Below are 236,258 nucleotides of genomic sequence, written 5' to 3'. Positions count from 1 at the left end.
CTCTTCCCTCTGCCTCCTTCTATCCTGTGTCTTCCTCTATTCCCTCTCTCCCCTCCTGACCTCCACTCTACTCTCTCTATTCCCCCATTCCCCCTCTCTGTCTCTCTCTCCCCTCCTGACCTTAGATCTTAATCCTCTGCCTCCCTCTACTCTATTCCCCCATTCCCCGTCCTGACCTTTCCTCTTGCTCCCCTCTGCCCTCTCTCTATTCCCGCACTCGCTCTCTGTCCCCTTATTCCCCTCCCTGTTTCCCCGCATTCGCGGGGTTCGGGGCGCCGGATAATAAAGGCCCGAGGCCCGGAGCCGGCGCCCCTCCCTTGAGTCCCCCAAATGGGCCGGAGCCGCTCTGCGGCCCCCGCCAGCAGATTCCAACACTGCCCTACACTGCCGGGCTTCCGGCTTTCCCTCCATCACACTTGGGGGGGCGGGGGGTCGGGGTGGGCCCCCTCCTCCGGAGGGGGTCCTGGGGGGGTCGGTGGGAGGGAGGGAGGGAGGGGGGTCGGGGCGGGCCCCCTCGTGAGGAGGGGTCCGGATGGGCTCCCTCCTCAGGACGGGGCCCTGGGGGGGTGGGGGGGCTCCCTCCGGAGGAGGGGCCCCTGGGGGGGGGGCGGGGGGCGGGCCCCCTCCGGAGGGGGGGGCCCGGGGTGGGAGGGGCTGGGGGGGGTCAATCCCCCCTTAGCTCCTCTCACCCCGGGCCCTCCCCTCCGGACGGGCTCCGCCCCCTGAGCCCCTCCCCAGGACCCCCTCCTCCGGACGGGGCCCCGGGGGGAGGGTGGGGTGGGGGGGCCAGGAGGGAGGGAGACTGCGCTTGTTTGTAACAAAAATAAAATTACGGTTCAGAGTGACGTGACCCCCTCTGGTTCTCCCCCCACCCACCCACCCACCCCTCCCTCCCCCCCGGGGCCCCGTCCGGAGGAGGGGTCCTGGGGAGGGGCTCAGGGGGCGGAGCCCGTCCGGAGGGGAGGGCCCGGGGTGAGAGGAGCTAAGGGGGGATTGACCCCCCCCCCCAGCCCCTCCCACCCCGGACCCCCCCCTCCGGAGGGGGCCCGCCCCCCGCCCCCCCCCCAGGGGCCCCTCCTCCGGAGGGAGCCCCCCCACCCCCCCTCCCGACCCCCTCCCCTCCCTCCCTCCCACCGACCCCCCCAGGACCCCCTCCGGAGGAGGGGGCCCACCCCGACCCCCCGCCCCCCCAAGTGTGATGGAGGGAAAGCCGGAAGCCCGGCAGTGTAGGGCAGTGTTGGAATCTGCTGGCGGGGGCCGCAGAGCGGCTCCGGCCCATTTGGGGGACTCAAGGGAGGGGCGCCGGCTCCGGGCCTCGGGCCTTTATTATCCGGCGCCCCGAACCCCGCGAATGCGGGGAAACAGGGAGGGAAATAAGGGGACAGAGAGCGAGTGCGGGAATAGAGAGAGAGCAGAGGGGAGCAAGAGGGAAGGTCAGGACGGGAGACAGGGAAGACAGAGAGTAGAGGGAGGAAGAGTGGAGGTCAGGACGGGAGAGAGGGAATGAGGGAAGAGAGAGGCACAGGGAGGTCAGAAAGCCGGATCAGGAGAGGCGAGGCTGGAAAGAGGAGAAATAGAATCGGGGTCGGGGTGTGTAGGGAGGAAAGGAAGAGGGGGGTGGGGGGGTCGGGGTGCGTAGGATGGGGCAGGGAGAGGAAGAAAGTGGGGGCTCAGGAGACGAGAGGGAGCAAGGTAGAAAATGGAAGAAGGAGGGGTAGAGTGGAGGGTCGGGATGTGCAGGAAGGGGGGACAGGGGGAGACCAGGTGCAGAGGAGGAAGAGGAGAGCAAGGGGGCAGAGAAATGAGGGTTTTGCGGCGGACAGAGAGGAGAGAGGTAGCGGGGAGAAAGGAAAAGAGGAAAGAAGGGGTAGAAAGAAGCAGCGGTGGGAAGCCGAAGCTCCCGCGCCTCACCTGGGCCCCGCCGGGGAGCCCGGAGCGGCCGCTGCCGACCCCACCGAGCGCCGGGGAGCAAATGGCGGCGGGCGCCACTTCCGGGGCCTAAATGCCCTCGGCCCCGCCCCGCGCAGCCGCCCTGGGGCCCCGCGCACCTGCCCGGCCCCGCCGCGCGCACCTGAGCCGGGCCCGCCCCGCCCCGTCCCGAGCACCTGAGCCGGGCCCGCCCCGCTCCGGTACCGCCCTTGTCCCGCCCTTGTCCCGCCCCGGTACCGCCCTTGCCCCGCCCTTGTCCCATCCCGAGCACCTGAGCCGCCCCTGCCCCGCGCGGGGCCGCTCCCGTTGCCGGGCGGGGCCGGTGTCGGGCTCGCAGCCGGGCGGGGCCGGCACGGGGAGTGAGGCCGGGGCCCTGTCGTGCCCCGTGCCGCTGTCACCCTCCCTGTCCCGGCGTCACTCTCGGTGTCCCGGTGTCACCCTCCCTGTGCCGGTGCCGCGGGCAGGAGGAGCGGGCGGGGAGCGGGACAAGGGCGGTACCGGAGCGGGGCGGGCCCGTCCCCCTCCCGTCCCGCTCTGTCGGGCGCGGCGGCTCCGCGCAGGCACCGAGGAAAGGCTGGAAAGCCCCGGCCGGGGCCGCCCCGCCCCGTGTGCCCGGGTCCGCAGTGCCCGCACCGGGGTCCCGGAGCACCGCGACCGGGGAACCGCCCGGCCCGGGACAGACACCGCGGCTCCCGCTCCGCCTCCTGCCCCGGGAACCGCGGCGGGGGCTGGGCCCGAGCCCCCGAACCCCGGCCCCACGAGCCCCGCAAGGCTGCGCTGGCGGCTCGGCCCCCAGCACCGCATCGGCCCCGGGGAGAGGCCCCGCGAGTGTCCCGGCCGTGGAAGAGCCTCGGCCGCTGCTCCCAGCCCTGAACCCGCCCGTGAGCCCGGGGCCCAGCCCGGACAGCGCTCCGTGTTCCAAGCACTCGCACCCAGGATCTGGGGTCTGTCCCCAAAAGGCAGGATTTGGGCTTTGTGCTCGAGGCCTGGGCGAGCCTCGTTCTGCACTCCCGAAACGCAGCGCTCAAGTCCCTGCTTCACAGCCCTAGCCCTGGCCAGATGGGACTGGGCCCAAGTGCCAGCAATGCAGGACTTTGTTCCTGAGCCCTCCACACCTTCACCCCCACCAAAAAATCCCCACAGGACTTAAGACTCCGATTCTGAGACCAGAAAAATACCCAATTTATTAGTCTCAGTTCTGTGGACACTCCCAGAGATGGTGACAGGGAATGGACCTCTCAGACACGTTTGAGTCTGTTGTGAGAACTGCTCCAGACTAGCAAAAAAAGAGCCGTGGGATGAAAAGGTAGGAAGCCTCCCCTGAACTGAAGCCATAAAATGGTGCATTATCTTATCCTAACGCTGTGATATCCTATTATCCCAACATCGCCTTTGTTGTGCCGCCTCTCGCTCGCTGCCCGGTGCCGCTCGTGGTTCCCGAGGCCCAGGGAAGCGCCGCGGATCTGCTCGGCCTGATGGAACTCGGGCGGTGGGAGATGGCCAGGCCGGAGCAGCGGTGATCCAGGCACGTCCTGATCCCCACGTCCCGCGCTCGGGGTGAGGCAGCTCCCACCTGCCGCTGCCAGGAAGGAGCAGCTCCCCAAGGATGACCGCGCTCCCGTGCCATGGCAGCTGCCCCGCCTCTCCCAGGGCCAGCCGGGTGTTTGGAAGAGGAACCGAGGTCCCGGCAGCCGGGGCTCGGCGCAGCCAGCGAGCCCCTGGCACCGAGCAGAGCAGAGGCAGCAGGAGCCTGGGAGTCTCGTCCTGCACAGGGATCGGTGACGCGGGGTCTCTGCTCAGGCTCTGCCAGGAGAGGGAGACGCATGGGAGTGCCCGGGTGCAGCCGGCACTGGGCCGGTCCCGAGGGGAGAACTTGCTCCGTGTTCCTCGAGCGGGATTAAGGGATGGCCAGAAGCTTTTAATATTCATTTTATAGACTATGACATCAACTGATACCAGCGTATATTATGCAAAACAGCCACAATGTCTGCAGGCTTCAAAACAAAGATAAACTACGTTGTTTTCCTTTCCTTCTTTTATGCAATTATACGTAGGTAAGATTAATAATACCTGATGGCATTTTCTTCTTACAACTGTGGCCAATACCATGCTTCTGACTAGGTTTTGAAAGCAGAAAGATGAAAGCGATGAATTAAAACTGATGCCCGATCTTTGCATATTTAGCTTTCCATTCCAGAAAACCCTGGATCCATCCATGTGCTCCTCTGCTCATGTTATCTTACATTTTGTCTCATTCTAATCTCATTAGGATACTCTAAATCCAACCTGTTCTGCTTCTCACACCAAAGCTTGATATCATCTCTGCTCATGATATTTGCATGGCACACGTTGTTATCACAGAGATAAGGGCAAAACAAATTGCATCTTGTTCTTTCTGCAATAAATAGTTCAATTTGGGGAGCTGGAGCTGTGAAACGGGGTGACACAACTCACGAGTAGCTCTCAACATGATCTAAACATGGAGCTGTTTTTTTTTCCAAGTCTTTCCCTGTAGAAAATATAATTTTTTTTAATATGTCACCAAAGCAGATATTACTGCTGAAGCTCTCTTTGCCCTTCCTTAGCACAGATGGGAAGAGCCATTCATGGGGGTTAAAGTGTCTTATTCCCGCTTTTCACTGCTCTTGGATCAACCTATGTGTTAATTTAGATCTTTCTGGTAAGTCTAGATCTTTTTGTAGTATAATCAAAGCAAAGTGAGGTTGGAGTAAAGCAGAGGTGAGCCAAACCCCACCTGTTTGTATGATCTTTCCAACTGTGCAACTCCCTGGGAATTGCCTATTCCCTATACCATCTGATAGGAAGTTAGATGGAATTCAGAGGATATTTGAAGATTGCTAGAACAATCCAGACAATCCTTTACCGTGTGCAAGGTAAGAATTGTAAGGTTTTCTTAGAAAGATGCTGAGCTGAGCAGAAGGGGAAGGAGAGGAGAAAAAGGCTGGTTTCCATCCTGATTTCCAGGCAGGGATGAGGCCAAGGCTGCAGCCACAGATCCTGTTGGAATCCCTGGCAGCAGGCACAGCTGCTGCTGGGAAGCTGCACTCCCGTTGCACAGAGCCATCCCCTGACTGCTAAACTTGCACTGAAAGCCTTGGGATCACACCCTGGATACTCGGCTCGAGCCCTGCTGTGGCTCAGCTGTGCCAGGCTCTGACTGTCCAGCAGCACCGGGAGGTACTTGCAGGCCTGAACCCTTCCCTCAGTCCATAATAAAACCCAGCTGAGCGCCTGCCCCGAGCCCTGTGCAGTCAGGGGAAGGCTCTGAGTGTGCCTGGCCGGGACCAGGAGCCCCCTCCTGCCCGGCTCTGCAGCTCCAGCTGACTCCTGTGGCACTGAGGGACAGCTCCTCTGGCAGCCCGGGCGTGGCTCCCACACCTCTACAGGAGCTGCAACATTTCCCCTGGATCTTACACCCAGTGCTGGTGACTGGGATGTGTTTAGAGCAACGCGGATTATAAAGTGAGGGATGTTGCAGCCTGGCTGCTGGGCGTATTAGACGGATTCCCTCCATCTCTAAGGAATTACCTATATCCCAACCATTCCAGTTAGCAGGAATCAGGAACTGGAGCATTTGACAACAGAAATATTGCTCAGACACCGTTTCACCAAATGTGGGCACTGATCTCATGAGAACAAACATTTCTGATTTAAGGGCAGATTTTTAGTCAGACAGGAAGAGCTGCCTCAATCCCAGTATCCCTGGCCACCCTCACCTCGCCCCCTGTGGCCTCTCCAGAGGGAGGGCTGTGAACACCTTCCCAGCCCCATCAGCTCATCTAACCTGAGGTGCTGCTCTTGGCAGCTCAAACACTGCTCTGCTTTCAAGACCTTTCAAATTTTCTAAGGTGAGGAAAGAGAAGGCCAGGGATAAACAAAGGCCTCTTGGAAGGCTAAGTATTTATTTCATCACTGAAGGGCAAATTAAAGAGTCTTTTTATCTTCATGGTTTATGTTGTCTTTTGCTGGCTTGCACTTTTGGCTTCTACCCTTTTCAAGTCTTGGCACATTCACCTTTCAGCATTCCCACCCTCTGCCTTGCCCAGACTGCCTCTGGTTCAGCTCCCTCAGCAGCTGCTGGTTCCAGCTTCATCTGTTTTACTTCAGCTCGCGTCCCTTTCCATTGGCCACGGCTCCTCACTGCTGCACCCCAGGGAATTCCCGCCTGTGCACAAGCAGGGATTCCTTACCCTGGCCTAGGGAAGCTTCCCCCCTGCACACACTCCCAAGACTCAGCTGGGCTGCTACAAACCTTTGGTGTCCCAGAGCTCAGGGATCAGTCCCGTGCAGCAGCTGGGGAGCTGGAAGCCTGTGCTAAGGATCGGGACTGATGCACGTGGTGACTGGAAAATCATCCATGAATACTGGATCCAGTTGTCACGAGCAGGGACAGCCAAGGCACCCCATTTCCTGCTCACTGAGGTATCACCAACCCTTCAGCCTGGTAAAGCTGATGCACAAATATCTGCTCTGGTGCACAACAGTAACTTCATGTGCATTCATGAGAATGCAAATATAATGATCGTGGCTCTCAGTTTTGAGGCTGTGATCAAGATTCATTTTCAGCAATTTTAAACAATTATTTCACCTCATTGCTTAATTCTTTCTACAGCTGGGACTCCAGTAAGAGGGAAAAGGAGACAGTTTACTGGAGCCCCTTTCCTGACAAACACTGAGGCTCATTCAGGTCCGGAGAGAAAGCTCAGCCAGGGAGAGCTGTCCCTGCTTTACTGGGATTGCACCCTGCATTCACCAGGGAGAGATGTCTTTGTGAAAACAGGTCTCAGAACATCACTGAGCAGCAAAGGAGACACTCAGCAATTCCCCTGACCTGGCAGAAATTAGTGCTGGTGATGGCCTGAGCCCTGGGGTGAGATTATCATGGTAACAGCAGTAACAGCCACCCTGATATTCCCCAGAAAGATGGGAAACTGCTTCTTCCCATTCCTTGGAGAATGTCTATTGTGCATCTCCAAGTTACACCCTCAGCACTCACTTGGCTTCTACAGATATCAATTCCTTTTTCCTTCCTCACAAGGCATCTCTACCAGTTCCATCTTCTGCCTGTTGGGCAATGCTCCCCCTCCTTATTTCAAAGGTGAGAGCGAGGAACTTGGCAACTGCTCTTCACTGAGCTCCTCTCACATCATCTCTCACCCCCTTCATTTCCCTCCCAGCAAGGAGAAAGATTAAAGGGGGGGGGGGAGGAAGCGTGTTATGATGTATGCAAGGCCAGAAAGTGGCCCGAAGAGACATATTTTGGATTAACTCTGGCTGTATAAAACCAAAGCTAATTAGGATTTCCTCAAAAATAAAAAGAAGAAAAGAGGAGATTATTAAAGCTATTTATAGAGTCAGATTACGGTCTTTTCCTCAAGGTTTTAGCTTTGGCACTTCTGTAAGCAACACAAAACACAGACTATGGGCAACTGTGATACACTGCACAGAAGAGAACTCAGAGGTGGAATTCAATTGAATTGAGTTGGACAAGGTCAGGAATTCCCTTTGGACTGCCAGTGCTGCCCAGTTGTTCACAGGGTCACTTGCACTGCCACCATTTGCACCTCTGGTGTTCAGCGGGCACGGCTGAGGGGCTGTTGGACCTCACTGAGCTCGCTCCTTTGAAGTGAAACTTGATGGAATTGCTAGCAAGATGCTCTTCTCTATTTTCCATTTGTCTCCTCTCCCAGAGAAGCCCCTGCCTGTTGCTCTGAGCCAGCAGAGCAGAGGCCTCACTCCCCCCGGGAGTTCCCCCTGCCGGGATGTCACATCCCAGGGGTTGGACAGGGAGTGGCACAAGGGGAATGAAGCGCTCACGTTCCCTGCAGCTTCCAGCACAGCTCTGCTGCCACGAACAGGAGCCCAGCTCCAGGTGGTTTTGATACTGCTGCAATTCAGTCACAGTCACAGGACTGTGTTGGTGACACATCAACATCAAAGGGACTCTCTGAACCACATGCAGCACTTTTGGAGCCTCTGCTCCCAAGGCTTTTGGCAACAGCAGGGCACAGCTCTGACTGCAACTCTTTTTTTGAATGCCCGTGTAAAGGAAGTAATTTCAATCTATGGTTTATTTGCTTTAGCATTATTTATCAAGCGGCCCAGGTAATCTTTTCTGTGTCTCAATTTTGGATTGACCCTTTATAGAGTTAGATTAATTTTTTTTTTACAGGATAATGTGTCACATCATTCCTGAGCTGGGCTTAGTTTTGAACAGCCTGAAGTGCACAGCCCTGCCAAGACCCAAGGCAATAATTTCTTTGTAGGAAGCCCAAAGCCCATTGAATGTTTCATGACTGGAACTAGTGATCTTAAGGGCTTTTTTCCAACCTAAATTATTCTATGATTCCATATTCCCAAACTCAGAGGAATCCAGACAAACAGATATATTGTAGAGAAAGTACCTTTTAGGGGTTTTTATGTAAACTTCATTTCATTTCATTTTGGACGGACTATTTTCTGCTCAGTATAAAAGGTATGTGTTTTCCTACACAAAAGCTGTAATTTACCTGACATCTACCACCCTAAATCAGAGCAGTAAGATGCAGCCACAAGAAGCATGGAAAAACAGCTGGCCACACCACTGCCTCTGCCCAATCCAGACTCTGCCGAGTCCAGAACTGGCTTCTAAGAGAGATCTGGAGAGTTAAGGCTAAAATCACCTGACTGTGAGGACTGGCCTGGTCTCCCCCAGCTATAGTTCCCTTTTTATTTGGGAATTTACTGGGCCATGGCATAAAATTCTGTTTAGCAAGTATTGACTTTTTTTCTCCTGCCCATGAATGTCTGATTGTTCTTTGAATTCCTGAGAGCTTCCTGCCTGCATTAGCAGCAGTCTGTGGTGCCACGTTCAGTGGGTTAAGGACCTCTTATTTTTCAAACTGTCACATGGTAACTTCAGCTGCTAACCCCAAGTTCTTGAACTGAGGGAAACAGGAACCATTGTCCCTGGAGATGTTTCTCATCAGGAGTTGTGGGCCATTTATTCTTCCTGTTCCTCATCCCAATCAACCTTGTTCTCAATCTTTGTATCCACACTAATTTTACTATGCCAAACACCCCAGCTAAATCTGCAGTGCCATTGACATACATAGAATAAACTAAGTTGGTTCAGTTTTTTTTCAAAATATTTTAAAACTCCTTTGTCTACTTTTCAGAAACACAGGTTAGAAAAACACAATGTACCTTTTTTGGAGCTCTTTTGACAGTGAGGTCCTGTAAAGCCTGTTCTGTCTGGAGGGCACCTTTGCAGATTTAGCTGTGCAGTCAGGTTCACTGACAGAGTAATCCTAAGTGACTGGGAACACTTGGCATCTGCCTCGATCCCCCAATATTTCCCAGCTGTGACATCGATCAGGTTCAGTCTGTTTCAGTGGAAGCTTAAGCTGAGCTTTTGACAGTCTCAGCAATGCTTATGGTGAATCTCCCCAATCACTTTTCAAGAGCACCCTCTCAGCTCAGTTGATAAAGAGCAGATTAACCTATCAGGGATGTCATTTTTCTCCAGCACCGATATTCTCATTTGTCAGATGTCGCTGGCAAGGAGCAGCTTTGACCTTTAAGGCAGGAATATGTAAGGTGTTGTCAAAATGAATCAGAAACTCAAAATAGATGTGATACAGAATTTCCAAGACTGGAGAGAGAGAGTTCACTCCTTATGCCCCCCAGAAGACCCCGTTCTCTAGAAACACCAACAAATCCCTGCTTTACTCAAACATCCTTTGGTGAACTTGACTGTGCTTGCAAGGAGAGGTGAACAATAAAACAAGGAGTGGTACAGACAAAGCTCTCTCCACTGGCAAAGGGACCTGACCTTCTGCAGCTTTGTCACCTCAGCCTTGGCACTGAGGATTGCTGTGTGCCTTGGTGTGTTTGTGAGTGAGTTACGTGAACTGACACAGAAAAGCTCTGCTTGCTGAGGATATCACCGAGTTCAACACACCCTCAGGTTTCTGTGGATAGAATCTGTTTCTCCTGGAACTGAAAACATTCTCGTTTGATACATGAAACAGCACTCACTATTACCTCATTATGTGGTGCTTAGTAAGGGCATAGGTTTGAAAACCCTCCTACAGAATATTTCTAGAAAAGAAGCTATGAGAGACTGAAATGTTGGAACTTAGAAGCAGGAAAGGTCCATCAACCATGAGATGTCCCTGTGTCCTCAGTGTGTCACAGTGGTGAGATGAAGATCATCACTGCACCACTGTGGCATTTATTTAGATACAGGTCACCACTGCCTGCTCAAACTGCTTTGGTCAGAGCACCACTCCTATTTGCTCAAAACCTGGCACCAGAGCTCACAACAGCTGCAAGAGCAACCGGCCCATTTTCTGTCTACCTGGATTCCTCCCATGAACCACTGCAACAGCAGGGTCCTAGGCCTAAGCTTTTTGAATCTTTGCTAACTTCAGCTTTTTAAAAAACAAATTAGAACACAGCATTATTCTCCTTCCAAATCTGTAGCTACAAAATATTTCTTCTATAGGAAGCAGTGGCACAAACAAAAACACTGACCCACCAGCCACTGGAGTTAAGGGCAAAGTTATGACAACAGGAAGGGGAACGAGCATCAAGATTTTTTAAAGGCAAGCATCTCAAAGCTTCATGCTTAAAGGTGAGCCCTCGCTGCTGCCATGCTATGGAAAACATCCCTGCTCGCAGAGGTACAGGAAGGGATCAGAGGCAGTGCTGCTGAATGCCTGTCTGGCAGCTGCAGTTCCCAGCTGGAGCCCCGTGTCCCTCGGCAGAGGGCAGAGCACAGGGCCCTTGTCTGACCGTGTCACAGGGACCTCGGCCCGGGACTGGCCCTGTGTGCCCAGCAGCTTTGCTGCTGCAGCTCCTTGGCTGCCCTCCCTGCCCCTGCCCAGGGCTCCCTCCACACTGGGATCCCCACTGCTCCCTGGTTCCCTGCTACCAGAGCCTGCCCACCACAAAACCAATCAGTCCGGCCATGATTAGGTACAAATTAAAATCTGAAAGCTCTGATTTCTCTCTTTTATGCCAGAGCACGTTCTGCTCTGTGTTACAGCACAAGGCCCAAAGTTGTCACACCCCTTTCTGTTCACCTCTCCATTACTTAATCAAAAAAGAAACCTTTTATGATTGCAGTTTTCAAATAACTTCCCTTCTTCAAGTTATTTCTTCAGATTTCACACAAACCCCCTCAATATAATAAATAATGCTAATTGGCTTACTAACGAGGATTTAGCTGTACTTTTCCCAATAAATCCAAACAGTTTCAGTGGAACATGTTCACAGCCATTTTTCTTTTCTATCCCTCGCCTCTTCACTTTATTATACTCAATTTTATATTTCAGATTTTAAGCTGAAGAAAAAGCCCTCTCTCTGAAGAAGATTTTCTCACTAAGTGAGCCATATATATTTTTTAATAGGGATATCAAATTCAGCCTGACAGAACAAACACCTTGAGACACATTCTGGACATGAACGGCTCTTTAAAAATATTAAAGCTCTAAAGGTTGAATTGTTTTCAGGTTTAACTGAACTGAAAGAATAAGAGACGTTGCAATAGGACAAAAGGATGACTCAGGTCTTCAGGATATAATCAGTTTTTTAGGGTTTCTCCAGCAGCCCTCGTCCATAGGGATTTGCACTCCTGTTCGCCCATTTAACATAGAAAATATGTACACTTAAAAAAGGGTTACCAAAATGTGCCCTTTCTTTAATCTATAAACAAAAGCTAAATGAGATACTTGGGAAAATCCTAATGCAAAGAAACATTTGAGTGCAGCATTTTACTGTTGAATAAACCCTTATTTTCTTAGCCAGATTACTGTGGTGCAATCTGGCCTTTAATAGATATTTTACCACTAATATTGTGTAATGGGACGAGAGGACCTTTGTTTCCAGCTGCTCTGCTGGTTTCTCTTGACCCTGTATTGGCACCAAATAAATACAGTGCTGGGTTTACATATAAACTAATGTAGTACAAAGATAATTGTTATTTCTTCACAAAGAGCTCCCTACAACAACATAAAACTTCTTCCCAAGCCAAGGGAAGTTTATTCCCCCTCTGCTAATTTCCCTGTGTGTGTGCCAGGTGGAAATGCAGAACTGTGGAAAGGCTCATTTTAGCAGGAGAAAGCTCCCAGGAGTTATTCTGAGGATGGGCTGGAATGAATCACATTGCCACGTGTGTGTGCTGGCTGGCAGCAATCAGGGCTTCCTCTTAGCAAGGACACTCTGGGGGATGGAGAAATCAGAGCTGTGACAAACCCGGCAAATCCTGCCTGGCAGCTCCTGCAGGCAAACCCTGCTGGGCACTGGGAGCACTCTGGGATCTTGGGCCTGTGTGCTGGGAGCAGCCATTCCACAGGGGCTCCTTTGGGATCCCTGGGCATCCCATAACCCCCAGAGCACCAACACCGAGCAGGCTGGGAAACTGGGAATAGTGGAGATGTGGGGATGGCAGTAATGGACATGTTGGGATGGCTGAGCTGGGAAGCAATGGAGATGCTGGGATGGCTGAGCTGGGAAGCAATGGAAATGCTGGGATGGCAGAGCTGGGAAGCAGTGGAAATGCTGGGATGGCAGAGAGCAGGAGTCCAGAGGAGGATGAGGTACAGGTGCTGCACAAACAGGCTGGCACTGTCCAACACAAACCCAAAAATGGGGAGACCAAGAAAAGCGAATTTGAAGGGAAAGAAAACCAAGCCTGGTGTTCCAAGAGAACAAACCCCACTCGCTGATGCCCCATCCTTTTAAGATTTCTCTCTTGGCCCAGTTCAGCACTATTCCCTCCTTGATGCCAGTGCTGCTGCAGGAATTCCCTGGAGTGTCCCCTCCAGAGAGCAGCTGGAATGTGTGCAGCTGGAACGTGTGCAGGCTGAGGGGGCCCAATTAGTGCTGGTGCTTAATGAGCCCCTTTCAAAACACCCCCACCTCACTGAGTCCAGCAGTGCCCTGCTAAACAAGAATCCAGAGTGGTGAATATTCCTGCAGGCCCAAGCCACAGCACGTGGCCATTGCATCTCCAGCCTTCAATAGCCCCTGGGCAGCAGGTGAGAATTCCTGTTTCTGTCTGGGAAATGACCTCTCCTGGAAGGGGAAAAGCAGCATTTCCCTGCCCATCACTGGCCCTGGCAGCCCTGCCCCTGTGTCTGTCAGCACTGACAGTGGTGCTGCTGTGGCTCAGGAGGGAGCAGGGGACAGGATGGAAGGTGCTGCACCAGTGTGGTGCCCACAGCTCCTCAACTGCCTCTGGGTACCCTTGTCACACCTCTCTACACCTTCTTTCCTCAAAATGGTAACGCTGGAAAATCAGAACTGAGCACAGAGCTCATGACAACAATTTAGCAGCATCAGTTTTTGTCTGCTAGTTTCCCACTCTTCCAGCCTCCTTCAGGCAGGTGAGGACAGTTCAAGTGGTTTAAATGACCACATACATGTCTCCAAAATACTGCTCCTGAAGTCTAAACTCATGTATGTTAGGTGAGATCCCACAAGACATTTCCTTCTCCTTGCTAGAGGAATCATTAGAGACCCAGCTGATGAGTGAATTCCATCATGGGTAACTCTTTGCTGTAAAGCCTGGTTGCTGGGCTGCAGCAGGAGCTGCCCTCCCTGCAGGCACGGATGTTTATCTGCTCTTTGCAGGCTGTGCCCCACTCAAGGTGACTCTCACAGAGAGCTGTGTGCAGCGATTCTGCACCGCTCACACCTGGGGATGTGCACAATGCATTGCTCAGCCAAAGCACAGCATGAGCCCGTGCATTCCACGAGTTCCAGACACACTTCCCAGCACTGGGAGAGCTCAGCTGGGCAGCACTCCTGACAGGGAGCATCACTCAGCTGCTCGCTGAAGGGCTTAGGTGCTTCCCCAGAATCTGCAATGTCGTTCTCCCCAAAGCCATCAGCCTTCTCATGGATTGATTCAGTAGCTGAAGCCAAGGCTCCTCACAATGAGGCCAATGAATATTTTGCCCCTGGACTGGGAGAAGATGAAGCCCCATTTCCTGTACTTTAAAGTACAGGATCAACCAATGCTTTTCCTAGAACACACATAATCCCTTTCCCAGAGCTCCATGGGGACTCACCGTGGATCACTCCCTGTGCAAGGCTTTGCAGCTCCAGCCTGTCCTCACTCCCATGTCCCGGTTTGCTTCTGGAATTCCCAGCCCAGAAATGTCTCCGTGCCCCTCCACTGCCAGAGCAGGCTTGGGAGGGTATCCCTGCCTGGGATTTTCACTGCCTTTTGTATCTTTTGTATTCCAGGTTTCCTGGTTCTTCCTTCTCCCACTTCTGTGTGCTGACCAGCTCCTCAGTGTTTACAAAAAAATAAAAAAGTCCTTTTCTCAGTTGCTAAATGCAGCTTGACACCACTCAGTGACCCTGTTAGCCAAGCTGAGTCTTTGAAAACACATCCCTCAGTAACACTGCAGACAAACCACAGCAAACAGAAGCAGCTTTGAACTCTGCAGTCATCGTAATCCACAGGCATAATTATGTGAAATGAATAAATGAAGCTGGATTAAGTGATGATCTCTGGCCAGGTGCCAGAGAGTGGCACCAACAGTTACCAAAGGGAATCACAAATGAGGTTGAGGAAAATACTGGGCATCTTATGTTCCTCGTGGCTTTGTGCTACAGAGACCGTTGTTATTATTTTTTGTCATTGACCATCATGTGATGAGTGCCTCCAAACTGCTCATGGAATTTCCACCAGGATTTCCATGACACAGTTTTGCTCTCTATCCCATGCTCAGAGCTCCACTGGATCCACTGAGAGGCTGGGAAGGAAGGAGGAGGCCCTGGAGCTCCCTTGTGCTGAAGGAGCCTGGAGGCTCAGGAGGGACCTTGAAATGGTGACTAGAGAAGGAAAAGGCATTTTGCCAGAGCACTGTGTAGGGTGCACAGGGCATTAAGGTATTGCTGCAGCTGGGGTCAGGCAAGAGAAGACCAGAGACTTCTCCAAAAATCACAACATTGTAACAAATAAATAAATAAATCTCTTGCAAGTACAGACAGAGATAAAGTTTAAACACATCATGGTTAAACCCCAGGCAGAAACTAAGCCTTACACAGCCCCTCATTCATTCCCCCTCAGCGGGATGGGGGAAAGAATTAAACAAGTAAAAGCGAGTGTGCTGCTCAGCAATAACAAAGTCACTCCTGCATTATCAACACTGTTTTCAGCACACATCTAAACCACAGCACTGTGCCAGCTACTATGAAGAAAGTGAACTCTTTCCCAGCCAAAACCAGCACACATATCAAAAGCATCTTCACTCAGAATAGCAGATTTGGTGTGTCCAGACAAAGTATTTTGATTTTATGTTGACTTACAGAAAAATATGGCCCAAGAAATCTTTGGCCTCACAAATATCCTTTCCCTCACCTCCCTACAAAGGGAAATGTATTAGATGTGAATTTACCTGTAAATATTTTAGTTGTTCAGTTCCTACTACAGCTCTTGCTGTAATGCTAGCTTTAGCATAATACTTCAGTTTCAACAGATTTTTAAAACCCAGGAAGTCTTTCTAGCACAAGGTTTACTACAAGGAGTCATTTTGGATTATCTGTACACTTTGCAAATTCTCGTCAAAATTCAAATTGTCTGATGAAACATGTATTCCTGCCCCTGAAACGTCCCCAAGGAGTAGCAGGGGGAAATCAATTACTACACCACACTTAGTGCCAGACACATGAAATACACTGGAATAATTACATACAAAGAACAAGAAAAAATGTGGGCAATTCCTATGAGTTACTGCAAGCATGAGAAATAGTGCTAGATTTTCATAATCTCTTAATGAAGGATGTGCACACATCCCAGCAGAGTTTTCCATCTCTGGGTCACTGACTGCAGGTGAACAAGGACCAGCTGTCTCAATAACCTACCTCTCCTAGTTTCTTTTGTGCCTTTAAACCAAGGAACACAGTGACAAAAATGTCACATATCTGACATAGTGATGGTGGTGGTAATTTTTCTGTGTATTCAGCTTGCAGGCCATAAAGCATACCCTGGTTCTGCTTCACAGTTTCTCCCCAAAAGCCAATCAGCCCTTCCTCATAAACAAACAAACAAAAAATCTGAAACATTAGATTGAAGACAATCTTTGTCTTTCTCACAAATCTCTCGATTTCTCACTTTTATCCACAATTTCTCCCCCTCATTTTCCAGCTTATTTAGTCTGGATTCAAATCCCCTTCCAGAAAACATGAATAAATCAGCAACAGCTATTTCAGAATAAACATTGACTGTCAGTCTCTTCAAAGCCTTTTTTGAATTTCTGTCCCATCCTGCACCATACCATGCCATCAACACCTGCAGAATTCCTTGCAGACCTTCCAAGCTGTGATCCTTTTCTAGTCCCTCTAACCAGTATTCCATTTAACTGCTGTGGTCTCACCACCCAGAGGGGAATGACAGTGTCTCTGGTGACACTCAAGACACACACTCCCATTTTTGTATGCATGGCCAAGCTGCAGAGGAATAATTCACAAGGATGAAAATATTCTCTATTTAAAATGCCAAAGCTGCATCAGCCTGAGCTGCTTTTCCCTTTGCATTTCCCAGGGAAGCACTTGCAGAGAGGATGAGGCAAGTGTGAAGCACTGCCCCTTGTTGCTGCTGCTGAGGGGTGCCCACCCTTCACAGGTACAGTCCCTGTGTGCTCCCACTCCCTGCCCAGCCAGCCCGGATTGCTCCCAGCTCACTGCACTGCCTGCAATGCCAGGCTAAGGAAACCTTTCCCCCTCTCCTGGAACAGACACCAGCTGGCAGCCACACCAAGTACACAGCGACGCCTCCTACTTGCCATTACTCAAATGCCACAGCTTTAAATAAAGAGGAAAAACCCACCAACCTCATCCCCCAGAATGTTACATCCAGACGTCTTTCAAACAGCAAAACCATGAGCAGCTTCCTCTGAGAAGTTCATGGCTATTACTGCTGAAAAATACTTTCTCATTTTCCAGTTTTTATGTCCACAAGGCTTTATTTGGGAAGAAGGAGCTACTCTCCCTTTCTTAGCCCATTTCTGTGCTCTGTGCCCGAGGCCTTCTCACCTCCTCAGGCCCTGGCTGACCCTGGAAATATCCCTGCTGCTGCCCCCTCGGCAGAGCTGCTCTATGGCAACAAAGCCAGCTTAGAATTGCCTTTAATCAAAATGCCATAGAGTGGCTTAAAGTTTGTAATAAGAAGATTCTGTCACTCAGTTTTGTATCTAAAATTTTCAATTGATGACATATTTAAGAAGATGACATTAGAAAAGAGTGCAGTCAGAAGCAAACACCATTTGTGTTTCAGAACTCCCAGGTTCTCCACCACTTTCCATCACTTTGGTAAATGCCATTCCTCACCACCTGTCAAGCACTTGGCATTTTTTGAAAACCAGGCAAATTATTAAGAAGCCTTAACAAGGTCTTCAGGACGTACCTGTCAGTCTCTTTTTTTTCTTTTAAATATCAGGAGCCGTTTTAATTCACTGAAATTTCCGTGCAGGTGGCATTTTTCTTCTCAGCTATGCCAGGCAAAATCCCAAACTTCCCTGAACTGCAGGGTAAATTGTGTGAAAAGTGCCTCAGCACCACATACAACAAAGTTTAGGATATGGGAAGATGAGAGTGTGAGGCTTATTGAAAAAAATACAGATACTGAGATTTGCTTCAATCACTGCAGTGTAACTGGAAACTCCCATGTTTAGGAAAACTTACATCTGAATTTTTCAGTTAGCTTTCAAGTCACTAAAAATAAAAATTAAAAAATGCAGTTTGATGCTCTAATAATTCCAAACATACAGAAAGTTTGCTAGCTGGATAGACCTTCAAGATAAACTGCAAGCACTTGGGCATTACGTTTCCTCATCATTTTGCTGGATTTTAATTAAAGACATCTCTTAGAGCTCAGCTTAAAGGAAGGAACCTTTAAGAAGCTGGATCCTTCATGCCAGAGCAAGGCCTGGTTTGAGACTGCTGTGTGCACAGAGCTGTGGACAAGGCTGCTGTGCCAACAGCGTTCCTGAAGAAACTGCTTTTGGTCTCTTCTGGAAGAAAGTTCTCCTAAATTACATACTTAAACTATGTGAGGAAAGAAAGTACAAAACCTAAACACACTTTGAGAATAACCTTCAGAACCCGCTTCTGCCTTCACAGCTGACACATTGTGAGTATAAATGAGCATAAATGAATTTAAGTATTTTTTGCTGCAAGTCAGTAACTCCCTTCCCAGCAACAGCATGTCACAGGTTAAGGGTACTCCTACATCTAAGAAACACTCGTGATTTATTAAACATGCAAAAGTGCAGGAAGGAAAATGGATGAATACAAACTAATAAGGCCAGAAGAACCTGGTGGCAAACCCAACAGTTGCATTGTGGGTAAAAATAATGTTCCTTCAAAGACAGCAGAATGAATTCCAAGGGATCATGCAGCAATACATTTTGCTCTGACAGGCATCCCCTTGCCCTGATAACGTGCTCATATGGTGAAAAAACAGAACTCACAATCCTTACAAACTTATAAAATGGAAACATTGATTTACACTAAAAATGTATTAATGACAAACTGCATCTGCATTATTTTACTAATTAATGTTTAATGCCCAACAGAATGTAGTTTTGGAACTGATAGATTGCTGGATTGTTATCTCCCTTAATTTCTTTTCAATAAATTAAACCCTACCAATCTGCTATAGAGACCCTTATAGGTACAGGGAAGGCATTTGATTTATAATGTTTCTAAATAGATGGCACTGTGATGAATTACCACTTCACAAGATTAGGAGATTATTAGGTTGTGGGCTCTATTTTCTACTTCACTTTTAAAGCTATGATTCCAAGAAGAAAATCCTCGTAGATGTTGCTGATTTTACAAGAAAGGAGATGTGTGGTGATACTGAAAATCACGGTTCTCTCTTTCTAGGCATGGGCAAAATTGGAGAATTTTGGCAGCCTGCACGGGAGCCTTGGGAGCAGCAGCGGCAGGTACAAGATGCAGGATAGCCCTTAATCCAGACCAATACATTGTATTTCTGGCAAAGCAGGGCTTGGATTTTTACATGAGGATGGTGCAGGGAGACAAGGAAGGAGAGAGGATGAACAGATGCGTGCCACTGACATTCATTTTCAAAAACCCACTGAAGAAGTTTGCCTGTATGTGCAGAAATGCGTGGGCACAGCTTTGTGTATTGGGAAGAAATACATGGAAAGGACCTTTAACCATCAGCCTGGGTGGTTCATCTTTAGAAACCTCATCCATTCCCATAGTCTGATTCACTGTGTCCAATAACAGAGATTTCAAAGCTTTTTTAAGCAGACATTGCAATGCTTGTGTAAAGTTTGTGCTAACACGAAGATGTTATCTTCAAGTTTGCTGGAAATAAGCACTTCAAATTTGGAGTTTGGTATTTAAAACTGCTCTGTTAAAAGAGTAGTAAATTAAAAGACTGAATGCCATTTTTCAAGCTGCCAGTACATTTCAGAAATGAATTTTTAATATCTCTAATGGCATGTTTTCCTATGGATTACTAAAACCATAGCCAAGGGGAACCATTATTATCAACATGAGTCCAGGGCATCAGACAGCTAATTAATAGCAGATCACTCTTCTCCCAATTCCATGGTTTTTTTTAAATGTGAAGATCTCCATAACTGAATGTCATGCAAAATATTATGCAAAGCATCCAGCTTTTTTCCAAGATCAGCAGGAGCTGAGTGCCATCGGAAAGGATGTGCCAGTACAGAGTTGGAGGAGCTCTAATGTTTACTCATTGAAAGGCTACAAATGCAATTCACAGTAGGACTCAGAATGGAGCCTGGGGGAATGCAAGAATAACTCAAGCCCAGCTGGAATGAAAAATCCTCTGGAGCAACAAATTCAATATGCCAGGGAAAAAAAATAGGTCTGAATCGAATAAAGTCCTGCAAGCAGACTGGCAAACACAGCAGCAAAAGTTATGCTCCGAGATGGAAACCAAAATAAAAATGGGGGTTACCATGATGGGAATGGAGACCTGAAACTCATTAATTAATTGCATTCTCCCAAATTAAAACAAGGACACTGCCATCCCTAAACTCCTGCATGGAACCAAGTGTCTCAGCCTTCTATTGTCCATGCACAACCAAGCTTTCTCTGTGTCTTTCTAATGAAATATGTGTAATATCCAATTACCAATCAGTTGCCAATTAAAACACTATTTCCCAATAATATGATCCTGCTAACTGAATTTCCATGCAGCCCTTGGCACCCTGGTTTATGAGCAGTTCTGCCATCCATCAGTTCCTGTGCTGTCAGGTCTAGGGATGTGCCGAGCAGATGGCCAAGGATGCTGCCTGAATTCCAACTGCTGGTTTCCACACAGGCAGAGGTGGAGGGGATAGGAACAAACATTTCCATGTGGCACACAATTAAAATTGACCCACAAGGTGTCACTGTTGCTCCAGAGAAATTCAGCAGCCAGGGGATTTTTCTGGGCACAACCTGAGACTGGGAGTGGGAGACTGACTCCAGTGGGGATACACCAACAGGAACTCTGGTTACTCTTCCTCCCTTTCCCAAACTCTACACATGCCCACACCTTGAAAGAGAAATCCAACAGCACCACCTACCCAAATGCCACCAGCTGCTCCTTCCTTCTGTCACTTGCTCCCTGCTTGCTGTCCTGCTGCCTCTTGCCAAAGGCCCATGCTGGATGAAATCAGGCTCTGCCATTGCTCCAGCTGGTGGAGCTGACAAAGTGAAGGCACCTGGTCCCAGTTGCTTCCAGACCCCACTTTCAACTGCCACGGGGAGCCAGAGACCAAAGCTAACAGGAAACAAATCCACTGCTGATCACAGCACCCAGCAATGACCATGGGCTTCCTTGGGCCTGGCTGCTTCATTCCAATGAAGTATTTACAGCAATAATAAATACTTCAGTAAAATCTTCCAGAACATGTTATTTCATGTATTCAAGCCTACGTATTCCCAATTTTAACCAAAAAAGGAATTCATAGCATTTACCCTCTATGGAAACACACCTACTGCAATTATTCCAACATTTGTAGCAGCCAAGATTCAGACTAAGCAAGAGCACATCCTTGCAGTATCAGTGTCAGGCTTCCATAAACAGTTGTCTATGGATTTGCTTTTCCCAGGCTCTGAGAGGAAAGAGGTCAGTGGCTCCTCTGTGTGTGTTTGATGACTCCACTGGAACTTCTCAGCACCACTGCTGCAGGTGCATGTCCAGCTATGTCCATCAGTGCTGCATGTGTGGGATCAAAGGAAAAACAACTGTTCTTTGGGAACACTGAGCTTCCCTTGGGATGAAGACACTTCCATTCTTAAAAGGAAAAACTCATGTTAAACCAGTCTCAAAAGAAACCCCATCTGCACTGTTTTGCATCTTTCCCATCCTTCACCCTTCAGGATCCCACATGACAATGGGCCTTTTGGAAATAGAAATGCCACGGCTTTGTGATTTCCAACACCTCCAAAGGCCAGTCACACTCTCTTTTGCTCTGGAAGTGATCCCTTGCTATGGAACTGCCAAGGATTTTGAAGAACTGGAAACAGAATGAGCAGAAACCTGTTGTCTCTCATGAGGCCCTCTGTGACACTGGCTGTATCTCTGCTATTCTGGGATGGAGAGGATGGCCCGAGCACTGCTGTGTTAGAGGGCTCCCATATAAAAGGGGTGTCTGTGTGGCTGAAAGAATCAGACCCAGGTTTGGTACCCCCAGACAGAATCCAAATTTCTAGTCCAGAGTTCTCCTAGCTGGTATTTCTTTGAGTAAGACCTTCACAGAGCTAATCCAGAGAAGCACAACCTGCAGAAACATTGGGGTTTAGGCCATGTGCTACAAAGGCACCCCGGGTTTGCTGTAAGCCCCCAAATCACACCAGAACTGCAGAATAAATGGACAATGCTGTGTAAGGTAAAACAGTTTCAGTGCGCCCTCAACTCTCACTGTTTTAATGTGAATGCATTAAAAGCTCTCCAGAACCAAGTCAGTGTCTGTGCCCAGATATCTGTACATTTACAGGGCACATGAGCCTTGCACTACATAAATTCTGGGATCTCTCCTGGGCTCAGGAGCTCCTGCAGCTCTTTCCCACAGTGCCAATGGATGACGGCTCCATCGAGCAGGGAGCTGGAGCCCAGACTGGCAGGACCTCATTTACTGAGTGTGGACATGAAGATAAAGCTGCCCACTGGTCCGTGCCAAGTGTCCCAGTCACATCCTGGGCCAGGAATTCTGTTTCCCTACAGCTTCCTCTGTGCCTGCAGAAGTGGCCTGAGGCTGCAGATGCTGTGCCCAGCCAGGGCCTTGGCAGCTCTGCCACAATGGACAGGCAAGGAAAGGAGGAGGAAAAGAGCCAGGGTAGGAGTCATGGCTGGAGCTTGCCAGGACGGATGGATTCGTTCCTGATCAATACCCAGCTCCAGTTCCCTGAGCTGTTAGTAGGCTCAGCCTCTCCCAGTGTTAGTCACAGAAAACAGCCCAGAAAAAGGGGCCATTTCCTTTGCTGAGCTGGGAAGGAAGAACAGCCCCTCTAGACTGGGAATATCTTTCTCCTGCCTCATTGTCTCAGGGCTGTCTGAACACACTAAATAGAGCTTTGGAACACACATCTGGCCTCTGAACATACCTAATGCTAATAAATTTTACTTTAAAGACTACTCAACTATTGCTCTACATTTGCCAGCACTTCCTATACATATTCCTAATGATAGATTAGTACAGAAAATGTTTAACAATTGGGTTGCTCCACTTGAATATGTTAGGTTATCTTTTCTGTAGCAAAAAAGACCAACTAAATAGTGAGCTTTCCTCGAAGATTGACCTGCTATATTAAAAAACACAAAGTGCACTCGAGTTACCTCAAAGACATGGAAACCTTCTCTTTTCTAAAGAGAAGAATGACCCATGGATACTGCAGCAGGAATTGCTCTTCTCCTGTTCATTATCCAGGGGAGGTCTTCCCCTATCACATTACAGAATCATTCCATACTATTTCAGAGTTCATTCAGGTGCTCTCCAGTGTGTGTGGTATTAATTATTTGTGATAGTTAACATTTGCTGAACAGTACTGTAATATCCCTCCCAGCCATGGGGAAAGGGAGCCAATAGCTCAGGTAAACACAAAGGGGTTTTCCCTAGGGAAAAGCAGCTGTGCAATGTGTGAACCACTGACTTCAGCAAGGGCTGTGTGCTCCACATCAGCACTGACCCAGGCAGGGCTGCCTGTGGGGATCTGAAAGAAGCAGAAGCCATCACCTCCCTCAGGCTGTGACACAAGGAGCCAGCACAAATCAGTCACACTCTGTATCTGCCTCCTCCTATGACCCTCCAGGTGTTAAAAAGGTCAAAAATCCTTGCAAATCCTAAATGTTTTTATTATGTCCAACTCAATAGCAATGTAACTGAAACACACCTCTGAGTCAGGCCTTCCCTGACAGCAGTGATGTCCTCATGCACAAATAATTAAAAATCAAATAATGGCAGGCTCTGTTTTCTCAGATCCCCTCACATCTACTCATTTTTCATTCAAGCTTTTTCCAGCCCCTTACATTCCTTGTCTTTCTCTTGGGATCACTGCTGTAGATTTGAGAGGGGCTTTGACACAAAAGCTCAGCCCTTGCTCCTGTGAGTTTAGGAATGACTACCCTAAATCACAGTAAAAACCTGCCTAGGACACTGCCTCTGGAAACAGGTAATAGCCAGGTATAAGGGACATGGATCAAGAGCCAGATGTCTTCTCTGTGCCCATCCAGTTTCCAGCAGCTAAGAGATTTCACAGTGCCAAGATATGATCTTTGAATCTAGGAGATGAGGAAATTCCCTTCACATATTTGTGTGATGTCTTTGTCACCTCTTCTGAAAGCACAGAGGACAAGTCCACAAAGTGGACATGGAGTTCCCACTTGAGCAGGAGGGAAGAGCCAGAGCTCTGGTGGGGCAGGGTCCTGGGCCCAGGCATTCAGTGGGGACAGGAGCCCACACAGGAGTCAGGGATAGAGGAAAAGGGTGCCAGCTCCAAGCCAGCATCTTGTTCATCACCTTTTTTTGTTCTATTGGTGGTAGATAGAATGAACTAAGGTTAATCACTCCAGTGGTACAGGTTAAAAAGAGTAATGGACTGGTGTTTACAGCCAATTCCTTCATCTGAGCCAAGTTTGCTGATACAAATATTAAAAAAGTTTATTACAACTTGATTTCTGCGTTGTTACTAATGACCCACAATGCCCTTATGTGAGAGCACTTGTTATTCATAGTGCAAACAGAGTTTAATCCCAGGTAAGAAATGATAATTGATGAACAAGTAAGTCCTCAGGGTACAAAATCACAACTTGGAGTAATCATCATGAACTACCTGAGAACTGTAACTACCATGTTTTTTAAAGGCATAATACTCTTTGAATTTGGTTTACTGCACTTTTCTGAACTGAAAAACACAATTCCTTGTCATCCTGCCAGTGCCTCCCAATACTTAAGTACCTGAAAAATAAGTTATCTATACTTAAGTAACTTCAACTTGCTTACATACTTATTTCCTTTCACCACAAATATATTTTCCAAAATCCTCTAACACTGATATAATTCCATGTGGAATGTTCCTGTCATTCCCTTCAGGCAGCAGGGGGGCTGTTACTGAGTGCAGCCCCAGTCGTTCTGTGCTTTCCCAGGAATCAAATAATTGCTTCTTTATTTGATTTCTGGACCCAAGCAGGTTTTGGTGGGATGGCATTTATTTTGCTTAAAGAGCAAACACAGCTCAGAAATGAAAGTATTTCAAATTATTCACAAGTAACTGTAGGAGGGTCACTGCCAAAGGAGCTCAATGAGGAATTAAAACACCATTACCATTCCCAGCTCCTTATACATAGCATCCACAAACACATTACAAATTGGCATTACAAATTCCTGGCCAACAGCAGGAACTAATGATTCCCACTGACTTTTTCTGCCCAGAAATCTTAAAACCACATATTCTTAAAAACAAGCAAGTGGGAGTTCAGTGTTGGTAACACGGATATTGCTCATGACTTGGTTTACACACCAAAAGACCCCTAACCAAACCAAACCAAACCAAACCAACAAAACAAAAAACCCAAAAAGCAAACAAACAACCCACAAACAAACTGAAGTGTGCTTAAATTTGGGCTGCTAGTACCAATCTAAACCCAGAGACGTGTCAGGAAAGTCAAAATCCATCAGCATTTCAGCTTTAGTGTGGAACAGAAGCAGCAAGGGCCCTGCCTTTCATCTCACTACAATTTCACAGTTCCAGCACTTGCTAAGTATTTTACTTGGGATGCACCTAAACAATCTGAATTCTCAAATAACACCATTACCTGGGCAATAAAATGGAATTTTTGTAGATTGTTTAGGATCTCCAGAGAGTACACGGCAGGGGGAGGGAGGGTGAAGCCTTGTGAATGGAAATATAAAGTGAAATTGGAATTGAGGCATTTTGGGAACATTGCTGAGCTGAATGGCAGTTCAAAGAACCCTCACTAAGTGAGGGATAAAAGCCCCAAAACAGCTTTATTTTAGGCTTGGCTGCACAGAGAAGTGTGTGCTAATAAACTGAATCATCAAAAATAAATTGTTTCCATGTTCATTTCTTTAGAATTAATACCTGTAACCACGGGTTCATCACATTCATTAAAGTTTGTGCTCTGATGTTGCACAGGCCAAGTTTTGAGGAACTGTATTCTCTTTGTAGAACTGGGCTACTTGCTTTTCTACAGGGAAAGTTCTTCTCTCCCACAACAGCAGTTATCCACAAGGATGGGTTTTAATTAGGGACAACTTCATGTACAGTGCTCAGTATTTAAGCTGCAGAGGAAAAACTCTGAGAGAACACTGAGGAATCCAGGCACATAATGCCATCAGCTGAAATACTGAAGGACATGCCTGAATTCCTTTACAAGAAACCAAAATTTACTGGCTAATGGTACTTGCACTTCTGTAACTGGTAGAGGATCCAAGTAAGCCCAAGTCCTGTTTAAGTAGCACCCCTAGAGCAGAGGAGAGGTGGAAATGTGAACACCACCAATGTGAAGACACTTGAGCATCAGCTGTATGCACAGTCCGGAGAGTTAGTGCTCTCATTAAATGGGACTGGGAGGAAGGCACCTCCCTCCTCCCTCCCTATGCACAGCCCTAACCCTGGCCCCAGCCCTCTGTGCCAGCTGGCCCCACAGAACACACCCTGCAGTGAAAACTCTAAGAGTCAGGAACAGCAGAGTGGTGTTGGCTTTATGGCTCCATCTGATTGAGCTCACAGAATCCAAATTGCAGGTGCAGATCATGGACTTGGCCAGAGCCAGATATTTCTTTTTTTTTTTTTTTGATCAAGCACAGCTCTAAGCATCTTTCAGTTAGAATTTCATAGCATATTAAACAAGAGATAGCTATTAAAAATGCTTCTTTAAAAACAAACAAAATAAACATACCACACCTAAGGCTGTAATGCTGCCCACCTAAGCCCATCCCTGAGACCCAAGATTGCCTGTGCCTGGAAGTGCTGATGAGGGAAACAAACTCCACACGTGCAGAAATGGTCCACTGGGGCAGTGCAATATTAGACTTGGCTGCACTGGAACAGAGAGCTTTCATTACACTTCTATGATAAATATCTCCCTTGCACCGCTGCAATTATCAACGGGCTTGATTAAGGGACTGATTTGAATGCAAACAGCATAATTGACCCATGAGAAAAGAGGAATGGATATGGCCAGTGCAGCCTTTCAGTGCATTACAAATAGATGGCAGCACAGGGAAATGCCACTAGTCACAACTTATTACTTTGCCACTCTCCTTCAAATGAAAAAAAAATTTGCATTTTTGCATATAGAGTTTATACAATTTTCCAACATATGTGAGGGCTTTTTGAATAGCCTTCAAAAAGTTTTAAATGGGTCATTTTATTAAGTGCATCCATAAAGTCATGATCTATATTGGCTGGGACGTGAAAAAAATGGTAATGAACATTTAGCCAGAAGCCCTTTTCTGAACAACAATAAACAAGAAGATTATTGGAATAATACTTCAGTTTGCTGTCACTTTCTAGCGAGTGGGATATAAAAATGAAACAAAGAGCTGGAACTTTTTGAACTACTGAGATCTGATTTCTGGAGCATTAAAAGGATATTAAACTTTACATGGAGTGTACATATCAAATATCTGGAACATCTCTCCTTTGTTTACCACAGTTTCATCCCTGTATTGACTTGAATCAAGAGAAATTAGCACGATTTTAGTGCATTTAATCTTCAAATTGTCCTACCATAGCACCTTTGAGAGACAGGCAAGTGAGGGCATTTCATTACCCCTCACCTTAAAGGTGGAGAAACTGAAAAGTGAGGCAATCAGTTGTGAATTGTTAGGCTTATGTGAAAGAAAGTTTACAATTGGGTCTGGCTTCAGTTGAGATATATGACCATTGTGCAAAGCAGCTTAAAAATACGTAATGTCCTTAATATTTATCTCTGTGCATTGCAGAGGTAAATAAAAATATGTTTATATAAATATTTATACTTATAATAAATATTGCCACAAGAAGTGCACAGTGAGGAGTTAATAAACAAAAGAAAACGTAGCATCTCTCGTGTTTCATTATGAGTGCACCTTGCAAAGGGTAGTCCCTAACCTTCTCCTGTGAGCAAACTGATGAGTTTGGTTAATGTAGAGACAAATAACAAAGATAATACAATTACTGAAATGGAATCTATCTGGCATCCTAGAATCGCTGAAGAAGGATGAGTGACACTCTTTGAAAGGTAAGAATATTAATAGTGTTGCCTTAATTTGTTCTGGAGCACAGTGGAGTCTGCTAATTTGCCAGTATGCACCAACCTGCTCTCCAAGGTTACATTACACAGATTTGCATTGTTCTTATCTCTAACTCAAAGAGCTCCTGAAGCCACAAAGCAAACAATTCTGGGGGTGCATTTCCATTAGCTTGTTCAAGAGGCATGAAAAACATATCCTCAAGTCAGTGCATCATGGCTGTGTAGTTTGTACTGGTGCCATTTCCAGCCCTGCTGCTACAAGCCACACCTTTAGCATCACTTAACCCATTTCCTTTACATACTGACAAATAAATCTTTAAACCACCATCGTTTTAGGTCTGTATCAAACCAAAATAGAATCAGATTGAAAAAAAATAATTTCAAAATTGACATTTAGTGTTGAAAGCAAAAAGCCCACAAAACTAAGACTCCACAATTATCAACCAATAATTTGGATATTCTGAAAGTCTCAAGCCCCTTGTGGCAATTCCAGTCAGAAAGATAATCACATGACTAATGCCAAACACAAAAACCACATCAGTGTCATCATAACACGAAAGGACAGGAAAAGCCTTTTTGCACTGTGAAATGGCTACTTCAGGGCCATGCTAGAAAAATCTTCAGGCCATTTAGAAACTAAATTATGGTCACTGAAGTACTGTAACTCTTCAACTGAACAAAAAGCACAGCTCTCCAGATATATTTATTACACATTTTAAAAAAGGCTACAGAGATACAAGTCTTTTTGAAAAAATGTCTCACCTGAAATTTCATAAAAACACGTGAGTTATAGGAATGTGGTAAAAGGACAGTAGGAGTCTCCATGCATCCCAACACAGCAGCAATCGTGATGCTTGCTTTGAATATCTGAATTTCTGTCCATATTTCAAAAAGCACTTAAAGAGATGTGAGTTGGCGATACAGCAAAACAAATTAAGCTTATGACAAAATATATTTTTCCTCTATTGAACTGCCTGAAGAATTCTGGCATCCCTAGATCTGAGATGCAGAAACAATTCCCTTCTGAAGAGCTGAAAAAGATATACTTGCTCAGAATTCATCAAGTCCAGTGAGTTTCTGGCCTCCAAGGAGGACACAGTGAATGTCAGCACATAATTCACTTGATCAGACTCCTAAAAACTGCCTTGTCCCATGAGTCCCCAGTTTCCAGAAACAACCTTTGCCAGCCAGACATAGCTACTGATGTGTAAATCAAGTGTACAGACAGGCAAGGCTGCTGCTGGTGAGCAAGGACTGCAAATAAACACTTCCTCAACATAGTCAGTGATGAGAGGGAGGCACAGCACAGTAGTAACATGGCCCCTAATAAGTCAGCTGAAAGAAATGCATCAGTATTTTCTACTTTACAATATAGTGAAGTATTAATTCAAGTGGCAGCAGGAATGCAGATCTTTCCCTTGTCTCTGTAGATCTCTTTGACTGCAGGCATTCATTCCCACTGTCCTAATAAATATTCACACATTTTATATGACCTGGGGTGGAGTCACTGAAAAGAGAGCCAAACAATCCTTTGAAAACCTGTCTACGTACTTCTGACAGGGTTTCCCATCTCCAGAGGTGTTAAGAGCAACATGCTGAGCACCAAAGACACAACTGTGTACTCATATCCTGACAGAGAGCTCTAACTGTAAACTTGTGTGATCAAAAAATGCCATTATTACCTGCAGTCAGCAATGTCTCAGCAAAGGCTCGTTTGATTTTCTGTAAGAAAACCCCCAAGCATTGAAATGAGCTGACTTATGTTCTGGGTTTTGCTACTGTGCAATATTCAGGTTGATTTAACCAATCAATAATCAAACCCAGAGAGCCAGTAGTTACTGATGATCTCCCAGCTTGCAAATGAATTCCTCAGACAACACAGAGCTGTGAAGAGCAACTGGGTCCTAACGTGGTGGGAGGGAACAGAAAAGATGAGACCAAATCAAACTCCTATCACTTCTATGCTACAGTGCCTGAAATCCTGCTGCCCAAATAAATGAACCAGCAAAATAATAAGTAGAGGAGCTCTTAATTGGTTTAGTTAACCAGCCATTTAAAAAGAAATCCAGCTTGATGGACTTAATGTTGATTTTTCAAGCCAGAACTCCTGATTGTTATGATTAATACAACTCTATCCAGGTTTCCCAGGCCATCTATTACCATGTAGCAGGGATAAAACAGAGCAAGGGGAATGCAAATTATAGTGGTAAGAACCCTCGACAGCACAAAGCTTTGCACATAGAGGGCAACTCCCCACCCTTCATGCAACATCTAACAGCAATGGCTGTACATCAGCTCAACTCCCAGCAGCAGCTGAGAAATACAGATAGCCCAAACTATTCCACTGCCTTGAGCTAAGCTACTTGAAATCCAATTCAAACAAGGAGATGAGATTTGAAACTCGAATAGTTTTACTTTGGGGTTTCACTCAGCCTGAAAAGATATGCAAGAATGCCTTAACACCATCTGCCCCCAGTTCTGCTGGTACCAGGACACAGCATAAGCATCCTCAAGTGGGCTGCATTTTCTCTTCTCCTAATGTGGGGTTGGTGCATAAATGTACGGATTGGATGCACCTTTCCTTCACTTTAGACAGAGGCTTCTTTGCTCACTTCCTACTCTTAACTTTTTTCTCCTTTTGCCACCTTTAATCATTTGAAGACTCAGAGTTTAAACTATAAAATATTTATTATGTGCACATTCAGAAGAATAAAGATGCTTTGGGGCTAGAGATGCTGGTAACTCTTGAATAATTCAAGTCATGTTTCCAAGGGGAACACTTCAGGTATGGCAGCAGCCACCAATACCCAGGTGCTCTGCTCCTGCTGGTGTTTTATCTCCTTCTGATCTCCAGTTGCCCTAAACAGGCTTAATTTACCTTACATTCCCTTTTATCTGCTTCATTTGCAGAAGTGTTTCAGATGAATAAATAATACAGAGGACGAGGTAAACTCACACAGGCCAAGTTGACAGTTGTCAAGCTTCCAGCACCAGCACATATTAATGTTCTACATCTCTTCATCCATCTTTTGAATGTGTTACTGACGTTTGTACTGAATGTGTTAAGCACAGATGTGAAAAGGCCACTGCAGGGAAGGCAAAGAAATATTCAAATGCTAAGCAACTATGTAGAACCTGCACATTCTATGTTCAATTTAGGTTTCCAATTAAAAAGAAAGAGAGGGAAAAAACCCTGAGAATCCAAAAGTATACTAACATTGCCTGCTAAGCTCTTAACTGAAACACTGGGCTAATGCTGTCATTAACAATATGAGTGACATTTCTTATAATAGTGATAAAGTCATTTAATTGCTAAGGAGAGCTTTGGAAATATGTGAGCAGCCTTGAAAAGATGTGGCATTTGATGACAGGGTGCTCTCACCACAGGGTTGTAGATGTAGCTGGATGGTTTAGAAACCCAGATTTGGATGTGGAAATCATCAATCACACTTCAAACTTATTTAACAACATAAGAAATATTCAGAGAGATAGACTAGGCTATTCTTTAAAAATAGATTACACACTTCTAGGACTTTGTGTGTGTGCAGATGGACTGTTAGTAATATATTGGGTTTTCTCTGCCTCTCTGTCCATCACAAACACTGCTCTGTGTGTCACACACATCTAAAGGAAACAGCTGAGAAGAGCAATTTTTAATGCACCGAGGATCAGGCACAAATGAAGGACACAGGTACCCTGCAAACACACAGTTTACTGAGGCAGAATTTACAATTATTCTCATCCTGTGTGGTTTCATACACCTTCACTGAGCCAAAGGAGGCAGTGACACCACTGAGATGGCTGCTGTTGGAGGCTCAGACCCTGCTGCAGAACTTTAGCCACCAATGCATTCTACCTCTCTTTCCTTTGCTCTTGGAAGAAGAAAAACAGAAAAAAATCTTGAGGCAAAGGGGTGACTCGCAAAGAGAACTTTAAAAAACAGCTGGACAATTCCACAGAACGATTTCCTGAGCATCTCTCTGTGCACTAACCACACATCAGGTATCCTGAAGGCCCAGAGGAAGCATTTGTCAGTGAAGCTCTTCCTATCCCCACGTTTTCTCAATGTTTATGGCACTTTCATGTGTACTGGGCATGACATGATGCCAGTGGAGCATTTTCCCTTCTCATGGCTTTGTGATATTATTAATGACAAGAAGTGTGCTGTGTGCATAGTAACAGCTTTTCAAAGGCAAATAACCCAGCTGCTGGGCATGATTTCTGTTTCATAAAGGGCATCAGCTAGTGATTAATTATAAAATAACAATAATGAAGGACAGCCCAAGGTATCTGGCTTTGGAAAAGCTGTTATGACACAGGCAAAATGTCCGTGTTCCCACTGTGAACTGTGTTAAGCAGTCACAAAGCAGGGACTCCATCTTCAAAGGAACACATGCTTAAGATCATGGCTGACTTCCCTGGTCCTCCAAATCCTCCCCATACTCTCCACTTACAGCTCTGGAAGCTGCAACTCTATAAACCTGGAGTTTCCCAAAGCTGTAGCTTTTTTTTTTAATTCATGTAAAGACTTTTGGCACAATTATGAGCTTTAGGTACACAAAACGTGCCTTCACAAGTCTCGGGTTCCAGAACTGAGGCTTTTCAGCAACTGAACAGCACACAGCTACCAACCACCTCTACACACCTGTCCTGCCTCTGTGCCCCCCTTGGCAGTCCCCAGAACACTGCCTTGAAGTGAGGATGAGACTTTTCACTGGTAAAATCATAAAAACCTGCACTGAGTTTTGACTGACTTTTTCCAACGGTTCCAGTCAATTCCCCTCTCCCCTTAGTTGGCTTCCCCACCTAAGAACCTGGAATAAGGAGGCCTGGAGAGCCAGAATGAAAGCAGCCATAGCCAAAAGCATGTTGAAATCCCACAGCTGGAAATGGCATTAAAGAAGAAGGTTTTATCTTAGCAAATCTCTTCTGATTTGTTCTATTATGCCAGCAGATTAATACACTAAAAAGTGCCAGCCCTATTTTAACACAAGGGGCTATTGTACTATGCCTTAAGCTGCCACATAAAATAAACTTAAAAGGTGATTCATGTATATGGTAAAGGTCATTTCTGATAAACCATATTAATCTAGGAAAAAAAAAGAAGAGAGAGAGAGAAAATAATACATTTAGCTCAGTGGTTAATGGCAGAAGGAAGCAGTTGCATCCAGAAGAGAACCTGATGGAAAGAAGATAAGCTCATGCCACGTTTCAGATTAGGAGCAAAGCAGTGGTTCATGAAAATGACAGAAATGAAGCAATGCAATGAGATTTACCTTGAGTAATGGGCATTAGCTATCAACACCAAATGGCTTCATGTAACCAGTTCAGTAGACAATCAACTTCCTGTATTTTGATTTTTCATCTGACTATGCAAACAGCTTAAAATAATCAAGTGCAGAAACTTCTGTGGGGTATTCATTCAATGTATGATTCCTATGGGAATCCCAGGCACCTACTAAAGCAGCATTTTCACTGCAGTATCACCTAATACTGGCCATTAACCTGATATTTAGAGGAGATTATCTGGGTTCATTCCTTCTGGCTCCACCAGGGTCAGGAAGTGGCCACCAGCTCAGTGTGGGCACAGCCCCTGCAGGTATTCATAGTCCTTCACCTCCTGGCAGCAGCCCACGGATGAACTGCAGAGCATCACCCCTGGTGCCTGGATTTGGGCACAATAATCCACTCTCCATCTTTTCCACACCACTAAAGCTACTGTCTAGCACCTTTCTTATCATCTCACCAGTTATCTCGAAGCTATTTCAGCCAGTATCTTTTTTTAGCCATCTTATTCTGTTGTTTCCTCTTTTAATTCCTGATCTAAAGTCCATAGAAATCACTACAAGGGTGGTGAGCTTTTCTGGTGTGCTCAGGCCTAGTTATATTTCCTCTAATGAAATGTTACTTGCCGGTGTCATTGTGAGTTAAGTACGTACCAAAATCAATCCCAAGTTCTTTAACTTCCTAAACCTCTTCCTTTTTGCTTCTATTCTTATGGCAGTTTTCATCTAACTTCTGCAGTGTATTACTGAAGCTAATGGTTTAGCAGGCTGCAAGGATGAATGAGCTCTATCCATAGATAAGAGCCTCCAGTGTTAACTCTTAACCATCACTGAACAGCTTGAGAAAGAATATAAAATCTCCTACTACAGACCTGGAGTTTCTAGGTAATGAGGGTTTGAAAGAAATTCATCCTCCTCAAAGGTGAATCCCTAATTGCCTACTGCAGAATTTCTGTAGCTCTTCCCAAACAATCTAATTCTGGTCATCACCGGTGATCTTAGATCTTACAGCCTGAACTCATCTTTCTTTTTTCTCTCTCTCTTTTTTTTTTTTTTTGTCTGCTGACATGCAGCTTCACTTTTCAAATTTTATTTTCAAGTTTTCTGAAGAGCAGACTTCCTTATTTCATTATTGTTAATATTAGACACAAATATAAGATGTACAAGTTACAGGAGTCATTTCCCTTGTAATTTATTCCTGTCCTTCTCAAAGTGGGGCTGTAATAATTAACTAATGGGTCAGAATATTTTGATACAGCTATCATATTTTAAAGAGTTACTCTTGCTGGTTTTGCTTCTTAATTTTTTTCCTTAATCCCAATTTTCAGGAGCTATTTCTTAATTATGATGGTGTTCCCTCCTCAGTCTCTGCTGTTCAGTTTGACTCACCAGTGACTGTAGCACAGACTGAACGTGACTTAGCACTTAAAAAAACCAAACAGAATCTGTAAACCTTTTAAGTTCTCCCCAAAGTTCAGTACATTCCTGAAAAACCTGATCAACATTTGAAGAGGTGTCCAAAACAGAACTGTGGTTCTTTTCAAGGTACAGACTTGCAAAAATGGTGAGTGATGCTTTTCTCTTTTATGTGCCTGTGGTTTTACTGTGCAGCACGATTAGCAGAGCAGCAGCTCGCCCCTCTCTCTATCCTGTCACACAGGAGTTAAAAGTGCTGGCTGCAGGATGACATATCCTAGACAAAGAGAACCAAAGGTGGGATTTGTGGCGGCTCCACAGATCCCCGACAAGGGAGGAAATAGGAGGAAAAGCGGGAGGAATGAGCAGAGCGTGATCTCCACGTTGTGGCATGGCTAGCAAGGGGGAAAGGGCAGGTCCACAGGGATCCTGGAGCTGAGCACAAATGAAAGCACAAACAGCTTTAAACATGGATGAGAGAAGACAACCTGAGAAGAGAACAAACAACAGCTCAGACACAGCCCTGAGCAGCCCTGGCTCCAGGAACACAGGGGTGTGCTCCTGGGGATCAGGAACACACAACTGCCCTGCCCCATGGGCTCAGTGTTACCGAGGCAGTGAACACCACCAGGGCACCGCACAAAGGCACCTTTGCAAAGCTCTCCTCTGGGCCCCCCAGCAGAGCAGAGTTCTCTCACGGCAAGTAAGAAAATTTTACTGACTCCCACCAGTTCGACAAGTGTTTCACAAAACTAGCAAGCCTTGTTTCCCTCTCCAAATTCAACTTTCAGAAAGCTGAAACATCATGTGCCCCATCAGTGGGGTCCAATTTCTTAATTTAAAAAACAGAATAAAAATTAGGGTAGCTAGCATGAGCCCTGGAGGTACTCCTGAGGTTTTCCTGCCATGGCTACCATGCTGAACGTTGCTGCAATTGATATTAATTATTTCCTTATTTAACCTAAGAAATCATTAGCTATCACATGTCCTTCCATGGACACATGCAGAATGGAGTCATAATGTAGTCCATAAAGGAAAATAGCAATAGCTCACCAGCATGATAGTTTGACATTCCAGAAATGAAAATAAAGGACAAACAACCTAAAAAGGTTGTTTGATTATTTTCAAACTATAATTAATTACACGTGTAAATAGATTAGCAACAGCAACAGCTCTGGACAAGCAATTAAACAGCTAATTATAGGGAAAATGCAACTGAAGGCTCCAACAGATGACCACCCGTCTGCTCCCCACCCCGGGTGTTCAAGTACTCTCAGTTTTGTTTGTTTAGCTTTATAAAAAACATCTGTTCATGTAACTCGGACACAGCCACAGAATGCAATACACAGAAGTAAAAGAGGAAAAGTTTCCCAGGAAAAGTTTCCTTTTCCTTTGTCCTGCCACTGCTGTCAGGCCAAGGAACAGTTCTTATACCCACCAAAGCACAGAAGCTTACACGACAGTTCTGCTCCCTTTCTCCCATTATAAAACAACTTTCCTGTTGGAAAAAAATGGCATGATCTTTTACATGGGAACATGCCATTTTTTCCCTGGATTACTGCAGTTCTTTTAAGATCTGCTGGTTTTCGTCACTAAATACAATATTTGAGAAGGGATGTTTTTCAGTAATTTATTCCCTCGAGAGAAGTTTACAGCAACTAAACTAATTAGGCATGAGTCTAAGTAAACATGAAAATGCTGATATGCTTCCAAGTGCCTGCACCTACTTAATTAGGTTTTGTTCTTTATTTATCTCTCAGCCTGTATGAAAGTCTCCCATGTGACAGGAGCACTTATTTCCTTCCCACGTTCAATGCCACCTCCCCTTCCACAGCTCCCGTCTCACTCAGGAGGGGAGAGGTTGCCCCAAAAACAAAGACAAAAAGGATGTGGACTGAGAGCTGTCACATAATGGCGCTGTAACTTCCAAGCCAGCTCTGTCTAAATCATCCCAACACCTGGAACACCTCTAATGACGGGGGTTTGTCTAACACAGCTCGGCACCGCCGGCCCGTGGAGGGCTCCAAACGCAGCTACACGGACAGAGCTGAGAGCTGTGACTCCAGGGAAGGGGTGGGAAGAGCTGAGGGCGTGGGGCAGCAGGAAACCTTTAACACAAGGTAGGAACCCCAAATGGAATTCAGCCTGGCAGCAGCGGGGCTGTGCTCTCCCAGCCTCACATCCCAGAGAGGGGCACAGCGAACATCGGGGCGTGTGGAGAACTCCAGACCTCGCCAGCCGCTCCTCCCTCACCTCATTCCCTCTCCGGCCTCGGAGCTGCAGTGACAGCACTGCCAGTGCCAGGTGACAAACGCGCTTGGAGCGACAGTGGGAGAGGCTCCTGGAGCTCCCTCCTGCTGCCCCCGGACACGCCGGCTCAGCGGGAGGAACTGAGGAACAGCTTGGGATCAGCTTCGTTCCAGAGCAGCCCCGGGAGCTTTCCAGGGACCCTCACCCGGCGCAAGGCCTGGAGTCAGTCAGGATGGAAAAGCACGGCTGGGATCGCGTCCTCCCTCAGCTCCAGAAACACCTTCCCAGCTCCTCCAGGGGCCGGGAACACCTCAGGAGCCATGAGGAGCTCCTCCCTCCCCTCATCCTTTTCCCTTTCTCTCCCTGCCAGCCCAGCAGTGCCAGCGGTGCCAGAGCCCAGCACACCGGGGGCTCCCGGTTCCAGCCCCTGCAGACTCTGCTAAACCCGCCCGTGTCCCAGGCTCTGTTAGCAAGATCCAGAACTACGTCCCCAGTTTTCCCTTCTCTTTCATTTTAAGAAAATGCCACAAAGTTCTCTGTGTCAACAAGTGAAACTGGAATTCTGTAACTCAGAAATCTCAGCTCTGCTACTTCACAATTTTTAGAGTTCCACAGACAAACAAAAGCATCACTTCGTTGAATACCTCTAAATATCTTTTTTATAAAGACACGTAAAACAAAGTCAGGAAATGCAGCAGCAAAAGAAAATACAAATTAATATTTTTGTTGGCTATTTTCCTTTCAACTGTATTAAAAAGCCCACAAAGATGTTCATGAGGACACGAACACAGTGGCTTTCTTACCTAAGATGTGCAGTCACGAATGAGGTGCCTTCCTCCTTTTCGAAGTCCTCCTTGATACTTGGATTCTTTGACAGGTTTCCAGTTAATTTTAAATACAACTCCTTACCTGTGTTCACCTTTTTGCCAGCTATTAGCTGGTCCCTCTATATAACATTATATATAACATTAAATCCCAAAGGGTAAGATTTCACTCTGAGTATAATTTCTTTAGGGAAAAATGATCTCTCCTTTTTTCTACCTTCTTGTCATGTTCTCAGAACAACACCTAAATACCAATCCTTTTGATAAGTGAATGACCTATTTTTCCAGCCTGTGATTCTCAGCCTTGCCAGGAGAGATGGTGGCTCACAACCACTGGCTCTCAGCAGGGACCAGTGTTTGCAAAACAGTGACATAGTAAGGGCTGAGCAAGAATTTACACGATAAAGATTAATTTAAATTCTTCCCTTCTCAAAATATAAATATTGTATGGAAACAGCTGGTTTACAGATTAACATCAGTTCTGGAATCAGTTCTTGATATTTTTGAAAGGGGAATGTTATTTCTCAGGCTTGTTTAAATTGTAGTTTACACTGGCTGTTTGTTGGAGATTTAGGGCTGGGAGACAATTTGGCAATTAAAGCCTGAGACATTTTCTAGCTACTGGAAGTTCACATTTTATGAATTAGAAAAAACCTTAGAGGAACCTTTGCTGAGAAGACCTGATGGCTACAAGTTAATACCAGCTTCAGCCCCCCTCAAACTCTCCCATACCAAACGTGAGATATTTATAATAAAGGAACACTTCCATAAAAGCTTTTTTTCCTACTGCAAAATAGTCATCATATAGATCACACAAAAGCATCCGAATTATTACAGATCAGAAAAATTCCAACAAACTTTTGAAGTTTGTGCATTTTTACAATTGCTTCCTTTCTCAGTAGTTGCCCATCCATAATTAACAGCTATAAAAATAAAATAACTTTAAAAATGGAGCACATACCCGGCCATGCTGCCACAGGCACAGCTCCAGCAGAAGAAGAGACAGTGGATGAGGAATGCTGGTGTGGGACACATCCAAAGGGAGTCTGTGTGGCTATTACTGATCCTTGGTACCTTCACCCCTTGTGTCTATCTAAAGCATTTTTATCAGTTTTCCAGTCACGTTTCAGTGACAAATACAAACAAAATAAAATAACAAAACGACAAAGTCATTGGGATTTCAGGATGAGTCCTTGGCCGGGGCTCCTGCCTTCCCCCTCACGCACACGCTGCGCGTGTTCAATGCCTGCTGATGATTCGGGTGGGCACCATGGAGTCAATTCACATTTAATGACTTCTTCAAGGGCAGTTTTACCACTTTTCGAGCTCTAAACTCAATTATCCGTGTTTTTTCTCCACACTTCATTTGGAAATTTCCGCTCTGGAGCCGCGCCTGTAACACTGACCGCAGCAGACGAGGCCGCGCTGATGGCGGCGATCCCGAGGGAGGGCGGGACGGGCTCACTTCCCATTTAAACCGGAGCCAGGGATTTCACAGAATCCTGGCATTCCCCAATCCACAGGAACGAGGGTTTCCAGGGAGCAGAGCTGCCAGGGACGGCAGCTCCCGCCTGTGGATCCCATTCCCACACGGACACCGGGAGCCGCTTTTGGCCTCCAGCCTGAGGCGCCTCCGACCCCGCCCGAGGGTTCGGCTCTTCCCGGCCCAGGGTTCGGCTCCGACCCGGCTCGAGCGTTCGGCTCTTCCTCGGCTCGGGCGGTTCTGACCCGGCCCGAGGGTTCGGCTCTTTCCAGCCACACCAGCTTCCACCGCTTCAGAATCCAACTTTCAGCAAATTAGCATTAAAATATGGTGGGGTTTTTAAAATTTCCTGCATGGAGATTACCAAACTTTAAGTAGAATACACGACATTATAAGCAGTGTCCCGGAGCCACCTCTCTGCCTACTGCCCTGAGCCCTCAGCGACGCCCACCAGGCCTCAGAGCCGCCCAACCCTTCAAAGAGCAGAAACAGCTTTTTTTATGTCCCTGAAACAAGTTCTTAAAAGTTCTTTTTGTCCAAAACTTGGCATTTTATGTTCCTGATCATCTTAAAGTCTGAAGAAGAAGGCAGTATATGTAGACCTCCTATATACCAGCATTTTCTCACTGTGTTTGGACTGACACTTTCAGTGTTCTCTTCTTTTTTTTCCCCCTTAAAAAAAAAAATCTTAATTGAAAGTCCCACAGAGAAACTGTCAAGTTCAATTTCTGACAAAGGTACCTGCTTCTGCAGGTCGGTTTTCAAATCCGTGGCTTGAAATGTGACTGACAGAGTGACACATGCTGACAAGAAAAGAGCTCCTTTGGAAGAACTTTTAAAAATCAGTGTTTTTATAATTGATCTGAAGTTCAGGAAATGGGAAGACAAAGACACTTTGCTGGTTTTCCATGCATTTAGAGGCCATGTTTCAGAAAATTAATTCCTCAGGAAAATATCTCCTAAGGGCAGCATTTAAGGATACGTTTAAGTCCCACAGAGATTTCAGCAACACTGAAGGCTGAGTACAGATTTAAATGCTGCTAAAAGGGTTGATTTTTCTGACAGGCTTTCAGAATCCACTGTTAAGGGAATATGCATTTTAAGAGGGGTTCATACCTCTAAGTTGTGCCAATGTTGCCAGCAATAATGATGTGCTGGTATGCAGGCATTTCTGAACCACCAAGTTCCAACATTTCTTCTTAGCTGAAATTTGCTCTTTTTTTTTTGTCTGAACTCTTCTTTCCAATTCTCATTTTAACTGAAGTTAGTGGATTAGCATATTTTATCAACTGCTGGAGTTCCACCTTTGACTGTAATTAAGTGTAGGTCAGGTCCTGAGAAAAAAGGACAGGCTATTTCAATAAATGAACTTTAAAAGTCTTCATGTCTTAAAAGTAATATGCAACAGTGATTTGAATGTATATTCAGCCATCTTTTATATAATTATTCTAAACAGAAAATCTGATTTTCCTTTGGTTTTCAAAAGAAATCACTAAGTCTGAAGAATTTTCTTAAAGAAATCAAAATTGCTCTTAAAACAATGTATTTTGGGATTGTTTTATTGAATTTTTTTCCTTCTGCATTTTTTAAACACTGACTGAAAACTCACTTCTATTTTCCAAAGTCTCCTTAACTTTAATCAACACTTTTTCTCCAAAGCCTTTCAGAAAACTCCATAACAATCAGAACTTTAATTCAAAATGAAAAAAAAATACAAAACAGGTATGTGGAAAAGGGAAGAACAGATGGAGAAAGAAAATAATCCCTGACAAAATGCAGGTTCTTTCTGCTGTTACTTTAACAGCAATGGCAAATAAGTTTTTTACTTTTCCCAGTGCCCAAAGGAAAGGTTCCAGAGCTGCTGTATCCTCAATCACACCCTGTTTTTAAACCCTAGTGCATTGTTGGAGGGGTGTAGCAGTACTACAAGCTCAATGTGTTCAACAGAGCTACATGCAGCAAGGTGCACACTGTGATGTGTAACAGAGGGGGAAACCCACAGCAATGGTGGCAACAAAAGGTGGCATCATTATACCTGGTACCAGGAGTGTGTCTGAGCCCAGGGGTCAGAGAATCCTGATCACATTGGCCTTGGAGGCACGAGGGTGTGCTCATTTGGGAGCTTTCCCACAATACAAAGAATTGGCTCTCTCCTCCAAGACAAAATGCCCTGTTACATGGATTGGAATGGTGAAGAATTCCAGGTACCTGGACAAGTGTGAGAGAGAAATATGGATTTAAAAATAGAGCTGTTCTAATCCCTAAACTATGAACTATAGAGATTTCCATTTCTTTATTATAGGTAGGATGTATCTCCAAGGTATATTTATATGCCTGTAAATGATGGACATAACTGAAATGAGATGTAAGGATATAAAACCACGAGGGCTGTGCTTATAGATAAAGCTTCAGTCAAATATAAGTTCCTGATGTTGTGACTATTTTACAGCAGAGTAAGGTACAAAGCAGATATCCAACTTTCTACTCCAGTGCTGTGCTTCCTCCCAGAAGAGCCCAGAGCAATTGATTTATTTATCAGAGCAAAAAATACTTGAAATTTTACTATTTCCTTCATATTGATTCCTGCTCACTGATGAGCTTTATAGGGCCCTGATTTAGACCACATTCAGTTAATATTATCAGTTCATTTATGGCCTACACCCAGAGTAGCTTATGACTTAATATATGGATAGTGACAGAAGCAGTGATAAAATGAGATATTTATGAAGCTTAGGTACTAATTATTGGAGACTGGGCTGGCTGAAAGATGCCTTTTATCTGCAGGGTATTACAGACAGACAAGTCTAATCTGTTAAGCTTCAAAACTCAAGCTAGGGGTTCCAATCACAAACTAAGTCTGCTTTTCCCAGACCAAAAAAAAGGAAAAAAAATATATATAGGTATATGAAGGCCTGTTGTTCCTAAGAAGTAAGAAGCATCTTTGGATGCTGCAATGGCCTGCTTTGTTTATTTAAATTCCTCCTTTCTGCTTCACTTCTGACAAGAAACTGCTGTTGGGGCAGTTCCTTTGGTTGGAATTCCCAAGCTAATCCCAGCTCCATTTTGTCTTATGTTTGGCATGAAATAAACACTATTGGTATCTAAACCAGAGCCATGAACAGCTGTGCTAATTATACTAAACCAGCACCTTTATTTAAGCACCCTTTTTAGCATTATTAACTAAATAGCAAATGGAGTATTTACACAACATATTAAAAAAATGCAGATTACACATATCTCAAAAAAATCTGCACCTGTCTGGCAACCATTACAACCTATGAACTGTGTAGTTGATAAAAAATGCAGTTAAGGTAGGTAGCCTGATGGTCTAAGTGCCTGACAAATGTTCTCTCTCTAGCACTTTTTCCAGAATGGACTAGAGTTACATGAAAGCAAAGGGATTTGCAGTGTTCCTGACAGAGGCTGCTATCAACTTGTGATCCTCAAACCTAAAAATACAAAAGGTGGAGACAGCACATGAACATGGTCACAAGCATCTTGTATCCAGGGATGAAGAATGGGTCACTAGGAACCAGCACAGAGCACCAGAACCTTTTGAAAAAAAAAAAAGAAAGGAAAAAATACCACAAAAAAACCCAAACAAAAAACCAAAAAAACAAACAAAAAAAAAAAGAAAAAGCAAAGCAAATCAGCCTCAACAAACAAGGATAGTTTTGTCCTGTTTTTCCTTAAATATAAGTGTTCTGGCAGTCATGAAAGTAAATCTGTGGTCTGAATAGACCATCTATGTCCAAGTTCTACTCCTAATTAACATGGATAAGATCTTAAGTTTATATTTTTATCTCATTTGCAGGAGTGGAATTTTTCATCTTGGAAGTATTGGGTGCTGAATATCATGCATTATTCTAAGAGAGGCTTTATCAGAACAGAAGTTTTAGAGTAAATTTGGCTTATTCTTATCAAAACATGCACACTATTGAAGAAATTCCTCCTCCATAATCCAAAAAAGGCTGATAACTTTGTATCTCCATGTCTTTGGCACACCTGCTGTAAAAAGGGGGTAAAAATGCTTCCCAGGGACTGTTCTGTTGTCAACTAATCAGATACATGAGGCACATTTACATAAGTGGTTTCCATGATGTGATGATAATAAGGGAAATCATGGATTATAATGCATTTCATTTCACTATTGTTCATTTTATTGAGTCCCATTTAATGCATTTCTCTTCACAGTGTTATCTTAGTGCTTCACAATACAGTATGAACTCTGGATTGAATTAATAATTTAATTAATATTCCCTTTGCCTTTTCACAAGGTTGTTAAGAAAAACATAAATACAAGATCTAAGAGTTCATCATGAGAAACCAGAACGAGGCCACTTTCTGAGGAAAGCATTCCTTGTTGCCTTTTGTTTCATTCTTTTGCTCACTTAATTAGTTTTGTTCCCTTTTGTGCATTCCAAGCTACTGTAAAATTACTGTACACTTATGATATTTTCGACAGAATAAATTAATATTGCCAAAATCCAAGTGGGGATAAATTAAGCATGCCCTCGAACTGCTAATATCAGCTATTTCCTAATTTTGGAGGCACTGACTGCTGATATGGGTTTAATTGAATCCATTTGGAGAATATGTATATTCTTGTACATAGACATGCTTTTCTGAATTATCTTAATATGTGTTATACCAACTATGACTATGTCTACAGGGAAAATATATTACTAAAGTTGTTATTTAATAATTAATCAGATATTAATCACAGTTTCTTGTGTTTCCAGCCAGCTCAGGCATTAATGTTTTTTCAATATTTACCAAAAAGTGACATTTTTATATAGAAATAATTTTTCCAGTAGATAGAAGTGTTGAAAATGTTTACAGACAACAGCCCTTTATTTCTCACCACTCTACTCAATAATTCTCTCTTCATTTCTGCATTGCATAAAATTTGTTGGTTTGATGAGCACCTTGCAGAATATATATATATGTGGCTTAGAACATACAACTCTCATCAAAATCTGTGTTTTAATTTCAGAGTAAAATTCACATTTGCCATTTAAAATGACAGCTCTTATTTTTAGGCCTCCAATTAGCTTTTAATCCCTTTAACCCCATTATTACCTTAGAAGTGGGTTCTTCCCCCCCTTCTTCAATTTCATTGATTTCACCAGTCCCAGCTTGTCCAAAGAGCTGCAGTAGATGCTGACTTGATTATCCTGGTGCTGTGCCTGAAAATAGGCATATTTAGTGAAGTGGAACAGGAGGAGATCAATAAAACATCTCTCTGTGTTGTTAGCCAAGTACCTCATATACTGTGCCTGTGGACTGCACAAAAAGCAGCACTATAAAAGCTGGAAATAACCTTCCAATTGTCTCACACATTAATCACTTCGTTTAATATTATTATTTGGACTTGATACAAGACCAGCCAACACCCAGTGCACAGCCAAAAAACAGAGAAAGATGGATGCACGTGATAAATATTAACTAACACATTTTCAGGCTATAAAATCACTTTGTATCCCTCTCTTCCTGAAGGATTTATTCTCCAACTTAGTGACTGTATACATGGTGTCCCATAATGGTTCTCCTTTCAGACAGCTCCTTTCTCCCCTCATGGTATCTCTTCCCAAGCTTCTTCCTGAATCTCATCCAGAACAATGCTATGTGCCCATAGTGGCAACAGTATTTCAGAATATTTTTGGAAGTCCAGTGAAACAGCTAATTAATCTCTTTTTTTTTTTTTTTCCCCGAAAATTTCAGCAGCATAAAAAATCATGTGGTGAACTAGGGATCGTGGTGAAAACAGATGTCATGTCTGGAGCTGACCTTTTTGGTAAATAATTTACAAGGAAACAGGCATCCTTCCAAGGCTGTTCCCATATGCCCCTGTGCACTCAGCTTTTTGCAAAGTGGAAATTAAAAAGAACAACAATACATAGGATTTTCAACCTGAGTTTTCATTTTGCTTTGCCACTTTCTGTTTACTTCTTTCTTTCTTTCTGCATCTGGATTTCTCACATTTTAGCTTGTATCTGAAATCTCCAAAGGCTTTCCTGAGGATAGCAAGAAAGTTAAACCTAAATTCTCTTTCTCTAAATGACAGAAGGGTCTTAATGATTTCTCTTCCCAAACCTTAGCACCATTGGAGAACAATTTTCTTCCTAAATACATGGGATCAACCAAAACTGTGTTACCTTGTCTACATATTACCTTCATTGCTTCTCAGTACAACATCAAGTAAATTTTCCTGAATCTTGTAATTAGAGAATTTAATAGAATTTAATAGAACCCTGCAAAGAAAAGTGATAAAGGAATATAATCATTTACAAGTTTCATAGGATTTCCTTTTGTCTCCCTTGATCCTCTGATACACAAGAAGTGTACAAGTATGAACTCCAGAAATTGAGAAACAATCATCCCTTTACATTTAATAAATGCTATCTAATGCCTTTTAGGGTCCTAAATGAGTGACTTGGTTTGGAGTTTCTCAGTAAGATGAAATACACGTCTCTGTCATGTCCAGACTCCAAGCAGACAGGAGATTTTCTCATTTGGATTTTTCTCATCACATTTGGAAGCATATGCTCTGCTGAAAATGAATGAGGTTTAAGATCCCAAGCCAGTTCTAATTTGAAGGTCACTGCCTACATTTATCACCTCTTAAAGCCCTTCCCAGAATCCATAAAAGAAAAGCTTTTCTAGATATTTTCTGAGAAGAACAGAGCAAATTAGAACAAGACATCAGCTTCCCAGATGGCTTATCAGAATATTTCAATCATTGCAGCAGGCCTATCTTTCCTCTCAGAAGGCAAAACAGTTGAATGGAATAGGATGAAGAATCCAAATACATGTTGAAAATTATTTTTTGGGGGGTGAGATTTTACTAAGATACAAACTCATAACTGGGGAACTTAATGAAGTGTGCTATTAATCATCTTCTCCTAAGAAGGTAAGATTGCTTTCCTGAAGTTCCACCTCAGGACCACAGATCCCTTAGACAAAACACTGGAAGTGCAAAACAACAGTTCCAAATGGATCATTCAAATAAATATCCAGCTTGAGAGCTAAATATGAAAGCTTACTAATGTCCTGTAAATATATGCATGTTCAAATATAACAGAGGTGTCTTTTCAAGCAAGAGGTGTGTGCATAAAGCAGTAATTGCAGAGCATAAAACCCTAATATGCTTTGTGAAGTCAAAGCTAACAAGTTATAAAGAGACTGAAACTTCCTCCTCTCTACCCCACAAGCCCAGAGGAATAAGATGCATTCAGTTTACTTTATTAAGAAAGGTTATTAAACCAATCAATCCAGGAACTAGGACTTCTATGAATCAAAAACAAGTATTGCTCCTGCATGTTGCAACACCCTCTATGTCCTTTAAATTAACTTTTAAATCACAGAAGTACCTTATCTAGAATCTGGTCTGCAGAGCACAGCTGTATAAAAGATTTGAGATAGTTTTTAAGCACAACTTGCACTCTGTTTTGACACGGGCCACTTTCTCTCCATCAAGTTTGCTCAGAAGAATCCCAGTGCAGCACAAAAGGATGCATCACAAGCCCCCAGCACATTGACTGATTGGAAACTACATTTTGAAGGACTATATCCACTATATCTACGAAACTTTTCTTACTCCTACCTGGACTTTTTAAATTCCCTTGGGGTTTTTTTTTAGAAGAATGATAGTCTTCAGAGAGAGCAGACTACAAGGTATGTGGAAGGAGTAGGGCTACAATAAATCCCGAGGAGAAATTTTCTGTGGAAGAGCACTAAGCAGTAGGACATGAAGGACAGGGAGCTTCTCAGATGCTGCACAAAGCTGGAATTATTTAGACCAGACAAAAGACTCACAAAAATGGATTAGATGAGAAGTAATAAGGTCAGATGCAAGAACATGGTTATTAAGCCTCTCTCACTCTGGATCACTGGCAAAGAATACCTTGTTTGTGGTGTTCTGGGTTTGACTTCTCTTCAGTCACTTCCCATTCAGTAATTTAGAAATCTCCCAGCTGTTTCTGTGGCTATCCTGTGACAGTCACCCCGTGCTCTTCAGCAGGAGCACTGAACAGAGCTTTAGCAGGGCTCCCCCAGCATATAAGTCACCAAAAGAAATCATCTTCCCTAGGTGATGTATGGCTGGGATGTGACACTGCTCATACTCCTGGCACTTGTGCAAGGCAGTGCAATTCTGCACTGTCCCACTCACAGAGCTCATCTAAGCCTCGTGCTGCTGCAGCAAAGCAGACTTGAGCCTATTGATTACATACCTATTTATGTTATGAAGGTACTTTATTCTACAAAGTCATTTTTTAAAAAAGAAATCCTATTTCTCCATGGGGGAAAAAAAATCTGTTTAATATGTTTTAGCCTAAATAAAATGGCCAGTTTGAGAAAAATTAAGTAATATGTCTAATAAAATCATGACATGCAATTTTAAGCTACAGTGAGCTGAGTAAAATGTGGCATGGGAGCCTGCATTTTTTATTAGAGTTCATTAATCTTGTTAATGACTTATTGAATATCATGGTAAAAATTGATCCCAGTGGCTACATTGTTGTCTGCTTTAGCAACCTCTTCCAACAGCCACGTTGAACTGACAGAGTATTTCTCCAGTCCATTCTCTACAGCTTTGCAGGGAACACTGCAGCAGATGTGCTTTATGGCTGGGCACGATTTAAAAGGCCTCATATTGTTCTGAACTGAGCAGGAAAATCTATTTTTTCCTCTTTACTTGGATAAAATGAATATATGTACACTCAGAGTAAGTTACCTATGAATGCAAACCATCGGCCTGGGAAGCACAATGGATATTTACAAAATGAAGAAGCTCTGAAAACTTTAGGAATGGACTTAGATATATTTTCTTTTCTTTACATTTAGATTTGCTTCTAGTTGGGTATCTTTGTTACTGAAAGTAGATGACCTCTGATTTGCTTTCTTCTTGCCCTTCCACTTTCAATTCTGCCTTATCCTCCAAATCTGTACATAGTTCCACCTGTGTTTCTGCCATATCCAGCCAGATCTCATCACCTCACCTGACAGTCCTCAATTAATTGCAAGCTCCCCTTTGGCACCATGTTTAACTAATGCCATTAAGAATTCTTCATTCTCAAAAAGAACAAAAAGCAGCTGAAATTATTTTACCACTGTTGAAAAGCAAGTTTCCTGGCATTTTACATTTGTTACAGATGAAGGAAAAGCACTGTAGCTTCATTGAGTTAATGGGATCTACTCACATGGAACTTGATGATGGCACAGGCACTCGTTTCTGTATTCATCTCCCACTGCACTCTGTTTTGTGCAATTCCCTCAGGCACAGTGGAGATGAAGAGGATGCTGACAGTCCTAGCTAAATTCTAGCCAGAAAGTGCAGGAAATGGACTGCATTTACACTGGTGCTACAGATCACCTTCCACTTCGTGCAGGAAGCTGTGACACGTCTGACTTCTCTGTGATAACCTTCACCTCAGAGGAGCAATTCAGCTCTGCATTCCTGTCAAAGGGTGTAAAAAATGCTCGTCTGTCCCAAGGGACTCACTTGGATCTCTGCAGAAACCACTGCCAAAGCAGGTGAGATATGGAACTGTCACAGCTCTGCTGGTGTCCCTGAGTCACCGCAGAGAGAGAAATATTTTCACAGATTTAACAACAGAACAAGGGGGAAAAAGGGGGTAGGGAGAAGATACAAATGGGAGCTCTAAAAGCCCACCTAGAAATGACACCAATAGATTTCATATAATGGCAGTTACAGCAAATTAATTTATAACCAAAGGGAAAAGCAGCATAAACCTTTCAGACAGGTACAAGAAGGCATCCAAACCAATTCAGTCATCAAAGGGTAAGGAACACTCGCCCAGAGCTCTGGTCATGAGCCAAGGACATGTTTGTTTGTATCAGCAACAAAACACAAGTTATTCATTGTGGCTGCTCATGATGAGAACTGAGTTCACTTCTGTCCATATGTTGGGAACACAATTTGATTTTCCATGTCTGCCTGAGCTTTTTTCTACTTCTCTTATGCTACATCAGGCTGTGGGCACATAGTTGTCAAAGCAGAAAAGATAACAGAGATGGAGAATAAATTGATTAGAGCAGACCTGCAAGAGATGGGCACAGGAAGAACCAACTGAGAGAGGATTAGGTGAACTACAAGAAAGAATGCAAATTTAAAGGATTGTTTACTTGCCACAGTGTTTTGTGTCTTCAGGCAATTACCAGCAACACTTAGCAACACTTGCAAAAGAAGCAGACATTTAAGGAAGGAAAACACCAGCTAGTGCCTCAGTGGGTTACACACAGTTGCAGGCCATGTCAATGCTTGTGTGACCAAGTACTAATTATTTGCTGGGCTGGGAAGGAAATTCCAGCCTCTTTTTCCTGAACTCTGCATATGAGAGCGATTTTTATTCCCTCTCTTCTGAAATGGCAAGCATGGAGGACTGCACTCAGCTGGGTTAACTCCATTTTGTGTTTATTTCCTAGACAGAGGGAATGGACACTGGCCTGCTTTTGGCCAGTGCTCTGCTCCCACCTCCCATGCTGAAGAAAGATCATTCCTGGACCTGTTTCAGCAGGAATATCCAGTTTGGTTCCTTCATCAGGAACTTCTGAGCAACACACTAAGCTAAACTGCATACCAGCCTCCCAGAATCCTCATTTCTCCATCTTCACTAAAGGTTAATCTAGAATTAATTCAGTACTTTCCACTGCCATGTAAAAGAAGCATATTTTTCTTAACAAATATAGGATTTAATAAATTTTAAAAGTAAGTTTCTGAATTACAATTTAGGTAGGATTTTCAATTAAAAATCGTTATAAAAATAAAGACGAGGTTTGTCCCACTGCATTACAGTCTCTCAAGCCATTCTGATCCATAAATGTTTTAATCAAGATTCATCTACCAGGCCTTATTTCCACTGGATGATTCCATCATTGATTTAATACATGAAGCAATTTACATTAATAACCACAATATTACACCGATTATTTCTTTTATAATGAAAGCAGAAAAATACCAAAACCTTGCCAGGAACTGATATTAAAGGGTTTCTGAAGCCTCACATTTAAATAGCTGTAAAGTAGTTTAACTGTACATATTTGGTAATGCAAATCTAATGGTTTCAGAGGAATTCTCAGATTGTGTCAATTATGGCAGGATTTAGGAAATCTAATCATAAAGCATCCCTTCCCCCCCTGCATGATTAGGAATTGCAAGGATACTTCTCTGGGCTGGTAGGGAAAACATATAAAAGAAAAGAACTTATGCCATCACTTTCTTCTACTTAATTTTTATGTCATAGCTTATGTAAAGCTTCATATTCCTGGCCTCTATTAAAATCTGGTTCTGTGTGCAAGTAAAAGAAGTACTCTGTGAAAACAGCGAATCCAGGAGTGAAAACTTGTAAGGTAAAGAGAACAACTAAAGCACAAGAGGAAAAAAAAATAGAAAGAAAATGAAGTAATTAACATTCTAAGGATTAATTTAGCCACAGAACATCTGTTTTCACATGTCCCTCTGACGAGATCCAACGTGAGGGCTTGTGTTGGTTGGCTTTGAAGCTGTATTTCATTATCCAAGAAGAGGTTCTGCCTACAGATTTTGATATGGATTATGGATATCTTAGTAACAGAGGGACCCCTGGGCCCCTTCTAACTACTCTTAGTTCCTTTATTTCCACTTGACTTGTATCCATACAGCATTCTCTATTCCTTGTTGAAAAATTCCACTGGGCACACAGTTTATATTCTATTTTAAGAACATTAAATATTCCATCCCTCATCTGCTTTCCCACAAAACAGGACACTTCATTTCTTCTTTGCTGTATGTTCTGCTGCACAGCCAGCTAGTTACCTAAAAACCAGACAAAGCCCTTACTCATGTCTTTAATTCTTCTGCACTTGCTATTCCCCTAATTTAATAGATTGTTTTCTAACAGCATCTTTTAAATCATGTTCATACAGGTCCAAATATGATCCCAGGGTTCTAACAATAAAGAAACCATCTGCAGCACTCTAAGAAATATTTTTTAATCTGGAAAGTTTCTAAGTCCCCTGCTTGCACTCCTGATTAAAAATGCAAAACAGAAACTATTTGAAAATCCAGAAAAATGTTCCTGGTGGATCTCTCCTTGGACAAGGCTTAGAGATTTGTATCAAAGAATACCCACACAGAAACCAAAGTCTTTTAGCACAGCAAATGTGAGAAATTCACACTGACCACGGTAATTAAACAATTGAGACTCAGTGATCAGGGAAATAATTCATGCACACACAGAGCTGTCCCTGTCAATTCAGAAGCAGACAATTTGGTGGGCTCTCAGCAGTGGTGGCACTGATGTTTTTTAACTGTACCCATTATAGGTGGAACTGATGTCTCAGGCTTTCAGAACTGGCCTACCTGGATCTGTTTATGAATAAAAAGTTCTTTTCATTAATGAACTCAGCTAATCCCACCACAATTAGTAAGTAGCTTGTTTTCCTATCTGCAGCTAACACAAACTTGCAGGTCATTAATTCCTCTCCCACTGGATTATATCATTAACACATGCAATAATGATGTTTTCCATGGCTCTGTGTTACTTCACTGAGCATCACAACTACAAGATAAAGCATTGAATTGACAGAAAAGTCATTTCAACTCACCTACCCCCAGCTAAACATTAATCAGTCTCTAACTTGGTCATCATATCAAAATAATTTCCCAGGAAAAAAATGCTAAACTTTTTGACTGCTGAACAAATTGAAGCAGGAAATAGCCTTTTGTATTTTTAAAGGAATAATTGATTCTGTGGCTTTGTGGCTGCTGGTCAATAGAACAGTAATTGGAATCATCATGACTAATGCACAGATGATTTTACAGGCCTTTCTTATTTGCATGAACATCTCCTCAGCTCACCTCTGGTGTGCTGGGCCAGGATGTGGCCCCTGTTCTTGGCAGAATTAGTTGGTAAGCTGCATATGCAGTTCTTATTGGGCAGAGCAAAAAATCATATGTGTGCTTTAGTTTATTAAAAACATAATTTAACTTGCTATTAAGGTACTATTCAGAGTGTGTCTAACTACATCAGCCTGCATAGTGAAATAAAAACTTTTTTGTTTCATCTTGTGTGCATTATCAGTCTTGACTGCCATTTTTATATCAAAAAAGAAGGATTTTCAAAATACTGTCCACCTTCTTCTTATTCCCCTTCTGGAAGTGTCAGTTTGGACCTCTGGCATCTCACTGCTCAGTTTTGGAGAACCTGAAATAAAGCCAGTGTACTCTGTCCTTGTCAGAAATAGACATTATCCCACCTCCTGCATAAATCATGTGTTCCTCTTGCATCTTCTGAAACTCTCATTATTTATTAGCAGACAAATAATCTGCTCCTCAAAGACTTTAATGCATTCCCTTGCCCTCAACTTGTACCTGCAAAGCAATTGTGATTCTAGTTGTGTCACTGTTAAATATGCCATTAATTACTTCAGGAAGACATTATACCATACTCAGAACAGACTGTAAACATTTTATGTCATTAGGTAATGCACTGAGGCTGTTTTTAATGCCATAACAGCTCTATTTATATACTGTGTTGCATAATTAGCTACTAATGAGGCTCTAACTTTCACTGCTGTAAGGCCTAGATATCTTTTCCTCTTTCACCGAATTCATTTTTGCTGTCTCATTAACACACTAAAAAACCTGCAAATTGTATTTTAATTAAAAGCTAAACTACCTCTGTCTGGAGACACTAATGAACAGACACACTCCAAGGGAAATGCAAGAACGTTGTCAGTCAAGAGGACAAATACCTTGCCAGAAGAGCAACACAAAAAGATAACACAGCTCACTCTCTTCTTTTCAAGGGCAGGCTCTTCTCTACTTTCTCTCTTTTTATTTTCCCCATACTTTTCTCTTTTTATATCTTCAGCAAGGCTGCCTACCCTCAGATTGACAAACTGCAAGGTAGACCCTAAGAAATGGCAAGAATGTCTTAAAATCACGGGGGGGGGGGTGTGTATTTTGAGTCTTCCTGATGCTTGCTGTTCCCGTCAGTCTTCAGGATCACATTTCCTGGCTTTTTTCTGTAGCTGCAAGGGCTAAAAACCCACCAGCAGAAACTCATCTAACTACATGACTTCACAACCATTGCAATAAAATCGTGAGTTCTGACCACAGTGCTTCATTTCCTGACTTCTGAGGGCACTTCATGCAATTAATCAAGGAATATTCTCAAATACATCAAGTCATCAGGTAGCAACAGGGTTTCAAATATACTGGGGAAGGAAGAGCATCCCACTAATCTCATCAACACACAGATACAAAGGCAATTGATTGTACAGTGTGTTCCAGTGGTAGAAACAGAGACTGAGTTTTTTTTAAAAAGACCTCTTAAGGCAACATAAAAATAAAATGGAAAATGACATTCAGAACTAATGCTCCACACTGTATTAAAGCACAGTGAAAACATCCATCTGCCAGAAAATTACCCAGGAGCAGGACAGAATAAATAACAATTAGCACAGGAGAGAAGGAAGCAGCACTTTTGAAACAATATAGACAGCTCTAGAAATATTCAGGAAGGAGTTTCCTTAAGATGCTGCAATTAGTCACGAAGAGGGGACTGCATTATTCTTACTGGAAACGGCTGATGGGAGCTGGAGGAAAGATCATCATGTAAAGATTTCTGGATGAACTGCCTGCTTCCCTTGCAAACACAGGATTCTGAATTTGCTGTTCTGCCTCACTTCATAGGATAATTGGAAACTCTGTCCTTAGGATGATTGGAAGCTCACCTGGTAGATGACACCAGACCCCTGTACACTGCCAAGAGTTCTGGTTCTTAGTCTTACATTCAGGTACTTCATTCCCATCTCCTTCATGTAAGAGTTCCTTAATCTCTTATGAAGGGTTTTCCAAATATTAAACTAAGTGGGGGATATTAGGAATGCTTAGCAGCCTATTCTCCCTAAAGATGAAAATCCAAAGTAAGCCAACTTAATTAAGAATAAATTCCCTTTAAATCACAGCCCAAATTTCTCTTGCTGATCAATTATTTGCGGCATGAAATGATTTACAGGACACAGGGGCAGATTAATTTAGGTGACAAACGTGATTTCAACTCCCATCAGAGATATTTCATCCTGTTTTTTTAAAAAAATCACCTTTTAAAGATAAATTTTGGCCTGCTTACAAGGCTCTGTGTTTTGACTTTGATATTTCTTCACACAAAGCCCCAATGCCATTTTCATTCTATTACAACCCCTTCTCTCTTCCTGCTTGAAGGGATAATTCTGAAAATTGTGCTTTAAAGGAATGTACCACCACCTTGGAATCTGAGAGTCTTCCCAGGCTGCTGGAAAAGTACTGGCACCTTTCAAACACTTCACACCAAGACTCTGAATATCGACAAAGTTGCAATGAATTAACAGAGGTAGTAGCAGCTTCTAATACTTGACTTTTTCTAAGAAATAAGTCTTTCTGTCAAAAAAACAAATAATAAAAGCAAAACTTTTTTCTCATGATTAACTACGAAGGCTGAGCAAATAGGATTAGAGCAGCAAACTAGTCTTTAGCAAAAAACTTTAAAAAATATTTTAATATATGCCAGATATCATTAGAGAAGGATATGAGACAGATAGTAGTCTTCAGCCCAGACTTATGGAGAGGAAAGAGTCATTTAAGAGGATCTATAGCTTTAGTGTTCGAATATTCTCTTGAATTATGTACCATATTGCACAAATCTGATCTATTACAAAAGCAACAAAATTGCTTTAGGAAGCATTTCCCTCTCTCTTGTTGATGAGGATTATCTGTTTATAAATTACAGGATGAGTAGCTGACATATTTTATCAAGTGCTTCTCATAAATCCCAAGGAATCCTGTTCAATAGACTACCAGATGATGATTTTTAAATGCTCAGTAGAGTTTTCATTTCAAACACTATGTGTGTTTTAATGAGGCACAGAAACAATGATGCAAGCAGGATACTGTGTGTGAGGAAGAGCAGTTCAAAGAGAAACAGCTGCATGAGAGCATGGTTAGAAAAAGTAGAAAACATTTGAAATATGGAATAAAATATACAATAAAGACTAGGGATCTGTATCCATATTTAAGTCATCAATTAGTTTATCCACTGTTGATCAAGGAATACAAGTTGTTTGAAATTAGCTGCAATGCACCAGTTAAACCATTCCTTCCAGTCTGTGTTCCAGAGCCTCTTTGATACCTGTGGATTGCTTCTGGAGTCCATGAAAGACTTTGCTCATAAAAACAAGCATTATTTGTCAAGAGACTAAAGCTAAAATGCACAACTCCTCAAGCAAACCAGTAGTAGGTGGTTGGAATTTCCCAATGTCTGCTGTACAGCACTGAACAGTGGAATAGCAAATTGCTTGAAAAGAACCATTATCAGCAAATACTTTAACAAAGAAGGATGGAGTTGGTATTTTTCACATGAGTAATTCTTATACTTGTCCCAATGTCATCTGATTATGCTTGAAAAATGTCATTAATCAATGGGACTTCTTGTGTGAATAAGGATAACTCTCCTGAGAAGCTGAAGAATTAATTCCCTGATAGTTAATTTTAATATACAATGGGAGCATTTCAAATGGCCTATTTACACAATTTTAATCTGAATAAAATAGGAAATGTCACCTCAGTGCTAATACAACATTCCTGTAAATTATGCACATTTTTAAAGCTAATGAAGCTGTCATTATCTTATTAAAATTTGGCACAGCAGTTATTTTTAAGTTATCATTGTGACTTTTAAAATATTTTGAAATGAAATTACTTTAATTCATTTGTATTACTTGTAGGCTTGTAGGAAAACTATTTTTTTAATCATGCCTATTAGGATGAATGAGAGTACCATGCTTTATTACACATGTTCAATCACATTCAAAAACGTGGCTGCCTTCATTTTCCACATCAATATGGATTCTTTCAATCCTGTTCTCAGTGACAGCAGAAACTAAATTTCAGTTGATTTCACTGGAAGCAAGTCTAAATAATGAATTTCTGCTGCTAGTAAAAAGATCAGAAATTACATTTACCACTGTTTTTCAATAATTTACTACGTATGGAACAAAAAGATCACAGATACACTGCTTTTAATTTAATTGAGCTAGGTAAACATGGGTCAGACGTTAACTAGTGTAAAGAGCCTTCATTTGAAGCCTTGATCTTTCCCTTTATTTCAGTGCATATTGTCTGCACAATCAGGAGCCCACAAACACAATAACAGTATGTATTGGTGCTGGGCACCATAATGAAAGCAATAAAAGGTAATCACCTGCTAAACTCTGCTAATTATAATTCCACATGTTCACACGATGAAATGCCCTTTTCCCTGCACGTGCCTGCAATGCCCTCTTGGTCCTGTGTCCCAGCACAGACACCCCAAGAATGTGCCCATGCAAGAAGCAGGTGAGCCTTTTCCATGGCACAGATATCATCTTCGGGTGGCTGAAGGTACCACTGATGTGCTAACGTTCTGCCATGCCAAGTCCCCAAAGCCACATCCCCGTTCTGTTTACAACAGGGTACAGCAGCACTAACTGCACAGGTCAGCTCTGTCAGTGCTGGGAGTCACAGCAAAACTCCTCCCACTGAGACTTCACACACAAATTCCTTTTTCTGGAGACAAGTTTGGGGAAATATTGTATTCCTCTCACAGGCAAGTGATGGATGAGGCAGCCCCAAAGGATGTTCTGGCTCTGTCCTGATGCTGCTGTGCTGTTTGCTTTCAGATTTAGGCAGCTTCTTAGCAAAGACCTATGAGTGTCATTTGCTGCTACCAACACAGACAGCTGGAAAAGTCCCCTGAATAATGGGAAGCTTTCAGTCATCAGAAAGACTGAAGCAGCAATTCAAGATTAATGTGCAACTAAGGAAGAAAAAGGCCTGCAATTAATCAGATGCTTCAGTAATTCCTAAACACTTTTTCTTTGATTCTGCTTTCCTCCAGAATATGTAGATGAGACTTTAAAAATACACTTAATAATTTTTTCTTTGTAATGAAGATAAAAATTCTGCTGCTAAAATGGGACACTCTTGTAAGGAAATTAAAATGCAGCTGGAAGGTGTGGTGGTATTTGCTGTCTGCTGTGTCACCATGTATTTATTAGCATGGCAGCTGCCACTAATCAAACAGAAGAAGAAAGCTGAGTAAAAAATATTTGTTGATTTCATCACTCATTTAATATTTTGATAAGAACTCAGCTAAATCCCTGTCCAGTAACTGTGCTTATAAAACAAGACTTATAGAGAGGCTTATGGGAATAACACTAGGTTAGAAAAGTTCTGTGCAGGCTTCATTGAACTTAAGATACAAGGTAGTGTACTGCATATACAACACATTATTTCACAGGAAGAGGCTGGAGAACTGGAAATCTTCTCCAAGACAATGTTTCCATTTATGTTTCTATATTATCTTGCAAAATTAGGAACTGGAGCTCGCTAAGCTGACAGATGTAAATTCAAGCATTCACACGGATGTCCCTGTGAAAATGGGGTTTGTTCTCCAGCACTTGCAAAGGCTGAATCCCTGAGACAAAACCCATAAAGTGACAAATGCCAACTGCTTATTTGCCTTGGAGGATTTCAAACACGACCTGCCACATAATCTTAAATGGTTTGCTGTCATGCCCCTGGAACAGCAGCAAAGCCCCAAGCTCTAAAACAGTGTGAACAAGAGACACTTCCCTGAAGTAGCTGCTCTTCTGGCCCTCATCTGAACCACGTTTTAGAGAGAAAAGCCATTTTAGTCCACAATGAGCCCCAAATAACCATGCTGAGGATTACAGAGCAAAGCATTTGCCTCTCTGGCAGGTGTGTTCTGCCATCCAAACAGTGCATTCTTGCCTGTGGACAAGTGGAGAAGCTTCTCCCATTCCCATTGCTCTGGATGGAACTCAACAGCTCTATCAATGGCTCCAGCTATGGATTACTCCCATCAAGGAGCTTTATTTTGTTGTAGCAGCAGTGCAAACACCTCCTCAAGAGCTGCACAAAATCACCTGGTGAACACACAGCAACCTCACTGGGCATTAACCAGCCCTCATCAAGTGGAAGTGCTCACTTTAAACCCTTAAGGAGTTGACCAAATGCCCAAACCCCATTAAAGAATTTCTTGAAGATCTAGGATAAGAAGCACACTTCTTCATTATCTTCCAAGAATTTAGAATAAACTGCTCCTGTTTGCCAGAGGATTAGGATTCCTGCAGGCTGCCCCTCCTCAAAATCCCCTATCCCTCCATGTAGTATGAAATATTTGGATTCTCTAGTGGGACATGGAAAATGTAGAATATTTCTGTAGATAAACAAGTGAAAGTACTTCACAGTTTAGGGGGAAAAAAAAAAGGACACTCATTTCTGCAGGTGATATAGACTCTCAGAGTGAGAAAGACAATCTTTTTTTACAGAGTTTTTCTCTGCGGTTTCACAAGTAGAACAGAAGGAATTTTCCATTGGGGTATGAGTATCTTTTCATTATCTCAAGCTTATTTCCTCATTTGGAAAAGTTACTTTTCTATCACAGTCTCTTCAAAAATGGAATTACGATGAGCAAATATATATTATGAAATCAATTATAGTCTTAATGACATTTTCCAATGGCAGACTAGAGAACAGCATTATTTTATTTAGCTTGTCTGTTATCCTTATACTAACTTATTTGAACACATAAAATACACTGTACACTGCAAGAAATAAACAGGATGGATGGATGGATGGATGGATGGATGGATGGATGGATGGATGGATGGAATGATATATTTTCTTTGCTCCTTAAAAAAATTGCATATCTCTTAGTAAGTAGAATCCCTGTTTTTCCACAGACTTCTGGTGTGTTTTTTGCTATTAGTCCTTTTAGGGTGAAATCCACAATGAGTGCTACACACAAAGTGATTTGTAGCTGACATTTAGATGTCAGCACCAAAATTACAATGCCCAGTTAGCTCAGTTCATATGAATCCACTAAAAAGCAGTGACTTGAGGGAACTGACCCACACATCCAGGGGGATTTAGTACATACTCCACCTTTTCAGAACAAAGTGCAATCCCCTGATGTACACCTCTAATTGATTTTTCTCTGACAGGACACAAATGATATTAATGGACTCAAGGAAATTCCAGCCCTACTATATTAGACTGTCCTACATAATTACTCTGAATAACCTTTATTTTACATCCACCAGGTAATTTATGAAAAGTCCTCATGTATATCCTTCAAGGTATTCAAGTGCTGCTGAAAGGGGCTTCACTTCTTAAATTATGGGAATATAAATAATTTTTTTCTATCTTCTCACAAGATCCTTCTTACCACATTAAAACAGACATAAATCTACATTGCTGACTCATCTCTACTGCTTGTACTAATTCAGATATCATTTACATGCATGAGTGGTCATATATTTTAATGAAGTCTTTTGCAGTAAATATCACCCATCTAAGAAACTTTTTGAAAACAAAAATAAAAATCAGAACTAGATTTCTGTGTATGATTGGGAATATTAATTCATCAGGTTAGTACCCATTTCCTCAGGAGCCTTAAACTAGTTTTATAACTCCTGCTCTGTGTTTTGCAGGGTCTTTGTTGGACAGAGAGCTGTAGAACGTTCACTCAAATAAGTTAACCTATGCTGGGACCTTGGAAAGGCCAGCTGTGAATACTGATCCAGCTATAAATGCTCTTCAACATAACTACAGACACAATGGTTTGGCTCTTTGTGACTCACATCAAACCTCACCTTCCACCTCTCCAGTGCTTTTGGGAAGGCTCCAGCCAGCTCCCACTTACCAGAGAAAGCAATCCATTGGAAGCTCCTGGACAGAATAGAAATGCTTGGCCAATGATGGCACATTAGACACAGCAGGGGAAAAAGTGCTGATTTTTCCATCAGAAACACAATGAAAGAGTCTTCCTCTGAAATACCTCTGTCTGACACCCCAAAACCAAAAACACAATGGCAAATGATGAAATGAAGTGCAAAGAGAGGAAAAATCATCCAGGCAGACACTAGTTTGCAGAATGGCAGACATGTTTCTCACCCTTTCCTCTATGGTGTTAACTGCTGTTGTTTGCTGAAGCTCTTCTGGATTTGTGGTTTCACTGGAAGAGATAAGTCCTGCAGGATGACTGTGTTTATTGAATTGAAAGCCAAGTGGTGATCTGAACTGAATCTCTGTTAAATCAGCTGATGATATTCTGGGCCTCAAAGCTGATACAATATTGGTGAAGGTGAGTTTTCATTTAAATCTTTTTATAATAAATTCTTTGTCAAATTCAAGCTTTGCACAATTTGTAGAACTGCTCTTCTATAAAGTGAACCTTTAGCACTTGCTTTAAAATATGCCTGTACTACTTTTTCTTTTCATACTGTGAAATCTTCCAAGAAATCGTAAATAAATTATCATTCAACAAAAGTATTGCTAACAAATCTGACCTGTCTGAAAGTCCAGGGACGGGTTACCATGGCCAGCTCTACAGGATGGCAAAAACAGAGGCAAAAGCAAGAGAGTCTTGAAGGAGGAGCTTTCACTATCCTAGAAAAATTCCAACATGAGAGGCAGCACCCTGCAGAATGCACCCTGCCATAAACTGAAGGCATACCTGTGGTCCATCATCCCTCTTTCAAAGGCCTGTTTTGATCTCCATCTGATGTTAAGATCTTAAGGAAAGATGGATTGAGCTGCTGCCTTTACAACAGGGGAGATGAATGCAGCAGCTCCACACAGAGACAGATTCTCAGTTCTGGAAGTGTTTGGGGCCTGAGCAGCTGGAAGGGTTTCCTTTCCCTGTGGCTAGATTTCCATGTAGGAAAACCAGAGAAAATAATTCACTTAAGAATAGCTGCTGGTTGGAGAGTCTCCCTTGGGGGTGCACTCAGCAAGGCAGAAGCTGTGATATAAATAAGCTCCTGTGTCTCTGTGGGCACTCAGCCTCCAGCCTTTACAACCCATCTGTCCCTTCCAGAAGCAAGCACAATTTTAGGAAATTTGTGTGACAAAAACCTGCAAGGGAACTCCTGTCTTTTTTCATCTTTCTGTTCCTTCTTCCAGCCCTGCTAGATTTTCCCCATCTAATCTCATAATCTATTGACAAACACCTTTTTTGATATTCCCCCCAGAGAATTTAGTTCTCAGTCTCTGAGAGTGGCAGCTGACCTCTAAACCTGCCTTCTGTTACCTGAGAAAAGGCCAGTGTGATAGCTCATCTACCTGGTCAGGCTTCCTGCTGGGAAGAGGATCTTGCTGGAGCAGAGAGGAAAGATCATCTGCACCTTTTTACACAGCAGTGAACTTTGGGCTGAGCAGAATGAACTGACCCAAATGCAACTCAGGAGCAGCCTCAGAGCTGCTCTTCATCTCAGGCAGCTGTGGAAAATGTCCATAAGTAAATAAATAAATAAATCACAAAATGCTTTACACACAGAACTGAGCTAAGGGTCTCAGGATTTATCAGGTAATTAATCCTGTCATTGATTTCTGTGCCTCATCTCCCAGTCTGAAAGCAGCTCCCTTATTTCCCGGCCAGACATGAATTTGGGCACTCCATGCTGCTGTAGGAAATGCTCTGAGCCCAATTCTCCTCTGCCCAACACCCCAAATTTCTAAATCAAACTACAGTGCTCATTTGAAATCAGAGCCTACCGTTGGGGTGAGGTTTTGCATATTCAATATGAGGTGTAGAATATTTCTGAGTGATGAAGTGTCCTTGGCAAAGCCAACTTTTGTATCACTGAGTATTAACTGATTTTCCATAAAACTTCATTTGTTTCCTGTCTAATTCTGCCTAGCATGAACAGTTTTAAAGAACCTATTGCAACCACTTCTCTACTTGCTTGCCTTTCATTTTCTGCAGAAATTAAATACAGCAGCATATCTTTAATGTTTATTATAGAATAAATGACTTATTCAGACATAAAAATATTTTGAGTCCTGCTGTTATATGTACAATGGTATAATAGATAATCCAAATTCAGACAGTAAATGTGATGCCAGAAAACATAGCAATACATATTTTATTGCAAGTAACTTGTGCTCTTCAGATGTAGCTTTGATTTAATATCTGTTTGGGCACTGTAGTTTAGCTGATTTAACTTTTAGTCAAGAAGATGAGTAACAAGGATTTAAACTACATGGTTTTCAAACTGCAAATTAGTTATCTGACTGGTTTCCACTTAGAACAATGTAAAAGTATTTAATTTACTAGCATAGCAAACCATGCCTTAATTTAAATTTCTTCTTCTCTTTTCATTCTTTCAGTAGATTAACAGAGCTGTATAAATTGATACAGTTCATACTGCTTTGACTGAGCTTTTAGACTGAGGGAAAGGTGGTGACCATTTATAATGTAAATGTGGTGGTGGAGGAGGGGAATTCTTTCACAAATTAGGATCTCTGCACAAATCCTTACCTGCTTTGGACTGTTGATACAATCAAGCCTTTACAGACCTAAGAATATTGTGAGCACAAGTTGAGCTTTTGAAAAGATACCAAAACTCAAGCATGCATATCAAAAAGACTGAATCAGGTGCGTCTTTCAGAATGAATTCCCTGGCCTGATCAAATGAAATCTACTAATTTGGGACAGAAAGATAATGGATGAAACCTACAGTGATTGTTGGGAAACCTCAGTGAAATAAAAACAGTTTCATATTGGAGCAACACATTTCTAATTTGATATTACTTTCTTAATAACCTTGATTAAATATTACAGCCTGCAACATGGACATCCTCAAATATTTGCCTGTAAAATGAAGAACAGACTATGCACATTGGAGGAGCTGAATCAGTGTGAAACACTTTGGATTAGAGGCACAGTTGTTAATCTAGCATTCCCCATGGCTGCAAAGCAGATGTTTTAAAGGAGTTACTTTAAGTAAGGGTGACAAGAGGCATTTTGGCCATGGGAGCCCTGTCAATAGTGCTGGTGGGTGACACTGTGCACACATGGCTGAGCTTTGCACAGTCAGGGCCCTGCCAAACACTGCCATTAGCTGAGGTGAAGGGAGGCCTGTGGTCCAATCTTGTCCTGGTGATGGATACATGGATGTACAGGAGCAGAGAACTGAGAGCCAACAGCCCCAGAGCAGCATTCATCCAACATTCCTGCACAATTCTGCTCTGCATCCCTTGCCTTTTTACATAACTGAGCTGCTGGGGGTGTAAATCCATAGACATGCTTGATTCCCCAGTAACTGAAATAAATGGCTATTCATTTCTAGTGCTGCTGCTGCTGCAGAGCTAATGCAGCCCTAGAAAAAGGAGCTGCTTTCAATTTTGGCTTACCAGCATCAACTCAGCTCTCTCTGCAAAATCTTCATGACTGATGAGGCAGAAAGCAGGAAAGGCACAGCTTTGCCTTTCAGACCACAGACAAAGCTTCCAAAGGTTTCCTCTCTTTCTTCTGATTGTGACAATTAAAAATACATTACAGCAGAGTCACTGTAAGCAACATATATGCAAGCACACACCATCTATGTTTATGCTGTGCTCAGGCAGAATCAGAGTCTCTTTTCATAGGCTGTGTATGTTAGAGATGTGTTTTAGAGAGCACTGATGGCATTTCTGCCATGGCAAAGCCTGCCTTCCTGCTGCTCCCTCTCTACAGTGTCTGACAGCATTTTTAGGATTTAACTGACCTAAAAATGGCTTCTGCCTGTTACTGAAAATGCAAAAAAAAGTTTCCACTAAAAACAGCACTTAGGGAGAAATGAGGATTAAAGAGCAGCCAGCACTTAAGCCACGTAAATCGGAGTGATGTCAAACTGACTGCAACTACAGAGCTCAAGAGCAATCTAATGGATGCTTTCTGCTGTTTCAAGTGAAGCATTTAAACATTTTAATGTAAGGCTGTTTAAAATGCACATTCTATACCACTTTAATTCAAGCTACAGTAGTGGCTTGATAAATCTCCTGTTTCTGATTGGCACATAGCAAAATATCTCCCACACTTCTGTGTGTTGAGTCCTGTATATTTAACAGCATTTTTTTTACACCATGTACCCTGCAACATTTTTGTGTTGGAAAACCTGAACTTATAAAATTAATATCTCTGAAATTTTTGCTGTACCCTGCAGCCAGATCGTAACATGTGGCACGTTTTAAGGCCTAAAATTTGCAGCTTTACAATTTCTCTGACTGGAATAATTAGATACCATCTTGTATGCCTGCCACCATGTTTTGCACATAAATTACTTATAAACCACTGTGAGATTCAAACAAGAATTTGACAGGGAAAAATAGGTATTAACTCCTATGAGTAATTTAGGCATGTCAAAACTATAAATTGTTGCCTTATTTTTTTCTTTTTATGATTTGTGACACAAGAATGGATTACCTCTGCACTATTTTCTACCTTGGCTGTGATTTTTGTCATTCAAATAAAGGCAGAGCAAGAAAGAATGAAAATAAATTATTATGGCTCAGTGTAAACTATTTGCACGACAGTCTTTAAAAGGAAATTAATAGGGAAAAATTATTCTTAAATTTCAATTCTAGTAATGAGAATTGTAAGCTTAATGAAAAAATCATATAAAATTAACTAATGTATATCTAGTTTTGGTACAATTATCTAATCCTCCATGCTGCAACATCTGACAGCAACTCGCATACGATGACCTTGAAGGTCTAAAAATAATGACTAAAATTTTTACCTTTCTTCTCCATTGTTACAGTTAAGTGTCACTACAATTCATTCACCTGGTGCCATTTTCCTGTCCAGTCGTAATTCTTGTCACAGAAATGAAGAATTTGAAACCTTTTCCGGATCGTTTTTAACATTCTGCATTTGGTTCTGTTGCTAATTCTATCTCCATATTAATCTACAGGCACAACCTCTGAGTACATATGGAAGGGTTCACTGAGCCAACCAAATGAAATATGGAATATTAACAAGATGAAATTTCTTTTTCCTTGCTGAATGGTGTGTTACTACATATCACTGGAAGACAACCCAATTCTTATAAATCACACTGTACCATGCATAAGAAAGGGGAATGACTCAGGAGAAAAGAAAAATATCATTGGTGTGCTCCTAAAGTAATGTTAGAGTCACTCATAGATGCCTACAAGTGTGATTGGATATAAGTGTGTATTTCACTAGTTGTGCAAGAGATTATATCAATGTACTCTATTTTAACAACAGAATTACATTTTCCAGAAAACTCTGCATCCCAATTCTGAGCCTTACTCAAAATTCCATCATAAAACCAACATTCCATGAATGCTGTTGTACAAAGGGTCAGCAAACTCACCATGCCAGTCACAGAGCCTGTTAAGATTTCCTGAAGTGACTTTTCCTTCAAGTTCTGAGAAGTTTCAGGAGGGTCACAATCTTTTTCCAGTGAATTTGTCCTTCAGCTCAACCTCTCCTTGCAAAGAGGTTTGTTGCAGAACAGAGCTGTCCCGTGCCTCTCTTTGTCTTGCAGAAGGTCTGTCTCTCAAGGCCTAAATCTCCCAAAAGCACAGAATTAAGAACAGAATTAACAGAATTAGTAAGTGCCAGGAAGTACCACAACCCAGTTCCCAACCCTTTTCCCTCCAACACACATTATCGAGGTAAGAGACAGGCTGCAAACTTAAGCTGAAACACCAGGAAACACAAAATGTGAGTAGCCCTTGCTACTGTAAATACAAATTTAAGTGCCTGGGGCCAAACTCTTTGAGAGGGTCCGTGCTCAGCTCAGCACAGGGAGCAGTCAATGGCCAGACAAATGGGCAGGCAGGCAGGTCAGTGTCCTTCCCTGTGTTTCATGTGTGGCCTCGGGCTCCCTTCACTCAGCATCCTGCCCTGAATGCAGAACCTGGAATGTCGTGTGATTCCTGGCCACTGAGCCACTTCAACAAACAAGGAGGTGCATATTGACATCTGGGAAAAAAATCCCTCACAAGTGTCCCTCATCATTTAAGACCAGCATTTTTAAAATGGGAAGCTTCCCTGAGGACTGGGTTGCTTCAAGAGATTTTCTCCTATTTGAAGATGTTACCCATCTTTTGTGTGGAAGAAGGGTCCTAAACCCCACATAATTCTGCAATTTCAAAACTTCATGGACTTATTTTAGTATTTTCCTACCAGCCCTCTTTACAGAGCTGCAAAACACAGAGCATGTAAGAATTCAATGACACCAAGAGCTGTCATTTCTATCACAAACTGGGTTTCATAGGTGTTTGTAAAGTTTTCAATATTGTTATTCTTCTACTTAAAAGATGTACCTTCAATGCTACCAATAAGCCAGAGAAGCATTTGCAATATCCCTGCTGCATTAGGAACTTTTATACAAATGCAGATCTGTCCATCCAGACACCTACAAACCAGATGGAACAGGTTTTTCATTCCATCAGAGGTTCACTACTTATTCAAAGCAATTTTACAAAACTTTTTTTCTACTTTTATTCTTACTAGGTGGATAGCTGCAGAAAGTAAACAATATGAATTAAACTTCCTTTTTCTAACAGAAATAACATATACTGTTGTACTACAACCTCAAAAACCAGATTTACTGATATTTGAGATTCACTTATGATTCTGTTTCTCTTCTTAGCAAGGCTGGAACAGAGCATCACAGGCTGGGAAGTTTGCCTTTCTTTTCCATTCCTATATATTATCTTGGCAGTTTAAACAACAGTGCAGTGTTTAAAAAACACAGCATAGTAGCTGTGGAATTATGGTATTGCATCTGGACACCATCCATTTTCAAGAAAGCCATCTACATGCCTGAATTTGGATCTGTTTTGGGGAAAAGCCAGGATTTTCACACTATCATTTTAAAATTTGACTATTTTTCTCTTCCTTTGTTTATAAAATCCTGTTGATTTACGAGAAGAAAAAGCTGTTCTGAATGTGATGTGTTTATAATCAAAAAGATGTTCTAGAGAGATTTGGACTTTCAGACATTTGGATTGAATTTCAGCTGTGTCTCAGCACAGTAATTGATTATCTCAAAAATAATTCTACCTTTAGCTCAAGTCTATCAGACCAGACAAATCCAAATGTTTTGAAAAGCCAGGCTATTTTAACCACTTTGCAGAACGCCAGTCTAGCAGATGGAGAAAGAAAACCCTAGCAAGAAAATAATGGGATTATTACATTAGTTTAGACCGTGGAAGTCTCTTCATAGATAAAAAAGCTGTTATGTCTATGTGTGTGCATATGTTTAACAAAAAAAAAAGCTGGCATGTCTGTGTGCACATGTGTACATGTCTGTAGGTAGTCTAACAGCTGAAGGCTTTTCATTAGAGAAAGCTATTTCAGAAAAAACAAATTTTATCATGCTCATGTAGACTTTGCTTCAAAATATTGAAGAGTGAAAGAAGTTCTGCTAACACACAAATTAATGAAGTCTAGTTTCTTATGAGTTTAGTCTGTGTGTTCCTGATGTCAGGGTCAGAGGAGGTCTGGCTAACATCTCTCCAGCTGTTGGAGCACAAAAAGGAACCTCTCAAGCAAGAGGGAAAGCACAGCCACAACAATGGGGTCACACAGACAGACAGACAGACGGACCCCTTCCCTTGCTCCATCTCTCTTGCCCTCCCTTTCTTGCCTCCATCTCCTCTGCCATTTCCCTTCATGATTCTGCAAGTCTCGTTTCCATAGCAAGCCATGCTAAAAGTCTGTCAAAACACAAATACCGGGACTTAGCGCTCCCGTGTGGGAAGTGCATCACTGTACAGAGCAAGGCACTGCTGCGAGGCAGCGGGCTGCTGTTATTTTCTGTTCCACAGAAGAAACAATAAACATCACAAGCATCTCTTTTTTTCTTTTTTTTCCCCCCCACTAGCAATTCTGGAGTGAGAAAACGCATGAAAAGTAATTGAATGGTGAGAGACATCACTATGATCAAGGGGAAATAAAGCTTTAGGGATGCAATGTTTTCCCCTGCTCTTAGCAGCAGAGCTGTGCTTGTGCTGGCAGCCAAGCCGTGCCAGGACAGAGACCCTGGCACACATTGGCTGTGCCCTTGCCCTGGGGCAGAGCCCCTGGCTGCATTTTGGCCTCTCAGGATACTGCAGGGATGCTCCTCTCAGGCAGCCTTGGCACAGCCTTCCTGCTCAGCTCCATGAGCCTGTGGGATGTTGTGCCTTTTGCCTTCTGGGTGCCAAGCAGCCTCAAGTTTGTTTTTTGTTTTTTTTCCCCATATACAAATGCAGGCTGCAAGTTCAGCTCCTAAGGCTAACACATTGTGAGAAACTCTTCTACCACAGGTCAAGTAAAGCAATTTGTTCTCTACTGACTTGGCTTTCAGAATGTTATTTTAAGCAACAGATGGATTACTGAGATTCCAGGCTGTCCTGATACAGAGGCAAAAAGACCCAAACCTGTGTCAATCAGGTACATATATTGAATTTCCTGCTTATGTGAAATATCATTCTTATGTAGCACCTTAAATCTCAGCCTCAGCCAGAATTTCAGATGGTAGTTTCCCCTTCATCAGGGCTCTTGCTATTTCTTTATCATGAAATGTGCTTACCTTCATACCCTTTTACAGTCAGAGTCAGCATATTTCATGGGATTTAAGTAGCTGTGTGTAAGATTTGTAATTTTGGGGGCAGCACAGGTATGTCAGCTCCCCCAGATTGTCATGCAGTTTATTTCAATGGAGCTATTTTGAGTAGGACTGCAGATTAGTTGGTGGGTCTTAATTCCAAATTGAATCTAGCAATGCCAGCTCAATAATTTAGCTGGTGAGGATTGCTTCACACAGACTCCAAGGTTATATACTTTGTATGGTGTTAACCAACTGCTGACCATCTCAATTCTGGATTAAGAAGGTGAATGAAAAAAAAAAAAAGGCACTGGCAACAAAAGAAACCAGGCAGGGCTCTGGTCCAAACTGCATCTCCACAGATAAGGCTGAGCCAAAAGTCACGCTCTGTTGCCAGCACTTCTACAGGACTCCAGAACTGATTGCAATCTAAAGAGATTTTACAGAGACTAGATCACAAAATTAATGATCTTCAGAGAGGAGTGAACAGAATTACAGATTCCAAACATCACTTATTTTATTTGTAATTGTTGGTTTGTTTTTTGGGTTTTTTTGTCTGTATTTGAGAGCTCTCACAGGTGGCAACATGCAGGAAAGAAATAGCAAAAGGAAACCCTGGAAATGGCACAGCCATTCCAGTGGGACCCAAGAGAAATGCTGTCCTCAGGATCAGGCACAGATACAAAGAACCCTACAGAGTTAATAATACTGAAATTAGTTGCTTGAATTTCAACTTTTAGCTGCAAAATATAGCTAATTAGCATCAGTGGACACCACTAATATTATTTTGCCTCTTCTTTCTGAAAATCAGTGAAAGAGATGAGAAGCAGAACATACATTCCAATCTAATTCTTGCACTTCAGATAATCATGGGCAATTAGCTGTGTGCATGTTCACAACCACAACAAAAAATTTACATAGAAAATCTCAACAATGTTTCTCCTGCCCAATATTATTCAGATTATATAGCTATTAAAAGTAAATTTTATGTTAATCTTTTATGGGTGCTGTCTGGGGAAATTTAAGAAAAAACATGATGAACAATAACCTGAGTTTAATGAAAATAATACTACAGATGTAGGTTGACCTGATTTTTAGTCATGCTCTGTACATTTGAGAAACATTAGAAACAATCAATAAGGTTCATATATCTAATAGATAAATTCAAATTTCCAGCACTTTCCTGCACACACTAAGCAAAAGTTGTTATGGAATAAAAAATGAAATAAGCAACAAAAAAATGGCATTTTAATTCTTAAAGAATGCAGTATAAAAGTAATAAAAATTTTAAAACAAGAATAAATTCATTTTAAGGACTGCTATTTATTTTTGCCATTAGCATGAAAATCCTGAAAATAAGAAATAGCAGATGCTTGGAAGCAGGATCTAAAAATAGAACAGCATTTTATTGCATTAGGAGGCTGAAAAGGTATACATTAATGCTGAAATAAGAGAAACAACTTAAGGAATATTTTTACTTGATGTGATTTGCCAGGAACACTACGGAAATTCAGAATAGGTGTCAGGAACTCAGTGGAAATGCACCTCTTAAATTTACACTCACATCTGCCCTCTTGCTTTCACAAACCAAGTGTTCACAGGGAAAATTCTTCAATACATATTCCAGAGTCCTGCTCATTTCTCAAACACACTTCCCAAGAACTTGGATCCATATAATGTCTGATTTTGCAGCCATATACAACTGCATTAGCAAGCTCTGCTGGTTTCAGCTAGAATGAATTCAAACATCCCCTTTGCAAACAGCATCCAAAGGTAAGGATTTTAATTAAGAGCTTTAAAATTGAGTTTCAAACAAGACATCCAAGTCTTAGTGTGATCAGGAATGATGCTTGGATCTCTCTTTACACCAATTCTTTCTTCACCCTCTGCCTCTTTTGTCCTTGTCCTGTACTCCACCACAATTTTCCTCAGCTAATGCTGCATGCTGAAGTGTGCAGAAAGGCAAAATGGGTTCCAAAGGAATTCAATAAAAAAGCTGTTCCCCTGCATTAAGCCTCCAGTATTAACCTTCTCTAATTCTTTTAATGTACTGCTCTTTGATTAAGGATTTTTTTATTGTACTATAATATTAAATGCTCCCCATCTGTTCAGAAGGGTAGTGCCATTCTTCAGTGGCATGAATAAACTGAGAGGGATTTGCTGTGGAGGTGACTTTTGGGGCTTTGCTGCTGTTGGCTGATGCTTTCATCACAACCACTGTATAAACATAACCAATGGTATGTGGCATTTGGCACCAGATAAAAGAATGGCACTGATTGAACCCTATGGATAATGGGTGAACATGCTGGAACGAGGCAGTCTGCTCTGCTTCCCACAAAGATCCTTCCATTAGTGACATCGTGATCATTGCCATGATTATGAGGAGTTCATTTTGTTAAGGCAGTAAAAACACCCCCACCCCCCCCAGTTTTATTTATTGTCTGCTCTAATTTTGTTATTTCAGTTTAACACATTTATGTTCCAAGTGTAATAGTGTTTTGAATTCATGCCCAGCTTACATCATAAAAATTCATTTGCTAAGATGGCTTTCTTTTAGTATCTAGTGTCTTCTGAAAGGACAAATATAGCTCTGGCATTTTCCTTTTCTAATCATGTTACTAAAATACATTTAAAAAGCCCTTCAGAGATTAATGTGATTGGTTACACAGACAGGATAGAGTTCTTACCACCTAGAACCTTCATTAAAAAAATCCATGTAATGAAGGAAAACAACAGTTCTCCATAAATCTAGTTTGATATCTGAAACCTCGATTAAAAAAAAGAAAATCTAAGTAGTAACAAGAAAAAGCACATTCTTTTCACAGTATTTCAGATATTAATTTGAAAGCTAAAACCTTGTTTAATACAGAAATATTGGCACGTCATCCAAGCCATTCCTTCAATTTTCATCATTAAATGCATTTAATATATTCATAACACATAAAATGTATGGATTACAGGACCCAACTATTAGAAGCCTCAAACTCTTCCTCTAAAATAATCAAATTCTATGCCTCATCTTCCCTAAGTGTGGAACTGCAGCTGATAATGGCAGTGTCTCCTGAACACTAAACAAAGTGATGAATTTTGCCAATCTCTGTATTCCCCAGTCATATTTTGTAGCCTGGCTGTAAAGTCCTTGTTGTGTTTGGGCTGGAACTGAATGTGAACACCAGAATTTGCTTTTCCCCTCCAGTCTGCAGCCCCTGTCACCCCTGTGTGATTTCACTGGCCTTTCTGGATGCAGGGACTGGTGTCCCAGCCTCCACCCTCACCATGGGCTGAACATCACTCCTGTCCCTCTCACCTCATTGTTTACAGAAACTGCCCGAGGCCCCTTTCCCTCCACACCAGCCAAAATCCAGCTGTTCATAGAAATTCCCCATGACAGTGTGCAGGGACCTTCTCCTTTCCAGGCTCTGATCCATCACAGATTTCTGTACCCTCTGACCTGGCAGTCACCCTTAACATTTTTCTACCTTATTTATATTTCTTTTCATTCTTCTGCTAGCCTGACTTCTCTCATCTCACCTCTTCCTTCTTATTCTGTCTGTTCTTTCATCTCTTCCTGTGCAGAACCTTTCTCATTCCCCCTCCAGTTTTCACTGAGGTGCTTCATTAGGCTCAATCTCTGACTGAGCACTTTTTCCCTCCTCACACCAGTAGCATCTGTAATCCCTTTGTCCAAAATTCTGCACAAGGATGTCAATTCTGACAATTCTAACTCAGGGAGTTCAATTTTGATGCTCTAAATGCATCACTACAGTTGAAATTTGGAAACCAAGCTGTTGTTTCAGAGGAAAGCTGTTAGTACTTCTGAGCAGAGCAAACAACAAACTTAATACAAAAAAAGTCGCATTTTTTTTCCCACAGCTGATGCTATCTGTGACTCCGGGGAAGATCTTTTGAAATGTTAATAAACTGTATGGGATTAAGGTGTCTGGAAGACACCAGTGTCCTCATGAATTCCTGCAGTAAACAATGACAGAGTAAGGAAATGGTACTATGAATAAAGATACCAAGTCCAGCCTCAAAGGGATCAGAGAGGTATAAAGGTGCCCATTTAAAAGGGAAGCTAAAACATTTAGCTTATCTACCTAAATATATTATGGCTATCTTAGTGTTATTTTTATAATAGCAGAACCAGATTTAGCTAATGCTCCACAAATGGAACTAATTAAGCTGCATTTAAAGTATTTTATTTATAATTGATAATGCTCTATTTCCTGCAGATCAGACTAATGAGGCAAGTACTTAATTTTTGAAGATATTTTTTAAGAATTTGCACAAATTGGCATGGCTACAGAAACTTAATACTTACTAGGAAGATCTAGAGTGCTCTGTGTTGATAATAAGTTAGAGGTGATATGGTGGGTAAGGGGGGCAAGCAAGCCTTTTTACCACACATTGCTGATAATACAGGTTAAAATAAGTTTTATTTTTACAGTTCCAGGGCTACAATCGATCAAAAGTCTGCCCAGACAAAAAGCTAAGTAAACTTGTAGCAAGAAAGAGAAACCAAATTTTTTCTTTTACCTTGCTTATTTACATTGCTGCTCTTCATCTCTTGAATCTGGTGGGATTTTTTTTAATGACACCACACATGCCACTGCTTACTTACTAAACCAAACTCTAACCTGGAGTCTTAACATTACAGCTAGAACAAAAAATACTAGCTGAAAGTAATGAACTTAGAGCATTTGTTGGAAAAAAAAAGGGTTCTAGAGAAGAGAGAAAATCTTCAGGACAATGGTTCTTAAATCACTCAAGTCTCACATTTCCATGTGCACAGAACACACAGGGGAAGCAGGAAAGGCTGGGAGAAGGAATCTGAGCCATTCTAACTCCCTGGCAGCACACACCTGATGTTCAAATCTATCTCCAGCACCTGCTCACAGAGCTGTGCTTCTGCTCTGGTTGTTAAAGCCTGAATAAACCTAAGAAGAAGATTAACAATATGCCAAAAGATACATGAAGGCAAATTAATTAAATTTGACTAACCTAGCCTGTTAAGTCTGGTTTGCACTGAAAATGGCTGGCTGCTATTGGAAGACATGTTTGTAAATTACCCACGCAATTTTTCACCAATATAATCTTCCTTTCCAATGTCTACTTTAAAGAACTCCAATTCTTTTTTAATTAAAATTCAGTAAAACCAAAGAGACCAATTTAAAGCTTGTCAATAGTATCCCTCCTTTCAGGCAGCACAGTTTCAGACAACACAGATACATCAGGTGTCAGACAGAAACCTCGAATCGAGGTAATTTGTTTAAAGTTCACAAACATTTATTTAGAGACCCTTATTTAATCACAGAGCACTTTCAGCAGCTATAAAGAACTTGGTAAGTTGTAACTGGAGTAAAACACCTTTAAAGAAACATGGCTTAATAAAATTAACAGTTTCACCAAATACTCTTGTAGCAGAAATCAAACACAAACACCCATTTGGTGAGACTGAAATATATATATATGTATTTTTTCATTATCTTGTTTAATAATTGGAAAGTCTAATTCTTTGAAATCAGGATTGATCTTTCCCTAAAAATCAATGTCTCCCATACTTCCCACTAAGAAGGATCTGGAATTTCTTCTAAACAGCTTTCAGATACCAGTGCACATTCAACACTGAGTCTCTGCTGGTAAAAAACTTAGCAAAATAAAGGCATTTTGAGGAAAAAACCAGTTCCCACTCATCCAATCATACCTTTTGCTACACTTGCAGCAATTTTTGCAAACCCTTATTGCTCATATCAAGAGCAAACATTTTGATTAATTTTGACTGTGGCTTGTACAGAGACAAGTGCTGCAGAATCCTAATACACTGTTTTTGGAAAGTTTCCCATTTTAAACCTATCTCTGTAAGACTGTCATAAAAACCCTGCAAGATCACAGCCAACAGAAATTAAAGCTGGTATGCCTAGATCTTAAATGTAGGGAGTTTGTTAATTTTGCAAGGATTCTATAATTTCATTGCATTATTTTCTAATTCTCCAGCAAAGCTTTCCTACAATGTTCAGTCTAAGAAAGAAATTTAATCTACTTGAATGCCTGACAATCTGCCACAACTCTTCTGCTAAAGCTTTCCTTCAGAATGATATCAAAAAGAGAAGCTGAGTAAAAGAGAATAGAACTGTGAGTGCTTTGAGGCATTCTCCCAGTATTACTGTGTTTATCCACATCTTCTGAGACATAAATCAATGGTAAAAGTGCAGCTACCTGGTGCTATTGTCCAAATGAGCAGGCTCTAACTTTTGATATTGGAGGTGAGAAATCTTTCTCACATCCTTCTCTGTTTTGTTGCTAAAAAAAAAAAAAAAAAATATTTCAAGGAGTCATTAAAACTTGTCAGGCTGGCAAGGTATCACAAGAGGAGAGAGAAAACATGCTGTGAACAGCACAGCCTGTTTGTCACAGTCAGAAATGAGGGTCAGTTGGAGGGAAAAGAACTGTAAGCTCCAAGGAAAGATTTAGGTGGAAGTAAGTTAGGCATTTTATCATTTTTACCCTTTTCTCTACAGGCTTTGAGCTTTGGGGGAACGGAGGGGACAGGCAGCAGTGTTTGAAGATGCTGGTTCAGAGTCAATTTAATCAACTTCACAGTTCCTGAGACTTAAAGAACTTACAGGTACCAATTTCAGCTGGATTGATGGTATGAGCCCAAATTGATAAAAGACCTGACGCTAGAACAAGCAGGTCACATCATTTCACCCTCAATGAGATGCCAAATGTCAGCCCCATCACTGGAGGCCAGAAGAAATATGTGACCACACAGAGTACACAAAATTCACCTTTGCTGCTCTCCAGGAATTAGTTCAGTCGCACTGGCTGCAATCTCAGCCACCACAGGCAGAGCTGACCTGCACAGCCCACGAGTTTCACAGCCACTGCTGATTTCAGCTGAGAGAGACCCTGCTGTCCTTCTGAGCCTCACCGTGCCCTTCTCTCCTCCTAACTCTCCAGCAGCTTCTATTATTTTCCCCAGGAGGTAGAGATTTCTTGCACCTTCCAAATCCAGACTCTCTCCTCCATTGCAGCCTGACATTCACCTCTTTTAAGGAAAGGGAAAGAAAAGTAATCACTTTTTCTCTCTCATCTTTCTGGCTTAGACTTTTCTTTAGGTCAAAGAGAGGTGGAAATCCTTTGTTTTAGAGCAGCTTTATCACCTTGATGAGTGATAGTTGTTTGGGCAGCTTATTTCACAGCTTATTTAACCACGGATAGATCCGAGTCATTCTCCTAACACAACACAACAACCAGGAGCCTGAAAAATGCCTGGAGCAATTGGAGCAATTACACAAACACTAATCAGGGAGTACAGCCCGGATCTTACCCTCTGGAGGTGTGGGAGGAGCTGAGAAGCTCCCTGACCTGGAAAGCCATGCCAGGATCCAGCCATTCCAGCCCCAGCTGGAGTATGTGGCAAAACACCTCTCACTATGTATGGTTTGAAAACAGCAGCAGCAGACACATGGGAAAAAATAGGGGCTTTTTGATAACTCTGCTTTATAGACAGAGGAAATAATAATGCTGGTTCCTTCCAGCTGTCCACTAAGACAGCTGAGTTCATAAACAAAAAGTTCATAATCTAAGTGTAATAGATTTTGCTTCCTCAGGCAACACAGGGCTATGAAAGTGTTTAAAATGGACTTTTCTCTGTGTAATCAATAAAGCTTTCACAGAGATTGGTTCTGTTCCAAAGGCTTTTTTAGCTGCTTGCACAGGACTTCCAAACACCAAATAAGCCTTTTATCAATTCCTGTTTTATAACTTTCTCCTATTTCTTTATAATCCCTCCTCAAAACACACAGAATGTAAGGGTGAAAGATTTATTTAAATCACAATCTAAAAGAAAAATCATCTTGTAATTTGTAACTCAAATTGTCACTGTGTGCAACTTCAGTTTTAGTGAAAGAAAAAGTATTTGTATTTTATAGTCTATTTCATATCTGCATTTGAAAACATATATCCAGGCTCAGAACCTCCTAACTGCCATTGAGTGTGTATTGACTACATGGATTTCCATCAAAAACGGGAGGTTTAAGTGGTTAACATAACCAAAATCACGATATTCGCATTCTTATCAAAATAAATCAATTTACAAAGATTTATCTTTTCTCTTTATCAGAAAATTTTACTTGTCATTGTAATCACGTGGCAGAATTTTGACTGGGTACACCACACCTAAATTAATAAAACTATAATTTAGGCTTTTGTGTCCAGTAACTCTGCAATCAATGGAGATAGAAATGTATTAGCCCTTCTCCCACAGCAGTGTTTGCCCTCTCATCACTGACCACAGGCTCTGGCACATGTAATGCAGTGACTGGGCACTTGCAATAAATAATCAGATTTTTTGGGGCATATTTCAGAACAATTCATCTGACTTTCCATGACTTCTCCACGCTTCTCTTGTGCTTGCAGAGGTCAAAACTCCACCATCCTGCAGGTCTGTGTACAACAGAACCAAAACCAGCTCTCAAATCACCCAACTCTGCCCATTTGCCCAGTCCACATGCACTCTCTTCCCCACTGAAATCAAGCTGAGTGCAGCCTGAGTACAGCACTCTGTTAGGCAGAGTTTTTGCTCTCAAGGATTCTCTTCCTCTACCAAAATCATGACCCTGAATTTTACCCAGAGAAAATGGTCCAGTGGAGAATTTCGTGGGTGTCTTATCCTTCATTCCACAATGCTGAAAACTGCCGTGCAAAGCTGACTTCATTACTTTTGCAATGAAAAGTAAGGGAAGGGAGATAGTGCTAGGACTAGTTAATGTGTTAATGGAACATTTGCCTTCCCTCATATTCCAGCCATTTTCCCTAATAGAATTACAGCAACAGGGAACCCTGAGAATCCATTTTTCAAGAAATGAAGACTTGTCTGAATGTGAAGGAAAAATAAGTGCCTCGAGGCTCAATCCTACAGGTGCTAAGTGCCCACAACTCTCAGAGAAATCATCCACAGTTTGAGATTTTAAACTGCTCTCATTCTTCTCTTGACTTCTCTTGCAGGAGTTTGCACAAACGAGCCAGAAGGAATGAGACCAGATTGTCTGCAAATGGAAGCCATGGTGGGATAAATCAGGGAGGGGATTTCAAGTCTAGTAATTGTTCTCCACTACCCCCATACGTGGCCACATTTAGTCCATACAAAAATATTCTTGGTGTGGAAATGACTGTGCCCATAGTGAAGCTACTGCAAAATTGCCACGCTATGGGAACAGGGCCTGCTCAACATATTTTACAGCTGGGCCCATGCACTAATTCCATTTTATTCTAGAAAACACGTTTCTTTAACATGATCAATCTCCAAGTAAATCTCATGCATTTTCATTAGCAGCAGTCAATGAGTGGTTACCTCATATTTCTGATCTGATATTTTTAACATCTGAGCACTGACTTATTACCTTCTCCTGCCAAGCACATACTCCTGATTGACCACTTTGAACTCTGAGGGTCTCAGAAAAGATCGATTTTTTTATTCTCTGATCTGTGGGAAAACTACTAAAATTGTATATAATCTGCTCTGAGAGGAACCAGGGACTTGAAGAGCTCTAGTATTTTTTTCCCACTGTGAGAAGTTGTGGTCAACGTGGTCACAGGAGAGAAAACAGACAATGGACTATGGCATCTGTAGAACTTAGATATTAAGAAGGCAGAATATTTGGCAGTGAAAAAGTAAAGTGATCTAGAGTAGGAATTTCAATTTATTTCAACTCCTGATTTCCACATCCATTTCAACACTCAGGAGGTGGTATCTGTAGCTGTGACATCTTGGTAGCACATTTCTGTATTCTCCCATAAAGTGCCTACTGTCCCTTCTGTTTCAAATGTCACCATCACTGTGTTCATGTCCCCTGAATTAACAGCAATAGCACTGAGCCCTGCTGCAGTATGTCAGGGTGATTAAAATGCAGCACTCATGGCTGGCTCTATTCACCATGACAATCAAGTTACTTCAGATTCATTAAACAACGATGAAAAAATATCTTTGGATTGCTGGGCTGCCACAAAACAAGTCCTGTGATTCTGTGATATTCCCTGCATATTCCCTGCCACAGAGAGTCATTTTGTCTTAGTCTTCCATTGCCTAATGCATTTTATATGTACTCTTTAAAATAGATATTTTTTTTACAGTCCAAAAGATTGCAATGTTAGTGAATATTGAACCCAAAGCAAGTATTTATGAGAAATGTGGGCCAAGGAACACTCCTACAAAGACAGACACAGTTATTAGAAGTTAAATCATAAACTGCTTGCAATTCACATATAAGATGCTTACACAAAAGAAAGGACAAATGCTACACATGATTATATTAACAACAACAGGATGTGTCAAACCAGCACAATAATCCTTCTGCTCTGCTCAGCAATGCTCAGGCTTCAGCAGCAGGACTGATTTGATTCCTTTTGGGACATGACATTTTAAAAAGACAAATTGAAATCCAAGCAGATGAGAACAACAGAGATGACAAAATGGCTTAGAAAACATGATTCAGAAGGGTTTATGTTTTGCATTCTTTCCACATGTATAAAGAAACTGGGACTTGAGAAATATCCCTCAAAGAAAGATGGAGTAAGAAAAAATGGTAGTTTCACTGAATGCTGAAATTGCTGTGTTTATCACTTTCTGTTTAATAATTTGGGTGAGGACAAGAAAAATGGATGGGCAGAAAAGTGAGGTTATCTTCCCATTTGTTATGGCACAACATCATATCAAGATGTCACAGGTGTGGAATGTGAAGAGGTGCTTGCTGAAGGTGCTCTGACTGCAGGAGTATTTCCATGTCTATGTCCTGGGGTGGTAAGTGAGGTTATTAACATAATTATTATTTAATTACCTACCCTCACTCTGTGGCTAAACACAGGGCTGAATAAAAGGCCTTGCTTTTCCTCAAAGGGCACCACTTCTTTTCTAGTCATTCCAAGTTCTTCTATAATGTTCAACACTACAATTAAAATTGCACAGAAAATAAATTTCCTTAAAAAAAAAAAAATTAAGCCAGAGCATACTTCTGTTCTCTTCCTTCCTTTTCCTAGAAATATTTTGCAGAAGAAAAATAAAAAGGAAAGGTATCCAGTGCTATCCAAATTAGACCCTGGATGTTCCATCTTGTAGTCAAGGACTGGTGACAGCATGAGCAGCCAGGGTCTCCATGGTCCCAGTCCCTTCAGGAAAAGCTGCTGCAGTGGGGAGGAGTGATAACAGCAACAGTTCACTCAGAGGCTGCATTTCTGGAGAAGCTTTAGTGCCCTAGGCATTTTCAGAGCCTTCAGCTACCAAAATCCATATGTTTCTAGTAAATGTCTGTAAAATGGGATTTTTCAGAGCCTGGTGACTTGATAGGCAAATTTCACAGGGATGGAAAGAACTCATCCCAGGCACAAGATTGTTCCTCTGATCTCAAGCCTCTGCTCCACCATACAGAGAATATGAGATCATTTGGATTAAATGCTTATGTGATTTTATTAGCAAGGCTAGTAAGAATTTTTCTTTAATTCAGTTTTAGAAAATGGCTATTTTAGCTGAAATAGCAGGCAGAAGTTATCTAAAAGGAGACAGTGGCAGGGGAAGGAAGGAAGGAAGGTCACATGCACTTTGAAGCCACAAACACACCTGAAAATAAGGTCTGACAGTCAAATGTGGTGGGGGATCGTGACAATGAGGAGCACTAACAAATCCACCTTTCCTATCTATGGAATACCAATTACCTGATGTAAATATATAACCACTCATCATCTTTTCCAACTTAAAGGCTGAAAGGAAATAGCCTAAACTGAGTGGAAATCTGACTGCAGTTTAGAAAGCATTGACCCAAAGGCAGAAATATTCACTCCTGGTTTATTGGGAGGGTTGCTTGGGGCTTTTTTTAAAATATACTTATGCAAAACTAATATATGCATTTTGAAATAAATTTTTTGATACTAAACTGTCATTTAAATTCCAATTTCCATATTATTTATATGTGAACTCCCACAGAAAAGATGTTCTCAGGAAGAAAATTCTGACCTAATTCTGTAGTCACACATTGTCCCCTCCTCACCCAGGTCCCTCCACACTGACATTTGAGTGATGTTGCCTTATTTACCTTTGGCTACCAGAGGGGACAAGAACATTATGGGCTGCAAATGCTCAGAGTAACAACAGCAACAGATGTTTATTGCTTTGGAGGAGTTTACTCCCCCAGCACTAAATTAAATGTCTTAAAATAAACAGATAATAAACCAGCAATATCAGGCCATAGATCTGTCATACCTAAAACAATGTAACCACCTGGTAATTCCTGCATGTTTATTCAGGACTGACACTGTAAACAACCCGATGGCAAATGTTTGTATTCATGATATCCAAGAGCAGACAAGTAGCTCTGATGCATCACAGAGTTTAATGAATAAATATCTGACTGCAGGGCCTGAAAATGAGTCTCAGAAGATGAAAAGCTTAATTTTTGAGTCACTACTCATTAAAGGTTAAATATATATAGTGAGAGAAGCTAAACCAAGAAAATGACAATTACTTAGCAACACATAAAATCTTTCAGTTGCTGCAAACTTCAGACTTGGACTACTACTGCAATTCTTTCACTGCTCTTTCTTGGGGACTGCGGCAAACTTTGCCACATTTAATGATCAGAAACCCACTTCTAATTTTCAGAGTCCATTTATACATAACTAGTTAAAAACTAGTTGTTTCTTCTGCCTCTAGTATCCACACTTCTGATGCAGTTTTAATACAGATATAAAGTATTGTCTGTCTGTCTCCCTTGAGTCTAATCCCATCAAACACAGTTCTGCTTCTCATTTTCCATTCCCTTCTAGGCCCTCTGCATCTCTCCAGCCCCAGCCCTCCTGAGTGGGGGACTCACACTGTTTATGGCTTCCTGAGTGAGAGCCCATCATTCTTTTCCAATAGTATGAATATTTTTCTTTTGGAATTACCTTGCTGGATGTCCTCTACAACCACAGCTGCATTTTCACCAGCTTTGGTGTGTACCTTCTGGTATTTAGAGCTGGTCCTTTTCCATCTCTATCATTTCCTCCAGATCATGTCTTCAGTTCTTGATGAAAATTCTTGTTACCTGTCACCAAGAAAATATTGCCTCATTTTATAAATCCCATTATTATAGTTTTGATGATAATTCAGTTCTGTCTGAATGATTTGCTCTATTTGATAATGTCCCAGATTTTATGCAGATTAAAATATACTTGTGTCTCAGTTTTGAGATAAATATGAGAGAGGACAGTCTGCATTGAGTACTCTTCTTTAAAGAGTTTCAACAATTCCTCTCCACAAACAGAAAATGAATACTAAGAAAATGGGGGAAAAATCCCCAAAAACCAAAACCAACAGTTTACTAACAACAGAACACCCCCAAGGCAAGGAAGAAAAGCAAACAGGTGCCCTGGCCTCAGCTCACCTGGAGGCAGCTGGAAGATGGCAGCTCCCCTGAGCCAGGGAAGGGAAAAGCTTTTTTGCTTGGGTCAAGAAAACCAAGTTAGCCAAGCAAAAGTGAACCACACGGTGTCACTGGGCTGTGAGGCTTCAAAAATTCCCAAAGACAGAGCCCAAAAGCCCCCCAGGCCCAGGCCTTAAAGATCCAGCAACCATTTTTGGGTATAAAGCTGGGAATTGTGGAGTAGGCTGCCATCATTAGTCATTCCAAGACAACTTGGACATATATTTTAATAATTTTTGTAAAATCAGACTTTGTTTGACTTTAGTCAAATGTGGTTTTAGCCCCGAATTTCTTGATCTCCAAACCATGACTGTTTTCTTCATCCATCCGTTCATTCTAGTGTTTGGGGGTTCTTATTCAATCCTATGTTTTCTGGAAATAATCTTCTCATTATTTTTAGAGTTCTTTATACACTTTCCCTCCCCTTTCCCACACTTTTTACATACATTTGTGATAGATTTTCCTCTTTTAACTCAAAGAAATTCCAGTCTTTCCCTGTTTATATCCACGCAATTGACTTCACGCTAAGAGCTGCTGTGAACCAAAATATGTCCTATTAAAAGTGACAACTGCAGTGACAGATATGTTCCTGCCTATAGTTCTCACTTAAAATGAACCAACTCATACTTCATCTGGATTCTGTGTACTTTTCTCACTCCCATTTTCCTTCTGTGTACTATGTAAAATCTTCAAGTTGTGTTGTGGATGTTATTCCACCATGTTACTTTTTTTCAGTACTATAATACTATGTGTTTTCATGAATTTACCAAGTGCTTCCATTTTGCTCCTTGAATTAAAAAGCAGCCTCTTTTTCCTGGTGTCACCACTGGGACTATTTATCCAACTATCATTCTCACCATTAACAGGTTATTCTGTTTCCTTGTTGCTCTTTCTGCCACCCAGGAATATTTCATTTTCTACTGTCATAAACAAGTATAAAAATTAGTAAGAGCTTTTCCCAATTACCAGCCTTTATCTCCAAACATGGCACACACCCCTCAGCCCCCGTGCAAGGACAGGTCATTTCTCAAAGCTGACATCCAGTCACACAGGCAGGGACGTGGGGCCATGCAGGAGCACAGAGCTTGAGGCTCAGCAATAACACTCATTAGGTCAAAGCCACATTTCCAAGTGGCATTTGTAAATAAACCAACAAACTTCAGGTTATTTTATCTAGAAAAAATCCTGGTTTCGTTTATAGCTGAAAAATAATTTTATCTGTGAAAGAAAAAAAAGATTATTTTTCACTAGAATTTAGAAAGCCAGTGAGAAGAGCACTGAAAAAGATATCAACAACAAAGCAAAATTGTGCTGCAATAAGAGAATTTTAATGGCCTTTCCTGTGAACACATTGATCTCTTTGCACAATTTTTCTGTTACCAGAGAAACAACACTGTTAGGTTCCTTTACCACTAAACTCAGCTTAGACTGATTCCTTTCCTAGCAATGCTGATAATGGAGTCTGACCAGAACTGGTCTGATTACTCAGTAAAACCTGACTTTTCTCCTTTAAATAAAACAAATTTATATTTTAAAAATTGGTACAAGACAATCCAGATAAAATATTGACTTTTTTTTTTTTTACACAAATGTTTAACACAAGGAAAAGAAATTTCTGCCAGTGCTAGATACTCTATTTTCATATACACACTAGTGAAGAGAATTAAATTAAATTAGAACAGCAACAGCTGGAAAATACCCAAAGATTTGCTTTCCTCCTTGATGCACCATGGTTTGAACTGTGTGTGCTGGTGTTTTTCTCTGTTATTTTTTATTTCTCTCCCCATCATTACTCGGCTCCTTATTCATTCCTGGGTGCTGTCTCTTCCCAGCTGCCTGCTATGCTGATCATCTTTGCAGTATCCACCTCTGCTATTTCCAACTTGATATTACTGCAGCAAAATATGCAACAAAATATGCAAAACTGGCCAAAGAAGCAAACAGGAATGAGAGACATGCTAGAGCCTCAGGGTCATGAAAGAACAGGCATGATTTGATGGAAATCTCTTTTTTTTTGACTTACAGAAAGTTACAAAAATTTGGTTACTTCTGTTTTCATTGTCCTTTGGCAGAAAAGTGACTTTATTTAACAACACAATCCCCCCATTTCTAGACTTGCATATCACCAGCCCCACTCTAACTCCAGTCTGACTCAAGTTCTGTTCTTTGCTCATTTCCCATCTCCTATTCCCCTCAATGTCACTAAAAGTTTCTTTACATAGACACATACCCATGTCCTACATCCCTAGGAGAAACTGTTCCATACTTTGATTCCCTTCTTGAGATAGCACATATTGAAACTGCACACATTGTTCTAGATGTCAGCACACATTTTCATAATCTCTATTCCTTTCCTAATGACCTTTAGTGATTGATTTGCATTTTTACCTTTAATTGATGAAGCTGATCAAAGAAAACAAAAATCAAATTGCAGTCAAGGCATTTGTAATGGAACATTTAAGAGAAATGGGAAGCAGTTATTTCAGAATTGAATTCCTTAATCAAAATTCAAGACTCCAGAGCTATCAGCAGCCACCAATGTTTTTGAAATGGATGACAAGATGGTATACTCTCAACAGATACTCTCCTATACTGCAAAAGCAAGTGTAATTTATTTCAGAGTGGCACAGCCAGCAGACTGAGAAAAGTTATTATATACTCAAGGCAAAATAAGCCAAGTGTGCATTACTTGCTTGTTTTCAATTTGGCAGATTTTAAGTTCTTTTGACAACAGAAGAGAGGCTGAGAATAGAACTCAATTTGTGAAGCTGATTGTAGCATTATTTACAAGCAAAGAAAAAACCTTGACTGATTATCTATATATCATCCCATACATTTTTGAGCCTAATTGGGATACTGAAAGAGGGCAGAGCTCCTTTGGTTTAGCTTTAAAATCTTCACTATCCCATGGATAATGACCAGTGCTGTTTCCATGGAGAATAGTCCAGAACTTTCCTCAGTGCTAGCTCTGATTTCCTGTATCATGTTAACATTTTAAGGCAGCTGTGCAATTTCAGGGATTTAAACTGAATATTGCTTCATAGATTTAGTAAGAAAATAGTGTGGATTTCTGTTATTCAAATGAATGTGAATAGGTAATATCTTCATATATATCCAGGTAGATTTTCTGGCAGATTAAAATAATTTTACTGCAAAAACCTTTAAAATTAACCTACAGTTACTTCAGCACTAATGAAAGGACTTCCTCTCTAGGGAAAGGGATTTGCATTACATTCTTATCTCATATAAATGAAGAAACACATTTTCCAATACAGAATGAGAGCTTCAGTGCCAAGCAATCTCTCTCAGTTTGACTATAAGGAATCTTTTCTAAAGATGTACCCTTCATTCTTTCTACAACTACCCAGATTTTTCACCGACTCAAGTGGGATCTTTTTTGGCACTTTGAGAATTGACAATAATGCACTTGTCAGAAGATTCTAAATGCTTAGTTTCTTTTGACAACTTACCTTTGAGATAAGAAATACCCACAACCGAGGAGCTTTGCCTGCTGCTTATCTCTTTGTGTACAAAACCCCAGTTAAAAGCTGTAACTTCATTCCAGGCAATGGAAACTTTTCATCTCTTTAAATAGGGCCAAGATTCCACCCACACACTTTCCCTTCTCAGACATTCTGTGGAGTCCTCCAAATAAACTTAATTACATTCTACACATGGAATATGCCAGGATAGAATGGTTAAGAATTAGAAGAGCCACTTTCATACTTAAAAAGCACAACAGATTGGTACAAAACCTTGCTGATGTCATTTCCCTGATGGAAGAGAACAATTAATGCTATGACCTAAAATTGGTTGTGGGACTTACTCATCACCACAGAAGTCAATTGGATTTAGGTGGATGCACTGAGCTACAAATATTTTCCCTAATACTGTTGCCAGTATGAACTTCACTGTAGCAAAGAGAGGGAATTTATGGGTAGGTTTTAGAAAAGAAAGATTTAAAATTCGACATGCAGGGCGTAGACAACCATTTCATATACAGAAAAAAAAATATTATTGATGATCAAACTTGAAAAACCCCAAACAAGATGAGATGATAACACCAAAAAATGCACTGGCCTTTCTCAGGATACAGGTGGGTCAGTGTGAGGCAGCACAAACACTGTGTGCTGGGGCAGGAGGGGAATTGGAGCTGGAGTTTTGTTGGAGCTTGCCAGCTTAGACAGACATGGGAAAATGGCTCATTTTTCCTGCAGTTCACTCACTGCAAACTCTGTGCTTGATAACGTTACCCATTTTTCTTGCTTTATGCACATTGATTTCCAATCCACAAAGCTGGGGATGTTCTCATCTGTCTTCCAAGAGAAAACCTATCAGAAATCTTGTTGTCCTGTCCTTTGAGGAAGAGGAAGAAAGATCAGCCATTACCTTTTTATTTTTAAAGTTTTTTTCGTTCTTTCCCCCTGCAAGTTGTGCAAGAATAAATTAGAGAAACTCACATTCATTCATGGAAAGCTAGATGAGGCATGGTTGGAGTTTGCTGGTCATGGTTGGTTATGGTTTTGGTTTAGGGATTTTTTTTTTTTAATTGAAAGAAAGGTAGAGTTCTTTGCAGAGTTCACTGATTTCAGTGGAAAATGTGACAACAGAATAATGACAGAAAAATTTTTAAAAAAAGAAAATGTGGCAGGAGCAAAAAAGGCGCCAAAAGCATCCAAATTATTGTAGCAGAACTCTTAAAGTCTTGTTTAATGAGTCTTTAAATATATTTTAAAGGTGAAAACACAGAAAGCTGTTTTAAAGCAGGAAGAAGATTTTCACAGCCACTTAAACTGTAATCTGGTAGTGAAGCAACAGTGAATAAATAGGATTGCTAAAGCTAAGAATCATGGCTTAGCTGAAACCATTGGGGATGTCACAGAGATCAGGGTTCAGAGCAGCAGTTTATAAAATACTAAAATATATTAGCTTGCAACTTACTGCACAGTGTGGCTTTATTCTTTTCTTTGATACTTGAATTAAAATCTTCTCTCAAATACTTCACCAGATGAAGACATGAGGCCTAAAATATTCAACAGGATAGAAAAGGAAGGGAAGACCATTTGGACTAAGCACCTAATGCTTGAACCAAGTTATTTGAGTCTGAATCATTTGGCCCACAGTTCTTTCAATATAATTTTGACAGAGAGTTTTAAGAAAATTCTAATTCCTCTGAAACTCTTCAGTAACGTATCTTCATTTAAATATAGCAAACATATTTTTGCTACCAGCCTACAGAAGATGGTGATTAATTCTTTCAAGCTTTCTGTGAGCACCATCTGGCCGTGGTGATTGTTGCTATTTTACTTATCAACATGTTGTAACGAATTCTCTTTTGACCATTTAGTCTTTGACAGTGTCTTTTTGGCTGAGAACACAGGGTACTTGGTATTCTCACCACACTGGAGTTATCCACAGCAGGCACTGGAGCCTGTCCAGTGAGATGGAGAATGCAGGGGGAGCAAGGTTTGTGTGGGGAAACAATTTCAGATGGTGCTTTCTTCACAGGAAGGGAGATTGTCCCAGTTCAGAAGGGGGCTGCTCCTCCTATAGGTGCTGGGGTAGCCCCTGAATGATTGTCAGAAGGTATTTTCTCCTCACTGAATAAATCTTGCATTGAATGCAAAACCAGAGAACTTTGGAACAGATGGGAACACCCATGTCAGAGTAGTCATTTATGCTTAGGACATCTACAAGTTGGAGAAATAATAAGAGGACTCTGGGAAATTAATTTTTAGGAAGAAAGATGACTCATTGGAAATACAAGTAGGTGAGGAAGGAGAACTTAAGATAATGTGAAATTGCAGAGGAATGCCCCACTGAAAGAAGTAAACTTGTTGTTAAGGATGGATATGATCTCTTCTTTGAACTAATATCTACCAGCAAGAGTGTGTGTCTATTACAGATAATGTTTAAATTACATATTTCAGGGAAAATTCCATACTACAAGTCGTCACCTACTGTTACCAAGCCACTTGCCATCAACAGGGAGAACTAGGAAAACACTGTGAAGAACAGTCTAGAAAACACAGAATAAGTGCTGGGTTTCAACCTCTCAAGCAATTTACTTTTTCAGCATCATGAGGCTTTGGAGCAAGATTTCACAGTTTTTCTGAAGCACTGTCTGTAAGGTGCTGTGAAATAAAAGCTGCTGTTTTAAACCTGTTTGATGAATTCATTAATCTCTTCCTGTTTTTTATGATCAGCTCAGCAGCAGAACAATTCCCCCATTATCTATCATCCCACATTATTAGAGGAGCATGAGCCTCTTGTGGAGGATAGATCATAAAGATGTATTGACAAAAAGCAGAGTTTGGATTTCCTTTTTCTTTGAAATTTATTTGAGTTTTGTGTTGAAACTGACTCCAAGTGAACCAAGTCCAAGTGGTTCAAAAAACAAACCATGAACACACGGCTCTAATTTAACCTCCCAACACAATGACAATGCCATTGTATCCCTTCAAATGCATAGGGACCTCAGTGCTTCAGAGAATTTGCATGATCTTTTTGAAGAGAGTATTGCTGTACAAGAAAACTGGAAAAACTACAGCTTTTAAAAGTTCTGATTGGAAAAAAAAATTACATTTCAACAAGATTAAATCAACTGGTGCAGATTTGCTGGAAAAAGAAAATGAAAATGATTAAGAAAAATGATGTTTCCACATGTTTGTAATTGTAATCTATTCACCTATCATCAAGCTGATGGAGCAGAAGTTGATTCTGTATTTCAGATACAGTCTCATAAAATATTCTGCTGTCCTGGTGTTATTGTCAGCTGTGCTCAGAGGAATCCGTGTGACATCCAGCCAGAATGGCCAAACACAACAGCCCCAGGTGAGATAAGTAAAACACCTTTGCCCAAAACCCAGAGGAAGAAATATTTCCCTTCAGACTGGGAGCATTCGACCTAAAAACTTCCTAACTTACCTGCCTGCACACAATTTCTAGAAAAGTAAGAGAATATCTTTTAATATCAAATTACTGATTCTGCTAGCATATTCCTCACACAAATACGTGTTTGAAAAGAGTCCTCTTAAGAACTTATTTTTACAAGATAAAAGACTAGGGATTTCAACAATACACACACCACATATTGAAATATCACATATATTCCAAGGCCAATAAAACAAAGTGTTTAAAAAGCCTAATGTAATCCCATACTTTTAATGCACAGGCACCTTCTTTGGGCTGTGCTGGAATGTGGTTTTAATGAATACCTGGAATAAGTAGTTGTCTTGTACTTGCAGGGCTCAGAATTTTAACTACTGAACTTTTCTTAGTTTTAGAAGTCTGAAATCACAGGTGTCTCCCACTCATAGCTGCCAGAGGATTAACATACAAATTGACTTCAATCATTTGCATGCTGGTTTTTTTCTGGAAAACATGTTAGGAACTAAAACCAGAACTGTGTTGATGATACAAATTATCCAGGATTCCAGTCCTGAGCAAAAGTACCTCCTGTGGCTCATGTAAAGGAATTTAGAAGATAATTGCTATCCTATTTCTCACTGTACATTGAACTTTCACTGCTTGGACATAATCAGCCTAATTATGCTGGAGCATTCAGTAGAGCAGACAATTAGCTGCTTAAAAACAATCTGACCCAAATATTGCATACTGGTATAGCCACAGACTGCAAACACTATCAAATAATGCAATTTTCCATCAATTTAATTTCTCTTCTGCAAAAAAACCACCCTAGGCTGCTTAGAATTATTTCAACTAAACATAACAAAAACCACAAGCAATGGCAAAAAAACCCCAAAAAAACCAACCCTCAAACTGTTTGAAACACCCAGAAGGTTTCAGCAGTGTATGGTGAAGAGAGAAGGGGCTGAGGAATATTCAGTTGAACAGATGCCCTTAGAAAACAGGGAAGTGTAGACATACATTTCAAGTTCTTGATGTGAGACTTCAGAACTCCACTGCTCAGAGGCATGTCTGTCAAGTGAAGATCCAGATTTCCCTGCAGTTAACCCAGCCTCAAATCCTGCAGCATGTCATCTACAATAGTTTGTCTTTCTTGCTTCTCTGGTGAAGTCATAATTTAAGGAATGTACAATGGCCCTGTATTGTGAGCCTTGTGTTATGAATAAGAAGGAAAAAAGACCTAGCAAATGTATTACAAGCCTTAAAGAAGGATGTCTCACCTCATACATCCAGTTTCCCATCCTTTATGCTATCCTTTAGCAATGAGTTATGATGAAAAAACAGTTAAATATTCAGTTTTAGATGAGGAATAAAGTCTTAGAGAGATTAACAGACTTATCTGTTAATGACACAGCAAACATTTCAGTAACACAGCTACAATAATCCAAATCTTTTTGACTGCTTCCTTTTAACTTCATTTAAGCTTTCTGAACATCCTTTCTTCATCCACTTACCCTCTCTATTTATTTCTAGTTAAAGACACAATGAAGTCTGTAGGCTTCCTGTTTTTGAGGAGGGTTCATATTATTTCCTTAAATTTTAAGTGGAAAGGTAACATTTCAACAAAGAAACAACGGCAACACATTCTCAGAATATCTTGCTTTGGGTTTTGGCCTTTGTTTCTTTGTTTGTATGGTTCTTTTGAGGGAGGAGTGTTTTGTTTTTAAAAGGCAACCTTTACTAATGGACACTTTGATTTCCATAATACATGTACTGAAAAAAAAAAACCAAACAAACAGAAAAACAAGCTTAGAAATAAGGCTGGCATCCTGCTGCACAAGACTTATAAATCTCTCATGGCCTTGTTTTCTAGCCACACTGCAGTTGGAATGGCTCCTGAGGATTTAGAGCATCTAGATAGAAATACATACAAAGCCAGATGCCCAGGATGGCAGGAATTTTACAGGCAACCAGCTGGGAAATTGTTTTGAAAGTCAGGTAGGAAAGTGAAGATTTTCAGCCTGCCAAGGCATAAGGGCTACAGAGAGAAGATTAATAACTGGCCTCACTAGATTCTAGCTTCTCTGGCTCACTCAAGGACAAGGTCTCTTTCCCTCTATGCCAAATGTCCTTTTCCTGGAGTTAGGAATGAGAATGAGGTTTTTTTGCTTTGTGTCTGATACCTTTGGTCCCAGATGAAGAGGACTTTTCAGCATGATGCTGTCAGCAACTAATGGGAAATTGAAGATGCTGCATTAATTGAAGTGAATCATCCCAGTTCCCTTCATAACTCAGACCAGCAATCTGAGAAACTTTATCATTAAAATTCACAGAAAATCAATTAAGAGAGGCCTAAAGCAGACTGGATTTCCCACAGGGCCTCTTTGCATTACCTCAAAAGGTAACAAATGTCAAGGGACACAAGATGTCAGTCCCAGAAAGCTGGCTCTGTTTGCCTGGGAAAAGTTCATTAAATAAATTAAAGACTCACACTAAGGAGTGGAGGACTAAGGTAATGGGATTTTGTTAGCCAGTTGGTTCAATATTGAATCATATAAATAACTGACATAGTCAGTGATTTGCTATGGATTTCTAGTAACTTTGGCTATTTGGAGGCTGAATCAGAGATAAAAATACCAAATGAACACAATGAAAACTTTGTTGTTGGTAAGATAGCTAATTATACTCTGTGTGGATAAATTCCTTAAAATAGATCTCTTCATCTGTTGCAAAAGCAAGGCACCAGTTGCAAGAATTGACTTTGTTAATTTTCATGAATAAATCAGTTTTAGAGGAGCAAGTGAGACAGATAAACTGTACTTGGAACAGGATTTAGCTCCCTCAGAGTCAGAGGCAATGTCATGCTAAAGCAGAGGTGACAAAGCAGATGCTGACCTTGGTACTTACCAAGCATGGGAAGAAGAGGCTTTGTCTGGATGTCCATGGCCCTTGGATGAAGGGAACATCTGTTGTGATGAGACCAAGGTTCTTTTGGTTCACATAAGAAATTGAGATGTGAGCAGTGAAAGATTGAACTGTCCATGTGTTGGGGTGAAAAGAATGAGCTGTGCTTCTGTCCTGTTGGAACCTCTCTGAGAGGGGTAAGCTGTGCTGCTGGCTGCAGGAAAATCAAAAAACACCAGTAATTTGCTAGGGTTTGTAATCCACCTGAGGAATATGGAAACAACGAATTAATCTGAAAGAATGCTGCTGTGTTAAAGGACTCTTTCAGATACCATGACATTGTGCCAGAGACACTAAACATTTCCCTTCCCAGTGTAAGAAACGAAATTCTCTCACAGAATAGGTAGCTCATCATTAGATTTCATGAAAGCATCCAGGAAAAGCAAGTGTTCTGAAAACCTTAACAAGTGTGCTAATGATTTTTTTGAGATAGATGTGCTCTCACCCCAAATTAACATCACCATAACAACAGGCTGTAAGAGCCACATGCAGAAATGGAGAGTTAAGTGCTGAACTGGCCATTCACACATGTCCCAGCATGACAATATGAAGCTGTGGTAATTGCAGGGCCACATTAGATGGCCAGGTATTCTTTTACACTTTGGAGGAAAAAAAAGTAACCAAGCATTACAAACACAGGTACCAATTAGTATAATCAGGCATATTGTCCTACAGGCTCAATTTAATCTTTCTCCTAGCAGTGCAGCAATAACTGTTCTCCCTAACATAATTAGCATTTCCATCTACATTTGTTACCTTAGGTATAAGCCAGCACTGGTATTTAGGCAAAGATAAAAGTGCCAAGCAGATTAAAAAAATTGCCAAGACATTTTGATGAAGCAAATTAAATAAGAGCATCTTTTCTATTTCAGTGATTTCATCTGACAAGAAAGCAAAGGTGAGCAGCAGAAGGCAGGTGAGCTGGTGCAGTCAGGAGCAAGGATCAAAATGAAGTGTGGTGGTTGCACACTCAGTATGGGAAAAGCAGGCAGCACAGAGGAATTATCTCTGAAATTGAGATGGAAGTTCAGCTTCTTCTTTTTCTGTTAAGATTGACTACAGGGTTGTCTAACAGATTTTCAGACTATTTTATTTTACAAACTTTACCTAAATCCATATTAATCAGCTAAGTCTCTGCTGCTATCAAAATTGAATGAAATAACATTTTTTTGGCACCACTTGGAAGCAGAGGAGATAAAACTAAACTATGCAGTCCCAATGAGTGAAGGAATTATGTCCTATCCACCTTCAATACAGCACAAAGACCAAAATCTCTTCAGAGCATGTCATTTCCTGTCAGCCTTGCACAGTGAACCCTCAGCTCATCATGGATCAAAAGATTCCTACTAAATTACAAGAAAAAAGCCTGCATTCTGTTTAGTTGCAATCCTGTTAGTCATAACAAATCTTGTGTGCATCAGCTGAGCTCCAGGAAAATCATATGTAACAGCAACACCCTCTTCAGAGGCTGTTCCAGAACCTTATCCAGTAATTGCTCTGTGACTGAAGACTTCTCCCCTCTCACACCTCTAGCAACAAACCTGCTCATCTTCCAAATCCTTGCTCAATTCCAGATCCCTGTGCCTCTTAACACTCCTGCTCAGAACCTAGGGCTGCCCACAGGACAAAGGTCCAGCCTCACAAGGTTCTCCTGCACAGAAACCCCTTACCCATGTGAGACTGGTGCTCTCAAACAGCAAAACCTGCCAGGAGCACCGTTGTGCTCATAATTAGGGAAACAGTTCCTTCTGCTGTGTTAGGTTTGAAACACTTCAAGGTACAGGAATTATTTATTATTTATCCTCATGGGATGTCCCTGCCCTTCAGAGCTCCAGTGCTACCATGCAAAGCATTTGATGGAGCCAAACAGAAATGACTGCTGTCCCAAAAAAGTGTATAAGGAGCTCCCAGTGTCCTTTATGCCTTGAGAAAATGAAGGAGCAGTCAGTGTTGGGCTGTAGGGTACAAATTCAATTCAGATGAAAAATTTTCCAGGGTGATCTCCCTCTTTTTTATGTTCTAACACAACTACAAACAAGCAAAATGAGAGATTTTATAAGGAGTAAGGGACATTTTAAAGCAAATCTCTAAACTAAGCCTGGGATGCTCACCCAGCAGTTAAAGGCAGGAAGGCAGGCACTCCTCACTACCTATTTCATGTGAAGAGATGTCTAAACTCTACCAAATTAAGTGAAGAAATTAAACAGAGAGCAATATAAACATATTTTAATTAATTTAAAAGTACATAATGTTTTCCATGAAACTAGGGGAATTTATTTCCTTATTTAGTGCCTGAGTAGGATTAGCAGTTGGAAAAAATCCACTGAAATTGTAAATGCATTTTGCCCCTGTATAGAAACAAAAGGGAATTATTTAAAAACTAGGAAAAAAAAATCCAATCAGAAACATAAAACATTATGGACCATGTATTATTTTTATCACCAAGAATTCCCCATATAAAAGGCACGGAGAAAACCATAATTCAGAAGTGGGAAAACAGAGGGACTGTAAAAGTGAAATGGAGTTCTGACAAATGATACTGTACAGAATATGGATTCACAGACCAACAAAACAAAACAGCCCAGCAGCAGCAAACTAGAATACTGTATATTCCAGCTGAAGCATGAGTGTTTCTGCATATTCATCTTGTAAGCTGGCACACTTACTTGCCAAGGCTGCTGAACTTCTTCTTTTATATCTTAAAAAACAAAACTTCCCAGTCCTTTCACAGGAATCACTTCATCAAATGAAGACAGACCAAAAAATGTTATTTTCACAGTTCACAATAATATCAAGTTACATGCCTAAGAGACACCATTTTAAATCATAAATAACAAGCCAGCAAGTGTATAAAACTGGTACTTGAACAAGTGATAAAAAGACAGGAAACTCTAATAAAAATGCAGATAGTCAAGAACATACCTAATTTTCCCAGTTTTAGAATGGAATAAATTGCATTATTAAAGCAAAAATTATTTCTATCAAAAATTTTGTTTCTCAGAATTGAATACCACTTGTGGTGGCCTCTCATGATCTCTACACAATATTTGAGGAGTTCAATTGGCACTAGCCTGTTTATCTAGATACAAGTAGGGAAGAAGTAAAGTTCCTAATGATATGCAGTTCTGTAACTTAATTAGAAACCTTTCATCTTTCAATATTTTACATAAAAGCTAGAAAAAAAACCTGTTTTGACACCAGCTATCCTTAGTAGCAACATTTCACAGACACAATCTGAAAAGGTCAACCTGCCAGAGAATAATACATAAAGTAAAAATTAAAGTGAGGGCAAGGAAAATCATCTTCAGGTGAAACTGCTCTTCTGCAAAAACAAAGTAATATTAAGATTCAGCCTGTGAACAACACATTCTTCAGTTATGAGAGAAAACATTATTCTTAAAAATCTGTTCACTACATCAGGGACAGAAAATCAGCTATAAATCAGGTGTTAGCTTGGTTAGTACAGATATCATAATTATTACCTCAATATTAGGATAACAATCAAATAAACACATTCCAGATAAGCATTTTAATTCATTTACTGGTGTCAGCCATGCTATGCTTTGATTTTATCAATATACCCTGCTGCAAAAAAGGTTAAATTGTGTTTTCAGCACCATGTAAAATCAGCTCTTTGACTCACAGCTCTCCACAGACCTTTAAAGAGGAGGCAAGATCTACACCAATCTGCCTTTCAGAACTTCTCACACATCTCTGACCTTTCTGGGGGCAGCTTCAGAAAATGGGGGGAAAGCCATTCCAAAGAACAGTACCAAGAAAATCACACAGCACTATGGACTTTCTTCTTAATGGATTATGTGAAATAACACAGAAGCAATTTCTGTCCACAGAAAAGATTTAAAATGTTTTTGTTTCAAGGACAATCACAGGATGTTTAAAATTTCTGGTGCTGAAAGCTACATAAGGTCCTCAACATTGAGTAATCAATATCCCTACAATCTAAACTGTGAAATCATTATTTCCCCAAGGAGAAAATTTTGGGGATTTGCAACTCATCTCAAAACCTCAGTAAAACTAAACTGGTAGAATCTGAATTTCCCTGAGATGACATGGTGTTCTATTACCCTTCAAATAGCCATGAAAAGAGAGCTTTCACTAGGACAGCTGTTAATGAAAATCTGAGCTAAAACATATAAGAAATGGCAATGTACACAAATGTTCCTTTCCACAGCAGGCACAATCAAATACTCCTTTGAATGGCCTAAAAGTTGAGTGGCACTCAACTCAACTTCTCCCACACAAAGGTGAGTGACCCACAAGGCAGCAGCAGCTTCCCAGAAATGGGCAAGGACAAGAGAGCAGATGCCAACAAGGGTTTGAGGCTGTGCTGAGGGAGGTGTACACTGGACATTAGGAAGAACTTTTGCCCAGAAAGGGGCATTAGGTATGGGAATGGTCTGCCCCAGGGGGCACTGGTGGAGTCACCATTGTGGGAAGTGTTCAAGGAAAGCCTGGCTGCACAACTCCAGGCTCAGGTGTGCTTGCCATGGTGGCCATGGATCACAGGCTGGACTCAATCTCTCAGGGCTCTTCCAAGGCAGTGCATTCTGTGTTTCTGTGATATCACAGCCTCTGGGGACAGCACGGTGGCTGGCAAGTGTCCCCAGCCATTGCTGTGCCCCACAGCCCAGGCAGACCTCAGTGAGGAGTGACGTCCAGAGCCTGTGTGGTGGTGGCAGCTTGTTGCACAGAGCACCATGGCCGGCCAGGTCTCCTCCTGGCTCCTGCAATTTTATGTGCTGCTGCTCCTGGTCTGTCCTCTCGACCCATGCAGCCATCCTGAGTGGGGCACAGGCACCTCGGGCCTGCTTCCCAAGGAGCTGGAGCTGCAGGACAAGGACCCTGAGGCAACCCCATGGGTGAACATGGCACTGCTGTCCTGGACATGCTTGCTGGTGGAGCTGCTCACCACGGGCATTGTCCTGGGATGCTATCTTTGCAGAAGGCTCCAGAGATGCTGGAGACAGGTGAGGGAGGGGGGGGTCAGGCTGGTGAACAGGGCAGACCCCAAGAGTGCTGGATCTCTTGGGCAGCCCTTTGTCCAAGGTCCCATGGCAGAGGGAAGCTGAGCCTGGCTGGGAATCAGGCCCAGGGCTGAGCCCCAGGGACAGCCCCAGGCAGAGGTGGCTGGAGCTCTGCTTGCTGCAGCCTCTGCCCAGGGCAGCCCAGCCAGGCCTGAGTGTCTGGCTCAGAGGCCAAAGGCAGCCCCAGAGGCCCTGGCCTCACTCTGCTCCTCTGCCCCTTCCATCGGGATCCCTGTGCTTTGCCTTGCAGGAGAAGCACCAGAGGCCCTCGGCCCCAGCAGGGCTGGGCTGCCTGGGACACGGCTGCCCCATGAAGCTGATCCAGCTGCTGAGGCACAACCGTGCCATGCTGCAGCTGTGCCTGCACCACAGCTCCCAGCAGAGCCCCAAGGCCAAGAGAGCAGCAGAAGGGGCCATGTGCAAGAGAAGGAGATGCCAAGCCTCCCCTCAGCACCGACCTCCAGCTGCAGCACTGCATGCAGAGCTTTGCAGGAGATGTGTGACCAGTGCCCAGCCCGGGCACTGTGATATTCCCCATCTTAGGCCTTAGAGATAATCCCATTCTCGGTCGTAGCATTGCCACCACCTTTTCCACATGAAGCTGACATTTCCCTTAGTGTTCCTGTTATACAAGTTCAAGTATTTTAGCCATAAGATTCTTACCCCATAGTCTTCTAGGCACCCTATATTGTAGATTTTGGGAGTAGTCAAGTGAATGAAGTTCACGTTTTCTACACACTGCTGTGTTGTTTTCTTGATATTCCATCTGAGAGGGGACACAGTGGGTGCTGGGTTTGACCAGGAGCTCCAGACTGCTGGGAATGGAGAGCCAGCAGCATTTGCAAGAGTATGAAGGGCAGCTGGAAAGAAGATGGGAGCAATATTCTCCTGCCTCCTTCTTCCAGGGAAGCTTGGAGTCAATTCCTCTCTGCACTGTGCCAGGGGGGGCCCTAAAGGCCTCAGGAGGGGTCTGGGTGGCCCCAGAAGGTGTTTGCAGGACCCTGGGCCACCAGGGAAGGAACAGGATCATCCCTGGAATGCTGTGACAGGTACCCAGAGCAAGGCCCAGGCAAGGGCTGAATTCAGGCAGGCAAATACATCCAGGGGCTGCCTGGGCTATGGGAGTGAGGCCCAGTCCTGTTTCATATCTTTCTGCTCTTTATTTGTATTTACTTCTTTGTCTTTATCCTGTTGACCCTCACAATGGGATTAGATTTCACTTTCCTACAAAACAAAACCTTAGTTATTTTATTTCCAGGAATCAACCATGTGTACCCCCAGCTTAAATGATTTCTCTCTGTCATATTTTGCATCTTGCTCCTTTACAGCAAGATGCATCAAACACCTCTGTTAAAATACAGATCCCTCACTGGAAAGAGGACAATCTTGCTATTTTCTGAGCAATGTTAACTTTGATGATGTACCCAATTTTACAAACCCAATAGGAAAAAAACCTAGAGATCAGCTTCACAATTTCAAAAGCTGGCTCCTCAACTCTTGCTCACCAGTTTCCTTACTGACTTCGTCCAGCAGTGATACCAAAGAAGCCCAGAAAACAAATGGAAGAGGAAATGCAGATATTCAACTGGGGATCACCCACCAAAATCCATTTTAAATGTATTTCTAAGGTCTCTAAGAGCAAGTTCGAGGTGCAAATGGATACACTCACACAGAAGTACTACCAGTCAGTAGTTTTGGCATTTCCTCTGAGTTTCCTCTTCATTTTTTTATCTCTCCCCTAAATAAGAGAAAAAAACCCAAACAAATGCGACCTTTCAGGCAGAGAAAAGATGTGGTTGGTCTTTAAGAAAGCTTTTTTTTCTGCCTGTATAATAATAACCTGTTGGGAAAAATTTGAGCTTTCATCAAAATGTCACAGTGCTGTTGCAGTTGTTCAACCACTGTGAGAAATAACAGGCACGTCTGTAAAGCTCCTGCAGCTCACCCTGGGCAAGGGTCATTGCCACTTATCACTGCAGGGATCACCGGGGATAATGATGGTGGAAAAAGTGGGGAGAGCTGCATAAATAAATATTTGCCATTTCCTTAGCAAAAAAAACCCTTAAAACAAAGTTGTAAAAGTAGTTTGCCTCCGAATTAGGAGGATTTAAATTAACTATTTTATGCCTGCTTTTGGTTCAACATTCATCAATCAGAATTTGAATATGCATAGGGTAATTAAAGGTAGCTGAAACTTAAAAGTCTACTTACTTGTGCACAACCTATACTGAAACACATTAAAAAGCAGTGTTTTGCTTTAAACATGCTTGGTATTGACTTCATTCAGTCTTCTAAGGTTATTAAATACATGGAGAAATCTATTGGTTGTTTCATTAAGAATGTATCATTAATTAGGAAGGCACAGCTTTATCATAGTCACTGCTGATACCAACATTACTTGGGTAAGTTCAAAGTACTAACACAAGAACATTATAACAGGAGCGATGTTCAACAGAGCCTCAAAAATAAAGATGTAGGTCCAAAGTTTTTCAGATATCCTACAGTTGTTAAGACATCTCCAGAAAAAGGAGTAAACTGAAAAGAGCACAGGAAATTTTAAACTCATTTCTCCTTTTTTTTCTTCACTTATTTATGGGCAACAGGAAACTCCTAATAGAGGGAATGAAATGTAGTTTTTATAGCTGAGTCATCCCCTCAGTTTCAATGTGATCCAATGCTCAGTGCAATCTTGGAAAGGGTCAAATCACCAATGTGAAATTTAAATTGTATTTATGAAAATAGCTATTTTTTCACCATTCCCCTCCCTCCTTAAAGTACATCAACACTAAATGAGAAAGGCTCAATTAGAAATAGAATTATTACAAAATTATACTTGGACATAATAAGTTTGCTACAAGTTCCAGTAGAAACAGAAAGGAGAGCAGAATCAGAGGTTATCAAACTCAAAATAAAACACAGCTCATACTTTCCCCAAAAACCTCATTTAATTTACCCAGGATTTAAAAAAAAATTCATATAATAGCATTTAACATATTATGCTAAATACTATAATTTCCATCTGAAATATTAATTATTATTATGACTTTCAGAAGTCAATTACAAAGTCTTCTGCACCCATCTTCCCAAAATCTGATTCTAAGTGCTTGCAAGTTTAATCCCTTAGGAAGCAAAAGTAGCCCCAAGTGTTTCAGGATCAATAGAAACTAAACAGCAAAGCTTGACAAAGTAAATTAAATTGTCAATAAAGTCAATAAATATTTTCCACTGTAGAGATAGCTATGAACAGCTTATAAATTTTGCCAGTGCAGGTTTAGTGAAGAAAAACTAGGTGCTTATTGCCAAATCAGTTATGAGTTGTTCTACTCTACTGCCAGTCTGATGTGAATATAAACACCATATTCTTCACAGTATCACCCACAAAGAATTCCACTTGAAAATTAAGGCTGGTTTTGAGCTTGACCAAACAAATGAGAACTCACTGTTAAAACACAGTGAAGGCAGCAAAGTCAGCCTTTACAATGGAAAAGTGAGAATTAACAGCAGATTCCTGATCAGATCTCCAAGGCTCAGTGTACCTGGTTATTGTGGTGGCCTGGCCCTCTCTGGCCACCCAACTTCCAGCCATCATCACTTGCTCTCAGAGGGACAGGAGAGAAAACATGAAAAGCAGGAACTAGAAAGCTTAAGCTAAAGACCTTCAGGTCACTGATGAAACAGACTTAACTTGAAAAATCTTATTTATCACCAATTAAAATGAATACTTAGTTATATTATTAGGCATCAATTATTAGACAGAGACAGCCAACCTGTCCTCAAGTGTGCTGAAGCACTGGGGCCAGGCAGTGCACATCTTCCCAGAGCTAATTTACCCATCATTCTCAAGTCAATTTACCTGCACAGAGTTCCATGGTACAACTGCTAGGCTGCCAATAAAAAATATCTCAGGCTAGCAGTCAAACCCCAATGTATAAACCTTATTAAAGGAAGAATGAAACCTGCAGCATTTGATTGACCTTCCATGCCCTGAGAAGATTACAAATTTCCCAAGATTAAGGAGTTTCCAAAATACAAAGCAAAGGACTGATTTTTATGGATCAAATGTTAAAATAGGCCTGTAAAATTGGAGTTCTCAGATTGCCCATGAAAGAAGGGAAAAAATCATCCCACCCCAACCCTCAAATGCAATTTTAGATCCTTCTTTGAAAATCTGGTTTCAAAAGAGAGGAATAGATACAATCTTCCCCTCACCTGGAGATTTTAATGAATTAAAACCATTTCAAGCCTGTGAAGAAAGCCCTACCACAGTCCCTGTCAAATAACATTTTCTTTCATTTTTTATTCTCATTACTACTTCAGAGCAGTCGAAATAACAGCAAATAAGGAAATTAAAGTTGCAATTCAAACACTAAGCTCTGAAGTCCCACATTGCCTTCAAACAACTGTATGAAACAGAAACTTTTATGTTTAATACTCTCCAATACATATAAACCTTTTATTTGCATATCCTTTGGCTGCTAAAGCTGTAACTTGCATTTCTATTAGCAGATGGGCCCTGATACAGAAATATGGACCCTGACTTTCTGGATGGCTCATGCTTGGTTGATTAAAACTCTTGACTTTCCTCTGAAGTCTGCATTATTGATATCTGCCTCTCAATTAGGATCTTTGTAAAAACAATTAGGATCAAATGTTACCTGTGTCTGCTGCAAAGAGCAGCTCCCTGGGATTTTTACTCCTATTTTTGGAACATTATGTTTCTAATGCCAAGACAGCTGTGTACAGATATAGAGAAACACCTTGAAGCATTAATAAACAGGAACAAGAGAAAATAAAAGCTGTCACATTTCCTGTGGCCATTTGAGGGTGAAATTGCATGTGTGAAAATACTGCAGTTATGTAATAGAGTGATATGTACATGTTCCTAAGTAAATACATTCAAAGCAGATTATGCCATTTTAAATTATTACTGGAAGCCAAAGAAAGATTTATTTGATAGCTTCACAGGTTTATCTTCACAATTTACAATAGAGCAACTACTTTGCTTTAAATTTAAGTGGGGTTTTTTTCCCCTGACTGTTTAATCTACCTGGTCACCAAGCTGATACAGAATAGAGAAGCACAGATAGTGCAAGGAACTGATTTTTAATTACATAAATGGACTTACATGGCTATAACTGATATTTCCAAGTCCTTTTAGACTGTGGGCTAACAGCATACACCCAATGTCCTGCCATTGCACCTCTTCCTTCTGGTATTTGCAGCCTTGCTTCCACAGAAGTCAGAACAATGCATTTTGATGTCACGAGGCTGCTGGAAGGGCAACAGAGCAGCCACCAATTTGTATTTGGTAGGTCAGGATTAGCCACAAGTCTGAAACCTAACTGTTATAAGAGGGAAAGATTCTCTAATTCTGCTGTAAACAAGAGTGAGAAACCCAACTCCTCTGACTTCAGCTTGCTTCCAACATTCTAGTATTAACTTCTTTAGATAACAAAGGATTGTCTGTAGATTATTGTGGATTAAAATTATAACTGCAGGTCTGCATACTGATCTCGAGTTTGATGGCATGAGGAAGTTGATGGTCTTCTTATTTATGCCTCTGATCATCATGACAGAGTTTCTCAGCTATCTCCAAGAGGTATTTATATTGAACCTGAACAAACTATTTTATAAAGTTACAGGGAGAGTGGCTGCCTTCCATACAAATCCAAGCAGTTCAATTTTAAAATTATTAGAACTCTATCACTTTTCAGACCCCAATATGTGTAGCCTCTGTGTAATACAGAAGCCCTTGTGAAAGACTCACTCAGAAGGTGCATAAAAAACCTTAATTCCCTAACACTGCAAAATTCCCCCCGAGGAAAATCTCACTTTACAATGAAAGGAAAATATTTTAGTGGTGGTGCCAGAGACAAGACAAGGATATACAGTACCAGGAAGGATCCTGCACTTTCACATGCTGAATATCCAGCCAGGAGACAGAAATTCATAATGGAACAAGCTTCTACAAAGTGAAAATATGCTTGGCTGAGGTAGGTTTCAGTCAATAACTTTGATCCTCCAAAGGCAAAAGTAAAGAGCAGTTCAGTCCTTTCTCCTCCCCAACTCCTTTCTAGGTCCACTCCTCCCCAATTTGTAGAAAAAGAGGAAGTGTCTCATACAGAACAAGGACATAGGAGCTTTTTCCCCTGTTGCAATTAATAAAAAAAAAGGGAAAGAAAATTTCTTGCCCTGCCTCTTGTGTAAATCTGCCATTTTAAACCACATGCTGTGTTTATCTGTTCTCAAAGGTACTTTCTAAATTTTACTTTTATTTCTTTGGTCAAAAAATTGTTACCACAAGTAAACTTCCTGCTGAAGAGTCTGTCAGAGAGGAAGAAGGCTAGAGGATCCTTGGAGAAGGCTGAGAGAAGTCTACATTTGTGCATCCTAGCAGGATTCTGCACTGGTAAATAACTCTGCCTTAGTGTTCCTCACTTAGTGGTCAAAATGACTTTATGCTATTGAGGGTCTGCACTCATTTGTTCTAAATGAATGCAAGAACATATCCATTAGGTTAGAAATACAAACTTACAAATAGATTGTCCCACAGGCTTGTATTAATAGTTTTATTTTAGGAGCATTATCAGATTATATGGCTGAAGATATCTTATGGTACCTGTGTTATGAACACACCCCTCAATCCCTTGAATATAGTTTCTAGCTATAAAATATTTTGCATGTTATATGCAATGTTGGCCAAAAAAGAAACTTATTGTCATCAAAGCTAAGGGACCCTATCAGCATTTTAAGAGAAGCCTTATTAAGATGAAATTCAGCATTTTGGCTCATTATGAAGTTATTCGACACTTCAGTGTCACATCTAATACTCCTGATCAATAACATGAACCTCTGTACCCAGATTTCAGTGAGTGGAAAGATGGGTTTCTGTGCATCAGTTTGCTACTGGAGTTCTCATTATAAGAATCTGCTGTTAACCTGTCTTTGGATTTATGTGCCTTTTCTCTGTTTTTGATCAAATCTATGATAATTTTTATAAGATAAAATAGAGAGAGAGGCTGGAAGAATAGCTCATCTGAATGCAAATGAGCTCTTTCTCCCCCCTGCATATCTCTCAAGGCTTATCTTTTTATTACTCTCACAGAAAGGACAGCCTGGTTAGAGCCAGGGGCTAAATCAGAAATGACTTGACAATCCACTGATAACATGGCATTTTTAGAATATACTCTCTAAGCTTCAGTGACTAAGGGTGAATCATAAAATTGTACAAGTCGATCAGCTCAGGATCTGGTTTTTACATGAAGACTTATGAAAATTTAAGTGCACTTTATCACCTGAAACCAACTTTTATCTTGAACATCTACAACATACTACAGTCATAGGCCAGAAATACGACTGCAAGGGAAGATACATGAAAAAGAACTTTTGCTTACTAAAGTTGGGGTTTTTTGGCTTGCTTTAATAATTGGAGCTCTGCAGTAGTGCCAGTGATGCAGTATTAACAGCTGGGTTTCCCAAGAGTCCTATAATGTTCATTTAGGTTCCCAAAGGAAATGCAAGTGAAGAGCTAAACCCATGTCACACATCATAAAGCAGGGGATGCACGTATGCACACACCACACACACACACACACTAAAGCTTCCAAAGCAGCAGCTTCCTGCCCCTAAAGGAACACCCACACAGGGCACCAGGAGCTGATGGTTGAAGGCTTCATCAAGTTGTTAATAACTCCACCTACTCCACCTAAAATGCATTCTGCATCTGCTGTTCAGTGATAGCTGTTCACCTCTGGAGTTTGCTGCTACCTAACAGCACCCAGCAACAATTTCACTACAAAATGTACTGATCTTACAGTTAGCTTCAAAACAATACATGAGCTTGTTTCTTTCCAAAGTCTGTCCAATTTTCCATTAAAAATAGAAAAATTACCCCTCTTCACATGCATCATTACTGTTAAGCCTTGTCTATATTTTCAGCTTTTCTTGTTTAACTTACAGGATAATGAAACGTGTTGAAATGGGATTTCAAGGCAGGTGGTCAACAAGGTAAAGGAAGGTATGTGTTGTTTTAGAATCCTCAATATCAGCAGACAATTTGCTGAAGCTGAATCATTTTTTTTCTAACCAAAATAACCACCTAGTGTCTTTATCCTCCCTGGTGTTTCCAGTAAAAACACTAATAGCTTTCTAAGCATACAGTTACTGGATACTGGAATATATACATTTAGCTAACTTGGTCATTTTTAGGACAATCTGCTGAAGTAGACTTTTCTTTTTTAAGATATTTTAACTAAATACTTGTTTTAGGAAGAAAAAGTGTTTCAAATCACAATTTTGCCCTCCTTTATCCTTATTAAACAGCATTGATTTTCTAGTGCATGGATAAATGGTTAAACTGAATGTGGCACAGATTTGTTGTTACTGCTGAATATATCTTCTGCTATGCTGCCAATTATCAGAGAAAAAGTTAGAATCAAGAGATGTTGTTAAGAAAAATAACAAACATTATTCCTTCTTGACCCCTGAGCACTCAGGTTACTTTTCATCTCTTCTATTATTCCTCAATTTCAGAACAGAGCAAGCCTGGTCCTGTTATATCTAATTCAACTCCAAGTGCCATTTTTACCCAAATAATTTTCACCCCTTACACCTCTTTCAGTTGTGATGTTTTATTCCTTTCTAGGTTTTGTTTGTTTCCCTGCAGCCATAGCTAACAAATGTTAGTTCATGTGAAATATAAATCAGACAGATACAGTACATCAGCGATGGGGGTTTCAGGTTTCTTTTCCTTTTCTGAAGAGTTATCAAAGTTAACAGCAATTTCCTTACTACTCCCACACAAAAACCAGCACAAGCTTCCCAAAATGCAGTTTTTGAAAAGGCATGCAAGTTGGACCATAATTACATGTAGATCAGTGGAATTGCTTCACTAAAGGGGAAAATTAAAGGAGACTACCTAAGCAATAGGTTAGCAAAAGGTGAGCATTAATGGATCAATAGATCAATTTAAGTGCCAAGTGTCCAGAGCAGCTTTCAAGGGTGATAATGGATTTTAGCATCAGTAGAGGGACAGATTTTAATTGTGCAGTATAACAGTGCTGTTTGAGCCATTATATGACTGAATTATTACTATTTCTGTAACAACTTGGATGTAAAACTTGACTCTGGGCTGAACTGTGTCACTTAAGGGAATTCAGGAGGAAATTATTTTACACATGGAACGAAATTAAATGTATTCTGCATTCCTGACATCCCCATTTGCCAACCTAAAACAAATGGTGTGCCAAGCTTGTTGTACAAAGCCCAGGCACTGGTATAACCTCTGCTGGTGCCTTCCAGACAAGGAGAACCAGAAGGAAGATTCAGTGTGTATCCTAAGAGGTCTAGATCCACGTATTCAGTAAGGGAGAGCAGAGAACAAATGCATCAAGGAAATGAAGAAGAGAGAGAGTTAGGCTGACATAAACACTTTTGCACAACTCGAGTTATGCCTCCACAAATCCATATGCAGACATAGTAAATCTATGAATAAATCCTAACTTCTCCCTGCCCCTCCCAAGTGAATTACTAGATCTAAACTTTAGAACAAATAAGGCACAAATCTCCCAGGGCTTAAGGGCTTCATCTGTCATATAGTGACTGTCCCCCTGATTCACAAAGTTCCTTAATCAATATTTACTTCTCATACTTCTGGTTTAAAATTAGAATGCAAGCACCATATCCATAATGCAATGTTTCTGAAACCTAAGAGCTAAGACTCTCATCCCAATTAAAATGCAGCAAGCAGATTGGTTTTAACACTCAGTGGTATTCTTTTTATGGACTCTTATTCCTTCACAGACCACATAGTTATAAATAATCCATGCACAGAGCAATTAGGCCTTTTTCTTGTTTTATGGGTTACAGACTTTATGCCTGTGCAAGTGTCATAAAATATTCTAAAACACTACAATGCAACAGAACACATTTAAATCCCTACATTAAGAGTAATTGAATAATTTTGGTATTTAATTGCTCTTCTTCTGTTATATGATTACAGTCTTTTGAGTGAATCACACAATTTCTTAGTCCAGACAAAAGAATAACTGCTACCCAAAGTCATTTTAGAAAAGGGCATTTTCAGCACCTGCAAATGATTAAATGTGATGATGAAATAGGGCACTGACACATTTGAGACCTGAAATTTTCACACAAACAGACCAGAACTGAAACAACAGAAAGTGACTTCCACACTTTTTATGGTAGAGAAGCAATAGTTGTGACATATTTTGAAAGAATGATCTCATGTTCTTACAGGATCCTGGGAATGACAGGGGAGAGTTGAGTGACTGAGACCAGAAAAAAACTCTGCTTCAGTGGCCAAACACCAAGACTTAGGTGGTTCTTAGAATAAAACTGAGGCCGAGGGGAAGCTACAGAACAGAGATACACACTTGGCTTTGCCTTTATTATTTAAAGCTAAAATTTCTCCTGTGCTTCCTCTGCTCTGGCAGAAATGCTGTTTATAAGCTTCATACTTTAAGCATACAGTAGGCTACACAGAATTACACAGTATCTGTAGAGATGCTTTAGGAGACTTTGCAGCAACAACTGAAATCTTTGCCCTCTTCTGTGCAGAAAAGATTCAGTATAGCCTGGGAATCATATCCAAGGAGAGAAATAGAGTGAGAAAATCTTTCTTAATAATTTTCCAAAATAAATTTAGACTGTGAAAGACTGGGAAGAATATTAATCTGTTTGATTCATACACACTCTCTTTTAAGACAAATTAATTATGCAGCAGAAGCATTTAGCATAAAAATACAAGCTTTGAAATGTGAGTGCTAAGTGTAGTACAGGGAAATGAAACTGATAGAAGGACACTGAAAGAGGCTAATTAGAAAATGTCTGGAAGAGCATAACCATTTGACAAAAAGTACATAAGATAAAGCACTAAAGGGCTTTAGCAGATTATTAATGGTTTGAAAGATTTAGTACCCAATCACCTTTGAGATTAGCTTTTTTCCCACCCAATTTAGTCTCAATTACAAAAATGCAAAACAGCAAATGCAACTGTTGTTTATAATGAGGTCACAAGCCAATTTTGTTCTTATTTCAAATTTTAGAGTAATAGCCCTAGGAATATAATGCCTTAAAATAAACACTAGCTCAACAAGCTAAAACTGTAAACTGGAAAACTGTGACCACATTGTCATCTTTCTTGGTTTTTCATAAAAGGTCAGCATAAATCTTTGTTCTGTGGCTTTTAATCCCACTGAAGGTATTAATGCTCTGGGAGGAATTCCCTTTAGTAGGTCTAAGCAGATTCCATTACTGCAATGATGTTTTCCCCAAGGAGAAATAGGATAGATAATGTTTCACTCCAGCAATCACTCATTTGGTGACGTGGCTGAAGAGTATTTCTCCTGTCTGTGTGCAAGGTTCTGAAACCACACCCATAAGAAGAGTGACTTGAGACCTCACTACCAATTTTCAGTGGGATTAATCTAATAGCAAAGCCTTTAGAAATTATGCAGCAATTTTATGCAAAACGAGAAGATTTAAAATCATTAGTTTCTCCACTGAAAGGAAACAGTATTTGGAATATTTGGGGGTAGATTTAAAAGACGAGTTCTGCATCCACTGACCCCATATTTTTCCTATTAATAAGCAAGAGGATGTTATTGACATTACACATTAGAGCAGGGAGTCAAGTAGAAGTGGATGTGAATTACAGACCTAGTGAATAAATCTGCAGTGCTCTGCTACTCCTGTGAACCAGGTCTTCTGATTTACCTGAGAGCTCTACATTGCAGAAAATTAATAGAAGTGTGTTGTCTCAAATTTTCAAGCCCACTGGTTTCTTGTTGATCATGACACAGCATTTGCTATTATTTGTTATTAATCACACTCTAGGCTTACCACAGAATTACAATAATCTAGCAAGAATCCCACATGCAGTTGGATACAATACACAGATTTATGCTAATTATTCAGAAGCAAATAAAAAAGCAAAGGGACTAGAGTTTTATGAAAGCTTGTGTTTAGCATACTAAAACAGTGGCAGGGTGCCACTGGGAATATCAAAAGTAGGCAACTACAGCCCTACATCTGAGAACTCTGAAGAGCAGGGGTCTTATTTTTCTATTGAAGTATTAACCATTCACAAAAATCCACTTTGACAGAACATTCCTAGAAAGAGATTCTATATATTAGTATTGGAATGTTCATTTGAAGAAATACTTGAAACATTTAGGCACTTCATGAAATAACTGGGTGAAACACACAGCTCATTCAAGTACTTTTGCAAAGTGACTCAAAGGTTGTAGTTCTTTCCTCAAATGACTGGTTTCAGAATATGATGACATAAATACCATTTGTCCTGCTTGTTTCAAACACCTGCAGTAGCACACCAGGGAATCAGACTCACACTGTGCCATGTCATGACCTTGAAAACAGAAACCAAATACTGGCACTGGAACTACTGGGGTTTTGTTGGTCGTGGATGGTGTTTACAATAATTTAAAGCACAAATGGCTGCTGAAAAGAAGAATGGAAGGCAAGGATGATAAAACACGGGGGTGTTTCCTGTGACAAGTCCAAGAGCTGTCTCTTACTCCAGCAGAAACCTCGAGTTCATCAAGTTCTACAAGCACTGGTTTGTCTGGAAGATGGAATGAATTCATGTCCAACAACTCAAAACTTGCAGAGGAGTTCTTAATAAAACAACGGATTTTGTGCAAAAGAGGATTTTGTGCAAAAATAAATGACAGAAGATACTACTTCTTAAGCTAAATATTGAAATAAGACTTATTTTCAGAGTACTTTTCAAACTTTCAGGATTTGATTCGAAAACAGAAAAAACCCTACTGATTTATATGTAGTATTTACAAGAGGTGGATAAAGTGACAGCAACACATTTGCAACCGTTGCTATTAAAAAAAGGAAATGATGAAATTTTGTTTCAGCCCTTCTCTAAGGTTATTTTTGCAGGGTTAGTTAGATCCTTGGTGCCTACAATATTAGTGGGAGGGAGAGGGGGAAGTTGCAATGTTCATGAATGATTAGGTGTGAGGTTTTTTTTTTAAATGTCGCCATCTGTGTTAATAAAATGTACATACTTATATTTTGCTTAGAAACCCCAAAAATGGCATTCATGTGGGCTTATTTCATGGCTGGGGCTCTGTAAGGCATAAAATAGTTTGCAAAATACTGATCCTCAGTGCCATTCATCAGAGGATCCAAATATGCATTAGCTCTTCAAAGTAATTTGTGTTGGGTATCTTGCTTAAAAATTCCACAGCAACAGTTTCTATATGAGCTCTGCCTGGAAAAAGTTTGCAGAATCATATCCCTGACTTTTCATAATCTAATAAAAGTCAGGTATGAATGATTTTATATTAATAATCACATTCAGCTTTACCTTTGAGACCTGCCACACTGGAATTTAAAATTAATCTCTAAGTATTTGTTAGGGAAAAAAAAGTTATGCATTACTTTATGGATGTTTCCCACTGAAACCTTTGTTCCTTAACTATTTAAATTGACTTCACTTAGGTTCTGTTTTTATTCTTAGATTTAGTATGTTTTAAAGGGCTATTAAATCGTGAAATAGCTGTGATCTCAATTTTCCTTTTTTGATCTCATCCATGAGATAACAGAAGTTAGGTTAGCACTACTAAAAGAACCTTGAGCCTGCTGAGATCCTGAATCCAGGCTCTCCAGCTCCATCTTCTGGTACCGAAGTACCTGAGGAAACAGTACTCCCACAGCTAATTTTACCAGCCATAATAGCTTGAATATATATCAGGATTCTAGCAAAAATGAGATTATTATTCATAATATATTACAAGATCAGGGTTTGTAGTTTATTGAAAGACAATAATTTTCTCTAGCCAGTTCTCACATATCATCCCCATTTCTGCTAATCCCCAATATATGATGCAATTAGTCTCAAAGATGCTTCAATCTACAGGGACTAGATAAAAATAATTTTGGAATTATATTCAAGATTGAAACAGACTCAAAATAAATCTTAAAATCTTCTGGCATACACTTACTACAGATGTCATGCAACATGCACAGAGTTTGAACAAATCATTCCAATCTGCACCAGAATAACAGAACCAACTCAAAACCTAATCCTTGACTCTTTAGAAGTTAAAATTTCCAGAATTTCTGTGGGTTTAGCCACGTAACTCACATTACAATTAACACTAAGAACAAAACTCTAGAAACCTTATTCTTGCTTCCTCTGGTAAACTCTACATGTAAGTGCTGAATATTCTAAACTATTCCAGTGCTAAAACAATTCAGTGTTCAGCAAAATTGAAATTAAAACACAGGAAAAGGCAAATCACGTTGCTAAATCTGGTTCAAACCCACCTTGTTAAAGCAGTGTGTTAGTTATGCTCTCTTTAAGATTAGCAAGTGCTTTGAGCTGCTGCTGCTCACACTAATACTGCTTGAAGAACTTGAGCTCAAAAAACCACAAAGGAGATTGCCCTCAGTGCACAAACAGCTCCACTGTGTGTGGCTTTCTGACACAAAATCAAAGGAAATATTAAGCCTCAGGTTTTTCAGGACCTGTACAGTTTGAGTCCTTAAAAAAATTGCAATCTTGGAGTCTAACTTAGGAATTTAGACTTCTGTTAATCATTTTAATTATTTGTGATATTTAAAATTATTCGTAATAGGCACCAGTATTGCAATATTCCACTATTGCTGCAGCTTCATTTATTTCTGATATTGAAATTCTGATATTCACCCCATAGTTTGAACTCTTATGTTCCTGCCCAAATCATTGTCACATGAGCTACAGAACAGCTGCTAGACTGAAAGGGAAAATGCAAGTAGCTCTCTTACCTGCCTCACTAAAATGATTTGTGCTTTGAGGTTTTTGAAGGAAGAACATCACTGAAGATCAGTGCAGAGCAGTGATTTCTAGATTTGTCCAGGTAGATGCCTACATTTTCTTGATGTAGAGCATTCTTCTGTAATAGAGAGTACAGAGTTCTGTAATTTTAAAACAGTATTTGAAGGGGGGAAGGGAGAGGAGAGTTGGGAATATTTTTCTATTTAAATAAAGCTCCCATTATTTTTGAATTACAAAAAAAAAATCTCTTTTTTTAGTTACGGCTTCTTGCTGTGTTGCAATGGATAAAGTTAGCACGGTAAACCATTATCAATCAAAAAAAAGTAACAGGGAAAAATTATGGAAAGTAACAATAAAAGCACATTAAACAGTGGGTGAATGCTTCAATAAACTTAAAAGGAAAAGAACTTTTTAAAATTGTCTTCTAACATTTACTGTACAGTCACACCAAATGTGAAGCTTTTAAGTCCTAGGAAGTTTTGTTGCTCCCTGCCTTCCTCTGGTTTACTGCACAGTGAATTATTTACATAAAACAGAATTTCTTCCACAGGAAAGGCTTGCACGGTACTTCAAAGCCAGAATAAATCAGGGACTTCAGCTTGAACCTATAAAAAATCATCCAAAAAGTCCTTTCAGTATCTGAATTGTATTACCTTATCATTCTACCTGTCTAGCTGAATTATTCAGGTATCCACACCAGAAATGCTAGACAATGTCTCTCTATGAAGACGTGATGTTTTTTCAAATTAAAAAAAAAATAAAATTAAATTCCTAATTTGCCACAGATTAACTTTCCATGCAAATTATGATGCACTACACCCAATTCCTTGCTATAGCAGGATGCTCACTTCAAACTGGAAGTCTTCAGGTTGTACCTTGCAGGAATCAGCATTTTTCCTGGAAAGGGCTGCAAAGCTTTACAAGAATTGGTTTTGCTTGAAGGACTTGTCCAGTGCACTTACTTGTGGACTAATCCAGGTCAGGGATCTTAGTTCCCTCTTCTTTGGGGTTCAGTGTCCAACTTGTGCTGCTGTAAGAACAGAACAAACATCTGCCTATAGCAAAGTCCAAATTCCATTCTTCAGAAAAAAAAAGTGAGGAATTAATGTCTGTTCCAAATTTCATCCTTGACTACTGAAAGTACTGGAAGTGTATGTATATGTTTAAAAATGGAGTTGTTCTAACTCAAAAACAATCATTTTTCTTTGCCCAATCCTGAACTGGAGATGCAAACAGCTGGAGAAGAATGGAATAGTCTGGTGGGCTACATTAAAATGAGAACATCTTCCTAAGATAAGAATGCAAATCATGCAGAAAAGCATTCTGAGAAAAAAATTCTTAGAGGAACACAGAAGACCTCAATTATTATCCAGCAAGGTGGGTAGTATGCATTTAGCTATTTGTTAAAAAAAAAAAAAAAAAAAAAAGACTGCTTTTATACAAGATTTTACTCATATATAAAATATCACATATTTTGCAAAAAGAAAAAAAGACCCCAGAAAAGTAAAACACCCAATTTTTTTCTATATTTAAGCAATGATAGTATTTCTGAAATGGGAATCCAGAGCCTCACCAGCTTAATATCACCACCTTTCTTCTTTACTTTGATCAGGGAATTTGCCATATCTGCTTCTTCTGGTTTCATTCAGTTGGAACTTCTGTTTGTACAGTGATTGCTCTTGAACAGTTTGGGATCCAAACCAGTCCCTGAAGAGACAGCTGACAGAAAAGAGATGTTTCTTTTTAGATGCTTTATAGTTATTTCTACCCTCACCTGGTACCTCTGATCTCCTTCACTATGCTCCAAGCTCATTAAAATTGGAATACTAGATAAGAATATTCAAAATATTGCCTTCTGCATTGCTAAAGGCACCAGTACAGGTACCTGACTCATCTTTCAGACTGGAAATGAAGAAATAAATCAAGTCTAGGACAGGTTAAATAAAGACACTGTAGTTTGTTGTTGGCTTTGTTTTTGTTTTTTTTTGTAAAGGAGATTTAGTAGATTTGGAACAGCCTTTTATTAAGGAAGAGTTCCTAAGGGAATTGACTTACAGAAATTATGTAATACTTGGCAGTGCATCCAATTGATTGCAACTCTTTTTTTACAAATATAAGCCAACATTTTCACTGCCACATGTAGGGGTTGGTCATGTTGAGACTGAAGAATATTGTGATGCTAATTTCTCCTCCAGCTTCTTTTATTTTTATGTAGCTCAGCACTTTGTCATCCTTACTGAGACTTGCTACAAATTTAAAATACCCTAAATAGAGCTGAGAGAGTATTGTAACAGTGTTTATCTACAGTATCATTAGGGCTCTTGTTACTGTAATTTCACAGTTCTGAGCAACAATTCTCATTTTATGGGCAGGTAATTGAGCTCTGTGATAGACGAATTGATTTGCAGGGGAAATACATTAAAAGCTGGTTGGAAAAGCAAATTATTCAGGTTCTTCACTCTGATTGTCTGTTAGAGCTACCAGTTTAGGACCACTGAAAGAGTTTGCTTTAGCTCATGTCTGTGAAGCTACAATTTAGTGTTTGTCCAAAGAATGCTCCTGTTCTAAAATGAAAGTGAGGTTACTGTGGTTTCATGAGTTATAAAAGCATAATCAAAGATTGCTGCTGCTTCTCAGCTCAGGATCATTTCTCAGCTCAAGGACTATTTAGCAGAAAGGAAGAGCTAAGGCAAAGGCAAAATTCAAGAAATGATGAAGTGAATTATGAGTTACACATGAAAATGTTAACCAGGGTGAACTCATGTCTGCCTGTGGTTCAGTGCTGCAGCTGTGAGCACCCAGAGATCCAATCACTCCTGAGGAACGAGTCTTTGAGAGCAAGCACTGTTGTTTCAGCATCAGAGACAAAATTGATGCTACTCCATCAGTGCAAACAGAGCTTTCCCAGCAAGGAATTTGCCCTCATCTGGTCCTACTTTTAAAATTCCTATTTGTATCAGCTTCTCATAAAAGGCATTCTTACTCAAAGAAGTCAATGCTGGAAGTGTTCATTTGAATGAAGCAAACAATTAAGCAACATTTCCAAAATCAATTTAGGGAAGATGTTGTGGCTTTGTTTTCTTTATAATCACATGGGAAAATAGGATGTGCAAAGGATATGGAAAGGGTTGTCTAAAAGGAGTGTGCTGATGTAAGCTGGCAGTAAGCTCCTCCTGCAGCTGACCTGCTGAGAGTACCAGTGCTTCACTGGCAATCAAGTCCATCCAAAGCAGAGAAGAGGCAGAAGGACAAACAGGGTTTGGAAAGGCAGCAGTGTGTGGCCAAAAGCAGCAGAGTCAGCACTTCTGATGATAGCCCACTTTGCAATAGTTCCACTCCAGTACCTGCTGCAGAGCAGAGCTTGCTCTTCATTTGTGTGTCAAACCATAATAGCCATACTTCTGTTGCTATTCAAAGAACAGGGATAAACTCTGGGATTTCTTAGGTTTTAAATAGTTTCCAATTTCAGGCCTAATAGAAGGCAAAATGGAAAATATCACAGGTAATAGGACTTAAAAATAGAAATATGGAAGAACACAATGCTATACTCGTGTTACCTACTGCTTTTTTTCAGCAGAGCCAAGTCTTTACAAACATAGAAATACATATCTTTTTCCCTCAATGGAAAAAAAAAATTCCATCTTATAACCTGTAAGAAAAGCCATAAAACCAAAGCAAACCTGATTCCTGTAAACAGAAAATGTTCTTTAAAAATTCAGTTTGGGGAGCATAAATATTTAATTGCCTTGAGTATGTCTTAGAAGCTCAGGTTTACACAAAATAGTGTCAAGAGCAAAAAAAAAAACTTGCAAAACAATCTCTTAGTAGGAAATACTTGGTGAAGAAGCAGTATTTTCTTATAATGTTCCACTTTATGTCTGAATCTTGTAACTCTAACTCCTCTAACAGCATCAGTGAGGGAGAGAGACAATGAACACTCCTTTGGTTATTTGACTGACTGCAAGGTTTTGACATGCACAATATTAATAAAAATTATTTATTCTCACAGGGTTTCGTTAGAATAACAAGCTGGTAGGTTTGTGTATGTTTAAGAAACAAAAAACCTCTTGAAATAGTAGGACAAAACCTTCATAAAAAAGGTACATACATACTGCTAAGTATCAGATATACATATACATAGAGATATATATAAAAATATATATATCCAATTTCCCAATGTCTTGCTATAAATATTAAACAACTGGGTATAAAATTTAGATTTATTAGGTTATTTATTGACTGCTAAGTGAATCCTGATTGATAATTAATATCACTGGGGACTATTCGTTATTAAATATACATTGCCCAATTTTTAATAAATCAACTTTAATAAGAACAATTTAAAATCTGAAATTAAAAACTATTTCTAGGACACTTATTCTAAGTAATTGCACTATATAGTTAAATGACTAACAGCTAACTTATATCATCACAGTAACAGTTATACATATGTACTGCAATTATAACTTCGTTTGTCTAATTGTAATATCCAAGCATAATGTGATAAATAACATAAAATAATTTGTATGATTAAGTCTCTGTTAAAGAAAATATGCAATGGGCATAACTAAGAGCTGAAACTAATGGCAAGTGTTAGCTTGGAAAGATAAAAATTTACTGCTGACAGGTAGGAAGACACAAAATATTCCTATAGTTATCACATGTTCATAGTATAGGTATTATTTTCAACATATTTATTTCAGATAAAAATTGACAAATATAAAATGTTCTGCTATATAGAATATTTTTCAAGTGACCATTGTTCTGTTTGACACACACACTAGAAACTGTCCTGCCTCTCAGAAATATCATTCTGTTTCTAGAGTTTTAGAAAACTATAGGACAAAAACAAGGCTTCCCTTGCATTTCAGCTTTTGTGGCTCTACATAATTGTTGTTATTATTATTAATAATAATTATTATTTATTTTAAGTTACGTCCATCTGATTTGGGTATATTCCTGAAAAAAAACCAAACTAACTTGAATATTTCAAATCCCTCATTTTAAAATGTGATATTCCAGATAGCTCATCTCTGTGCAGCCCTCCAGGGTTAATTTTCATGTACATTTGCTGAGTTCAGAAGAAATCTGTAAACTGTTTTAGTTGGGTTGAATTAGACATATGAGAAGCATAGTCACCCCTCAAAATCTACACTCATTCTCAGCAATGACAGTTGGATTTTTCTGCACAGTTATTTTCATTCCAGCAGCATCAAACGAGTGGAAATGGTGAATCACTTTGTGCTGCTCCCCAGGCACCGCTAATCATGGTAATCTAATCTGCTCAAATTAACCCTCGTGCTGCACTTGCACAGCCAATTAACCCTTGGATTGCTGTGGGCTGTGCAAATCAAATCTCAGCCCATTACTGTCATCCCCTGCACGCTCTGCACATTGCTCCAGCAGCCAGAATTGCTCATAATGCTTCTTCTTTTCCATGATTACTCCTGAGATTTCAATCGTGTCTGAGTAGAATTCTGAGGAAAACAGACACCCCCAAACCCATCCATCATCTCAGCACATCCCAATGGCATTTCCAGCTCAGCTCCAGTGCCAGGGGAGCAGCCCTGCTCCCTGATTTGCAAGGACAGGCTGGGATGTGAGGATGTTTTCCACACAGTGTAACGTGACTGAGGACAAAATCCTCTCCCCACAGCTACCTCAGCAGGGTCTTTGACATTGACATTGCTTCTGCTTCATGGCCTAGTAGGTGGCACTGCAGAGAACATACTAGAATTGACACCGAGACAGACTGCTGAACCTCTTGACAATTAGTTTGACTTCCTCAGGATTTAACTGACTAAAAATTCACTGCCCTGTGTCCACTACCCGTGTCTTTGCCCAGGATAGTATGAAATCAGAGAAAAGTGGATTTCCTCCAGGTCAAAGTTGATACCCTATCTGTGTGGTCTCCCAGATCCCTGGCTTGGAGAAGGATCTAAACTGTGTTTGTTTACACAACTATCTGAACTGAAAAACAACAGGAAATAAAATCCCTTTCAATAGCCTATGCTTTGTCCTCTGGTGAGTTTTCCTGGCACTGGGCCAAGTTTGCAGAGTCATGAGAGGGAGAATTTCCCAGCAAAGAGATAACAGAGGGCAGAACAAGACACCAAAGGAAGGCAGGCTCTGGAAAGAGGTATAAAAGACACATTTTATGATATAGAGTGAAATGAATACTTATGATCCTTGGTGGTCAAGAGACATCCTGATGAGCTGAATTACAAATGGCCATAGAGCATCCAAGCCAAGGGATGGGATGGGGGAATCTCCTTGAGTATGTGTGTGATCCTCAGGTATTGATTTATCACACAAATAGATATAAAGCTGACAGTAGCTATACACAGTTTGAGATTTTTATGACAGATACATGAACCCAGAGACACATTTGAGACTGTGGACTGCTTACAAATACCTCACAAAAAAACCTCCCCAGAATTAGCTTCCAAAATTCTATGGCAAAAATTCTTTAACTCGTGTTCTTCCATACATTACACAGAAATTCTTTCTTTTGAACTAGCCATAGTTAAAAAACTGAATTCCTTTAAGAGTAAAAGGATACTTTTCAGGGTAAAATCTGCTTCTTGGTTAAATTAGCAAGGCTCATGGAATCAGGTTTTTTAAACTGCTTTAAAGCCCATCAGATGTTATTTACAGATAATAATCATACAACCACAGGTTAAATTCATTCAAACTCTTTAAGGGTACTCATGTAACTTTCTTGCACTACGCTGCATTGACAACACTTTCATTCAGGACAAGATACAGAGTTACAAAATTAATATAGACTGAGCCCTGCATTTAGCAGCAACAGGGAATTGAGGAAGCAGTGGTGGTTAGAACATGGAAGAACACTTTGCATTACAGCATAGAGGGGCTGTGATGCACTCCACTAAGGCATACCCAGAAATGGACGGGAAAAATACAAATAACATTTCAACAACCATTTCCTGTGTTGTACTTTCATAGGCCAATGCAATGATTAGCTCTGCCACGCTTCGAGTGACTTCAAGACATCATTAGCTGACAGTAAATAACCATAATACTGCTTAAAATACAAAATAGTTATCAACATATTCCAAATGCTTTTTAATGTAAGAGATTATTTGAAGATCACAGGGTAACATCTGAGTCCCTTGAAGATTTTTCCATCTGACAGTGCAGCCCCATGCTTTGTGGTCTGACACAGAACTCAGCTTCATGATGCATTATCAACATTTTTGGGCCAGCAAAGATATGAAACCAGTCTGAATACATTGATGTGCAGGTTCCTGCCTCACTGTCCATTCAGTTATTCCTTTAAATTAGAAGCATTCACCATTCTGCCATATACAGGGGGGAGTTTATGCTGTCTTGCTGAGAGGTTTAAGAAATCTCTCTCTGCAGGGAACAATGGACTGCAAACAGACATACAGAAAAGCTCAGACATTTGAGAAAATCAGAAAGTTTGGTTGTCTCACTGCATTTAGCCTGAGACAGAGAGGGTAAGTCCAAATTCTCTTGCAATTATCAGGCTAAAAGGAAGAAGTAATGGGAAGAGCAATAGAACCAATGCAACAGCATTTTAACTTATTCTATCCAAGTGTTATCACTTTTCCATCACATTATTCTGTGTTAAACCTGAGTATTAAGCTGACCTTTTGGATACCAAAGGATAAAAATGCATTAAAACTTCTTGTCTTTCCACCACGAAGACACATCCTGTTACTTGTCTATCATCAGGGACTGTTCCTTAAGCCTTATGTTGAAAATTTTCCTGTCAAACTCGAACAAGACACTTTTTCCTTCAATCCTCTGTTATTTGTTCTCCCCAAAGACCCAAAAGCCAGGATCAAATGAAGCTTTTCTCTTGCTCTTTGCTGCATGGCTCATGACTTAGAAAGGATAACAGTGGAGCTTAGATGACATTAACCTTAACTCGAATTTACACAGAAGGAATTACATCCCAACAACAGGGTTTGCTTTTCCAAATCTGATCTAGCAGAGCAAGTGCTACAGTTGCTGTCTTCAGACATCAAGCTCAAAGCACAACAATCACAAATCTCTTGAGCACTAAGTTACAATCCATGAGTCTGGGAGAAAAAGCACAAAAATATGCAGCAGTACCAACACACAGCAACTGCACAACTCAGGAAAGAGCCCTCAGATTGCAATGAGACTCCCCCACACAGTCCAAGAAATCCGTGGATGCAAACTGTTCTGCATACTGCATGTCAAGACCCATCTTCACTTGTGGGAAGGTCAGTTTGTAACATTTGAGTCTAAAACAAGCTACCATTATGGCATATGGTGTAAATTTCTTTATGGCATTAAATTAAAAACTTCTCCTTTGTCTTGGAAATTTTGTGAACTAATTTCATATTTGATATGGAATGGTAAAACCACATCTGGGCTGGAGGACACTAAATATTCACAAGAATATTAAAAAAATCTTACAAGCAGGTGCCCAGTAGCACTGCAGCTCTATCCTCAGGAATCCCCCTAACACAGCTGAAACAGAGTCCTTCACTTTGCCTGTTTTACTGTGGCATTACTTTACTTTATTTCCAGCTTTGGACTCTGCTGTAAACACCCACAAAAAATTAGTCACCACTGAAGAGTTTGCAATTTGAAATGAAAGCCAAGAATTAATTAAGCATTAGGAAATGGAATGAAACAATAAGACAGCTGTGGTCACAATGCTGGGATGCAGCCTCAAAGACAAGCCAACTGAGCATTGGGATGGCTTCTTTTGGACATAACACAAGTGAGGAGTTACAGAAAAAGATTTGAAGGAAGGTGATTGAATCAGTTTGCAGAGATTTAGGAAGATAATGGTGAAAACAGCATTTTTTTTGCAGCATTAAGGGGATGATAAAGTATTGTATCTCAGGTCTGTTGGAGATGGCATCAACATTTTCATGACTACTGAAGTAAAGCTAAGCAACAAAAGTACCCAGGAAGAGTGCACAAGATCCTTCCTGATACATGATACCATGAAAAGGCAAATTTAAGAGAGCAAGAAGGAAAATGTGATGAACTATGATCCCTAGCAGAAAACCAGAAAAGCAATAGAGAGGAGGCTTTGTCCCCTGACACTGACTGGGCAGAATAAGCCAGTAGAGAACTTGACCTATACTCTCCCCACAGAGGTAGGAAAGATTACACGAGGAATTTTTTCCTTGCAGAAAACATGACCTTGTGTTTCTTTATGAGTAACTTTTCATCCATATTGGAATTGGTCAATTAACATTAAAAATGTAAAAGGAAAGGCTATAAAATCTGCCTCTGGGATCATTCATTTTTAATCATTTTTTAAAATGGCCAAACAAAAGCAAAAAACAAACTTTGTCACACTCCCTGCTTTGAGGTGTGGAACTGCATAAAAGCAGTTCTGTCTCAGAGTCAGAAACACAAATATAAATACAGGATGCTGTACACAAACAAAGCAAACTCTCAGAGAGGCTGTCTCTGCAGGTTTGGCTCATGCAAAGCCACTCTAAATTCTGAAGCCAGTGAGCATATGCAGACATCAAAATATTCCTGTCCACAACTATGTTCAAAATAAAAATAGAGGCTCTGAATAAAGCTGAGACTTCTTAATGTTCTTATGACAGGTGGTCCTTTAAAATCCCTTCATTCTGACTTTCTACTAGAATGTCTTCAGAAACAAAAAGGATCAACAGCTTTTATTATTTCCTATGACTAATTTCTAAAACATCATGATTGGCTTTTTGTCCAGACTCCACATCATTCTAAGATGTTCAGCAGCTAGACTGCATTGTTATCTAATTGCACCACAGTTCCTTCTATCGTTAAAGATTGGATATTAGGAACAAGTTCTTCACCAAAAAGGTTGTCTAAATATTTTCTCTTGCAGAAACTCTTCAATGCAATTTAAAGCATTTGTTAAAGCAGTGAAGTTATCTGTGATGAGTTATGCAAATTTTATCCAGGTACAAAAGGTTTGAAGTAAGATTTAGGAATAAGTATCTCTAAACTGCCTTAGCATCCAAGCTCACAAAAGTCATTATATTTATCAGAGAGTTTCAAGAAAGCACTCTGGTAGTGTGTTACTAAGGGTAACAAATTTGCTCTCTGAAACTTGAGGAAAAAAGGTGTTAACAATTCAACAAGTTTTTTCCTTCCTATTTTTTGAACCTTATTAATTTAATTTTGGGTTAAATGACAAACTCCTCATTTTTTGGTCTTTCGAAAAAGCAGTTCAAAGGAAATCTAAATTTTCTGAATAATAAAAATAAAATAATATAAAATTCTATTATAGTAATTTCTTTTTTTTCAATCAATATTAAAAAACAACTGATGTAAACAGAGGTTTTACCACTCCATATTATGAAAACTCATATATGCTTATCATTAAAAATTAATTGCAATAATCAATGCCTAAGAAGAGTTGTTGTCCCTGTTACTGTAAAAGAACAAGCATAAATTTTCTCTCCAAATAGAATTTAGTGGCGATTTTCCAATTTGATTTCTGCTGACCTGACCACAGATGCAGAAGAAACCAACGCAGCAGGATAAATAATTGTGGTTGTTTCTCTATAGACAGATAAAGACTCATGATCATTAACAGTAAACAATAACTGCCAACAATAAACATTTAATGATACTCATAAAAATAATTGGCCATTGTGAAGCTCAACAAATTTAGGACAATTTTGCATTAAATTGGTGGTTGTGCATTTAAGAAGACAGTATTTCACTGAAGGACAGCAAGTGATAAAACAGCCACTATCTCCTGATTCTGGCTGTTTAAAAAGACATTTTCTGAAACTGAGATTCTGTTTTTTTCCTCCTGCATATTCTCCAAGGGATCACCTTGCCTTGCTCAAAAACTTAATGGGCACTACACTGGCACAAACGTTGTGCAAATAAAGCAAAACAAGTGCATTTTATAATTGCTGATTTTGCAACCAGGAGAAACTGCTATTAATGCTCTGTCCAGGGAGCAATTTTGCTCACTTTTCACCCCTCAATGCAAGAAATTCCTTTTCTGCTTTCAATCCACAAAATACATGGACCAGATGGGTGGAAGCTGATTGTTTTCCTCAGAACATGTTTGTACTAAACACTTATTAAACTGGCTCTGTGTGCATCACAATCAGACCAAAGATTCACATGCAGGGCAGAACTTAATCATTTGTCAGCCCCAGTTATCTGAATGTCCCACAGTTACCATAAAATTCAGACACATACTTTTTTAAAGGAAAAATGGGAAGGGGTGAATTTTTAACCTTAACATTTTTTAGGCCAAGTGATGTCAGAGCAAGAAAATAATTAGGCACATCCAGCTCACAATACAGTCAGACACTGGATCATACATAAATTGATTTAAGATTTTAAAATATGATAACATGGGTTTTAAGTCTGTGGTTATTTGTATCAATTGCTAAAAAACATGATTCAAATGTGGTTTCAAAAAACTAACCTGGCATACTTTTCTGAAATCCACTGGATGAAACTGAATTTAAAAGCCAGAATGCAATTTTATCCCTGGTAAAAAGCTGTGGAATTCTTTGGAGTTCTATGGTCAGGAATTAAATCCATAAATGAAATACAAAAAGAACAGAAACTTATGTATAAATGTAGAGAAAAAATGAGATGTTACTTAAATGGAAGCATTGGCTTCAGCCATACCAATTTTTAGATAAATGACAAGAACTGGAGAGGGAAAGTGAGGAAAAACATTGCTTACATTTAGTTTCAGCTAAGCTACACCTGATATGAGGGTTAATTACTGAATAAAAATAGCTCTCCTGTTGGAAGTCTCAACTCAAATGCTAAAGTGCAAAAAATTAAAGTACCTAAAGTTCCTGCAATTTTAATATCTTTTCATTTGCCTGATGCAGTATTGCTCTTAAAAGTAATCAGCACCTCAATCTTTTTGATCATTATTTCTTTAAGCATCTGCTATCATGTTATCAAGATCTTGAAGCATTTTTGAGCCTTATTGATCATTCCTTGGCACCTCAAAACTCAGATCCTGTGAATATTTAAGTTTTAAGTGTACTCAGGAGAGAATTCTGGTAACAGTAACTGACATCTGCATTTGTCCACAGGAGGAACAATCTCCCCAGACTCTTTGCTCCACAGCAAACAAACTTGGTTTTGACAAATTAGGCTACCTTGAAAGAAGATCATGATAAAATATAATGTTAGAAAAACCAGACTGATAATTCAGCTGAACTTAAGCAACGAAATCCCAAAAGCGAAATGAAAATAACTGCATTTTAAAAAATCTTATTTTCTCTTGATCCAACACCCTTAAGATCCTTATGTTCCAGAAGAATCTGGTAATAACAGAACATTTCAGATTACAGAATTAAGGTGAAATGAGTTGATAGGCTTCCCTTTCTCCATGGACTCAGCAGGCTAATTTGTCAAGGACGTTCTCAGGGTGGTGATAGTGCTTGGCAGTAATAGGTATCTGTAAAATTCCAGCAGAGCAAATAGCTGGAATAAGTGTCAAGAAAACTCACTTATCTGCTGTACTAATAACCACGAGTCTGTACACATCATGCTGAGCAAACCTCCAGAAGGAACAATGTCATTACCTTAAAATTTCAGGTTGGCTTGATGAGCTGTTTATTCCAATTAACACAGAAGGAAATTGCTGGGTAACTACCGCCCTCATTTGCAAAGTCTGTCTCATGTTCACACTATGATGAGTTCTGAAACATACTTTTATTTTGAGGATCACTACATTTAAAGCAACATTAAATCACATACAGCAACTACAAATTTCATCTCCTCATCCTGTAATCATAGACAGAAATAAATTTCTAAAGAGTGTTCACACATCCAATAGAAAAAGTAAAATACCTGAAATTGCCTCTGATCAGAGAATAAGTTATAGGTTTTTTTTACAAAAGGCTGCCAAAATTCTGTTCAATGTTCAAAGTCTATATCCCTGGTCATTATGCAGTTAAGGGAATGAACAAATCTCTATAAAATAGTGTCTTGCAAAAAGCATAAAATGGTCACCTCTGTCCTTTTCAATATTTGTTTTTCTAAGGATTAACAAAATTGGTGGTCCCTACTGTGTACAACATTCTCTATGAATTAGCATTTCTAACTATATCTAACTTTTATAAATTAGTATAATTTTATGTGTACAGACTTATTTCACAGGATACTGGATTAGGAAAGCTAACCCTCATTTTCAATGAATACAAAGAACACTAATTTATTGATATCCTTTGTCTTACTGCTTCTTTCTTCTATTTTAAATTTTGAAAGTTATTCCCAAGAATTTTCAAAATATTCCATAGAAAAAAAGTTTTTTTGTGCTAAGATGTAAGGTGTGCATGATGAAAGGTTTCATTCCACATGATTACAAGCTGAGCCTCGACCAAATTAAGAGGTGGAAGGACGTGTTCACTGCAATGGAAAGATCTAAATAACAAAACCCTTAACACAAAAGGAAGGTTCACAGAAAAATTAGAAGTCCTTGCTGAGCCAAGATAGAGGAGATCATGTTATTCAATAGATAGGAAAGCTCAGGCCAGAATAATGGCCATTTTTTCTCAGGGGAAACATCCATTGAAACACACAGTCTGAGGGTGGAATAAGGCTAAGCCTTCCCAAAATGGGAAAAACTCCTCGAATCTGACCTAGATTATGACTACACTTATCATTTACAATTTTGTAAATGTACCCAAAGCTGTGAATCCTAAATTTTGAGCTGATTGACTGATCCCTTTGTTCTAATGATTTCCCATTATTTTATCTTTTTTCCATTTTAGGCAGAATTACTACAGATTAACACAAAAACAAACAAAAAAAAGCAAAATGACAACAACAACAACGGGAGAGAGCCATGAAAAGTTGCTTAGGGAAAAATAAAGAATTAGCACCTCAGAATATTTTTTCTTGAAAATTGAGGCAATGAAGTTTACTCATGTCTATAACATTGAAGGTAGTATTTCAGTCCAGATAAAGGAAGTGGACGCATACAAACAACTACATCTATGGAAATGATTCTGGAAGCTGGATGACCCATGAGCAATGGGATGTGCCTCACATCAAAGTTTTCAATGCAACTAAGGCTGAAAATGACTACAGTGTTCTTGTGACTTCAAAATTCATGTCTGAAAAATCATTACATTACAGCAAATTTTAGATCAGGACAACCTCTCATTGAAATGATCCAAAAGAATTGGATAAGGTGAAATGATCATGCTGCAGAAATATTTCTGATTCTTAGGAAATAGAATACAGTCATATTCAGTGATGTTTTAAAAAACCATGGGCATGCTACCTTCACTTTTCTGCATGGTACAGTAAACAACATTTCTCTTAATCTTCAGTAACTCTCACAGTAGTAATGGCAAGATGAAATTACCAAAGTGAAAAATACTGTATAAGAACTGATATTCTCCCACATACAGGATACCTGTGTCTGCTTCACAGAGATTCATCCTGAGTTTCCTACAGCCCCTGTAAATACCATAAACACGAGGCAACCACTGATCTGTTTCATATGTTCTCTCAAAGCTTATTACATTGGTTTATACTTCCAATAGGTATCACAATGAGTGGAAGTCAACAGCAAGGGGTGGCATAATTGGACAAAAGTAACAGCATTATTGGCACATGAGAAATTAAATAAATATTGATTACCTAAAAGATCTGAAATATGCACCTTATGTAGTGCAACTTCCATACAGAGGCTTTGAAACAGGCACTGTAATTTGCAACTTCTAATTTTTTCATCTTGTACATGTGAAATCCTCAGCCTCCCTCTCCAGAGTAATTGACTGAGACACATTTACTATTAGGATCTTATACCTTGGCCTTATTGTTTACAATGTTTCTTGCCATCAAACACACTGGTTGCATGAATACCTAAACTCCATCTATCTCCCACCACTTGTAAACTGCTACAAAGAGAAACTGTTTTGGTTTTGTTTTTTTTCTGTTCTAATTGTTGACATTACATATTACCAGGAGTAGAATGAATACCGAGTAAGATTTTACACAGCAAAATAAAGAATGCACATAGACAGTAAACCCCAGATCCCAGCCCTGAAATCCTATTTTATGCTCATTTCTTTGGCTTTGGGAAGACATTAGGACAGCCTGTAGCTTACCAGAAATAAAACATTGACACTGACAATCCTAGTTTAAGCAGCTGTTCTGCAGATGCAAAGGAAGATTGAGAATGTTTCCTGGACAAGCAGCCTGAAAATTACTTTCTCACAGATGAATAAACATCAATACAAAATACACTCTTACAAACCTTGTATTTCTATATAACAGATAATGAAAAACCATCTGTCCATTGTGGTTATTTGCCAAGAAGCCAGCCCAGCATACCATTTTACTACCTGTATTTAAGATATCCTACCAATAAACAGTATTTCTTAATTGTTTTTATTCTGTCTGCACATGCTGACTAAAAACTTCATCATTTAACCCACCTCTTTCAAGGTCAGTCATGTACATAACAAGAAGATTAATTCCTGGAAGTATAACTGTGTTCCTCTTTTGGATTTGGAGAAAAAAAAAAAAAGAGAGCTTCAAATTAGTGCTAACATTTTATTCTGCATGAATTTCTCAAGTTAAGCATAATATTTCTATGGACTTGTAATGATCAATATCCTGTGCTCTCAATATCCAATTCCAGTCCTAGCTGTCTTTTAGATGTCAGAAGCCAGTGGGTATTAAGAGATAAATTGTACTCAGCACTACTTTAGTCCAACAAATAACATGAAGAATATGTTTGCAATTAAAATTCACACAATGGAGTATTTTAAATGAACACATTTTACTATCAGTAGCAGCACATGTCGATGAGGAAAAATACACAATAGCATGGTACTCTCCTGTATTATGCAAATAGATGCAGCAAAGGTCAAAGCTTATCTCAATCTCATAATAATGTAGTCTGCAGAGAATAATTAATTTACAGAGTGCTTTTTTATATTGTGTACCACATCACTAAAAGCCATTTTATTTGGGAATTTTCTTTTCTTATGTTGCAGAGAGAAGTAATATCAAAGGCTTTCAATTTTCTCTTTGGGGACCAGGGGGGAAGGGAAGGCACAGTTCTTTATTTTCCATAGCAACACCAAGCTAAAATTAAGCTCTAAAAATACTCTTTTAATTGCTAAAATGCTGTTCAATGTTGGTGTTTAGGAATGCGATTTCTTTGCCCAACAGCTGCCTTACATTACGAGAGCAGAAGCGTTTGAACCATTTCCATGGAGCAATTGGTACTACAAGGATTCCATTCTATTCCACATTTCCCTACAGAGGATTACAGTTTAGATGTATTATATATTTGGAAATTTCTGAAGCCCTGTGCTGGGGAAGGCAAGTGTCATCCAGAGCAGAGAGGTTATGAAGTTGGAAGCATAGAAAGCCAGGATAGTAACCTGTGTCTGCAGTGCTGCTGGGAAGTTGGGAAACTGATGTGCTGTAAATTCTGGTTCTATCACTATCAACTCCATCTTCTCCATACACTCTATTTTCCTCTGTCTGCCAAAAAGAATGACAATTTCTTGGCTTTGTAAGAAAAATACCCTTCAAGAGCTGATATTCAGAGCAGCCCATGCTACGTTATGCAAACATTTTTTCACACCTATTTTTAAATACACATTACACATAGAGTTCTAAAAAGAGTGGTCCTCCCACATAAGCCTCGAGAGAGCAGATCTCTAAGCAATAGGATAAGATGTTTGTGTTCTTTCAAATCTGAGGGATCTTATTCCTTACTCTCAAATATTTGTACTGTCTTGTCATTTTGAGCTGGAAGCCAAATATAGTTGCTTGGGAATCATATGAGGTCGCACTGCACACATGACAAAAAACTACCATGACCAAGAAGTAATATATGTTACAAGAGGCTGTGTTTTACACAACTGCCTTACACAATTAACTGAGGGTTAATTGGTCCCACAGCAAGTCTGTCATTCATCAGGAATTTTAACTCCCCAATTCCAGCTTCAGATCCTTGAGCTTATTTTTCCTTGTATTTTCTAGGAAGCTGCATGCTTGTGGTTGTTTCAAGGGAACCTGAACAACATGATCCAGTGGAACCTAAAGCTCATTCCCTGGTGCTTGCACAGGTCAGAACAGCCCTTGTGTAGTTTTATCTTCTTCATGTGAGAAACTTGCACACAGGCAAGCACCTTTCTCCATCCCTAGAGGTCATCTGTCACTATAATCTCGAGTGTTCATCACAAGATGCAGAACTAGACCAGTGGCAATGCAACCCAAGCTAACACAGATCCAGTTGTTCTTATGTCAGTTACCTTTACACACTCCAAATTAAACACCAGCAATTTCCAGGGAATGTGAAAATGCTGCAGAGTAGTTAATGTTGACAGTAGTTGCTAAAAGGTCATTTGGAGACATTCATTAGTTGTTTGCTGTAGCACAGTCATTATTATTGGCAGCAGAAATTGGCAGAAAGTGCTGTTATTGTCAGAAAGCATTAAAAGAGTGTCATTTGTCAATATGTGCTCTTCTGTAGAGCAGCAGGCTGGGAGAACTCCATCTTTCAATTTAAATGGAAAAAAAAAAAATAGCATAAATACCCTGATATGCTTTTATCTGCATCTCCTGATACCTGTATTGAAGATATCTGTATCAGCCCACTCTCCTGTCTGGGAACAGCAAAGCAGAAAACATGCAGAAGGATTTTGTCCTAAATTTCAGTTTCTAGGATTCTGCTATGAGTTCTTCCAGAATGAAGAATCTCTGTGACTATCCACCTGTCAGTCAGGCACATTTAGCTCTAACTATTTCTAAGCACAGATACTTAGATGTTGCTATGTAAATGAATTCAGATCTGTTTGCCCTTTATTGGTAAGGGAGAAAAGATATGGAGATTCAAGATCCCTCTTTTCTTAATTAATACTTCAGCAAATGCAACCATAATACATTAAAGACTTGGAAGGTGGAAATAAAGTATAAATCCAAGTTGCATCTCTTTATAATTTTCCATTACGGCAGTCCAATAATGGAATTAATAAAACTTTCATTTTAACGCTGTCAAGTTACATTAAAAAGCATTATTTAGCTCTCCCCAAGCCTACACTCTAATAAATGTCAAGTTCCCAATTATTAGGTATTTAAATATTTGTACAAAGAGCCTTTAATAATGAGAATACACACTGCAGATATGTATGCTGTTGTACTATTAAACTGAGATAAATAACCTGGGACAATTATTCCCAGTCTTAATAAAGCTGATTTTCTAATCAAATGTCAATAAAATGACTTGTTTTTAATATGGATATAATTGCATTAATAGCTGAGAGTTATTAAATAATAACTTTCAGAATGAACACAGAAGCACTGTTGATTTTTTTTTATGACACCCTTCATTCTTCTACTGCATTCCTTCATCTTGAGCACTCGGCATCCTTTTCATTCAGTAAAGCAAAGGCTGGCACTTCACTTGCATTTCCATCTTTGTCCCTGTCACAGGACAAGTGACAAGCAAGAAGATGGGAGAGATAACAGAAGAAAGGGAATAGTTTATAGGACAGCACCTTTGGTTTGTAGTGTATTTCACTGCTCACCAGCCAGGACTCTTTTCCATTAGATTGTCCCAATCTTTTCTGTAACAAAGTAGATGAGCAAATTCCTGCAGTACACTTTCTCTGGCTCAGTCCTTCATTTGACTGTCTGCTGGATGCATTCAGTTTTCTAGGAGAAGTTGAAAAACTGAAAGCCAGTGTAATACCATGGGACAGGAATTACAAAGCAACTAAATGGAAACTGGCAATTGCAGAAGTGTTGATGCAAATCTTACGTCTTCAGGGCTGGTGACAGCTTTGAGTACTAACTTTGACCTTGACCATAATTCTTTTCCTAATTCAAGAGCTTTCCTTTTTATTCTATTCATTAACAATGAAATTGAATTTTTAAATGAATTTATATAGTGAAAGAGGGGGACATATTTTCACTTCAAAGACTTACACATTCTTAAGGGATTTGTTCATGTAGCCTGTTGGTGAATCACCGAGGAAAAGATGGTTACTGTGTTACAAAAGCAATAACACATGCAATTTACTAAAACACTATCTGAAAATATTATCCATGGAAGAATGAGTCTGATTAGCTAACAGCAACAGATAGGTTTATGATTGCAAGTTTTATGACTATTGGATAACATAAAGCACTTTTCTCAAAAGAAGTTGCAGCACTTAAGGCATTTGCTGAGCTTAGTGTTATCAGAACTGTAAATCACTCAACAAGTTGCACTCCTCAGAAATAAAATCTGCATGGTATGGTTAGAAATTTACAGAGTGCTAATAAATTACTTGAAAGATAATTTCTAATTTCCAATATCCAGTCCAAAGAACACTTATTCCTACAGTCAAAGGCATTTATTGCTGATAAAAATATAAATAATATCACCAGTTACTTACATTTAATAATGACCATAAGTGACCTGGAGCACGTTGTTCCTTACATTTAAAAACAGCAAAAGATGATAATCTTTGATGATGGGTTTCAATTACACTTTCAAGATGCAGTAATACAAGACAACTAGAAGATATACTTGGCTGATAGTTTTTTATAACATTTCCCTGGTTGGAAATAAAAAAATATTTTTTTTAGTCTTTCCTCAGCTTTGGGCAGACCAAATTATTCAGTTGCTTCAATGTATCCACACCACATTTTCTCAGTGTTTGGTTCAGGTTCTGTTGTGTCGATTCTATCACAGATATTAGTGGAATGCCACAATCACACTTGCACAGAAAGGAAATCTTGAGGCACTACATCCTGGCACTGTTGTACAGTTCCCAAGGGAAAGTGAGTCCTTAACTTCAGGAATAATATTTATTATTACTCTATTATTGAAATTTATTTAAGGACTAGTAATTATTATTTTAATGCCACATCAAAGAACTTACTGACAGGACAGTGTTTGACACTAAAATGAACTTAAAAGAAATTAGAATTAGTGCAGCATCATCTCTAAATATACCTGTTTGACTTGACCTTATATTAAGGAAAAATTAGGCAGAATGCAGATCAATAGGTGGTGGCAGATCAGAATTAGCCAAGCACTAAAGAAAAGCAATGTAAATAAATAACCCAGCAGTGAATTTAGTAGAAATGACAGGATAACCTTTTCTAGGTGTGTGGTCTGAAGTTTCATTAAGGCAGAAGTTCCCAGACTGTTTCCAGTGGAGATTCAGGTATTGAGACTGCAGATGTTCCACACACAGCTCATTAGTCACACAGTGATTCTGTTCACCAGGCTCCTTCCAGCTGAGAAACTCAAAAGACACACAACAAAAAAATATTAAAAAGTGCATTAATGATGCCACATTTGTCTATGAACAATCTTCACTAATACAGAGAGGCCTCTGTGTCAAGGCACGTCCTCAGAGAGACAATAATCCTTCCTAGAGCAATCTCTATTAAAAGCAGGGCTCATCCTGCAGAAGTCCCCAGCATCCCCACTTCCAGCTGCTCCATTGGCCTCATGGGAACATCTCACTTCAGCCACATGGAAGCACCAGGTCACTCAATCTGCTGCCCTCCCCTCTCACCTGCATTGACTGTCATCTCTAACACACACATCAGTCCTATCCCACTCCCACAAATGCCAACAACAGCAACCACAAATTTTCTCTCTGAACTCTGACACTCCAAGGCTCACTCAGGGCACTATGAATGACTTTTACATTTTTTTTAAATCTTGAAGGAGCACAATAAGACATGCAAATGAAGGCTGTAGAACTTTGCAGTGCCTGATGTTGGAATGATGAGCTACAAATATCTGAAGGAGTTTAAAAAGATCCTTTTGTCAGTCTGAATTGTGTTTAACAAAGTATTGAAAAAATGATAGATTCTTCTCAAATTCATCACAGTTTTACCTGACTGTGGTCTGGTCTGTCTGATACACAAATCTGCACATTAATTAGTCCTCCAAAAGAGCTACATGGACACGAGATTTCTGTCTAAATAAAGACCCCTTCCAAGCTGTTTTTCCTGCTTCTGTTGCAAACAACAGATAATTAGCCCATAACTGCAGCTGCTTGCATGTTGTCTGGTCTATTTACATATCCTTGAAACTATTATGGCCAATTAGTAGTTTGGATTGTTTCTCCCTTCTAGCAGTAAGAAGAGAAGAATCTCTTTAAAAATGTGATTTCTTCTAGGCTTTCCACTGATTATGCCACTCAGCCACCCCTAGGTCACTGCTATAAGGTAAAAAGCTGTCCCTTAATAAAGCAGTCACTGTTTTCCCCTGTCCTGAGTAGTCTGTACTGGGTGCATGCACTCCATCGTGCAGATACTGACAGCTGGGTACACTCCATAGTTAACAACCTGAAAGCAACTCTAATTTTAATTACTCCAATATTATATGCACATTCTCCCTGAAGAAATGTAGAATACTTGCGAAATATCGCTTTTAAGAATCTTGGTTTAGCCACTGAAACACCTACACACCTAAAAAAAAAAATCTATTATAGCTTGTACAATTTCACGTTTTACTTCGTGTCTACAGTAAAACAAAATTAGTTCTTTTGGTGCCAGACTGAATATTTTAACAGGAACATTTAAAGTATCTTGAATAGCACTAGAACGTCAAAATACTTACTGCCATGAAGGAATTGCCTTTTGCTCATAGCAAATTACTCAATACTATATTAAATACTCAGATGTATGTGGTCCTCAGGCCTGTTTTATTTATCTGCTGTACATAATTCCAATGTCTTAATTCCTCCTGAAATCATGACTCCCTGCAGTTCTCTCCCAAGCAATGAACACACATATTAAACTCAGAACCCAGAGAGTGCTGCCAGCCAGGATTTCCAGGGCAAGCCTCAGAGGGAGCTGACCAGGAGCTGTTCCTCCCAAAGTGCTGGAAGGAAGTCCAGGGCTGGCAGAGGCCAAGATACCTTGCAGTCGATCCTGTGAGACAGCTCTGCAACAGGAATTTTAAAATGCATCAGGAGGAAAGTCTTCTGTGTATCTGGGAAGGAGTTTAGCATGCTCCTTACCTGAGTTTACCTGACTGCCCCATAAGTGTATTCCCCCCATCTGTTCTCCTCCTTCAAGGGATGTAACTGCTCATCTCTGAGGCTGAATTCCCAGTGCCAGGGCAATGTCACTTTTGTTGCCTAGCAGCAGGTCTTTGGGATCTTCCGTGGTGTGACTTCTTTGCAAAAGAAGGTGTAAAGGCACCCTCTGAATCCCCAGTGAAAATCGCCCCTGGACCAGCAGCAGTAGAAGCCGGGATTCTTCACTCTCCAGAAACCACAGTCTGCCTTGCTTTGAGGACACGTTTCATGCTGCTGTCAGCACAGCAGCTTAAGGAGAACATCGTGACTGGTGTCTCACAGTGCTTGTTCCCCTTCAGCCTCCATGCTCAGGCTTGCCGCTTGGGCTGGCCTCAGGTTACACAGGTCTTTGCAGTGAATCTACCTGCAACATTCCTGAAAAAATGAGCATCCCCAAAACACTTTACAGCTCTAGACGAAGGTTTTATTGAAGTAAAAATCACAGAACAATCAGTCAATTTGTCAATGGTTAAAGCTATGACAGACTGAATCTGCATTTATAATTATATCCTGTTTCACTTGTATTTTACCTGTTTCAGAGGAATATAGTTTCCTCAAATATGTGCAGTTAATGCAGCATACAAATTTGGCTGCCATTACCTGTATCCAAGACCACTTTGTTAATCTTCAGCCCAGCACTTTCAAACAAAACTCACCTAGAGAACTTCTGCTTACATGGGATGCTCATGAATTTCTGTTGTCTTCTAATGCACTGTTTTAAAAGTGAATTCTTTTATTGCAGCACATTTTTGAAAAAGCTCTTGCTGTGTCAGAACCACAAAAATTTTACAGAAGGTAAAAATCAATAGAAATCTTGATTGCCTGTAAATAAGATGGAATGACAGATCACTTGCACTCTGGCATTTCTGGCTGAAAAGGAGCTTAGGAAATAGACACCGTGGTAATGACACAGGAGGGAAGAAAAAGAATCTGCCCATTATTACAAGTATCAAAAGAGCAGAAAGATAAACCAGGTCAGTGTTGACATTATAAAACATCCTCAAGCAATTTTAACAGATACTGTGTTTTCTACCTCAAAAATACAACCCTTAAAAAAAAGGTTGTGTCTCACTCCTGCAGCTCAAAACTTCAGTTTAGAAAATTCTAGTCTGAATTCCAACTTAAGAACCTATTCTTGGTACTGGCTGCAGCGAATCTCCATGCCTCATTTAAACAATTATGCCATTAAGTGTTTGGATTAAGCACGTTTGTAGTGCATCTGCACAATTAAATACCAGTGGCTTTATGGTGGGAAACCTCATTCTACAGTGAATGCAGCAATCCATCTCATTGCCATGCAATCCAGCCATCCTCTCATTTCCTACACCATGCATAAAAAGAAAAACTATTTTAATACTATCCCAAATGCACATGACAGCACAAATAAAGTGCTTTCAGCTTTACAGTATCCATTACAATTAATTATCCAAAAGTCCTTGGCATAAACTGTGAAAAGCCCTTTCTTTTTGAATAAATGAACTCCATCAAAATTCTACAGGCACCTGAACTGACTGCAAATGAACACAAATATTCGCTGGCATTTTGTTACAAACAAAGGCCTTTTCTCTATGAAGTTGTCTGACATAGGATTTTACTGCCCTGGATTTCTAATATAACAAAGAGCATCACACTTTTGCTAGCAGATAAAGCTAAGAATGTGTGGTTCATGATATTTCAAGAGATAAGGCCTGTAACAGGAGAAAATATTAATGTTTTATGTAATTTTTTTGCCTTCATCAAGTCAGTAGAGATATTTCACCATCACTCAGTTTATTCAGTGTCAATTAGACCGCTCACTATGCTATCATAAATCAAGTTACAAATGAGCAATCTCCCAGAACCACTGATAACACAGAAAGAGCATCCAAGTAGACTACAGGCTAGAGATTTCTAAGTGGAAGGGACAAACTAAATTAGTGTGTAAAACCCACCTAAGCACTAAAGTTCTGTTTAGTTAGAAGGCTACCGAGTTGACAAAAGCTCAAAACTTAGTAATGAATTCCTTCTCCCTCCAGGACTGGAATAGCAGAAAAGAAAATCAGCATTCTATCATTTCCATTCTGTGTTAAATCCTGTCTTTTTGACACTCCATTTGTCAAGGTTAATATTTGCCTTTCATTGTCCCTAAATAAATTCTGCTTATTATAGTTACTAAAGTTACCTGACGTTTTATAGTAGAGTCAGCATTTACTCTGCTATGAACTCTGCATTGTATATATTTTAAACTCTCTCCTTCCTCTGGGTGACATTATTTCTGTAACAATGGCTCTTTAAGGTGTCTATTTTGGGATGGACCTATATTATAGCTACTGCAAAAAGGTTGTCATTAAAATACAAATGCAGAAGAACTATACTCCTCAGATTGCTTCAGCCTTGTTCCACAGCACTTACATTTGTATTGATTTTATAATGAATGCACATGAGATGAGGGAAGTGCTGACTTTTCTTGCTCTGCCATGTCCATTGCTGCTTTTCTTGTCTAAGTGAGGTGCAGTGTCTCACTGAACTATTAAAAAAGAAAAACTAACAATAGGGGAATAAGTTTCTCTTACAGCATAACCATTACAGAGCTTCTCTCCTAAGGCACTAAGTATAACTAGCTTGGTGAATTAAAAAAAAAAAAAAAAAAAAGAGTAACACCTGTGATTTAATATTTTCTAGAATGCTCATCTTGAGGGAAATGATAGTTTGGAATACTAGTAAAAATTGACTGAACACCACTAGCAGCATGCTGCTATCCCTTTGCCCTCAGCATACAGAAATTCCATGGATTGTATTGTGTACGACTCTCCAAGTGATGAAGGTAATGAGTTAGGTTGAAACAAGGTACTGAAACACTGCCAGTCAGAGGTTTGGAGGTTTTTAGGACATTAGTCCCATTTTCTTAGCTGTGAGACCTCTTGAAGATGTCATTTAGAGATAATATCTAAGCCATTACCTGGCACTAGGAAGATGGAGATGGTAATTCAGTGCCAGTGTAAGCACAGCTCAGAATGCCAAAGGAGAGCAATGCTGAATTCAGCTTCAACACTGACCTTAAACAAATAAATCCTGCAAACAAGACACTTTGCCAAAGGCAATGCACAAGGCAAATTACCATAATTGTCTTGTTTCTCAACAATTAGTTCACCTAATGTGTTTAATACTACTAGAAATACCAATTGCCACAAGACAATTAGTACCAGGTGACTGACAGAATGTCAGAGCTTATTCCCAGGGACTGTCTCTGCTTCAAACACAGTTTCCTGTTTGCTTAACAGGCCATTTCAGAGCACACTGCAAGCTGACAAGGGACAGTACATTCACACTGAAATGTATGCAGGCAAAAAACCCTTAAATATTACACTTCAGCTCTTGAAATATTTATTTGTACAGTATATCAAATTAGAAGAAATTTTGGCAGCTGTGCACTCTATGAAAAAAAAAAAGGAAAAATATTAGTGTTACACTGTCTTGCTACTAGAAGTTACAAGTAAAACAAAAAAAACCCCACCTCTTGTGCTTGACACATGAACAGTTATGAATTTTCCATGAAGAGTACGTCTGTTCTGAGAGACTGCAGAGGTTAAAGACTTCCTGAGATAATATTTACTTACTTAATCCAGGTCCCAAAACTGTTTACAGACAGTACTGAATAATATCATGACCAAGAAAGTCAGGCCACAGCCAAGGGCATATGCCTAGGGCTTTCTGTAACTAGAAATCTGCTTAATATTAAACCAAGTGGGAAGTCTGAACCTATCCATGGATACAGAAGGTTTTTTGTAAGGATGTGACTGTGGCTCTTTTTCTGCCACTAATTCAGCAATATTCTTAAACTTTGTGGGGAAGAAGAAATAGAAGTAGTGTAGCTGCATGAAGTCTGCATTGACAAATGAAAGTTTCATATTTCTGTTGCCCATTTAAGTACTTCACTGTTATCAGTTACAGATTAAACTTCTTTACAAATATACCTGTGGCTGAGGTCTGAATTAAGTACCTTGGGTATAGATAGCAGCAGAGTTGGGTCAAAATGTACTTAGTGCCCTATCATTTTATCTATCTCTCGACCTGGGTTTTTAATACCTTCAGCACACTAGATTGCAAAGACAAGGCTAATTGGACTTCACAGAAAGCAGAGAAAAGAAAACATTACAATCTTCTGAAAACAACTCTCAAAGGCCTTTCATTTCAAAGAGGCTTTCCTCCTTTTCAAGAGCAGCAGTCCCTTGCCAACTTCCTCAGAAGAACAGTCCAGTTTAAATATGTCACAAAAGCCCAGCGAGCAGTAACAGAGGCTGCTGCCTCCCTTCACCTGAGGTTGGTCACCGGCCAGAGCCCCAGGTGGCAAACAGGAAGCTTTACAGAAATGCTGAAATGCTGTGTCATGACCCTGGAACAGGATCCACAGCTGAGAGGGAGATGGAACTACAAGACACACTGCAAAGCCTGGAAAATCCATGACAACTCTTGCTGCAGAGATTTGCAATTTGGTTAGGTACCACCTCTCCATTGGAAGCAGGAACAAGCAGGCCCAATGGTACATAATGCTGTGATTCCCTGCTCAATATTTAATTGTTTCTAATAAATCTTCCATGATTTTCTGGATAAATATGGTCCCTCAGCACTGTTGTGACAAGAAAGAAGCTTACATCTAAACTTGTACTCTCGGTACCACTTTAGACAGGCTCTCAGGAAGTCTTTTTTCAACTGCAGTTACACAGAGAAGGAAAGAGAATGCACCAGTATAAGCTTACCCACGTTCCAAAGTAAGGAGATTTCACAACTAAAATATTATTCAAGCAAATTATATCCTTCTTTCAACTTACTTGAAAAGAACTTCCAAGATAGCTTATTTCATAGATAAAAATTGTTGCAGTAAAACTGATTAAAATGTATTACATTATTCATAGTTCAAAGTTATCTCTGCTTCAGGCAAGGTATTTATACCTTTCATCAGGATTAACTATTTTTACCAAGTATTTCTTAAACATCTGTCACTCCATTTTAATTCAATCCATTACACCTGTAAGTCTATTTTGGAGAGATTGCTGAGGATTTATTTCACAATAGATGAGCTTAATGTGTATTTCAGTGGGAGACAGGATGGGTGCTTGGAGAGATATGGAGAGATGATCCATGCATTAGTCTCCTAACAGAATTTAGTATTAAAAGAGAGAGACATGAAATGTACACACTGGCTGGTATTTAAAGCTTGTTTCAATCCATCTTCTCTTTCATACCTGAAAAATATGCTGAAACCACTGATAATATATCCTTTGGGAGCACATATTATTAGTGGCTATTAACACACACTGTCTGGTGTGTTTGTCAACTGATAATTTCACAGCGGTGCAGTTACATCAAGAAAGCAATTTCTGTATTGGTTTCCTAAATTTGAACAAAAGGCTCCTATCTGTTGCACACAGATCATCAGACACTTCTCTATTTACTTTCTGTTAGCTGCCAAGGGGAGCTCCTATATCAAAACTACAAGTCCTGAAGAATTTCAGGCATATTCCACATTTTGATTACATACTGATAAAGGCTATTACAGAAACTCTCTGGTTTTCAGATCATTCCTAGAAAGTGTGAAATTCTGCTCTTACAACCAATATAGCATTCTTTTTCTTTTCCTCATATCAAAAGGTACAGCTGCATTACATTTCCTTGTGCTGCAACATCTGCACGTTGATTCCATTTTAAAATGTTTACATATTTGTTCAGCAACTTCCTGTATATTGAAGGATTTTTTTTCCCCCCAAAGCAAAAAAAAGCCCCAAACTAATCTTCTCTCTCTTGAGCACAAATGGAAGTGTCTGATACTAAAAAAAAAAAAAAAAAAAAAAAAAAAGGCAGCCAGTCTGGTATTTTTCAGCTACATTTCTAAAAATGCCAACAGAAGAAATGCCTTTCACTCCAAGCCTTCAGAAGTAAATTGATTTGGTTTGGTAAGCACTACCCAGCTGCCTCGGTGTCATCTGGAATAAGTAGATACATCCTTTGCTTTGTAAGATCCATGCTCACAAATTACTGTGCATCATACCTGCCTCAACATTTCCCTGAGCAGCTTAATGAGATCCTTGTTGACTTCAATCTTGCTAAGTGTAAACCTGAGGCTGCTGTTGGAAGCTGCTGGCATTTGTTCAATGTTTACTTGGCACATTGTATACTTAATATTTCAGCTGAGAAATGATTGGTGCTGTGTTTTGCACAACACTCTCAGACAGCTTAAAAGGACAGTAAGGCTAAACACAGTTCTTTTGCTTATTCCGTTGTTTTGGGGGAGACATTTTCCATCTCCCTACTATACATTTCTGCTTTATGCAGCAGCATTTGTTTACATTTGCATGACACATCAAGCACACTAAAAGCTCTTTGTCATGTTTTATCAATGTTTTCCAGATCGTGTTCTGCTTCCACACTGGCAAGTTAGACAAAGAAACTCTTGTTGGACAGCAAATTAACCAAACTCACAAAATTTCTTCGAATTTTTGCAGATTGATTGTATTCTGCTTTTCCCTCAAGGGACAACATGCACAAAAAGAAAATTAAAAAATATTTTTCTCTCAAGAAACAACTCAAGCTATTTAGCAAGGAATAAGAAAAAAGAACAGTGTCTACTGATTTTTTTTTTAATCCTTCCACTCAGAAAAAAATCCATCATGCCTTGCTTCTCGGGTGAAGGGCTTAGGTAAGATTCAAATACAGGGATGAGGCTTAAGTAAAAAATAGAAGACATTTATTGACAACAGGCAGCTAAAGAATACTACCTCTACCAAGAACATTGCAGTGAAAGACTATTTTTTTTGAAGGAAAAAAGTTAGATTTGTGTCATTCTTTCAAGAACAGTACCTCAGTAACTCACAGCAGATGCCATTCTGTTACTCACCCCATAATCTAACTTCCAGACAGAGCCATGGATTGCCTAGAGCACACTCCAGCCTGTACTCCCCAGCAGAGGTCTAACACCACACTACGTAAGAAGAAGTGACAAAGGTACCATGAGCTATCATCAAAATGAAATTCCTGTTATTTTCTAGTAAGCTGCTTTAATTTCACATAACATGGATGTTTCATTTTTTGAGAATAATTACAGGTTCATGTGAAAAGCAATAACTTATCTCCAAAACTCTGCTAGAAACAGTTTAGTTAGACACTAAATACTACATCAAAATTCGCTTAATAGGCGGCACCAATAGCAATTTTTTTAACTGTATATTTCTGATCTTTATCTTAATATCTATTTCCACAAAAAAACTCTTTGGCAATAGAGTTACTTCTTGGCTTCTCAATCTTTTGAATTTGGGGATACTACCTTCAAAGGCATGATGTGCTTACAAATTTTAGGATAGAAAAAGCAAACGGAGCTGATTTTAGATTTGCCTCAGCTTGATAAAGTACTTGAATGATATTTAACAGTGTTTTCTATAGGATTTTGGGGTTGTATACCCTTCCTTCCAAAATCACCTTCTCTAGTTCAAGCATTCTACAAGGAACTTCTTGAAGCACTTCTACAGATTCTTTTTTAATTGGTCAAGCACGACAAGGCCTTTTTCAGTTTTAGTAATGCAAAGCTCTAATTCTTGTTAAAAAATCATGTCAAATACTCCAGTCCCAAACATGAATTTCTTCTTCCAATAAGAAAGTCAGCTTTATCTCTAAGCAATGTATTCTCAAGGTTAAAACTGAAAACAGTCACAAAATGCAGCAGCAAGAGCTGCACTTTGTCAGTAACCTTTTCACTGATAGCAAAAATAAGAAAAGTGACACCATGATACTTCTTGCATAAATGAGAATGGTAATACAGTTGGGATTAGCATTTGAGAAGCTAAGGCTTGTGGACCAAAATGTTGGCTGAAAGTTATGCCTGACCAATTGCTTCTTAACAAAAGTTTTTAAAATAATGAGAACCAAATCTGACATTTAAAGAAAAGAGCAAGAACATTTGTCTACTTAATTATGTTAAGCCTGAAAGCATTCCAGTTCTCTACTTTTCCTTTCATTATGGTATTTTATAAGCAGCATTAGAACAAGAAAATACTATGTATTATACTTCAGTAATTCCACTTCCCAAAAAAACCTCTTCACACTACGTCAGAAGCCAAATAATGTGTTTCCTTAATTTACAATCCCACTGCTTTGACTTACTGATAAATATATAGGTGGGGGTTGTTTGCTTGGTTTTGCTTTTTTTTAATTTGCCCTTTGACTTTATGCCTCAGGATAATTAGAGAATGATAGTACCTGTTGCTACTTTAGATTTCAGAGCACTTCACTAGAGCACCCCTTAGACCTGCTCAATGACACCAGGCATGTCAGAGACAAACCAGAGACATTGGCATCAGCAGGCTGAGACCTGCTTTCCTTTTGCCTAACCCTGGGACAAAAATCCTGCTGCAATTATTTCTGCAATATTCCTCACCCTTTACAGAGATGGAGGAATTTCACTCGACTGAGTTGATTTTTACACCAAAATCACTAATACCAAAAAGCTGCATGCAGCAAGAGACAGGGTGTTCTTTTTTATAAACATTTTGGGAAGCAAATCCTTTGTGAGAGATGCAGAGCAGGTATAAAATGGTAATATCTATATACACTGATATGTAAGGGAGATGGAAGGCAGTGTGGTAAACATCAAATGCTGGATTTGAATACAAAAAATATTATTCCAATTTTGGATAAAATAAGAAAACTGGCATCACTTTTTCTCCTCAGTTTAGTAACTGCTGTTACAAGTACACTTATACTGGAAGTCAGAGCAGCAGAACCCAAGTTAAATTTACTCCTGTTTCCCATTAAAAGTACATGCCCACTTCAAATAAGAAACATTTTCCAAATTAGAGTATTATGAAGAGGAAACTGGAACAAAAACACACTGTCATCCTATTTGGTAAGGTGGCATAAGAAGAGAGGGAAAGAAAAAAAATCACAATTTTGCAGTGGTATTTTTTCTCAAAGCAAAATCATCCAGATTTTACCAACAGGATGCTCTAAACAAATTTCTTAAGTGAAATCACCATCTGGGTTAACAATCTCTCTTGTAGGCTGAAATATAAAATTTTACAAAGCAAGGATTTTGCAGAGTCATTTCCCTGCTGGAGAAACTGGCTGTTTTGATTCCACCATCTGGCTGAATCATATTCCACCTCATGAAGCTGTTGCACAGCTAGTAAAATAGATGGTATAAATACGAAAAAAGTAGTATTTTTTGTGCTATTATCGTGATGATAGTTTCCTCAATGCCATTTTCCATAAGCACATGGAATAACTCTGATGTTTAACAGCTCGTTGTTACATAAAGCTGCACCCTGCTTTGGAGTGTCTTGTCAACAGGGCTGCAATTGCTCATGAATTACTTCCTGCACCTAAAAACTGAAGGTTCTTTGGCCTCGTGGAACCCAACAAACCCAAATGAATATATTTTTAAAGGCTGCTGTATTTTGGCAAAGACCCACCAATATGACAGCAAGAAATTAAATTACCCATTGGTCAAAAAAATGAGTTTCCCTCCAAAACTATGCATTTTCATTAAATAAATAAAAACTACAAACCTCAGACTTTCACTGTACAACACCAGTGACATACACTCACTATTTTTCAGTAAGCAAAACCAGGTTGACTACAAAAATAGATCTCCATGATTTAATAGAGAAGAAAACTTTTCTAAAGTAGGTAATTGCAAAATATCAGAGGAACTCAAGCTTATCTGTTAATTATTCATGTTTCTGTTTTCATTTCCAGCTACTCTGGAGCTGCTGATGCTGGCACTCTCTACTAGGTTTAAGCATCCTTTCAGCTCAACTCTGCCAAATTAAACTGTCACTTTCTATTAAAAAATCTATAGCGGGAGGTTTTTAATCTTCTGATTTATACTTTGTAATAGGAAGTCAAAGTTTAAATTAGGACGGTATCAGCTTATGAAATAAAGCCTAAGCAGTGCAGTGACAACCCAGTGAAGAAAAACCTGCTTGCATTAAAGTGCACAGCAGAGCAGTTTTAGGTTCTGTGTGTTGGAAGGTTTTATTTTACACAGCTCAAGTCTATCTCACACTGTTATTTAAAGTAGCAGTGCCCATAGATTCAGTCATGACACACCTGAAAGAAGATGTCACTGGCCATCAAGTGTCTGAAGTGTCCCTGACTTGACTGACCTGCTACACCCTCAGCCTCTTTACCTTTCAGGTGCATTAAACAGGCAATGCACAACTCGGTCGAATTAACATTTCCTTACGTGAACTGCTCCTCCTGAAATTGTCTTAAGGAGCTATGGACTCCACAAATCACTGTGCTTAAAATTAAACCAAAACAACTGTAGTAGTTCAACAGCTCTATAAATATTTTTCTCTCCTCTTTTTGCAATCTTTAAAAATCTTTAAAAATAGAACATAGTAATCGTCCTATTTATTTCCCTTTAACACTATCTCTTTTTCCTATATTTTTCCTCCTAAGCATTTCCACTCCATCTTCTCCAGTGGTATCACTTCTGTATTTTCTATCATCTCACAACTGAAGAAAACTTAGTCACAAGATGTGTTACAGACAGGGGAAGGTGACCTCAGTGTAGGAGAAACAGAATTTATTAGGGTTACTACCACTCAATTGCTCATAAAACGATTATTTACTGCAATTACTAGCACTCTCTCCAGCATGTCATGTCTCATGAACTCTGAGATCATTTTTAAAGAAGTTTAAATCACCTATAAGCATAATTTTGTTACGACATCTTTACCTTGTCACATGAAATTTTACTCCCATTCTCCTTTTATCCCAGGGATCTCCAGCTCACTCCTACTAGTAGTAGACATTACCCCCTTGCCTGGCTCTTTGTGCACAGGTTGAGCAAGAGGAGAGAGCAGTGAGAAGAATGCAGAAGCTGACCATAATACCCTCAGTACCCAATGCTGCAAGGTCACCAGAGGATGATTAAACTTGGTACAAAGACTCATCTAGACAAAGATTCCTAGAAAGGATTATATTGCCACTCATATTCTATCAGGGTTTGAGAGACTGAATGATTGGACAAATTAGAGTTTAAAAGTTCATACATTTTTACTTGTAGATACCTGTCATAAGTATCCCTTCTTTTCTTTCAAGCCCAGGATCTGCTGCTTCATTTGTGGCCCTCCAGCTACCACATCACTGAATTCATCCTTTCTTCAATCTTTTTGCCCTCTTTGCCTCCCACCCAATTCTTGTATTTCCAGACTGAAGAGACTGCAAGCAGCTGTTCCTCACATGGAAGCCTTTCCACAATTCTGAACTCTGCAAGATCTTATACCTGCTTTCATCAATCTTGGATGATCTTCTCCCTCCCACCACATAAAAAATAGGAATAACCTACTTTCTGGGATCACCACAGCTGCCAGTTAGTGGTTCAGAAAGCAAAAAATCTAGAACTGACCGTAAGGAGACAGGAGTGAAAAGCTGGCTCTCATCACCACTGCCACAAACAGTGTATGACTGTGGCATCACAGACCCTCCTCTCCCCCTCCCTACTTATGCCTCATTCACTTTGCTTACATGAAAATGTGAAATACCCAATTATGTAACAGAAATTAAACTGACTGAGAACATCACAAGTTAAATACTGTGCTGTTTCCCACTAGGTTTTCCGCATTGGAGCTGCACAAATGGGGCAGAAAGTCACCATATGAACTACACATTATTAACTTTAATTATTCAACAATTAGAGGAATGTTTTCCTCACAAGGAATGAAGAATGCCTTTCTCCTATTCAGCCATTTTTCCAGAAGGAGGCAGTTTGAATAGGGCTTTTTACACAGCACGCCCATGGGCTAAATTCAGCAATTCTCTGATCACATATGGGTGGGTCAGATTTTAATCACCCCTCACACTTCGTATAAAGAGTCCATAAACTCAACAACAACATTCACTGAAATGGTTTAGAATTTTTTGCTATTATAAGCAGAGAACAATCAGTACTGTAGTTCAGACAACTCCTAAGCCTGAACTCCACTAATAAATGTGATAGAATCTCTAACTGCATACACAAAGGCTGTTGGGAATTACTTCCACTCAAGAAATCAGTTTAAATCACCTCATCACTGCAAGGGAAAGCAAAAATTAGCTTCTCTGTAGACCAAAGCTTTCCTGAAAAAAGCATGGCCACTTCAGGCTAAAAATAAGTTTTGCAATTGCCTTCCTGGTGCCCTCAGAAGTTACTCTGTCACTTGTATCCTGACTGGAACTAAGCAGAGGGTCAGTACACACACTCTTTTTTAGAGGGGACAGTACACTTACAGCAGTGCACAAACACTTAGAAAGCAGAGCTTTCTTTAAGGTTGCTTCTTGATTGGAAAAGTGGAAAGCAGAGGAGTACCTCTGGATTAGGTATTCCTACCCTGATGCAGTTTGTCCTGATACTTGATTAATTGTCACTATGAAAATTATTTTCTTCACGCTCTGCTAACTATTCTAGAGTCTTTGTCTGATAATAACCTCAAATGCCAACTGCTGTGACAGACTCCTCTCCTTTGAATTGTTGGGATCTCTGATGAAGACATATCACATTTATCTTTGCTGATAAGGCAACAGCCTCTGAAACTCTCCAGCATGCTTCTGCCCCCAAAAGGTCTATGTGATACTCTACATTTTCTAGGAAAAGATAAAATAAATTTCTTAACAATCAAACTGAAAAGTATAAACCAAATATTTTAGAAATACAGGAAGACTAGGATCTACTACCTTAGGGGAAAAAATATTTATTATAATGCTGCTATGTGGGAATTAATTTGCAGTTATTTTCATTCACCCTTTATTAAAGGGTTTTACCCTACATTGGTCCACAAGGTACTGCTCAGTAACCTGTGGTTTTTCCTGAGGATTAAAAGGCTAAATGTGAACTGCAGGGAAAAATGTGGGCTCCAGCAAACCTGTAGTTCTGGCACCTCTGCCATTTGTCTTTTTCATTCTGAATTTAAGAAAGCTGAGAATGCTTTCTGTGAAAGCATGACTGCAAAACTGCTGCCTGCTTCTCTTACCAAGCAATTCCAATAACTTCACAGAGTAACAAAAACAGGAACTTTAAATATCATGGAAAAATCAACCATAATATCAAGTACATTTAATCAGATTATAATAAAGCTTTTTCTAATTCAGTATCTGCTTCATTCACCTTCTCAAATTCATAGATTTAATGCCTGTAAGCTTTAAAGGAACCCTGGAAGAACTCTGTATCTGGAAGAAGACTAGATAACTTGAATTTTTTGTCTTCAAAATATATTACAATTCAGTGCAGATCCATATAATTTTCCTGAAAAATCTTAAATCTTAAATTTTCTAGTTTGGCCACCACTCTGAAGGTTCTTCTAATCACCGTGATCAAATTCAGCAACATTAGTGGAAGTGAATCAGATCTTAAGCTTGTACCTGTGAAAGATCTGCCCTACATTTCTCAATAGAGAAATCAATTTGTTCCATTAAATAAAAGCTATCTGCTTAGATTCTCACTGATTTATTATGGGATTATTCAGGACATGTTATTTCTTTCCTCATCTGAAGTTTTGAACAGTGGATAAATTATTCCAGAAGTTCACAAGAGGTAAAACTACAAAGCTGATGTGTTTAGGTCAATAATGAGAACAAGAAGCAAGAGCAAAACAACATTTTCAAAGAGGCAGTATTTTCCTCCCAACACAGCTGACAAACTTGGCTTCTCAACTCCTAATAAAAATGCAGTATAGTGAAAGAGGGAAGGAATTATTTCATTTCCTTGAAACACACATTACCATTTCTACCTCTCAGATCAGTATGTGAAGCTTTGGTGCCTTCCTGTGAAGTTACACATTGATTTTTTCTTCTTATTAAAAGTATTTCACATAGCATGAGTGCCCTCTGTTTTTCTAGATTATAGGTTGGGGTTTTTTGCAAATAACAATAATAAAATTCTCTTCTGTAGATCATCTCAAAAAAATACCAGTGTACAAAAAATGTGCATGAAGTGACATCTCTCATGTTTATCATAACAGAACCAGGTTTAACTTAATTACTCAGTTAAAAATTGCAGAATGTATACCACATCTTTTATTTAAATATCTCTTGGTCCTGCATAAGGCAATTACACCCAAACTGCAACTGAGGCCATGCATATGAAAATAAATCAATTATGCAAGTGCAGGATCTTAACAACAGCCTTCTTAAAACAGTTAACCTAGTACCTGAATATTGGGAAAAGAGTGATTTTTCATGTTCCATTTTCCTGTTACATAACAAAAAAAGACAATAAATTCTAAGACCAAGTCAGATATGCCATTAAGACTGGCTAAAAATCAGAGATAAACCCTGCTTTTGAAATTCTAAGCCCCCAATACCATAATTTCTTACCATCAGATGACAGCATTGTTTAACACTTCCCATCCCCTGATTTAGTTGGAAGTAGAGGCACATGTGCAACATCCTACAACTGTATAAGACAATGTACTATAAGCTAGAACTTATTAGAAAGATATGAGGACTGTTTTTATTGCACAGCTGGAGTAGTAATGCACATAACCAAAACATGCATGAATACCTTAGTAAACAAGAATTCACAAGAATTCACCTTACTCTACCTTCTTACTAAAATCTGAGAAGCATTTGTATTGTCTGAATATTTGTATACACTTAGATATTGTCCAAAGGTTGCTCCATTTGATCACAAAATTATTTACTTTCAAGAAATCTGTTTCGTGTATTTTAAGATTAACACTTGAGGCTGTAGCATACAAACACACCCTATTATGCCTCCTTTCATAATTTTGAGTACTTAGCTATCCATACATATCAGTAGCCATATGCATGCCCTTTAATTACACAAAGTAATGGCTCAGTGCATAAATTTATTTTTCTCCTGGCTAAAACTTGGGCTGAGAGCAGGGAAACACTGAGGCAAATATCAGAATAGCTGCCATTTCTGTGAAGGCACAGAGCCACTCGGGCAGTGTGGGGATTTTTGCCTGTTCTACCATGCAAAACAGCACCTGGCAAAACATTTGAGTGCAGGGGTATCCAGGCTACCTCCCGTGCTAGGAGAAGCACTACCCCTGTAGTAGCACAATACTGTGCCTGCTTTCCATGGCCTGCCTGCTTCAGGAATAGCTCTGTCATCTCCCAGGTTTCCAATGCCATTTGTATTCTCTTCATCTCCCTCTACAGGTTTTCAGTCAGCTCATTCATTGCCGTGATCACAACGACAACCAATTCACCGGTGACTCACAGACCTACAGGCAGCCCTGACACATTTTCCTATATTCCATTCAGGATATCAACAGCTTTTTCTGACATCTCCCCGGGGATGTGTCTGTCAACTGAGATTTCAAAGGGGTCTAGATGCCCACAGAATTGCAATAGGATTTCAGTTCCTCACTGCAAGAACATTAAAGATGGGCAGCTCCAAACAGTTCTGACTTGTCTTTTCCCTGAAAATTAGCATGCACTAACTCACTAATGGCAAGTGCACAATCAAACAACGCACTTGACTCAGGAAACTATCCTTCTCTAAGTACATGCCAGTTCTAAATATCACTATTTCAGCTGACTCTGAAAGAGTACTATTAGAATATGTGCTAGGATATCGACCAAATTAGCTACTTTTTCCTGGTGAAGGCAAGGGCTGTGTTTCAATTTAAAGGATAGAAGAAAAATGATAGAAGAAAAATTGATTTTTACTGTCTTATATTCGTTTGCCTGTGGGAATATTGTCCATAAATTTGAAAACCTGCATCTTCACAGAGAAGTCATAATCTTCCATTTCATGCCCCAAACTTGGCAATAAGCCTCATTGATGATTTACCACTTTTGGCTGCTACAATATAAAACACTATACAAGATCACCACCTGGCTTACTGAAAAACAGGTGAGTTTATAGGCTGGCAATCTCCATTTATAGAAATGTATCAAGGAACTCCTGGTATAACTGCTCTAACTGCATTTCCATATCCACAGACTTAAATCATAAATGCTTTGTGTTGGGAGGGACCTAAAAGACCATCTAGTTCCTACATTCTTGTCACAGTCCTTATTTTTAAAATCCTAAATATTTTTTTCAGCAATGACTTACGAGCTTTGTTGGTGCTGTTGAAGGAAACACACAAATAACTAATTGTTTAAGTGCCACCATATGTTCAGCTGTAGCACAGTCTTGTGCAGAGACACAGCAGAAATTCTGCTAACAATTACACCTTCAAGTTTATGATTTAAACCACCATGAAAGAGATATTAATATCTACTGTGGATGGTCTTCCAACTGAAGTGTAAAGGTGACATCAATCAAGATATAACTTTTCACAGGATTAAGTCTTTGCATAAATATTAATCCTTTTACTCTGTCTAGAGCTGTGAAGAAGTTGATAATATAGGCCACTTCCTATTTTACATTTTAGGAGCATGAACTGCTTATAGTGCATTTTTATAATGAAATGCACACTGCTAATGTGATTCTTTTTCTTTTGCACAACACTTTAAAAATATTAGCTTCGGTTTTTGAGCTAATTATTAAAATCTGCTTTCAGTGAGAGAAAATGCTCAAAAGCACCATCTGTTTTCATAGAAATAACTGTGTAGTTTAAATAGGAACTATTCCTTTTTTTGTTGAAAACTGAATGGTTGTGCTGCACAATAATTTATATTATGTGGTATGCATAAATTATTTCTTCACCATTTCATTAGATGTCTATGGAGTTTTCTGAGGCAAATGCCATTCATAAGCAGTGAATGTTTGAATCAAGTAATTGCTCAGAAAACCTCCAGTATTATCCTGAACTATATAGGAGAAGTCGTCTTTTTTACTGGCATGTCAGCAAAACAGCTCATCACCCATGAACTGCCTCATTCCATTGTGCTTCACAGCCATGCTCAATCTGTATAAACTGAGGAAAGGCAATCTCAGTATGGATGTCTTGTCTTACAAAAAACCCCACATCTTCTCTTGAGTTTCTGCAGCTCCTAACGTTGAATTTCCTGGACAGCACTCACTCCGTGGTACACAATTTGCAAAGGTGGTCTAGTACAAAAATAAACACAACTTCAGATTATGTTTGATTACTGTTAAAAAAAAAACAACTGACAATCAGCTGATTACAAAAAGCATTAATCTTAAAAACAATGTCTCCCACTGTGCTGAAATCCTATAAATATCTAAAATTTGCTTGGATGCCAACTTCACCATCCATACACTTGTGTCACATAATAACCAGTTGCTGCTTCAGAGTAACTGAAGAAATGGCAATCATCATTTTAGAAGAATATACTGATTGTCATGGGGCTGTAGCTCTGCTGGGAGACAAAGTTTCCTTGCTGCAGAGAACAGTAAATATCACCTGTGTTTCCAATTACACTTGTCTGCTCTGGGAAGGTGGGATTTTTCTCTCCCTTCAAGGCTACTCCTTTAGGAGAAACAATAAAAAAAGAAGTTATGACTGTGACACTGAGCCTACTACCAAGCAGGATTATACTGAATTTAAGGACTAATATCTAAAAAAAAAAAAAATATTTCTTCATCTCATCCTCAAATGGTTGTGGTGGGTTGACCTTGCCCAGATGTGAGGATCCCCCACCCAGCCAGCAGCTCTCTCACTCTTTTTCCACAACAGAACAGGGTGATAAAATAAGATTAAAAAGCTCATGAGTCAAGATAAAGACACGGTGATTCTTCTTCACGTACTATACAGGCAAAACAGATCTAAGAATAAATTAGTTCAATGTAACACCAATTAAAAATAAAGATGGATGATGAGGAAAAAAAAAAGGCAAAAAGCTAAAATAAGTTCCCCAGCCACCATCCCTTCTTTCCCTGTTCCTTTACCTCCTCCTCCCAAGTGGCACAGAGGGCATGAGGAATGGGGGGTTGTGATTAATCACTGAAGTGTCTTTTCATATTTTTCCTGTGTCTCCCCATGGGAGCAGCCTTTGGGATAAACCAGGAATGGGTCCCTCCAAAGGCTAACTTCATTTTCCATGTCTGACAGACAGGATTTCATATGTGTTTAAGGCATGCACTTGTCTCAACCCATTTCATTCACTTTATCTCATCCTGAAAGGGAACACAAGCTTAATGAGTTCAAGTTTAGTTCCTCAAATCTGCAAGACCTTGACAATATTGGATTGGAAGCAGAAATCATGGACTAATTATTTTGGCACATACTTCCTGAAAGACACTTCTGTAAAGTAGCTCACCATCTTGAAAACCATCCAAAAATCTCAGTAATCCAAACTGCATTAAAATAGAGCTATGAAGCAGCCAAATTCTGGCAATTACTCTAAGTAGTCCATGTCAGGACAGGGCTTGTGATAAAACCTCGAGATGAATTAGAGACAGAAAAAATGTGATGTGACAAAAATCTCATTGCTCCATTCCTGTCTATCTTAATATTTCTCCAACTAAGTTCTTACTATGTCTGTGTAATTAAATTACCAGTGATGTTACAAGCTCAGGACCCAAGGACTTAATTTGCAGGTGTCAATCACATTCAAAGAGCCCTGTTCATAGCTGGAAAAGCCACAAATTGAACAATGACATGTCCTTGATAGTGCTGCAATGACAGCAGCTCTTTTCCAGGCTTTCAGAGAAAAACAAAACCACATTTTCTCCACTTAGAAATAATCAACAATTTGAGTCTAGGTTGAGTTTATCTCAGTAGGTCACCTGATACAATTATATGAGTCTTGCCAAGGGTAGCCATCAAATTTGCTGCTAACACACTGCACAGTTACAATGCAGGCTTCATATGAAAATAATTTATTTTTCTCAAGATGAAGTACACTACCTCTAGAGCCATTTGAAATGTGCACTGGATCAGCTTTTACCTGCCCAGTTTTACAAATCGGTCACTGAAAACCTTCTGGAATGTTTCTACACTGCATTTCTCGCACTTTAACAGCAAGATTAAAAACAATTTCCATCAAAGAAACAAAGGTTTCCCAAAATACAAGTTCTGAATGATGTAGTATCATGAAGTTATGAAGTTCATTTTAATGCAATTTAGCTTCTTTTCTCAAGCACACTGACATGATATCATCCAAAGTATTTCCTTATGTAAAGGAAACACAAAGACTTCAATTTTCACATAGTATAAACCATAGCTAAAATTTCAGCAAACATGCAGAATCAAAATGTGTCCACAATGTAAAATGGTAGAGAGAGACCAGTGAGAGAATTCAGATCTCTGTTCTATAAAGGAGATGGGAATTTATCTTCAAATACTTGAGCTTACCAGAAGATGCTCAGGGCTTGCTACACTGTCAGTCTACAGCTGAAAAGTCATCTCTGCTAGAATATTCACCCTTCAAAATCCTTATTAAGGAGCAAGACCTCATAACTTCAGCTACATGAAAATGTAACTCTTCTCTGTAGGTGAGAGGGCACTACATTTTTAGGTTTCCAATCTCCAAAGAAACTTACACCTCTGCACGTAATTCTCCCCAGACTGCCAAGCACAGAAATGTACAGTTGTAAGGATTTCAAGGCTCAGGAGCCCCAGCAAGCAGGATAATTTCTGCTGCTGAAGCATTCATGCTACGTGGGTAATGTGCTCTGGTCCTGAGATAGCAGCTGCCTCTGAAGGCAAGAGCTCTACCCCCCAATACTGGGACTTGCTTTAGCAGGAGAAAGAGGATAGAACTCATGTAAGCACAGTAATAAAAGGTAGTTTATGAAACAGGGGCTACAACACGATACATTAACTTACCTACCTGAATAACTGCACAATAAAAAAAAATCAATTTATCCCACCCTTCCTGCCTTCAGGGGTTTTTTATACAATTCTCTTCTACAAGGGATTTGTATTCTAAGAAAACATGGGTTAGATTCCAGGACTTCTGGTGCTGGTTAGCTAAGAGGATAAGAGATCATGCTAAGGAGCAACAAACAAAATGCTTCCCCATTTTTACCCCTGTCAGAAGAGAAAACTCTCAGCTACAAAGATACAATATTAAAAATACACTGTAATTTACGTGGCTAATTCAGTGATTAATTATGGTACTTCAAATATTCAAATATTTAAAACACGTGATGCCATGTTACTGAATTTTTTACCGGCCTAATCTACTATATAATTCTACCTGGAAAATATATGTTTCTCCTTTTTCATCATAAGCAGGTAAGTATTGAAAAAGACAAAGCTCGACATTCTACAAAGGGTTGCTCACAACCATGATTATTTCTTACAAACCTTAGTCATGAGAATGATAAGCAAGTTTAAAACTTGGAGTTTTCCACAGCAACCACCATGCAGAGGAAACAGGAGCTTGAGAAGAATCACACCATACAATTTCTGCAATGTTTTCCATAAAGGACGACTTCTGGGCCATGAAATGTGTAATTCAATGTCAGCTTCCTTCATTATTCCCTGGTACAATTAAGGAGGGAACAAAAAATCAGCTGAACACGGACCATATGTTTTGGGGATTCAGGATCTGTTTGTAACTGTGGGGACCTTGCTCAAGACCAAAACTTCCCACACTCAATCACCAATTTTCTCTTATTCTTGGCTGTACCAAAAGCCAGCATCAGAGCACACAAAGTCCTTAAATCCTAAGAAAAACAAAGGAAAGGGAATAAATCCCTTCCTCCTCCAAACTCAAGGCACTCAGCAGCTGGTCAGAGCTCACCACCACAGATGTAGCTAAGAAACAATAATCCAGCCCCACTCTGCCTTTCCTTACCTCTGTGTAGCAGAAAGGAAAAGACAGAAAACACATTTCTTTACTTCCAGTCAGCCAGAGGTGGTAACTGAATTGCAGCAGAGACCAGCCATCAAATAAAAAAGGCTTATGTTACTAAATATAAGCTTTGGGATAAGGTGCACAAGCCCTCTCCCTGTGCTTTTCTTCCAGGTAACATGTCAACAAAATGGGAATAAATGGAAAGGTCCCTCTTTTTCATTCCTCATAAAAGGAACTACCTTGATATTATTTAAGAATGTCACTCTGCTACTATATCCACTCTTTCTGAAACCAATAACCTGCCAAAATATTTGAAATAGTTCAGGATATAACATTCAGAAATTAAATGAAAAAGCAAACAAAATCATCTCTTTTTTCTCAGGTGGCAAAACCAACGAATTAGAAAACCCATGAAAAAACCCCATTCAGTTTCTACCAGAAACTTTGATATTTACATATTGAATCCTTTTTCATACATATATAGTTTCTAAATAGCTAGGCCTGTTCTTTTTGCATTTAACCAAGAAAAGGCATGAAAAAATAATTTTTAATTTAAAAAAACCAAACAAACTCAAACTGGAGAAGCTAGAAAATAAAAAGGCAACTCATTTTTGGGGAAAACATATAAATTTGGCTCCAAAATTGCGAACTACAAAAAAAAAAGTAATTATTGTCTTGATATGGCAATGTCTTAAGGCCACAAGGACTACAATAAACATTTATTAACTGCATCAGTGTGACTGCAATTGTGTACACTAATGTCAATCCCTAAAATCTAGAACTATGCACAAGCTCTGTAATTGAAGTTGCATGAATAACCAAAACCACACTGATGTTAGTCATGAACAGCAGAAATTTTATCTGCCATTTAAACTGAGATTACAAAGAGGCAAAATACAACCAACACACCAATTCAAAAGACCATTCATCTCAACTAGCTTTAAATTTCAAAAATGTTGAAATATGTCTGATATTCTTATACTTGATACAGCCTTTGCAAACTTATTTCCACCAGTCCCTGAAAAATCAATGTTGTTTCAACCCAGGCTTTTCCCTTTCAGACTGGCTTCAAGAATTCACCATGTCTCCACATAAGTGGAATGTGAAGCAAATCCATGTTAAGAGGAAATCTGTGTTAATTCACATTAAGAGGAAATCTGTTACAATTTGGCTCAGCATAACAATTACTTGTTTCAACACAGTTTGGAAGGAATGTAAGCAAGTAAAATATTTCTAAAATGGTGCTTTCTTGACAGTGAGCATGATTGCTCCAATGATCTTAGTGATTTGTTGACAGTCTCCAAGTATCTTCAAACTAACAACATTTATGATTTTTTGTAACCTTTCCCAGTTGCCTCAAGTATTGCACTTTATTGTAGTGAAAGATGCAGTCTTCAGTGGAGTACAAAGAAAAAATACATCAATGAATTTTTATAGAAATGCAAATGGGTACATGCAGAAAAAAAATGCTAGAGAGAATTATTTGTCACTGAAAACAAGTATTTTAAAATTGCACACATACTGCAAAGTTGAGCAGTCTGTCTGAAAAGGAGAGTAGCTCATGCAAACAAAGACACAAACACTAAACAAAACCAGATGCAATTTGTCCAAATATTTCCTATTCTGCAATTTTAGAGTCAAGTGGAGCAGTAAAAGAAGTTAAAGCTGCACTTGGCTCCTTCAGCTACCTAAAATCTTCTGGATTCAAGGATGCAAATATTACCAAGTAACTAAGACAACTATTAAAGCAGTTAATGTAAGATACTAGAGAGCAAACAGGTGTAGTTTTAGTGTCATGAAAGCTAAATTACACATTTTATATTAATGAATTTGAATTATATCTAAAACAATTTTCCAGATGTCTTTTTTTCTATTTTGCTATGATTATGATCCAAAATAAGGTTTAATATTGGGTACAGTTATATTCAACCATTCTTATTTTGCCATGAACAGGTTTCTGGTGCTGAAGGGAACACCCAAATGGATTTCTTATGAAGTGGATATGCTTCTCCTGCCAAGCAAGGTGTCTGGTCACACAGAGCTCTTGGCAGGATAATTGTCTAACATGGTAAATTATTCATTCATTGTTTGATAGTTACTTCTAGAAAAGCTTTCAGTACTTTGTGCATTGGTGAAAGATTCCTGTCTGAAAGTCCTGGAGAATAAAATTGACAAGTGCAAATGTACCAACATGGCTTTATCACAGTGAAGGACACCACTAAAAAAGGAAACCAAACCAAAACAAAAAAATTTACTTGGCTCCTTTACATCTCTGTCAACAGAAAGGCTAATTAGTACTAATTATAACAACTGCTTTACAGCACACATTCACACAGACACTGTCCTGACCTTGCTGGTATTTATCAGGGTTTTCCCTGTAACAGCAACTAAATGCTATTAATAAGATGTCAGCTTTTCTCTGCATTATATGGAAACACACTGAAAGGAGACCTTTACCTCTGAGTTAATGCTATGGACTGGGCACAAATTACAAAACCATGTTTGAGGGATACTGAGGAAAAGACAAACAAAAGTGAACTTGATTTAAAGGAGAATTGCTCATATTAATATTAAGAATCACATCATTCCTGGAGCAGGAAGTGCTGAAGCCTCTTTCCTATCACTTTTCCAAGCACCTGGTAAAACCCAAGCATCTGTTAAATCAGAACTCTTAACTTTTTTAAGGAGCAGCCAACCTCAAACCCATTGTGTGGCTCTTTCTCCATTGAAACCCTTTGAAGCTGCAAAACAGAAAAGAATTTTTGCTGATATGATGTAAACTACACATGAGCACAGATGTACATCTAAGCATCATAAGGAACAGAATTCCTGGCTTGCCTGACTCATCATCCCAAAGAAATTGAGAAGTTGAACAAGTTCATTAAGAGTGTGATACCCGGGAGCGGGATCACACTGGGGAAATATTTCCAAACGTTTCAGTTCCTGTCACTGTCTTGCTATCACACTGGGGAAGTCCACACACCTCAAAGCTCAGAGGCATCACACTGCAGCCACTTCAGCTTGCTGACCTTGGTGCTGCTTTACACAGCTATCCAGCAGCAATTCAGACAGATTGCACTGCATTTCGCCACTGAGATGGGCTGCAAACACAGCCGATCTACTTTCCCTTCCTTCCCCTTGTCTCTCACAAAAAGCAAGCCACTAATGCCCAGACAGCAACTTCAAACCAGGTTATATGAGAAAATATAGCCTTGGATAGGAAGCAGGTTTGTGTACACTAGGAGAGAATAATGCTAAGTGAATGAGTCCCAAAATGGGATTGCAGGATGATTTTTAGTCATCTGCATAAAGATGATTTGTTGCACCCTACTGAGTCTCATTCTAAGGCAGCTCCTGTCATTTTACTACTGTTCATGCTCTTGTGAGTGCTCAGATTTTGACATCCTATGACTTGATGCTCAGCTGAAGCAGCTTAGTTCATGGCGTTGTCAGTACACAAATCCCTTTTCTTCCATACATTGAAAATGAGGTGCCAAAGAAAGGGATATGTGGTGTGCACTCAGAGATGACATGCTTCAGTCCTGCAACACACAACACTGAGGAGTGAGGAGGTGCAGTGAATGCCTGCACCTCCTGGCAATTTGGGAATCCCAGCAATTCATAAGGTCACTGCTGAAGGGACTAAGTGATACTTGTTTCCTTGTACACAAACACTGACTGACTTGCTTTCTGTTCAATAAGATATTTAATCACATTTTCCAATGTCCTTACAGCACTTTGCTGCGACATGTAGATGTTAACACTAACCTCAGATCAAAGTCTCTCATCACTTCACAGAAATGCTGGTTTTAGGACTTCTCTACTGTATTAACCTGCGTAGGAGAAACACAGCTACCTTTTTAAATCAAGATTCCATCCTTGGTCGTGTGTTGGAGAAGTCACCTGTGATTTGTCAAGTCATAAAAGGACTTTGTTAACAAGCTAAAATATTTTGTTGCACTCAAAAAGCAAAGGCATGTTTGAGATCTTGCTAAGGACAGGAGCTGGCAGTTTGTCATCTCAAACCCTTGCCACTGAAAACCCCCCCCAAACCTTTAGAATTGTATTATTCCTGCTAATTCAGCCTTGGAATTTGACAACTGATCTATTCCATGATCAACAAGTGACATCTATTAATTTTGTTATACTACTCAGGGTTGAGGGGTTTTAAATCAAGCAGGTAAGAGCAATGCTCATAAACCACTGCTGAACAAGCACTGTCACACTTGTCAGACAGGTTCTCTGAATAGTATTTAGCAGTTTGACACTAATATGCTTCAGTTTGAATGCTCTACGTGAAGCCAACATCTGAATACCAACAGTTTCAAACCTACATGGAATAGAGAATTAGAAATCTGCAACACAGGGCAAAACAAAGCAAATTGAAAGGAGGAGAGATCTCCAGATGTATTACCAAAGCAACATGTCCAGCTTTCATCTTTCAACAGTCTCCCTCAGCAATAAATTTTTTAGAGGCAAACACACAGGTAAGAATTAGGAACCAAAGCACTGGGATTTTACCCCTGTCATCCTTAAAGTAAGCTTGTCCCTGAGCCAACAGCAGACACTTGGTCATGTGTCCATGCTTTCATTCTCTTTGACCCTGGTAGAAAACCAGGCTCCTCAGTGAGGAGCTGTATCCTATTCTGACTTCATTACCCTTAGAGTATTCCTATCACAGTCTTGGCATCACTCAAGTAACATTTCAAAGAATTAATGAATCTGCTCCTGAAGATTTAATGTGAATCTGTAAGTGTTTTGATGCACGTTCAGCCTTTAGATTAAATAATTGATTATCATTAAATTAGACTATCAGACTCAGAAACACACACAACATACTAAGTCTACCCTTAGTCCTCCCTATTCCCAAATAAACCAAAATCCCAAATCAGTAGATTTGTCGAGCTCTGTTAGCAAAACAACATGCTGATACCCCTCCTAACCAAAATACTTACTCAAATACTAGATATTAACTAAATTCCCTCCTTAATAATTCAGCTGCCTGCCTCCTAAGGACAGTTAGAATTTGTTAATGAAAATTCTACACAAGTAGAATTATCAATGCCAAAATTCAAATAGCTCAATCAAGTAGATAAAAATGCCAAGATACACCCATCCTGTTCATTTACTGGAATTATCTCAAGTTTTAAATTTACAGGCATCTGTCATTTAACATGATAGTGAAACATCACCATTTATTTGCCTACACTTACCTGAAGCTGAATCAGTTCAGACCAGTAAGCTGACATCCCCTAACTCTAAAAAACATTTTTACAAGTCGCTTTCCTTTCCTTCCAAGCAATCATCTACTGAACTCAGCATTCATAGAAATTCTCTTCTGGTTTCAGCTAAATGCCACCCCTGAAAACACAGATTTCTCCTTTCAGAGAAAGGGGACAGTGCTCACTAGTCTGTGTAAATGAAAGACAGAAGTTAATCTCTAGAATTAAAAGAAGGAATCTTTGCCCAAATGTTTCACTTTTATGGACAATACTTCAGGATTAATCACAGTGTGTTACTGACTCTGGTTCATTTTCCTAGACTGTTCTTGTTACATTCTTTGGACTTTACATCAGGAAGATGAAGAGTGCCCAGTAAAGCCATCCAAGGAAGGCAGCTAAGTACAATCAGGGTGGTTGCATAATCCGTGTAGTATTGGATTACACAGCAGTATAAACACAATCAAGATCAGATTTGAGAAGAGGATTAAATTTCCCTGAAATCTGCCAGGACAGATGACAGAGTTTATGCCAACTTTATGTCACTTTTATGACAGCTGTGGGAGGATAAACGATTCATGGTCCAGAATAAATATAAGGAGGGGTTGGACAGATGCTACCCTGACAAAAACTCTGGACAAAGAAACCTAGTGCATAAAATACACTGCAACATTTTGGATGCTGCTCCAGTGAGGGTGTCTATTGGAACAACTTTTGACTTCATTTCTTATCTGATTCTGAATCCTAATGTCAGATTTACTTTATGATTTGCTCCGAGGCCACATGCAGAGAGATCTTACCAGACTGAATGCACAAATATCCAAGTCTATTTCCTTTCATTCAACACCAGTGACTTTCATGTCAGTAAGCATGAGAAATTTCCCACACAGGTGTATTCATCAAAGGCTCACAGAATAAATCGGCTGTGAAAGGACCTCTAAAAGGCATTTAGTGTGGCCCTCAAAGAAATACTACCTAGCTGAGAATGCTCAGGACCCCTCTGACCCAAGTCTGATCTCCAACGATCGAGGCTTTGAGTTTCCTGCCAGTGTCTGCTTTTCCTCAGATGGAAAAAGTTCTGCCTTATACCCTCCCATGTTACAACTTTCAGAATTTTCTGTTCCAAATTGGGTTGTAATTAGTCAGTAATTTAAAATAAGTTCAGCACAGAGTGACAGAAAAGGATTGCTGGTGGGATCTCATAATTTAAATTTCTATAGAAAATCAAGTAAAAAAAGTGGTTTTATGAAAAAATATGACAAATGATCTCTTTATTCTCCCCAAGGAAAAAAACTCAAACACTCAATATTATTAGAACTACTAGTATGGAAATGTATCCAAAAAATTACAAAAAATATTTCCATACGGAGCCAAATTCGTGTGTACTGCAGATGCAAGATGTACAACCATCTGGCTCTGAAAAACATTATGCCTCTCTATAGACAGCTGTGAACATGCTAAAGCATTAAGCAGTGAATATTACTAATTATCATCTTAAATCCAAACAGGACAAACATCAGGAAAAGCAAGAAAACTTTTCTGTTCCAAACATGAGCTAACCTTAAAAAAAATCTGATTACCTAGTAACATCAGAGGTAGTTTTAAACCAGAAGAAATCAACACTGGAAAAGTGCTATGAACAGCACAGTAAACAGGTTTTGAGCAGTACTGTGCTTCTTCATTATCTGATTAATAACTGCACAGTTAATGCTTTGAAAAGGTAAAAAAGCAGACCTTCAATTTATGCAGATGATTCTAAATCCCTGAGTGTAACACACTTTGGAGGTATGCCTTATGAGAAACCTAAGAGGTTCAAGGTATGTCTGAGTGGCTCAACATGACATCCTGAATCTGAAATTACTGATTGCCCTCTAACTTAATTATTTCCAGAAGAAGGGGATGTTTATGATGATCCTGTTGGATTGAGACTCCAGGATGAGAATTAGCACTGTAGTTCAAATTCTTTATGATCCACCAACTAAACTATTCTGTGGAAGGAGGACAAGCATATTTGGTTTCTCATCTGGAAAGCTGAAATAATTCTTTTCTTTCTCCCATTATTTGCAGTCCTGAGCACTTCCATTCTACAACTCAACATAGCAATAATTTTTTAATACACTATGAAATGTGACAACAAGTAACATTCCTTAAGAGAAAGATCTGGTGAGCTTCTAACGCTGAGCTCAAAATATTCCTACACATTCTCCAAAGAAACTCATGGCATTCTGTGAATTTCCAGTTCCTGCATTTTTCCTAATTGAATGGTAATGCCAATGAAAAACTTCTTTAACTGACTTGGAATTAAGTTTTCTTGCCTTGGGTTTCTGTGATGTCCAAGGTTTAAACAAAGAGAACACTGGAAGAGGGTAGACTGCAATTTTTGTTCTTTAAACAAGTGTTCTCCTTTGGATACTTTTTCCTCTAAGTTGGATATTCACTATCTCAGGACTGCTTGGCAAGCCTGACTTACCAGCCTGTGTGAAAACAGTTTTTACACATCTATCGTAATAATAACAAAAAAAGTCATCTCGCTGCATACGATGCTAGAATCCTTATGACATGCTGGTAGGATTTCAGGTTACTTTCAAAGTGGAAATTGTCCAGCTGGATTCTGTTCAGCTGTCATTCACTGACTAAATGAGTTCCTATGACGATACCAGAAAGTTGTAATTTTGCATGTCAGGTGGCTTTGAAGTTTGAAAATACATACACTGTTTTTTAAAAATATTAACTTCAAAAGATGGGTGGAAAACATAATTTTTTTAATGCAGCCATACTGCAATTAGTCTTCTTTTAATTTCTGTTAATCACCTAAAAAAGTACTGTAGCACTTGGAAAAACAGATTTTGATGCAAACAGCACAAAGGGAGAAAATAATTTGGGTAGAACAGTATGCAGACTCATAAAAGACCTGCAAAACTGACTCTGATAATGTAATTCTCTAATACTGTATTTCTGAGCCTAATTATATTTTGCCCTTAGTATGCAACTGAGGGCAGATATGCATTTTCTTACACAGTTGCATTTCTTCCTAAGGCTCCTATTCCAGCAGCTTCTTACTGGTAAGAAGCAGCGAGGTGCAGAATGTTTCTTCATGTGACAGCTCTTCAGCTGAGACAACACACTTCAGCATGTAAAATCTGAATAAAACTCAGACTGAGGCTAATCTGGCCATCCAAAGCACAAACAGGACATAACACAAGCCATTTCAGTGAAACTACCACATCAGAAGTCAACTCTGGCACAGCTACAGCAATTACAGCTCACATTCACAATGGCATTCACATAAAAATAGTAGTCATAGTAGCTAGAAAATTATAGATTTAACAGTATGCTTTGGAGAGATTATTAATTGCATTGAAAAACCAAATTGTATTAGCTATTGTTGCTCAAATACTCAGCTAAACTTGGCTGTGTATTTAAGGTACTCAGAAGGGTGATTCACATGAGTATGAAGAGCAGCAGGGAGCTGTAAATCAAAAAGATTTTTAAAGACTGGAGAAATCAGAACCATCTTCTTACCTTGCCATATTTTATCAAGAGCTGGATGCTGAGGCCTCCACAGACTCATCTCTCCTGCCTCTGCTGACCTGAATTCCTGACACACAACAATGGTGCTTGCAAACCAGCACCCAAATTGCTACATATCTCTTTTTGTCATCTCAGAGTTCATTTATTTAATTTTCAAAATCTTAGCAAATAATCTGTACTGGCTCTGAAGTATGACCTGAAAGCCACAATATTCTCTTTTTTGTTAAAAGACTTCGTATGGATACAGTGAGGGGGGAAAAGTATAAAGAAAACTTATGTATTCTGAATGTCCCATAAGAGCAAGTTTTAATCATTAAGATATCCTGCTACAAGGTGTATCACTTTGTAATTATGTGCCTTTAGATAACAGTTGATTATTTATTGTATAGGTGGGGTGTTCTCCTCCAAATATTCTCCCACAGTTCTACAGAAATTAAAATAGACCAGGGCATGGTTTTGATTCATCTTGCCATCAGCTGTCTGTGTCTTAGTCTGCTTAGAAATAGTTACTGGCACTACCTCAAAAAGCACCAGATGCACCATTTACATAAGCAGGGCGTTATATGTGAGCTCCTTCCTTTCCTTTTTCCATGGCTACAGATTCATGGTAGTAAATGGGTTTGTTCACAGATGGACAAGAAATTACTGAGAAGCTCCTAAATGTCAGTGAGCTCACTAAGTAACCAGAAGCACAGCCAGCTCTGTTGGACAGGCTGTGATAGAGTCACAGTGCAAGGTATTTCAAGTAGTAAGTTCCAGTGTCATTGTGTTGATTCAGTAATTTCAATATTTTATTCAATAATAGATGATGTTCAAAAACATCTCAGCTACGTCTTCAATATTTCCTTCAGTCTCCAAAATTATAAAATAACTAAAGACAGTTTCAGAAAAAGAAACAGATTTTCCTTTCCAATAGAAGTTCAAAAAGGTGTCAAACTTTGGGATTTCCATAACAGAAAGAAGTATTTTTAGAATTTGAAAATAAAGTTTGAAATACAAACATAGAATTGCCATTATTGCAGTAATAGAGGATTCTACAAAAAATTAGCCAAGAACAGATTAATAAAAACTAATATTTCAATTGTGTATTTCAGAAAACTACTCAGTAATTACCAATAAAACCAACAAGTCTCCTCTAGGAAGATGATTTACCCATAAAATTGAGACAAAGAGAAAAAAGAAAGGAAGTCAGTACCTCAAATCCCTTTTGCAAGGTAGTCATAGTGATGGAAAGCCCAAGCCATAACTTTATGGTGCATAGTTGAGGAACACAGCAATTACAGGAGAATTTGCTTTGTATCAGGCTCATTAAAAACATAAGGATGAAAATTACTTTTCACTTGGTAGTAATTGCATTTTGTGGACATCTGATTAGCCATGCTGGTCTTAAAGGCTGACAAGGCCATTAATAAGGGGGGAATTAACTAATTAGGTAATTTAGAATATTTTTGAGTAAATAAATCTGCAGAGTAATTACCCTCTGCAATTCCATTTTAAGACAGTTAATGTGGCATATTTTTAATAAAAAAGCATTTTTAGTAATGTAAAAAATTAAGATTTCTTTGAATCAAGGAAGCACAGTCAGCAAAAGGTTAACCAGGTAGTACTATTAAGGCAAAAAAAGTGACCAATTATTACTAAATAAACTTAATAAAATACTTCCTAGAATAGCTTTACACTGTCACAAAATCTCTCAATGTTACTTATTTCTATAGAATGTCAGCTTAAAAAATATAAACAGGGGAGGTACTAAAGGATTCTTTTGAGACTTAATGGCTATAAGTTGTAGTTACCACTGCAGTGAAAAGGGATTCTCATTTCAATGGCAACTCATAGCAATAGCATTTTTATCTTTCAAAGAAAATAGCCTTCTTTATGAGTGCAGTAGAATTTCATAAACAATGCTTTACTGACTCTTTTTACAGTTAAATAGCTATGAAATCACAGCTTCATTCAAATTACTATAAGACAGAAGACTAATGGCTTTATTGGTGATCAGAATAGGTAATTACAGAGCTAACACAATTTCAAAGTCATCTTAACACAAAATTCACAGCAAGAAAGAAAACACTTGAAGTGTCTGTGAGGGATAAATTAATCACATAAAACAACAATACTATCAGACTATTTCTGCCTCTAACTCACAGACCTACTGACCTCAAACAAGTTTTGTGACTGTTTTTAAGCCAGGGTTTTGTAGGGATGGTACCTATTACTCAGTTTCTAGAGTTTCACAAAGATTCTGGTTTCTGCTGATGCTCTTCATAGCCAGGTTCCAGCTTATGTTCATCCAGCAGCAGAGCACACAAATCTTCCTGCCTTAACCCTACTCTGAAATACAAAATTCTCTCTTCTGCTTGGATTTTTATTTGACAGATTTCTTTACTGTGTCAAATTGTATCAGCCACTGAGAGTCATCACCCAAGTGCACATCACTACTTTTGATAAAGTTATACAGGTGAACATTTTCTGAGGCTGGGTGGCCTCCAGCTACTGAAAAGGACTCCAGTGATTAGCTGTTAGAAATTAGTTATGTGGAATGAGCTTTTGTGTTCAGATCACATTCAGCACACTGGCATTTGTCAAATCTTTGATTATTAATAGGGTCAGAATTTCCTTCCAAATATAACCAGGGAATTTGTGCCTCGGGCTTTGGCAGAACAAGATTTCACACGCTGAATTTAAAGGAAAAAGCTCACATAATGTTAATCAGAGCAAACCTGAATGAGAAAGAAGCCTGAAAATAAGCTTTACCCATGTGCTAGTTCCCCTGGGGGTTTCCTGAGAAAGTGATTAATATTTCTCTACTCATATGGAAAAAACACTGTTAAAAACCACTTTTCCCTTGCTCGAGTCAGAAAACGTGAACTGAAATCAAAGCATATTAGTGACAATAAAATATTAATGCTCTGGATTTCTTACGCAAACTTTTTCAACACTGCATTATTAATGACACCTAATTGTAGTGGAGATTGCTGCAGGACAAGCTAATTTTACAACACACTTTATATTTTTAACTATAAAATTCTGTCTTGTAAAACCCACCAGGATCTAGTAGGATTTCATCATGTCTTCTAACATTCAGTTGTTAGTGTTGATTCAAAATTATTCACAGGAGCCAGTAACTTATGAAAATATTGTTAAATGTGCCAATTTTTGTACAATTTTCTTGTGTGATAGGAAGAACAATTTATTTAAATTGTTCTTGCACAGACTGCATTCAAAGGCTGCTATGTCCAGTCTCAATTTTTAACCATAGCAAAAAAATTCTCATAATTAGTATTGCTAATATGTAGGCACACATCTTTGATTTTGACTGAGGTGGGCAGTATTAAACTACTCCAAGTTGCTGAAGCAGGTCCTCAAAGCCAAAGACCTCCAGAGCAGCAGTACAGTTTAAACATGTCACATTCTTCCTACAAGATCAAAAGGGACTGGAAGATCACACAGCAGTTCCTTTACCTCACCTGTGGTATCCAGGGACTGCCAGTTTCTCTCAGTGGCACAGCAACACGGAGAGCACCTGAAAAGCAATGTCATATTTATATCAGGAAAGGACTGTGTTACTCAAGAACGGGGTCACTGAGCTGTAATTAAGACAGACTTCAAATCAGAAGAATTTTACTCTCAAATACGAGTTTTTCATGAGAGCCTCAAAGCATCCTGTCTTCATCCCCAGCCTGGAGCCTCCTCTTGATTGTAAATGACCGCAGTCCTCCATTTAAAGGAGGACACCTTTCCTGGAGCAAAAAATACATCTTCCTATTTGATTAAAAATAAGTGTTCTGAGGCACTTCTACAGAGTTACAGACACCTCAGTAACTGTGTTGACAGCCTTGGCACAATCAGGTTGGTCAACTCACCACCAAACAGCAGCTTCAGACATCTGTGACTGGGAAGAAGAGCACATGGGAAACATATCCAGAGAAATAACAGTACAAACAGCCCTGCAAAACCAGGCAAATGAAGAAGGTACCATATTGTAATGAGTCTTTTTCATTGCAGATCACTCAATTTTTACTGGCATTTTACCATTCTCTGATGTGAGGAATAGCTGGAAACAGTTGCAGATGAATGTTCAATTTCGGCAGGAATATAAACTTGTTCAACAGAATCTGACTTGTTTCATTACACAGATTAATAATGGTTCTTTTTGCAGTATGCTATGCAGGATTTTTATTAAGCAACACTTTATTTCACATTGTTCCAAGAAAAAGAAATTCACTCTGGCTATTCTTAGCCCAGTGGATTCATGGCACACATCTTTGTCTACTGCCAGTTGCTTTTCTCTTCCCCGTGTTACAGTCAGAGTTGTGGTGCATTTAGTTATAAAACAGAAGACTCAGTTCTCCTTAATTCAAAAATTCAGCCATTTGAACAGAATTTTCTTTGCTTGCTGGGAATAGGAACAGCCATGTAATCTGTTGTAACATCAGCCTCTGTGCTCCTTATTCCTACAGCGGATTTGCTTTCCCTTATGGCACTTCTACAACACAAAAGCAGCTTCTAAGTTAAGCACTAAATTATATACTGTGGCTCTTGTCATTCAAGGCATGTAATACACTGAGCACTACAATAATTATCTCTATTAAATAACATCAGAGTACAACAGGCAAACCTAAGTGAAGAAAAAATTGCCGAGTCCAAGATAAAGCTGCTGTTGTAGCCCCATTATTCAATGCATTATTCCTTCCTAATAGGAAACTCCATAAGAAAAAAACCTGCTACCTATAACACTTATAATTAGTTCCTAAATACTCACATTACTAATAGCAACCAAGTTAAAGAGAAATCATACACGTTTGTGTTATTAAACCCTAACACATCTGTGACCCTAACGTAATAAATACCCAGATTTAATAAAAATATCAGTTCTAAGAGAAAAAAACAGTATCAAACTGAAAAAAATCTGGCCTTTTTTTAATAAGAAAATTAGGGAAAGAATCAAGCAAAGAATGTATGAATAATACAGTCCTTGCAGTATATTTAAATTTTGCCTATTATTCCAAAAATAAATGATACATTTTAGACATTTTTAGAGTTCAAAACAAGACTAAGACCATGCCAAATCTTATTCCAATCTTCCTTTTAACCATGAAAAAGGTTTATTTTTCAGGCATTCTAAAATTATTGGCTTTGTTGAAGAAAAGCACCCAACAGCAGTAAGCAATTATGCAGATGCATTTGTACTGTAGAAGTTAAAGGTTTATTATGCCTGCAGATTAATAAAATAATGCTCCTGTATAGAGCTAGGCAATTCCTTTAAAAGTTTGCATTTCACATTTAATCCAGTCCCATAATTTAATCGTGAGGCTTTTGTGCTTTACACCAAGGCTGAAAGAGTGTGCAATTATCTGAAAGCAAAATTTTTATGCATGAGATAATTACAATGCTTCCAGCTAGCCCCACAATGGAGAAAAGAATAGATGAACCAATTATACTTTTTTATGTTTTTATTTTATGCAACTCTTTCATATTGCTAGGTAAATATAAGAGATGATCCAGACTACCAAGTTGATATGAATTTAGACTTGGATACTTGCTATCTCTGAGGAGAGCCCATTTTGAATTTGATCAAAGTGTGTGAATGTTGCTTTAGGATCTGTACCCATCCAACAGTGACCTAAGTGGGATAGCAAGGGCACTGCCCATCACAATTGTATGAGGAAAAGGTGAAGAGTCTCTGCTTCCTTTCCCTTCCTGCCTGGCTCTGCCAAAGCAGCTCAGCTGAGCTCTGCAAAGATGGCTGCTGTAGGGAAAAGGTAGAAAATCCAGCACAGGTGAGATAACAGAATAAAATAACAAGAATCCAAGAATAAATATTTGCCATGAAAGACAAGAAAATATTTCATTTTGTGTTCTAGTCATGGGCAAGACAGAATATGGGTCCTGTCAGACATCCATCAGCCAGAAGAAAAATATAAGGAACTGATTTAGTTTCTGTCATATAATTTATTTTCTGGGCAAACAGATTATTTTTTTTTGTATTTACTCAATAGAGAACATATCCACTAAAGCAATTTTTTTTTCAAGCATCAATCTGAAAAAGCTTATCTACTGGTTCATAAGTATGAAATAAACACTAGCTTAATGTTTAGCTATTCCTGTCTTCTCTCCTTTAACTTAGGAGAATTAAAGCAGGTAGAAATTCATCCTTATTCGATGTTGCTAAAACAAGCTCTGTAACACAGCATCAATTTCATTGCATGCACAGACATTATCACCCTTCTGCCTAAAACTTCAGCTGAAAAGGGGTGCTAAACTGGCAACATACTTGCATCCTTTTCAGGGAGGAGCTGTAATGAATATTCAGTTTTAATGAATATCAGTACAGAGCAGAATTATAAACATGAAGGATTTTACACTCCTCATGGTCTACTTCAGACTAAAAAATCACTCATCACAAATCAGGATGATGTAATGCAGTTCTGCTAAAATACATCACATGAAGAAAATGAGTTATTTCCATTGCCAGCCTCCATCTCTCTGTAGCAGACAAACTAGGGAGGTCTAGGTTTGCTTTAATGTATCTGAATAATTCTAAATTGATTTACAGTGAGACATAAATGGGTAAATAGAATAGCCAGTATTCATTAAAGTTATAGATTTAGAAAGACTAACAAGTCTCATAAATGCATATTCTCTTCCTGAAAGGCACAATCAATCATGACACAAATCTCACTGAGCACCACAGGTTGACTATACTCCATCACACAGCCAATACAATGAAATCTGGCATTCCAGACAAAGGTTTCATACTCACACCCTGTGCTTAGATACCCAGTTTGGCTCCCCAAATCTGGCACCTTTATAAACGGAGTGACTTTATAAAGTAACAGTTTATTCTCTGGAGTAACCAAAATTATTAATTGAAAAGAATTCTTAATTGGAGCAACCAATCCAGTAAATGCTGAACGAGCTGTGAACAAGCCTCCAACCTGGTGGCTCTGCTGTGTTTCCTGCCCACCTCCAGGCTTGGAGCCTGCCATTGCCAGCAAGTTCCAAGCAGCTTAAAGATAAATAAAACATGGCTGTAGGAACTATTTAACTGCTTGAAAAGCTGTCAGAACGTAAAATTTAAAGGATCTTGATCCCCATGCCTCTGGGATTACACCTGAGTACAGTACACATAGAAATGCTCCTTGACAGAAAAATAACACTGTAAAACCAGTAACAGTAGCTGACCACAGCAACATTTTTATCTTTTACTTTGCATTAACTTTGTAACTCTGCAATGAAAAAACAAAAATGAAGCTCTCCTTCCAAGCACTTACCTGAAAATGGTGAAGTTGGCATCAACCAGAGAAGTTTTACAATAATACTGTGGATTTACTGCTATTATATACCCACAAAATTACAAGATGAATAAGGCAAGGAAACACAGGATACCCTTTTAGTAAAGCACCAGCAGAGACTGTAAAAGGTGGCTTGAATAGGAGCAAAGCAGGATTCTCCCTAAAAGCCAGCTAAGATATTTGAAAACAGGCTGTCTGAAATGAGAAAATATCTATTACTACCTTTAACACAGATTCACATTTCCACTTACACAAAAAAAATATTTCTAGCAAAGAACTGAGCATTCTTGTTTGTCTCACTTTTATTAGCACTAATTAAGCCCATTTGTTAAAAAAGCTGCAACAGACAAAGGCATATGGAAAAACTGAAGGATACTAATCTATCATAGGAGCCAAATACCCTGGCAATATTCACTGAGCTTTATACTAAAAGCTTGATCTAATCATAACAAAATACAAGTCATGTCAAATACTGGCAGCTTCCCTAAGTCCTTAAGGGAACATAATTCCATAAAATCAATGTAATAAAAGTATTAACATTGAACGTTTTCTGGTTGATGCCATCAGAACCATTTACACATGCACATGTGGTGCTAATGTCTAAAACTTTCCTTTTTTAGGTCATTAATAATAGTTAATACAAGATTACTATTTGTTGTGTGTATGGAAGTTACTTACACACCATTTGATGCTTGTTCTCAAACCACACTTTCTACTTTCAAGCAACTCTCCTAATCTCTCCTCCTAACACGACTTCTTTTTATTCAGATGAATAAATGTCAGCAAATAAAAAGCTCATAGCCACTATATATAATTAGCTTTTGTAGCATGAAAACCATACTGGAGATGGCCTTTCTGACACCTCTTTGGCCAGTGCTACTGCTTGAACCCTAGGAAAGTCAAGGGTTACCACAGACTTTCCCCTGGAAGGCTACCAGGACTACAAGTGCTTATTTCCAGGCAAAATTTGCTTTGGTAAGTGAGTTTCAGGGGGAAAGTACCAGCAATTTATATATTTGGGCCCCCTTTTCAAAACAAACAAAAAACTAAAAAAAAACCCCATAAGTAGGCGCACTTTTCTCCACCTAATTCTAATCACCAGGAAGAGTAGTAAGGAAAACAAATTTCCAAAGCTATAAAAATAACATCATACTGCTGTGTAAGAACCATCTGTGTTACAGAAATAATATGCATTTACCAACGGGGCAAGCAAATCTTTCACCTTCTACTGGCCTGTATTTGCTGTTCAAATATCAAATAATAAAAGGTGAGACAGTTTTCCATTTCATATCTGCAATATTTTAAGTAGATATCTTCAATAAAGCAGCGCCCAGAGCTCAAATAACAACCTGAAACAGCACTATTTTACCAAAATGCTTTTGTAAAGCCATGGGGCTGCTGCTTTTTTAATCAAATTTCATTTCCCAGCAATAATTTTAATAGCTCCTTTAAACCCACCCCACTCCCTCAAGGCAATGTTGGGGTCTGATAAAACCAAAATCATGGACTTGTTTTCTTCTATGAGAGAAAAAAAGCTTTAGTAATAGCTATTTCTTTTATTAGCACCCTGCTGGTTGGTTTATTAAGTATGTAAGATAAGAGAAACAATTATCCCTCACACATCAGGTCGACAAGCAGGGTTAACCCTCACCTGCCCAGAAGCGCTCGGCTGTGTCTTTTCTCCAGCCTCAGGGGCTGATAAATAAATATGTATGTATACACGTGTAATACGTGTGTAGATACACATAGGCATGTAAAAATTCATACATATATATATATTTATATACATAAAACCACTAGCAGAAGGAAAGGAATGACGTCGCACCTCACCCAGCGCCACAGTCGAAAGCGAAGCAGCCGCAAGGGGAAGCGGCACGAACCCCCCCATAAACAGCCCCTCAGAGCGCTACTCTACTTAAAAAAAAAAACAAAATTTTACTTTCCTGAGGCAGAGGAGCCCTTCCCAACCACACTGCATTCATAGCCAGGAAAATTCCATTAACTTGCCGGGAGAATTCCAGCGCCTCTCGACAGCCCTGAGGGGAGGGCGCTCCGCCGCTCCCTCACAGCCCTGAGGAAAGAAAGGGGCCGAGAAGCCTCCAAAATGGCGGGCAGCTGTGAGGGGACGGCTCTTCCCGCCCTTTTTAAAACTTCTGAGGGCGGACAGCTGTGAGGGCACTGCCTTTCCCGCCCTTTTTAAAACTTTTGCCTGAGGGGAGCTGTTAGGGTTAGGATTTTGCTGTCATTTTCAAGAATTCTGGCGGCTGGAAGCTGTGACGGGAAGGCTCTTTCCGATCTTTTTAAAACTTCTGGCGGCAAGAAGCTGTGAGGGGCGATTCTTCCAGTTCTTTTTGAAGCTTTTGGAGGTGGGAAGTTGTGAGGGGAATGGTCTTCCTGCCCTTTTTAAAACTTCTGAGCGAAGTGAGGGGAAGGTTCGTCTTACCCTTTTTAAAACGTTTTAGGGTGGGAAGCCGAGAGGGGAAGGTTCTTCCCGTCCGTTTTAAGTTTTCTGAAAGAGGGGAGATGTGAGGGAAAAGTTTTTTCCAGTCTTTTAAAGCTTCTGAGGGCGGGAAGCTGTGAGGGGCAAGTGTAGCCGTTCTCGGGTTTTTTGTAAAGAAAATGGCAGGAAGCCGTGAGGGAGCGGTGATCCCGCCCTCAGTCTCACTTCAGGATCCGCGAAGATTTCCAGGCGTCTGTCTGCAAATTGCGTTTGGCAAGTTCATTTTTAACGATCTTCTTTGTGTATTTTCTTTCTGTGTTGTTTTTGGTTTTTTTTTTTTTTTAATTTAGTTTTCTTTTTTCATTTAATTTGGTCCCAAAAGTCCCCACAGAGTCTTGTGGGCGGCCCAAGGACCAGCCCTTCCATGAGGGCCCTCCCTCAGCCCCCAAACCAGAATAAAACACCCTCAGACGATCTCATTTAACACACATAACTGGACAGACTTTTGAGTGCTCCTAGAATATAGAAGGAGACTCTTCCGTTCCTCAAATGGTAGAAGGTGGGTCAGCATGAAAAGTAGTTGAAAAAAACTGATTGGCATCATTAGATTTTCAGTCAAAATGAGTTCGGGGAAAACTGACAACAAAGACGTGCACTGCTTGTGCGAAGTCCACGAGAAAAAATTGTGAATGCATTTCTTTGTTGTAGATAATTGCTGAAATGGAACAGAGAAATATCACAGCAGCATTGGCATCAAACTTGTAATAGAAAAGGATTGATTTATACAATGTGTGCAGGTGTTTGTTCTGAGGGGATTTTTTTGTAAAGCAAGTTAGATTTATAAATCATTAGTTTTGTTTAAAAACCTGAAGAAACAGAAAAAAGCAGAAACTGGCAATTCCCTTTAAATCTAACATAGCATCTCCAACACTAAATGCTGTCTTAGGCAGTGTTTGCTTTCCTAAGTAATTTAACCAATGCATTTTAAAATGTGCCATCTATTATCTATCTCCTGCGCGTTTAATGAACTACTATATATTTGGAAGTCTGGAGGATTCCATGAGAATTCTTATGCATGGCTTACCTATTTTCTTACTTAAACCACGATTGTTCCCATTTTCAGCCTGAACTCCAACGCAGTGTTGCTGTGCAGTCTCACAGTATCTCATCTTTAATAAAAGACAAGGAATTGTTTTGCTTGTCCCATTTCTTTCTGATAGTGCTGCAAGCACATCCATTTTACTTCAGTTTAACTGCTTTTCATGAGTTTAAAGATGTGTTCCTGCTTTTGATTACTTCTTAAATATCTCTGTTAGTGTTTTACCCATTATAGTCTGCATTTGTGATTTTTGCTGATTCAGACACAATTAACTTTACTTTTTAAAGGAAAAGTTTTATTCATGATTATTGCCAGCCAGATGTCATTTCCTGACCTAAGCTTTCCCCAGAAGGTGTTAGATTTCTCAGATATTAATAAAAGTAATACATTGGTATATGAAATTCATGCTTATTTCTAGTAGCTAAGGTATTGATGATCGAGTAGATTCTTTTACTCCAAGATGTAGCTTTAATTCCAAATAAATTTACACTGCTCATTTTTATGTTGCCTCTTCTCTTTTGCACTGAGTTCAGGGTCTAGATTCAAAAGAAGGAACTGCAGTGCTCAGCTGAGGTATCATTGTATCTAATAACAGATACAAAGAAGCATTTAGTAACTCTAAAGCTTTCATGTCATTTAAAGTATCATTTTTCCTTATATGTGTCACAAACATTGGAAACACAGCTGGAAATATCGCTGTGAGAGCACGGGAAGCTTCTACCCAGCCATTTAAACAGTTCAGTCTTACTATGTGCTGATGTAACTGTGAAATGTGTTCTCTTTGCATTCCTAATTAGCATAGAACAGATGGGAAGGCTGCTAGTTTAAAGCAAAAAGCCGATTTTAAAATAAGTCTGTGGTAATTCCTCACTCTTAAAGAAGTTTTATTGTGGTCTATGAGTGTGTGGGGAAAACAAGGTTTGGGTTATTTTATTTTAATTTGCTTGCGTGTTGCTAACCTGATACTCTAAATAACTCTAAATAATAGTGTGTTTTCAAAGGTTCTTGCTAGATTTGAACAGTTTCCAGACAAGAAGTTCTCTGATCTGGAGTATAATTTTCATTTAATTGCAGAGGAAAGATCTTAGGAAATTTGTAGTACTCTCAAGTTCTGAAAAACCGTTAGGACAACTTTGTACGGATAACTGAGTTTAATATCCTGCTTTTCATTCGTGAAAACAAAAACTTTGGTCAAAAGCATGTGTTACAAAGAAGGTCTACCTCTGCTTATCAGTTCTGTCAAAACCCGTTATTATGTATTAACAAATAGATAATATCCTTTTGAAACCCTATCCTTGATTTCTGTGTTGGAAACCCCTAGTTCAGGAAATGCTTTTAGGGAAGTTGTAGTGAGGTAATTTTTCATTCCCACAGTATCACCTGTGCAGATGAACAGTGGTATTGAAATGTAAGTCTGCTGAATACATTGGCTAGACACAGAAACCATAACAGGCTCAGTTCAGAATTCCCACTGATCTCTTCTGCTCACTGAAGGTTTTCCTTGCCTTTTTCTTTCCCCTGCTTCTTCTTGGTGGTGACCCACTGACTATTGCCTTGTCTGCTCAGTACTCTTCTTCATTTGGTTTTAATTTGAATTTGCAGTACATGTTTTGGTTCTATTATGATCAGTTAAAACACACTGAGAGCCAGCAAAATTTAAATTACAGCACTTTTGCAATTCGTTTTTATCTGCATCCCATTAAGTTTTGTCTGTGCACTGCAGTTCTTGGCCCAAACTTTGTTCTTGTCTCATCACTTTACAACTAAACTGAGAGCATAGAAATTCTCTGTGTGGGATTGGCTTAAAAAATTCTTTGGTCTCTAAAACTGCATGAGATATTTGGCACTGAAGACAGGGAATTCCCGTGGTTTTCTGGCACATCTGGAAGCTCCTCTGTACTAGAACTCTGTTGTAGGAATTTGCAGCTGAAAGTGCTATCAGCGTTTTCAAAACCTCCTGTACATGATTCTTGCCATGGCCCACGGAAGTCTGTCAGGAATCTGTGCTCACAAAAAGAAAAACAGCAGATTTTTTTTTTTTTTCCAATTCAAAGCCAATAGAGAAGCCTTTCTCAGTGTGTAGATATCAGCCCAACTTTATTTTCCACATAAGCATCCCAGCTAGAAGCAGGTCTCACTTCACCCTTCGGTTTTGTGTGTGTGGAGATGGAGCTTGGCCAGTCCTGCCCATCTGCAGGCAGGCAGTTGTCTCCTCACTGTGGCTAGATCAGCCTCAGCTCTCAACACAGGCTTAGCAGCTCTCTGGCTCCAGTTCCATGCTTGAAAGCTTCCCAGAAGATCAGCTGGGGATGATGGTTGCCAGGGTACTTGTAAATGGAGAAAAAAAAAAAAAAAGAGAAATGACATGGACATGACAGAAGGAAAACCTAAAAGTAAAATAAGGTCACCAAGCTCTTGACTGAAGCCGTGTAATTCTGCTCTTTTTCTTAGTTTAATCTCAATGGTCCCGTTCCACAGGTGGTAAACTAGCTTAAAGCTGGTGAGTGGAAAATATACCTAACATAATTCTAAGAAAAAAATATTAAGTGACTACACCGAACTGATAATCTTAGCAAATACTTTGGTTTTCCTTTTTTTTTTTTTATGAGGTAAGGGGTATGTTTCTCTTAGCACATTTTTACTGTATTTTGTCTTTCTATTCATCAGTCCTTATTGTTGTACTTGAGATGGTTTCAGGATATTTATAGATTTAGTTTTCCTAGTAGCACTGAAGAGATGGCATGTATCACTGTAAAAATAATTGGATTTTCCCCTACAAAATATCTCCTATGATACAAAACATTTCCTAGAATGGTATTTCACAGTTTTCATGTGAAAATTTAACTTTTCTATTCTTACCTTCTTAAATCTAAGGGTTTTTTGTGTGTTTATTTGGACTCAGGATGACTTCTTTAAATTAGTTCATTGTCAGCACCTGACATGCTATCAACAGCTACACCTGAGCAACAGATTTTTAAGCTGTAATTTCTGACTGCTGGTTCATAAACATTGGGTTGGACTTTGTAGCTCAACTTCTGCCATCTCCTCTGGAAACTGAACAGTTGTCCTTTAGCAGAATGCCTTCTTGTGAGAAGTGATCTGCCTCTCGGGAGTACATTTGGCTTTTGTGATTTTCTCTATTTTGGAGAAACAAGAAATATTGAGAGATTATGTTCCAGCTGCTTTATTTTTTTCATTAAACCATCCAGTGGGAGAGTGTGGACTTTTATGTGAGGCTGCTTTCACTGGAGATTACTGCCACAGACAGATGGGTTTTCATTACCTGCTGTAATGGTCTACACACTTGCAGGAGCAGCAGTAACAAGTTCTAGCCTGAAAATTAAGGGCCCATCCACCCCTAAGAAACCTGGTTTTCAGCCAGATGTTATCCCAGACTATGGACAAGAAAAGGCAACTTGTATATAGCTAAAGAATGTGCAACGTGTAAAATGTAGTAGTATTGAGCTACTGTTAATTCACAGGTGTGAGCTCACAATATTTATTTTAAATTATTATTTCACGTGTCTGATGAATGCAGCTCATTGGTGTGACATAGGTGGTTCTCATCCCACCAGGGACCAGCAGAGGGATGATGAGTGGGACCTCCTCCTCAGTCATCCAGGCCAGAATTCTGTGCTTGGCAACTCAGTATGTCATTTGTGCTGATGGATCAGGAAATCAGGTTTGGACAAGATAAGATGGGATTCAAGCTGTTCTGGCTTTGTATCAATGCACTGTAATCAATCATCAGGAGCTGGAATTAGAAATTATCACTATGTGACTAGCCAAGGTGCTGGGTGCCAGCAGCAAGCACTTCAGGGATGAGTTTAGCATTGCTAGGGCAGTACACAGCTAGTCAAAAAAGCCTGCAAGTACAAGAAAAATTATATTTTAAATTTGCATTCAAAAAGCAGATCTCCTGAAGTGAAAGAAAATTGAAATTTAGATCATATTGGTCAGTGTAATGGACCTGAAGTTTAAGAAAGCAGAAATCCCGCAAGGAATCACCTAATTCACTTTGGGATTTACTCCACAGTCAATCATATAGCATATTTTTCACTTAACTTATTTGCATTTGTTCCTTCAATGGAAAATGCTGCGCTTTATTCTGTTCACCATGTGCAGCCCAACAACAACTGGAGTAGGATTTATGACATTCCAGTTTGGCTCCTGGTGTGTTTCACTGACCAGTGGTTACTCTGGTTCTTATAGAGAAGTAGCTTTAAAGCTCGGCAAGCACATTGTGACTTGTCTTCTCATAAATGTAGTGAAAAGGCAGGAGTGTGGACATGGAAAGTGAAGGGGATGGTGCCTGAAGGAGGTGCAGAAGTGAAACTAGAAATGCAATAAATAGAAATGTAATAAATAGCACGGTGGCTTTGGTTGTGCAAGTCTAAGAAGGCTGCTAAAGCAAATGAGTCCAAGGCCTTTACTGCAGCCAGAACACCGAGGCCATTTTTCACACAGCCAATTTCTAAGGACTGCTTAATTTGATTGTGTAAATGCCAAACTGTCGGATTGATTAATCAGCCAGAAAGTGGCAGCTTGTGGAAATATTTGGCCATCCTCTAAAGCAGCAAAATGGGGGCATAAAACTGGCAGTGCAAGGGTAATTCTCCATTCATTAAAGATTGTGTAATGCAAAAGGTTTAAAGATGGCTTTTGGTTGTTTAGCATGGGCCTCTCACTTTCTCAGGAGCACTTTTTAAAAGTAAGACCCATCAGTCTATTTCTTGCACTGCTGTTCAGTGTCTGTGCTTGCCTTCCTTGTTTGTTATCCCTTGGAAGGGATAATTTCTACATGGATGGGTCTCCTCCTGCCATTTAGTTGTAAGCCTGAAAAGTCAGTTCAAGGCACGTCCTTTTAAAATATCGTGTCTTATCTCCACTTGCCGTGTATCTGCCTCTGAACAAACACAGATTTACTGTGAGACTGCTTGGCCTGGATCTTCAGGATGCCTCCCAACAGCTGCTGCAGTGTTTTAGTCTATCAGAATAAATGAAAGAAATTCATATTGGTATCAGATTAGGTGAAGGTAAAATCAGGAAAACGAACAGGGCTTTTCAAAGGGTTCTTGCTCTCTGGGAAACACTTTAGGCTAAATACTTCTGTTTCTTCCCTTTCCATAATTATTATTATAGCATTATCTGTTGCAATTGTGACTGGCTTAGGTGGAAGTGAAAAACTAAATGTACATGTCTTAAAATTAAATTATAGATGATTTTTTTAAGGATAAAAGCATGGTCCACACAAGCTCTGCCACTCTCTGCAGAACAAGGCAAACAGAAATCCCCTGCTATTTCTGAGAGAACCATTTAGTCCACCCATGATTAGTAAATATTTAAAAATATTTATTTCTTCATTTCATGTATGTATCATGGCTTTTCAAGAATTCTCAGCTTAGAATTAAATGGGGGAGCAGTACTAATATTGTATTTGTTCAATAATCATTCAGGGTCAGGATACCTAAGAAAGGGCTGCTTGATTAAGAAAAACAAAATTATTATTATGCAATGTGATCCTTGGGACAGAGCAAAATCAGGAATTTTCCCTCAGGGAGTGAGATAAGGAGAGATGTCTGGTGCTGTGTAAGCTCTGCTCAGCAGCAGCCAGAACACTGGTGTGTTATCCTCACTGCTTCACTCACAAATCCCAAACTCAGCACCAGACAGGCCAACAAAATCCACTCCAGCCCAGCCAGACCCACTGCAATTATTTATCAACAATTAACCACACAGACGAGGAGATTTGCAGCAATCTCTGGGGTTTTTCTAGGCTCTCTTGGCCATGCATTCCCAATGATGCATCCCTGCAGTTCTCCCTTGCAGATGGGGTCATCAGTCCTTAGAGAAGAGCCAACTTCCTGAGTGTCCTGCTGTTTGCTGGCCCTCATCATTCATCACTAAACGTTATCAAAAAGATGATAGTGAACACTTGATAGTTCTTTTCACATTTGAAGAGAATTTAGATTTTAAATGGTTTTGAGACTCAAGGTATTTTCTCAATTGATTTTGTGCAGAGTAATAAGGAATAGTACAGGCCTAGAACTGAAACACTGAAAAGAGATGTATTGACAGTGTTGGAGTTTTAACTAATGAAAATTGTTTTGAATATTTGTGTTGTCTTCTGGAAATCCCTCTGGAAAGACTCCTGGCTTTAACTGACACCACCATTTATTCCTAACTTTTTCAGCTTTCTTCCTGGGTTAGTGGACTTTCTCAGAGGCAATATTCTGATACGTGTTTTCTCCTGCTTTTTGATATAAATGCAATTATTCTCTTACTCAGCATTCAGTTGGACTGCAGATTTTAGTATTTCTTAGGTAATCTGAGCTTTGAGAATTTATTTCTGGATTAGAGTAGATGTGCCTGGTGTTGACATCTTTGAAAAGGTTGACTATTTGAAATTCACTTTTGCCTGGGCGATCCTGCCATTTTCTAGAGAAAAGGAAAGTGTGACATTAACAATTTTTAACATTTTGTTACAGAGTATTTATTATGAGATGATACCTCAGGTATTCTGTATTTCAACAAATTATTACTGGGGATGCGTTTTGCTTTTGAATTCATGGGATGATGTTTAATTTAATATTCATTCAGAAGTACTCAGTGCAATTTACCATGACAACCAAAAATAATGAATAATATATTTATATCATCCATTAATAACTATCCATCCATTTAAAAGTTCATCCTAATGTGTTCTGGAAATCTGAAAATTAATTATGCAAAACCCTGAATGAATATAAAATTGAAATGCTTAAGAATTTAAATGATGCAATTAAATGCTATTGCATGTAACTCAAAGTTATTTTCTTCTAATACTTATCAATCTTAATTTCAGTACCACCATTTAGAAACAGAATCAACTCTTATATCTTGTCAAAATATTGGAAGTTTGAGCAAAGACTGTGTGTTCTTTTTCCTTTGATTACATTATTTCCAGACATGAATTTGAAGTCTTTATTTAAACTTAAGTGGTGTTTTTAAAGACAGATTACAATGCTCATCAAAATATGAGGGTGAGGTCAGAGGTGTCAATCCTTTTTCTTTAAAAAACCCCAATAAGTCCAGCCATGAGAACTGGTCTCAGTCTGGAATCAGAGCTACCTAAAAGTCCTAATTAAACTCTGTAGTGCTGACAAATCAATACCTAGCTTACTTACTAATAATCAAGATTTGCTGACCAGGCTGCCTGAGAAGTTCAAATGTAATATGCATAAATATTTTTATCATCATCACAGTTAGTTACCTAACAATAGCCATTGAAGAATAGCTTTTGCAAATTCTTATTTTCACTGTCAAATACTGAATAAGTAAGAGGTCGTGCAAACTCTATCCCAGCTAAAAACCAGCACAGTGGTGCAGAAAATCCAAGCTGTTGAGTGTGCAGTGAAATCTTCAGGCAGGCCACTTGGTTTGAAAATGCAAAGAAGGTGTTTTGAGGGAAGAGCCAATTTTAACACCAATGGAAAGGGTTTATGATCTTAAGGGGAAATATCTTGAAGCATCAGGAGATCTTTGATTTGCTTCACTAATATTCATGCTTTTGTATCAGCTCCATCATTTTGATCAAGGCCAAATTACTGCGTTTGGGTAGCTCTCTTTTAGGTACTCTAAAACCCAAGAAATACAAAACTCTTTTAGAAATGATTTTTATCAAAAGTTCCACTTCAAATCAGCAATTAATGGGAGTGACACAGTTTTTAAATCTTTCACCTGGCTTCATATTGTAGGCTGGAAAATAGCTCATAATGCTAAAGAATCTTATCTTAATAAGTCACCCTTACTATTGAACACATCGACCTGGAAATCAAGGTTTTGAGACAAAACAAGAAAAACAGGAAATAAAAGCCCAGGTGAAAACAGACTGTAAAGTAGGCAGGGCTGAAATACTTTTTGGTAGAAAAGTTTGAAAATAACTTGGTTTAAGTAATCTGGTTTAAACTCTAGGGAAAATTATATCCTTCTGAAGTTGGTTTTCTAAATGATTGTTTTCTCGAGGGTGAAATTATTTAAACAATCTTATAGAAAATAGGGTTTTTTCTGTGTTTTTTCCTTCCCTTTTCATGAACAACAGTAAAATACATGAATTACAGTAGTAAATTATCAGATTTGTCAATTTTCAAACCAAATTCAATCTAACAAAAATGTGGGGAAAAAAGTAATAAGAAAGTGAAACATGTTTTTTTTTAGATTGTGGTTTTAATCAAATAATGCTTATTCTGACGTTGCATTATGTGGTCATATACATTAGGGCAAAGAACATTAATGATTTTTCATATATCCTTAAATAAAACCAGTCCAAGTCTCTCAGTACAAACACTCCTGCTTTAAATTCTGAGAACCTGAGTGTTACATGCAGTTTTTTACAATACAGGTTTTTTGGGAAGTGTGATTATGTCCTTTATATTATGTTATCTGTATCAGACAAAATCTAGCATTTGATCAAGGTGATATATTTTTGGTAGATGTTACCAAAATTTCTGTGTGATGTTATTTGGCCTGGAATTTTCATTGAGTAGTTTTGATTAGAATTTTGTTTATTTGTTTTTAATTCAGTAAAACAATGTGATTTTATTTTAATTTTCCTTTCATTTTGGAAGCAGAGCAATGAATTGGGCAGTACTCCAAGTTTAAAGAGCTGTGTTGTTCTGATTAAAAAGGGGATGTTTTCTCTTTCAGTGAACAACAGAGGGGAATAGTGAAACTTTTGGGAAGAGGAAGCCCTTTCCTGATGTATGGATGCTGTAAAACACCTTTGCACTCTACTGGAAAGGTAATCGATGTCCCAGTTTCTATCTTACCAAAGTTGTGCAGTCTCATCAGAAACACAGGAATAAATATTCAGCTTCCTTCCCTGATCCCCTGTCACCAAGGCTTTCTGCATGCAAGGAGTTAGCCTTTGCATCAGTTTATTGATCCTTTAATGTAGGATCTAACTTGCTTCAGGGGCACTATAAATACAATATTGCAAAAGGCCTGCCATATCAATATTCATTTATTTTTATTGATTAGTTGCCACTTCTAAATTCTGGGTACTGCATTAATGGATGCTGAATAACTACTTCGATTAATGAAGCTAAAATTGGCTTTAACATCCTACACTAACTACAGAAATTTTTTTTATTACAAAGCCAATTATTTCTTTTTTTACTATCTGCGATTACCTTCATAATTTGACTTATCCTTGGCACCTTACTGGAAGCTACAGAGTAACAAAACAGCAGCTACTTATAAATGTTCAATATTTACAGTATCACATGAGAACATCCTTACTCTAAGTCCATATTAAAACACTGGAATTGGTAGGTGAATTTGACCGAATTAATTCATTTCAGAAGGTGAAATTTTAGAAGATGAATTTGAGGTGCTACTTTTTTTGTCTGTTGTGGCACATTCTGTATGTCTTATTAATGCACCTAGTTATTAGAGGTTGTATAGCCCAAGGCAGGTGAATATGTTCATGAATATATTTGTTCTCACATATGGTTGAAGTGTCATAGTGGTGTTTTCTTTCCCATTAAATTTTTTGCACTGGAAGTTCCATCTTTATTTATTTGACATTTGATTTATATTGAACCACGTCTTTGGAAAAGGTACACTTGCCTTTCTTCCTCGCTAAATATAATGTGGGCCCACTTTTGTTTTTCTGAGCCTTCCCTACACACAAACACTCTAGTGGAGGTGTCCATTGCTTGCCCTCCATAGTTGGTCTAGAGCCCAAGCACCAACATTGAGAATCAGTAGGAATGTGTGTAAGAAGCAACTCATCACAAGGGAAAATAACAAGCTTTTAAGGCATCAAATTCCCAGATCTGTAGGGAATATTACTTTGTTAGAGCTGCTTGGAAAATATGACACACAGTGGTGACCTCACAGTACTGAGGAATGCAATCGTGCCAGATGACCAGCAGACACACAGCAGGAGATGAGGACTCCAGACTGTCCAGCACTCCAACTGTGAGGGTGTAAAAACCCCAGGGATTCCTTTGTTTGAGGTCCCTCATTTCAGGCACCAAACTCGAGCTGTTATTTTCTTATTGCACCACGAATAAATGATTTTATGGGTCATGCTGTCTGACACTCTGCTGTGGGGATCCTGGGGTCAAGCCAACAAGGACACCTGGTCTGGCTGTGAGTATGGAGTGCACAGGTGTGAAGGGACCTCAGTCCCAGGTGCAAAACTGACTCCAGGATTTCCAGACAGGCAAGTTCCCTTAACAGCTGCAGTTCTCAAGGTTTTCATTAACTTTTATTTGAGAAATCGCCCTGGTAAGGTATCTTGATCCATTGCAGTATTTGTTCATGTCCAAGACTCTTTTGAGTAACCTGAAGCTGTTGGTCTTTTAATCATAATACAGAAATGCAGAGAATCATTTTGAGAGAGAATCCAGGAGCTTGAATGTGTGCTAATTTCTCAGGTGTGTTGGGCTGAAGTTCTGTAGGGTTTGTGATAAGGCATTATCACAGGAGGTTCTTTCACACAAAGAAATAAAGCCATCACACCTAATCTTGATGGGTTTATTTAGATATGAATCTACAGAAGACATCAAAGAGTATTAATTATATCTGCATTTATAGTATTCCAGTGCATTGTAATGAATATTTTTCCCATCAGAAAAAAACTTAGCTTTAAAGTAAAAAAAGGAAAAGCTTAGATTATTCCTATCTATTTATTTATATTTTTGTCCTTAAAACATTTAACTATCTTTTATTATATTTTTGATAGCCTTGTATCCTTAGGCTTTTTTTTTTTTAAATTTTCACTTACATGACAGTATAAATGACGTATATTTCACTCCTCATGGAGGGTTCAAGTTATGTCCAGTTTATTCAGCATGCATTTCTAGACTTCCCTGTTAAACAGGAGTACTGGGAAAATTCTGGGATTTTTTTCTTCTCAGTAAGCTGTTAGGTCTTTTTGCCATGCTGTATGGAATGCCTTCCATTTCTTTATTTAAGTAACACAGGCATGGTTTTGCAGTGAGTGTGGAGGCTATCCTGTTATATGACCTGTATAATGGTACAGCAAATGACACACAATCAAATGGAATGGTAAAATGCTGGCAGATAAAGCATATCCTATCTTCCAGTTTCTCCCCAAAGACAACATCTCCCAGACTCTCCCAATCAAGTTAAGCCACTTTATACCAGACAAGATTATGGTCTTTTGACTTCTCCAGTATCTTAGTAATCTGAGTGTTTATGACATCTACTCTTAGCTGCATCATTCATGCCTTAGCACATGGCATGATGCATTGTAGTGTAATGTGATTGATACAGCCTGATCTGCTGAGCCCCCAGTGACAAATTAGCCTGGGGAATGGGTGAAAAAGCCCAACTGATGTTATTGTCAAAGAAAAAGTCTTTTCTATAAGAACTGCTGGTTTAAAGAATTACCAAGAACTGAAGAGGATGTGCTGTTACATTAGATAAAGGTTAAGAGTTAGTGAGTTTTTAAAAATAATTAACATTGATAAGAAGTATTTAAATGACAGTCTGTGAATGAGTGTGTTCTGCTGTGTGCATTTAAATCCAGTTCTGGCTTGCAGGTGTAACTCGGGCACAAGGGGTAGAAGATGGAGCTGTTCTTGCAGCAGCTTTGCAAAACACAAATATTCAACAGCTTCTGCTTCCAAGAGAGCATACCTGGATTCCATTCCTTCACACACAAACCCAGTGCTGGTCTGGGAACCTGCCTGTTAGAGAACAGAGCATTCTCATTCTTTCCCAGACACACACTCCACTTTCAGCTGCCTCCAATTCCTAAATCTTGGCCTGTTTCAGCAAGAAAACTCATTATTCCCTTTTTAATATCTGCTTGAATGTGTGCTCCAAGAAAAAATAAACAAACCACCACCATAGATAGATGAATTAAACCTTCCTAAATTTTGTTGTATCTATGTCTTTAATGGGTTCATTGCTGATATAGGATGTACAGACATCAGCTTTTATTTTGAAGTCTGTAATTTTCCTATGCAATAATGTAAGTATTTCATTATCTTATGCCAGAATTACCCTGTTTATAAAGTACTGATACAGATGATGCTTACTTGGTAAAATGCTTTCACATCTATGGTTTCTGTCAGAGGATTATTTTGTATTGCTGTCTATAAACCTACTTAGATTAACCAAAATCCCAGTCATACCACCAGTAATTTTAAATTTTGAGTTAGTGTTATTAAGGTCAGTTGTCTGTCAGTCTGCTTTGATATGTCTCAGGAACTACTCCATCTTTTCCCAGCTGCACCTGCGTGTTGTGCTGCTCCTCCTCCCTCTTGTTCCCAAGAAAGCTTCCTTTCTATTTTAGTGAGTCAGACAACTGTTTCCACAACCATCTTCGGATGATGGCTCTCTAAACAGTTAAGTGAAAAGAGAAATCTGCTGTGCAAAGCTTCTTTGTTTATTGCTTTTGCTGACTGGCTGAAAGTGAGGTCACAGTAAGCTCGGGGGGCTTGATATAAATGAAATAATTTCACCAGAAAATACATCTTCAGAAAGATGACTCTGCAAAATGCCACACTTAGCAATCTCACATTCATACCTTTAATAGTTGTCATTAAAATGTGATTATATATAAATGAAAATGTATATGGTTTCCAGATTTATGCAACTCAAGCATATTACTACTATAATTTTACATGGAAATGCACCAAGGTATTCTCAGCCAGCATCAAAATGAATGAATGAAAGCAAATAATTTGAATTCCTAGAGTCATCATAGCTTCACTGATACTGGGAAATCTCCCAGTGGCACAGAGTCACAAAATAGTGGCAGCATTCTCTTACTGCTGCTGGTACAAAGAAGGGTGGCTGTTCAGCCATGTGCCCTCTGTGCTGGCACCCTGGTTCCTGTGGATACATTTACATGAGCAAAAGCAACTCTCTCTTTTAGACAGTTCAAGAGCCATAGATTGTTTATATTGACTAATTTAACTGTTGAATAAAATTTTGATATCTGTAATTCCTATGCCAGGAATCAGGTGTAGAAGTTCAAAAACTCTTGGATTTTAGCATATGGTGTTATACATATCAGTGAAGTGTGTGTAGGAGGGTGGATGCCTGTTCACACACTTTTTCAAAAGCAAAAATGACTAACTTACCGACTGGAGATCAGAAGTCAAAATTTGCTTCTGTAATGGGCTGTGAAGAGTAGCAGTATTTTTGTGCAGCTCTATAGAATGGAATCTTAGGTGGTTAAAAGTGAACAAAACACTTCTGCTCTCCTGTTCATCTCTGAACAAGGGCTGAGCTCGTTTGCTGCTCTTTTATCCAAGAGGAACAACTTCCACAGAGATGCTGATTTTTTATTTGCCGTTTACCAATGCCAAACATGAGCCTCCTTCTCTTTTATTGCTTCAAGTATCTATGCCCTCACTGCTGTGTTATTTGTGATTTCTGCTTTTCCACTGGAGCTTGATCCTTTTAAAAGACCTGTATGGATTAATTTGCAGTTTAAAAGCACGGATTTTTGTAGTATCTACATGTTCCTGACTTCTGCCTATTGCACTGAGCCATGTTTGTAAAGGTAAAGCTGAAACATTAGCCTATATTGCAATATTGTTAATTTTTACTTGTTATGCCAATTGATATTAATCAAGTCCTAGTCATGGATGACTAAACAAAAAAAAAGTTGAAATGCAATTGAAGAAAAAAGAATTCAGCCAAGAAGGAGCAAAGTCTTGCTGACCTATGCTTTAAAATAACAGTGTTGTGAGTGGTGGCCTCAGGCAGATAGTTACATGTGGAGTGATGGGACCAGACTACTGGAAATAATTATAAAAAATTGATGAGTTGATAATATAATGCTATCAAGCACCAGCTGCATCTGTGCCTTTTTAGAATACAGGAAACTTTGAAATATTGACACAAAAATGCTTAGAATAGCTAGAAGGGATCTGATTGAAAACAGGAGAGATATAAAGCTTAAAATAAGAGGCAGATTAAACTGCTGGTAAAGGTATCCTTTAAACTGAGCTGGCTTTTATTAGAATGAATTCCTGTAAGCCATCTAGTGCATAAAAATAAAGCACAAGTGTAACTGAAACTACGTATTGTAGCAGAACATCTTTCATTTCAATTTAAGTGAAGGACAATTGACCAGGACAAGTGGAGTTTTTGAGAGGAGGGGTTTTGCTTTAATGTAAGTTTCAAGACTACAATGTCAGTGGTGAACAGACTGAGAAAAGCAAGTGTTTTTGAAGGTATCTCTTACGATTTTTTGTTTCTCCTTGTAAAGAAGAAATGAACCAGAATAAGTCACTAACGTTGCTTTGAAGTGCTCCAGCAAGATTTTAACTGCACATGTTGATAACTGTCTGCATAGAAGAAGTACTTTTTTTTTTTTTTTTTAACTAGGAAGTGGGTGAGAGAAATATCTTGAAATTTTCATTTGCAAGATCATGTTCATGGTAATAATGGCTGTAAGTTGTCCTAATCTTTTGAAAAAATATTTCTTTGACAAGCCTTGTCCAAATCAGGAAAAAGAGTTGCTAACAATCATCTCAATCCATTAAAATAAATTTACAAGGCCACTAGTAGTTTAAACCAAGTTTATGGGTATTCGTTTTCAACCTATCACTGCTCTTTTTCATTTTTCCAATAATAATAATTTTAATAATTAAAATATATTCTTTTCCATCTTCCTGTTTATCACTGTACAAATGGCACCATAGTTATGCTTCTTCATTTATGGCCTTAACAGACACACAGGAAAGTTGTGCATTACCTTAATCTAAATGATATAGTAACCTAGCCAAAAAGTAAATTAGTTAACACTGTACACACCATCTGAGTGAAAAGAACACAGCTCTGGTTTTAGTAGGTAATGCAGATGAGTACAAGGTTAAGAAATAAACCACCTTCACCATCTTACAATTGTGATGGTAGTGTTACCTTTTTTAGAAGAAATTGGTCTGCTTGGTTTTTTAAGATCTAGTTAAACTACAAGAGTCAGCGGCAAGCTAACTTTTCATGTGCAGGAACAGATCAAAATAATTTTAAAAACAGTATTTGTATTTATTTCATTAGCTTTCTCCTACTTATTGGTATTCAGGCTTAGTTCCTATCATGCTTACCCACACGCTACCACTAAAAAATCCACCACACATTCCTTAGCCCTGTGAGCTCCAAGGAAATGAGTGCAGGAATTGATGACTGAAATGAGCAGCCCTCTGCAGGCTGTGCATACCTGCACAAGGGCCTGGGCTTTAGCTATTATCCCACCATTCCTGTGTCATTGCTGGGAGTTTAGACATCAGCACAGCAGAGGGACTGATCTCCTGGGGCTGGGTGTCAGTGTGAACCATTGATAGGATATCAGCATCCAAATATAATCAAGTTGTATTGTTTGGTCATGTGGGAATCCAAATTATGAGAATTTGAAAGGTGCTTTTCAGAGAAGGGTTCTCCTTTTTCAGAGTTTCTGTTCAGTGGTTTATAAGGCATGTGCATGTTTGGGAATTTGTTAGTGTTCCATTTTCTCTGGCAATTAAAATGTACACTATTAGTGATGGAAATAGAACAGTCATGGTTATATAAAGACCTGGCCTACTCAGATTTTTCTTGGATCAAGAGAAAAGAGATGATGAGCAGGAGGGATCAGGTAAAGAAAGCAATACTTCTGTCACCTACAGTGGGCACCAAAATTCTTGTTTACTTAAAGAAATAAGCTGTCTCTGTAACTTTGGGGGATAGTGCCCAAAAGCAGGATGAAATTCAGGCGTTTGTTCATACACTTGTGGCATTAGGAGTGGCTGCACTTTTGGCAGGGTATCACAGTACATTAAGTAAGTTCAGGTTACCTGTAATCTTTATATCACAAATGATCTAGCATGGGTCATAAATCCTGTAAATTTGAGGTTGCCTAAAATAGAGAGCAAAATGATCAGTCACTCTCATAACCTGATCTAGCCTGGGTAATCACAAAAAAGAGTTGTGACAGGAACTAAAGGAAAATATGGTTCATTTAATCTTTTATAAATTGATAAACTCTTGCAGTTTTAAAGGAATGACCCTTTCCAAGCAAAATAATCAAATCCATCTCTTGTCAGTTTGGGGAGATTTATAATTGTAAGCTGATGATTTTTTAGCAATACTGTCAGTCTGCTTTTCAGATCAATGCCAATGAAATATTTTGTTTACGATTTAACCTCCAGTTCCCCTGGAATTTGTGAGTTTTAATACTAGAAGTAGTTATGTCTAACTCTATCGATCCACTGGCAAATTAAATGGCAAACAAAAGCAACCATATTATTTTGTCAAAATGCTCTCAATAGGAAGCAAAATTCTTTATTAAAACAGGATATGTTACACTGAAATGAAAAGAAAGTTTCATTTCAAGAACGATCTTATAAAAAACAGAGAAAGGCCTTCACACAGCTAGATTTATTGGATGGGATTGGTACAAAGGTAATAAAACTGAAATTGTATATTGAATTTCTTTTCCCTGGAATAAAGAAAAAGGACTCAAAACAGAGGTGTAAAACCTACCTAAAATGTACATATGATAAATTTGTTCCAACAATGTATTTTCCTTTTTTTCTCTTCAAGTAGTTAATGAATAACTTTTCTATTTGAACTTATAGGGTTTATATATTTCTATTTCATGCCAAATCCTCTATTGATCTCTGAAATATGGTGCATAAACATACATTGTATATAGGTTATATATTCACAGTGACATTACTGTGGTACAAGAGCACAATGAACACCTGAATAAAAGAAAGGGAAGGGTGGTCTGTTAAATCAGTAACAATCTTTAGGGGGTATTTCCAGTGAGGAATAAGTTGATATTTCAGCCACATTCCAGACCACAGAATCATTTACATTAGAAAAGAGCTTTAAGATTATCAATTTAAGATGATCAAGTGTGCTGACCCTGCACTGCCAAGCCCACCACTGAACTGTGTCCCCAGGTGCCACATCTTCATGGCTTTTAAGTAACTCAATAGGAGAGTAGACTCCTAGACAATGAAAGCCACGTAAATGTTTATTCTTATGTAGCATGATAATTCTATAAAAGACCAAATAGTTAACAAAATAATAATAATTTTTTACAAAGTCCATGCCTGTACATAATACTAAACCATAATTTTAAATTTTTTTCTTGATCACACCAGTTTTATGTTCTTGCATCAGTACCGACCTCTAAAAAAATTTCCAGAGATTCCGATTTTTACAGCTTAGAAAAGCCAGTGGTTATAGAGTTCATCCATCTGTAAATATCTCTTTAAGATGGTGTTTGTTATTTAGGCTTGAGGCAACATTAAAAAATGGTATTTTTATGATTAAATTCTACCTGCTACAAAAAGGACATCAGGATTCCTTTCAAAGGCAGTCATCTGCCTTCGGGATGCTCCCATCTGGCTCTGGGAGCAATATCATTGTTGCTATAAGTAAAGGTAGCACAACATAAATAACATGTTTGTAAATCCTACATTTTAGATTCTTTTAACCTTTAATGGTATGTTTTTCCAAGCAAATTTTTTAATATTTCCTCAAGTACTTTGCTGGGGCAGAAACCCTGGGTGGAACTGAAGCTACATGTCCTTGCAGGATTAGATGTGCTGTCACTGAGGAGCTTTGCCCACTGCTCCAGGTGTTTGTGCTGACAGTGGCAAAGCCTTGCCCCCACACCCTGTGAGAAGTGTCAGTGGGCTATGAATTTTCAGCCATTCCACTACCTGGAAACACAGGATGAAAATGTTATGGTAATGTTATTTAAATTGAAGCTATTCAGCATTGCAGCATTCTGGGAGCAGAATTTGAAATTCTTTCAGGAGACAGTTCTGAAGTCAGCCATACACCTCTTGGTGATCTGGTGGAAACTCTATGCAGGTTGGGTAAGCTGCAAAGGCTCTGAAGTGAAATTTGTGTCTGCATGGTAATATTCAGTGGTAATACACTCCTCATACCAATACTCATTCAGAGACCAGTGTTCTACTGATCCACATTAAGTTTTCCAATTTACTGTGCAGGGGTGTGGGGATGTACTCTCTAATATCAGTGTATAATAATTACAGGAATCTCTTCTGAAATCTTTCCCTTATAGGCTTTATGAATGTTATCTTTATTCTATATTTTTCAAACACCTTTACTAATTAAGAGCAAAAGCCAGGCATAATATGATTAAAAACAAACAATTTGTTTACCCTGTAAGTATGACATGTTACAGAAACATTTATGCAGGGCCCTCAAATTTCAGGAGTAGGTATAACTTACTGGGTTATTTTCTTTTGCTTCTCAATGAGACTTCCTGTTGACACTGATACACTCTGTTCTGTTCAGCATGGAGACAAGAACATGACTTGGAAACTTGCAACTCTCCCAGCTCTATGACAAGATGACATGAAAATTTGTTCTTGCTGTTTCCACAGATCTTATTGATGTAAAAAATAAAGCCAATGGAAGGAACAAGATTACTGTTACACAGCAAATTCAGAATTTCACTCGTTTCTATTTCGGTCTAAATCTGCTTTAAGTTGCAATTTCAAGTTTTCCTACTAACTGAGAGCAGGTAGAATTCTGTTTCCAAAGCACCAAAACACATAATGAAGCAGCTTCATTGGCATTCTTGTCAGAGTTACTGCTGCTATTGGCAGAGAAGCTGACAAGAATATCAATGTCACTGAGCGGGCAGGTTGTTCCCAAAATGCATAATTCTGGACAGTTTATCCCAAAATGACAACATTTCTAATCCATACTCTTTCATTTGAAGCCACATTCTTGAAGGTCTATGAACTTTTTCCTTTCTTCTTTTTTGGAAGAAGTGAACTGTGCTTTGAGAAACACCAGCATTCAGATGGATTGACTGGACAGAATGTATTGTATTGTCCCATTATCACAGAGCTCAAATTTCTACCATTAACAAGTGGTAATGCCCCTCAGAGTTTGAGCAAGGTCTTTTACAACTCTTCCTGACATGAACAGCTTTTATTAGTGTTGCTGATGGAAGGAGTTGCTTCTGCCTAGGGCTCCCATGGCTTCTGAACTCTTAAGATAGAAATTTTCTGTCATCATAATGTAAAATATACGAGCGCTGCTGAAAGAATCTGGAGATTTTTGTATCAGAACATGCAAATTTTCATTTATTTTCACCCTCTGCAGTGAACCCTTTGTCTCCAGTGAGAGAAAGGGTAAAGGTGTTAGAGAGTGGCGCCTGAAAATAGCCAGCAGCCTGTTAGTGCCATTTGCTCACAGCCACGCTCCAGCTCTGCCCAGGCCTACAGAGGTCACCTCATCTGCCTGTATTTTTCTCCTAGGCTGCCTGTGTCTGATGAGCCATTACCTCCAGGACAGATCATAGACATTCTTAGTAACTCTCATCAGCTGTGGAGAAGAGCTGAAAGGAGTTTTGTAAGAGAATGCAGAGGTAGAAATAATGGCACAAACATAGCTAGGCTGGGGCAGCACCCAAAGGAAATATTGTGCAAGTTGCTCTAGTGAGATAGTCCCATTTCACCAATGACCCTGTGGGGCTGAGCTAAGGTGAACCTGGCTCACTGTAAATATTCATCTTCTCCAGGGCTCTCTAGATTGTGATTGCTCGTGGTCATTACTGGCATGTGTCTGTCTGCTGAATTAGATTTCAGAGATAAACTCAAGACCTGCAGCAAAAACTCATTTACTCACTTTTGTGATCAATATAATCTCCCTTTAACAGAAACAAATTTATTGCTGTATAAGCATAGGTAGAATCTTTGTTAAGAAGATGCCTGCTACCAAATAAGATTAAAGTTGACATTTTGACTGTAGGTCCTTCTAGATTATGATCAGATTATTAAAACACTTCTAATTATAAAAATTGCTTAGGTGTTTTGTACTCTGAAAAATAATATTTTACGGAGGGTTGGGCAGTGTCTATTCAACAGGAGAACTCACACAGATTGATTTGCCCATTGGGATGCCCGTGAGCCAAATTAATTCTTACCAAGTTCTGATGTGTGTAACACTACATCTGACTTATCATCACATTTCTCTAAGTCAAGTGGGATTGATACCTTTATAACAGCTCCACTTGCTTTTCTTTTTCCTTTATTTAATTAAATAAGAGTTAGTGAAATTACATTTTCTATCTTTGCTGTGCAGACCCACAGAGTAAGTATAAAGCTGTCTTTGATGTGCTATGAGCTCGTGATTTTAATCTGGCCAGATAAATTGCACAACTAGATATTTTATGACAGTCACAGTAGCTGGGCTACAGGAATTGCATGAGAAGCATAAATTAGCCATATGCCCAGGTATTTCATTTGCAAACATCTTACTCTGAACGTGGATCTTGCTGAATCTGGCATCTCAGCTGTAATAACAATGTTTGAGTTGTTCTGTTAGGCTTAGATGTGCATTTTCATTTTCAGCAGATAGTTACTGAGTCTTTGACAAATAAACCAGGTCAAGAAGCAGCTGAGTATGTTAAGAACCAGCTCCTGTCTGCTGTAAATTAGCCTGGATTTGCTGACTTTCAGAGAGGAGGTTCCTGCCATCCCTGTCCATACGAAAATCAATGCACAACGGCATGCAAATCGCCCTATCAACTTAGATCACACAGTGGGACCCAGTATTCTGCCCCATATGGTAGCAGCCAGTTGAAAATATTTGTGTATAGACAGGGCTTAAGAGAGCTGCAGAGCAGTCTGATGGTGCTCAGATAATGTTCTATGATGGGGAACATTATCAAAGACAATTCAGAGCAGCAGTGTATTTGTGATTTCCAGACATCGCTATGGTAGGACTTGGGAAAATCTCTCTCTGTTAGCTAAAGGCTAACCTGCTGTTTTTATGCCATTGATATGATATAGACACAGATGCACATATTTGATCCTTAAATACAAGACTGAAATTTTCAAAAGTTAGGGTGCTCCATAGCTCAGCATCTGTCTGTTTCAGAGTTGCAGAAGTTTATACTATGAAATAGTTACGTGCAATTTCTAAAAGGGCAATTTAATAATCAATAATTAACAGTTGAAGTTATGTAAACTGAAATAAGGAGCATGCTATAATTTTAAAGACTAAAAGCTAATTGCCTATGAAGATCAGGGAAGCAAAAAGAAATTTCTTCACTATAATATCACAGTTTGCTTGGAAGTAGATGATGAGCTTCCATCAAGGAAATCATCATCCTTCTTTCTTTATGCCCTATGTAGGCCCTAACAGTGGATCACAGGATTCTGCAGGGACATTTATAGCACCTCAAGATAGACAGAAGGAAAGATGTAGCAGGTATTGTAGACAACACTAGGTAATCCACCACTTGGATAAGTGAGCAGCCTATTCTTCCTTTCTATTCCCTTCAATAAGGACTTAGCAGACTAGAAATTATACTACATGGTACCTAAACTAGAAAAAGTGAACTGGAACCATTGCTGGAGTGATTGAGCCTTGGGTTGTGCTGTTTCCTGCTGTGTCTAGTGCTCTGCATGTTCCACTTCTGTTCCCCTGCTCTCAGCCCTTGCCAAGGGGACAGTCAGTTATGAGAAGGACCAGTTGGCTGACATACATTAATGAATTCACCTTTTCCTCTAAAACTCAAAGACAATAAGGCATAGATTGATGTTTAAAAAGTTATATAGTATAATAACATGGCAATTTTCAGATAGACAGATATTCTCAAGGTGGTTTAAAATTATCAGTGAATCAATTCTTTAATGAATTATTGAAATTATCTCTCACCTTAATGAAGGTCATCAAAAACTAAGTTTGATTTCAAAATGTGTTAATGTCCAGTAAATACTTCTCAAGATGTTGCATCTCAGATAAGAATCAATAAATTAATTCACAATGCTGATATATTGCAATGACTTGGCTTTAAGAATAGAACATTTAAATATTTTCTTATATAAGTATGCACACACTCACCTGAGTTTATTTTCAATGTTACTCATAAAAAAATCTCTTGCCAGTGTTCAGTGCTCCTTGACAGTTAAAGTTTTCTGAGAAATCAGGACTTCTTCCAGCACAAGTGTCTGGACTTGGAATGGGATCATTTCATGTCTTAAAATCAGAATATGAAATCACTGAGTTGCAAAAGAGTATTTGCCACTTAACGGAATCTCTATTTCTGCTTTCCAGTGTGTTAAATTTTTAGATCTCAATTTCATATTTATAGCTTTTTTTTGATTCCTCACTGAGGTTTATTGTCCAGTTAATGTGTTGTGTCATGAACCTAAAACCAGACATGATTATTTTCATAATTTTTAAATAATAGAAAAAAACTCTAAGTAACATCCAGCCTAAAACCGTCTTTGTAATCTTACCTTGCTTATTCTGTTCTAATTTTATCTTGCTCATTCTGATATAATTCCAAAAATCAAAACTCAGTTACATATCAATATATTCACAAAATTACAGAAGAAACTAGTAATGATTTGGAGAAATTTTAACATCATTTACAGAGATTGATTTTATAAGGTTTATAAGAACGTGTTTCCATTATTTCTGAACCTGATACAATGAAATATATTCTAGAGCTGCTAATCTGTTTTTCTGGGTGAGTAGAAATTATCAAAATATTTTTAAATATCTTTCACATCCAATGATGATCCATGTTCATCACATTATCTGGATAGTTAGCTGGAAGCAAATAGCCAATTTTGTATTAATTTGTGAACAAGCTGCGTTAGCAGTTGCAAATGATGTTAATGATGCAAATGCGAAAAACGCTCGTTATGAAATTAAAATCTCTGACAGTATACCAATATTGTATTTTGAAATATTTCTAATGCAGCTCTACTGGTGTCTTGAAAATGATCTAGTGAAGATTATTGCTCTTTCAACTGTAGTAACAAACTAACCATTTGAAATATCTGCTATTTCCCTGAAAAATTTGTTACATGCAATGGAAGACCCATGTGTGAATTTGAAAGGAAAAAACTAAACCTGTTTGGTTTTATGGCACTCTGATCTAATTAACATGAGCAACTGTTTAATTTTTTTCTGTGGATTATATTGTGTCACTTTATAGAAGTGCATGCATTTTATAGATACAAAAATGTTTCAGGAAATCTGTTCTTTTATGTTATGCTGGAATTGTTTTTATATTCTCCATTTGTATTATGTTTTACATCTGAAAGGCCAGGATGAGCAGTTGAGAAGGTAATTTTGCATGGACTTGCCTTTTAGTGGCAGGTAAAGTAGTTTGTTGAGATGATATTTAATCAATATTATGTGAGACTGAGGGCACTACAAGATGCTGTAGCCAAAAGGTGACTTTCAGAAAAGATTCCTAAAATGTAGCCATGCAGAAGTCTCACAGAGGCTTGAAATCAGAGTATTATTTGCAGATGGTTTTAGGTCTTCATTTCTTTCTGGACAGTTTTTTAGTCTTCAGATGGTATTCTCAGTAGAAAAAGGGATTTCAAGGACTGGTACAGATCTCTGAAGTTCTTGATTTTCTTTCCAGTTCCATTGAGTAGCTCTGATATTCTGCAATTCAGCATCAGAGCTATCAATCTCTCAGTCTGAGTAGAATTCCCTCCAAATCCCAGGTTCCTTAGGTGGGGCAAAGTATTCCAGGAACTTTGATGAGACCTTTCCTTGTTACCAGGTTTTGAGTAAAAAAACCATTTTCCTAATGCCTGTGATACTTTATCCTCCCCAGAACAGTCAATGAGACACTGAAGAATATGAATATGCATACATGGTAAGCAGTTGCAGTTTATGAAATCACCAATTAAACTGCATAGCAGTTTTCTTTCACACCTTTGCTTTTCCTCACCAGCCTTAGAAGTAAAAAAGAAGAGGCTGGGCTGATATCAAAGGAGGTACAAATTCACTCAGGCTTCAAACTCCTGGAGTAAAGATTCAAATAATGGATTTGTATTTCATTAGTAGTTTGTCCTTATAAACCCAATTTCTTCAGGCTGAACATCGTCCTGGAAACAAGGTTTAAGTCAACAATATGTTTGCTGGTGTTGCTTTGAGAAGGAATGATTGATTCATTCATTCCTATAATTATTGAAATGCATTATTTCCCCTAAAAGGACAGGTGTGTGATAACTCTAATGGGCAAAGTCAGGTAGTTCCATCTTGGCTTGTCATTGAAAAAGTAGAAATAAGAGGAAGGAACAAAAGAAATAAACGTCACTGTGTGCTAGATTTTGGGTTTGGAGCACTGGGAAAAACCCATTTTAAATTTATTTTTTGCCTTTTTTCTTCTTCATTTTAGGTTCTGAAGGAAATGCCCACCTTTTTAGCCAGCAGGTGGGAAATAAATATTCTTTTAGAGTAGGGGATGCAGTTGCATCTGTAACAGAAGTTGTCTCCATCTGTTTTCTTTTCCTCATTTTGCATTGTAATATTCTTTTAGTATGGAGTTGCTGTACTTCCTTCCTTTCTGACCACCCTCCTTTATTCTGGATAGCATCCTGAACAGGAAGACAAATACAGCTTGTGATGGAGAGAAAATACTGTCTGTGCTTCCTTTTTGAGCCCTGATAGCAATTTCTGGAAATTTAATAATTTCTTTAATGCCAGTACTTAAACAGCTACACTTGCAAACAGACTAGGGGAAAAATGAAATTCATGTCGTAATATTAAATGTTAAGAAAACCAAATCAAGGATATGGAGCCTTATCAAACTAATAAAATGATTCTTATTTACCTCTGCAGGGATTTTTACTGACCTTCATTATCTATACACATGATTAGATCCTTAGCAGAAATAAGAAGTTGCTATGGCTTCCCAGAAATACCCAGAGTTGTTTTAATATTCCTCTGAGGCTCACTGGAGACAGCAAAGACACAAAAGATTTGTGATATCTTTTACCATGGGGGAATAGATGCAGTATTGCTGAGATGGTTAAACTGCAAGTTTTCCCTTTATTCTTGAAGCTACCAAGTGAATATTTATAAATTTTTGTGTCATGTGAGCAGTGCTGAGAGAATTGATATATCACATCTAACATATCAATGAGTTATTTACCTGGGAATTTGCTGCAAGGAAAAGTAAAATCAAGGGAAACTAGCCAGTAATATTTTCTAGGAGAATCATGATTTCTGGGACTCTCAGGAGAATTGTGATTTTAAATTTTTGTCTGTGGGAAGTTGCCTCTCCTTTGTGTATTGTGATTTGCCTTGACATTTTCTCAGATGGGCTTTTGTTACTGGCAAATCCTGATCTGGATGAACTTCGGTCCTAAAATCCCCAAATGGCAAGTAGTATTCTTAAGTAATTTTACTTGTGAAAACATGAAAGTGGAAACCTTCTTGCATCACACAGATTAGGGATAACAGAGCCAAATAACTCTACAGCCCTTCAAAGTTCATTCTCTGAGCCTTCCTTTCAATGAAAAGGAACTTTAGTGTATTCTCAGTAAAGCTGCCCAAAAATTGTATCAATGCAGATGTAAGTAAATACTGTTAATGCTTTAATCCTCTAACAGAACGCAGCTTCCATAATCTGCAGAGGGAGAGCACCATAGGGAAAAAAGCAGATTTGAGTTATGACTGGAAATGTAAGCTTTGAAATAAGAGATTGTTAGAAGGTACACTGCACTTCATAAGTAATGTACTCGGTGCTAGGAAGCTGGCAGCTGAGATTTCAGTGAAATATGAGGAGAAAATAATATCAAACAATATGATCTCTATATACTTTTACAGACCAAGCACAAATAAAAAATTACTCTCTGTTATGACAGTGTGAAATATAAAATGTAAGGCTGAATACAATATTCTGGCAAGTAAATAGTCGGAGGAAACAATCTTAGCTGAACTGAGTGTGTCAGAGAAGGTTCATGTGGTGTTTCAAGCCTGTCGTGTTTGAAGGGATTAAAGTTCCCCAGACCTTTGTTCTCCTGTGCTTTCCTACATGGCCAAAAGCTAACAGGGAAAAGACAGCAACTAAAATTTAAAAGTATTTAAATGGCTCTGTATTCAAGTAAGTCTCTGTTAATGATTGAGAATTACAGAAATACTTGAAGGAGAAATATTCAGGGTGCCAAAGATACATCCTGTTCAACCACTCAACTTTTTTTCTACACACTACCTAAAAAGTGGAGCTTGGGAACCATAAGTTTTATTTTAAATCATGCTGCAGATGTGCTCTGTAGTTCTCCAATAACTCAAGGAGAGGTAAACAAAACTCTTGTTCCCCAATCTGCAGATAAAGTTGGCAAGTGACAGATGAGCTCTGCTTGCTGACAGTGTAATTATTGGAGGTCAGAGCAGGGACAGAGTAAACTGATAATTATTCACATACAACATTGCATGGGTAATTGAATGGGTTGCACTCTGTGTCAAGGCAAATGTTCAAACTGCTTGAAGGTAGGGAATATTCTCATGGATACCATTTTTTCTCCTTAAGGGTCTCATTCAAAACCGGGTAAAATCAGTGACTGACGAATTTCAGTAGGTTTGCTATCAAGATCTGCAAAGTGCAGGGTGCCTGAGTTTATTTCTCTCTTTGGAAGGAGTGCAGAATACACTATAAATGGTTTATCTCAGCTAAAGCCTTCACCTTGGGGACAGTGTGTTTGCTCTACCATTCCCTTGTTTATTTAAATTACCCCTACACGTTTCCACATGTTCTACATGTGTTAATTTGCTTATTATTTCCCAGATGAAACATTGTCTTCCCTATAAGGATTGCCTTGCAGAGAATCATTCTTCTCTATGTATTTCTCTTCTATTTCCTTAAGTACCACACTGACCTGCCATGTTGGACCTAGACCACAGCCTCACATCACAAAGGTAAAGTAATGTAGTGAAAAGGCTCCTGGAAAGACTTCTGGTTTAGCTGTAAGTACTGTTTTCAATAAGAGTGGAGGGAGAGGGCAAACTGGAAGGATGACAAGACTATTTCTCAGCATTCATGTTACAAATTGTTGTCTGTGCATGGGATACCAGAGAGCAGTGTTTTGTTATCCTTGGAATATCAAAATCCAGTTGCAAGTATAGAAAAGGAAAGTATTTTAATTATTTTTGCTTGCCTCGACTGAAAGTTCTTAATTCTTGATGGTCTGAGCACTTGTACAGTTGAGAATTGGTCACTTAGGAGATTCAGATTTGCCATTTGACATGCTCTGAGAAATTGAGCTGTATGGTAGCATGGTGCAGATCCTCAAACCATCTCAATATAAAGAAGTGACAGTACCTCTTCCCTCTCTCTAAAGCTAAATGGCAAGCACTGTGTGAAACAGAACTTAGCCCGTGTTAGTCTGATAGATGTTTATCTCTAACAGCAGCTGCTTAAGTGCCTAGGCTAAGTAAACACTTGGTGTAACTGAAAATGGATCCAGATCTGGTCCCCTGTTCTTTTGGATATACTTTTCATGTGTTTGCTGTTTTAATGGTTCACTTCTTGAACGGAATATTTTTAAGAAGTAGAGCTTTTATAAAGGAGTTCAATTTTTTCCCTTTTTCTTTTTCTTGGCAAGAAGTATTCTTAAATTAGACCCATTAAAAATCTATTGTATTGCAGAGAATGTACATGCCAGACTTCTTTTCCCTCACTAATGTGGAGTGGGAGAAACAGAAATTTCACTACATTAATGGATTGTGGGGAATACACTCAGCTACCCTCCAGCTTACAAGGCAAAATGCAACAGCATACAAAACCATAATAAAAGGAATCTAGCTGCAGGAGGCTGTAATAAAATGATGGTAAATGAAATTTAGCTGCATATCACTATGACAAGTAATTCCTAACTGAATTCACTGATCAAAGCTCTGCTGCCATGGGTAAGAAAAACGAGTTGTTGAAGCCTGCCCTGAAGGCTTTGTGTGATGAGGCCTTGGTCAGATAATCACACTCAGTAGAAGGGACCTTCCTAAGTGTGAGACTTACATGTATCAGAATTATGCTTGTATTGGAAATGCTGGGATCTGCAAGCATTTCCCTCCAAATTTTACCTATTAAATCCTTCTGTTAAAAATGAAAACTCTTTCATGGCAAGACATAACTCTTTTAATTTCAATTAACCTAAAAAAAAATCATCTGAAGGGTCAGACAACTTTGACATAGTCACCTGTTTCACGGTGTACAATTAGTTGCATGCATTATCATCAGTACTATGACTCATGGTGTGAAAATACACTCTAAGTGAAAGAAATTAATAAATCCATGCTGGATTACGATCCTGATATTTTTGTATTTTTAAATGTTTCTGTGAGAAAATCTTGACTTAAAACATGGAAAACTCTCAGCTGGATGAAAGGAATAAGTTTCAGGATGACTCCCCTTATGAAACACATCCTAATTAAGTGTTGTACAATATTTGAGTGATGAGAGAATTGTATGGAATGTAAACAAAAAGTATTTTAAAGCATTTCAAAAGTTTTAAAGTTATTTCACAAGGTTTAGGTATTACCTACTTTGTTTCCATTTTGCAAAGCCGAAGGGAGAATTGGCATGCTGCATCACAGTAATTCGTGTCATTAAGCTAATTATTACACAGGCAGTGTAGCAGTAGTCACTGTTTGAGCAATTCCTGGCCAATTTATCAATATCAGAGTCTTAATACTTCGATTAAAATCAGATGCATATGTCAAGTGGAACCTTAATTTTGTTGCTTGATGAGAATAGATATTTGCAAAATGGATCTATACAAGAGTTTTCTTTTTGGCAAGTTGAAAATGTGTCGTATCGAGGCACTAAGCCAGAGACTTAGAATCAGCTGGCAGAATGACAAAAAGCAGAATTATGGTTAAGGGAAAGAAGTAAAGTTTCTCTTGGATGAAAGATCAAAATGATTTCTGGCAGAAGAAATACCTATTGCCAAGGAGATGTGAAGCTGATCTCTGCTCTCAGCTACCAGCACGTCTGTCAATAGTTGCTGGTAACAATTTCTTCTCCTGTGGAGTCTTGCATGTCTCTGTGGCCTTTGTACTTCTCATTAAAACAACCTGAATTCTCTAATCATTTGCATGAGAGTGACCATTCCTTGTTCTTTTCTGAAATATTCCATTTGTGCATAAACATTACTAAACTCTTAATTAATAACCTTTCTGTAGCCCATGTGCCTGATCTATTTTCACTTCTATTTAGTTTCAGCTCCCCAAGGGAGAAAATTGAGTGCTTTCTCAAAGCATATGGAAAAAAAGGATATAATGCTTTGGTAAGCTTCTTTACTGTCAGATGACCCTGCTGATCCTCATTTATCAGGTGAGCAAGAAATATTATAAATAAAATATTTTCAGCAATTGTAAGTGGTTATACAAAGATCTAGTGTCACCAAGCATGTAAGTCACCTCAGAAGTCAGAGCCTCAGTAAAGGAGTACCTGACTTGAAAATGAGAAAACCTTTGAGAAATTAGACTCAAATTAATTACTGTAGCGGTCCAAGCTCATTTAGGTGGCACACAATATGTATTGCTTTGTAATAATCCCCTGGAATGTCATGTAGGAAAGAGCACAGCAGAATGGTTAGGAAAATAATAATGAAAATGAAAAAATGACTGTTCCAAGGCCAGCAATATAAGACTCTGAAGAGGGTTGGATTATCAATGTAGGTAATGCAATAATGCACATACACACACACACAAACACACACACACCAGGTCTCACCAGACCAACTTTGGGTTCTTCATTCTCCTATTCACAGTTTCCAGCTCCCAATTCACACTGGTTTTAGCTGGCACCTGAGTTTACATTTTGAAAGGAAATGGAGATGCAATTTTGTGGCTTGCCAATCATTCCTTGGTCTTGGTTCAAACCTGAGAGACTAAGGGGGGTGCTGGGAAAGCAATGATCATCCACTTGCTTGTAGCTGCTACCTCATAACATGTAACCAGACATGACTTCTGCCCATCAAGGATGCTCTGTCAGGCATAGCACAGACTAGCTGAATATGTCCTGCCCTCTAAACACACATATGGGGCCTTTACATAATAGAAAGCAAAGTAATATTGCTGAAAAATAACACACTAATAACACGCTTTCTAAAGACAAGGTATCTTGAAATTCAAGGAGAAAAATAAACGAGTTTGCACACTGGTGAAGATGTTGATTTTGATTTTAACCAACAAGTTCAATAAACATGCCTGAGAAAAAGTTTTTGTACTGATATATGCAGTTAATCTGCTTCCTCACCTCTGTTTCCTGGTCATAGTGTTTCCCAATTAGATTTCTATTTCAGTACAGTTTCTATAGCAAGGAACTTGCATAAAAGACAAGGAGTGGGAGATTTTCAAAGTACCCTTGTTAATTAGGTGTCCAGCACTCATTGATTTTGATTAGGAGCTAGGTTCCTCAGAAGTCTTCATGCCTTTGAAAAATTCTCCTGTAATCTCTCCCAGCTCTCTGTACAGCCTCTAGCCTTCAAAGGCTTCAAGTCCACAGAAGAGACAGTGCAAGATGCCTGGGCTGCATTACCCTTCCTGTCAGAACTGCTATTTACAACTGAAAGGTTTCAAAAGGACAGCCTATATGTTGTGGACAGAAAGGAACTTTAGGGCTCTTCATATTTTGCACATTAACTCCTTATTTGCTACAATGCCTGCTTTAGTGTAGCTTTAAACATAGGGTTTCAGTAGGTCTGTGTGGATTCAATACATTTGACAGTACTTTAGGCACCACTGCTTAATTCTTGGGGTTTAATCAGTTTAAGAAATATTGTGAGAATCACGAATTTAAATGATTCTGTTTTCTAAAACTGTGACTAATTTGCTAGGCCAGACAAGCTGAGAATTAGTTATTTCATGTACCATGCTCAAATATCAAAGATCAAATCTCATATATTTGAAAAGCATGCATTATTTCCCTTTTAAAAATCTATTTTACTGGCCAGTCATCAACAACTATTACCCTATTATTCTAAATATTCTTCTAGTCAGAGAACAGAATAGAAATTAATGAGTCTTTTCAGAAAGTTTTTTTAGGAAAGGATTTTGTGGATTTTAATTTTTTTAAGCTAAAGGGATGTACAGCACACAGTGAATGTTCCCTGTCACACACTCTAGTGATGCAGGAAAGCAAAATTTGTTCACTCTTAACTGTGGGGGACTTCTTGACTTAGAGGTTAGGGAGAGAGAAAGAGAGGACTCTGTTCTGCAGATATCACTGGTAACAGGTCCACACCTCTCATCCTGTATACCTTAATAAAGGCACAGCTCACAACAAAATGCAAATGATGAGTCTAAATGTACTAGAAATGACACAGGAGTGCTTCTCATTTTGCACAGGTGAAGTTCCTCTCAAATTTAGAAAGTAAAAAACACTTTCTTAGGCTCTAAAAACAAGCAGACATTCTTATATTACTGCCTGGTTAAATGCATTGCTGAACAAAATGTAATCACATCATGTGCAATCAAATTAGAAAGGACTTTGTTCTCCTATCTGTTCACTCATCTATGGTGAAATAATTACTTCTTCAGAATGAAATGTTAATAATGGCCCTTTGGATTTTGAATGCAACTAAAACATTACATTCAAAAGAAGCCCCTTCACTTACAGCATTTTATTAATTCAGCTGCTTGCCCCAAGTCCAATTGAAGCCTCTGGGTTTATGTCACAAGGCTTTCCTAAACCATATGTGATGATAATATTTCATCTCAGGAAGTTAGGTGCAGTTTTGGTGCTTCCAATTTCAGTCAGAACAAGGAAAAACAAGGCTAAGAAAAAAATATTTCCATGGTTTCATCTTGTCTCAGCCTGCATCTTGAATATCTCCATTGGTTTAAGAAATGACAGCAAAAAAATCTAAACAAAAAACAAACAAACAAAACCCAAAGAAACAACCCCAAAAAACTCCCATCAAAACAAACCCTCATACTATTACTGTCCACACACACAGTAACTGCAATGTCCCAGGTGTAGCCAGGTGTGATCTCAGCTATGAAGAGGTAGGTAAAATTCCATAAAAACCTCTGAACTGCACAGTGACAAACATGCATCAGGACTCTGATTATTTCTACAAGTATTCAGTGCACATATTTTTGCTGCCAACAAGAATTATTGTACTATTTCTATTCAAATTCTTGAAAAGAGAACCTGAAAGGAATGGTGTAACATTAAAAAAATTTAAAATTGACTATGCCCATTCATCCTAATCATAAGAACAAAGCTAAATTTGGGGTATTAAAATGCACTTTTGCTGTACTTCTGTTATTTCAGCTTTTAAGCAAATTTCTAACACTACTCAGACGTAAATAAATATCTTTTAAAAATAGTTTTATAGAAAATTACATGTTTAGTGATCTGGATTATGCAATAAATACAACCTTTAATCAGAACACAATCAAACCATTAGTGCAGCAGAAATTTTGCTAGGATTGTTAGATGTTAACTTCCATTTTCATTAAATCAGCAGTAAGAATGGAAGGTTATTTTAAATCATTCATTGCCTGGCTCATTGGCAGTCCCAATGTCTTTTGTTTGATCTTAAAACTAGCAGTGAGGTTTTAAAGAAATTTCTGTTAATATAAATGAAAAAACATTCTCTGATTTTTAATTGACAAAGGTTTTTGAAATGTTGAGCACATATTTCTCTTTTTCACCACGGCTGTTGGGTGGCTATTGCTGTATTTTCTGAGCTTTCAAGGACAAAAAAAAATAAAGCCTTACCTGCATCCCTTGACTTTTTAGATTAATAATTTTATAAGATTTTTATATTTTTAATTCACCTGGGCTTCTTTGAAAAGAATGAAAAGATATGGCACTGCCACCTTTGTGACTGAGACAATCATTTTTACTGCACTTTTCCAGCTAACCTGCAATGTCTGTTATGAAATAACACACAATTGCCTGAGGCCTATGCAAGGAGTCAGAATATGTCTTTTGATCTAGATTTTCCAAAATAAATTGAATGAAAGCTCAGTGTTTGCTGACATTAAACAGAACACTGTGTCCCAGGCCAGAGTTCAGGAAAGGGTAGAAAAACAGGGAGCCTTTTTCAAGGATTTTTTTTTTTTTTTTTACATTTTCAGGTTTGCTTACATCAAACATTGCCCCCAAGCCTATAGGAAGGTATTTCATTACTTTCTTGTAACATTTTACGGTTTTTAGAGAATGTTGCCTTTATGTTTCATCCAACATAACGGAAAGGATCATTTCCATTTCTGGTTCTGCATCATTTGATCTTCCTGAGGTAAGGAAATTGAAAGCACCCTTGCAGTCATTGTAGGAATACTATGCAGATTTCTTCCAGGAATGCTATTGATAAATTAATTTGGTTTAAAGAAAGCTGAAGTTTGATCTCACCTAACTGTACAATACAGATAATTTTCTAGACCTGCGCTTAGAGTTTCTCTGGCTTTTGACATCACAGGGGACCTTGGAGAGCTCTTTCCTTAATTTCTGCTGTAAATGTTCAACAAAGTAAATCTTCACTAGTTCTGGGTCTTGACAGTGGCTTTTGATAGTAAATAAATATATTTTTTTTCTACAATATTGTAGCCCAAGAAAGAAAGGATGATCAAAAAATTACCTCTAGGTTTGTGGGTACAATGGTAAGTTGTTCATTTTCAGATTTTTATTTTGGTGTTTACTTGAAGCCATTATTGACTCTGAAAAGTAGCACATTCTGTTTACTAAAATCACTGTAAGGAAAACATTTGCATCTTTTATACAGACGTAAGTCACTGACAGAACAACAAAGGCACCACAAGTGAATACATTTCACTTAATTGCAGGAGATGTGCGATTCTTCAAGGAGAAAAATTCAAAGAGGTAACACTTCAAATGCAGGGAACTTTTATTTCTTTAAACTATTAAATTAATAATAAGTTTCACATAAAAAAACCACCCAAACTTTTATTATTTTGATACTAGAGGATGCTGATTTGTCTCATTTATTTAGAACAAGAAACAATTTAAAATGCGATACCTTTGAGTTGGCTCAATCTGGTTTTTTAAGAATTCTTCGTAACCCAGAGTGAGGGTGAAGGATAAGAAAGGTAGGAGGTGAAGATGGTAGGGCTGTATCACCAATTCAATTTAATCTTAAGTTCTAAAAGCCTTTTCAGAATCAAATCAAATACGGAGGGAAAAATTAGCATAAGAATCACCAGCAATAAAAATAAAGAGAAAGAATAAAGTAATTGCTTTTCACTAAAGTTTAAAGCAAAGCAATAACAGAGAAAATACTGCAGCTTAGAAAATTATTTTCCATTGTGATGATTCATTTCTAGCCTATAATAGGTGTTATTTCCCTGCTTTGCAGTAATACATTCATTACATGCCTAATTTAGAGCAAAGTTAGCCACAGAATCCTTTATAAATATACAACAGTCACTCTTCAGCTCATCTTCAATGCTACATCAGCATGACAACCCAGATGGTAACAGTGCAGCACGACAAGAAAATGTGCACAATCCCTGTCTAATATTGTCTTATTAGCTGAAAGAATAGACAAAAATGACAGCAGCTCATTGTATAACTCATTAGTCCAGTTTCCAGTCCCTTTGGAATCAGCATTAAAATGCTTGTTGTTTGGGAAGAGTGCAGTGTCAGAAGCATGTGCTTTTCAAATGCATGCCCTGGATAATGATTAATGTTGTACTAGGAACACTGATGTGCTGGAGATCTTTGTGGTTTGGTGCATGTCACGTGCTGGGAGTCCAAACATGTCCTGGCAAATAGGGATAATTGGTAAGACCATTCTGATCTAGGGATACTTCTACAGTCTTGGTGCCCTGTACAAGGTGAGGGAAAGCTGCATCCATTTAGGTCAATGAAATAACTCTGCAGAAAGGTGGGCTTGGCTGTGATCAAAGCCAACAGCCATTTACTACCATACATTCTTACCCATTTAGTGGTTACTGTCAGTACATGAATTCTTAGGAGAAGAAAGATATACTGGTTTACTGAAGGTACAACCCTGAAGAAAGAACCTTTTAAACAACTGTAGGTAGCTCACTTTCTCATTCTTAATGTCTAGGAATTTCCAGAGTATTCTATAGTAAACTGACAGCAAGGAGTTTTCAAAGACATCTGTGTCTTACTCTGCTGACTGCCTATGACACTCTCACGTTTATTTTCATTGCCCCAGTTTTAGGGACCTTAAAATTTAGGTGAAATCTGGGTACATTTGTAAATACCTCCAAAACTCTGCGTTTTTTTCAGGTGAGTGGGTTATGATAACTCATTTTCAAGAAATTGTTAAGAGAGAGATTTGAAATGGAACTTCTTTTTCAGGAAGCTTTTAAAGCACCTGTTTTTTGCAGGTTATCAATTGCATATTGTATAGGTACTGACCTGTAAATATGAGGAATGCAATATGTATGTTTACAGGTTAAAAAATAAAGCATTAGAAAATACATCACTCAAAATAATAGTAAAAAAATATTGATTCTGCCACTTTTAACGTGCCTTTGCCTACTGTCGTAAAATGATTCTTAGAGCACTCTCATTTCCTAAGGATTGTCCATTGAAGCAATAAGATGAGGAAACGATCTATCTGTCTGGAAATGCCATTGTCAAAATAAAACAGACACATTTTCAACTCTGGGATGTAGCAGTGATGAAAACATAACAGTGCTGAAGTCAATGGCAGAATTGTCCATGAGTTCAGTGAGACTGAGGTTTTATCTCACAGCTTCTAACTTTCATGGTTTTATAAATTCATTTTCCACCCTAAAAGGACACGTCAAGAAATACAAGCATTTAGTTATTCTGATGCATAGACCAGGAGAGCAGGCCAGGCCATCTGGCATCCAAAAAAATATTATGATTACTGGAGACTTGTTTCCAAAATATGAATTGCTGAATTGGTATTTTCATTTCAGCAAAAACAAACAGGTTAAGAGCTTCCTCTCTGAAGTTGATGTTATTTCTGCACAATAAAACAGATGGAAGTGCTATTCACCCCACTCATCTCTAAGCAGGAGGATTGAGACTTTTTTTGAGAAGTCTACCAGCTGAAGTTTACAGCTTCATCAGGAACATATTCTAACTTCTGGTATAATTTCTTGAACAAGTTACAGCTTTGTGCATTGTGTTTTGTCTGGGAAGTGTTCCAAGTTTCAGAGACCTGCTCTCCACTAATTTAGAGCGGATGTCATTTGAAAAGTAAAATGTCTTTCTAATAAGGGGCTGCAAAGTCATAGCAAATTAACGCAGTCAACAGTGCACAAAATGGCACATCTGTGGCCAAGTACACCTTTGTGGCAAGGCACTGGCTCTTAATTAGTTGCCTAGGAATCTCTGCTGCTCCTTGACAAGGTCTTCTTGCTGCAGGTTGGCTACAAAATGGAATTCTTTTAACCTCATTTTTTGAAATAAAAAAAAAATACAGATGCTATTAACCCAATCAGCTGAAAAAAAACCCAGTCACTGATTCAGCTGCCACCATGTTGGGTTCCTGACTCTTAGACATCCAGCATAAAAGCAAATCAAATTCTTGAACACAAAGGGCAGTGGCCTTAGGTCCAACTCAGATTCCTCCCTTAATTCATCTTCCTTTGTAGGTCCTATGTATTAAAGGCAATCATTCTTTTTTTCTAGCACATAATCATATAAAGTTCACATAAATCATATCTGCATCATATCACATCCATATTTCTAAGACTGTTAAAGAGGACTGGACAAGTTATTAACTCTTAATGTTCTTCCCAGCATTAGACAGCAAATTACATTCTAATGAAAAGAGCACACCATGAAAAGAGCAAACATGATGTGGTTTTGGACTGTATGCCTAGATTCAAGACATTAGGAGAGGGGGTAATAATAATATTTTGCTGTATAGCTGTAGAATAAGTAAATGTACAGAGAAAGAACAAAAAAGAACAGAACCAAACAGAAGTAATAATGCCACATTCTTATAGGTGACAGTTGGGTATACTGTTATAAGAGCCATTTTTCTAAGGTGTGTAGAAATGCTGGAGATACTTATTTAAGAGTCTCTGCCATAAAAGTTTAATAACAGACTAATATTACAAAACTGAAAAAATTGCTATTGAAATTACCATTATAGCTATATATATTTGGCTGGAGAGTGCTATTGCCAGTAAAGGTCCAACCTCTGCACTCAAGTCAATGGAAACTTTTTAAATATAAAGTCCCATAGTAACCAAACCAGGAAAAGTTGTGCAGCTCTAGGCGAGCCAATAAATATCACTGAGTTTTATTACTCTGAGAACTGAGGAATGAAAAAAGCTGCACCATGAGCTTGGGGAGCTTTTGAGAGAATATGCAAAAATTAGGTTGAAGTTTTTGGAACTGAGCTTGATAGGGGGAGTACAATGGAACTAAATTCATAAGAACCTTCTGTTTTACAAGCCATGCTTTGCTGGCTATGACTGTCACCCAGGCAGAAAAGAATGAAGGCATTGGAAAATCTCTGCCTCCTTCTGCCCCTCAAGTCATTACTTGTATAAATACTTAGGAGGGAAGACTGTAGTGTAAGACATACTGAGATAGCAGACAAGTGTGTTATGACAAATTAGCTTCAGAGATTACAGGAGTCTGTGTTAGGAAAATAAAGAATGCAAAAAGGTTTTACCATGGCAGTCATTCTTTCCTGCTGCAGCCTGGCTGAGTGCTCAGGACTGCCCTTGTTGCATTGAAGTAGTAGAAGGACTTTTGTGGTTTGTTATTATTGATTGATGTGGCACAAAATATCAGTTTATTCTAATTTCATTTCTCCAGCCCTAGATTGTGCAAATGAGCAATCTTTAAACACATTTACAAAGGGCTGTAAATGTAATTAATAAGCAAAGCTACTCTGCAGTATAGGTGGAAAAGCCCACACCTTAGGTCAAAGATGCCCAACATACTTTTAGTCTTGCTTAACCAATTGGGACTTCCAGATTTGTGTTTTCTGAAGGCAAAATCTGAGAAACTGAAGAAATATTTTCACTTACTTCAGTTTAAATAACAAGGTGGTCTCTGTAGTCAGCTTCTGTAGCAGTGTATGTCTTGTGGTCATATCAAATCCTACTGATATTAATTTAGGTGGCAAGGAATAAGTTTATCAGTCAAATCGATAAAAATAACAATCCCACTTAAAAAGAAATTATTTCTCCAATGAGTACCTAATTTACATGTAAAAATTATTATTGTTTATTAATTAACTGTCTCATGATTGTTCAAAGTGCACGTACTGATACTTGTGATGTAGTTAAATCATTAAAAAGGCAGTCAAGGAAGAATAATTTGAGACACATTTGCTTGGACTTGCTGCTACTGGAATATCCCTGCAATTGCTTTTTGCTTTCTGAAAATGGGATGTACTTGGGTAGCTCCATTTCTGGCTCTAGTACCAGCATAGCAGCAGAGCTGTTCTCCTTTACAACTAAGGATGGAATCTGCAGTGTGTGTTTTAAGTTATTATTGTATTTCCTGATTTAGAATAGAGGTCTGTAACACAGAGTGGATATCTTATCACTTTGGTGTTTTGGTAAACCAGAAGCAACTGTTGACAAAAGGCATTCCTGTGTTCCCAACAGTACAGCTGATTTCTTCTCCTTAGGTTCACTTTCTGACTAAAGAAAATTTTATACTGACAGCTGTATATCTCATTTTTGTTTGCTTTGTTTTCTGATGTTGATCTCTACTGATTCTCCCCTGCAGTGTATCCTTGAATTTGAATGAATAGACAGTTTACTGTGGAGGAAGAATGAATGCAGAGGACAGAGAGGAGGGGAATTGGAAGCCTTTGTGGCCTTTAGATTCTGTCATTGCAATTTAATTTCTAATCAGAGACTTTATTTATTATCCTGGCATCACCTGTCATCCTGATGAGGATAATGATTAAAGTGTGGTACATATGTACTTCCTTTCAACTAAAAATAGGCTCCTTTTAGCTCTGTGGCTTTTCAGGATGTCTTTCATTTTTCTTCGACAACTTTACACTGGTTTTCATTTTAACTCAGGAAATAATTCATAAAATGCAAGGAGACAAATTCTGCCAGGGACCAGGATTTTTAAAAGCATTTAATGATGCAGTTTTTATGGAGGGATGACACGTTTTCTAAATGTTTTGTGTGGAAAGTAGCTACTAATCAAAAACTTCAATATGTAACAAACTACTGAAACAAAATTGAATTCACCTCTTTTCTTAAGAAGGAGCTGTTCATAACGATGGAAATTAGAGATATTTTAGCAAAATTGAAAGCTCTGAATCACAGAGCTAGAACCCTGGGTAATGCATTAAATGCTGTGAAGCCCAGCTGGAAATTCTTCTTTTCGTATTCTGTCAAGAACTTGATGGATAAGGAAGTCATGGTTGACCTTTCAGGAAAAGCAAATCACAATGGTTTTTCAGCAGCATATATTATCTCCCCACTGGATTCCTTATTTATCTGGTATGAAGAAATCATATACACGACTTCTGTTGAGGACCATGCCTAGCTGTATGTGTTTTTGCTTGGGCTGAGTTTTTTCCTTTATTAGTACTATTGTGTGGACCACCTTGTTGTGATGTATTTTTCCATACAGAAAGAGGAAAAAATATAGTATTATATTATTAAATGTAAGGAATGCAAGTTTTCCATATCTTGATGCTATCTCAAGCATTATTTGGATTAAATGAAACATCATTAGGATTAAATTGGGATTAAATATTAGGATTCCCACTTTGAAGTAACTGGCCTATGTTGATCTAAGGGTTAGGGACCACGGCATTTTCAAAACCTTTGTCAGAGGTTCGTCCCACTTGATTACTTTGTGTCACTGATATAAATGTATCATTTTTGGATTTTATATTTGTCATATGAGACTGTGTAGACTTGGAAGGAAACACCCACATTCGATACCAAAGCAAAACCTAAACACCAGCAAACTGGTGACAATCCTTGAAAGGAAATTGTAATTAAGTTTTTAATTATTTATTATTACTTCTATAATCATTTCATGTCTGAACAGTAGCTTATGATTAAAAAAAATCTCTATCACCTAGAGCTGTGAGGCAAAGGCTTTCCATTAGTCATCATACCCTACATAATGAGCAGCATTGCTAATGAGACACAACACACTTCAAAGTTATTCAATCAGCAGTCTGAATAATGAGATTTTACACAAAAATGTAAATAGTGAGCATGCAACAAAAGCAGTAAGGCGGATTATAGCTTTTTCTTTTGAGCCACCATAAATGGATAGATTGAAAGGAATTTAATTACATTTTATAAATAATATAGTGTTTCACAGGTTCCTAAGAAAACAGAATAGGCCAGGGCACTCGGTGCTTTAGAAGAATATGAATTTAAATAATAGACATAACTGCTAAGAATAAGCTTTATGGGAATCTGTAACTTTGCATTTAAATTCTTGTGGGAAACATTTGCAAAATATTTCTTATAATAAATCAGAAGAATATTAATACCATATCAGACTCAGAGATCAGCCTCTAGTATACAAGGATGCAAATTACATTAAAATATATATTATGTAATAGGCATCAAGCCTGTCAGAATTCAAGGAGCATCCAAACAATGGTCCAGTCATACTGCTTAACTTTAGGTAGTCCTGTGAGGAGCACAGAACTGGACTTGATCCTTATGTGTCCCTTACAATTTGAGATATTCCATGGAAAAAAATATTACATAACATAACAGCAACCCAAGAAAGGATGATGTGTGACTGAGAGTTGAACATAATTTTTTCATGTGTACAGTCATATGGTTTTTAATTCTGCTACTTGAGAGAAGTAAAATTAGAGGACAATGTTTCAGTTTTATTTAAAATGCCATGAAAATCACTATCAGAACTGTTAAAATTAATGGCTGCTTCATGGTAGGTATTACTGAAAAATAAACATTTTTACTGATGGAAACCAGGAACATTTGGGATTTGGCTTTAGATGTTTTGGAAAGTCTATATTGCAGAATCATGTTTTTTTCAGATTCATAGGAAATAAAACATTTCTTTGATGTAACATTCAGCAAATATTCAGGTGGAGCTATATAAATCAATCAGTAGATTATGATTATGAGTAGTAGCAAACTCAATTTTATAGCAGTGTGCTCCCTTTATAATCATGTCAGCAGGGAAAAGCTTTGCTGCTGGCCATCTGCTGTTTAGGCAGGCTGCACTAACCTTTCACCTGCCTGAAAGAATAAAGGTGTTCTTTAGAAAAACACACCAGCATTGTATTTAAAATTATTACTTAGAACTGAAAAAAATTGTCAAAATCTGAACCAGCCATAGATACAGTATAACTTAGAATTACTCAGTTATGTTGCATTTAAGAGAAATATATTAGATGGGTCTTTTCAAATTTCTTACAAAATCTATTATCCCTTATGAAACAAAGAAACAAACAAACAAACAAACAGACCCCAAACAAAACCTTGGCTGAAAAATAGACAAATTTCTAGTGAATGGTTTTTAAGTTGCTGATTTCACTAAATCTATTTTTAAAATGTAAGCCAGTAATTATCTCTGGTTATCAAACCTGATTTAGTGTCTGGGAGCTGAAATCAAATGTATTCAGACTTTAAATGCAAACCATGAAGTTTTGACTACCCCCAGTTTAGTGAGAAGCAACTCAACCAAAATCAAGAAATAAATTTCAGTTGTAAGAGACTTGTACAGAAGAGACTGGGATTAGGATTTCCAAGTTTATCTGTTATAAAGGGCAGAAAACGACAAAGGGCAGAAAACTTATGGAGCTTCACTTTTTGCTGCTCATAAATATCTGATGGTTTAAATACCACTCCTCACAAGATTCATTGCTTCTACTCATGAAATGCATTTTTAGCTCAGAAGCACATCTCATATTATGGGATAGGTAGCTGTAAACTGGACCAAGCCTTTAAATAATGGCCCTATCATTTTCAATTGTTCAGTAATAATATTAATCATTATTAACTCATTTAGTATTAATGTGGTTGTTATAAAATGCTTCCTCTAAACTAATTAGCTTGACCTTCATTTGGAAGGGTAACCAGTGACTGTCTAGTGTTGAAGCTTGACTTGGAGCAGAAGGCAGGCTGGGAGCAGATTCCTGAGCACCAAGTTCAGCCTTTCAAAATTTCCTTCCCACCTTTTGACAAGAACTTTGTTGGATAAATGCAACATTGACCCGGTTTGCTGATTGTGTATGAATAATGAGACTTTATGATCAAAAGAAAAAGGTTTTGTGGATCTCCTGTACCTGTGGATCTCCTTAATTTCTCTGATGTTTGAGGGTATTTAAAACTTTTTCACTCTTCTGGGAGTAATAATGCTTGTGCATCAGCACAGGAATGTTTAATTCAGAGTGTCTGGGGTACAAGCATGTGGCTTAGTGGCAAGTTTAAACATAAAAGAATAAAGTGTATTTGAGATAAATTTCTTCAAAAGGGGCGACACCACACCAAGAGGGAGAGACAAATAATTGCCTAGAAAGATAGTGATTTCATTTGTCCTACATGCAGGACATCATGACTTCAAGAAGATCATAAAAATTTCTGCCTAAGCTCTACAATAAGTGGGAAAAAGATTGTGCATATCACTTGCTTTGCTGTGCCTTCCTTCTAATATTCTAATATATCTGTCTCTTACTAAGAGGCAGTTTGAAAATGCTGTTATTAAACTCTGAAAATGGTCTGCAAGTCATTGATCTCCTCACACTCATTTTCCTTCAGGGAGCCCTGTCACAAGGAGAGACACAGCCATTCTGTATACACAAACCACCTTAACACAGCAAGTGACTCCCAGGTGCTCCTTAATGAAACCTTGAACTCCATCCTAGCTGAGCTTTTATTAAATTCAGCCTGTCAGGGAGGAGCTGAGCCAGTGGTGAAAACACCAATCTGAGGAGCCACTATCCTACAGTCAGGCTACTGACACCCCTGACATTTTCATTTAAAGTAAATATTTCTGCAGGGACACAGATATGGTGGGTTTATAGTTTTTTACTATTAATGCAGTTCCAAAACACCTTTTTTACCTGCAGATTATTTTACAGTACATGATAAAAGCACCATGTACATTTTAGAATTGCAAGTTAAACAGATTGTTTTCTTCCTGGGAAGGCAACTCTGTACCATCTGTATACTGCTAAGATGGATCTCATGCATTTTGTAAAGCTCATTTTTCCAGGGTCACTTTATGGCTCAGAATCTACTAATAATATGCATTTCTTTTCAACCTTCTTTGGATTCCTGAGGATTCCTGAGCATTCCTTTGGATTCCTTAATTTGATGAAGTGCTTTCTTTCATTTCATAATTCAGAATCAACAACTTATTGACACTTTCATACTTGAAAGAATTTGGGGTGTTAAAGTATTTCTGCTTTTGACTTAATTTCAGACTGGAACCTCTGAATTCATGGAAGGAGTTTAAGAGAAAGTAAGAGATTGTGAGAGATCTGCCCAGATGTTCTCATAATTTGGAGTCATCTCTGATGACTGCAGAAAAGCAGGTATCTACCAAAAGCAGATATTCTGATCATTTCAGCAACCAGAGAATGGAATCACCTAAACCATCCCAACTCCATTAATGTGACCATTTCAGATACAGAAAAAATGAGGTGTGGAAATATTTGAAACATAAGGCCCTTAATTTAAACATTTTGAGGCATTTTTACTCACCATCTTAATCCCATATCAACAACTAAGTAAAACCATCAAGGCTGGTTTTTAGCAACAAGCATTCTAGTAGAAGTCTGGCTTATGAATTTTTTTGTTCTGTTTTTCTTCCGAGAAACAGTGATGATTTTGTTAACCAGGCTTTTAATGCAGAAGCCAGTAATCCATCCTACACTGACAGACAGAGGTGGATACTTTAAATACAATAGTTTGATTGCCAGAATTTGACAAAAAGTAGATAAGGTATTTTATCTTTTTCATACACTAGATTATGCATTCTCCTTAGTTTGGCATTTCTGATATATTTTCTGAGAATCAATTTTATCTCATGTAAATGGTTCTCTGGAGAATTTCATAACTAGAGGCAGCAGAAATAGAAAATAAAGCCTACCATCAAGACAAAAATATTTTCCATTGTTGGCACAAAAAATAATCAAAATATGCATATGGCCGGGCAAATCAGTATTTGAGTTTGTTCAGAAAAATGTCATGCTATTTTGTCAAAAGTACCACCTGTATCCCATGGAATTAGGCAAGATGAGCAGCCCAAGCTGTAGACAGTTGATACATCACTCATGTTCTTTACCAAAGGAGTTTCAGACTGAGCTATATACATTTTAAAATCAAGAAGCAGTAGAAGTGAAGACCATTTGCTAACAAATATAGATGCATCTCACACCCATTTGAAAGCCAAACATTCCCCTTCTGCAAAAAGACAGGAAAAGAATTTTGAGCACAGCTGAAACTGTTGAAGCACAACAGCAATTAATTCTCTTCATTCATTACCAGGGTATGGCTGGAAATAATAATTGCACTGAAACCAGTGAGCACACAATGAATAGAAAACATTCCACAAGTAATGACTGCTTGAGTATATTCCTGATTGCTTTTGTCCTGCAGAGGATAGAACTGAATTAAGTAATTTCCAGCCCTCCTCATTACCCAGGTAGGGCAATTTGTATGAAATCACACCAGAGGGTGACATCCCACATTGCTGTTGTGCAAACTCAGGATCCATTGATGCAACTGATAAAATGTACTCACCACCTTCCTGGAAAGAGGGATATGAGAGACCCACGGTAGAAGGTACCTTCATCCTACATAAGGTTTAGAAGAATGCAGGGGAAAAAATGACTTGACATTATATAGGGCTCACAGCATTACATGGCTCGTTTTATTTTCTCAAAATCCAGGTTATATATCTTGGCATGTCCTCAGACTTTACCAGAATAGAGATTCTGACTCTGTTCTGTTCATTTTCACTGCAGCCCAGACATTTTCTTGTCACCACATGTACCACTGCTTTCCTGCTTTACACCTTCCCTCCCGTGAGAACTTCTCATTTCCATTCAGCACTTCTGTTCCCTGCCTTGCTTCAGAAAACCTTAATCTTTCCTCCTCCTATTGCAAACTGCTACGATTCTTCTCTTTAGCTACTTTCAGGTGATTTTGACCACCAGCAAACCCCACCACATCTACAGTGCCCAGACTACATCTCTTCTTGTGCCCAATATACCAATAGACCTGAACTGAAGCTAGGTACTGTAAGGTTTGGCTTCAGCCCTGGCATTGTGACTGTAATATAAAAATCCATGTAATCCATGTTATCTCTCACTGTCAAAATTATCTCAGATTTAGGTGTTCTGATTTCCCTTTTCACCTACCTTTTATTTCCAAGGTGATACATTTTCCTAGTTAGAAACTAGATGAGATCTCCCTGATTGTTGTTAAAATGCCCAAAAAAGAGGTGCAAGTCTAGGATGTCCTTCCAGGAAAATTTAAATCTGCGTACAAGAATGAGAAAAATTCTGTTTCTTTTGTATTTTTTTCTAAGATGATGAGTTACTATTATTTACAGTTTTCCTGTTTCTGCTGCTGTGCTTCCCCCTTCTGTGCAAATACGTGCAGAGTTGCTGCTGTTGTACAAAGAATGAATAGCAGTGGTTTATTTTCTTCTTCCAAATTAAGTGTTCTGAACATTCTTTTTTTCTCGTGTTCTTTTCCCTTTTCCTGAATATCCTTGTTGCTATTATTGTAGGCGACATAAACCTGGTTGAAAGGAAATCATCTTTACAGAATCAAGAAGACTGAACTTGGACAAAAAAATCCTGCAAAGAATAAATTCCACACTGATGTTTTCAAAAGAATAAATGCTATTTTCAAATTTTTTGGAAGGTGTGCAATATTCTGCTTACAATATTCTCTACAATATTTCCAGAAGTCTTCTGCATTGTGGAAATCACTCCTTTCATGAATGTGGCCAGGTAAATCATAATGTTGTCAAAAGGTGTTCAAACATGATTATTATTTCAAATAACAGTGGGTATTTTCTGAGCAAACAGATTCTTGAAAATTTGAGATGTTAAGTGTATGAAGACTGAGCTCAGTAACCTGCATCCAGATTTTGATTTTTAGTAAGAAACATGTCATAAATCGAGACATTGTAACTACTAATGGATATTCTTTACCAAGGTGCTATTGCATTTGGAACAGTTTAGTTTCAAATTTTTTTTAACTTTTCTCATTCTTACTTAAAGGGTCTTTTTATTAGAACTGTTTTTGGAATAAACTTTTAATATTCTGCATCTGGCTGCCAAAACTAAAACTGTTTATTCTTTGCTTACAGTAGAGGTTGGAATTATTCTATGCCATGGCACTGGTATGAAATTTGTTTTCAAACATGGAAGATCCTCTCAAGATTCTTGAAAAATGGTATTAAAATGTATTGTTAGATATTGCTGATTGTGATTGAAAACCACTTCATTAAATTACAGTAGAGAGAGATGAAGGACATCTTGTAGCAATGAAAATGGTTGCAAATTTAATTAAAACATTAAATTATTGTTGGAATAAAGGTCATAATCATAAAATGTAATTGAAGGAAGTACATTAGCATGTACCCTAAGGTATCCTTTCCATTTCAAAATATATATTACATATTTGACATTTAAAGAGGAAAGAGGTACCATTTTATCTGGATGGATGAACGGCGATGGGGAGAAGTGTTATACATAATACAGTTTAAGAGCCCAATTTTTCAAAAAATCATTTGCTCCTTGCATAGGTGCAACACACTATTTTTATGTCTCTGACTGAGGAAATTCACCTTATTTATTGAGCATCATGGACCTGCAGAGAGCAGAGGACATGGTATCATATACTTAGACTTCTCCTCTGTGGAAAAAGTGTAACTTTTCCCACAGCCTTCAGAGAGTACCCTGGTTTAACTCAGGTTGTATTTGTGCCATTCATCACTCCATTTTCTGTCCCTTGCAGCAGGTGAGGGAGCAAACACTGCATAGGGAGAGAAAGTAGAAGCTGCAAGAACATCTATGCAAAAAACCCCACTGAAAGGACACTGCTAATGCTGCTACAGGACAGCTGTCACCTCATCTCCTGGGAAAATACACCTGAATGGAATAAACTTTCTTATTAACAATTTCTCCTAAATACTCCACGGTAGTCTCTAAATTCAGATTAAGTCTTGCAATATATTATCCATATCTTTCTGCACTCACTGCTCTCTTTTCGAAAAAAGGAGAGTGTATTTTTTGAACTATCTCAGAGGGGAAAATCAGAGTGAGTACCCTTAGAAAATTAATACAGCTGTGTATAAATATTTTTTCATGTATATCTGAGAAGAAAGTCAGGATAGCAGAGCTGGATTTCATAAATCTGTGCTATAGATTGAAATGCTTTATTGCAGAAAATCACTTTACACTGTGGAAACAAAATAAGAATCATGCATCAGTTTCTAATAATGAAGTAATTCTTAAGATTCTTAAATAACATCAGAAATCCCCTAAATCTCTTAAGTGAGCAACTTTTTCATTGTTGTTTCTCCAGACATTGTTCCAGTTTCCATTTTCCTCCCCATCCTGGTCTGTTGTGTCAAAGCCATGAGGAGCAGCAGAGGACTGCTCAGAGTGCTCAGTGTGCTCAGTGTGCTCAGAGTGCTCAGAGTGCTCAGTGTGCTCAGAGTGCTCAGACTGCTCAGAGTGCTCAGAGTGCTCAGACTGCTCAGACTGCTCAGTGTGCTCAGAGTGCTCAGACTGCTCAGAGTGCTCAGACTGCTCAGACTGCTCAGAGTGCTCAGAGTGCTCAGTGTGCTCAGAGTGCTCAGTGTGCTCAGAGTGCTCAGACTGCTCAGAGTGCTCAGACTGCTCAGACTGCTCAGAGTGCTCAGAGTGCTCAGAGTGCTCAGAGTGCTCAGTGTGCTCAGAGTGCTCAGAGTGCTCAGACTGCTCAGTGTGCTCAGTGTGCTCAGTGTGCTCAGAGTGCTCAGAGTGCTCAGTGTGTGCTCAGTGTGCTCAGAGTGCTCAGAGTGCTCAGTGTGCTCAGAGTGCTCAGTGTGCTCAGTGTGCTCAGACTGCTCAGTGTGCTCAGTGTGCTCAGTGTGCTCAGTGTGCTCAGACTGCTCAGACTGCTCAGACTGCTCAGTGTGCTCAGAGTGCTCAGAGTGCTCAGAGTGCTCAGAGTGCTCAGACTGCTCAGTGTGCTCAGAGTGCTCAGAGTGCTCAGAGTGCTCAGTGCTCAGTGTGCTCAGAGTGCTCAGAGTGCTCAGTGTGCTCAGAGTGCTCAGAGTGCTCAGTGTGCTCAGAGTGCTCAGAGTGCTCGGTGTGCTCAGAGTGCTCAGAGTGCTCAGTGTGCTCAGTGTGCTCAGAGTGCTCAGAGTGCTCAGAGTGCTCAGTGTGCTCAGTGTGCTCAGTGTGCTCAGTGTGCTCAGAGTGCTCAGTGTGTGCTCAGTGTGCTCAGAGTGCTCAGTGTGCTCAGTGTGCTCAGAGTGCTCAGAGTGCTCGGTGTGCTCAGAGTGCTCAGAGTGCTCAGTGTGCTCAGAGTGCTCAGAGTGCTCAGAGTGCTCGGTGTGCTCAGTGTGCTCAGAGTGCTCAGTGTGTGCTCAGAGTGCTCAGTGTGCTCAGAGTGCTCAGTGTGCTCGGTGTGCTCAGAGTGCTCAGAGTGCTCAGTGTGCTCAGTGTGCTCAGAGTGCTCAGAGTGCTCAGTGTGCTCAGAGTGCTCAGTGCTCAGTGTGCTCAGAGTGCTCAGTGTGCTCAGTGTGCTCAGAGTGCTCAGAGTGCTCAGTGTGCTCAGTGTGCTCAGACTGCTCAGACTGCTCAGACTGCTCAGACTGTTTCTTCTCATCTCGTAGTTCAGGTCCATAGTCTTTGCTAGGAAGCTAATGTCATGAGAATTAGTAAAATACATTGTAAAACCTAAGGTTTTTTTCAAAGTTTAAATCTACTTCTGTGGTATTGTCTCTTTTTTTCCTTTTTCTGCAAGTACCAAAGATTTCTTTTCCCTCTCCTGCTTTACCTTTTCCTTGTTTCCCCACGCTTTCTTACATTTAAATGTATTCCTTTATTAGCAAAAATATTTAATGCTAAAATCAAAGGAGGTGAATCAGGATTTGGAGAAGCTATCAGATATTGCATCTTAGAATTATGACATGGATTCTTGTTTCCCAAACAGAGGATTTCCAGATAAATACATCTATTTTTCTATTCTGTTATATCAAAGCTTCTTGTGCATCCTTCATTATTTCCTTTACAGATTATTGTGACTTGACACAACGGGATACAGATTTCAATATCATTTGGATCTGCATTGGGATCTCCAGGAAACCTGGCATGCAAGTGAATCCTAGAATTTGGCTGTAATGGTAAATGTCAGTTCTCAGCAAACACTTAAATGAGCCAGTAGAAACCCTCCATAATAATCTCACAGTCATTATCTAAATAGAGAGTTCTGATCTACTGTCTTAAATACTGGTGTAAATTAATCCACATATTCTGAAAGGTAAAAGAAAGCATTCAGGATCATTGTATGATGCTTGTGCAGCTGCATCCCCCAGTGCTGTATTTTCTATAGATTATCTCACTACTTTTTTTCTCCTCCCTTACATGAACCATTAAAAAAAAAAAAAAAAAATTTCAAAGGAATCAAACATGAATTATTTATTACAATTTTTCTGCTTTAAAAGCTGAAAGAACTAGATTAATTGCATTGTATTTTTTAGTATTTGAAACATCAGAAAGAAATATAATAGAAAAATTAATATTTGACACTTGTGTCCATTAATGAAATTGGAAGGGATTTCCAGATTACTGATAAGGTACTTCTGAAGACCTATTTAGAGTTCCAGCCTGAGCATGACACTGATGAAACAGGTGAAGGAAAAAACATACGTAGACCAAATGAAAAAGAAGCAGAAAGCAGAAATATTTCGAGCACAGGGGGCTAAAATGGCAGTGGGTGACTGCAATAATTTCAGGGAATAAGGAAAAAATGAGAAGTGCCTGAGAGGAAGCTTTATATTTTAGGAACTAAACTGAACTTGAAATTAAGATTGAGGCATTGTTACATTTCTGTTGGTCAAATAAGCAGATTTTCTCTGATAAATGGTTTGGGCTTTTTTCCTTCCCAGAACCCTAAAACTGTTCATTATCACCACATTCAAAAAGACAGATAGAGGTATTCTAGAACAGATGAGACATGAAACTTGAGTGAAAAATGTGTAGATTCTGTTTACTTGTTCTTTTGCCAGTTTCTGACAAAATCTAAATGTAGTTTATTGTTAAGTGAGAGAAAGGTTGTCCTTAATTACAACAGTCAAAGTTACTTTTCTATTATAAGCTATATGGTTTTATACCTTTTCTGTCTATTGTCTCTGAATCAATCAATATAAAAACATGCTTGTGGTAATCAGAACAATCTCATGGGAGCTGCTGAAACAAATTAACAAAATTGAGGGACATTTACCGTTTAGAGATTAGCAGCACAAGAATTCAAAATTCCTATCACTTGCTTTTGCATGGAAAAAACCTCTCAGCCTACAAGCAGTTTAGAAAAAAAAAAGAATGAAGCAGGATGAGTCTCCTAATCTGTTTATTTTTGATCACTTTTGTGGGTTCTTATCTATGTCAGTTTTTTATGTCACTAAAAAAATTGTGCAGTTTAAAAGTTTTCTATTTTGAGTTATTGGCGTCATTCCTTTCCATTTGAGTTACATAAACAGATCACAGCTCATCACCAGTTGTCAAACCCAGCTGGTTCTTCTGATATTAGGCCAATTTCTCGAGTTTCAAATGCACATCATCCATAATTACTGACTAGCTAACTTCCAACTCAATCATTTGAATTCGAGGCATAAAACTATTGCCACGTCCTTTGTTGAATCAGGAAAGCTGAATGTGGAAAAATTAGAAGTAAGAGATGCAAAGACTGGCAAAACAGAAAACCAGATACACTTCTACTTGTTGTTTGTAAATACTTCCTAAAGCTGCTCAGAACTCCCAAGAAGCTGCAATATCAAATAAAGTGGCAGTGAAAGCAAAGAGATAAGGCAAAGGAGAAATCTCATAGAACACAGGGAAAATGAGGCAGTGCTGCTGTTTGAGTGTGGCTTCAGTCAATGGCCAGTTTACGTCTCAGAAACCTTGCAAGACTGCAGTGAAGTGTTTAATGTAACACAGAGGGTTCTGAATGCTGGCAGAGAAAAAATCACAATGCCTTCAAGAGCAATGTCATTATCTCCAAATTTACAGTGATTAAAAATTTTCCAAGCTTTTTATTTTCCCTTTCTCGTCAGTAGGTTTTTCCCTTCTAACTGATCATTCATTTTCAGTCCGTTGTGAAACAGCTTTATCAAATGAAGGCTGGGTGGCTCTGTAATGAGAACCCATCCAATAAAAATGCTTTCAATTACATTTTTAAACTGCAAAATATCAAATTACTGCTGTATGAGGGTACTCCATTGAAAACTCCAGGATTACAAGAGAGGTCATTATGTTTCCCTGCTACATGGCTTTGAAGTATAATACCAGGGTGTCACCTTAAATATGATTCATTGAAAATGCTACAGTGAACAAACCAATTTTTCATTACTAGAGCCCTGCAATCAATGCAAGAGTTCATACAAAGCAAGAAACAGTGCAAACTTTAATTTCTTTATTTCGATCACTACTAGAACTTTTGGATGATAAAATAGAAGATATTATTTTAAAATGTCATCTGGTTTTCCCTATATCTGTGATTTATTGAATTCTTATATTTCTCCTCATTGCAGATATACCCATAAGAGCCACTTCCTTTCATCTTTTGGTTCTCATTCTCTAGCTAACATTGGGCTGATAGAGAACTGATGGAGTTGGAGGAGATTCAAATTTAGATTCTTATTTTGTCATTCCCATGATGCCTTTCAGAAATTAATGTTCCAATGTAGTTAAGTTCCATTTGCAAAAGACATTTAGATACTCAGAAAGCAGTGGAGCATAAGTGCTGAATCACTTGGTTTTAGAAATCTAACCCAAATCTCTCTGTGGTCAAGTTCCCAGTTTCTGAACTTGGTCTTTCTTAATCTCTGGGATTAAGAAATCTTTCTTAATCTCTGAGGTTTTTCAAAGAGGCCATGTCTAGCACATTCTTTTTTTATAAAAAAACATCAAACCTCAGACCTTTCCATTCAGCATTAATTTTACCTACCTAACTACTGAATATCACATACCTATCAATAAAGGTGCTTGGGGCAGCACAACAGCTCACTAGAATAACTTCACATGTGTGCAGTTTCCAAAGCAGCAAAGGTGGGAGTTGTGTCCTGCAGTATCACCTAGAGCACCCCAGCCTCAGGGTGGGCATAAGGTCCTCTGGCAGTTTGTTCCCTGGCCATGAGTGGGGTCTTGTCAGGAATGAAAGGCTTGTGCCAAGCACAGGGTTCACATCATCAGTGCCTGTGAAACAGAAGCAGTAAAGTGGATCTCATTACCAGCAAACCAAAATCCTGACTACAGTTCCAAAGTGGAGCACCAGACCAAACTTAGACCACTGGGTGAAGTGTGTGCACCAGAACAGGAGCAGCAGGGTTGCTGTGTATGGGGATTCAGAGCTCTGCACAATGCACAGGTCACTCAGAGCTCTGCTCATCCCCTCTGGCTTGGGAGTAGGAGCCTGATTGCTCCACCATCACACACAGATGGAGGGAATCTCACCTTCCAAGCATCAGCTTAGTGCAGTTTTTAACAGCATATTTTACTTTTTACACATTTTTGTGGTATCACAGAACACTATATTCCTGCTGGCAGATGGAATGCATGGCTTACCAGAATTAAATTAACTTTGAAGAGTAAATCTGTTTGTCTCTCCCCTTGGCAGATCCTGCCTAAGAACAATATGCCTCTCTTGGAGGCTGCACAGGGCCAAAACCTCAGGTAGCAGGGCCTCTGATTGCTACAGTGCTTGCACACCTTAAAGGGATGTTTCTGTAGCATTTACTCTTCTAGACTGCAAGAAAAACATCTAAATGGTACTTAGATTCCAAACAATTTTTACTTATTTCCTGCTTGATTTGTATTATACATTAAGGATTGTTGCATAATGATTTGCTTTTTGTTGTTTATTGAGCAACTCAGCTTCCAGCTGTGGTAGCGAAAACATCTGTCCTTTTCCTGGTGCTAATGTGGGAGGCCATATGGGCACTGAGAAATTCACATACGAGGACTGCATATTAATGATGAGCAACCTTCTTTCTAGCACAAGGGGTTTCTTGATGATATGAGGTGTGATAGAATAGAACCATAAAATACCAGAAAAAATTCAGGTTGGCTCTCTGGAGGTCACGTAGTCAAAGCAGAGGTGGCTAGATCACAGCCTGCTCACAGCCTGGGACAGTCATGGGCCAGGTAATTATCAAATGTGCATGAACTGGACTAAAACTGAAGAGGAATAACTCAGGAATAACTCAGGAATAACACTGTCAGTCCCACTCAGACCACGTATCCTGATCCAATCAATCCATTAATATACATAAAGGAGTATTAGGCATGACTTCAAATGTTCCATGCTCCTTAACATTAAAAAAAAAAGTATTTGTATAGTTCCAGCTATTGATTGCACAAAATGGGCACCGTGTCAATATTCATAAACACCTGAAGGGAGGGTGCAAATTGAAAACAGGGGAAAATGGAATTTTTAAAAGCAAGCATGCCAAAGCTGCAAGGAAATAGTACATGTGCAAAGATATTTACAATTATGAGTACAAACTAAGTAAAAGTGCCCGTGATTGCTCTGACCTTCAACTCATTACATTACTAATTACCTTCATATTCTTCAATATAAAATAAACATGTTTTAATTATATTTATGCACAAGTGCATCTGAAGTTTGGATAAACATTCATGAATAAATTAAAAACCCAATGAACACCAGACTTCACAAGAAAAACACTGACAGAAAACTTAATTGTAGCTTTGAGAGCAGTTCTGATGCAACATCATCCTACCTAGCATAAGTTTTAAATTATATTTGATTATAATGATTATAACTTTTTAAATAAAGCAATCACTTGACTGACAATTGCATGCAAGAGAGAATGGAAACCTAGCAACGTGGCAATTCCTGTTATTATAGATGGACCCTGGCAAAAAGTATAATCTGCTTGAAAACTTTGCCATTAATATTTGATGTTTGTAAGTACTTCCTAAAGTGAGCTGTAATTCAGCTCAGTGAAGGAGCCTTTAAGTCCTCTAGGTGTATGGTCAAGACAGGAGTTGTGGTGTTCAGGAACCTCGTGGATCAAACCCATCCTTTCTGAAAGATCTGGCAGGGGTTTTGTGAAGTTATTTCTTATAAATGCTGCATTTGACATTTCTGACACTATCCGTGACTTTGCTATTACTCTTTACCTGTCCATGTGTCCTTGCTGGGATTGCCTTGGTGTGCAATGTTCCTCACAGAGCTGGTTTGCTTCAACAGGGAATTCCACAGCATGTGAAAGGAGGGATGTGTCATACATAATTTCAGACATTATAAATCCAGTCTTAAAAGGGTTCCTAACTTTGATTTTAGGTGCTTACCTTTGCTCTAATATTCCAAAGTAGTAAATACTTTTGCTACTTCAAGTACTACACCACCAACAGTTGTCAGTGTTTTTAGTATATGCTACTACTTATAAAGTAGTTTTAATCCAGAATTTCTCTTCTCTGCTTTTCATGCTGTCTGGACTATTAAGCACAGAGATAACAGGCTGCTTACAAGTCAAATCAGATATTCTTTCAGTGTATTGGGTTTTCAACACTTTTATCTTGGAGGACTGAATAGTACAGTGCAGGGCATATGGGACAGCAGTACAGCTAAATCCCAATGTGTGTACTTTTTCAAAGCTGACAATTCCCATCCATCAAAATGTAAAAAATATCCTATTTACAATTACATACTGAGAATCCCACATTATATCACTTTTCTGCTGTGATCTGTTTAGGGGAAAGAATATAAATTAAGCCTAATTATTTGACTTTAAATTCTTCTGATTTCATTATGAAGCAGCATGAGGTCTGCAGGTCATGAAGATGAGTCTAAGGCTTTCTTTCGGATTCAGTTAAACTGAGACTAGAGATATAAAAAACCACCAACTTTGCCTATAAAATAAAGGTTAAATTTTCATAGATAAAAAAATCTCCAGAATACAGAATTTCAACAGTAAATAAATATATTCTATTTATAGTTACATTTATATTTATTTACTGATCAGATTTTTAGTGGAGTCTAGACAAACTAGGCACTTGCTATGATAAGAAGCGATTATCACATCACTTTAAGGTTAAATGTTTTTATCCAAATGTCAGTAAGAAGTTTATTCAGTTATTTTTATGCCATGTTATTTTTATATACATGGCCATGGATTATTCAGCACACACACAGAGAAACAGATAAACTGAACACTTACTTAGCAGATTGTACAGCACTGCAGAAAATTAGATGGAATAACATTAGCTTAATTCAAATTCTTTAAAAGTACATCAAGTCTACAAAATCAGTCTCTTTCTCCCATTAATATAATATCCCTTTTTCTCTTCCCACACTCAACAGTTTTCCATGATAAAAGAGGTTTTTCTGGCAATAAAACATACTTTTTTGGTGTAATTAACAGGGCCAAGAATTTTATAACAGAGCTACAAAAATCAATGAGTGATACAGAAAATGCTTTGTCCCACTCAGATTTTCTTCTCAAACACACTTCAGTTTTATGTCCTTTTGTACAGCAGAGATGTGTGAGATATTCAGGAGTTTTAAAACCAGCTCCAACCCTAACCAGGTCCCAGGCAGTCACGTGTCCCAGGGACCCCACTTCCACTCAGTGCCCACAATCTTGTTTTCAGTTTCCAGCTAAAGAATGTGTAATCACGTGTGTCAACCCAGCCTTCACTGGTGCCATCTCATCATTTTGCAGAGCCAAGTACAGATTTGTGTCTCGTTCCACCCCACCCTTACAGGCACTTTATTATTTTTGCACCTTTCTCTCCCAGGCTCTTGGCCCCATGCCTAAACCCATATTTCACTGTCAAGTGCTTCTTAAACAGTGGCCTGCTGACAGAAATTAGTGTTCTTGATATGCTCAGTGAAACAGATTTGGTGTGCATGATCTTCTGTGTGACTGTACTTTCTGAGACTGTTTCAAAGGAATTGGGGTAAGAGTTTAGGGCAAACACACATGCCCATTAATGGGAACCTAATCTCTGTGCTAGGCATTTGGTTTTGCTGTGTCAGCAGTGTGGATTGTCTTTATTCTTTGGCCTTCATTTTTGCCCTATGCAGAAGGCCTTGACAACTTCTTCAGTATCCTTGTACCCTTGAGCTCATGGTATAAATTATCTCTATCTCTCCTCTTTGTTGTTCCCATTCTCAAATGGCTTTTTTGCAGCATTATAATGTTTTCAATCTGCTTTATGAATCACTGTCATTTAAGCACTGTTCCCCTTTCCCTCAAGAGGAAGTGGGAGCCTCCTATTGATTAATTGTATAAGCTGCAAAATTGCTCTCCTGCCCTCTCTGTGCTAATAACCTAAGTTGCTTTCTGCAGGATCTCATCCTGGTAGTACAGCTTCAGCTTCAGCTATCTTTTGGATAAGACCAATTAAAAATTTTAAATTAAACTGATTTTCTCACTCTGAACATGCCCTTGCATAGTGCTACCAAATGCCTTGTGGAAGTCTGTCTGAAATACTTCAATCTCTTCTAGATTTATATTCCCTTTGCAAATCATGTTGCAACTGCAAAACAAAACCAAAACAATAAAAATGACAAAAGATCCTCTCTGTTTGAAGATTTGGGGTTTGGAGGCACCACTTGGCAATGGCAACAGGTGGAACCCACGTAAGGAGAGATGCTGGATTTTGTACATTGAGCCAAGCCCTGGTCCTCACTCTGGGTGTATTAATAATCATTGGATTTTATACTAATGGGATTTCCACCAGTATTCTCCACTTCTGATTGTACTGTCGTGAGCTTATCAACTCCTGAAGGTGCCCAACAGCAGCTTCACCTTGTACTTCCTAACATTGTACTTAAAATCTAAGTATGATTCTTTCCTTTCAGCTTTTGAAAATTAACATCTCGTTTGGACAAAAGAAAAAAAAAAGAGGCACACACATCTCACATACTTACCACTAAAAAAATCTTTCCACCCATACCCAGAAAAGTGGACATTGTTGATGTGGCCTTAAAGATCACTAAAATCACCTTTAAAGTTACAGCTTTCAATCTTTTAAAACTTCTAAGGGGCTGATTCATATTGTTCCATTTTATTTCAGACCAAAATGTGACTCGTATGGCCATTGATTCTCTCTGTGCCACTATTCCAGGTAAGGCAGGGTTCTGGGCTACATAAAAATAAGAAAAGAAAGTGGCTTTGAATGGAGTCTGAAGGTTCACTAAAACATAAATTAGATAACCAGACTTATTTAAAGTAGAAAATATTCATATATACCCGGAAAAACAGAATAGAAATAAACACATGTTCATAAAGAACTAACTACACATTTTTAAACTTGCAGGAGCAATCAGCATAAATATGAACTTCTTGTCAGAGTCTTTCTAGTTTTATTGTGTCTGTGTTGAAAAAACATTTAGTTTGTCTATTTATTTCTCATTCAATTGATTATTTTATAACACCCATGTGTGTATGAGTAACTATACATTTATTGATTTAAGTCTGTAACAGTCCTCCTGTTACAGGCCAATGCAAAAGTTTTCTTGTAACTTTTTAGCTTTGAGGAGTTTGTACCAAGGCAAAGCTTGTAAAATTTCCGTGCTGGTTTTTCATTTTATCCCATGTGAGGAAAATTGGCAAGACATGAAGTTCCTGCTGCAAAGCAGTTAAATGGCTTTACTGAACTTATTTCAGACTTGAGGAAGGACTGGTCTAACTTTTAAAATTCTATTATATAGTCTAAGAGATATTACTTTCATCTCCAAGCTTTATCTCTCCTACATTCTTTACACCACTATAGTTACAGTGAAGCAACTTTGAAGCAACTTATAATTTAAACAATTTGGATATGAGCTCTCTTCTCTTGTTCTATTCTCATTATAATAACAGCCTATGTAACTTTTCTTGTGAGATCCTAAATTAATTAAACACCTGCATAACTCTTCAAATACAGATTCTGGTGTGCTCAACAGTGCTACATATAAGTATGTCTAATACAGAAGTAGGTTACAAGCTGATTGAACAAGTAAAAATTATTCCTTATATGAGTGTTTAAGTGGAAAGCTGGGAGTTCAGATCTCTAACACTCCACATCTTTATTCACATGTGAATAAATTATTCCAAGGCAAAAGGATTTGCCACGTGAATAAGAGTTGTAAAATTAAGCTTAACCTTTTTCTTCCTTGTGCGTTTTGTTAACTGACAATTTTTCTTTCACAGATTAAACTTCCAAAAACCATTATGCAAAAGCTGCTTGAGTCTCCTTTTAATACTTTTATGTCCACAGCAAAGTCCAGTACTTAAGGAAGGTGTAAATAATGTTTCCTGGAAATGTAATAATCAGATGGATTACTGAGTTTTAATCATTTCTTGTGCTTTTGGGACTGTGGAGATGTGTCTATCTCTGTCATGCCATATTGATTACCAAGAGTATTCCAAAGTTGTAGATGGTGAATAATTCCCTCTCCTCAGCAAATGAAAACTAGAATGATAAAAGGGTGTAATATATCACTTGATACATTTTTTGCTGGATTTGTCTTGCTGATGGAAAATTTTAAGAGTTGGATTCCAGCTTCTGAATTAGTACAAAAAGTGTTGGTCAGAGGTGTGCTTTAGGTCATGTTAAGGCAACATAAGTGAGGTTTATGTAACTAGTGAAAAGTGCATAAATATTTTCTCTTGAAATAATATTAAAATATTACAACTGGGAGGCTTAACCAACAACAAAGCCAAGGGTAATACCTTCAAAGAATTAACTCAGAGAAGTGCTAGGTTGCATGACACCAAGATGAGTTTCTCCCTCAAATGGGGAGAACAGCCACCTGCCCTTGGGTGAGTTACAGTGACTGTGCTGCTAATGGAACTGAACATTTACTGCAGCTTCTTCCTATTGTCAGACACCAAACAAATCAAAGCACTGCTGTAAAAATCTGTCTTTGATATCCAATACTCTCGTGGAGGACACAGCAGGCAGCTCCCCTGGTGTCATTCTGTGATTCCCCTCTCTTACTCCCTTCCTGCCCACACAAAAAGGGACAGTGTTAGTTTTAAATAATTTACTTCATTTGGTGTATTGAAGAGATTTTTGACTTTATGTACAGTTCAGAGCAATTTAAATCTGTGTGTCCTACTTTAGTCTGCAAACACCTGCTGTTCAGATATGCTTAGGAGTGCTGGAAGAGCACAGGCTCCAGAGCCTTCTGCTGTACCCCATGAGCTGATTCTCCATAAAACTCCATGAAATTCCTCCCAAGACTGCTGAGACAGACATTTGCTCACTTTGTGAGGCAGCATCAGTGTCACTTGCTAAAAATTATGAGTAATGAATTGACAATAAGGTAGATGTTTCCTTCTGGTAGCACAATGACAAGGAGCCCTCCCATCCCATTCCTTTCTGTGTTAAAACTATTCCAAGCTTAGCCTGCTATAATATGACCAATTTATTGACTGCTCACCATATGCTGAGTTTAAAAGCAGTGGGGCCTTCATAAGAGATTCAATACATATAATGTGTTTGGAAAGTTTAAGAGTAACATAAAAAGTGAGCTCTCTGCTACGAAATCAGTTGCTGGCAGTGACAGCTTCTAAAGGTGCTGCCTCTTTATTGAGGTGGCATTTCAGATAGGAACACATTGAAAATGAAATGCACAAAGGCTTGCTGAAAAAATGAATCCAATTTAAATTTTAGATCCTTGTGCACTCTATGCTTTTTTTGAGAAACAAAATCTTCAGTGATGTATTTATACCTGCAGATGAAAATATATCTGATTTGTCATAAAATCATTAATGATTATCCAACATCATATACTCTGCCTGGATAAAACTGATCTGCTGGCATGTGAGTCCATGTGATGGATTTTCACTTGGGTAGCTTCAAAAACATTTGGGAATGTTTTCCTCTTTCAAGTTCTCTCTTCCTGCAGCTTTTTATTGCTTGTGAGCTGCACCGACCCAAAAGCTGATTAAACATCATGAGTCACAGCATTCCTTTCAGAATTTCTTAGCCAAGAATCAACAATGGAGAAAATCATTTGCATGGGTTTCTAGTCTATGAAATATCATTCCATCCCTTCGAATTCTGAAACACAAAGAGAAAGGATTTTAATTCACCTGCAAGGTCCTGTCCTTTGAGCTTGTTTAGGTAAATTGACTTTGTGTAATGAAATTTTCATTGCTTCTGGAAATAAACAGAATAATATATTTTTAAAAGCATTGCCTACATGAGAATTGCTCCATTTCTAGTTACAGACTATATCGAGGAGTAGTACTAGAAACCAAGTAAACATCAGATAACCAGGACGGCATTTTTAAAGGGTTGCTCTTAGAGCTGAATTTATGTCCTGTGGGAAGGACTGCCTGAGCAGAAATGGCAGTTCAGCAGGGTAGGAGTTAGGACACACAGCAGCCTGTCCATGCGGGGCTCTCCTCTGCACGGGCTATGCCCAGCTGCTGGAGCTGCAGCAAGGCTCATTCCTCACAGGCCGGGGTGGACAGGAGAGTGACAGGGGGCGGTCACCAAAGTCCTTTTCCTGTACAAATACGGCAGCACCTCTCTCTGAGGGCGATTAAGGGAGTGTTTCATGCACTCTCAGGTTTCTTGTGTAGCCCTGCCGTGGTGATGTTGCTTTGCATCCCCGGTGACTTGATGCTACAGCCCTGAGCACTTCAGAACTGCAAAGCACTGGTGATAATGACATTCAGTGCTGCAAAAAGCTCTGCCTCCCACTGCACTTCTACATATTAAAAAGGAAAGGGGGAAAAGGCCCCCACAAATGCCAGGCTCCAGCACCAGGTCTGAATCATTAATGAGAACAGCAGATTCAGTTTCTCCTTAAGTGCAAAATTTATTGCAGCCTTAACTGTTGTACCTTGGGCTGGTGCACGCACAGTGTTCTGTTTATTTCTGTCTAGGTCACTGATTTTGCCTGGAAGATTGAATCCATTTGATAGGTGAATTTGTGGGTTCTGGACACACTCTCAGCCATAGCAGTAGAGGACAATAGTCATTATTTCTCAGTCCCTTTTCCTCTAGTGACACAATTTGCAGTTCAGTGCTTGGTTTCAGCGTGAACCTGTTCACACTGTGGGGGAGCAGCAGATGAGGATATGGTCTCATCTGCTGCCTTCACCACCCCTTACCTAAGGAGTATAATAGCTACATATGGTTTTGTGAGATTTACTCCTCAGCCCATATGGAGAAACTTCTGAGCATGTGTTTACAAACAAGACCACACTTTCCTCAGGGCTGTGAGGGAGACTTCTCAGGATAACTGCCTGTCCAGATCGCTCTTCTTTGCCAAAATAGGTGTTATAATGTGTATTTCCTGCAGCAGGTTTTTCTCTTAACAGCATTTCACTCCCTCTCCCAGTGAATGCCTCTACATTCCTTAAGTAGAGTTTAATATCATGTAAATTACCTTAGAGCAAATAAACGAAAAACCTCACTCATTTTCTTGTGGTGGTCTTTGGTTCAGAAAGCAGAGTAGCCCATGGATTCTGGGAACACTTCCATAGTTCATTGTGCATCCTACTGATGAAAGGATGCAGCTCTTGTTCTCTCAGTATTACGGGTGAGGTCGTTTGGATTACAAAGGATTTGCTTCCAGAAGGAGTGAAAATCCAGTGAAGTATCTCACATGGATAAACGAAATTCATCTGCCTGGCAAGATCTCATTCTGCTTCTTTGCACTGTGTAATATTTAGCTTTCTTTTTACAGTTGGATGCTATCTAATAGGCACTGTTTAAATGAAAATAGTACCAATTCAATATATTAACAGTATTACAAGAGTCTGTGGGAAATAACTCAGAATAATTTGTGCTGGACATTTTGCAGAACTTGGTGAAGCCAGTATTTTCCTTGAAAAGCATGAAAGATAAAACTAATGATACTATTTATGTTATAGCAGCTTACTCTTGTTTTCTACAAGCACAATGTAGATGTTTGACATTATGACTGTTTCTCCTGCATGAAAACCTGGAGCTCATATAGATTTGCTTTATGATAAGTGGAAAACTGAAAATGAAGTGAGGCAAGTAAATGTCCTGTTTGTTTATTACAGCTCACTGTGCAGACAAGACAAGCTGCAGCTTGCAGTACTTTATCTCTCTCTTACAGAACCTTGTCTTTAATTGTGTCTCATTAAATAGCAATACAACACTGAACTGAAACCATGCACAAGTGCTTCTCTGTCACCTGTTTGGGCTGATTCTCTGTAGCTAAACTGTCCAAACTCTGCCAGTGTTCTCCTAGAAACACAGCGAGCAGGAATGCTCCTAGGCTGATCTAGATTTCACATGTGCAGGTGTAGGTGCAGCTCATGAGTCCACTGAAAACAGGCACCAAATCATCCTTTGTTTTCTTCAGTAGTTATATTAATACTGTAAAAAGGAATTGAGCATTCAGGTTTAGGGTCTTCTGAAAATTAACAGCAATTCTAATCCTGTTGGTTTTATTTCATACACTAAATAGTAAATTGCTTCTGAAAAAAAGAATTGCTTTTGACTTTTATTGCCTAATGAATTATTCACTTCCAGTGGGAAAGGCAATTTTATTGTATCTCATAAAAAGTATTTTAAACACGATGGTT

General features: G+C 39.2%; 1 long non-coding RNA gene across 1 annotated transcript; it reads right to left on the bottom strand.

Moving 5' to 3' along the window:
• Positions 1 to 37,280: 37,280 nt before the first annotated feature.
• Positions 37,281 to 166,503, bottom strand: LOC148224094 (uncharacterized). Its single transcript, XR_015803468.1, has 14 exons — positions 166,440 to 166,503; positions 131,638 to 133,957; positions 130,931 to 131,092; positions 113,119 to 113,264; positions 112,508 to 112,575; positions 111,536 to 111,663; positions 91,629 to 91,839; positions 81,334 to 81,473; positions 79,240 to 79,343; positions 65,170 to 65,362; positions 44,038 to 44,144; positions 40,991 to 41,163; positions 40,072 to 40,289; positions 37,281 to 39,627 (listed from the first exon to the last, which is right to left on the bottom strand). It is a non-coding gene; the product is annotated as an uncharacterized LOC148224094 (long non-coding RNA).
• Between the last annotated feature and the right edge of the window lie 69,755 nt (positions 166,504 to 236,258).

Source organism: Sturnus vulgaris, chromosome 4 (genome assembly GCF_052056855.1).
Source record: "Sturnus vulgaris isolate bStuVul1 chromosome 4, bStuVul1.hap1, whole genome shotgun sequence".
Lineage (NCBI taxonomy): Eukaryota > Metazoa > Chordata > Aves > Passeriformes > Sturnidae > Sturnus > Sturnus vulgaris.
Note: the sequence above shows the minus strand (reverse complement) of the source record. Positions and strands in the feature narration are given on the sequence as shown.